The sequence below is a fragment of the Mustela erminea genome, chromosome 18, assembly GCF_009829155.1.
Source record: "Mustela erminea isolate mMusErm1 chromosome 18, mMusErm1.Pri, whole genome shotgun sequence".
In the NCBI taxonomy this organism is placed as follows: Eukaryota; Metazoa; Chordata; class Mammalia; order Carnivora; family Mustelidae; genus Mustela; species Mustela erminea.
Window position 1 is genome coordinate 38,476,907 of NC_045631.1, and position 270,541 is coordinate 38,747,447.

Consider the following 270,541-nt stretch of genomic DNA (forward strand, 5'->3'; position numbering starts at 1 on the left):
CTACCTAAAAAACAAAACAAAACAAACAAACAAAAAAAACCCACTAAGAATTCTCTAAATAGAAAGAAAAATCTAAAAGAAGTAATTTTGGAACATCAAGAAGTAAGAAGATAATAAGGAAAAATATGAAAAAATTCAATAAGCTTTTCTTCTCTGCTTGAGTTTTCTAAATTATGTTTGATTGTTGAAGCAAAAATTATAACACTATCTGATGTGGTTTTAAACACACATAAAGGAGGGACACCTGTTGGCTCATTTGGTTAAGCATTCAACTCTTTTACTACTGGTCATGAAGGCCAGTGCAGGGCTTAATCCCAGGACCCTGAGATCATGACCTGAGCCAAAACCAAGAGCTGGCCACTCAACTGACTGAGCCACCCAGGTGCCCCTAAGCACCCAAGCACCCCCTAAGCACTCTTGATCTCAGCTCAGTTCTTCATTTCAGGGTTGTGAATTTAAGCCCTGTGTTGGGCTCCATGCTAGGTGTGGAGCCTACTTCAAATAAACAAACAAACAAGCAAACATAGAAGAAGTGTTTATGACAGTTATACTAAAAATGGGGAGAGTAAAAGGACATAAGGGTAGATAAGGTTTCTATATTTCATTCTAACTGGTAAAATAACACTGATTTTAAGACCATGAAAAGATAAACATAATGTGTGGACACCTGGGTGGCTCAGTCAGTTAAGCATCTGCCTTCAGATGAGGTCATGATCCCAGGGTCCTGCAATTGAGTACCACATCAGTCTTCTTGCTCAGCAGGGAGCCTGCTTCTCCCTCTGCCTGGCTCTCTCTCTCTCTGACAGATAAATAAATAAAATATTTTTTTAAAAAGATATACATAATGTATAATGTAATAATTAGAGCAACTACAAAAATAAACTATACAAACTGATATGCTTAAAAATACAATAGATGAGGTGGCTCAGTCAGTTAGGTGTCTGCCTTTGGCTCAGGTCATGATCTCTGGGTCCTGGGAATGAGCCCCACATCAGGCTTCCTGCTCGGTGGGGAGTCTGTTTCTCCCTCACCCTGTGCTCCTCTCCCTGCTCATTCTCTCTCTCAAATGAGTAAGTAAAATCCTTAAAAAAATAGCTTATTGGGACACCTGGGTGGCTCAGTAGGTTGGGCAGCTGCCTTCGGCTCAGGTCATGATCCCAGCGTCCTGGGATCGAGTCCCACATCGGGCTCCTTGCTCGGCAGGGAGCCTGCTTCTCGCTCTGCCTCTGCCTGCCATTCTGTCTGCCTGTGCTCACTCTCCCCCCCCCGATAAATAAATAAAAATATTTTAAAAAATAGCTTATTAATGGGATGCCTGGGTGGCTCAGTTGGTTAAGCTGCTGCCTTCAGCTCAGGTCATGATCCTGGGGTCCTGGGATCAAGTCCACATCGGGCTCCAAGCTTGGCAGGGAGCCTGCTTCTCTCTCCACCTCTGCCAGCCAATCTGCCTGCTTGTGTGCTTGTTTTCTCTCTCTGACAAATAAATAAATAAATAAAATCTTTTTAAAAAATAGTTTATTAAAAAACCACTATGGAGAAATCAAAATGGAATTTTTTTTAAAGATTTTGTTTATTTATTTGACAGACATAGATCACAAATAGGCAGAGAGAGGGGAGGGGGAGAAGGAGGCTCCCTGCTGAGCAGAGAGCCTAATGCGGGGCTCAATCGCAGGACCCTGGAATCATGACCTGAGCCTAAGGCAGAGGATTTAACCCACTGAGCCACCTAGGCACCCCTCAAAATGGAATTCTAAAAATATATTCAAGTAACCTCCAGGAAAGCAGAAAAAAGAAAATAGGAATGAAAAACAGGAAGAACAATCCTCCAACAAAAAATAAAATGGAAGATTTAATCCACAACATAGCAGTAATTATATTAAAAATAAATGGCATAAATATACCAATTTAAAGACAGAGATTGGCAGGGTGGATGAAAAAAATATGACCCAACTATATACTGTCTACAAGAAATTCACTTAAAATATATTATTATTGGCAGGTTGAAAATAAAAGGGTGGAAAAATATAAATCATGAGAACATGAGGGGCACCTGGGTGGCTCGGTTGGTTGGGCGACTGCCTTTGGCTCAGGTTGTGATCCGAGAGTCCCAGGATCGAGTCCAACATTGGGCTCCTGGCTCCACTGGAGTCTGATTCTCCCTCTGACCTTCTCCCTTCTCATGCTCTCTCTTACTCACTCTCTCTCTCAAATAAATAAATAAATAAAATCTCTTTTAAAAGTCATGCAAACATGAAAAGAAATCAGAAGTGGCTACTTTAATATCTTAAAATAGACTTCATTTTTTAAAAAGATTGTATTTATTGGGGCGCCTGGGTGGCTCAGTGGGCACCCAGATCATAGTCTCAGGGTCCTGGGATCGAGCCCCGCACCGGGCTATCTGCTCGGCAGGGAGTCTGCCTCCCCCTCTCTCTCTGCCTGCCTCTCTATCTGCTTGTGATCTGTCTGTCAAATAAATAAATAAATAAACTTTAAAAAATATATTTTATTTATTTATTTGACAAAGAGAGCATGAGAGCGCAGTCAGAGGGAGTGGCAGAGGGAGAGGGAAAAGCAGGCCCCCTGCTGAGTGGGGATCTGGATGGGGGCTTGATCCTAGGATCCTGGGATCATGACCTGAGACGAAGGCAGATGCTCAACCAACTGGGTCATCCAGGTACCCCCGAACTGGTTCTTTGAAAAGATAAATAAAATTAAAAAAACTCTCGCAAGAGGAAAAAAAACCCCCTCAAATTGTCAATATTAGGAACAAAACAGAGGATATCACTGTAGACAATGCAGACATTAAAAGTATAATACAGAATACTATGAATAACTCTACACACATAAATTTGATAACATAGGTAGACTGGACCAATTCCTTAAAAAAAAACACTACAACTAGCCCCATATAAAATAGGAAATTTAAACTGACCTACAACAATTAAGTTAAATGTATAAGATTAAAACGTCCAAAAATGAAATCTCCAAGCCAGATCATTTCACTGGACAATTCTATCAAAAATTCAAAGAATAATATAAATTTCGTACAATCTCTTCCAGAACATAGGAGGAAACATTTTTCAATTCATTTTAAGCAAATATATCAGTAATTACACTAAATTTAAATGGCCTACATACGTCAGTTAAAAGACAGAGTTTACTAAAAGAGACTGAAAAAATATGATCCATTTATGTGCTGTCTCCTAGAGATTCATGTTAGATATAAGGACAGAAAGAGGTTGACATGAAGGGATGGAAAAAAACATTCCATGCAAACGGTAAGCAAAAGAGAGCTATATTATTGTCAAAGTAGATTTTAAACTGTTTTATAAGTTTATAAGAGACAAAGAACATTATATACTGATAAAAGTTTCATTAATGATGATAAACATATACACACAGAGGTGCCTGGGTGGTGGCTCAGCCATTAAATATCTGACTTTGGCTCAGATCATGATCCCAGGGTCCTGGGATGGAGCCCCGATTTAGGCTCCCTGCTCAGCCAGAAGCCTGCTTCTCCCTCTCCCACTTCCCTTGCTTGTGTTCCCTCCTCCACTGTCTCTCTCTCTCTCTCTCTGTCAAATAAGTAAAATATTTAAAAATAAATAAACATATGCACACCTAATAATAGAGCTCTCCAAATATATGAAGGAAAATTGACAGCAATAGTTCTCTGGGTAATGCTCAGGGGTTAAGGAGGTAGTGGTATCTGGAAAGGAGTGAATAGGTCTATAAAAGGGCATCATGAGGGATCCTTGTAGTCATGGAAATGTTCTGTCATTTGAACTGCATTAATGTTGATATTCAAGCTGTAATATTGTATTATAGTTTTGCCAGTGTGCCAGTACAAGAACTGGGAGAAGAGTATATGAAATCTCTCTATGATTTCTTACAATGGCATATGAATCTATAATGATTTCAAAGTAAAGTATTTCCTTTTTAAAGTGTATTATTGGCATAGTAATAGGCAAATAGATGAACAAAAGGGAGAAAATATCTAGAAAGATATGTATGTATACCTTGGAATTTAACATGTGATGATGATGACATTCAAGTGGGGAACTAGTGGACTAGTTAGGTAAATGTGAATAGGGACTTAATATGGGAACATATTAGGAATTACTGTTGATTTTGTTAGGTTTGATAATGACACTGTGACTATGTAAGGAAATGTCATTCTTTTTAAAGATTTTATTTTTAAATAATCTTTAACTGAATGTGGGGCTCAAACTTACAACCCTGAGACCAAGAGTTACATGTTCTACCAACTGAGCCAGACAAGTTCCCCCCCACACAAAATTCTTATTTGTAAGAGATGTAGACCACAATTTTTGGAGAAGAAATATCACGAAGTTCTTAATTAACTTTACAATACAACTGGTGGTGGTCCTCACCACCAAGCTAGAAGCTTTACTTTCTCTCATCTTTAACTCTCTGATCAGGAATTGGCCATAAGAGATGCTTTACAAGCTTTTGCTACTCATAAGGAACCTGCACTTTAATACTTCACTAAGACCTAGGAATGACAGGATCAACCTTCTCACAGATCAGAAAATAATTTCCACAGGGGCAAAAGGAGGATGTGGTCTCTGTCTCCCCACCCTAACCCACTTCCACCTTGTTTCCTAATCATCTGATATTACTTTGGGATGAGCTGGATGTACGTCCTCCCACTATAGGAACTGAATGGGCAGCATTTTCTTCATCCTCTTACTCACAATGATGTGATTCGCTTATTACGACTGGGATTGGATGTCTTAATCAGTTTCCTTAGTAGTCTCAGACTCCCACTCCAAACTAAAGGAAAACTGTTAACACGTGGTTGTGGCTCAGCTGACAAAGAGAGGAAGTTTAGTAGGAACTTAAGAGGAACTGGAACCAGGAAGTTCTTCCTCACTCTCACTCTCACTCTTGCTCTCACTCTCGCTCCCTCCCTCTCTTCTATTTTATTACTTTTTCTCTTCGCACGTCTTTTGCTCCTGTCCCCACACACTCATTCTCTGCATCTTCATATATTTGGCTGCCCGGTTGCACCACAGTTTATACAACCCAAACTCCAGTGATATCCCAAACTAATGACTCTTTTTTTAAAGCTTCTTTTTAAAAATTTATTTATTTATTTATTAGAGGGGGGGTGGCACTACAAGATACGAAAGAAAATTCCATGGAATTATCATCATCAAAGAGATTTAAAAAAATAAAAGAAATCCTTAGGAGAGATACAAAAATATAGGCCAGGATGAAGGGGAGATAGATGAGATAATGTGTGGTTGAAAAGAAAACTAAAATTCAGTAGAAGAATTTAAACTCTCAATGAAGGCTCTAAAGAAAACCAAGTCAGTGTAGTGAAAGACCATTCTGATCTGGTGTGTTTAGATATGATTCTGCCACATATCTATGCCACAATTCCTCTTTCATCACAGAAGGATACTTGCCATAGGGGGCACCTGGCTGGCTCAGTTGGAAAAGCATGTGACTCTTGGGATGCCTGGGTGGCTCAGTGGGTTAAAGCCTCTGCCTTCAGCTTAGGTCACATCTCAGGGTCCTGGGATCAAGTCCCACATCGGGCTCTCTGATCGGCGGGGAGCCTGCTTCCCTTCCTCTCTCTCTGCTTGCCTCTCTGCCTGCCTCTCTGCCTACTTGTGATCTCTGTCCGTCAAGTAAATAAATAAAAATCTTTAAAAAAGAGAAAAGAAAAGCATGTGACTCTTAATCTCAGCATAGTGAGTTCAAGCCTCACACTGGGTGTAGAGATTACTTAAATAAACAAAACTTCAAAAAAAAAAAAAGGATACTTGTCATATAAGGATATGAACATAGGCAGCTGTGTTTTCTTAGATATTTCCTGAAATAATTTTTGTGTCCCACTTTCCTACTTAGAAAAACCATTGGTAATTTAAGTAAAGTAACTCATATAAGCTGGGTTTGGCTGAGTCCGAGAAAAGATTAAACTAGTGCTTAATCTAGTTTTACATCTTAACCCTAGTAGTTACTTTTAAACCCAACTATTTTTAACTCCTGTTATTATTAGTTCTTATAAAACAACATTTAAGACATAGTTATAACCATTGACACTCACAAGGCATTCATATAAGTCATAAGTACAGGCATTTAAACTTCTGGATCACTGTCTCCTTAGAAATTAGCCTTCAGTCATCCCCAAGTTAATATTCCATTACTAAGATAAATTTGAAATTCTTTCTAGAGCACAGAATATAATTTTTATATATATTTTTAAAAGATGAAAGGAAAGGAATAGAAAAAGAACAAAGGGTAGAGATCAAGCCAAAGAATTACATATGTCCCTGAAAAATAAATACTAACTGGATAAGAGGTAATCAGAGGCAAAATTAAACAAAATTTTCCTAAAATGGGGAGGGGGGAAGGCCAACTTCTGAAGGCTGAAAAATTTACAAGCTTTCTCATTCAAAATCAATGAAGAGTATTTCGTTTAAATTTTGTATATTGCTTGCAAACATAATAATATAGCGATTTTCTTAATATATGGAACCACAGAAAAAAAGAGGAAAAAAGAAGCAGACAACAGATTTCAACAAATTTTTGGACTATAAGAAGCAGATAGAGGAGTAGTATCTGATTAAGAAAGATGGAACAACTTAAAATGTACACCCAGAAATGCCTACAATCAGAACTAGCAATAGGTGATTTATTACCAATTAACTCATAAGAAGCACAGGACTTGGGAGTGTCAGGCACAGTAGCAGGTGGAGTCAAGGCATGGTGCTGAAAATTCGTGGGTTGGCTAAACATCTGAAATTATGGTGCCCATGACCATTTCCTACCCTGAAGAAGCACATATGTCCTAAAAGAACAGTATTATTCTCTGAAGAAAATGAGAACAGACACGGGACTTGTGTATGCCAAAGACAGTGGCTAAGAAAGTGAGTCAAAGCTAAACACAGAAATTGTGTAAAAGAAAAAATTGGACCTCCAATTTCTCTTTTCACATCTCATTCTTAGAATGCTATCAGCTGGGGGCACCTAGGTGGCTCAGTGGGTTAAGCCTCTGCCTTCAGCTCAGGTCATGATCTCAGGGTCTTGGGATTGAGCCCCACATCAGGCTCTCTGCTCAGCGGGGAGCGGGCTTCCTCCTCTCTCTCTGCCTGCCTCTCTGCCTAGTTGTGATCTCTCTCTCTCTCTGTCAAATAAATAAATAAAATATTAAAAAAAAAAAGAATGCTATCAGCCAGGTTGATAAGTTGAAAGAGAATTTAGGAGATGTGAATAATATCTTAGGAGAAAAGACTTCTGTACAGCAGTCTTAGGCTTCATGGCGAGGGCCTCAACCTAATAAACCAGCTCCCAGTGTAGTGGCAATAAATGTTTAACAACCAGCAATCTGGGAGGAAGTGTGCCCTCACTTGTAGCATTTGCTAATGTGCATCAAAATGTCCATGGACAATGTCAATCTACCAATAGGATGTCACTGAATGCAGAACTGGGAGACAGGTGCACATTTAGCTTTTGCAAGCTGGTGTTAGCCAGCTCCAGCCCACCATTGACAGTTCCCCCATCTGATCATCCTTTCATGTTATCTGAAGTGAAGTTCACTGTTGATTAATCCCTCCCCCCTAGACACATACAAGAGTTTTCATGTAAGCTCTAGTGCCTTGTTCATTTTAATAATAATATATGATAATTATATTATTATATTATTTAATTTATTATATTTATAAATTTATAATTTATTTGATTTATTATATTTTATTATATATTTAATTAATTATATATTTCTTCTTCTTCTCCTTCTTCTTCTTCTTCTTCTTCTTATTATTATTATTATTATTATGTTTTTGTTCTGAAACATGAACAGTCAAGGATCACCAAATATTTGAGCAAGACCTCCAATACGAAAGAATCTAAATAAGCAGAAAAATAATTTGGAAAACAGAGATACTGAAAGAAGCAAAAGAAAAACTCCCTTTTCAAATGAATATACTTTGAGATATGAGAAGATCTTTCATCCATGAACATTTGGAGAGGGGCGCCTGGGTGGCTCAGTGGTTTAAAGCCTCTGCCTTCAGCTCAGGTCATGATCCCAGTGTTCTGGGATAGAGCACCACATCAGGCTTTCTGCTCAGCAGGGAGCCTGCTTCCTCCTCTTTCTCTGCCTGCTTCTCTGCCTACTTGTGATCTCCGTCTGTCAAAAAAAAAAAAAGAAGAACAACAACAACATTTGGAGAACAAGAAAGAATTCTTGGAATTGAAGGCAAGATAAGAGAAATTTAAAAGTCAATAACAGAACCAAAAGAATCAGCAAAAGGTATCTACTGTGTGATTAAAAAGAGTTGCCTAGTTCAGTTGATAAAGCATGTGATTCTTAATCTCAGGGGCTTGAGTTCAAGACCCATGTTGGGCATGGAGTCTATTAAAAAAAAAAAAAAAAGACTTGAGGGAAAAAAGAATGAATGAATGAAAGGGAAACTTTCTATGAATGAAGAACAGAGTCTCTGAATTGATAGATCTCATTCAGTGCCCCAGAATAATAGATGGGGGAAAAGTATTTCAGACCAAGTCATATAATCAAAATGTCCAAAATACTAAAGTTAAGGAGAGGATCCAAAAATATAACACAAAGAAACATTAATCACCATGATATCAGACTTTTTAAGTGCAATACTGAAAACTAAAATGGGGAAATGGACAAAGGAGAAACGCCTTGAAAATTCCACCCACCAAAAAAAAAAAAAAAAAAATGATTTCCAACCAAAGTTTTATACCCAGTCAAGCTATGAATCAAATGTAGAAGTGAAATATAGACATTTTCGGACACGTTAAAAACTCAGAAATTTTACCTCCTGTGTACCAGAAAGCTCCTTCAGAAAAATAAAAGAATAGGGCCATCTGGGTGGCTCAGTTGGTTAAGTGACTACTTTCTGCACAGGTCATGGTCCTGGAGTCCCAGGATGGAGTCCTGCATCAGGCTCCCTGCTCAGCATGGAATCTGCTTCTCCCTCTGAACTTCCCTTCTCATGCTCTCTCTCTCTCTCATTCTCTCTCTTTCTCAGATAAAGAAATAAAAAAAATCTTTTAAAAAAATAAAGAAAATAAAAGAACAAACAAATAAAAATATATGTATTCCAGGATACAGGAGATACAACACAAGAGAGACATGAAAGGAATCCCCAGATTGATGGTGAAGGAAAAAATCCTAGGATAATGGCTAGTCAATACATCCCATGTCTATCATCTAGCAGAAAAATTATTTCCCCTCTTCTTGTATATGTGCTGGTTTTGACTAATAGAATGTGGTGAGAGTGATGCAGTTTCAGTTCCAGACCTACCCTTGGAGGCCTGGAAGCTTCACTCTCACTCTTTTGGAGCCCTGAGCCAAGAAGTTTGACTACAGTGCTAGAGGGGTAAGTCCAGTCATAATTTGGTGTTCTCCATCTGTTGAATTAGACAAAAGGAGGAAGTGGAAGAAAGTTTCCCCAAGTTAGTCTTACTAACTTAAAACTAACAACTTACTAACTTCAAACTCAAACGTGACCCTAGAAAGACCACCAAGTATGCAAGAAAACAAATCCACTATGAGTGATAGTCAGAAAAATCAACATATTAGAGAACACTCCTACCACACCCTCCACAAATACCCTTCATTATTATCTGGAATTGTCAAATACAAATACAAAATCATTATGTAAAGAATTTTTACAGAAATAAAGAATGCACTTATAAGGGAAAACATGCAACAGGAAATCATCAGGGTCATAGAATTTGCAAAAATAGAACTCATAGAAATGTAAAGCATGGGGCACCTGGCTGACTCAGTCAGAAGAGCATGCAACTCTTGATCTCAGGGTTGTGAGTTTAAGACCCACATTGGATGTAGAGATTACTTAAAAATAATAAAAAAATTAAAAACTAAAAAATAAGTGTGAAGCATAACATTAAAAAAACTTAATGGAGATATACAAAATAACGATGAGAAATACCTTGTAAACTATGAAAAGAAATTTCAAGTGAGTGGGCTAATCAGCATATTAGATACCATTGAAAGTAGAATTAAACAAAGAGATATATCTCAAGAATTTATTCAGGAGGCGCGTGGGTGTCTTAGCGGGTTAAAACCTCTGTCTTTGGCTCAGGTCATGACCCCAGAATTCTGGGATCGAGCCCCACATAGGGCTCTCTGCTCAGTGGGGAGTCTGCTTCCCCCCCTCTCTCTCTACCTGCCTCTCTGCCTACTTGTGATCTCTGTCTGTTAAATGAATAAATAAAATCTTAAAAAAATAAGAATTTATTCAGAAATGCAGTGGAGAGGCAAGAAGAAAAAACCTAAGAGAGTTGTGAGACATGAATAATAAGAGAATGAGAATGTCTGACATCCATCTGATTGGAGTCCCAAAAGGTTAAATTGGAGAGAATGGAAAGAAGTAATGTTTAAAGATGGGGTGCCTGGGTGGCTCAGTGGGTTAAGAGTCTGCCTTTGGGTCGGGTCATGGTCTCAGGGTCCTGGGATCAAGCCCCACATTAAGCTTTCTGCTCAGTGGGGAGCCTGCTTCCCCCTCTCTCTCTGCCTATCTCTCTGCCTACTCATGATCTCTCTCTCTGTGTCAAATAAATAAAATCTTTAAAAAAAAAAAAAGAAAGAAATAATGATTGGGAAATTTCAGAATTAATGAAAACCATGAATACACGATTCAGGAAGCAAAACATATCCCAAATATGATCAAGAACAAATAAATTCATACCTTGTCACATCATAACAAATCTGTTGCACATCAAATATATCTAGATCTGGAAAGCAGAAATAAAAAAACAGATGACTTACAAAAGAATGATAATTAGAGTAGCAGCAGATTTCACAACAACAGAAGCCAGAAAATGGTGGAATAGCTTCTATAAAATAAGACAAAACTACTATCCACTTAAAATTTTTTACTCAGCAAAATACTATCCAATAACAAGGGGAAAAATAATAATTTTTGTAAGAAACAAGCTTACAAGGAATTTACAAAGAGACCATCTCATAAAAAGTTACAAAATATTTAGTTTAAGATGTAGGAAAGTGATCCCAGAAAAAAACAGAGGTAGAAATTCAAAAAGGAATAGTGAACAAAGAGAATGATGATATAAAGTTAAAGCCAAGCAACTACTAACTAAACAAAGTAATACAGGAGTATAACCTGTGGGGATTAAAAAAGAACTGAAGGGATGCTCGACTGGCTCAGTCAGTAGAGCATGCAGCTATTGATCTTAGGGTCGTGAGTTTGAGTCCCGTGATGGGCATAGAGTTTACTTGAAAAATATAGAGAGTGGTGCGCCTGGGTGGCTCAGTGGGTTGAGACTCTGCCTTCGGTTCAGGTCATGATCTCAGGGTCCTGGGATGGAGCCCCGCATCGGGGTCTCTGCTCAGTGGGGAGCTGCTTCCCCCTCTCTCTCTGCCTACCTATGCCTACTTGTGATCTCTGTTTGTCAAATAAATAAATAAAATCTTTTAAAATATATGTATATATATTTTAGTATTTTGTATTTTACCTTTTCAGTAAACGGTACATTGAATATTGGACAAGTAATAGTAATGAACCTTTATGAGTCAAATAACAAAGCATCAAAACATATGCCCTCACACTTCTGGAAAAAGTGAAGTGTGTAAGGACAATTCCCTTCACTTATAGCTAATGAAGGGAACCAAAACCATTTAAAGACAGTGGGGAATGGGGTGCCAGGTGGGCTGGCCCAGTCGGAAGAGCACAGAACTCTTTTTTTTTTTAATTTAAGATTTTATTTATTTATTTGGCAGAGAGAGAGAGATCACAAGTAGGCAGAGAGAGAGGGAGGGGAAGCAGGCTCCCTGCTGAGCAGAGAGCCCGATGTGGGGCTCTATCCCAGGACCCCAGGATCATGACCTGAGCCGAAGGCAGAGGCTTAACCCACTGAGCCACCCAGGCACCCCAAGCATGGAATTCTTGATCTCAGGGTCAGACTCGAACTCATTCGAGCCCCACTTGGGTATTGGGTATAGAGATGACTAAAGATAAGTAAATAAATAAACTTAAAAAATCAAAAATAAAACAGAGGGAGAGAGGAGTGCTGTGATTACAGACAACAGTTCCCAAGGTCTAATTTAAAACCAATACTTATAACCCTAGAAAGTGACCGCCAAAGGCCAAAGGCTTGGGGCTGGGAGGAATTACTGCATTCACAGAGCGCAGCCTAACAGAACTCCTAATGTTTACAACATTAGGAGCTTCCAAATCCAGGGAGGGTGGAACCAAATATGGCTTCCTATCTTTTCCTTCTTCTGACTTGAAAGTGATGAAAATGGCCTCTGGAGAGAGACCAAGAAAGGAGGGGTTGTGAACTGTGATAGAAATGAAGTTTTCCAAGCTCCAGCAGAAGTGAGAAAATACCCCAGGGCCCATGAGGACAAGCCCCCCTTAGAATGAGGTATGCCCTGAACTGGCCCGAGGCAAAGGAAGTAATTCCAACCTCTCAAGAGGGGAGGGAGGGACAAACAAACAAAAAACCCCAACTTATCTCTGAGTTCTGCGATCCCTTTGCTCACCTGAGAGTTTTTCATTATTTGATGGTTTGCTTGTTGAGGTTTTTATTTTTGTATTATTCAATCCTGTAAACTAAAATTCTGTAGTTTTCCTGAAGAAAAAGCATTTTCAGGGGCACCCAGCTGGCCCAGTCAGTGGAGCACGCAACTCTTGATTTTGGGGTTGGGAGTTCCAGCCCCACATTGGGTGTAGAGATTACTTAAAAATAAAATCTTTAAAAAAAAAGTATTTTCCATATGACCATATGATTCCAATGTTATAAAAACATATTTCTGTCTATCTATTTAACCCATTTAACATTTAGTGATAATTTTGGATGGGTGGTAAGATTTGGGAAAATTTATTGCTGTCTTTTTACTTTCCTGCCTGGCTTAATGTTCTTTAAGAGAAGCAGGTGTCATTTTAAAAACATAATTTAGCAGCCGCGTAAAAAGAGAGAAAAACAGAGCTAGAGAATTACAGCAACAATCATGTACAGGCTGAGGGCTTCCTGTTTACCAGGCGCTGTTCTAAACCCTTTACAGACATTAGTTTGAATCACGAAATTGTCAATATTAGGCTGTTCTTGACCGACGGAAACAGCAATTTCATGGGGTTCAACTTACATTTACTCCTCTAACTTTTGAACACCCCTAAGATGAAGATGGAAAACCAAAGCTAGACATGTAGAGAGAAATCAAGGCTCTTCTTCCTCGCGGAATCCCCAGTTCCCTCACCCCCAGGGTCCGGTCTTCTGGTCTTGCCGTCCATTGCCTCCTCCACAGGTCAGGTGCTACCCAGACAGAGGGACCGCTCTCTGTCCCCAAGATGCCTTACGAGGTGGAATCAGCCATCAGCCTGAGTGCCAAAGGTAGCACGTGTGGCCTTGCTTTGACTCTGTCTGTCCCCGGAATGAAGCCACTCAGGATTTCTAGGCAGCTCCCGTTCTTGGAAACTTCTGCTGCAGCCGGGGACGGATGGTGTCCTCGCAATTCCCAGTGGAGCCCCCAACCATGTCCCCTTTCAGGGCACTGAAGCAGGACACATTCTACAGTTTCACGTTTATTTTCAGAAAGTGATGAAAACAAAAGAAATAGATCCAGACACCACTCTCTGTACAATAAATAGCCTCCCCATTCAAAAAGAAAAAAAAAAAAAAAAAGAAAGAAAGAAAGCGCACACACAACTAATCCCCACCGCAAGACGTTGCTCCTTGAGGTGTGCACCAACCCCGCCCCCCTTTCCAGCCTCTTCCTCGGGACCCCACTGTCTCCGAGCGGATGGGGCCCAGGCCAGCTGCCCCAAAGTCATCTGAGTCCCCTTGCCGACCCTGGCTGGCTGGCTGTCATTAAATCCTCAGCATCTTTATTTTCACACACCTGACCCCTCACCCCCCCCAACAGAAGCGAGGAAGCTCCTTTGTGTCCAAGACTTTCTTCTTCTGTTTTCTGTTCTCCAGCTGGGAACCCACAGCCAGAAGCAGCACCAGGTAAATGACCGTAGTTAGGGCAAAGGAGGGGGCAGGGAACACGTCTCTCAGGTTTCGCTTTGGGCCCAAAACAGCAAGTGAACCCCAGAAGACTTCTTGGCACCCCTCTTCCTCAACCAACTACAAAAGGAGAAGGGACAGAGGGAGCTGGGGGCCTCCCAGTCCTGAGTCACCTGTCTGCGGTATTTGGTGTCTTCCAACCTGATGACATTGTTCCTGTCATGTCATCTGTTCAATTGGGAAAGTAGCTATAAAACTGACCTTCGGTTTCCTTATCAAAAGGAGAAGGGGCCCCAGCAGGGGAGGAGCTGTCACCACTGGAAGGATAGGGGGACACACGCCTCCTCTTAGAGTCTCCTTCACCCAGTCCTGAGTCACTGGACTCTGGCCGGATGGGGGTGATCTCAGTCCACACTGAAGGGGAGCCCTGGTCCTCTGGACCCCGTCCCTCAGAAGCTCCAGGACCAGGTTCCATGGGCAGAGTCCGCATGGGGCGGAACCAGCTGCCTGGGCCCATCTTGGGAGGGTACTGGGGGGCCATCGGCCAGCCAGCTCCAGGCGCCAGGACATCCTGGCCTCGGTAGTAGGACATGGTGGGTCCAGGGGCGGAGGGCAGGAAGGCAGGCTTCATGCTGACTGCTCGAAACTCGGCCTCATAGCTATGGTCCCGGGGGGCCCCCAACCAGTACGGCTGGGAAGCCACATCCTTGGCCTGCCCAGGAAGGTCGGGGTAGAAGCGGCTAGGAACGGGATACTGGTTTGGTAGGAGAGGAGAGTAGTGGTCTCCCCCGAGCAATTGACAGTTGGGTCCGGGCGGGGAGGGCACGCTCGTGTCAACAGATGCATACATGCTAAAAAAAAAAAAAAAAAAAAAAAAAAGGCAAGAAAACAGCGGTCACGAACAGAACCCATCGCCTGTGAGCCTGCCTGCTGCCTGCCCCTCCCTGGACCTTCTTTCCCTGGCCTCACTGCCCTCCAAGCATCTGTCCCATCTCTTCCCACCCACTCCCACCCCCAGGGGCAGAGAGGAGACAGGCTCTGCGCATGTCTGGAGTCAGGCCTCAGGAGGGACCAAGAAGAGGCCCTTGGTGAGCGGAACCCAGCAGCACTTACGACTCAAAGTTCTCCCGGAATCCTTTGGCAAAAGGGTTGTTATCAATTTTCAGCTGAGTAATCTAGAGAGAGGGGAAATAGAGGCACCTGAGTCCTGAGTCTGGGGCTAGGGAACTCCTGAATTTCCCGCCGAGGAAGACGGTGAGCCCCATTCTCCCCCTCCTGCCCCACGCAGCTCGGGCAGGCCGAGGGCCCTCACCTCCGCATTCTGGTAGGCGGTCACGGCGATGAACTGGGTCTCTTGGAAGGTGAAGACGTGCGTGTTCGAAGCGCTGCAGGCTGCCTCCGGCTCCCCGTCGTTCACCTCGACGATGTGCAGCCGAGGTTGGTACTTATGGAGGGACTGGAGCACGATCATCTAAGAGAGAACCGGATGCTTGTGGGGGTCGACGGCTCCTCTACCCCCACCCTGGCTGACCGATGGCCAGGCTAGAAGGGACCCTGAGGCCATCATGTCCACTGCCCCGCCCTGCTACCATGCAACTTCCTCCAGGCGCTCTAGCTCTGGTCCCCAGCCTCTCTAGGGCATCAGCTCTGCCCTCTTACCCCCTGTCCTACCCCCCAGATGCGCATTGCGACTGGGGTATTAGTACAAGCAGGGTTTTTCAGGGAGGGGGCTCTGTTAACAGTATTGCTCAACTCAGAGAGACTCTGCATCCATTGCCCGGGGCCACTGGCGCCAAATCTATGCCCAGCATGGTGCACAGGTGATGACAGCTTGGGGCTCGGTGAAGAAACCCCCAGGGCTGGTTTGGCGCATGTCATCCCGATCTGCCCTTGAGAGTCAGCCGCCTCCCACCTCATCTTCCCCCCCTGCCCAGGCGTGTGGAAAAGAACGAGTCAGAGAGGAAGGAAGGTGACTTTAACAGAACTGAATCAGCCAGGAGGGGTGGGGGTTGGCAAGGAGTCCCACCTGGGTCACATTGTTAGAGGCCCCTTTGTTGTTCGTGAGCTTTAGTTTCCCGAATGAAACTTCCTGGCGCATCCAGTGGGCCCCGGTATTGGGGGAGTCTGGGTGGACGTAGAGGCGGTTTCCTGTGGACAGTGAACCTCCTTGGCACGCAGCCCCCTGGGGACCAGACCCCATAGTGATGTGGGGCTTCTTTGCCTGTTCTGAGGGGGGATGTCAGAAAGGCTGCAGGGGTAAGGCCAGATGGGGCAGGGCAAGGGGAGGTAGGGGCAGAGGACTGAGCAGAAGACAGGCTAACGCAGAGCAGAGAAGGGAAGACAAACCCAACCGGAGTGAGAAGTGGGAGGGGATAAGGGTGGAATGCGGAACTCAGGTGTAGGGGGCAAGGGCTTGGGGGTTCCTCCTGGATCCACCAGGGGGCGCCCAGCCTCAGAGGAAAAGCGTGCCCACCGCTCCGCAGAGCGCTCCTACCTGGCATGCTGCCCTCAGCCTTTCCACACTGCACCCACTTGCCGCTCTGATACCGCCAGTGGTGCTGGTCCACCAAGACCACGTCCACGAACATCCGGTAATGGCTGGTGGGCTCCAGTCCCGCCACAGTAAATGACAAGAATGGGAACATCCGCCTGGGGAGAACAGAGAGACCCGCCGACATCCGTCAGCCCCCCAACCTCGCAGACGCATCCTCGCAACCACCCCCATGCGGAGGCTTTCATTTCGGTGGTGTGCTGGCATCGGCTGGCAACCCGCGAGACAGCCGACTGGAAATGACCAGGACGTGTGCCAGGCAATTGTTATGTACCGGCAATATTTTAAAATTAAATTATGTAAACTTACAATTAAGTATACTGCCTTATAAGCCAAGGTAATAACTACTCAAAAATCATCACTTCTCAGTTCCTTTACCATATTTCACTATTATCTCTGCTTTTGAAGTGACTTATAGCTCTTGTTCCTGCAAGATGGAAATACTAGACACCGCACGAATGCCCAACTCTTCCTGACTTTGCATTCAGTGACTCCGTGTGCACAGCTCAAAATCAGGCACCACAGGAGTCTTCACACCACGGAAATCAGCAAACACTATGAATCAGGGCTTTTTCAGTGTTTTTCGTCCCGAGGATCAGTTTCTAGACATTAGCTACACGGCACTGTCTCTAATCTTCGTTTGCTTCCTAGTGGGGAGCAAAGCCACAAGCCAGCCCCGCACAGGCACTTCCCAGTAGGCCCTCATGCCTCAGCTCCCCAAGCCCTGGGGTGGTCTCAGGACCTGACACATCCTCTCCACTGCAGCCCTCACGGTGCTTACGCATTCCCGGCCCCGCGGTGCCCAGGCTTTCCCTGCCCCATCCTCCTGGGCCTGATGTTTATGGTACGGCCTGTCCCAGGCCTGAGCCTCAGAGAAGTACCTAAAATCCCAGCTGAAACTTTCCATCCACCTGAAAAAGAACTCTATTAAGCACAATTCTCATGCTCAAAGTCTTGCTTCCAGGGGAAAGCAGAGGAAGTCAAGGTTGGGATGCTGCATTATCCTCCCTTGTGCCAGAGTAATAGATCAAGAGAAAGAAATACTTCCCTACCCAACCATCTCTGCCACTTCCACCATCACCACTCCCACCTGTACCATCACTACAACCACCAGTGCACCAACACCCCCATCACCACCATCGCTACAACCACTACCTCCACCAACACCCCATCACCACCATCACTACAACCACTACCTCCACCAATACCCCATCACCACCATCACTATGACCACCACCTGCACCAATATCCCCATCACCACCATCCCTACAACTACTACCTCCACCAACAACCCCATCACCACCATCACTACAACCACACCTCCACCATCACTGCTCCCATCACCAAACCGTCACCTCCATTACCACCATCACTACAATGGTCCCCTCCACCATTACGGCCCCTACTACAACCACCACCTCTACCAGCATCAGGCTAATGGCCTAGCTTTTCTTTCTTAACCCGAACAGGAAGAGCAGAATTTGCAGGATGGCAGAATCAAACTCTCATCAGAATAACTTTGCATTCCCACATATCTCTCCCCTCCTCCTACAAGAAGTCATACCAGATGGGAAGAAAAACACTAGCCCATGTGTCAGGAAACCTGGAGAAGGGAGAGTTCCAGAGGCCTGGGAACACTTTTGGGTGCACCCTAGACCCCAGAATATCCCAGAGCAACACCCTTGATAACGTTGGGAAGGTGTCTCCACCTTCCTGTCTTCTCCAGACTCTCCCATGCTGAGAAAAAAAAGGAGAGACTTACTGGCCCCATCCCCTTACTGGCCTGGAGTAAGTGAAATCCCAAACCAAACCTCAGTTTCTTCACCCATAAATGGGAACAATAACTCCTAACCATTTTTCCTCTAAGAGCTGCGAGAAAGTTTGAAAGATGTGAAACTCAGCTCATCCGGTCCCTCCCCCACTATACCCTCTCGCTGGCCCAGAGCGATCAAAGCCCGCTGGGTCTGCGGAAGGACCCCCCGCCAGGGTCCTGAGCTCAGCCTCAGGCTCCAGGTCCCAGGGGCTCAGGGGGCAGCTGACTTGAGAAATCAAAGGTTAGGGAGGAGACCTTAAATATTTAAGGCTGAAACAATATTTTCAACATGTCTCTACCAACATCTCATCGTATGACAGCGGTCGGGCTGTCCACATTTTCTGTATTATAACCAGTTGTTGCCTAAACCTGCAGGTTTAAAGGAAGGGAAGGACTATATTCATTGTGTCTCTACTTAGAAGCATCCAGTTCGCCCGAAATGTAACACAGTATTTCCGATTTTATACTTGAAGGAACCAAGGAGCAGAGAGCCGAGCAGACAGCGCCCTGGTGAGAGGGCAGAGTCAGGGTCTCCCGGGCTGTGCGTCCATCTCTCCACCCCGCGTATCTCTGCTGGAGGGACATGAAGGAGATGCCGAAGAGGATGGGGGAACTGGAGAGGAGTAAGGAGGTCTCATTTCACCCTAAAAGTCTAGAATCACCACCAGCTGGAATCCCAAAATAGCCCCTGATTTACATGACACTTTGCTGGGAAGCAACAGGGTCTGGTGCCAACCTCAACTCTCTCCAAAAAGACCATCCTGCCCTCAGAGGACAGGGCCCAAGACCCTAAATTCCTGCACTGCCCCATAGGACTAGCCCATCTCGAAATGATCTGCAGGGTCATCATACCCGTCCAACCTCGAACACTTTTTTTTTTTTTTTAAGATTTTATTTATTTATTTATTTGACAGAGAGAGACACAGCAAGAGACGAACACAAACAGGGGGCGTGAGCGAGAGAGAAGCAGGCTTCCGGCTGAGCAGGGAGCCCAATGCAAGTCTCTATCCCAGGACCGCTGGGATCATGACCTAAGCTGAAGGCAGACACTTAAAAACTGAGCCACCCAGGTGCCCCTGAACACTTCTGATAGGCTCCAATTCACCATCGTGACAAACAAATTATAAGGAGGTAGTTTTGGGTCTGTCGTGTTGGCAGGATGTTTTAAAATTAATCTCTAGGGGCGCCTGGGTGGCTCAGTGGGTTGAAGACTCTGCCTTCAGCTCAGGTCATGATCTCAGGGTCCTAGGATAGAGCCCTGCATTGAGCTCTCTGCCCAGCGGGGGATCCTGCTTCCTCCTCCCTCTCTCTCTCTCTCTATCTCTCTCTCTCTGCCTGACTCTCTGCCTACTTGTGATCTCTGTCTGTCAAATAAATTTTAAAATCTTAAAAATAAATAAATAAATAAAATTAATCTCTAATGCTGATGAGTCTGTGGGGAAATGGGTCCTCTTACATTTTATTCGTTATTTGTGGGGGTATTAATTAGCAGCACCTTTTAGAACATTCCAGCAGTGCCTTGGACCCATGGAAACGCAAATGGTGCTCAGGCATCAAAGATCTCCACCCACCAACCTCAGACCCAGCTTCGTGGAAATCAAACAGCCACTAGCAAACGGGCCAACAAAAAGTAAAGCTGTTTTCACCTGCCCTGAGAGAAATGAAGCCAGTGAGTCCAAATTCAAGTGCCCCCTGCCCCACAACAAAAGAAAAAAATAAAAGAAAATTGTTTTAAAGATCTACAAAGTTTGGGATGCCTGGGTGGCTCGGTTGAGCAGCTGCCTTCGGAATCAGGTCATGATCCCAGCCTCCTGGGATCTAGTCCCGCATCGGGCTCCTTGCTCAGCAGGGAGCCTGCCTTTCCCTCTGCCTCTGCCTGCCACTCTATCTGCCTGTGCTCACTCTCTGTCAAATAAATAAATAAAATCTTTTTTAAAAAAAATTAAAAATTAAAATAAAATAAAGATCTACAAAGTTCTAGGAGTCGGGATTGTAGGGAAGGCCACAATGGCTGTGAGGCCAGTGATCCAAGATCTAGCGGCACTGAAATTGTTTCCTCCAATGCTAAATTCACACACACACACACACACACACACGTACACACGCAAATTGAGCTACTTAACAACAGAACTACCCAAAGTTATCTTAATTATAATAATCAACTAATCACACCCAGAAAAGTGGGGATTGCCAACCACGAATGCACTCCCACACACCCACACACGCAGACACCCGCCTCTCCCTTCCTCTGCTGAGAATGTCTACCATCAGCTAGTCCATGCCCACCAACACATTCACAGTACACACACAGTGCCACCCAGAAATACAGCACAAGTCCGCGGTGGGCACCCCGAATTTCCACAAACATGCCAACTTTGAACTCCAACCTCTCCAGTTGGCCAGTCCAACATTTTACCTCACTTTCCCCTCCCCGCCCCACCTGAGTTGCCGGGATCAGTTGCTGGCGCTGGGAATCGCCACCCCCGCCACCCCCCCCCACCCCGCTCCGCGCCCCACCCTGTTGCTGCCCATGGAGGAGAGAGTGACTGTGTGACTTGTCCATACTGAGGGATGGGTCTAGGGTGGGTGGGAGAGGAAGGATCTGGGAGAGAGTGAGTCAGCCCAAGGCAAAAGGCTGTGGGGCTGTGGGTGTGCCTGGCTTGGGAGGATTTTTTCAAAAAGGAAGAAGGCCGTGGGTGATGTGGTGGTGACGGGCAGGTCACTGGAACCCACGGAGGGACGAGCCAGCCCTCCACACAGGAGAGAAAGGGTGCTGTTCTCTGAGCCCAAGCCGTGCTCTTCAGAAGCCAGTAGCATAAGGAAATGGCCGCCAAGTTCCCAGATCACTGGAGCCTGAGCTCAGTGCCCGGTGATGAGGGCTGGTAGAACTGAATGGGGGACAGTGTTTTCTGTCCCCTCTACCCCACCATGGGGATGCTGAGGTCTGATTCAAGGGAAGGCATCAAAGAAAATGGTGAGGGGCTACTGCACCTTTCCAACGGGGACCCCATGGTGTCTGAAGCAGTTCCTCAGGATGGATGGAAAGCCTGAGGATAATCACACACTCACGTGCGTGCACAGGCGATTACAAAGTGGTCAAGGAAATTTTTATGATATTTATGAATTTTTCCTCAGGTTTGTTAATGATATTGTGTTTACTTATCAAAAGCCATTTTTAGGGACACCTGGTGGCTCAGTCAGTTGAGCCTCCAACTCTTGATTTTGGCTCAGATCATAATCTTAGAGTCGTAAGATTGAGTCCCGTGTCAAACACTGTGCTGGGCATGGAGCCTGCTTAGGATTCTCTCTCCCCTCCAACCCCCAGTAAATAAATACATAAACAAATAAATGAATAATTTTGATAATCATTTTAAGGGACACCTGGGTGGCTCAGTGGGTTAAGCCTCTGCCTTTGGCTCAGGTCATGATCTCAGGATCCTGGGATAGAGGCCCGCATGGGGCTCTCTGCTCAGCAGGGGCCTGCTTCCCCTTCTCTTTCTGTCTGCCTCTTTGCCTACTTGTGATCTCTCTCTCTCTCTCTCTGTCAAATAAATGAATAAATAATTTTTTTTTAAAAAACCACTTTTAGACGTGCATAGAGAAATTTTCAGGATGCAAGAATATAGTGCCTAGGATTTACTTACTACATACTTGCCGCCGTCCCTAATATAACTGCAGACTAGGGGGTGGGAGGCAGAAGCGAGGTGAGTGAGGATATGAAGAAACGAGATTGGAACAAGCAGTAACAACTGTTGAAACTGGGTGATGGGTAGGTTGGAGATTTTTCCTGCACTTTTGTATATATTGGAATTTTTCATATTAAAAGAAAGTAGTTTGGGGTGCCTGGGTGGCTCAGTGGGTTAAGCCTCTGCCTTTGGCTCAGGTCATGATCTCAGGGTCCTGGGATCTAGCCCCACATCGGGCTCTCTACTCAGCGGGGAGTCTGCTTCCCCCTCTCTCTCTGCCTGCCTCTCTGCCTGCTTGTGATCTCTCTCTCTGTCAAATAAATAAATAAAATCTTTAAAAAAAAAAAAAAGGAAAGTAGTTTTATGGATCTGAAAGGGAGACAGCAAGACTTGTCAAGAGAGAATTATTCAGCAAGAATCTAAAGGAAGAAGGAAGCCACAGGGGTAGTGACGGCGACCTCACTGAGATGCATGCCCGCATCCCCCTGAGACACCCACCCAACCAGGTTGCAGGTGGCCCACAGCCAGCCCCGCACCCACCACCGGATCTCCGAAGTGCTGGCCAAGGCTCTGGGCAGGCCGCCCCTCGAGACTGAAAGGGCAGAGAGGCCTGGCAGCAGGTGGCAGGGAGACCCGGGCCAGTCCCCCGGGTGGGAGAGCTTCCTGAGCACCTGAGAGCAGAGGTCTGGGTTCAGGTCAGTTGTGCAACTAAGGACAAGCCACCAGCCGTCCTGTGCTACGGTGCCACTAGCTGTGAATGGGGAGATCTCTTGGCCTACGTAGTAGCACACAGTGGAAGAATGGAAGTGAAAGCACTCTGAACGCATCAAGGCCTTTGGACAGTATAGGTGGCTCTTCTCACTCTCAGCCGTGACGGGCTGGAGAAAGAAGCCCAGGCAGATACCATCTGGGTTCAGGTGCCCGTTCTGCCTGCAACAGGTGGGCTGTGAAACCTCAGAGAGTCTCCTTCTGTCACTGAGCCCATTTCCCTGTCTGTGCAGGAAGGGGCCTGGAAAGGATCTTCTGGGTCACCGCCAATTCAGATGTGAGGCCTGGGCTGTGTCTGGGAGCACTCAGAGGGGACTGGGTTTGGGGGATGCAGAGAGGAATTCTCAGAAGGCTTAAGGGATAAAGGCCACACCTTTAAAAAAAATGCCAACTTTCCTGGGTCCATCCCAGAGAAAGAGGTACAACTCAGCAACTTGAAGCTATTCATTGTTGGTGGACAGGTCCCTCAATCCCATGCTACCCCACAGAACTCCCTGGAAAGGAAGAATGTCCTAGCTATCCCTAGACTGAATGCCAACACCCCTGGGGCCAGCATGGCCTCCCCCACCCCCGCCCCTGCTCCCTCCCCAAGCCGCACCCTGGGCGGCTGCCCTTTGACATCTCCTGGATATGCTGATGACAGAGCCTCAGAGAGGTCCTCCCTGGTCCCCAGCCGGCCCCCACAGGGAAGGGTGGGTGCACACTCTCCCAGGCCAGACCCAAGCAGGGCCCACTCAGCATTGCTTACTAAACAAATAACAGTGGCAAGTTTCTCTTCCTTTCCCCACGCATGAGGCTCTCCCCGGAAGCAGCACCCTTGGCCCCAAACCCTACCCCGCATGCACTGGGCTTCAGGGTCCCCAGACGCATAGAAGCCATGGGTTCCCCAGGCTGGATCTTACACTGGAAAGTATCTGGCCAAGGGTGAGGCAGACTTTCGGGGGACAGAGGCGGGAAGGAGCAGAGTGGGACTGGCTGCCCGCTGGGACCCATAAGTTAGCTTCACCTGCTCAGGCCCACAGGCATGTGGGCTCTCCGGCGAGGCCTATGCCTGGAAGCGATCTGAGCCCCCCATACACTTTACCACTCCCCCTAAAACACACTCACAGGAGACACACGATCTCAAAGTACTACCGGAAAGGAAACTTGGCGACAGCTTCTCCATGTCACCAAATCCCAGGCTTACCCACCTCCCAAAACTGACCTGTGCACAACAGCAGCAAAGAGGCTTGGAGAGGTGGGTGGTGGGAGGGTAGAGGCAGGAGAAGTTGAGGGGTGGGTTGTTGTGCTGGGTTGTTGTCTGGGGTACCAAGACCCTGCCTTCTTCTCCATTTCTCCGCATAGGGGCTAAGAGGGGTCCTGCCCTGTTAAATCCAAAACACAGTACCTCTCTGCCCAGAGATCCCCATGGAGGCAGACAGTGAGGTAAGGGCACACCCCTAAACCACGATAGCTTCTCACCGCACCCACTCTCTTCCATCTCCCTTCTGAGTTCTGCCTGTTGGTGTAATGTCCTGGGAGAAAACAACCCCCAGAACTTTTCTGTCCTCGCTACAACTCCCTCCCCGCTTCCCCCAAAGCCTAAGCCAAACGGTGATGGGCGCCGTCTAGACAGGAGAAGAGAAAAAAAAAAACCACGTCCTTGTTCCGGGCCCGCTCGCCTCGCGGGGCGCGCGTCTCACTCACCGTCCCTGCTTGGTGATGATCATCTCCGTCTGGTGCTGATTAAACTTGGACCACAACAGGTGGTTGTTGAGCGCTACTCTCAGCTTTCCGGACACTTCCAGCCCCGCGGGCAGCGCGTAGTCCTCGCGCGGCCCCGGGTACAGTCCCGAGCGCGGGTCCGGGGCCGCGTAGCCGTCCCCAGGCTGGTAGCCCTCGGCGCTTGCCGTCGGCGGGAAGGGCTCGCCCACCCCGGGGAAGCCGGTGGCCTGGGGCCGGGGCGGGTAGGCGTAGGCTCCGAGGAAGCGGCCTGGCGGAGCGGGCACCAGGGCGCCCCCTGCGTAGGGCGCCCCCAGGGTGGCGCCCCCGCGACGGTCGGCCGCGTCCTGGGCGCCGGGATCCAGGTAGAAGTAGCGGTTCTGCGGGTCGGCGCCAGGCGCCCGGCCCTCGTCGCTCGCCGGCATCGGCTCGGTACCCGTCAGCATGTCTCCGCAGCCCCGCGCCACGATGCCCATCCGGGGCGGGCTGGCACCTGCCCGCTGCCGTCGGGGACCGGCCCCTCTCCGCGCGGGGGGCAGGCGCGGGGGGTCGCGAGGGGCGGGGCCCCGGGGGCGGGAACGCGGGGGGAGCCCCACCCGAGCCCGGCCTCGGACGCCTGGGTCCTGCGCCCGCGTTTGGCGGGCGCGCGTCAGCTCCTGGGCTCCCTCTCCAGCGGGCCGCTGTCACTAGCGGCGCGGCGCCTTTGCTGTGGCTTTATGAAGCTCTCCGGGCTCCCCCCACCCCACCACCTCGGCGCCGCCCCGCTTCACCCCGCCCCCTCGTGGCTAATACTCTGCAAATTCTATGCAGTCGCCGAGGACTGGAGGCCCCCACGGTGTGGTGAGTCCCCAGGCGCCGCGAAATTCGCGCTTCAAGACTACCTTCTGGAAGAGTCCATCCGTCCACCTGAAAACGCCAGCCTGTTTCTCTCCTCTGGACCCTCGTGGAAATTCCACCCATCCTTCAGGGCTCAGCTCTAAGGTCCCCTCCTACAGGAAGCCCTCGGTGATGGCGTTGGCCCGGATGGGACTCATAGAGCCTTCTGGCAGCACTCTCGGAGCAACTAGCAGGGTCTGCACTCAGTCTGAGCTGCTTAGACGGGAAACATTCAACAGATCCACTGCTGCCCACTGTGCGCCCAGGCTCTGTGCTAAGTGACTTTGCCTGAAGTGTCTGTGTTCTTCCTCCAGGCCAGAGACCCAGGTGGGCTGTGTCCTATGCATCTTGTTCCTCCAGCCCCAGGGCAGACCTGGCAGCAGGTGGGCAGCGGGCAGAGATCCCCGAAGGGGACTGCATCACTCCAGCTGCAGATTTGCAGGGCCCTGGGCGTCCTGGGGGTTTGCGAAGGCTCTGGAAGCAGCACTGACATGTCTCTCCTCTGGGTCTTGGCACTGACTCTGCCTGTCGCTCAGGTACGTGTGACTTGGACAAGACGCTTCCCTTGCCTGAAAGTCAGCCTCACGTGCCTCCTCGTTAGAATGGGGAAAACTCACTGATCCACTTTTCCGAGGGGCTGTGCGTCTCACCTGGGAGGTGGAAGTGTGCAGGGCTTTACCCCTTTACCCCTGCTGCCCGGAAGGATTCAGAGCTGGCTGACAGGAAGGACACCCACCTGTTCTGGGGGACTGCCTGCACAAGAGGACGACCACACCAGAGCTTTTCTTTCTCTATTTTCCTTTTCTGTTAACTAACACAGTCTTCTTATGATGAAAACAGTCCCCCTCCCCCAGTTGAAAATAGCACCTTCGGAAGTTTTCCTGCATACAAAGGTAAAATACACTCAGAAAAAAATTTAAGCAGTAAAAATAAAAATGGGACTATATAAACCACCCCAAATTCCACTCCCCACCAGAGGCAAATTGGATTGACATTTTGGTGAATACCTCTCCAGATATTACCCCTCCAGACATCACTCCTTGCGCACAGCCTTTCTGTCTTTTGTGTACGTGCCCACACACACACACACAATTTTATATAAACACCACATGTGCTGCTTTGTTTTGTGTATTTTTTTTTCATTCAACAAGGTGTCATGGAATTTTTTACATGTCAATATATAGATAAAGATTTACATTTTTAAGAGTGTTTTGAAAAATACTTTCAATTTTCATCCTGGTAAAGGTTAACATCTCCTCTCACAGCACCCTCCCAGACCTCCTCACTTCTCCCCTGGGGGCTGGCCCCATCTCCCATCTCTGTCCCAGCGCAACAGGGCTTCACCCTTAGGGGTCCGTGGGGACTCTCTGTTCCCAACTAGAGCTGAACCAAGAGGCAGGTTGGCAGGAGAAGGCGAAGCTGGGGACCCCAGGAGGCGGGCATGACCCAGGAAGGGTAGGGGAAGAGAGAATCAGTACATCCCCCAGTGGAGACCAGACGCGGGACAACACCAGAATTGGGAACAGCCCCTCCCACCCCTTTACCAGCCATTTCTCCTCCCCCCCACCCCCCTCACCACCCCCCCATGCCTTAGGGAGGTGGAAAGGTTCTGCCTGCTGTTCCAAGTGAGGCAGCCTTGCCTGAAAGAGATGGGACCTTGGGATCCTTGGCTACTTTTTGAGAAACATGAGACATTTCAGTATGACTCCCCTGAATGACTAATTTCCCCAAGAGACTTGAGTGCTGACATCTCTTCTGGGGGACATTTTTGCTAAGCATTTGGCTGTGGAAAGCCAAGTGGAGTCTTGTTCCTCCCTCTCGCCCTCCTCTTTTCCGCATTAATCCTCAGGTCTAGAGATGGAGACATTATCCCCCTGCCTCTGAACAGGATGACCGGAGCTCCCACCCAGGTTTCCAGGGGAGGAGGGATTTTGAATCCCCAACTCAGGTGGACCCGGAGACATGTCCCCGGAGGAACAGGGTGCCTGGGGGCAGTCCCTCTCTAATCCGATGGCCTGTCAGGGGACCATCAACTCCAGATTCCTCACCCCCTCACTCCAATTTCTTCCACCCAAAAAAGAAAGTGCTTGTGAAAAGCGGGGGCTGAGTGGCCCTAGTGTCACCACTGCCAGTCCCGCCCCTCCACCAGCTCGGGTGAGAAGAAGAACCCTGGCAGTGACACCTCCTCCTTCTGTTGCAGCATCACCCTCTTCCCAGGCCCCAGGGCTGGAGGGGTGGGGAAGGAGGAGCAGGAGACCAGGCCCCCTGGGATCCCCTCACTTCTCCCTCACTGCCCCTCCCGGCCCCTCTCCCATCCCATCGGCCTGCTGAGCGTCCAGAAGGCTGTTCCACCAGGAGAAGCTACACAGGGTGTGAGTCCGGGATTTGAGAGGCACTGTCTCCTACACATATCACATGTGATGACACAAGCTGGATGGTGACCCCGGGAAACCCAGTGACCTGCCAAACTCACAACCCCACTCGTGGCCAAGCCAGGGCTAGAACCCTGGTCTCCGGACTCCTGATCCAGTGTTCTCGAGACTGTCTGCCTTCCCATTTCAAGTCAGAACAATAATAATAAATGAAAAGTCATGTAATCCCATTGGAAGAGGTGTGGAAAACAGGAGAGAAAATTGCCCCTAACCCACCAGCTTGGACCCTGGTTTTCTTCACCCTGGGGTCCCACGCTTGTTTTCAATGCTCCTTTTTCAAGCTGTTCCAAGACTCAAAATGAGGGAGGCCTCCCTGATGGCACTCAGCCCCTGCCACACCTGGGGGTCACAGACTGTGCCAGAAGGCTCTGACAGTGTGCATTCCTGGGACCTGTTTCTGGAGATTCTGATTCCCAGGCCTGTGGCAGGTTCCCAGAATCTGTGTGTTCCAGGAGGACGCCAGGTGACACTGGGTTCCAGGGAGTCCGCACAGCCCCCTCCCGGCTCCCTTCCCCCTCCACTCTTCCAGCCCCAAGCCCAGCACCATAGAAGGACATTCTGTGTGCCTGCTCCAGCTTGCGTGTGCCTCCCTGTGGTGGATGGAAGGGCTTCGATGCCGGAGAATGGCTGCCCCCAGCATAAAGGCTTCCTTATCAGCTACAGAACCACATAATTCCTTCCTCACCACAGAATCCAACAGCCACCCCGGACCCTCTCCTTAAAATGTGTGGAGTGACAGGGCACCTGGGTGGCTCAGTCAGTCCAGCATCTGCCTTCAGCTCAGGTTGTGATCTCAAGGTCCTGGGATCAAGCCCCGCCTTGGGCTCCCCGCTCAGTGAGGAGTCTGCTTCTCCCCCTCTCTCTGCCCCTGGACTGTCCCCATGTTCTCTCTCACCCTTTCTCTCTCTAAATAAATTTTTTAAAAATGTGTGGACTGTTGAGCTCCCCCAGGACCCAGAAGGCTCCTGAATGGGCTCAAACTGCAGGTGCAGGGAGGGTGGGGCAGCCAGCTGGGGCCCGGGGCGGGTGGGGGTAGGGGGGAATGGGAGCGGGGTTGGGCGGGGACTGTGGAGACTCAGAGGTACCAGGACCCAGGATGACTCCCCTCCACCCTGCTGGACCCAACCTGAGCCGGTAGCTGGGCGAAAGAGAGGGGATCAGCATGTCGGGGATGAGGCAGGAAAGGAAGGAGAGCCACTGTGAGACTTGGGCCGTTCTGCAAAAAGCACTGAGAGATGGAGAGGGGCAGCGGCCTCAGTGAGGAAGTCTCAGGTTGGGTCACAGGGGGTGTGGGGGCGCCTGGGTGTCTCAGTGAGTTGCAGGGTCCTGGGATGGAGCCCTACATGATCGAGCTTCTTGCTCAGTGGGGAGCCTGCTTCTCCCTCTCCTACTGCTGCTCCCCCTGCTTGTGTTCCCTCTCTGTGTCCATCCAATAAATAAATAAAATCTTTTTTAAAAACGAGGGGGTATAAGACAGAAGAGAGGGAGACAGAATAGGGAGAGGGTGAGGGAGATCTACAGAGGCAGAGCAGCCTTGAGAGCTGGAGATAGGGCAGAGGGAGATGGGTAGGCTTGGAGCCCCAATTCCAACCCTCGCTGGCTGTGTGACCTGTTCCAGTAGCTTAACCTCTCTGGTTTCCTAGTCAGCAAAAAGAGCCGGTAGACCTTCTGCAAGGACAAACTGGGTGAACTGGATCCCAAGGGAGCTGTGAGGTCCTGTAAAGGGGAGGGGTTTGGCCCCAAGACAGGCATGGATCAGAAGTGCCTCTTCTTCCCTCTCTTCTGAGCCGTCCACATCCTACTCTCCTCCTTCCAGTGTCTGTGGGTCCCTCGCTCAGGGTCCCTGAGGCCAGCCCCCAGCCTTTCACTAACGGCCCTGGGCCTAATGAGAGCTTCTCTGTAAGACTCCACCTCAGAAAGGACAGGCTTCCCCTCCTGAGATGCCCATCCACCATTCCCTAGAGGATCTTGTCGCTGAGATGGGCCAGCCGTCCCCACCCCTGGGACTCTGGGGTCACAGAGATCAATCTCAGTCCCAGCTCCTGCCCCTAAACAGCTCCTAGCAGCCTGAGGCCAGGGCCAGAGCTCTTGAGTCCCTCGGCACCCTTGTCCCCGGAAACCCACCAGCCTGCGAGTGTCCGTCACCCACGTCTGTGCACATACAACCCACAGAGCTCCACTGGACAAACCTGCAAGCTGTCCCCACGGCCGCACCCCTTCTCTCATCCTACATCCAGCCTCAGCCTCCCCGGGGCTCTTGGGCATCTACCTCAGCTCACCCCTCCCCCGCCCTCACTGCCCTACCCCCTGGGGCCCAGATTGCCAGGCCTTCAGCCGGAACCACGGGATTAACAGCCAGGGAGGGAAGGAGGGGAGCAACAAGCACCTGTAGGATCCCCTCCCCCCATGACAGCTGCAGGAGTTCCATGTCCCCAGCAGACCGGTGGTCAGTATGGGCTCATCTCAAGGTCAAAGGCTCTGGGTTCTCACCCCTTGGCTGGCTCAGTGTTCCCCACTCCACACCCCTCAAGGCTGGACAGCCCTTACCCTTTGGCTCCAGGCCATGCCTGGGTCTGTCTGCATTTCGGTCCTTCACTCTCTGTGGGCACCTATCAGGGACCATCTCTTCTCTTGGTCGCTAACTCTTCTCACCCCCGCCCCAGCTCTTCACACAAGACCCACACCCCACACACCCCACATGCTACCACACAGCACCCCGCCCCCAGGCCAGGGTGCCCGTGCCCTCCTAAAGGGACCCTAAGATGTTGGGGCCCATCTGAGATCCTGGGGGCGTGCCAGGTTGTGGATGGGCAAGCCCGAGCTTCAGGGAAGAGAGGCTGTGTGCGCCCCGCCCCCCTTCCTGGGGAATCTCAGCAGACAGGCCCTTAATCTCAGGCAGGAAGCAGGGTCCGGTTACCAGGAGGTGAGGGGAATACCCTGGGCTTTGGGTAAAGGGAGCTTGTTGGGGGGGGGGGTGCATTGAGGGTTGATGAGGGAAGAAAAGAAGGGTGAGTGGGGTCTAATCAAGTTAACCCCTTCACAGCCAGGCTTCTGTGCTCTTAGAGACGATGTGACTCCTGGTCACAGTGAGGCTTGGCCAGCTGGGGGTAGGGGGGCCTCTCTGGGCCTCTGGCCACAGGACAGCAGACTCCCTGCTCAGCTGCCATCTCTCCAAGGCCGGCTTCTGGCTTCCCGGGAGCCCGGAGGCACCCCTGCTTGTCCGGTGCCTCTATTAGCCTCTAAAGCTTCCGAGTCTCTGGTGCTCTGCTGTGGTTGTCTGCTGCTCGGCCTCTCAGGTCCCTGTGTCTCTGCCAGCCTGGTCGTGTGTCTTCTTTACATCCAGCCGTCTCTGGGATCTGTGTGCTGGGCCTGAGGGCAGGCTCCGTACCAACCGCATCTCCTCCCTCTGAGCCTCCGTGTCTGCTTGTCTCTACATCTCTACATCTCTCTTTATCAATCTCTTGAGGTCTATCTCCATCTCGATGTGGCTGCTGTCTGGCTGTCTGGCTGTCTGTCTGGGACGGGGGCCTCCATCGGTGAGTCTGCCCTGGGCCTGTTGTCTCTGGCCTGAGGCACTTTGGCTTGGCCCTCCGGTTAATGTTGTGAGGTGGAGATGAGATGGGGCGGGCTTATGGGCTAGACCAGGGATGGCTGAAGGAGGGAGGGAAAAGGGGGACATGGGGGAGGCGGTGGAGTGGGATGTGATGGCGGAGATGAAGGGGCAAATCTCATTCCTAACCGGTGCCTAAAGCAAGCCGCGAGAGGAGTGCCAGATAAAGCTCTGTGGGCCAAGGGCGTGCACAAGGGAGAGAAGGACAGGGCAAGGAGTACCCGTGGCTGGGGCGGGGAGTGGAACTGCACAGAAACTGAAACAGACATCAATGGGGAGGACCGGGAAGCAAATAGACAGGCGGGGAGCTCTGGGTTCTGATCCTGACTCCACCAGCGGTCCCTAATAACCCTCTCGGTGCAGGGAGTGCGGGGAAGGGGGCAGAAGCCTTCCCCAAACCCAGGACAGGAGACTGCTTGGCCCCTTCTGTCCCTCAAGGGGTATCCCAAAGTCCCATCCAGTCCCAATGTCCTCTGTGTCTGTGATTGGGCCAGGGGGCAGGTCAGAGAGAAGAATGGAGGTTAGATAGCAGGAAGGACTTCCTGCCATGCAGCAGGAGGGTGAGGAGGCCCAGCTTCTCCCCGCCGCCCCCCCCCCAGCGGTCCTGGGCCCCTCCATTGGGGCTGGGGGTGGGGCTCAACAGCTGGGTAATTAGCCCTCGCTCTCAGGCCCTGGGGGAGGGGCTGGCTGGACTGAGAAACCAACGCAAAGTGACAGGGGCAGTTTTGACACGCCGTGGAGCTGACGGGCCCAGGGGGCCGGGGCTTTGGTTTGGGGGGGGGTGAAATCCCATCAGATGATTAAAAAATAGGTCAGAGGGAAGAAGCGCAGCCGGCACTGGGTCCGTGGTGAGAACGCCATGTAGCTTCCCCGGGGGCTTTGGGCCAAAATGGGGCGGGGAAGCTGGGGAGCATTGGCAGGGGCGGGGGAGCTAGCAGTGAGGACAGGAAGGCTTCGGGGCCCAGAAGCTGGCCCTCTGTCTCCCTCAGCCCTGTCTCACGGGGACACTTTGAAATCCTATCTGCAATCCACCTTCTGGCCTTCCTGGGGTACCCGCTTCCTTCTCAAAGGCAGGAAGGTGCCGCTCTTCCTCTGTCCAGCCCTACTCTGCCAGATCTGATGCCCCCCCACCCCGCCTCTGCAAGACCTTCTTACCTTCTCGCCCCAGCCCTCCTGCTGCAAAGGCAGCCCTTTGACTTCCCCAGCATTTCTCGACCAGCTAAAAAATTCACCTACCCCCACACCCTCTTCATCACCTTGACGACTCTACGTCCTGCTTGGGGTCCACTTGGCCCTCCAGCTTTTTCTCAGAGCTTCCATTTCCCTCTTTCCCTCCTACTTCTCCTTCTCAACTCTTGCCATAAAACAAAACAGGGACCTGGGAAATGCATACGACAAAGAAAGGGCAAGGAGGAGCGAGGGCGGGGGCCCACGAATCTGGCCCAGGCTGCTGATCTCCACGCACTTCATAGATAGAAGTGACTGTCTGGGTTGTAACAGACCTCGGAGACACCTGGGAGTGTCCTGTCCCTTGAAGCAGCATAGAGCCACCTCCCACTTCATCTACCTAAGGTTGGGAAGTTCTTTCCATTGTCTTCCCACAGCCCCTCATGCTGCAGCTATGATCCCCAGAGCCTATGCAGACGGAAGCACCTGCTCAGTGTTTGGGGAACGGCAGCTCGACAGCCGGTGCCCTGTTCCTCATCAATCCCAGGTGCACACAGAAGGCGGGCAGGCAACAGTGTCTGAGCAGCTGGACAAACCTGGCATGAGCCGTTTCATCTTCAGCGAGGGGGGCACCAGGGTCCCTCTCACAGCAGTGGAGGACACCCAAGGCCATGTTGGCATGAAAATGGATTTGGCTGGGTCTGACCTTGAGTTTAACCCCACTTACCAACCCAGACATAGATCCACTCTGACACGCAAGTCTAAGATTTCCCCGGGAGCCTGTCTTCGGCTGCCCACCCCACTCAGTCACCCACAAAGCGTCACGAGGCGTCCTGCCCACCTCCTTCCACCAGGGCCACAGGCAGGCGGCACTCCCCGCAGGGTCCTGAGATAAACCCTGGACCCATGGCTCCAGCCACAGGGGGCATGAAGCTGGGCAACACTTCCCCCCTCCCATTGCCTGCTTCCATTTCTTTTCAATCACTGGACCAGAACCTGACGAGTCCAGTGGGTTGGGGAGGGATTGCTGTGGTCAGGGAAGTCCTTTGCCTTGGGACGAGTGGCTGCAAATCAAGGTACTGAGCCCGAGGTCTTCACACCTCTGCACCCCTCCCCCAAGCACCCTGACCTGAGGCTACCACCAAAGCTCAGAGCCCCCTGAATGGGCTGTGCACCAGGGTTCCCCAGCTCTCACTACCCCAGACACACGGCTGCTGAGTCTAACTTGTATTTTGTCTCATCCCTGGACTCCCAGCAAGCTTGGAAATTGGAAAAACCCAAATCCTCTCTGATTACCCCATTCTTCTCACTGCTGCTTGGGGTGGGGAGGAGGAGACAAAAGAGCACCCCAAGCCACTCATACCCTCGACTTCACTAGACACCCCAGGGCTGTGAGGTCAGCTGGGCAGGGGTCCATGGTCCTCGTTCCGCAGACAGGGAAACTGAGGTAGAAGTTAAGTACCTGGTTAAGGTCACAGAGTTAGAGACCCAGTGCCAAGCTCTGTGCTTTCCCATGATAGCAGCTGCAAAGAAGAAATTATTGTTCTTCCCATTTTGCAGATGAGGAATCTGATGCTTAAATTTCCCCAGGCTGTCTGTTGTTTTGTTCCCCTCTCCTTCTCTCCTCCCAAAGTAGCCTGCCCAACCCAATTCTGGCTCAGAGTCCTTCCCCCTCCTTTGGAGAAGGGCAAGACCCTAAGGTCTCCCCAGTCACCCTAGTGAGCGCCCCCCTGTACTTTGGGAAGTCATTCCTTATGTCCTTTTCCATCTGATGAGCCTACAGAACTGAACCCCATTATGCAGCAAATCCTATCCCACTTAGAGGCAGGAGGGGTGGGATGTAGGACTTAGGAACTAGAAGGGACAGGGAGAGGCTCAGATGCACGGCCATGGTTGGAGGGGGCATGGCAGCAGTGGAGGAAAGCAGGACCCAAAGAATCCGGGAAGAATCTGGGAGTCCTGGTATCCAAGTGCAGGGGTGGGGGGCAGGGGCATTCCTCTCTTCTCTGAACTCCCTACCCCTTGAGACTGGGCTCCCTTCCAGACATCCAAGCTGTTAGGTGCTTGTCTGTGTCGGGAGGGGACCTGGGCAGCTCTTAGAAGTGGGAGGAGGACGCCACTGGTCATACTGCCTGTCGTTCCTGCTCTCTGTCCACTCCGAGTTTCATCACACCTTCAGCTCTGCCCTTCTGCTAACAGAACCCGCACTCACTCTCCCTCCCGCTCTCACCTTGGGACCTGTGAGCCAGTGGCCAAGAGGGGGGCAGCAGAGCCAGCTGGAGAAGCCAGCTGCCCCCTCCCCTCCCCTGCCAACCCGATGGTCTATGAGCCTAGGGAGCCCTGCCTGCCCCAGGCTCAGCCTCCGCGGTGGCTCTGAAGACAGCAAGCGGGACGGTATGTAAGAACTCCCGATCTAGGCTGAAAGTGAGGAGGGGGCTTTCTTTGACTACTTATGCAGGGAACTCGAAGGTCCCATCCTCTGGCCCCAGATCATCTCAGGATCTAAAACCACCTGAAGCTGCCATTCTTCTTTCACAAACCCAGGGAAGATTTCCAAAAGGATAATCTGAGGCAGAGTCCCATCCTTGCCTGGGCTGTAAGTTCTTCTTCGAGTCTAACCTTGGTCCCTTGCAGAGGGGTGGAAGGGGGCAGAGATGAATCGCAGTTTCTTATAAACCTGGTGGCTTCTTGTTCCCCGACGACAATATAGCGGAGGAGCTCTGTGGTTCTGGCTCTGAGTCAGGCCCCCTCGCCTGGGCGTCCCCGGTGCCATCTCTCTCCGCCCCGCCCCAGACTGGAAAATCAGGCTCATGCCTCTGCCCGAGTCAGTGCTTCCCCTGTTTCCCCTCACGAATCTCGCTTTCCCCTAAAGGGAGGTATTTCCTCGAAGCTGGGAAAAGTTAAGGGGGCAGAGGACTTGCCAGCTATGGGGAGATGGGGAGATGGGGAGGCGGATGGTGGGCATGGGGCATGGGGCAGGGGTGGGGCTACGCTGCCTTCCCTGTCCTCCCCCTCCCCCACTGTGCCCAGCTCCCCAGTCCAGCTCTTCTAGCTCAGGATGTGTGCACCAGGGCGCAGAGCTTGGTGTGTGTGTGTTCACACACTTAACACACATATATGGTTGGTATTGGGGGTCGGCCCCCCCAGCCACCAACAGTGAGGAGGGGGAGGAGGCTGGGACGTGTCATGCTTCTGGTATGCCTGTGAATGGTCCATATTTTTCCTAAACGCATGTTCTTTATATGTTCTGTGTCCACACGTGCTCTGCTTCCCTCCCAGAATCATTAAGTCTGGTCAGTACCCACCTCCCTACCTTACAGCCTCGGTCAGTAAAAGGATTCCCTCCCCCTCCTTAAACGAGAAGAAGCCCCCTGGCTTGGCCCGCCCCAAAGGTTGGGGGACTCGGGGATCAAAGAGGAGGTAGGCATTTCCCTTCTCAGAAAACCGACTCTTCCTCTGCCTACGGACCAGGGGACCCCCAGCCCTCAGCTGCTGGGGGCTGTTCACACAGACGGGGTCCGTGTGCAGACCCGCCAACTTCCCACCTGCACGAAGGCTCAAAGGGACAAGAATCCCATCCTGGTGGGTCCCAGACCCCAGGTGAGGGGAGTTTGGGGAAAGCGAATCCTGGGGAGGGTGTGGTTAGATGGCCTGAGTCAGCAATCTAGAACTCACGTGTGCCCACCCCCAGCCTGGGGCACGCAGGGGTAATGCGGGCACCGAAACAGAAAGGAAGATGGGGAGACAGAATGAGAACAGGAGAGAGAGAAACCGAGACAATGGCCAGTCAGAAAGAGAGTAAGGGGCTGAACAGGGACAGGGTCGAGGCTGGGCACTGGGGGCTGCAAGAACACAAGTGATGAGGGAGCCAGCAGGAGGGCCAAGCGTCCCTTTGCCCTTTCTTCGCTAGCCGCGCTGAACCACCGAAGGTCAGCACTGGAAGAATCCAAGAATCCAAATCTTTCATCTCAAGAAGGGGAAATGAAGCTTAATGATAAAGTCACCAAAAGGGAAAACGGGGCAGGGGTAGGACCCACTCTGTGCCCCAAATGGAATGGGGAGGACCAGGCAGCGGGAATGTTCGGTCTCTGCCTTCTGGATAGGTGATGCTGGGGGTGGGGGTTGGGGAGAACTGGAGACTTGTCTTGACACGTACTTGCTTGCCAAGTGCACTTCTTCCTTAGAGACATTACAGATCAATAAAAATAGCTAAACTTTTTAAAGGATGCTTTAACCCCACTTTACATAACATTGAGATGAAGGGAGGCGACCTCCTCCCTTGCGGATGCCCAGGAAGGAGGAGGGAGGAAAAGGGGCCCAGAGTGTTTGATCCAAAAGAAAAACAAAAACAAAAACAGTCCCTCTCTTACCGGACCCACCTCCCCCCGGAACTCAGGATCACCTGGGTTCTCTCTTCCTGACTCAGGTAAGGATGGAGAGGTAGACCCTGTCAGCTCTAGAACTATCTGTTTAAATCACACGGACTGCGGGCCTGGGGCTGGGCATTCGCATTCACAGCCTGGCTTCTCCCATCCCCCGCCCGCCCTCCCCCACCCGAAAGACCACCAGCAGAACTTGGCCCGGATGGCAGAGGGGACCTGTCTCCAGGTCACATGGCCACCAGGTGTGGGGGAGAAGAGGGGAATTCCCAGCAAGCACTCTGGTCCCAGGCCCAGGCACCAGCTGGGCTGCCAAGCTGATACCCAGGCCTGCCCAGGGGACCTGCCAGTGCCCAGTCAGCAGCAGGCAGCTTGGCTCCTGGCTCCCTGGAGACTGGGAGCTGGAAAAGGCAGATTGAGAGGAGACCCTCTGGGGGACCTGAGTGTCCTCATCCTCGGCCCCTCCCTGTTCCAAACTGTTGGATAAGGACAGTCCAGGAATGATGTTACCCTCCACCTGGGTGACCTCCCCGCCAAGCCCCCAGGAGCCCACAGACACAGTGCCTGCCGCCCAACGTTGGGGGAGCTCAGATCCCATCCAAAGCAAACTACTTTTCCATCTCTGCCTCTGACTCCTCCGAAAATTTGGGGGGCTATTAAGGGGGGCTTCCAACCCCTTTAGTCATCCTAAGAAGCCGAGCTGAATAGCAGTGACTGATAGTCACCTAACCACAAGCCAATTCTGTGGTTTGAGTTGTTTTCAGGGGAGCAGCAATGCACCAGCAGAAGGCCCAGGACAGGGGAGGTGCCTCCTAGACCCCTGCCCTTGCCCTTGCCCTTGCGCAGGGCTCCACACCCACCTCCCAGATGCACAGAGAAGGCTCTGAAACCACCAGGAAACCCTCGCTCTCCCCTCTTGCCTCCATGTCCGCCTGGCACCGTGACTGGTTAGGGGAGCTGCTCTCTACATCCACGACACACATTTTTCATCTCTTCTTTTCATTTCATTTCATCCATGGTTTTCCCCCTTTGCTTTCATTTCCTTTCCTTTTCCTTTCTTCCCTCCCTGCCTCCCTCCCTTCCTTTCCTACCCTCTTTCCTCTTACATGTGTGTGGCCGAAATAATTTAGGAGCTGTAGTGAAGACAGCAGAGGCTGCTGGAAGGCCCCCAAATGTACATGGCCTGCCAGGCCCCAAAACCAAACCTACAGATACCCAGGCCCAGTCTCCATCTCCTTCAGCTATGGTACCCGCTGCCCCCCAGTCACGGAGCATATCTGTTCACCTCCCTCACAGGCTGGGAAAAGATCAGGATTAGCAACAAGGGATACTCGCCACAGAACAGATTTTAGAAGACTTTCCGAAATATAGAATGCCAAAATGTCAGAGCCAAGAAGGAAATTAAAGCCACCTGGTCCAGAACCACCTTTTTTTTTCTCCAATTGAGAAGCGGAAGCTCTGAGAAGTGATGCAATGTTCCCAGAGCATGGTTAGGACCAGAGGTCCTCATTCTCAGAACATACTCTAACCGCCTCCCCTCACTGGGGAGCCGGCAAGCTGTGGGGTTTCTCGTCTTCAAGGAGCAGCATTGATCAGACCCTTTGTCCTGATGACCAGGTAGAAACATAAGCCAACCAGGGAACAGGTCAGGCACAAGGAGACAGAGAGGCTTATATTTTTTCCAGAAACACACCGCATCCCTCTCCTTGTCCCCTTCCTCCAGGAAGTCTGCCTGGATTAGCTATGGGCCTATCACCCTCCACACATGGAGGGAGAGAAGGAGGGAGCAAGGCTGAGAGAGATGGGCCTGAGTGCCAAACCCAGCTCAAAGCCCTGAGGGAGGGAAGGAGGAGAAGTGAGAGGGGCCAGAAGTGGGATCTGGACAGGAGGCGCAGTGGGGAGAGAAGGTAGGGAAAGGAGGCACCCCCAGGGGAGAGAAGCGGCTCGAATGAGTCACGGCTGGTCAGGTGCAGCTCTCCTGGGGGTGCCCATTTTTGGTTAAACTTTATCATGTGATTTCTAGGAGTGGTGTGCTAGAGCTGGCTCCCACCAGCTTGAAAGAGCAGATTATGTCCCCCTCTTCCCAGGGCTCCGTGCCTTCATCATGGCAGCTGAAACTGGAGAGCCCGTTGTTGGACACTGACCAGCCCAGCACTGGGTAATGGGTGCGACTTCCAAGCCAGGAGCCCATGCGTCGGTGTGCGTGTTGGCCATCATGCACCATTCCCAGGGTCCCCATGGGGTCCTATATGAGTGCGAGATAGTGCACTGTGACACCTGGGCTAGACCCGTGTGGCACTGTGTTCCCGGTGGTGTGAGACTCCGGGTGTGTGTGCCGTGTGTGTGGGAGGAGTGCGGCATCCTTGGGAGCCTGGAATGTGAGGAAGGGTATGGTGTGTGTGTGTGTGTGTGTGTGTGTGTGTGTGCGCGCGCGTATAACCAGGACTGTCATGTGCCTGTGTATCTGGGGCTAAGTGTGACAGGGTGAGTGTGCTGGACGGTGGGGAAGAGACCCGCATGTGCCCACTGTTGGGGATTAGGACAGTGCCTGGGACCAGAGACCCATAAATCCCAGAGCTCTGAGGACTCAGAGTGGGTGGTGGCTGAGGGCCCATCTGTGAAGTCCCACTCAGGCTTCTGTCCCTTTTGGTCCTGGAGGGAGTCGGATGCCAAGGCAGGATCTCCCTGACCCCAGCAAGGATCTCTCTGATCCCAGGGGGAGACAGTCTTCTTCCGTGCCCCTCACCCACGTTTCAGAGTGAACCATCCCCTTCACACCATCCCCAGATCTTCCCTATCACCTCCCATCCACACTTGGCTTTTGTCGGGGGAGAAGGACAGCTCGGGGACCCGTAGTACCCACAAGGCCAAGGATGTACGTGATGGGCACGCAATCAGCCCCGCCCACTTACCTCCCTTTGCACTGGAAAACTGGGCGGGATGTCCCTCCAGAGCAGGGGGTACTGGCTGGAATGACATGGGCTCCCCACGTCGTCCCTTTGCTGAGCACCTCCACCCAGTCCCTCTGCCTCAGGGAATTTGAGTCCCACTACCTGAGAACCCCTGCAAGGGGTCCTGCCAGCCTTGGGCTCAGGCACTGGGGTAGGGGGCCAGGCTCCTTCCCCACAGCCCCTCTCCCTGCCCCTGTCCCTCCCTGGTCCGAGGTTGGAAGAAAAGCAAGACGGGACAGTGGGAAGAGGACTGAGGGAGAGACAGTGTTCCCACTTGTGGCTTCGACCCAAATCCCACACCGCAGTCCGGCTTGGGGCCCTAGGTCTTCTGCCTCACCGTCCTCCCTCCCCCTCCTCCCTGGAGCCTTCAGACCCCCATCACCTGAAGTGGGTGACGGCTAGGCTCCTGCCTCTGGTCTGCACCGGCACCTGGCAGTCCAGACTCCTGGCCTTAGAGGGGGAGAGCTGTCTACTGTGGAAAACAACCAAGGAACCAGAGCCGTCCATTCATCCGGGCAACGCGCCCAAGTGTCTTCACCAGAAATTCTTCCTAAAGTCAACCCTAACATTCCCTCTATGTGCCCTACATCAACTGGCTCCAAGCCGGACTTCCTTCCCAGTTCATCCAGCCCTGCTCCTTCTGCTGAAGCGGGACTATCAGGCAGAGCAAGAGCCCAGTTCCAAAGAGGAAAACAAAAGTCTCTGCTCATTCCCAGCGCTCACCTTCTCTGTGCACCGTGTCCACCCCCGGCCACCACAGAAACCCACAGGGCATTGGAGCCTTCATCCCAAAATGAGTCAAGGGCCCTCAGAGGGGGTTGAACCAGGGTACAGGAATTTCCCTTCATGTCAAGCAAGGGCTTTACTTGACACCAACTTCTGTCCAGCCTTCTTGGCCCTTGGAGCCAAGATTGGCTTCCCCGCTCAGAGGAGCCAGAGCTCCCGTGGGCAAACCCAGTTTTCCCCTGGAGATGCCTTCCTCCCTGACCTCTGTTAACATCTAACTCACTCCCTAAGTTCGATGTTAAGCGGGGGGACCCTAAGTTCTGGCTTGGAGGTGAGAAGCGCTCAGGCCTGCTGAGCTGTACTGCACACCCGCCTCACGTTGTGTCCCACAGTACTCTCCACATCTTCTGTCCAGGGAAGCAATGGAAATAGAAGCTTCTCCCTAGGTCTGAGGCCTCAGGGGGCTCTCAAATGGGGTGTCAAGAGGCCAGCTGCAAATCTCCTAGCTCATTCTTTTTCCCCTTGTGCTCAAGAGAGCAAGAAGATTTTCTTCCAGCAAGGAGGGAAGCGCTTGGAGGCGGGGAGAGGCTCCAGGGCCAGTAGGGATGGCTGGCAGGAGGAGTGGAGACAGCGGGCCATCCAGCTGACCCCTAGGGGAGCTGGCATACCCCCCCCACACCCTGCCCCCTGCACTGCATATATTCTCTCCCTCCAAAATAGCATCTCTGGAGGGGGGAAGGGGGGGTTCTCAGCTCACTGTTCGCTCCTTCCCACATTGTGTTCACAGCTCTCTGGGCTGTCTCTCGCGACCTGGTTTCCCTGCCGGGCCCTTCTGCTGTGCCTCCGCCCTCACCACTTGGCTCTTCCAGGTCCCAGACCCCTCTGGCCGAGAGGGCGCTCCTTCTCCTAGCTCGGCCCGTCTCTGTCCTGCAAGCTGTGCCTGCCACAGCATCCCCTTTGCTCTTTGAGACAGAAGTGAATTCAGTGCACATAAATGGGCACCAAATGCGTTTGTGGGGGGTCTGCGTGGTCGTCAAGGGGCAGGGAGGAAATAGGGCACAGTCCTGGTTCTGTTCTCCACGGAGCTTACAAAGGAGAGGTCTGGCACGGGAGCTGCTTCCAAGTAAAGCTGGGCCATAGGCCTCTCCCAGAGCTGGGAGGCCCTCCTCCCGCTCACCCCATAGCCCTCAGGCCAGGGTCGCACACTGGATCCTGGTGCACCTCACACCACTTCCAGAATCTCCTCACAAGCTCCCCTACTAGCGTCTGGACTATTTCTCATGCCGAATGTTCCCTTGCACAGCTCCCAGGTGGGACCTGCCCTAGGAAATGCCCAATCTGACAGAGCAGCAGGACCCAGACTGAAGAGAACAAGGTAGGCAGAGCTGGGGCATGAGAGTCGCGAGAGGGTCCCCAGGGAGAGAGTTTCCAGGGGAGGAAAGGCTGAGGGGACACTGCTCCGGAGAAGGACTACGGCAGGGCTGGGCGTCTGGGGTGTCTGGGCCAAAGGAAGTGAGTGGGAGGTCAGGATGGGGTGTCCTCCCGGTCTGAGGAAGGAGGAGCCTGGGGCCAGCTGTGGGTCTGGAAAAGGCCTGACCTCCTGCCTCCCTCCCCGCACAGGGACCGGGCGGAGGGGGGAGGTTGGAGGCAAGGAAAGAGAACCTCCAAGAGCCCCCCAGGGAACCACCTCACCCCCCTTGTTATTTCTGGCTCCATTTTCTTGGTCAAGAAGGGTGTCAGTGGTAATGCAAATTAGGAGGTGTTGGCCAACACCCATCCTGTCCCCACTCCCAGCCTCTCCCTCCCTCCCCCCATGCCCACGCTCACACAGCCAACTGGAACATCTGTGAGGCATGCCTGGTGCCCTTGACCTTGGCTCAGTTGGTATGGAGGGTGAGTGAAGCGGTGGGTTCTCTGGCGCACCAGCCCCTGCCCCAAGGACAGGACAGCCGTCTGATACCCAGGTCCTCCCCCTCACTGTGGACCCCTCCGGCCCTTGACCTGGCCAAGCCTCCCTGGGTCATTACCATCTGCAGAGACAGCCAATGCCCAGACCAAAGCCTTCTCTCCAGGTGGCCATGGGAGCAGCAGAGACTGCAGCACCGTCCCCGGCACTCCCTGGCCCTACAGTTTTGGTTAGATCTCAAAGGCACTTGGGCAACCCCGGGGCACAGTCCTGAGAACCCCTAGTTTCTCTGGAATCAATACAGAGAGAAGGCAGGAAGAGAGCAGGGCTCTGGGAGGATCTCTCACACTCTCCCCCAGGAGCTGGCCTCTGCCCAGACACCTTGTCCCCCTCCTTCCCAGTTAGAATCCACCTTGTCCTTAATGGTTCATCCGTGCGTCTGACCTCAGTTCTTCCTGGGGAAGCCGAAGTGGCTCTGTTCTTGTTCTTGCTGAGGGAGAAGTGGGACCGGGGGAGCGGCCCTGCTCCCCCCACCCTATATAAAGATGTCACCCCCTCTGTTCTTGTTCATTAGTCCTAATCAGCGGGGTGAGTTGTTTCTCATTAACACGGCTGACTCACCCACACACCCCTCCTCTTTGTTAGCGATCAGCTTCTCCCCTGACACACACACACACACACACACACACACACACACACACATGGCTTGTGTGTGCTCACGCACGTGAGCACACGCACACACCAACTTCTAGAAGGAGCTGACAGCCTGTACAGGGACCCAGAAGAGGGGCAGGGGTCTCCCAGAGAAGGGCAGCGGTGTAGGGTCCCCAGAGATGAGGCAGCTTGTGGTGAAGGAGAGACCGAAGGCAGAGGGGCCATAGCCAGAGAGAACGTGACTGGGCGCCGGCCCTTCACAGAGCCCTTGGAGATAGACCTGTGCCGGCTTTGGTCCCTGTGCATCTTCCCGATCCCTACTACGTCTGGCTTTGGGTCTGCGCTGGCAGGAGCCCGTGGGTCCCTTGGATGTCTTCTCCAGCCTCAACAGCGGTCTCCTCTCCATTCTGCCCCTGGGAAAGCTGTTGCTGCCTTCTCATCCTTCCAGAAGCTTCATGGTCTGGATCCTTTTGTCCCCACACTCTCTCAGGCCCTAGAGAGCCCCTACGTTACTCCCACAGACTAACAGGTACCCAGAGTAGCCAAGGCCCTGTCTGATCACCATTCTACTTGAGAAGAGACGGAAGAGTGTTGGCAGGTTCCCCAGCCCTCCCCCAGCTCCCCGACCTCTCATGTCCTCTCCTTTTGTGGGGCACTAAATGAAAGCCTGCAGTTCTGGGGGACATGGGCTGGGGACACACTGGCTTTCCCCTTTTTCTCCCTTCCCTCCCAGCCCTCAGCAACTTTCTGCCTTGCACCTGAGCCCCTTCCCAGGTCCCTAGAAATCAGAGACAGAATATGCACCCTAGGGGCGCCTGGGTGCCTCAGTGGGTTAAAGCCTCTGCCTTCAGCTCAGGTCATGATCCCAGGGTCCTGGGATCAAACCTCACATCGGGCTCTCTGCTCAGCATGGAGCCTGCTTCCTCCTCTCTCTGCCTGCCTCTCTGCCTACTTGTGATCTCCATCTGTCAAATAAATAAATAAAATCTTAAAAAAAAAAAAAAAGAATAGGCACCCTATGTCCCCATGCCCTCCTCACACCGGTGACCACAAAGATGTCCAGGCTATGGGATACCTGGGTTCCCTCTTACTTTCAGACATGCCAAGGACCAGAAGTGGTTCCCCAGGTCATGCCCCAGCCTATAGTTCATTCCCAGGTCATCCTTTGCCTTTTTTCTCTCAACGACTGGGATTTTTCTTTGCCTCATGTCCTTGTACCAACCCTAATTCATTCAAATGCCAGCAAATGTTTCCAGAGATGCAAGAAGGACCCGACCCAGAAACCTGGGTGCTGCCTTCTTCCATGGGAGTTGTCTGAGGTGGAAGAATAGCAGGGTACACTGAGTGCCCATGTTCCAGAAGTCTTCAGAACCTTCTTTCCCATGGTTTATGAAGCCATGTCCCATAGGAATGGCTATTCTCACCTTTCTTTGCACTCAGGATTTGGCTGCAGACGGAGTCAAGTTTGGAAGAACTTTTAGAAGCCAGCTGTAGTTGTTAACTGCAACAGAGGAGCAGAGAAAGCTGGGACATCTCCCCACTGGGTTTGAACCTTGGCACTGTTATGGGGAGGGATGTTTGCCCTGGATCTGGAGCTGAACCTCAGCCTTCTATGAGCAATTGCCCCAGCCTTTTAAGTGAATTCTTGGCCTGCAGGGGTCATGAGGACATGAAAGGAACCAAGGGTTAGTGAATAGAGCTCAGGCCTTTTCTGCAGACAGAAAGTTACAGGATTATGACCTGGCTTTGACAGCCCCGGTTGTGGGGCTTTCAAGGCAGCTGCTGAGCCTGGAGCCCAGCCCCTCCCCCACTCTCAGAACCATAAGGATGTGGAACATGGGTTCTTCCTTTTTGAGGCCAAGCCTGGTTCCTGGGATGCAGAAATCACTAGGTGAAGACATAACTGGTCCCAAACCCCCAAGGCTTTGGAACCTCCACCTGCTGGGAGGGAAAATTCAAGAGTTCCCAACACCTGCTCAGGGCTAGGCTGGCTGCTTTGTCACAAAGACATCCTCTACTGGGGTGCCTGGGTGGCTCAGGGGGTGTAGCATCTGCCTTTGGCTCAGGTCATGATCCCAAAGTCCCGGGATCCAGCCCTCCCTCCAGCTCCCTCTCCCTCTGCTCCTCCCCCTGCTTGTGCTCTCTGTCTGAAACAAATAAATAAAATCTTTTAGAAAGAAGCAGTTTAAATAAACTCCATGTCACAAGTCATCTGTGCCCACCTCCATATGCATGTCTCCAGAATCACCCTAAAACACCGATGCCCCACGCATCCTGTTGTCCAGTGCAACCCTGCATGGTTGCGGTTCCTCGAGACAGCCTGCAAAACCTCCCGCTACCCAGGGTTTTCTCCCCGCCCCAGCCAGGGACAGCACAGACCAAGAGCAGATGGAACAGGTAAGTTTTATTTGGACTTTCAACTTGTTCAGAGAGCTCAGGGGCCCCCACCTCCCTCTCCAGGCCCCCTTCTCCATTTCCCCTCCCCACGGGAACCCTCAAGGTACAGTGCCATGTGTCTCTGGAGTCCTTGGTCCCTTCCTGCCTGACACACCTCTTCACTCCCCTGCACTGAGGGGGAGGAGAGGGGTGTGAGGAGGTGGGGGGGGGGGCGGCTGGAAGTGTTGGATCAGAATGGGACATGCACTGACAGGTAGCGCCCACTGCCACCAGCCCTGGGCTAAGACCTGGGAGAGGCTCGCAGCGGGGAGCGGTGGGGGGGAGTTGGATTCATCGTGGGGCAGCAGGCTCTTGCCTTAGGAAGCTCCCCACCTCAGCCCTAGGGACCCCCTGGCCTCCTGCTTACCCATCCTTCTGAGGGTACGACTCTGAGGTAGATTTCACAGAGGGAATGTGGGTCGCTGGGTAATGGGAAGGGGGTTAGCTCTTTTGAAGTTGATCTCCAACAGCACCCTGGGCCCAGCCGCAGCTTCTGGCCTGGGAGGCAGGGCTGATGACACCCACCCAGCTAACAGAGGCCGAGTCGCACACAGGCTCCAGGGCACCTGTGTGGTCAGGGACTCGAGTAGTATAAGGGTGGAGGGGAGCATCTGTCTTAACCATCTGTGTCTTGGTGCGAGGGGCTCTGGGGGGTTGCAGGGGCCTGGGAGGCTAGCACAGACACTCCCCTGGCCTGGGGGTCATGGTGCAGGGTGTCCCCCCTCACCCCTCCCCCTGCCCTCAGGGCAGCCTCTTTAGGCTGAATCCTCCCAGTCCTGCAGGGTCCTCCCTCTCCTCTCTCACCCCCAGGGGGGCAGAGGAGAACAAGACTGGCCGCAGGGAATGGCAAGAAATGAGATGCCTCCTTCCCCTAAGGCGGTGGGGGGGACCATGCCAAGAGCCCAGAGCTGGCTATGGGATGGAGGAACCAGTATCATTGTGCAAGGCAGGCTCTGGGACCCCACCAAGAGGTGCTCCCTGGACAGAGCACAGCCTGAGAAAGATGGACATCTGGGGAGAAGCTAGGGGAGCTCCCAGAGTCCTCTGATACCTTCCCCCTCCCCCAGGCCCAAGCACTAGACACTTCCTTGGATCCAACCCTGTCTTGAGAACAGAAGGGGAGAGGGAGAGGCTGGGCAGGGGATGCCCCTCCCCATCCCAGCCCAGATCCTCACCCCCAACCCCCTGGCAGAAACCAGGGAGCTGGGGAGAGCTTCGGCTGGCCTTCCGGAAAGAGCCAGGGCTGAGTGGTGCCTAGACCAGGGAAGACGGCACACACGTTGACTCGGTAGCTAGTGGAGGTATCTGGGGGTCGCAAGGGGCAGGGGCCCCCCACGAGATTCATGCAGCATTCAAAGTGAGTGAGTGTTTGGGGGTGATGAGAGAAGATGGAGAAACAGCCAGTGGGTGGGGGAGGCACCCTAGATCTTGCTGTTCTCCAGGTGGGAGTCAATGTGTTTGATGAGGGCATCATCCGGGTACCCAACAGGGAAACCTAGTTGGCAGAGGGGGCAGCTGCGGATATCAGAGCCCACGGTCTCCATGAGAAGCTGTGGAAAGAGAGGGGAGTCAGGTAAGGTCCCCAACCCTCTCTCATGGTCCCCACAGCCCAGCCTGCCCTTTCCTGAGACCCAGGGTAGAGAGGACTGTAACACGCAGAGAAGGCCTGTTTACTCCTTGTAAGCACCATCCCTCCTCCCCTGCCCTCCCTGCCCACCTTCCACCAGTTTAGCATCCACTGCCCCAACCCAGGGCATAGGACCCCAGGAGGCCTGTATGCTCAGCCTGCCAGGGTATATGCAGTAATGAGGCATAATGCAGAAGCCGAGACCCAGACATGCCCCCAGAGTGACTAAGACACGGTTCCCACATAATTCAAAGCAATGGATAATCCCAAACAATGTATAACCCAAAAATAATTTTCTTTCTGGCTTTGGAATATATTTTGGTCCTTCCAGGTGGCAAGGGTTGGCTCTGACATTCAGGAAACTCATTATTTCAGTGAAATGCTAGAGCCCTAAGACAGGCTGCCTTCTAGGACAACCGGTAAAGAGCAGGGGCTCTGAGGCCAGATGGAGGGCACTGGATGCGCAGGCCCAACCCTCGTGTGGGCGGAGACCTGCGGCGGTCATCACGGCCCCCACCACTAGTGTCGCAACAGAAGGCTTTAGGCTCCCTGCCTCCCTCTCGGGAACCCTCTAACGGAATTAGATAAGAAAACTGAGGATCAGAGAGGATAAGTAGCTTGTCCGAGGTCTCCCCGCGGCTAAGCGCTGAGCTCTGGAATCAATCCCAGGCTGTCACTCTCAAGCCAGGCCCTTAACCTCGGCAATGGACGCGCCCCAGCCAGCCGTCAGGGGCCGCCAGGATCCATGCAAGCCAAAGGCGGAGAGAGAGAAGTGAAGGGCGGGGGCAGTCCAGGGAGGCAGGGGGGCCGGTGCCCAGGGTGGGAGCCTACCACCACCCTCCCAGCCCGCGGGCGCCCCACTCACGTTGATGGACGGCCAAGACTGTGCGTGCTCCGCGTGGGCATAGGCAGCAGGCGACTCCGGGATGGGGAAGCCCGCGCAGAACGAGGCGCAGCGGATGGCGCCCGCCTCGGGGCTGGGCGGGCTGGTGGGCACGGCCCACTCCTCCTCCTCCGACGGCTGCTTCTCAAAGCGCAGCCGGAGGCCGTCGAAGGCGCGCCGCGGGCTGAGCGGCCGGCCGGGCCCGTAGAGCTCGCCGCCGTAGGCCCGCGGCTTGGGCAGCGTGGCCGCCTCCGCCTGCAGCCAGGGCGGGGAGGCGCCCGCGTAGCCCGCGCCCTCGGCCATCTCCGAGTAGCTGCGGCGGCCCTGGAAGCCGGCCTTCACGTGGTGGCTGGGCGGCTTGGCGTAGGCGCGCTCGGCCGCTGTCCTCTCGCCTGGCGGCGGGGGAGGTGGGGGCCTGGGCTGCGGGGCCGGGCAGGCGGGGGGCCCCGGGGAGCGGCGCTGCGGGCTGGGGGACTGGCACGGCGGCGGCGGAGGCACCGGCGAGCGGCGCTGCGGGACGGGCGACGGGCAGGAGGGCGAGGCCGGCGAGCGGCGCTGCTGGGGCGAGGGGCACGGGGGCCCGGGCGAGCGCCGCTGGGGGGCGGGGGACTGGCACGGGGGTCCAGGGGGAGCCGCCCGGGCGGGCGGGGACGGTGAGGGGCACTGGGGGGCCGGGGAGTGGCGCTGCGACAGCGGCGAGTGTCTTTGGCCTGGAAGAGAAGCAGGAGAAGGAGAAGGAAGGACGGGGTGGGTGAGAGAGGGCGTCAGAATCGGGGGGAGCCACGGCGGCCCCCCAGCTCTCCTCGGAACGCGGGGAGGCAAGACCCAGCGGGGAAAAGCAAGGCAACCGTGGCCCCAGGACGCAGGACGGGAGCCACAGCTGCCCTCCCGCCTCCCTGCGGACCCAGCTTCCAGGACCCATCTCACCGCCACTCCGGGCCTGCTCCTGCAGCAGCGTCCTCAGGATCCTCCCCTGCAGGGCACTCAACTCCCGGAGCCGGCCCAGCTCCTCTGTCAGCTCCGTGTAAGCCAAAGCCAAGTTCACCCTAAAGGACACCCCAGCCACCCCCCCCCCCAAGACAAGGCTTGACTCCAGCCTGCTCCTGACCCTGAGGTCAGAGGGCAGGGAGTGAGGAGGAGGTTAGCAGGTTTACGGTCACAGCTGTGGACAGAGAACTGCCCGTGCCCAGCCGCTGGCTCTCCCTTCCCTCCAGGGCCCTCGTACCCCAACTGCATAAATGCTCTTGGGCTTTAAGGTCTACCTCAAACACCACCTCTTCCAGGGAGCCTCCCTCTCTTCCCAGTGAGCCTTACCTGCGGCTAGGGCAGTGGCTCCCCGACTAGGGGCTTGGGCTGGGGAGCTCAGTGACGCCAAGGGGTCCCTAAATCCATGTGTTCACCAAGCACTGTCTACGGCCTGAGCACATCTGAGACAGGTGTGTGCGAATGTTTTTCTAAGCTGAGCAGAAGCTGCGGTGACAAATAAAACAGATTCATCAAAAAAACGGCCCTCAGTTGAAAGTAGCTCTGGTTACTGTGAGTTTTCTCTAAGAGTGATTAATAAAAGCATAAGTACAACCTGTGTGTTGGGGGCAGGGGTCCACGGGGAGGCCTCCCCCTTTGTAGGACTGGGGACCAGTGCTGTACAGTTTTGTAGGTGAGGACACGGCCTCCTGGCTTGCCAGAGGAGCCAACTGATAAACTGGAACCCGGGTCGGCCAAGTGCCATGTCCACTGCCCTACTTCCACCTCAGGGCTGCCCCTGAGCTTCCAGTCCCGCACCTCCTGGGATCTCCAGGGAGCCCTTTCCAGGGGGAGCTGTGGAAACAGCTGTCCTGCACCACACACCCCCAGAGGGCGCCACCCACGAGACACACTCAGCAGAAGTCGCCTTGCTCTGGAACTGCACGGGGAGTTCTTCAAAAGGGAGGATCGTGTTGCTGTATTTCTATTCCCAGCACCCTGTCCAGGCCTGGCCCCCAGGAGATGTTCCGGAAGTGAAGAATGAATTGCCTTTCTTCTTCCCTTTCTCCGTCCCACTTCCTCCTAGGCACCCACCTGCATGGAGCTGGAAGGGCTCTGAACTTAGCAAAGACTTCACCCACTTCCTTTTCTCTTCCTTTCTCTTTGGGTCACTTTGACCCAGCCCCGCGGAAGGTTCTCTCTCTCACACTGCCCCTCCCCTCTCCCAGCCTGGGCTGCACCCCTCCAGGGAGCCCTTCCTGACCTCACAGGCGGCTCTGCGGTTGCCTTGGGTCACTGCTTTCATCTCTGTTCGGGCTTGGACACAGCCTGGGAGGCAGGAGCCTGGGAGGCGGGGGTGGGGGGGGGTTTGGTTTCCTCAGATCTCCCCACCCCCTTCCCAAGTCCAGAAGGGACTGTGGAGCTTCCCGGAAGTTGGAGCTGAAGGGAGGTGGCAGAGAGAGGCTCAGCCACTTCAGGTCGATCTGCTCTCAGGGGAAGCCCTCTTGCTCTAGGATCTGTAAGGTGCTGGGCATGAATAAGGTTGGGGAGGGGTGTCTTCAGGCCCTGAGGCCCTGTGCCCATCCCAAGGTCATGGTCATGGCAGAGAGGATCCATGTAGAGGGGAGGGAGTGAAGACAGGAGTGAGGCCACTTGACTGTGAGGAACGGTGTAAGTGTGTGTGTGTGTGTGTACGCACATATGTGTGTGTGTCTGACCCTAGAGGAGAGAAGGGGAAGTCTTGAGGTTAGGGCTTCAGAGGGCAGGAAAAGCCGAGGTGCAAAGAGGGCAGATGATGACTGAGCTTCACTCTACGCTCACTGCTCACCGGCTGGTTCTCTCTCGCTAATCCTGGGGCTAGCTGGGTGATGGGGGAGCCAAATGCCCCTCCCATGACAAAATTATTTTTAACCCATCTGGGCCAAAGCCAAATTATTGCCAAGAGGCTGGATTCTGGGGGACAAGCCCACTTCCTAGGGAGAGAGAGTGCCCACTACCCATTTGAGGGTGCACAGGGATAGAGGGGAGCAGAGAGGAGGGAGTCCTTCGGGGAGCCCTGGCTGAGGTGCTGGAACCTCAATTCTACCCCGTCTCACACCTTATGTGATGTGTCCTGTGTTCCCCGACCTTCATCTCAGGGGTCTGTGGGAAGAAATGGCATCTCTCCCAACAGACCGGAAGGTCCAGCCTGGGTGTCCCATATTTAATTGAGGACTCCCCAGTGACAGCTCCCCTCTTCCCTCTGAGTGCAGGAGCGAGGTCTCCCCCATCAGACTGGGGGTTTTGGAGGCTCCCGCTGACCGGAGCAGGAGGGGGCTCTGAGCAGGGCACGGATGGAGCGTCCCCCTCTGACGGAGCAGGGAGCAGCTGCTAGTCTTGCTCCCCATCCGCCTTCACGGCTGGCCGTATCTCAGGTGACAGATACAGGTCGTCGCCTTCACACCCCGGCTTGGAGATCTCACCTGCCACACTCAGTTCCCAGGCCCCTATCTTTTCCCTACTTGCCTTCCTCTCCTTGTCAGGAGCTACCCGTTTCCACCGCCCTGCTCCTGGCACCCTCCTCACGGAAAAACAGATGGGCCAGCAGAAAACGGAAGAAGCCCCTAGTCCAGAACGCCCCAGCTCTGACCAGGTGCAGGGAAGGGGGGGAACTTGGGGAGGCCCATGAGTATGAATGTCCTACAGCCCCAGGCGGCCTCACAAAGACCTCTGAGACCCCGGGCGAGGTGCTGGGGCCTGATCTGATGTCCTACGGCCCTTTCAGGCCGCCCCTTACATCAAGCCTCTCTTCCCACCTCAAGATGCACAGGCCCCAGGCAGCCAAAGATGCTGACAACTGAATGACTCACATTAGAACACACTGCCAATTCAGTGGAAAAAAATCTCAACTTCACAACACAACCAAGGCTTGCACACGTGCACCTGAACACACGTTCCGTTTCCTGGCTTCCCTGCCCACACCTGAATGGTAGTTCCCACGACGCAACTGTCTGGGAAGCACGGGTCAGGTAAACGCAGCAGATGGCTGCTCTGGGCAACTTCTTTATGGCTTTAATTATGGGAGAAAGGGGCGCCTGGGGGGCTCAGTCATTAAGCGTCTGCCTCCGGCTCAGGTCGTGATCCCAGGGTCCTGGGATGGAGCCCCGCATCGGGATCCCTGCTCTGTGGGGAGCCTGCTTCTCCCTCTCCCGCTCCCTCTGCTGTGTTCCCTCTCTCTGTATGTCTCTCTGCGTCCAATAAGTAAATAAAATCTTTAAAAAAAAAAAAAAAGGTATGGGGGAAAGTTCTGTCTGCATCTCTCAGAACCTGGGATGGACCCCAGGTTGAAAAGAATGGATGAGGGGTTACCATGGGGCCGGGCATGATGCTAAAGAACGTTCCTGAATCCCCAGAGCAACCCCATCACATGGCTACTCCTCTCTCAGTGCTACAGATGACACAACCAAGGCTTACAGAGTCCTCAAGCCAAGGAGCAGGGCAGGTGCTGAAACGGAGCTCTGGTTCCCCAGACTCTAAGGTCCAGGCTGCTGACCACTAAGCTATATGCCACCTTCCAAGAGGAGCAGGAAAGCGGGGAGCCGGGGGGCTGGGAGGAGGGGCAGAAGGGAAAGAGGAGCAGGAGGAGGCTGGGGAGCTCCGCAGTAGCCGGAGCATCACCGACCCTGCCCTGGGAGGGGAGAGGAAGGTGCGAGGCACACGTGGAAGATGAGAGCTGTTAAGAAGCTGGCTCAAGGTCACAGAGCAGCAGTGGCACAGAGCAGGGACTCAAACCTGCTCTTGGCTCCTCAGCCCGCTGAGCTGGCACCTTCGGGGGAGCCAGAGTGCAAACGGCAGAGCTGGCAGGAAGGACTCCCTCCGCTGCAAATCTTTCCACCCTTCATTGACTTATCCTCCCATTCATTCTTTCCACGAATAAGTCCGGAGATCTCAAAATTCCATCTGGAAGCAATAATCTTCACTGCGACTGATAAAGCAACTGAGAGGAGGAAGGTCAGGGACCGAAGCCTCCTCCTCCTCCTCCGTAAAGGGGCTCTTTCTACCTCAAACCAGCTGGGAGGTACACGGACTCTGCTGCACCTTCCCCGGGGAAGCTCACTGGGGGCCCAACCTGGGCCGGGTCACAGGAACGGGTCACAGGGACAACCAGCGCTGCACTATGGCACTGGAACTAGGGATGGACATAAGGTCGGGATTAAGGATAGGGTCAGGGTCACATTAGGGCTGGGGTTGACAGCTCATTTTCCATCAGGATTGTGGACACAGTTGGGGTCAGGAGGAGGGGTAGGGTTAAAACCGGGGATGCGATCAGTATTAGGGTAGGATTGGGGTCAGGATCAGACAGCTGGTCAAATCAGCAGCTGACTCAGAATCAGGAGGAAAAACCAAAAGCCAGCATTCCCGGCCCTTCCATCTCTGCCCAGAGCTGCCCCCAGCTGCCCTTAGCCCCTCACCCTTGTGGGGGAATTGAGGGACCAAACTTTCCACCACCCACGGGCACACCCAGCATCAGTCTTCCCGCCCGGCCCTCGGGGAGGGAACCACAGGCACCGGGCCGTGGAGCGGACTTGAGGCTGCGGGCCGGGGGGAGGAGGAAGTCACTTTGCAACAACCCAGTGCTCTACCACTTCCTTTCAAGCGCCTTGAGCCCCTTCACTCTCCTCGACCAGCTATGACTTGCGGTCCACAGAGCCTGGCTCCTCATGGCAGCCCTGCCGGGCTCCCAGCACAGCTAGACATTGGCTGCATCTGGAAGGCCTCCTTGGAGACGGCCATGTTGAGCAGCTGATGCCAGGGCTGGGAACCAGTACTCCTGTGTGGGTGGGTAGCCACGCATGCCAGTGTGCCCAGGGCTGTCCTGGCTCCCCCGAGTGGCCCCCACAGAATGGTGAGGGTTTCTGAAGTGTTCACATATTGAGATTTTCACTTGCAACCCTGACCTGGTTACTGCAACAAATTATCCGATCATCCCTCACAGCAGAGCCGCCCACCTGAGGAAGAACCCAAACCAGACAACCACCAGAGAGACCATCGCCCCACCGGCTCAGGACCCGCTCGGTATTCACACTTAACTTGTCACTTAACTTCTCCAGTCACTAAACTTCTTTGCTCCACAGTAGAAAGGGGACAAGACCTTTGCCGTATCTTTGGTGAGAACGAGAGTCTGCAGGTAAACGGCCTCACACAGTGTGTGGCCTGGACGAAGGCCCAGGAGTGCCCAGGAGATGGGTCGAGAAAGAAAGAACCTCATGCTGATCCTTTCTTGGAGACACCATCCAGCTCACTGACCTTGGTTTAGGAATGATGGGAGGATGTGCAATTTCCCATCTAGGGAGACAGAGCTGCTCTCTGCCTTCCTGGCAAGGAAAGAGTCAGAGACAGATTCAAAGACCACCCCCCCCCCACCGGGTCCCTTAGACCACAATGAGGTGGGAGTGCTGGGCACCAACTTCAGAGCTGCTCCCCCCACTCGGGGACTCCCAAGGCTGCAAGTGCTCAGGGTTAATTCCTGTGAGCGCCCCTGCCATGGCTGGAGGAGATTTGAAAGAAAGGAAGTAGGGAGGGTGAGAAGCGTGAAGGGGGAGGCCCTGGGCCTGCTGGTTCTGGGGCATGAGGCTCAGTTCAGGGTACACGGGGGTCTCCGACTTCCGTCCTGACCCACCCCACACTGCCCTTGACCTCTGTGCAGAGTTTCCATCCTCTCTCTCCGAGTTCACACTTCTCCCCCACCACTAACCGCAGCCCACGCAGAGGCTTGTGGGCGGAGAGAGGGGTGTGGGGAGGGGGGCGGAAAAGGGCCAGGGCTGCAACACTGAGCCCCCCACGTTGGGAAAAAAGCAAGCCCTATGGTTCTCTTCCTCATCACTCATACTGAGCCCCCATTTTCTCACAGGGGGGCTCCCCTCTCTCACTGCACCCTCACTCCCTTCACTGAGACTGCCCACCCAAGCCCTCAGCCCCCTCAAGGAACCCCCCACTCCACAATTTCCCCTCCACCCTCAGCACTAGCCACACCCTCAGAAAGGCCACACTCTGAGCTGGGCTTCGAGGGGAGGGGTCTATGGGTTCCACAAACCGCCGCCGCCCCCCCCCAGTTGAGACACTCTGGGGTCCTGACCTCCCTGTGCTTCCTAAGAAGCAGGTGGGTCTCCACTCCCACCCTCCCTCATCATTGCCTCTGGCCCTTGACTGACCTCCAACAACTCTCCTCTGGGACAACCTGTCCCTGTGCCCTGGGCAGCAGCCACCACAAGTGCTGGGCTGACCAAACAGCAGGGCAACCTTGCCCAGAGGTCAGACCTGGAGGGTGGCAGAGAGGCCCAGTCTGGAAGGCGGCTTTCGGAGGAACACTGCTGCTGAGCACAGCTGGTGGGCTGGGGGCTCCGATGAGAAAGACTGGGAATCCTTGAGGCCAGGGCTGCCTCAAAGGCCTGTCTCCTCCACATGGGTAGACCCATTGGTGGGAGTGGGGGGCCACGTAGGGTTAGCAGAGGCAGTTATGGGGGGGGTCTATTTTAACAGTCAGGACTCCCATAATAAAACTGGCTGGCCTGGAGGTGTCCGAACAGAGACAGGTAAGCGCCTTTCAGGAACACACGAGACCTCCATGGGGGTATATCAGCCTCGCATTCCTCTCCTGGGAGACCCCACAGGCAAAATTCCCACTAGCCTGGAGGGTCTGGACCAAGTGGAAGGAAGGGGAAGGGCTGGCGGTGGGGGGGGGGGGGTGAGCTGAGAGCAGGTGACTGAGGCCTCAGGTGGGAGGGCTGGGGAGGGAGCCCTCGGGAAGCAATTACCAAAAGGAGCTGAGTTTATAAGAAAATAAAACTGCTGGGGGAGTGAGGACTTCCTCTGAGAATTAACTCTTGCCAAGCTGGGGCTGTCCAGAGACGCTCCATTTGAAAAAAAGCGTGAGGCTGGGCGAGACAGAGCCCCGCTGGCTCCGGGGTGAGAGATCCAGGAGGCGCCGAAGCTGAGTCCCAACCTTCTAGGACAGAGGGGAGGAACCGGAGGTCACCCCAGGTAAGAGCGGTCCGGCCAGCCTCTGGGCAAAGCATAGCTTCCTCTGGCCAAAGGGACTAGGGTGGCAGGTGCCCCGGGTGGGAAGGGAAGGGGAGGGGCTGTCCTGCCCACGGGGGCAGCATGGACCCTCGCCCTCCACAAGCCCCTTCTGGGAGTTCTCCTTTCCTGGCTCACTCACAGCCTTGGCCCCTTGCGACCCGCCAGTCCTTCTCCGGCCTCCCATCCTTACTGCCTTCCTCCCACACCTCTCGGTAACGACTGACCTCTGAGCCCAGGACGGAAACCTGGGGCTGCAGAGCCGAAGCCAGTAAAGCAAAGCACTCGGCATCCCTGGAAGGATTGACAGCCTGGCTGTTCAGATTCTGGCCCTGCCAAAAAGTCGTCTCCCTGGATGCACCCAGTTGGAGGGAGCCGTCACTGCTGGGCTGCTAAGAGAGGCTGGGACTCAGTGAGCCATAGAGGCCCCTACGCTGTAATGCCTGAGGCAAGCTAGGCTTCTAGAAAGTGTGTGTGTGCTCTGGATGGTATGCATGGGTTCGCATGTGCCCAGACCCACAAGCTAGGGCGCAACCAACACCCCCCCACCAGAAGCCAAGCTGAGGGATCCCACCCACCAGTCCCACAAACTGGGTTCTCACCCCCCAGATATCACAGCTCCACCCAGGCCCTCACCCCAGGGTGCAGAGGGAAGTGAGAGGTATCCCCAACTGGCCAGAAGCCTGGAGGAAGGTGAGAAGGAAGCCCACTGGAAGGAGGACCCCTAGGGTCCCATCGCTGGGTAGACAGCGTGATGGAGAGGGAGTCTCTGCCCCTCTCCGGGCCTCGGTCTTCCCTCCCATGAAAGTAGGGAGTCTGTGCCACACGACTGGTTTCAGGGGAGAAGACTTAGGCGGAAGGAGGTTTGCGCTTTGTTTCTCAGAAAGCGGGAGAGGGTGAGTTCAGGGTGCGGATGTGAAAAGCGTCAGGCTCGCCGCTGTCAGGCTGCCGCTCGCCCTCTCCCTTGCTGCCCAACGCTGCCCCAGAGGCCCCCAGCACTAGACTCCCCACTGACAGAGCTCCTTCCCTACTTCCTGCGGCCCTTCCTTCCCAGCGCAAGTCCCAAGGGACACCCCAACAGAACAGGTTCTAATTCCCCTCCCTGCTGCCCCAGAACTCCAGGATGCCCCTCTTCTTCTCAGCCTCAGCTTTCTCCTGAGACAGGAAACAAGGCACCACAAATCCTGGAAGAGACCACCTCCCTCCTCCTCACCAGGGAGGGGACAGCTAACCCAACTAGCTGGCCCTCTTACTGGGACAGAAAATGGGGCCCCAGAGAGGCCCAGGAACTCACCAGGGGACACAGAACAGAGCAGCAAAGCTGCTGAGATGTCTCAACCCGACACCACAAGGAGGTATGAGCTCGGGTGCCAGAAGCAAAAAGGACATCCTAGAAGGCCACCTCCTTTCTGTGAAGCATGTGGAGCCACTTGAGCACACCAAACCCCGCAACCCTGATGCTGGAAGAGAGGTCCTCCGAGCAACACAGAGCAGGAGAAGTGAACCAAAGGGGGGGGACCCAGGAAATGCCACCCCTAGGGCACAGAGGCAAAGAAGGAGAGGATTTCGGATGTGACTTACTGATCATCCCCGACTCTTTTCACCCATGCCATGTCCCTCTCTGACTGGTTGGAGGCGAGATCCTAGGGAGGAAGACTGAGGTCAGATGCCAACGGTCACCTTGCCCAGACCCCCCACCCCCCACACACCCCTTAACACTCCCAGGGCCAGTCTATACCTAGGAAGGAAGTCCTGGGCCTCTAAAGGCTCCTTCCAGCAGCCCCCAGGCCTCCGTGGAGCTCTGGGCAGGGTTCTGGCCTCCAGTGTCCCTGCCCCTTACCTGGGCCCGGCTCTCCTGTAGCTGCTTCAGCTCCCCCTGCAGCCGCTCACACTCAGCCTGGAGCTGCTCCTCCCGAAGCTGAGCCCCCCGGGCCTCGCCCTGGGCAGCCTCCAGAGCCTCTTCCAACCTCCGCCGCTCCAGCTCACTCACACTGGCTGTGGGGCCCGGCCAGCCTGCTGGCAGGACAGAGGATAATGTCAGGCTGGGTCCGGCTGCCAGGCACCCTCCACTGACTGACTCCCAGACCAGCAGAGACTGAAACAGGTGAGCCCCGCAGCATGAGAGATCCTAAAGGGCCGGCCACAGGCCGAGTGTCCCGAGAAGCCGCTACTGAGGGCTGTGAGGAAGGACGGTCTGAGCTGCTGCTTCTAATCTTCTTGGAAGCCAGGGACAAAGTAAGATGGCCTCATGAAGGACTTCCCTGGCCACATTCAAATCTCCCAGAGTCCTTTGGCCTCTGCTCCTCACCACCTGGGACAGGCCTTGGGGGTTGGGGGGACCTGAGTGGAGGTGCCCTCTGCTGACATATATGGGAACTGCATGCAGCGGCCACCTGGGGCAAACAGGCAGTAAGGGGGGAGTGTCGGTGGGAGAAACTGGGTAAGGGAACAGGTGGTAAAGAGGGATAGGGTAACTATGGGAGAAATTTAAGACATTATAATGGGGTGTTGACCCCCAATCCCAGAAGGGAGAGCTGTCCGGTGATGCTGAAACGGGGGTTAGGCTTGGGGACTTCGGGGTAGAGACATCGGGGGTCGCGGAGATCTCACCGTGACTCAAACCAGATCCCCCTCGCAGGGCCAAGTAGTGCAGGTCCAGATCGGCACATGGTGGGGCAGGGGTGGGCGGGGGGCTGGGGCTGGAGAAGGCGGCATCCCGGAGGCCTTGCTGCTGCCGCAGCTGCTGTTCCAGGCCGCAGATCTGCCGCAAGTGGGTCTCTACCAGGGCCCGCTGCCAGGAGACACAAAGGGAAGGGTCTGCCCAGCACCAGGGAACCCTTGAGGGCTCCCCAGACCCAGGACTCCCACATGTCTGGGACGCCACCTCCCCACAATGAGCTGAGGCCCCAAGTCCCACATCCCAGCTGCAATCTCAGTGGCTGTGAGTGTGCGGTCCCGTCTCTCAGTAACTGCAATGCAGGTGTTTCTGGCTGTTGCCCTGTGCAAGGTCAGGGTTAAGGCCTCTTCCCTGCCCTAAACACATGGGACACTTATACAGACCACACCGTCTCATCGGTCCAGACACAGCCACCCCCTCAGAAGCGTCACAACTTCTCTTTGCCTATAGGATAACCACTCTGGGCTTCACCCATCTCATCTCCAACACAGGGACAGCCACGCTTACCTTGTACACTTGTTCAAAGGATTAAAATCAGTAAATATATCTAAAGAGACCACAGCAGTGCCTGGCACACAATAAGGGCCATGTAAGTGTTTACAGTGATGAAGGCAAAGCATTTTTACACAAATGCCCCACAACAACACAGCACTGCGGTTCTTGTGAGCCCTTTCCAGAGGAGGGCCAAGGCTAAGTGACGTGACCCAGGGAAGAGCTGGCAGAAACCACGTCTCCTGACTCTGACGCCAGCCCCCTTACTCCCGCAAGGCCATGCCCCTGAATCACACACATGCCGGACTCATCCCAGCAGCCACGAGGACCTGATCCCCTCTGCCCTTGCCCACGCCACCTTCCAGGCACAGGTCCACAGGCACAGAGTTGACCCAGCCGAGACCCAAACACACGAATGGAGACACAGCGTTGGCGGGGACACTGCATGGCCAGGGGTGTGCCAGGAATCACTCACAACTGGTACGACACACTCAGCTACACTCTAAAGGGCGACAGCCACTCAAAGACACACAGGAACCCACTGGGTTCCACACTACAGACACACACACGTGGGATCACACGCCATCAAGCCACAAGGGTCACATGCTCAAGCACCCCCGGGCTCCCTGGGCCTCACCATCTCCCCCAGCTCTGTCTCCAGGTCGCTCTTCTCCACGCAAAGTTTCTCATAAGCCTGGATCATCTCCCCAAGCTGTTCTTCCTGCTCCTTATTCTTCTGCAACTAGATGGGGCCCGGAGGGAGTGGAGGGTACGCCACAGTCAGGCCCACCCTTGATGTGGGGGCCAAGCAGCTCCCCGTGCCTCCCCCCTCACATCCAGCACCCAGTGGAGGGGTGGGGGAGGCTGCAGCCCATTCCAGGGAGGACCGCATCCATCTCTGATCACGGAGACAGAGGCGGGGGGTGGGGGGTGGGGTGGGACAGGAGGTGTTGGAATTCTGCTAGAGCAAGGAGCTCAGGGAGCCCAGCCTGGGCTGGGAGGCCAGCAAGGGGCTCACCTCATGCTGGAACTGATTGAGCCTCTGCTGCAGGCTGACCTTCTCCATCTCCAGCAGGGACCCATCCTTGATTTCATACAGAGAGAAGCCGTGCTCCTCTCCAAAGTCATTGATCAGCGGGTACTGTGGGCAGGCAGGCGTTCAGGAGAGCTGGTGCCCAACTCCCTGCCCAGGCTTCAGCCTCTCTTAGGCCCCCCACAACCTGCCTCAAAGTCCTGGTCCCTCCCTCCCCCTGCTCAACTGCGACCCACACCACCTGGAGGCATCTCTCACCAACCAGATCTTGTTTAGCTCCAAGGTCCCATCACTTTGGCCCTCCAGATCCCTTCCTGACCCTTCCATCCAGAGCACCCACATCCCTCACAAGAGACCCTCAAGTTCCCAAGAGCGTGGATCTGGATCCTTCTTTGGGATTCCTGGGATCCCCAGTTCCTGCCCCTCAGCAACCCCCACCCCAACACACACAGAGCCAGACCCCTATCTTTTCCAAGTTCTGACCTTGATCTCGTAGACTTTGAGACGGCGGCGGAGGGTGGCATTCTCCCTCTCCAGGCCTCCCAGTCGCTCTTTGATGTCCCCATAGGCTGTGATGAGGGCAAAGTGGGAGGCGGAGCACATGTCCCCACCCAGCGAGGGGTCTCCTGGGGCATCCAGCCACACCTCACTGGGCCCCAGTGCCTCTTGGGTCAGGATGCTGATGTCATCTTCAAACATGGACTCCATGGCAAGGGCCTGGGCCTGGGCCCCCACTGGGCCTCCTGGGAGAGCAGGAGCAACAGTGGAGAGGACAGCCTGGAGGCTGTCCCTGATACCCCTCGACCTGGCCTGAGGAACACTGTTGCCAGCCAAGAGGCAGCTTGGAAGCTGCACCCACCCCTGGTTCCCCCCAAGGGCTGTCTTCTCTTCTCTGCTGCCTTTGGCTGAAGGGGCTGGAACCAGCTGAAAACTTGAGTGGGGACAGGGACGAAGTAGGGACAAGTAAGTCAGGCCAGCAGCAGGGAAGAATTCCTTTCAGAACCCAGGGAGACCTGTGGACAGGAAAGGGCTGCCTTCCCAAGTTAGGACCCAGTCAGGCCTGCCTTGACACTCCTCAGCCCCTCTCCAGCCCCCCGCCCCGCTTCCCCAAGTACCTCTCTGCCAAGCTGCTCATCCCAGGCCTCTGGCACCCCAGCTCCTCCCTAAGGCCCAGTGCTCTGGGAGAGTCAGCCCCTCGCTGTCAGGACGTCCTCTGCGGGGGCCCCCGCCCAACTTCCCAGCTTCTTCCTGCAGGATCCCGGAGTTCAGGAAAAGGAAGTGCCTCCCCCACTCACACCAGGGCTGTGGCAACCCTCCAGGACCTCCTCGCCCCTGACCTGGGACCCACAGGAAGTCCTCCCAGAGTGTCAGAGGGAACACACAGCCGGGAGGGGCGGCCCTGGGAAGGGAGGGCCAGAGAATTCCCTAGCCCGCCCATGTGCAGGCACACAGGGAAATGGGGAGCCCTGGGAGGGGGCAGGAATGACTCAGGGCTCCCAGAGAGTAGGCGAGGGGGTGCGTGTGTACTTCTCCTGGCCCTGTTTATGAATGTGTGTCTGTGGTTGGCATGTGTGGGGGGGAGTGTGTGTGTCTGTGAATGAGTGTAGGTGTGTCACAGTCAATGAGTGCCTTTGCAGGGCTGCGGCTGGGGGTCAGGGATGGAGCTGGGAAGTGGCCCAGAGGCCGTGTGTGTTTGTGTGTGCGCGTGTGTGCACGCGTGCGTGAGCGTGTGTGAAGGGTGGGCACGTTCGGGGCCGTGTGTCACGTGAGGCACTATGGGAATGTCCGAGGTGTGTGTGTGTGCGCGCGCGCGCCGGATCGTGTGTGCGCGTAGAAGAGGGGGATCGGCGTGCGGTGTGAGTTGAGACAGTGGGGTCCTCGACCTCCCAAAGCCGGGCGGCAGGAGCCTAGAGTGGAGAGGGTTCAGGCCCGGGGCCCAACACCCTCCCGCCCCAAGGCCCCATTAAGTGCCAGGGAAAGGCGTGTGACCGGGTCTGAGTAGGGAGTGTGTGCGCGTGTTTGTAGGGCTGGCCCCACCTTTAACCCCTTCCTCTCCAGGCGCATCCCCTCCCCCCCAACTCCGACCGCCAGCGCTCACCACACGCCCCCCGGGCCCCCCAGCCCGCCACCTCGGGCCCAGCCCCGCCTGCAGGGGCTCTGTCCCCTGGGCCGCCCCGACAGACGCTCCTTTCCTCCGCATCCCCCGCCGGCCCAGCGGCCCCGGGTGAGAGCCGCGGAGGGCGGATGGGGAGGCGGGGGTGCCTCCTCGGCCCCGGGCCCCTACTGCGGCCCCTTTAAGAGCCGCCCTTTAAACCCCTTCAGTTCGGCGGACAGAAATTGTCGCCCCTCCCCTCTCGGGGGCCGAGACCACGCAGCCCCCTCCCCCACCGCTGGCCGAGCCCCGGGCCCCCAGTCGCCAGTCACCGGGCCGGGGAAGGGGGCTCCCGAGGCGGTGCGGCCTGAGGAGCGGCGGCGGAGGGGGAAAGGGAGTGGTGAACGCGGGCGGCCGGCGCCGGACCCTTCCCCTCCCTGGCCCGCCAGGGCCAACTGCCGGCCCACCTCCCGCCCCTCTCCCCCGGCCCACCCTGCGACCCCGGGGAGCGGCCCCCGGGCGCCGCTCCCCTCCCCCCGCCCCAGCCCCGCCGGGGACTCACAGCTGCTGCCGGTTCCTGCTTGTAATCGCAGCTTACCCCCTCCGCCTGCTCCCTCCCCAGACGGGCACCGGTGCCCCCACCCCCCTGGCACCGCGCTCCGCTCTCGCCCTGTCGCCGCCGCCGGGTCTCTCCCCACCCCCCATCCCTTCCCCCAGCCCCCCTCCCTCCCGCCCGCCCCGCTCCTCCTCCGCCGCCGCCGCCGCCTCCTCCTCCTCCCCGGCTGCTCCGGGTTTCTCCAGCTGGGAAGGCGCCCGGGACCCCGCCGCTGCCACCACCACGTGGCGAGGGGCGGCCAGCCCCCGCGGTGCGGCGCGGCCTGGCAGCGCGCCCGGCGCCCCCCGGCTCCCCGCCGCGCCCGGCCCGCGCTCCGCGCCCCCTCCCCGACGCGTCCCTAACGCAGTGTGGCGTGGCGTGGCGTGTGTCGGGGGCGCCTGCGGCCGCGCAAGGGCTCGGGGGCGCTTTGGGCTTTGCTTGCGGGCTGTATGTTTCAGGGGAAAGAGAAGCTGTGTATTTGGATTTGGGTTTTGGTTTTGGTCTTTGCCCTCTTGTGAAGGAAAATATTAGACTTACTCTTCATTGCTCTAGGGGGTGGGAGCCTTGCTCTGATAAAAGACACTGACCATGGGATCTAGGCGGAGAGATTAGAGTTAAACTGGTTAACTTCTTTGGAAGTGAAAGTGAACTAAGGAGGTCAGAGTTTCATTTAGAAGGTAAACCACTTTGAGCCCCCCCAACACAATCCCCTCACCCCCCCAGGCCAATGACACGAAGAAACAGCATGTCTTGGCCTTCCACAAAGATTATTTGAGCACCTGCCAAACTACTGGGCAAGAGACACAAGTTGTTTTTGTTTATGTTTTTGTTTTGCTATTTTTCCCACTGTGTGACCTTGGACAAGTTACTTAACCTCTCTGAGTAAAGTTGGAGATCATTCCCAACCCAGGCAACCATGGGAGGAAGAATGGGGAATCAGAACTAAAGGCGCTCTGAATTCTCAGGAGGTGTTAATGAGTCATTTCGATGATGATTCCTTGATGGATTAAAACGTGGGCGGAGGCATGGTCAGCCTGGCGGCGGGGGGGAAACTCTGAAGGGCTCTGGCTGACTCCAGACAGGCCAACCCTGAAAGCAGGGTGGAGGCTTTTGGTAGGCTCAGCATTTAGCCTCCCATCTGGAGGAAGGTTCAGGCTGCTGGGAACCAGAGCCTACTCTTCTGGCCCTTGGAGGGAGGAGGGATGAATCTGGAAAGGGGAGAAGAGGAAAGAAAATGCTTCTTCCTCGTGAGCTTTGAGAAGCGGCAGGAGCTGCTTGGATCTTGCCCCACTGTAGGGAGAAAATTGGATTTAGGGGTGAGCTTGTCCTCCTGGGAGAGCCAGCAGGGGCTGTGGACTCTTTCTCTGCAAAGAGGGGGATTCTTAACTGGCTTCCTTCCTCCTGCTCCTGCTGGGTTCCTTTTTATAGTCTAGAACAGGAAGGCAGGTCAGCCACTTGCTCTCTGAGGCACAAGCTTTCTCAGAGCCAAATGGGACAATCCACCTGTCCTCTAGATAGGAAGGCTCCTGGGCTGGAACATGCATCACCGCCCTAATCCCAAGGGGCAGGCAGGTGTTACCTTCCTTGGTGCTGCACAAGGTTCTCTTCTGAAACAGAAGACCAGGCAAAAGATCAGAGGCTAGGCTAGAAGGTGCGGGGCTGGCCACCACTGGACCTGAGAACCCCACAAGCCCTCCCTCACCGGAAAGGGTAAGGGCTCCAGGTAGCTATCTGAGCACTTACTCCACAGAGGAAGCCGTTCACCCTTGCTGCTGTTGGGCTGCTCAGGGTATGGGCCTAAATCACAGCTAAATGGTTTATTCTGGGTTCTAGGTAGTTGGTGGCCAAAGCCCCACAAGGATTACACTGGGGTTTTATGATCCTAAAATGCCATACACACCCCTCCCCCCCAGTCTGGACCTGATCTCATTGCATTCTCCCTGTTTCTGACTCTTGCTGCTCCAAACAGTTCTGAGAGCAGGGACTGTCTTCTATGCATCTTCATCTCCCCAGTGCCCTGATGGTACCTGCTCATTATTCATTAATTCAGCAATGACTTAAAAAAAAAATATATATATATATATATATATTACGTTCTGCTGCTCATTTTTTTTTTTCTTGAGATTTTATTTTTAAGGACTCTCCACACCCAACAGGGGGCTCACACTCATGACCCCGGGATCAAGTCCCACTCTCCACTGACTGAACCAGCCAGGCGCGCCAAGAGTCTGGTTTTTATGGTTTGCCTCTTGGCCCCCCCCCCCCCTTTTTTTGTTTTTTGTTTGTTCGTTTGTTTTGTTTCTTAAATTCCAATATCAGTGAAATGCCTGGGTATTTGTATTTCCCTGACTGGCTTTTATTTTACTTAGCATTATACTCTTTAAGTCCATCCATGTTGTTGCAAATGGCAGAATTTCATTCCTCTTTAATGGCTGAATAATGTGTGTGTGTGTGTGTGTGTGTGTGTGTGTGTGTGTGTGTGTGTGTGTCTTTATCCATTCATCCATGGATGGATGCTTGGGCTGTCAAGCTGAATCTTTAAGGGTAAGAAGGAGTGCTGTCAGCTGAATGAATGAATGAATGAATGAATGAATGAAGCAGTGTGACTTTGGATTAGTTAACCAACCCCCAGTCCTCCTTCATCCGAGAAAGCTAGAAATTGGTTTGAAAGCCTTCTAAGCACCCACGAAATTATCAGGGCTCATCATAACCAAGACAGGAATAGGTAAAAACCTTTGGTGGAAGGGGAGGTGAGAGCAAAGAAGGGGGAGTGGTGGGCAGCTGGCCAGGCCCCGAGTGGTGAATTATTTCTAACTGGCATCCACAGGCCCAGTAGAAGAGGACTGCAAAAGCAGGACTGAGCTACCCTTGCTTATTTCCTCCTTGGAAACTCAGGGAGAGCCTGTCTCCTGCTCTCAGGACTCTCGCTCTGGAGAAAAACTTTGTCGTTCCTGTCCTGGCCTTGCCTAAGAAGAATAGGAGGTGGGGGGTGCCTGGGTGGTTCAGTGGGTTAAAGCCTCTACCTTCGGCTCAGGTCGTGATCCCAGGGTCCTGGGATAGAGCCTGGGATCGAGCCTGCTCAGCAAAGAGCCTGCTTCCTCCTCTCTCTCTGCCTGCCTCTCTGCCTGCTTGTGATCTCTGTCTCTCAAATAAATAAAATCTTAAAAAAAAAAAAGAATAGGAGTTGGTATTAGTAGCTGGCAAGGAGACTGAATCAAAGTAAAACCCTAATGACTTAAATAGAAGCAGGCGGGCAGGAAAATTGACTAGACACATGTGATAATGCAGGATCCGGGTGCCACTTTAGCCCTCCAGTTCTGAGCCCTAGAAAATTAGGGTTTGCTGTGGAACTGTCCTGGGTCTCCACCTGCACCTGCTGGTCTTTCTGTCACATCAGAGGTCTGGGCGGTGATGGAAAGACTCACCCCTTCAACCAATTCCCAAGTTCCTGTGGGGGTCCTACACATCCTCTAATCAAGTGAGCAAGACTTGGGGGTAATAGTTTTTCTTTTTTTTGTTCGAATAACTACTTTTCCTTCGTATTGTCCATGACCATGTTCATTGCTGCTGTTTCCCAGATTTCTTTTTCAGGATTTTAAAAAATGATTACACTGAATTTTTGAATACTACTATTTGTTATTATTCATTAGCCTGTGGGCTCCGTCGGAAGGATTCACTGCTATATCCCCAGCGCCTTGAACAGTGCCTGGCACATACGCACTAATAGTTGTGCATCAGTTAATGAGATGAGTGCCTGGTGAGGTGCAGTGCTAAGAACTTTGCATGGGTTCTGTTCCCCTGGGATCTCTGTCTTACACATGACGAACCTGAGGATCAGGAAAGGGGAAGGCTTTGCCTAAGGTCAGACTCAAAAAGCTGTACAATATTTTGAAGGGCACCACTCATTGCTCCAGGGAGCTTTGAGTCATTTCTTAATTCTCTTTCCCTCTGGATGGTGACAGGCTGCCCCTTGCATCCAGAGAACAGGCCAGGTGCCAAGGTGGAGATGTACTTTCCTTTCACACCAGGTACATTTCACACTGAGGAGAGCTCAGCTCAGGAACTTCTGGCCACGGAGCCACTGGGAGACGGAGCAGCTCAGGCTGTGCGCCCAGCGCCAGCTGACAGAGCCAGTATTTGGCCCTGTGGCCACCAGGCGCCACCACCGCCCCTCCCCCAGCCCTGGTTCCCAAAAAGCTTTGAGCTCAGTGGGTGAATGCAAGGAGATGGTTCAAACTCCATGGGGGAGGAAAGTTGACTTTAGGGAAAAACGCCAGTCCCCACACACACCTAAATTAAGAGTTTGACCATCATCGAAAGGTGTAGAGTGGATCTCATTATTGAATTAAGGCAAAATGGCTCTGCTGTTTAATTCCAAGAACGCTTCATCCAGTGCTTTGCCTGCTCGAGCAGCGGAAATTTGCTGGGAGCAGAGGCTCATGGGCTCATCCTCTAACCCGCATCCCACATGGTTACCCTGCGGGACAAGCACAGCCTGTGGGGTCAGCAATGCTTGGCAGCCGTGTGACTTTCGGCAAGGTTGTCGGCCCCCTTGTGCTTGTTTCTCCACCTGTGAAATGGGACTGAAGTGGTACCTCTGTTAGTGTTGATGAGAATTACTTTGACCTCTCCATGTGAGATGCTTAATTACGAGCCTGGCATTGGGTCAGTGGATGAAATAGACGTCACTGGAACAACTAACTCTTGACTAATCCTGTTCCCATTCCTCCAATGAACCCAAGGCTAAGAGGCTAGCCGGAAGTCGTCCAGCAAATGAGGAGGGGGAAGAGCTAGGAGCCCAGATCTCCCGAGGCCCCGCCACTCTGAGGTTCCTGTGTACCCTGCCTTTCAAAGGCTAAGTGATACTATCCCAGATACCCCCTGTACTGACACCAAATATTTATTGAAGGTCTACTCTATGGCAGGCACTGCTCTAGACTGGGGGGATACGGTGGTAAGCCAGCCAGCCAGCCAAGGTAACTGCATCAGGGCGCTTACGTTATAGTTGGGAACTGACAATAACAGTTTAAAATACACTTTTCGATACTGCTCTGAAAGAGATGGATGGCGCATCATAAATATGGACAGCGAAGACCCTCATTTTCTCTAAGATGCTGACATCTGTCGAGGGCAAGTGTGAGAAAAGTGTGGGTTCTGGTATCTGACAGACCTGGGTTTGAATTTGAGCTCCGTGTGATCTTGGTCTGACAAATCAGTCTGTGAGTGCCTCCTTTCTCATCAGTAAAATCGGGAACAGAGATTGTTAAGGTTCCCGTGAGAATGGATACATACATTTTCCCAGTGTTAATGCTTTTCACTTCCCATAAGTCAAGCTGGAACACTTGATGGGGCCAGGTGGAACTGTAACCTCGTGTTGTGTGTTCTTTTTGAGTATTTGTTGGGGAAGGGGTAAATGGGAATGGGGAGTTACCTTGAGAACTACCGAAAAGGATAAAAAAAAGCTCCTGGGAGAAGCAGCCCCACCCCGCGTCATGAACTGACGGCATTCTTTTCTCTCCCTGTGCACCTTCAGTGGAGAAATGTTCTTGGCCCACTGCCATCACTCAGGATTTAATGCAGTCTTAGAAGAATTACAAGTTACCCTTTATAACCCAGTCAGTTCCAAAATTGGGCATAGGAAGAAAATATTAGAACTTCTATTTGTATTTATTTTCATACAATCGCTTTTTAATATCTATTTTTGTGTCTTATGTTACACAATATATGGGTACAGTAGTACAGGTTTATAATTTATAAACACAGGGGGGTATGCATGATCAAAAATTTCTGACGGGGGGCAATCAGAAAAGTGAAAGGCCACGTGGAGGCTAAGGGAGGAAAATTATGGTCAGCCCTCATTGTACTTGCCCAACATAAACGAAGAAAGTGCATTATTTCCAGACAGTAGCCTGCAGGCGCCACTAGGCTAATAAGCAACAGAGTGAAGAAACGGACCTAGTTCTTAAATCCCAAGTTAGTATTCTCTCTGCTACAAATTTCTGGGGGAAAAAAGTGGAAGTAGAAATTAAATACACACTGCAAGCTACGTAAAAAGCCAATTTTGGATGAGCCATTAAACAAACCAGATTAGCCTGAAAAATATGCACAAGACAGAAGACGATCTCCAGCAGTTGCAGCAGCGTTGGGAGCAGAAGCCGCCTCCACACCGCGCGCTCACGGCCGCACCGGAGGCCAGCCACTCGCTCACTGCCCAGCGCGCCGTGCGGAGTCCGTGGTTCAGACAGACGTGTCTTTCCTCTCCCCAGCTCACACGCACACCGGCCGCGCACACTCCAGCTCCTTTCAAACCATTCATTTCACCTCCAAGGTGACACCATGTGGAACCAAAAATGAAGCGGCAAAATGTTGAAAATAAAAATAAAGCGGACTTTATTTAGAAGATAAAGGTGGTGGTATCAGTTTTGGTTAATAAAGTTGGGCTCAAGTGTTTTAACAGGTCTTTAATGCCATCACAGACTGGCATGCCAAGGGCATTCTGAATGCCAAGTACAGACTGAAGTTGTTTCGAAACCAAGATGCTATCGAAAGCTGATGGAGTTGAGAGTTCTCATAAAAGTCGGACTAACACACTTCTTAAATATCAGAGTGACTAGATTACTTGGTTCTGAAAGTGAAAACACTACACTGAGCAATCCCCCTCCCTTTCTCCACAAGTCCCTAAGGCAGTATTACTGTTGCCTGACAGTCAAAATTTCAACATTTCAACAGAGGGGAGCTGAAGGGAACTGGGAAAATGAAAAGCAAAATTAATAAGTGTAATTGTAATTGATATAGGCAGCTGCCACTTGTGGCAAACCAAAGCCTAGTCTGATGCCCCTTTTCCTCACATTTGCACTGACATCTTCCCGAGTGGACGGTAACTACATTCCAGAAGGAATGTGCCAAGACTAGGATGGGGAAGGCCCAGACACTGAGTGGACAGAATGCATTTTGCATCCAGTTGCCTTAGGTGATACAATTAAGGACAAATACCCTGACGCTGAAAGCCCACTAGCAAAGGTAACTGGGAGAGAGGATTAAATGCATAACCAGTGTAGAACGCCTGCAAGGCACCAAGACCACAGTCCAACCAGCCCACTTTCGTCCTCCATCACTGAATGGATCTGGGAGAAAGCGTTTAACAACAGCACTTGTCAACTGCTTCCCTGGAACAAAACATGACAAAACACACGGAAGGTTTTGTTTCCATTATGGTTCTCGGTGTACTTTATTCTCCTGCTGTCTAGCTAAGCAGCCCACACAGGACAGAAACGGGTAGCACTGAGGAATGATCAGATTTTTTTTTCTCCCCAATATTCCTGTCCCCTCCCTAAGCCCTAGCCAACCCTCACCTAACAGGAATGGTTAGTGTATCACCCTCTCCTTCAAGAAACAACTAGGATTTAAACAAGGCATTAGAGGGTCAGGTCTCTTCTTAGTAGGGCTTAGGAGGTGGTGCAAAATCTATTCACAATGGAGTCTTTCCTTCAAACACCTGTTTGTTTTTGTTTTTGTTTTTTTTGTACACTGGTTCATAGATCGGCACTTGACTTTGAACCTGGCACCAAAAGGCACAATATCTGATACCCTGTACAAGAGCTATTAGAGATGCTGCCATATGGATGAGCAAAACTGAGCCAATCCCACTTATCAATGGAAGGCTTAGATAGGGAAGGGAAAATGGCAAAGAGAAAAACATAAGCCCACATTTTTTGCTAGAATGGACATGAAAGTGGGAATTTAAGGTCTTGTGTTTTAATCCTTCAAATACCAGGAAGCAATGAAAAATCTTCCTTGGGGTTTTTGAAAGGAGCATATTCAAAATGCCAGCAAAAACTCCTAGTAACTGCAAAACCAAAAGGGGATCAAAGCTCACTGACATCCCTCCTTATTGCTGAGATTCTAAAACCAAAATTCAGGGTGCCTGTTCCCTTGTAAGAGGGAAAATAACTTAGTCTGATTTATGGTTCTCAGAGCACATCACACTTTTAAAAAAATATCAGTGTGTGTGACCAGGGGAATGTTTGACACCACTTTATTAATCTTCACCTTCAGTGGAAAAATAAAACCCTTTCCAAGTGCCATTCTCATCACAAGAATTCTAGTATATATATATATATGCATATATATACTTTTTTGTATTTTGTTGATTAGTTCGTTTGGAAGTGCAGCAAGAGACCAATACCGCATTGTAGTCAATCAAATAAAAGAGAACAGAAGGCCAAGCAGTTTCCAAATGGTTATTTTATCAGATTGTTTGAACATTAAATTTATCCTCGTTTGCAATCCAAAATAGTTACCTGAAGTTTGCTGTGTGTGTTTGTGTGTGCATGTGTGTACTTTTATTGTATATTTGTTTTCTAAACTCTTTGGCACAATTTTCTGGGGGTGTTCAGACTACCACGATACATGTCAGGAGAGAACGAATTCTTTTGTGCTGCCAATTCTGAGCATCTAAATTTTGGTTTGTTTGGGCTGTGGCTTTCTTTTGTTTTTGAAGTTTGCACTCTTTATTTGTAACAACTGTATTTTAATTTGTTCTAGATCCTCTAACTCCGAGTTTTTCTTTCTCCCCCCTCCCCCCCACTTCTACATTCACAGTTGAACCATATTATTTAGGAAAGGCGCTTTGATGAAAAGATCAGGATACGGGAGCTCTGACCATTCGTCAGTGTTTTCCCTAGAAGATAATTAAAAACAAAACAAAAAAAAAAGAAAACAAAACAAAACCTAAACAGCGTCTTTCCTTTTTTTTTTTTTTTTTTTAAACACATCTCTTGTGCTGCATCAGTAGACAGAACTTCGGTTAGTTTTATGAAATGCAACATCTAACCCCTTTTTTTCTGGGAAAAAGAAACTGCAATGACTTGAAGTTGAGAATGTGGATACCGCCTCACTCACACACACTCATTCTCAGACTGTAAAGAATCCCTCACCCTCCTTTTAGCCGGCACGCGAACAGTACCGTGTGGCAAAGGTACACCAAAGGTGGGCTTGAGACCCAGGCTCCATCTTCCTTATCAGTAGCAAAGGCCAGGCTGCCTTTTACAACAAAGCACCACAGCTGAACCCAGTCCCTCCTCCTCTCCCAAACCAGTCACTCCACTCGGCACCGGCCAAAAGACAGAAAAGCTAGTTCTAGCCTCTCCTGGGAAGAGATAACTTTCTTTTTTTTCCCCCTAAGCAAGTAAATCCATCGTTTTTCTCTTTTCCAAGATGGCCGACGTTATGGTTTTCTACGAAGTCAGTGCTTACTTAGCTCACTAACAGCGCTGCTGTTGGCGGCTGCGGCTGCTGCTGCGGCAGGATTTTCAATGTGGTGTGTTTTCAAGCCTCACTCACTCATCCTCTCATTCCCAAACATTCAGCATCCGTGCACACTCCTCACTTCCGGGTTTTTCAAAAGATTGGAGATTTCCAGTGGGGGTCTCAGGTTATCATCCCAATGGTAACAGATCTAAAAACACAGATGGAAAACAGGTCAACTGTGAGATCAGACAGCCAGGAGAGCCAAACGCTTCTCTGACTCCCACAATTAAGTGCTCATAAACCCGAAATCAATCTGTCAACTTCTTGGGGATTTTTTTTCTTGTTTTCCTATGCGCCAGCTACCTGTTCTCATTAGCACCTACATTAGAGGGTGGCAGGGACACTAAAAAGATAAAACTGAAAATAACCAGTTCTACTGAGGTCTTTGGAGTAAGACAATAAGCACGTGAGAGGAAAATAAAACTACATTTGAAAGCAGGGGTCAGGGACGCCTGGGTGGCTCAGTTGGTTAAGCAGCTGCCTTCGGCTCAGGTCATGATCCCAGCGTCCTGAGATCGAGTCCCACATCAGGCTCCTTGCTCGGCAGGGAGTCTGCTTCTCCCTCTGCCTCTGCCTGCCATTCTGTCTGCCTGTGTTCACTCTCTCTCTCTCTCTGACAAATAAATAAAAAAATAAAATAAAATAAAATAAATTAAAAAAAAAAAAGAAAAGAAAAAGAAAGCAGGGGTCAGACAACTCTTGACTTTGGCTACCTTCTGCAGAGCCACACGTCTAAAAGCATGGCAGTAAAAAAAGTAAACAGCAGGAGGAAGGGAACAGGAAGCAGAAAAGAGAATTCTGGGAAAATACCATTACTAATGATTTTATTAGGGCCCAAAATCATTTGGGGACTTCACTGAATTCTAGTTACATAAGTTCTGTTCTTCATCACCCCAAGTAATCGAACATTGGCTCAAGGAAAGATTGAGGTTGCCCGGCCCTTCCACTAGTACAAGCCTGAGGAACAAAGGCACTTATATGGGAAAGAGTACAAAACAAAATACCAAGAGAAAGGCAGCCCTTGTGGGAACCGTCTGAAGAAACTGCCTCCTCCCCAAGAAAGGAAAAATAGAGCAGTAGAGATAAGCTCTTACCAAGCTTGGTTCTTCAATTTCCTCAGTTCTTTTGTTGCCCATGTAGCAAGGGTTTTTGCTTTGTTAGTCTTCGATCTCCGTCCTTCCGTTAACAGTTCATGGATCATTGGCCTAGCTTCTACTAACTTCAGTACATCCTTCCCAAATGCTGTACACAAGTCCCTGTGCAAAACACACACACCTGAGAATGTGCTCCCAGCCTCATCCCCCTATCCTGTTTTGAGCCAGTGCTAAGCTAGTTGTGGGTCCCTTGGAATTCACCTACTTTTTAAAGCTGAAAGAAATTTTTGGGTTAAGTTCAGCACCTGCCCTAAACAGATACAAGAAATGAGGTCTGAAGAGTCAGGACGACTGACCCGGAGTTCCAACTAATTCATGGTTCTTTCTTCTAGTCATGCCTCAAACTTTCAATAGAGGAGGCTAAAACATAGACAAACTGTTGAATAACCTCAGAATACGGGATGGACAAAGATCTGATGATGCTTTACACCTCTGAGACCTCCACAGACTTTAGCGAAGAGAAATTACAAGTCTGGAGGGTCTGGAATGAGACCAGAGCTAAGGTCTGGAATGAATGATCATCTGTGAGAACTTTTAACAGGACACCATGGGTTCTATTAAAGAATTATCCGTATCAAAGAAGTGGATAGGGGCGCCTGGGTGGCTCAGCAGGTTAAAGCCTATGCCTTTGGCTTAGGTCATGATCCCAGGGTCCTGGGATCAAGTCCCACGTTGCGCTTTCTGCTCAGCAGGGAGCCTGCTTCCTCCTCTCTCTCTGCCTGCCACTCTGTCTACTTGTGATCTCTGTCTGTTGAATAAATAAATAAAATCTTTAAAAAAAGAAAAAGAAAAAAGAAGTGGATAACTACCATCCAGGCTACCCTCAAAGTTCTTCACCACAGGTCTTCTCACGTCCCATGAGAAGTTCTAGTCAGCTGTTGGAAACAGGATTTAACCTACCCTATCAGTCCAGCAGCACAAGCTACTACTCCGTCTGTATGATCCTCATCTCCAGCAATGTGGTCAATGAAAGACAGAATAAATTCTACTCTGGGTTGTACCAGCATGACATCCGCTATAATAGAAACAGAAGGTCTGATGAAGCTGTCCCACCTTTGGCAGGACTACACCCCATTTCGAAATTTCCAAATATACTACCCCGCACCCCGCCCCCAATCAGGCAGGTTTCAGGAGGGAGAATTAGTTGCATATAATTCTACTGAACTGTTCTTCCTCAAATTAAGAAGTCATTCTTCACACCAACAGGAGAGGCAGCTGTTCTTCCTGTTACAAGCAGAAATAATAGAGAAGGAATGGAGCCCTTCCTCTAAGCCCATGATAGCAGAAAGAGACAAAAGACAAATATTTCCCCAGTCAATTACAGGAACATCAGGTGGGAGAGAAAATGTTATCTCCCGGTCTTTTAACACAATTGCCCCGGAGGTGTGCATATGCTCAACAGCTGCCCCCACCTTGGGGCGGGTGTAGACATGACCAGCACCAACAGCCCTGCTGGGTCCCATCCATTACGAGGCTCAAGAAAGGTGAGACAAAGAACTAAGTGGCGGGGTGGGAAGGAGAAATCGGAAAGACTGTCTCTTCTTCAAAAGCTACTCTCTTAATGAGGGTACTATTCCTTCTCCCCTTCCTTTAAGCAACAGGTGCTAGTTCACAAGCTATAGAACCAAAGACACAGCCCATTTGGCTACATGAACTCTGGACTAAGTTCACTGGGTTTTATACTCAACGGTGCACGTTCTCCTGGTCTCCCTTCAGTCCCTGGACAATTCCGGTGTAGGCCTCCAAGCAGCCTTCTCTTAGCTCATTCAGATAATCCACCATGTCATAGTCTGACTGTAAGAGACAAACAGAATTTCCATCAAACCCAGAGCCTTTAGTTGTAGGACTGTCACAAGTCCACTCATCCAATCAGGCTGGACTTAAAAGACAGCTGGAAGCTCACCTTGTCCACCTGGGCTTGGGAGGCCTGCTGAAGAGTATTCAAGACAACCTCTAGATATTTTTTAAATTCTCCACCAATAGCAAGGGCAATATCACCAAACACTGACAGAATCTGTGGCTTCACAGACCTGTGGACATTTTCATTCTGACCAGGGAAAAAGAGAGAGAAGAGCAAATCAATAAAAGCCAGAATATTTGGTCCAAAGATTAGAGAAACATTTTTTATAATAAATAATTGCTAATATGCTTTGTACTGACCTTAAGGATATACACAAAAATTGTTAGTGGCTCTCTCTGGACAGAGGGATTACACATACACTTTACTAGCCTCCCACCCCCCCATTTCATTGAGTATGCCTTCTTTTATTTTATTTATTTATTTATTTATTTTTAAGATTTTATTTATTTATTTGACAGAGAGAGATCACAGGTAGATAGAGAGGCAGGCAGAGAGAGAGAGGGAAGCAGGCTCCCCGCTGAGCAGAGAGCCCGATGCGGGACTCGATCCCAGGACCCTGAGATCATGACCTGAGCCGAAGGCAGCGGCTTAACCCACTGAGCCACCCAGGCGCCCCAGAGTATGCCTTCTTTTAATTAACTTTATAACCTTACTTTATAGAATCATCTTGTGAAAATGAACAATTCCCTTCTTCATGAGCCTACTGCCAATATTCTGGCAACTGATAACTCCCTCTCACTTAAATTTTTAAACATCTTTCCAGATTTCAAATACGTAAATTAGACTATGTGTACGGATACTCACCCCCAGGTTCTCCAGCAGGAGCTGCATCACCTCATCACAGAAAGGTAAGATGTTGGACTGCAGAGCACGGCACAAGTCTCCCACTAAGCCCACAGCTGCCAAACAAACCTGAAAAGAATCAAGGAAATGATCTTCCAAACAGAACAGGCCACCTGCAGGGTAAGGCATTATTTTTATTTAGCCCCTGGTTCTTTATCATTTGGGCCTAGAGTCGAAGAAGAAAACATCCAACATCCTCCCTCTCTGAGATGAGTTCAGGTTTGTTTTTGTTTTTGTTTTTAAAAGTAGGCTCCATGCATAGCATGGAACCCAGTGCAGGGCTTGAACTTAAAACTCTGAGATCAAGACCTGAGCTGAGATCAAGAGTTGGACACATAACCAACTGAGCCACCCAGGTGCCCCCAAGATTAGTTCATTTTAACAATCCACATGGCAGGGAAAGAGCTAAGACTCTCCAAGATATTAAGAAAGGACGGAAATGACAATATCCATGGGAATGATGGTGGCAAGAGCCCGGTGGTTTAAATTAAAAAAAAAAAAAAAACAGAGAAGGAAAAAGCCCTGCTGTCAGGTGCTATTCTGGGCCATCAACTACCCTGGTTTTTTCACTGACTGCTTCAGTTCCACACTCTCAGACAATACAGAGACCAACTGGACTTTGCAACATGAATTAGTTATCAGGGATAAATGAGAATATAAATGTATTCCTTTGGAAAGCACAGATTACCTGGTACTCAGCATAATTTTTCAATCCAATGCCCAGGAAGGGTTTAAAGGCCTCCATATACTTTAGGAATTCACCACCTAACACTGCAGAGAAACAAAATGTAAGCACCACAGGATATCACAAAAATGAGCAAAAATAACCATGCCAACTCTCCCAAAATGTATTCACTCCAATCAACAGGTTGGGTGCAGTGTGAGTTAATTACTGACTCTATCACAAAAACAGTAAGGTTGTCTCAGACAAGCCAAATTCTTAAGTGCTAAAAAAGGCCTAACTCATGCCCTAAAGATGATGTGAAATCTCCAGAGTGGGATTTCACTATGGCTACACCCAACAAACCAGCAGTCTTTTTTCAAGGGTTAATTTTCCTTGGATGAGCTAACGATACTGCCTCCTGGCCACCTCTTCATCTGATTATAACATGTCTTCTCTGGCAGCCAGCTTTAAAACAGGGTCCATCCCTGAGGAATTCCATTAAGGACATATTTTATAAGCTCGCCAGGGAAAGCAGACTGGGCTTCCTTCTGAATTAGCCACTACAGGGGCCAAAGTGAACCTCCTGATGCTAGTAATAGGTATGGTCCTCAGGAGTGGTCCTTGCCTAGCAGCCTTGGTCAGTGTATACACCACACAGGCCAACCCCAAAGCAGCATTCCAGGTTTCTTAAGTGCCCTTTAATGTGCTTTTAATGGCCCTTCAACGAGTCTTAAGCAAGCATGGCTTCCTCAAAGCAATTTTGTATAGTCAGACATGTAACAACCAGAAAACCAATTAACTCCTAGAACTCTCAGTGTTTCGCTCCATCCTATTCTGAGCACCATGACGTGTCAAGCTAGAGTCCAAAGCATTACAACCCAAACTAGGAGATGCCAAGTGCCAGGGAAGAAAATGGAAACCTTTGTGTCCTCGATCCTTGAAAGGAGCCAAACCTCAAGCAAGTGAGTAGACTTTCAGAGGAAAAAGGAACCTGCCAATGTGAGTTGCAGCTGGCTCCTCTTCATTTCAAGAGCAGCGGTAAGGCACTTATGGACAAATTTACTCTTATATTCAATCCAACTTTGCACTCAAGTCATGCCCCAGTAAATGAGAAGACAAGACTATGCTTTCTGTGGTCAAAAAAATTCCCCATGGCTACTGCAACACTTGCATCCTTAAAACAGTCCCTGCCTGATTCTGGCTCACTGACCTTCCACCAGTGTGCTGACTGCCATTAGGGCATCCTCTTGCACTCCCCCAGACCCAGCTGTGCTTTGGAACATCCTTAACAGGGAGGCCATGACCACATCAGAGATCTGCAAAGCATCCTGATGTTGCACTTTTCGGAGAACATTCTGTGAAATGAAAAAGAGTTCAGGTTGTGTTGATTACAAACCTGCCAATCAGAACACTATATCCACCTTTTTATAAAATCACCTGAGCCCTGTGGCTTTTTTTTGGAAAGACCAAACACACTCCTTGGGCTCAAAAGCTTTAACAGTATAAATCATCTGCAACAAAACATACATTTTAACATCCCTCCTATTTTCCAACTCTGAACAAACACAAGATGATCTTCCATGGTACACGAAGTCATCTCTTCCCCAATTCATTTACTCCTGACAAACCCATCAGCAGCCTCCACAGTCCAGTCTTTCTGGAACAGCAGTTGCATTTATTTCAGCTTTTAAGTAGGACAGATTACATTTCAGTTCTTACCCATAAAGCAAGAAAGCAATACTTCTGATATCCTATTCACCAATGATGAGCAAGAAGTAGTTCTGATAAAATAAATTCAACCTGAATTCTCCTAATTCAATATTCCTCAAACCTCCCTCCTTACCCTTTCATTTGTTTCAACTAATGTCACCAGATCATTCCTCTATTTCTCTGATGACTAAAGAAAGATCTTAACAGTCAAAATTTTTAAAAAGCAAACAGGTTTTTTAAGTTTGAGCAAGAAAGAGAAGGGAGTTCAGAGAGAAGATGACCTAGTTAGCATCACTCAATACTAAAACCTAGTATCCACCTGAGCCTTATGACAAGTTCTAGGGTTTTCCTGATTTTTGGTAAAAGAGGGAATAGCACCTCAGTTACTTCAGGAGTCCAGTCATGAATGAGGAGTGATTTTAATCTTTCTAGTCTCCCCTCAAAAAAAAAATCTACTCTGAACAACTGGTACAATAAATAATTCGAATTATAATAAGGCTTCCAATAGGAACTGTTGTTTCACAAGGCGATGGCAGAAACTCAAGGCTGTATTTTTAGCAGAGTGAACCACAGCTGGGAGCCAAATCTCACTGAGCTACCTTTGGACAACCCAATAAAAACCAAAGACTAGAAGCTGTCCGCACAAAATCATTGTACAGCTGGAAGCAACACCACCAACCAAGTAGTTTCTTAGCCTACACTGTGCAAAAGACACATTCTGTCTAGAGAAGAAAATGGAAAATCACTCTCCCAATCAACCACCGATGAAGGCCTTTGGAGAAGAATTTCTGATCAGCATCAGAATGGGTGATAAAACGCCGTCCTCATACCTGAAGAGTTGCACAGAGCAAAGACTGAAGGTCATTGAACTGGATCCTATCGGATGTGCTCTGGATATGTGACTGCAAGGAAAAGAACATCATCAAACTCTGAATAAACAGCTTAGCTCTGCACTCTCTCCATGCTTCTGTTTTTGCTGGGTTTGCCAGGACCATTAAACAATCTTTGTTGATACTAATGCAGGAAATAACAAAAAACTTACATTAAGTACACATTGTGATACACTTATAAGTAAACTTGGATGAGCAATGCAGATTTAAGTGGCAACAGTTTTTGTATAAGCATTCTACCTTTCTGAGAAAAACACACTTTCACGTAAACGTGAACACAACCACCTACAGAGGACGTGGCCCCGCCTTGCCCCACGGTACCAGCCTGGCCCAGACTCACCTCCATCTGGAGCACCTGCTGCAGTCGTTCCATGATAACCAGAGTAGTTTTCTGAACTGCAGGATAACAATCCTTGGCACTATTTTTCACAATTTCCATCAGAGATTCATACGCAGAACTCCTCAGGTTGTTCTGGTGTCCATCAGGTCTGTAAGGAACACACAACAATCCGAAAGTCTTACCCGAGAAAGAAGAGAGCTGTAATAACCTAGACCTTGTCTCACGAAAAATAAGGAATCCAGAAACCGCTATGATTGTGAATGTGCTTTGAGTTTGGCAACACAATACAACCAGGAACCAAATTTCTAACTGTTGAGCCAATGGCTATGTTCACTAGGGGTTTTCAGACCTGGCCTGGTTACACTTCAGAATGGTGTCTATGGAAATGGGCTAAGTTATAGGAAAAAAACTAGTTTAAAATGCTGAAGAACCCAACTGACAAGGTCACCTAAATAAGAGAAAAAGAGCTCAGTTTTCTTCATTTGTCTGCAAGAGATGGTATTATACATAATTTTGGTCATAACAGAGATGGAATTAGTTTAGCATGGCAGAGTTTACACCCTGCCTCCTTCCTCATGATGTCTTTTAAGCATGGCTTTCGGTATAGCTCACATAAAACCAAAATAATTAAAGGTTGTCCCAACTTATATCCCATTGAAACTACATTTCAGGGATCCCTGGCTAACTCAGTCAGTGGAACATGTGACTCTTGATCTTGGGGATGAGTTCGAGCTTCACACTGGGAGTAGAGATTACTTAAAATTTTCAAAAACTCATTTATAACAACTTATTTTATGCCAAGTTCTTCATCTATTATCAGAAATAGTAATTAATGATCTGGCATGGCAACTAAATCCATGATGAGAGCTATTTGCCTTATACAGAAATTACAAATTCCTGTTAACTGTAGATACTACAAAATGAAGGGACCTCTCTAGATCAATTCCTTTTTTTTTTTTAAAGAGAGAGAGAGAAGGGCGCCTCAGTGGCTCCCTCAGGTGGAGCATCTGCTTTCTGCTCAGGTCGTGATCCTGGGGTCCTGGGATGGAGTCCTGAATTAGGCTCCCTGCTCTACTCTTCCCGCTCCTCTCTCTCTCATGGATGAATAAAATCTCAAGAAGAGGGAGAGAGAGAGGGAGGGAGAATGGGGGGAGGGGAGAGGGTGAGGGAAAACTGAGCAGACTCCACACTCAGCCCGCAGTCAGATGCAGGGTTTAATCCCACAACCCTGAGATCATGACCTAAGCCGAAATCAAGAGTTGGGACACTCAACCACTCAACCAAGCCACCCAGGTGCCCCAGATCAATTCCTCTATATATGAGACTATTTTCTGACTTTACTTTAACCTGAACATTCTAAGGTAGACAGAGTCAACATTTTCTGCTCTCTTTTTTTATGTAAAAGTAATCTCTAAGCCCAAAGTGGGGCTTGAACTCACAACCCCAAAATCAAGAGCCGTATGCTCTAATGACTGAGCCGCCAGGTGCCCCTTTCTCTTACCTAAACAAATCATCTACTATATGATTTTTTCAATGCTTCCTGTTACTATGTTCCTATGATTAGGCTAGATGCCCCTCACCCAGGGAAAGGAGTTGGATGCAAAGACACCACCCGGTTCTGTGTAGTCACCTGTCTGTGGTCTCCAAGAGCTTCTGAACTATGAGTTCAAAGGAAGAAGATAGGCAATAGGTAGCTGGTTCTTCCTGATCATCAGCCACATCTGCAGCTTCATAAGCAGCTTCAGCCAGACTGGAGAAAGCCTTAAGATCAGACAGAGTTTTAATATTAGTTCTATAAAGAACCCTACCCCAAGATAACCTCATTTTTCCTTAACATACCATGGGCAGTATTCCTTTCTAAATGATCTAAGAATAAATCAATGCTAGTGAATCCTTAACTTTTTCTGTCAAGGTCGTCTCAAGGCAATCTCCTTACAGACACCCTTAAAATTCCAAATTTATTTATTTATACTGTTTGTCCCACCCCAAATTCTCTCAGCAGCAGCAGAGTACTTTCATCTATCACAAACACTCACCACTACTTCTTTCTCCACTTACAGAAAAGCAAAAGCCCCACTCCTTCCTATCTGATCTCCACTCCCCAACCCCCACCCCCAAAGGGCTCTAATGAACTACCTTCAGCCTGTACTGACTCAGCACTTGGGCCGCCTACCTTCCTTCCTTTTTGCCCCTTCTCAGTAATGATACTTTTTGTAGCCAGCAGCTCTCTACCTTAACCAAAATTTCTTGTCCCCAAGCAACTGAGAAAAAGAAAACCAGGTCCAGATAGTTTTCCCACTGGGTTAGCATGACTATTCTAAACGGTTTGGGAACTAGTCACCATGAGTCAACAGCTCCCACTGGCTCATGCAATTGGCATCCCCCACATTTTAACTGAAGAAATTAGGAAGGAGAAGCTATTCAGAAAAGGCCTTCCAGTGAGGTAGACCCATTTCTCTCCCACACCTCCTACCTCCTCGAGAATGGCTCAGCCCTGCTGCTTATCTCAGTCGGAAGAAAAACCCTTACCCAGCACACATTTGAAGCCACTCTGGGTTCAGCACTGAGGCCCTCAATCAGACACTGCAGCAGGGGAGTCAAGTAGACATCATTGATGGCAGCTTCAGGGAGCAGTTCACAAATCCGGCCCACAGTCCATGCAGTTGTATCTCGAACAACTACACTGGGGTCTTTCATTAATTCTATTAGCGTGGGCATAGCCTGCAAATAACAGCAGTTGTTAGCAGAGCCAAGCAAAAATTAAAATTCATGTTGGCTGAAGAGAAAACACTGATGGTTGGGATTTCTTTCAAGTTTTATGCAAATAATCTCTACACCCAACATGGGGCTCGAACTCTTGATCCCTAGACCAAGAGTCGCATACTCTCCCAAATGAGCCAGCCAGGTGCCCCCCGATGACTGTGTTTTAACCTGAAGCATCAAGATAGTTTGTCATTTTAAGATACATCTGTCACGGGGCGCCTGGGTGGCTCAGTGGTTTAAGCCTCTGCCTTCGGCTCAGGTCATGATCTCAGGGTCCTGGGATCGAGCCCCACATCGGGCTCTCTGTTCAGCGGGGAGCCTGCTTCCCCCTCTCTCTCTGCCTACTTGTGATCTCTCTCTGTCTATCAAATAAATAAATAAAAATCTTTAAAAAAAAAAAAAAAAGATACATCTGTCACATGTCCAAGAGTATAATAAAATTAAAGTGAAAGATGAAATAGTCCTCTCTTCACCAAATCCCAGTGCAGAGCCTAGTACGGATCCTTCCACCAGCCTTTTACTGACTCACTCAGGTGATGCGCCTAGAGGAGCCGTGACGGCATCTGCCTACATTCCAAAAGGCTCAGTTCCATATGCATGAAACTCAATTACAATGGACTCTTCTATCACTTATAACAGTAAAACAAAGTATTTCCACAAAACTTTTCATTACAATAGATACCATTTTGTCCTAAGGACGGAATCACCACATCGCTAAGTGCATCACAGGGAAGGTTTATGATACAGCAGTAAGTGAAAAGACAAGTTCTAAGGCTACTGCCCAGTAAGAACTCCATCCTGTTGCACAAACATACGTGCATACAGAAGAATGTCACACAGGTAAACACTAAGAATTAACAAAGTTTATCCCTGGGCAGTGGGATTAAAGATGACTTTTTCTTTTGGGCCTTTTCTGCATTTTTTTCAAATCATGACTTTTGTTTAAAAAAAAAAAAAGGTCAAGAAATACAGTTTCTCCTTCCTTCACTGACAGCAAACAGCAATCCAGAATAACCTGTTTGGATGACTATGCACAGTTTTGTTTTGAAAATATGGGCACACTTTCAAGGAAAAAGTTCAAACAATGAATATCCCCCTTACCACTCCCAAACTCCCTCAGCTCACCTGGATGACAAGTGGTTTGAGTTGATTAGGCTCCGGTCCCTCCAAGATGCAGCCAAACGCCATCACTGCCGCGTCCCGGTACCGCCAGTCAGGGTTCTTGATGTGTTCTTTGATGAAGGGGAGGACGTGTGGGACGATGTCATCTTCACAGCACGTGGCCAGGAGCATGAGGCACACGCCTGCCGCTTTGCAGGGGTTCCAGTCATCGTCGTCATCATTCTCATCCTGACGAGGGTATAGCAATGGTCATCGTTTTGTTCAAGGAACACTTTAACTAAAAAAACCTAGAATTACTAACTCAAAAGGTCTTCAGACTACTCCCAAATGTCACTGGAATTTAAGTTTGGGGGATGTAAATAAAATATAAAACCTTTATATTTTCATTTCTTCCACAAAGAATCATCACACGTAACCTCTGTTAAATGAGATGCAGACAGAGCGAAGTCCTACCGGGTACTATATAGTGGGATGGGCCAGCCTCCACTACACACAACCACGGGGATGGAACTCGAACAGATAGAGAGCAAAAGGCAGAACAAGAGGATATGCTGTAGGATTCTAGTTATATGAAGTCCAAACTCAATCAAAATTAACCTCTAGCACTCAGAGGGAGACAATGAATGACTAGGAAGAAGGCATGAGGTGGCTTCTGGTGTGCCACTAATTATATGTAGTTCAATGAGAAGTTAAACAAAAAAAAGATTCCATGCAGACAGATCTCCCCTGAAAGTAGAATTCAAGGTTTTTCTTCCTTACTGTGACTATTCCTACCACACAGTAATTTAAGGTAGGCTGCCTTCTGCAGCTTCAGAATATTACATACCCAAAGAATGACTTGTTCCCAAATGTGAGAAGCGTAACAAAAATATACAAAAGCTAGGAAAAATACTAAGGCCAAAAGACACAGAAGTAACTGTTAGATTGGATAAAGAGACAAAAATTTGAGAGAACACCCAGTCCATTTCAGACCAAATACATCTCTAGTTATCTTTTATGACTGTTACACTAAAAGAGTCATGTACTTTCCTAAACACAAATGACATTCCCGGGTACAGGGAAACTTTCCAGTGCTCCAAGTCATAGCAGTGTTCCCTCGGAGCACCACCGGCTCTCTGGGAACGCTCCACATGCAGCAGAGAGGAGGGACAGAAAGAATCTTTCCAAACACCATACCAAAAAAAGCCGTGATGCCTAAAGTCAAAAGGGGACAATGACAACCAAGATATACTTCTTATGAAAGAATTTCTTTATTTACTCATTAGGCCCACATCTTCGTGAAGTCTTGTTGCTTTTATTTTGTCCTGAATGTTACTGATGTTAATGATCATGAATGATCTTTTTTTTTTTTTTTTTTTTTTTTTTGAGAGAGAGAGAAACAGAGTGCAGGCAGGGGGGTGCAGAAGGAGAGGGAAAGGGAGAATCTCAAGCTGGCTCTACACCAAACAAGAAGCCCAACATGGGGCTTAATGACCTCACCACCCTGAGATCATGATCTGAGCCAAAATCAAGAGTAGGGACACTTAACAGACTGAGCCACCCAGGCGCCCCCAGAATAATTCTTCTCCAACCTCATCAGCATTTTACTTCATTTAAGATTTTGTATTTTATTTGACAAAGAGATAGAGAAAGAGAGCACAAGCAAAGCGAGTGGCAGGCAGAGGGAGAGGGAGAAGCAGGTTCCCCACCGAGCAGGGAGCCAGATGTGGGGCTTGATCCCAGGACCTTGGGATCATGACCTGAACGAAAGGCCGATGTCCAACCCACTGAGCCACCCAGGCGCCCTTCATCAGCACTTTAAATGTATGTACATACTGTGAACTCCTGAAAATAACTCAAAATGTTAGAAGGTATTCAAGTGGCCTGAAACTAGTCCATCTCTCTTGTCAACCTTTCTTTACTGCAACTTTAGTACTGTGTGTGTCTTGCATTACTTTGGACAAGGTATAGCACTCGGGAATCCGTGTGTGTAGCCTGTGTCCGATCGAGGCCGAAATGTTCAGACCCAGCTCTCCTTCACAAACAACTCAGAGCCTAAAGGATTTTAGAGATTGAGTTCAGCTATTCCCAGTCACCTATAACAGAGCATCAACCAGCTAAAGAGTTGCCAAGTTTTTTCACAGAAACTGTTCCAGAGCAAACCAACCCTCGACAATGTCTCACAGCTTAACCAGTTCGATCTGCAAGGTTAACTCACCTGTTTCGTGAGTGTCTGTGTGAGGATTGGAACCAGGTACTGTAGTGCTCCCTTGGCATAAAACTTGCTGGTGTGCTCAGGGGGTCGTCCTTGTTCTGCTGCCTGAGGAGAAACATAAAAGCAAATTCTGGACGGCAGCAAACAGGCTCCTACTAGAGGCCTACAATGCGAGCTGCCCAGGGGTTTGTACAGAAATACACAGAGCAAAGGTAACATCCTCTGTGATCTTTTGGAGGTCCTCGTTTCTTTGGTCTACTTCAATGGGATTCTTTGAGGCCATACATATAATCCACCTTAAAGGGCCAAGGCAACCTTAAGAACTACCTTTCTTTTTCACAAGCCCAATTCATATTAACAAGCTGTCATCTAACTAACCTTCGGATCAAGAGATGTACTAAGTTTACGTAATGATGTCAAAAATAAATCTGTGTTTCTTGAAGTGTGCAAGACAAGGCTGGAAACAAAGCTTGAGTTCAAAGATTGCAAAGTGCAGAACTAGCCCCCTTGTCTCTATGCAATTTCTTCACCAAAGTTAGTAAGCTATCAATTATGCATCCCATGTTTTTGTTAGGACTTCCAAAAGGAAGTAATTCAGCACTGCACGTCACCTTGTTAAACTGTGACTGCCTGCTGCCCCCTTGTGTTCATTGTACTAATATCAACATTTATAACAGATCACGTCTGGCTGATCGGTAAAGCATGAAATGCCTCATTACAGGTCTGTCTCCCTCCTGAGGGGCTCTGGCTAGCAGAGAAAGCAAAATCTCTACAAATGGAGATGCCCTCTAAGCCCAGTCAGAATGAAGCTCTCCCAGAGGAGACTAGTGCCCACAAAGGAACTATGTCAGAGAAACAACTCTCCCCGCTCCGACTCTCTCCCAGGCTCACCTCGGAAGCCTCAATGGCCAAGTCCATTTCTTCATCACACACATTGGACCAGAATTCTATCCCTTGTAGGGCCACCTCATCAATGTCACTTTTCATTGCTTCAATTGTGATCTTAAGAGGGAGGGAAGAAAAAAGACATCCCAGACCCCAAGTAAGTGCTGGTTCGAGTTAGACCCCTCCCACTTCCAACCGCAAACATTCAAGTGTCAAAAATGTAGATTTATGAAAGCTGGGTCTGAAATGAAGGGTAGAAACAGGAAAAAGACTTTTAAAATACACTCTTTCCCAGCACAAAGACAGTACAAGTTTTTCTGGCACATTACTGATGGCTTAAACATAACACTCCGACTCAAGGAATTTCCTTGATTTCATAATATTAAGGAAAAAAATTACAGAAATGACAAAACAGCAAGAATGAGGAGTTTTACAACCAGTTACATGCTCATATACATAAAACAGAAATACTTACAGCAAAAAGAGCGGGACCCATATACGTCTCCATGTACTGATAATACAAGGACATTATCTTTACCAGATTCTGTAAGGCAGCCACTCGTACCTTTCACAAAGAAAAGATTAGTTTGCTATTTAGTTTAACAACGTAGTTTGAAAAAGGTAAGTCACATAAATGGGTTAGTAATGTAAAGGGTCAACTGAGTAATGTCATCTGGGTAATGTCAACATTTCCCCCAAAATCAATCTCTTCTCTTCCCTTTTTTCCATCATTGTTATTATTTCTTTTTCCTCTTTTTTTCCCCCCTACTTTAAAGGTGCCTGAGGAACCTACAGAGGACTAAGCTCAGGAATGCCACTCAGACTGGATGATACTCCCACCTGTTTCAAGGGTCAAGGTTTAGGTTACAGCAACAGCAAAGCTGTTTGAATGGCTACAATGAAAATCAATCACTTGTGTAACTTACAGCAATTAAGTAGCAATGGTGATCAAAAACCATTTCTTCCTTAAACGTTTTAAGAGGATGGCAACTTCCATTATGTTAACTTTCTAAGAACTGTTTTTCCCTCTTTTATTAAGAATAGCATTAGCCAAACCTTATTTCTGAAGCACCTGATTCTCAACATTACAAACCACTATCTAGAGATGGCGTTTCCCAGGAAAGACAAAGCTAGGTTTTTCACCGGAGCTTCCACTCACCCTTGTATCTGGACACTGCGTGGCTTCGCAGACCACCTGCATGATGAAGTGCCTCTCGGACTGCGAGAAGAACAAAGATCAAGAGAGTAAGTAGAGTACCAACTGCATATATGGAGACTGCTAGACTAGCTCTTCGCAGAAAACCCTGTACCCCCCTCAGGGACCCCATATCCCTGAACCAATCAAGCAGCTTTTCCCTGACACAGCAATGGCATCAGGAAGGCTATCAAGAGTCTGCCTCCCATGTCTACTACATGACCCGCCCTCGAAAGAGGTCCCTAATCTTTTAATCCCCAAAATGACCTTCACAAACAAGACTCCAAGGAGGAAGTAAATAGGAAAATGTAGGTCACAGGGTTTAAATAAAAATGGTTAAAAAACCCCCCAAAACCCTACATTAGGAAAACCCATTTTTTTGTATTTAAAATTTAAGAGAATTCAAAACATCTGCTTTACTTCAACATAAATTTGTTTTCTGGGAGATGGCAAACCCCCATCAAATATAGTAAGATACAAGAGAAGAGAGCAATGAAATAATTTGCTACTATTCCAAGTCTTCTGAAATCTTAAAGGAGGGAGTCTATCTAGAAAAATTACAATTAGAACTGCAATTTGCTTTGGCTTCTTAGACCTCCCTACTTTGTCCACAATAGGATCAAGAAATGGCAAAAGGCACAGCTCAAGTGTCAACAAACAAATATATTTGCAGACCATATAACTACTGATTCTCAGCATAGATCTAAAAGAACTGAAAGCAGGGCCTCAAAGACCTATTTGTATACCTGTGTTCATAGCTGCACTATTCACAATAGTCAGATGAACAGAAGCAACCCAAATGTCCACTGACAGATGAATGGATAAACAAAATGTTACCTATGGTATATACATATAACAGAACAGTATTCAGCCTGAAAAAGGAAATTCTGACACAGGCTATAATGTGTATGAACCCAAGACATTATGCTAAGTGAAATAAGGCAGTCATAAAAGACAAATTCAAACACTGTATGACTGATTCCACTTAAATAAAGTATCTGGTGCAATCAAATTCATCGAAACAGAAAGTAAAAAAGTGGTTGCTAGGGCCTGGCAAGGGGAGAATGGGGAGTTTTTCAATGCAGAGTTTTAGTTTTGCAAAATGAGAAAGTTCTGGCAACTGGCTGTAAAACAATAGGAATATACTTAACACTATAGAACTGTACACTTAAAAATGCTTAAAATGATAAACTTTATGTTACTGTATATTTTTTACACAACTTGAGCAATGGGAGAAATACTTTCAGACAAAATAAACTTTGTTTATATATTAATTTTCTCAAAAGTACCTTCCAAGGAGTTATGAAATAGACCAACTCACGTAATTTTTTTAGGGGTGCCTGGGTGGCTCAGTTGGTCAAGCATCTGCCTTCAGCTCAGGTCATGATCCCAGCGTCCTGGGATCAAGTCCCATGTCAGTTCCCTGCACAGGGAGGAGCATGCTTCTCCCTCTGCCTCCACTCCCCCTGCTGGTGCACACTCGCTCGCTCTCTCTGAAAAATTTTTTTTTTTTTTAAATTAAACTCTATACCCAACAAGGCGCTCAACTTCAAGACCCTGAGATCAAGAGTTAGATGCGCCACCAACTAAGCCAGACAGCTGCCAGGTTTTTGGGGTTTTTTTTTTTGGTTTGGTTTTTTTTAAAATAGTGAACGTTATAAACTCCCGTGTTTTTTAAGATTTTATTTATTTATCTAAGAGAAAGAGAATCTCAAGTAGACTCTGTGCTGAGTGCAGAGCCAGGCATGGGGTTCAATATCAGGACCCTGAGTTCATGACCTGAGCCGAAACCAAGAGTCAGAGGCTCAACTGCCTGAGCAACCTGGGTGCCTTTAAGAAAAAAAACAAAAAACTTTTTTTTTTTTAAAATCCCAGAGCATACACACACTTTGATCTGTAAAAGGAAAAACCTAAGCTTAGAAACAATTCAGATCACACTTTTCCCAAAAGCAAAAACCTACTCCGTGGCCATTTCTCACACAACACAAATCTTCACTAGAATGGAAATGAGTGCACCTAAACAAGATGGTTCTTTCTAGACCACATAAACACTTTTCATTTAACTCTTACTTCTTCCCTTCTGAACATACACCTTTTTGTCATAAAAGACTCACCTCTTTGTCAAAGTTTGCTTTGGTGAACTCCAATGAGTTCAGGAGTGCATTTGTCGCCGCCAGCTTCACATTATTACTGGGCTCTTCTTTCCTCATCCCCTGGATTATAGCAGTCAGAATCTCATTGGATTTATCCTGTAGTTGCTCTGGGTCCTGAAACAAGCAGAGAAGTGCAGTGAGTAAAATAATGAGCTCATGACTAATCAGCAGTCCTTTTAACTGTGAAATCCACTCGAGTGAGTATCCTGACTTTCTCTGATCTTTTCCCACACATTTCCATTTAGGGACAAACCACTTGCAAAATATCCCGGGGCCTAGTAGTCCAAAATTGAACTAAAACAAGTTAAATCCATCAACTTCATCTGATTTCTTAGCATAATGATTCTAGGTATGAAGTAATGCCCTTTTTTCCTTCCCCCTTCTGTACAAAGGGACATGGCAGTCTGGTGTTCTTCCCAGGCCATCTGTATCAACTGTCCGGGCACAACACCTAGGCAGTCTAAGTCCAGGTCAAGTGCGGACTTCCTGTTTCATCAAGTCTGTATATGGAAACAGACACCCAGGTGGTGGCCTCGGCAGCAGCCACAGTCTCAGGAGCGCTACATTTCACAAACTGCTGTGCCTTCGGTGGCTAAGCCAACCACAGCAAGCGCTGGCAAAGTGTTTCTGTGAAATAGTACATGCAGAGTAACACAGCATGCTGAGGTACACTAAGGGATCCGAGTCAGGGATGCTCCACAACCAGCATATCCTCTTTTAAAAGTCTAGAAGCCCCACCTCTCCAAGCATACAGATTTCTACTCTGAGCTTGGGATCCTCAAGGCATGATTAGCAATGTGAGGATAAATCAGCTATCCAAACACAGAAGTCTAGATTAAATAAAGCAGTACTACTTGCAAAACATTCTGTAGCAGCTTGGCTTTCTCCATCATGTAAGAAAATCCTAATACCCCGCATGTCACAATTAAGAGGGAATCAGAGCTATGTGAAGTTGGATACAGAAGGCTGTACTTACTATATCTTGGCAAATGTAACCAATAGCTTCCAATGTTGACTCTTTCATGTGCTCTGTGCTGTTTGGGTTTGTGACATTGGCCACCAGCTGAGGAATGAGTTCTGGCCACTGGTTCACTGGGATCTCTGCACAAGCAATACCAGCCACACATTGTGAGGCAGAACTAGGCCGGTAAGTTTCTGTGCCCAAAGTCTGCAAAACCTGCACACACATACACAAAACGAAAGATATCAATTTCTAAAACTATTTGAACACATTCTGCCTACCACGCTTCTTACATCAGTCTGAATTTTCTGTAACACACAAAAGTAGAAAAAGGCATATACAGTATAGTCAGCCGTCAAATAAAACAAACAACCAGCCTCACTAACACCAACACAATCAACATTGCTCCAGAGCCTAGAAATGAAACCAATCGTTCCCTACTTCCAAAAGGACTTCTCCAAAGCCAGACACCTCATGTCAATGTTCAATGCAAGGTAAGAAAGTGATAGTCAGTAGGGAGACAATGTTAGAAGGCAAAGGAGATGACAAAATTCACCTTCTAGACTCCTTGCAGGAAGTACAATGTTAGGATGCTAATAGTCTTGTTTTGTGGACAGAAAATGTGAAAACTTCAGAAAGAACCCAATTCTGGGCATTCAAATGGTTCTAATTCACAGATCGCGGTTTAGTCTGATCTAAGGAAGAGATCTTCTAGCTCATGAGATATGGAACAAGCTTCCTTTCCTCTGGTCAATGACAATTTAACACCTGGGGTGACTTTCATAGAAAGGTCTTGGTCGGGGCGCCTGGGTGGCTCAGTGGTTAAAGCCTCTGCCTTCAGCTCAGGTCATGATCCTAGGGTCCTGGGATCGAGCCCCGCATCGGGCTGTCTGCTCCGCGGAGAGCCTGCTTCCTCCTCTCTCTCTCTCTGCCTGCTTCTCTGCCTACTTGTGATCTCTGTCTATCAAATAAAAAAAAAAAAAAAGAAAGGTCTTGGTCAGGGGACATCACTAGATGCAGATACAATGTTACTGATGTCACCAACACCTAAGAATGAATCCTTACTTAACTTCCAATCTGGAAGGATTTGTTGTTTGCCCAGGAATCCGAGAACTCTTCTCTCCACCATCAACAGATAGGAAGAACTAGTTAGATATGCCAATTAAAATGGGATCCGCGGGGCGTCTGGGTGGCTCAGTGGCCGCTGCCTTCAGCTCGGGTCATGATCTCAGGGTCCTGGGATCGAGTCCCGCATAGGGCTCTCTGCTCAGCAGGGAGCCTGCTTCCTCCTCTCTCTCTCTGCCTGCCTCTCTGCCTACTTGTGATCTCTCTCTGCCAAATAAATAAATAAAATCTTTAGAAAAAAATAATAAAATGGGATCCGCTTATCATTAAATGTGTCTTGTTTGAAATGATTATCATACAAAGATTTATGTAAAGCGTAAAGGCACAGGTACAGATAAAGGATGAAGCCACAACTGACCCAAGGTTAATCATTACCACCATCAGCTAATTCAGTCAATGAACTCACTAAGAATCACCCGTCCACTCAAAAGGCAAACAGTTAACTGTTCCTGACATGAACACAGGACAAAGCGTAGCCGCCAGATATTCAGGCCAGCTCTGCTGACTGGGTCAGGTCACTTAGTATCCTGCTTTGTAGCTAATAATAATGAACTCCCCATCTTTCCCCCATACAGTATACCATCATCCCTGCCCGCCCCACTGCCAACAGCTCTCCCAGTAACAACTGTTCTGACTGATTCTAAATCAAGGTTTTGCTCTCTAGGGTTACCAGGGCGAGAATGGACTTTAAGAAAACCTGTATGTCAAAGACATGAAGCGGAGAGGCAGGGATGAGATGACCGGTCGAAAACAGCAGGGGCTGAACAGGTACCAACTCAAGTGATGAAGGGTTCCAGTTCAGGGTGCCTTTATACTACACCACACCATAGCCTGGTACAAGATGAGAGCACCGACTCCCACCATACCTTTACTTTCTTCCTTTAAATGGCTTTTCGAAGACCCCTAGTTAATATTGCTTGAGGTGATTTAGAGACCATAAAAGTCCAACTCTTAAGGGCAGAAAGGTTATTTTTTTGTTTTTTTAAAACCTAGGGGGTAATCCTAATAATAACAGCCAATTATCAGAAAGAAGAGGGATAAAGGAGGGACCCTCAACTGTGTCCAAGACCCACACTACAAAAAAATAACTATCAACACTGAGAAAGTATTCTTTACCACAGGTGCTATGAAAGGCGAAAAGGGCCATGATTAAATAATTTTCTTTCATGCAGAAGGGTTCAACAACACATATAATATACAAAGTCTTAACCAAATTTTAACAAGTGTTAAATGCCCGAAAGAGCCAATTACAGTTCCAATCATGTCTCATTACATTTACTACTGCACGATTCTGCAAGATGAGAAACTGAATGGGCACTACAAGCACCAAGATTTCCAGTGATTGATGGAATAAACTTCAATTATATCAAGTTACTGAAGGGAAGATTAAAATGTTATTACATAAGCAGACCCAATGTGGACAGAAATAGCTCCACATATTCCAAAAAAGATTCAAAATAAGTTGGCTTTCATAACCTAGTTCCCACAGTCATGAGTACCTTCGTGCAAGACTAGAAAGACAAGGGGTATATAACTTAAAAGAGATATTGCTGCCTTAAAGCGCACAAATTTACCTAACGCTGATACCTCAAACCAGGAAATAGCAAATATGACGACATGTGCAAGTACACACTTAGGACCCCCTCCCCCACCGATTTCTCCTCAAATACCAAGGGCTAATTGCATGAATTACCATTTTCTGTGCCTTACCCACATAAGACAAACCACTAAAAAACCTCGTTAACTAGGGGGTGGGAAAGACATCTGTCCGTATATTCTGAGTTATCTTTTGCTGCAGCTAGAATTACGGATTTTAGCTCAACAACAAAGACACAAGACCTCCATGATGCAGAGCAAGGGACATTCAATTTTCCTCAAAACTCATCAATCCACTCCTTAAAGATCCTGATTAAAAGCCAGATGCTTCTAAACGAAGTTTTACATAATTTACTAAGTAGATAAAAGCATCATCAACTTCAAATTCTTATTTCACAAACTCTTTGGGCTTAAAAGGCCCAAGAGATTATTTAGTTCCCCTTTGAACTCCACATAGTGCCATGCCTAAACCACCAAACAGTGAAAATGATCTACAGCACAAGTTCGGCAAGAGCAGGGACTGGATGACTACGAAAAAAAAATCACATAGGAAGACAGGAACATCTAAAAAATAATTCCTGAGCCTCACTCCAACAAAACAGAATCTCTGAAAGGAGCTTGGAAATATATTATTGTTAGCAAATTCCCTTAGTGAGTCTCAGAGTTCAAGTTTGGGAACCACCAATGTGTATACCATGTCGATTCACCAGATTCTACAAATTCTGGCAACCAGTTAAAGGTGCCCAAACTGCTGTTTACTTTAGTTTCTGAAAAGAAATCCAACACACTCATTAATGGGAAATGACAGCACCGTACAGACAAGCTAAACTGAGAAAGAAAATTTAAATCAAATACTACCTTTATTGTCAAGTGAAGCTTAAGTCTCAGAAACCTATTACACCATCACCTCTATCCCATGTAATGACCAAAAAACTGACCAAGATGTTTCTTGTAGGGGGGTCCAGGAGGAAAGGATGGGGTGGGTGGGTGGATGGACGGTGAGGTTTCTTATTCCCAGAGGCTGACATGACCAAAAGGAGATAAAGTTACTTACATAATTCTTGACTTCCCGTCGAGCATTAGCATCAATTGCAAGCCACCTCTGCTGATATTGTGCCTTGATATCTGGATCTTTAGATGTCAAAGAGTTCTTGATTTGTAGACCAGCTGCAACTCTGGCAACCTGACTGTTTCCTGGATTTGCCAGCACTCTGGACAGTTCCACAAGGAAAGTGGGCTATTAAGAGAAGATGCATTTGTGAATGAAAGTATCTCCTGGCAATTTTACCAACTGAGGACAGTTTACAGAGCACCAACATACTGGGGGAAAACGAAATTCTTCAGGATATATCATAACATCTCATAAAATGCTAAAATACCTACTTCAAGACTCCTATAAATGTGTTACATGTTACACAAGTCAGTCACCCAACACCTCACGCAGCCTCAGCATTTATCGAGGTACAGATTTTCCTATCAATATCATTCTTAGTGCTCAAATCTTCACATTAGATCACCCTAAAATAAAGCCTGACAATCTAGTAGTCAGAGGAGTCTTCTATTTAACAATGCCTGACACTCAACAAATACTTGTTAAATGAATGAATATGTGAAGACAGGATAGAATGTAAAATTGTTTCCCTAAATTTAAGATATCTTAGTCCAAAAAGATTAATATTCAGGGCGACTTTTGATCTCATGCAGGCAGGTAATCTTGGATAACAGAGGTAAATACTTACAAACCTGAAACATGGATTTAGGAAGCTAGTCTTCTCTTTTAGTTTTAAATGTTCAATGAGAGAGGAACAATGAAAAAAGACTTACTTATAATTTTGATAATATTTAGAAACAGGGGAAAAGTGAAGAGATAAAAATGCCAAGACAAATTTGCCAAGAAAAAAGATTTTACATTTAACAGTTAACAACTAACACACTAAAGGCTCCTACACATTTTGAACTTGAGCTGTCCACTGAGCATAGTGCATTTCTGAAAACCTTTCTCAACCTTTCATAATGCCCAGATCCCCAAAACTACTCCCTCTGTTTAAAAATTTTAAGACACATTCCTCTTCCCTGCAGAAAGCTCTGTCCAAACCGAAGTGAACAGGAAAAACCAAAAGCAGACAGTTTCTTACCACTAACAAGTCCTGCAATCACATAAGATAAATCTTAAAAGTTTTATTAATTATGTACCACTAAGGAATGTTAGCAATGCCACAAAGAAGTTAAATGTTAGGAACAGGATAAAAAGCTTCTTGTAAATGAGCAGAAGCAGAAACAGAAATAAAACCCAAATGGAAGTATTATTGGTCTACGTTAGCAGGACAAAATCCTTTCTATGGAAAGTTAAGAATAAAAAGTAGTAAAGGCTAGCACCTAAGAACGCAATAAAAAAGAAAATCATTTAAGACAGCTTGTATAAAATAAGCAATGTCATTTTTGGGCTTATATTTCGTCTAGATTACAAAGGAACATGTTGGGTTACAATGTTATTTAGGCTTATTACCTATTACCTTTAAAAGATGTCAAGTATCCTCCACCTTTCCATCTGCTCCCCATCTCCCCCCCCCCCCCCAATAAGAGGGACATCAAAGGGAAATGTTACTGGCACACGGGCTGTTTCAACCAATCCAGCCCACATTTTATACAGAGGTCCAGTCTAGTGGACTTCTCTTCATTTTTTCTGTACCCCTTAAATATAAAAACGAGGAACTTTCCTCTGTGAATTCATCTGGGAACAGGCCAGATCAAGGATGAGCCTCAGCCTGTTATATGGGTACAACTTCAGTCTCTACCCATCGAAGTAAAAACAAAAAACAAAAAAAAACCCAACCAACCCTCACCAAAAAATAAATAACCCGAAGAGGAATACCCAGGAAGGAACGGGAGGAATATTGCCGGAGTGGGATAGGAGGTATTCGGGTGCCAGGCCTGGCCATGAGCTCAGTACTAAGGGGCATAGCAAAGGGTAGACTCTGGGAAGTAGGTGCAGAGAATCACAGGGGCCACGGGACAGGAAGGAAAAGCCGGCCCGGGTCAGAACAGGGCGGGCAGCTGAGCTCCGAGCTTCCACATGGCCCCTAGGCCCGGCTCCCCCACCCCCACCCTTGCTGAACACGCAGCGCCGCGCAACCTAACTTCCCTTCCCTCCCTCTTTCTCCCTCCCGCTGCACCGCCGCCCTCAGGCCGCACGGCGATTGGGCGGCAGTCACCCCGGCGCACCGCGCCATTGGCCAGCTGCCGGGGCCCGGGGCGGGACACACCCACCGGCTTCCCGATGGCGGGGTTAGGTTGGACCGGGGTGGGGGGGAGGGGGACGGGATGGGGCGGGGTGGGTTCCCGAGGCCTGGGCCTCCAGGAGGGCGGGAAGGCCCGCACGCAGGGGATGGGTGGACGGCGGGATGGGACACGGCGGGGTGGCACGCACCAGGTTTTCCACGGCCGCACGCTCCAAGAACTTCTGCGCCGCTTCCAGTTCCAGCCGATCTAGGGGGAAGGAAAGTGGGAAGGGGACAGGGTCAGAGGGGCCAGGGCTTCCCCTCCCCCCCACCCGGTCACCTCAGCCCGACCCCCGGCCCCCGCGTCCTACCGGGAGAGACGGTCTTCTCGAGGATGGTGATCAGCTCCATGGCGGAGGTGGTGGCGGGGACTCCTCCTAAGACGACGGTCCGGCCTCTCGGGCGGCGGCTCTAACTGGGGATGGGGGTTGGGGGTCGGGTGGGAAGGGAGGGTGGGGTGGGGGGCGGGGGTCACCACAAGCCCATTCACCGGCTCCCTCTTGGTAGTCGCCCCGGCTCCCTTTCCTTCCTCTTTTCCTTCCTTCCTCCCTCCTAATTTGTTGCTGGCGGCGGCGGCAGCTGCTCCTCTGGCGGCGGGGGAGGGACCCCGGGGGTAGCTCAGAGCGCGGCTGGTGCTCGGGTGGCGGAGGGAGAAAGAAGGAAAGGAGGCGGTAAGTGAACGGCGGCTCGCAGGGAGGGAGAGAGAGGGAGGGAGGAAGGCGGAGGGATATTCGGGCCGGACCTCTCCGCGGCGGCACCGCGCTCCATGTCGATTGGCTGCCGCCGTGGCCACGCGGAATCCTCAATTGGCCAGGCGGTCAGCATTGAAGGGCCGCCCTGCGCCCATTCGCCCGCTGGTTTCAAGGCCCGGGTTGGCTGGGCGGGCAGCAGAAAGAGGCGCGCGGATTGGTCGGGGGGAGGGAGATTGGGGTGGGGCAGGCGGGAGCCGGCCGCTGATTGGGTTGGCCTGGTAAAGGCCTTGAGCTCAGACCGGCTGAGCGCTGGGAGGAGGGTGGACCAAAGGCGAGACTCCGGGCCCGCGTGATTGGCTGGGACCCCAGACGTTGATAGGATAGGGCGCCGGGGAGAACTGGGGAGAGGAGTTCGGGGTCGGGGCCGCGTAAAGGCGGGAGGCGCCCCGCCGCTTCAGGAGCCTAGCGCGGGGCACGATGGGACGCCCCCGGGAAGGGGCGGAGCCGTGTTCGGGCTGCGGTTGGGAAAGCGCCGTCACTCCAAGGGGCGTGTTGAGGAGGGTTTCGCGGGCCCTAGCGGGGGAGGGGGGGACCGTTAAAGCCTTGCACCGCGCCCACAGGAAGCTGCTCTCATGGCCAGGCCTACTTGGTATCAGGCTCTCAGCTGGGAAGGACCTTGAAGACCATGCGGTTCAACTTCCAGTTTGCAGGTGTGGAAACTGAAGCCCAAAGAGGGTATGCGACTTGTCCAAGATTACACAGTCGGTTAGTGGCCTGCTCGGGACTGGCCTTAAGCTCCCCTGACTGCCCTTGGTCTTACACGCAGCTTCCCTCCCCCTCGAGGAGGTGAATGCTAATACAGTTTTGAGGCCTAACTAAGGTGGGGTGGGCATCCCGGATGCCCCCATCCTTCGCTGCCAGCTGTTTGAAGGAATAGAAATGTTTTCAGCCTGCGAAGGTGCCTCTCTAAAGGCACACTCGTGAACCCGAGAGAGTGTGTTTGCAGGCATAAAGGATTGTTAGCTCTTAGTCTTTTTTAGTTCAAATCCTGCAAGAAATTAGTGAAAACCTTTCTGTATCAAAATGCAGATAAAGAAAGTGTGCATACATTGACCTCTGAGATTGATACCTGGGTTTCTGGCGAAGAATTTCCTGAATTACTACGTTTTCACCATATTGAGTTAGAGTTAATGGGATGTAACTAGTTGAGAGAGCTCTTTACCGTATCTCTTGAGCTTGCAGAGTAATTACTCTAGCCCTACTGGGAAGACCTAGGAAGACTCTGTCCTTGCTCAGAGGGTTCCACCCAAGAATTAGGAAAGGTTGGCTAGCTACCCTCAATCCTTTCTTTGCTAGGGAAGTCTTTTTGCAGTTCTGCATCTGAAAGTGTGGGGACCATTCTCACCCATCCTGTGACTGCTTGGTTTCCTATGGCTTATTAGCAGCCCGCCTGACCCCAGCCTTTTGCCTCACCTATGAGCTCAGGGAGAGCTGCCCTATGTGTGTAAGTTATCTGGAATCAGTGAAGATTCAGTAAGACGACATCCATGGAAATCTTTTGAGTTGCCCTTCTGTGGACTCCCCATACTACAAATGATCCACAATTCTGCCTCACTCCAACCCAGCTTCCTCCCGTCCCTCAGCAGTTTGCTCCACATGATAGTACCAGGGAAGGCAAATGGATTTTTTAAAGACCTGAAATAAAATGCTGGGAAGAGAATATGTTGTGCAGCAACGTTCCAGTCAAACATAAGATCCTTGCCAAAACCCAAGTGAAATGATTTTTTTTCAGTTGAGCTAAGGTTAATGATGGTGCTATCTAGTCCCTTTCAGAAGCACTCAACACTAGCCTGCATTCAGTGATGACACACAGACTCCGAAACAGACTGCCTGCTTTTATATCCCAGCCGTGCCACTTCTTAGCTTATATGACTTCCTTTGCTTACATGGAAAATGGGGCTAGAAATTGTACCTACTTCATCTAAGGCTTTTGGGAAATCTTAAAATGAGTTAATACATGGGAAGTGCTAGGAACACTGCCTGACATGTTATATATGCCATATATACATTGGCTGTTATCTATTAAGCATGTATTTTATACTAAGTGAGTGGTTCTTAGTCTTTGGCCTATTAGGAAAGAAAGATTTTAATTGATTAGTCTCACAAGTAAATGTAAAAGTGATGCCAAACCCTGACCCAGTTGGGGGCTCAGGGAAAATTTACCTGAGAAAGGGAAGAGTTATTCAGGTGGAGAAGGGAGGAACAGCATGTGTAAAGGTCCTGTGGTGGGAGGGAGCATGGGGATTATAAGGAACAGCAAGAGGGCCAGTAGCCCCAAAGCCCAGAGAAGAAGGGATTGAGGTAAAGTTGGGAAATTGAGTAGGAGAAAGAGCGTATGAGACTTTGTGTACCATGCATGTGATTTTGTCTATATTCTAAGAGCAAAGGCAGCGAATCAAAGGTCTTAAGATTGGTGATGATAATGTGGATATTAGACTGGAAACAGGGCAAAGGAGATGCAGGGAAACCAGTTAGGAGGCCTTTGCAATATTCTACGTAAGAGAGGATACATGAAGAGAGGAGAGAGGTAGAAGTAATAGTGGAAATAGGAATAGGTATCAAAATTAATTGAACCTGGTAATTGATGGAAACAAGAAGGAGGTGGCACTCATACCTACTAGATTTCTGGGCTGCACTATGCAATGGAGGGTGATGTGATGCCCTTGCAGTGTTTCCCAGGTAGGAGGAATTGGAGGCCACATGGTTGGGTAGAATGCACAGGCACACAGGCTTCAAGTTGTGTTTCTTGAGCTGTGGATGGTGTCCATGGGTTTCAAGATGTTATTCTCTCTAACTTTTTGAATGTCAAGAATACTCAAGTCCAGTGGACAAATTCTGAAATTAAAGAGAAAAACTGGGTTTCGTTCTTACTCTGCCCCATTCCTGCTGTATGATCTGGAACAAGTTACTTAACCTTTTGGATCTGTGAAATGGGAGAATCTCTGTCCCAGCACTGGGTGATCTGAGCACAAATGGGAGCCTGTCCATGGGGCGCTCACTGCAGGCGTCCTGCGCTGGGAGACGCTCACCGGCGTCTTTGAAGCAAGTGTGTTTATGAAGGGACGGCACCTGCTGGCGTCTCCCTACCCAGTCACCCATCCCACAGGGCACATGAGTGAGAAGATCCGCTGCCAAGGGAGAAGCAGTCAGCCTGTGACCTGATGCCCTTTCCTCCTGAGCAAAGCTAACGGACCCAAGATGGGTCAGACCTTGGCCTCCGTGGGGCTGAGGAAGAAGGGAGGTGAATTATTATGTCTGGAGATCTGAGTGCCCCCCTGCTTAATAATGGGACAAACTTCGTTGCCTTTTTCCTGACTCACCATACCACACTCCTTCCAAGTTAATTCAGAAAAGGGATCATTTGAGGGGCTCCTGCATGGCTGTTAACTGTCCAAATTGATTTCAGCTCAGGTCATGATCTCGGGGTGCTTAGATCGGGCCCCATGTTGGGCTCTGTGCTCAGCAGGGAGTTGGCTTGAGGATTCTCCCTCTCCCTTTGCCCCACCCCTCCCTCCCGCTTGTGCACATGCGCACACTTTCTCACTAAAATAAAAACAAAATCTTGGGGGGAAAAAAGGAAGAGATGATTTGCAGAAAAGCAGCTGAGACTTCCTGCTCTTTCCTCCTCAGTCCTCGGGGCAGAAATACTGTCCTCATAAAACAATCCTTCCAGCCCCCCTGCAGTCCTTCCCTGTGCTCACTAGGCTCTAAACTTCTTGTTCCCTGAACACACCTCAGTTTGAGTCTCAGGACCTTGGTATTAGCTGTCCCTTCCGCTGGGTCACTCTTCCGCCATTTGTTCCTTCCCATTCCTCTCTTAGTTCAGATGTCACTTCTTCAGAGAGGCGTTCTCTGATCAGCCCACCTAAGGCAGGTTCCACAGGTGCTGGTTGTGCCCTATTTGCTGATGATCAGAACTCCTCAGTACCGGCAGTAATCTGTCGGTGCTGTCTGTCACCACCCCCACTAGAATGGTGGTCTACAGGAGCAAGACCTTGTCCATCTAATTTGTTCCTTAAAATTGTGCCTCACAGGGCGCCTGGGTGGCTCAGTGGTTAAGCCGCTGCCTTCGGCTCAGGTCATGATCTCAGGGTCCTGGGATCGAGTCCCGCATCGGGCTCTCTGCTCAGCAGGGAGCCTGCTTCCTCCTCTCTCTCTCTCTCTGCCTGCCTCTCTGCCTACTTGTGATTTCTCTCTGTCAAATAAATAAATAAAATCTTTAAAAAAAAAAAAATTGTGCCTCACACCGTAGTAGGTGCTCGGATATTTGTAAAATGGATGAAGCAGTAACTAAGCACGTAACGTGTCCTTGGGGCCTATGAGGAGTGACTGTCTAGTTGTGTTAAAGGTGCTTCATAATTTACCTCGCTCTCTCTTCCAGTGTTGTCCACACTGGTGCCCAGGGGTACCTTTGGTCCAGTCAAGCCGGCCATGTGACTGTATCTCCCAGAAGTAGTTCATCATCTGTCCTCCAACCTGGAATCCCCTCTTTGTCCCTCTCTGTCTTCAAGATGGTTCTCTTGTTAATTTGTTCCCTTGACTACCTTCATTTTGGGGCTCCCCTCTTTCCAGGCATCTCAGGTATAACACGGGACTATGATAATGGCCGTCAGAAGGGTTTGAACTAAATGCTGTCATGGAGCTAAATTCTCAGAGGAGAAAGAGACAGGTGGTTCCTGGCTTAGCTATGAGAACACTTAGTAGGCAAGGGAGGCTTTGAGCTGAACCTTGGAGGAGTGGAGAAGATTAAAAATTGCGGGCGCCTGGGTGGCTTAGTGGATTAAGCCGCTGCCTTCGGCTCAGGTCATGATCTCAGTGTCCTGGGATCAAGCCCCGCATCGGGCTCTTTGCTCAGCGGGAGCCTGCTTCTCTCTCTCTCTCTCTCTCTCAATCTGCCTGACTCTCTGCCTACTTGTGATCTCTCTCTCTGTCAAATAAATAAATAAAAATCTTAAAAAAAAAAAAAAAAGTTTAAAAATTGCCAGGAAGACTTCTCCAGCCAAGGTTGACTCTGTTTACTAATTATGTTATCTTGGGAAGATTTATTTGAGGCCTCTGTGTCTCAGTCTCCTCATCTGCAAGGTGGGGATAAGAGTCTTAACCCTGGGGACGCCTGGGTGGCTCAGTTGGTTGGACGACTGCCTTTGGCTCAGGTCATGATCCCGGAGGCCCGGGATTGAGTCCCACATCAGGCTCCCAGCTCCATGGGGAGTCTGCTTCGCTCTCTGACCTTCTCCTAGCTCATGCTCTCTCTCACTGTCTCTCTCTCAAATAAATAAATAAAATCTTAAAAAAAAAAAAAAGTCTTAACCCCGGTTGGCTTATGGGTACGAGACCTGTACAGTTACCCCTGCGCTTAGGAGGGCTGGCCCCTTCCTTGGTTTAATGCTCTGTTGTCACCGCATGAAGTTCTTAATAGTTTTTGAACAAGGGGCCCTGGAAATTGTGTTCTGACTATGCTTCAAACGGTTACTGAGAAGTCCTAGGAAGTTAATACATGAACATCTTTTAGAACAGTGAGGGCCTGGCATTTAATGGGGGTTTAGTAGGTGCCCGCTGTCATTACTTGTATTGGTATTCTTCAAACTCTTGTCTTGGCACAGCTCACAGTGCCCCTCAGGCTAGCCTTTGAACAACCCACAACATTTTTAAAAAACACTTTTATGTATTTGATGGAGCACCTGGGTGGCTCAGTCGGTTAAGCGTCTGCCTTTAGCTCAGGTCATGACCTCAGGGTCCTGGGATGGAGCCCCACATCTGGCTTCCTGCTCAGCGGGGAGTCTGCTTCTCTTTCTGCCCCTCCCCCATGACTCGTGCTCTTGCTCACTCTCAAATAAATAAAATCTTTTAAAAAAATAAAAGATTTTTTTGGGCATCTGGGTGGCTCAGTGGGTTAAGCCTCTGCCTTCAGCTCAGGTCATGATCTCAAGGTTCTGGGATCGAGCCCCGCATCAGGCTCTCTGCTCAGCAGGGAGCGTGCTTTCCCCTCTCTCTCTGCCTGCCTCTGCCTACTTGTGATCTCTCTCTGTCAAATAAATAAATTAAATATTTTAAAAAACATAGTATCAAAAATAAAGATTTTTATTTATTTGCGAGAGAGATCACAGAAGGAAAGGGAGAAGCAGACTCCCCACTGAGCAGAGAGCCTGATCCAGGACTCTGGGATCATGACCTTGAGCTGAAGGCAGAGACTTAACCCACTGAGCCACCCAGATGCCCCTAAAATCATACTTTAAAAATTAAATTTGGGGGGTACCTGAGTGGCTCAGTGGGTTAAGTATCTGACTCTTGATTTTGGCTCAGGTCATGCTCTCAGGGTCATGAGATTGGGCCATGTGTTGGGCTCCATGCTGGGCATGGAGCTTGCTTGGGATTCTCTCTTTCCCTCTCCCTCTTCCACTCCCCACCCATCACTACCCTCCCTCAAGCACATACACATGTGCATGTGCTCTCTCTCAAAAAAAAAAAAAAAAAAAAAAGGATTAAATTTTTCAATGCCTGAAAAAGCTGAGCACATAGTAGATACTTAATTATGGATTACTTCCTGTGGAGCAGAAGATGGTATCCTAGGAAGGGGCAGTCACAGAGGGCTTCCTGGAGAAGATAATTCACCCCTACAAGTAGTATGTTTGGATGGGAGGAAGGCTTCTGATGACACAGTCTAGCAACAGTCAAGATATTAGGTGGCCCTATTGGAAGAATGCTGAATCTCAAAGTAATCGATGGGAGTTAGTGGCTGAGTAGATACAGAGGAGAGGAAGGCTGGAAGGTGAGGCCTCAGCCTCCAGCTTGAGTGAGGGTGGGTCATTTTAAAAACTAGGTCAGGTATGGAAGCTGAGTTGGTGCAGAGAGGTTGGGGGGAGGGGTCACCAATCCAGTTTTATTTATTTATTTTTTAAAGATTTTATTTATTTATTTGACAGACAGAGATCACAAGTAGGCAGAGAGAAAGGGAAGCAGGCTCCCTGTCCAGCAGACAACCCAACGCGGGGCTTGATCCCAGGACCCTGGGATCAGGACCTGAGCCGAAGGCAGAGGCTTTAACCCACTGAGCCACCCGGGTGCCCCACCAATCCAGTTTTAAAAACAATAATTTTTAAGGTCACAAGACATCCAAGGGACTAGACACTCATTAACATGTAATGTATTATTTGTTTCAGGGGTACAGGTCTGTGATTCCTTAGTCTTACACAATTCACAGCGCTCACCATAGCACATACCCTCCCCAATGTCCACCACCCAGCCACCCCATCCCTCCCACCTCCCATCCCCCCTTCAGCAACCCTGTTTGTTTCCTGAGATTAAGAGTCTCTTATGGTTTGTCTTTGTCTGGTTTTGTTTTGTTTCATTTTTCCTTCCCTTCCCCTGTGATCTTCTGTCTTGTTAGTCAAATTCCTCATCAGGGAGATCATATGATAATTGTCTTTCTCTGATTGACTTACTTCGCTCAGCATAATACCCTCTAGTTCCATTCACATCGTTGCAAATGGCAAGATTTCATTTCTTTTAATGGCTGCATAGTATTCCTTTGTGTATGTGTGTGTGTGTGTGTGTGTGTGTGTATATATATCACATCTTCTTTATCCATTCATCTGTTGGTGGACATCTAGACTCTTTCCAGAGTTTGGCTAATTGTGGACATTGCTGCTATAAACATTGGGGTCCACATGCCCCTTCGGATCACTACGTTTGTATCTTTAGGGTAAATACCCAGTAGTGTGATTGCTGGGTTGTAGGGTAGCTCTATTTTCAACTTTTTTTTTTTTTTAATAATTTTTTTTTTAAAGATTTTATTTATTTATTTGACAGAGAGAAATCACAAGTATATGGAGAGGCAGGCAGAGAGAGAGAGGGAGGAGGAAGCAGGCTCCCCGCTGAGCAGAGAGCCCGATGCGGGACTCGATCCCAGGACCCTGAGATCATGACCTGAGCCGAAGGCAGCAGCTTAACCCACTGAGCCACCCAGGCGCCCCTATTTTCAACTTTTTGAGGAACCTCTGTACTGTTTCCCGGAGTGGCTGCACCAGCTTGCATTCCCACCAAGAGAGTAGGGGGGTTCCCCTTTCTCTGCATCCTCACCAACACCTGTCATTTCCTGACTTGTTAATTTTAGCCATTCTGACTAGTGTGAGGTGGTATCTCACTGTGGTTTTGGTTATATTTCCTTATGCCAAGTGATGTTGAACACTTTTTCCATGTGTCTTTTGGCCATTTGGATGTCTTCTTTGCAGAAATGTCTGTTCATGTCTTCTGCCCATTTCTTGATTGGATTCTTCTTTTGGTGTTGAGTTTGATAAGTTCTTTATAGATTCTGGATACTAGCCCTTTATCTGATATGCCATTTTCAAATATCTTTTCCCATTCTGTTGGTTGTCTTTTGGTTTTGTTGACTGGTTCCTTTGCTGTGCAAAAGCTTTTGATCTTGGGATGCCTGGGTGGCTCAGTTGGTTGGATGACTGCCTTCGGCTCAGGTCATGATCCCGGAGTCCCGGGATCAAGTCCCACATCAGGCTCCCAGCTCCATGGGGAGTCTGCTTCGCTCTCTGACCTTCTCGCTCATGCTCTCTCTCACTGTCTCTCTCTCAAATAAATAAATAAAAATCTTAAAAAAAAAAAAAAAGCTTTTGATCTTGATGAAGTCCCAATAGTTCATTTTTGCCCTTGCTTCCCTTGCCTTTGGCGAGGTTTCTAGGAAGAAGTTACTGTGGCTGAGGTCGAAGAGGTTGCTGCCTATGTTCTCCTCAGGGATTTTGATGGATTCCTGTCTCACATTGAGGCCTTTCATCCATTTTAAGTCTATTTTTGTGGTGGTGTAAGGAAATGGTCCTGTTTCATTCTTCTGCATGTGGCTATCCAATCTTCCTAACACCATTTGGGAGACTAGACACTTTTGATTGGGACTTTGGGGAAAGGTTGGTGCTTCCAGAGTAAGAAGTTGGAAATCAACAACAACAACAACAACAACAAAGAAGTAGAGGTCAACAGATCATTGAGATCCTAAGAGTAAATTATGTCTTGAAGGATGTTGTATAAAGACAAAAGCAAAAGATTTGGGGAATGGAAGAGGGTTTCCACACTAGCAGGCAATAAAATAAGAGGGAGAAGAGAAGGAAGACCAGAGGTAGGAAAAGAAATGGGTGAATGGACTGTTTATAGCTGTATAACGGTCTGAATAACATTCCCCCAAGGATGTCCACATACCAATCCCTGGAACCTGAGAATGTGTTACTTTATGTGCTAAAAGGGACCCTGCAGAGGTGATTAAATTAAAAAAATTTTGAGGGGGGTGATCTTCCTGGATTATCAGGGTGGACCCAATGTCATCACAACGGTCTTTATAAGAGGGAGGCAGGAGGATGAGTCAGGGAAGGTGAAGCAAAGACAGTAGAGGCCAGAGTGATGGGCCAGGAGCCAAAGAATGTGGGCAGCCCCAAGAAGCTGCAAGAGGCAAGGAGCAGCTTCTCTCCTATAGCATCTAGAAGAAACATATGCTTCTTCTAGAACTATAAGAGGATAATATGTGTTGCTTTAAGGCCCTGCTTACAGTAATTTGTTAGAGCAGCAACAGGAAACAAATGCAAGAATAACAAATAAACAAGCTAAATCATCACCATTAATAGATGGGTTCCGCAAGTCATGATCCGTTGGTGTGGCGACTGTTACAATGGTAGTCATTAACAAACCAGAAGATCATCTAATCATATAGAAAATATTCCCAATAGATTGCCAAGTATAGACAGCAAGTTATAATATCACCGGTATTTATATTAAAAATTCATCAAGCAGTACCCTAAAGATTCATGCATTTTAGGCACTTGACTATAGGTATGATATACGTCAATAAAAAAGTTTTGCACATTGAGTTTAGATGTCCTGTTTTGTTCGAAGAATAGAAGGCTATGTTCTATCTGTATATTGCCTGAATAGGAAAGACTGCGAATGTATAGACCCAATGTTAATAACAGACGTCTCTGGATGGTAGTACTAGAGATGACTTTTATATTCTTTTCAGATTCTTCTCGGTGTATTCCAATTTTTCTTCAGTGAACAGATGTTACGTTTTTTAATGTGAAAAAAAATCTTTAAAATTTGTTTTTAGGAGCGCCTGGGTGGCTCAGTTGGTTGAGCAACTGCTTTCAGCTCAGGAGTCCTGGAGTCCTGGGATTGCGTCCCGTATTGGGCTCCCTGCTCAGTGAGGAGTTTGCTTTTCCCTCTAACCCTCTCCCCTCTCATCTCTCTCTCTCAAGCAAATAAATAAAATCTTTAAAATAAATAAAATAAAATAAAATTCATTTTTAAAAATCAAGGAAAAGGGATAGGGAGAAAGTGTTTTTGTTTAGTTTTGATTAAGAGAGAGCCTGCATGCACTTGAGCAGGGTGGGGAAGGGGGTTAGGGCAGAGGGAGAGAGAGAGAATCCTAAGCAGGCTCCATGCCCAGCGCAGAGACCAGTATGGAACCCAGCGCGGCTCCATCTCACAACCGTGAGATCATGACCAGAGCTGGGGCCCGTTTCTATAGTGTAGGGGTTATCACGTTCCTCTCACATGACCAGAGCTGAAATCAAGAGTTCTGGTTTAACTGACTGAGCCACCCAGACGCCCCAGGGGTAGGGAGAAAGTTGGAAGAAATAAGTGTAAGCCAACGGGCAAGGCCCCTGCAGCATCTGACCCAATCAAGCTGCTATAAACAGTTTCTGAAAATAGGTGATACTTTTTTAAAAGATGTATTTATTTATTTTTTTAGAAAGAGCGCCACTGGGGGGAGGGCAGAGGGAGAGAGACTATCTCAAGCAGACTCTGCACTGAGCAGGGAGCCCAACTCGGGGCTCAATCCCAGGACCCTGAGATCATGACCTGAGCTGAAATCAAAGAGTCAGATGGTTAACCGACTGAGCCCCCCAGGTGTGCCCCGCCCCTCCCCCAGACAGAAACGGACTCAGTACTGGGGACAAGGAAGGAAGAAGGAGAAAGGCAGGAATGTGTGGAGATTAAAGCTTCATGAACCTTGAGTCAGGAGGGCCCCTGAGGGAAGTGTGGCAAGTGGAGCACATTATTTAATCAGCCTTCTCCCTGCCCCCTCCCCTGTTTGTGGGCACACCAGACACCCTCGGCCACTTTCTCCTTCCGTTTCTTCAGTCCTCCTTTATTCCCTTGCTTTGTTCTTTTTGATTACCATAGTAATACAGGGTCCTCAATGGGAATGTTCTGAAATGCATCAAGAGGTAAGAAGCAAAAATCACCTATAATCCCAGATTATACCCACCATGAAATCACTGCCATAGTTTTCAGTCTCAGTTGAGAACCAAAACATTACTATGTAACATTTTTTTGTCACCGCCTAAAAATGGACTTCAAAGATTTTTAAATTGGTTCAACTCTTTATTGGGTTGCATTAAAAAATAGTATGAAATAAATGTATTTGAAGGGGCGCCTGGGTGGCTCAGTGGGTTAAGCCTCTGCCTTCAGCCCAGGTCATGATCCTGGGGTCCTGGGATAGAGCTCTGCATCGGGCTCTCCGCTTGGCAGGGAGTCTGCTTCCTCCTCTCTCTCTGCCTGTTTCTCTGCCTACTTGTGATCTCTGTCTGTCAAATAAATAAAATCTTAAAAAAAGAAATGTATTTGAACTGGCTCTGAATGGGTTTTGACACAGGGAGTGTAATGCAAAATTCAATGAGGCCTTCTAACTCTGATTAAGCTGTTAAAAGGCCAAAAGAATAAGTGAAAAATTGAAGATCACCGAAGTATGCCCACCAACCCCAGAGCTCACCGAGGCTTCTCTTCCTGGCCAGGTGTTACGGGGAATCCCATATTCTGGGCCCAGACTCGTCTCATCTTTCTGTTCTTCTTTTCTTTATTTGAGTACATCCTCAATCTGGATGATCTGCTTTGTTGTTGGGGGAAAAACCCAGCTCTTCTCTTCTGTGTGTCTTCTTTATTCTCACACGACTGCTACACACAGACCTTTTGTTTTTTTTAAATTTTTATTTATTTATTTGACAGAGATCACAAGTAGGCAGAAAGACAGGTAGAGAGAGAGAGAGGAGGAAGCAGGCTCCCCGCCAAGCAGAGAGCCCGATGCGGGGCTTGATCCCAGGACCCCGAGATCATGACCTGAGTCTAAGGCAGAGGCTCAACCCACTGAGCCACCCAGGTGCCCCCACACACAGACTTCTGACTCCAGCTGTGGGTCATACCCCCATCACATGGGTCTTACCCCCCACCCCCAGCAATACTCTGACACCAGCCGGTTCCTACAATTTGACTCAATTCTGACTCTGTCTACTTGCAGACAGCAGCAGATTGCACAGGGTAAGGGTTCAGTCCCACAAGACTGTCCCCGCTCCACTTCAGAAGCCAGCTGCAAGTGGTGGGTCTCCCAGGTCTCCCATGACTTCTGGCTACAAATGAGAGGTCCCCTGAACCCCCTCCTAGGGTTCAGTCACTTTGCCAGAGCAGCTCACAGAACTCAGGGAAAGGCATACATTAGCCAGTATCAAAGGATATGGCAAAGGATACAGATGGACAGCCCAGTGAAGAAGTACACAGGGAGGGTCCCGAGTGCAGGAGCTTCTGTCCCCGTGGTTCATGGATTGTTTGCCCACCTGGGAAGCTCCCCAAGCCCCCTACTCTTGGGACTTCTGTAGAGGGATCCTCATGTAAGCACGATCAATTACTAGCTCCATTTCCAGCCCTTCTCCCCTCTGGAGGGGGATATGGTAGGGCTGAAAACTCTTAAGCTTCTTACGATGGCTTGGTCTTTCTGACATGGCTTCCATCCATGAGCCCAGAAGTACCTCATTAGAACAAAAGATGCTCCGAGTGCTCCTATCACTTAGGAATTCACAAGGGTTTTAGGAGCTTTGCGCCAAGAACCAGGGGCAGAGACCAATATATATATTTTTTCTATCATCCCACATTTGTATGCACGTTTTGTTTGCACACATCTTTTTCCCCTGTTATAGCATAACCCAAGGTTTCTCACACTTGGCCCTGTTGTCATATTGGGGCAAACACTTCTTTGCTGGGTAGGGGAGGGCTGTTGTGTGCGTTGGAGGATTTTTTAGTAGCATCCCTGGCTTCCACCCACGAGATGCCAGGAGCACTCCCTTCTTGAGTCATGGCAATCACAGGTATCTCCAGACCTTGCTTGATGTCCTCTGATGGCAAAAATTGCCCCCCCCCATCCCCCGTTGTTCGGAAACACTGCTATAGCTCCCTGAGGTCACAGTCCATGTCTTATAAATTCCTGTACTCCCTAAAATGCACAGCACATAGCATTTTTATTGTCCAGACAGGATCATTGCCTCGTGAAAATAACAGCTAATATTTATAAAGCCCTTTCTATTTTCCTTGTTCTAAGCTCTTCACCTATATTAACTCATTTAATCCTCATGACAAACCTAGGAGATAAGTACCATTATTACACCCTTTCTACAGTCAAGAAACTAAGGCTCCAAGTGCTGTCTGGCGGGGCTCAGTCAGTTAAGTGCTGGATTCTTGATTTCCCCTCAGGTCGTGGTGTCAGAGTCCTGAGATTGATTGATGCGGGGGCATCAGGCTCCCTGCTGAGCATGGAGCCTGCTTAGGATTCTCTCTCTCCTTCTGTCCCTCCCCTTCCCCCCACTCATGTGCGCATGCGCGCGTGTTCTCTCTCCCTCCCCCCCCCCCCTCTCTCTCCTATAAAAAAAGAAAGAAAGAAACTAAGTCTCCAAGAGGTCACCCAGGGAAATGACCCCCGGAATTTGAACCCTAACCCGGGCAGTCCGGTGGGAATTCTGGGTTCTCAACCATTTTCTCTCTACTGCTTTTAAATACACACACACACAAATCAACTAATTAAAAAAAAAAAAAAAGGCCGGACATTATCCATCTGCCTACAGAATTTGCATAGGCAAACACATGATAAAAATAACATTTCCTGTTCTGCCTTTTTACAAAACATGATACAGCAAAGCATTTTGCCATGTTGCTAAGATCTTCTAAGTTGTTTGAGTGGCGGTATCCTAACCAGTCTCTTTTTGTGGGCATTTTGGTTGTTATTAATACTTTATTTGAAAAGTTATAATCAATTTCTTGAAGCATAATTTACATGCAATAAACTGCACCCATTCTAAGGGTACACTCTGATATGTTTCAACAAGTGTGTACACCCATGCACCCACCAATACATTTTTTTTAAGGTTTTAAAAAAAAGATTTTATTTATTTATTTAAGAGAGAGACAGAGATAGCAAGAAGAGCACGAGTGGGGAGAAGACGGAAAAGAAGGCTCCCCACTTAGCAGGGAGCCTGACACGGTGCTCGATCCCAGGACCCTGAGATCATGACCTGAGCCGAAGGCAGATGCCCAACTGACTGAGCCACCCAGGTGCCCAAAATAAAGAACATTTTCATCGTCTTCGTTCCTTACTGTATGGTGTGTCAACACTGGCTAATACCCGAGTATCCACTTGGGAGAGCCAAATTATGTACATCTCTTCTCAAAACCACAGGTTTAGTGACATTGCATAAGTAGTTCAAAATTGGCAATGGTTGAAGTGTTTCCACCGAAGATACCAGTAAAGTGCCATGAATCAGGGTTTGCTTTTTTCCTTTTTGAGAACCAGTTTGCCAGTGGCACTCCTTCTGCCCTTGGCAGTCAACCTTTCGTCCTGCAACCAGTCTTTCTGACATTTTATTTTGTAGTGTTTTTGTTTTTTGTTTTTTAGAAATCTATATAAATAAAATGCATCACGGACTCTACTGTGGCTAGCTTCATCAGTGCTGCTGTGTGTTACCAATAGCTCGTTCCTTTCCATTGTATTCTATTGTACGGATACACGTCTCAGCCAGAGCCTGTATTGTGGTTAACACAGGAACAGGTGAGGTAGGGTAAACAGGTTTAGGGTTGGCTAGTTTAACAATTTCAGTGGACCTTGGGGCGTAGGGACTGTCTCTGATTGTCTGCTACCTGGCCTTGGAGTGATAAGGGCAGAGGAATAGCGACCCTTGAGGAAAGTAGTGAAGTAGGTAGTCGAGGGAAGGGCTTTGGTTTGGTGGGTCTGTGGAAAAAAGGGGGCACTGAAGGGAGAAAAGTTTACGATCTTGAAGAACTGGCTAGCCTGGGAGGAGCAGTCTTTCCAGAATCAGCAAGGTCCCAAGATGCCAAAGCATCAGGAAATACATAAAGTTAAAAAAAAAAAAAAAGATTAATACACCTTCTTTAAACACCTTCTTAAAAGGGTAATCTAGAAAAACTCTGAACTCTGGATGACAAAGCATTGTATCGTACTGAAAAGTAAGGAATTAGGTAAAGACAACATAATACCAAACGGTGAGACCTCCTGGCCCCCTTGTCCCCTTGGCCCTAAGATTCTCCCAACCGAGCTAATACCCCACAACAAGTAGATTGGAGGATTTTTGTTTGGGAAAACTGACAAGCCTGGGAGAAAACACCCACGGATACTGTATTTGTTTCCTAGGGCTTCTGTAGAAAATTACCAAGAACTTGATGGCTTAAAATGAAAGAAACTTATCCTTTCCCAGTTCTGGAGGCCAGAAGTTTGAAAGCAAGGTAGCAAGCAGAGCTGTGTTCCCTCTGGAGGCTTGAGGGCCTGTTCCTGTCCTTGTCTCTTCCAGCCTCTGGCTCCAGATGTTCCTTAGTGTGTAAATGCATCCATCATCACGTGCCTTTCTCCTCTCGGGGTCTCTCATAGATATTTCTTATGGGACTTAGGGCCCACCCCAATAATCCAGGATGGTCTTATCTCAAAATCCTTAACTTATATTTGCAAAAATTGTTTTTCCAAACAAGGTCATATTCTCAGGTTGTAAGGATTAGGATGTAGATGTGTCTTTTGGGGGCCACCATTCAACCCGATACAGATGCTAGGAGCTTAGGGTCCCCTGTGAAAATCAGCTCACTATGGGAATGCTCCCCAATCAAGAAGCCCTGTTTCATGAACACTGAACTTTCAGACAATTTTAGTACCTCAGTCTCAGTCATGAATGGACTGGCAAGAACCATTAGGTAATTGTAGAAACTCTCTGACATGAAAGACAAAAACCAAACAAAGAAATAAGATAAGGGGAAATTGGAGAATACAGTAATGGCACAGAGAACAGAACAAAACAAAATCTAAACTTAAAAAAAAAAAAAGAGATAGGACACCTGAGTGGCTCAGTAGGTTAAGTGTCTGCCTTCAGCTTAGGTCATCATCTCTGGGTCCTGGGATCAAGTCACAGCAGGGAGTCTTCTTCTCCTTCATCCCTCCCGATGCGGGGCTCCATCCCAGGATCCTGAGATCATGACCTGAGCTGAAGGCAGAGGCTCAACCCACTGAGCTACCCAGGTGCCCCAAATAAATAAAATCTTAAAAAAAAAAAAAAAATATTCTCAGATAAGGACATGTTAAATCCATGAAACAAGAACAGAAGGTTATTTAAAAAGAACAAAAGGGAATAAAACAGATCTAAAAATATGAAAACCAGTAACTTTAATCAAAGTGTTGGAAGATAAAATTTAGGAAATAACCTAAAAAAAAAAGTCAGAAAATAGGCATGAGTGGTGCCTGGGTGGCTCAGTCAGTTAAGCATCCCACTCTTGATCTCAGCTCAGGTCTTGATCTCAGGGTCATGGGTTCAAGCCACATGTTGGGCTCCACGCTGGGCACATAGCCTACTTAAGGAAAGAAAGTAAAAAGACAATGGGCATGAAAGAATTTTTTAAAAGCTAGAGGTAGCCCAGGAGGACTAATATGCAACTCAGAACAGTTACGGAGAACAATGGAGGGAAAGCATGGAAGGAATAATTCATGAAATGATTGCAGAACTGAATGGCCTAGATCTCCAGAATGAGAGGCCCACTATGTTGGCATAATGGAGGAAAAATCATGACAATTCAGATCAGTGAGTAAACAGAGGAAGGTTATCCAAACCTCCCAGAGATAAAAATCACGTCATGTTCGAAGGAACAGCCGTCAGAATGGTGCCATGCTTCTCCTCAGCCATGCTGGAAGCCAGTGGAGGAAAACTTGCATATTATTTGCGACCTGTAGTTTTACAAATCAGTCACATTCTGAATTCAGGGAAGTAAGCACGTTTTCAGACATGTGAAATCTTAAAAACTTTACTTCCTACCCATGGACACTTTCTCAGGAAACCTCTTGGAGGATGTGGTACACCAAAATGAGAGAAAGAAAAAAAAAAAGCAAGAAACAGGAAGACATGTGATCTTGGAAACACACAATTCAACATAGGTGAGACATGAAGAGAATCCCAGGGTGACAGATGGATTGGCAGCAGCCTAGCGAGTAATCAGTTAAGACAGGGACAGGAAGACAGAAGGGCCTGGAAAGGATGTCTCCAAGAAATAAGAGCAAACGAATAGAAGAAAAATTTATACCTTTAGTGATGGTGGAGGATGAATTCATTACAAGGACATGGAACACTGAGCAAATAAAAATGAATTTGTTTTTATTAATAATTAACTCCAAGAAAGTTAAAAAAAAAAAAAAAAAGTGGGGGAGGGCCTGAAAAAGAAACAAAGCTTAATCATAGTAGACCGGAGAGCTTGGCTGTGAATAGTATTTGTGGTGGCATAATTATGTAAACAGAGTATATTGATCTCCACCAACCCCAGCCAGCACGGGGACTGCCTGCCCGCCAGCAGGAACTCTCTTTATCCCAGGTAATTAGCAAATGAATACATTCACAAATTAAATTGTTGAATCAAAATGGCTATCAGAAAATTGGGTCTAAGGAAAAGGCTGTGGACAAAAGTATACACACACTTTTTTTTTCTTTTTTAAAACTAAACACTTAGAAAAGATTGTCTGAAGCTTTAAATGTACATGCTGCTAACCCATTTAAGAACTGTTTTTTGTTGACGCACCTGCGTGGTTCAGTGGGTTAAAGCCTCTGCCTTCGGCTCGGGTCATGATCCCGGGGTCCTGGGATCAAGCCCCACATCGGGCTCTCTGTTCGGCGGGGAGCCTGCTTCCCTTCCCCTCTCTCTGCCTACCTCTCTGCCTACTTGTGATCTCTCTCTCTCTGTCAAATAAATAAATAAAATCTTTAAAAAAAATAAAAAAAGAACTGTTTTTTGTTTTGTTTTGTTTTGTTTTTGAGTAAGCTCTATGCCCAGCATGAGGCTTGACCTCACACTCGGAAAGTGGAGCATCTCCAGCTCTATCCAATGAGCCAACCAGACACGCCCAAGGTAAGACCTTTTGATTTATCCAAACAACACATCCCTGTTTATACCCAAAGTTCATCCCATTATAGGGAAGGTAAATCATAATATATTTGCCTTCAGCATACATTAGACTGACCCTTAACACATTATATTGCAAATGTTTTTCTAGTTTTGTTTTTTATTTTTCCACTAGACTGTGAGGGATTTGAGGACAGCCTCTTGTTCTTTCCTCCGTAACATCCTGGCACCTAACACAGACTTTGGCTTTCTTGCTTTATCTCCTTTATTTATTTATTTTTTTAAGATTTTATTTATTTATTTGACAGAGATCACAGGTAGACAGAGAGGCAGACAGAGAGAGAGGAGGAAGCAGGCTCCCTGCTGAGCAGAGAGCCTGATGCGGGGCTCATCCCAGGACCCTGGGATCATGACCCGAGCTGAAGGCAGAGGCTTAACCCACTGAGCCACCCAGGTGCCCCAGGCTGGTGTTTTTATTACCATCTCTTCCACCCTCCCGGTTTGCAAAAAAGGGTCTGAGTTCCAGAGAGTGCCTTTTGCTCGAGGTCATAGAAGTCAGCATTGAAGCCTCTAGTGGAACTTCTGTCTCCTGACACCCAGTGATGCACTTTAAGTATTAATTAATTAATTTTAATAGATTGATCTTTATTTTTTATCGTTTTATGTATTTTTTTTTAATTTAACTGACACACAATGTTGCAGTGGTTTCCGGTGTAACAAGTATAGTGATTCCACAAGTCCATACGTTAGGGGCTGTGCCGACCACGAGTGCCACCATCATCTGTCCCCAACACCACGCTATTACAATACCACTGACTGTGTTCCTGTGCTGTACCTTTCAGTCCCAGAGGTGACTTACTCTATAACAGAAAGCCTGTATCTCTCATTCCCCTTCACCCATTTGGCTTATCCCATCAGTAATGCATTTTTCACCCCAGATTTTATTTATTTGTGGGGGGGAGGGCCGAGGGGGAAGGAGAGAGAGAATCCCAAGCAGGCTCCGTCCCCAGCACAGGGTCCCATGTGGGACTCGAGCTCACCACCCTGAGATCATGACCTGAGCTGAAATCAAGAGTCAGAGGCTTAACCAAATGAGCCTCCCAGGCGCCCCCTCCAGGGATGCATTTTTAAAAATTTAATCGTGGTTAAAAAAAAATTATCATCTTATCCATTTTCAAGAATGTAGCTCAGTAGTGTTAAAAAATATTCGCACTGTCGTGCAACAGCTCTTCAGAACTTTCCTCCTTTTTTTTTTCTTCAGAACTTTTTAATCTTGCAAAACTGAAATTCTGTATCTGCTGAACAACCACTCCCCATTTTCCCCTCGCCCCAGCCCCTGGCAAGCACCAGCCGGCTTTCTGTCACTAGATTCCTGATGTGAATGGAATCATACAGTATATGTTTCTTTTGTGTGATCGGCCGGTTTCACTTAGCATAATGTCCTCCAGGTTCATGTATGCTGTTGCCTGTGTCAGAATTTCCTTCATTTTTTAAAAAAGATTTTATTTATTTATTTTAAAGACAGAGATCACTAGTAGGTAGAGAGGCAAGGAGAGAGAGAGGGAGAAGCAGGCGTCCCGCTGAGCAGAGAGGCCAATGCAGGGCTTGATCCCAGGACCCTGAGATCATGACCTGAGCTGCAGGCAGAGGCTTTAACCCACTGAATGATCCAGGCGCCCCAGAATTTTCATTTTTAAAGCTGAATAATATTCCGTAATATTAATAATACTGCATTTATGGTTGGTTTTTTTTTAAAGATTTTATTTATTTATTTGACAGAGAGAGATCACAAGCAGGCAGAGAGGCAGGCAGAGAGAGAAGGGGGAAGCAGGCTCCCCGCTGAGCAGAGAGCCCATCAAGGGGCTCGATCCCAGGACCCTGAGATCATGACCTGAGCCGAAGGCAGAGGCTTTAACCCACTGAGCCACCCAGGCGCCCCCCAGGAATACATTTTTTTAAAAAATTCTCCATCTAAAAATGATTTGAGAACACTACCTTACCATCTTCATAAAAAAAAAAAATTCTGAGTCTTAAATGAAGGAATGAAGGAATGAACGAGGGAACAGGTGAGTCAGAATGGAAAAGGGGAGCCAATGGAGTGACCTACCTAAGTCTTTGATGGAAGGAAGCTTTTCATCCTTACCCTCCAGAAGTAGCTGCAAATAATCATCTAAGAGCCATGAGAGATGGCCTGGAGGGACCAAAGCTTGTTTTGTCACCTACACATTCCTTAAGTTACATTCAGAGTAGGCTCTTTACATATGAAAGGGTCACAAAGGAGGGATAATGAAGCTCGTAATACTTGGTCCAAATGGGAGTGAGTGCATAAGTGCAGAAATTCTGGGCCCGTCCCTCCACCTTCCTGAGGCATGGAGGCCGACTGGGGACTGTGGTCTAAGAGGCTGGTCATAACAAGGTACTCAGCCCCCGACAATTTGCCAGATCTTCTGATTATTCAAGATAAGACGGAAAGCTGGATTTTTATGTAAAATGTTGTGACATTTATTTATTTATTTATTTATTTATAAAGATTTTACTTATTTGAGAGAGAGCAAGCTGGGGCTGGGGGAGAGCAAAGGGAGAGGGAGAAGCAGACTCCCCACTAGGCAGGGAGCCCCACGCCGGGCTCATCTCAGGACCCCAAAATCGTGACCTGACTTGAAGGCAGATGCCCAATCAACTGAGCCACCCAGGTGCCCCAAATATTGTGATTTTTTTTTTTAATTTTTATTTATTCGACAGACACACAGATCACAAGTAGGCAGAGAGACAGGCAGAGAGAGAGAGAGACAGAGGGAAGCAGGCTCCCTGCTGAGCAGAGAGCCCGATGCGGGACCGATCCCAGGACCCTGAGACCATGACCTGAGCCGAAGGCAGTGACTTAACCCACTGAGCCACCCGTGCCCCAAATATTATGATTTTTAAAAACTGGCATTTACATTTTCAAGAAGATTTAAAAGGCATTATATTGGTCAAGAAGAAAATACAAGTTTGCAACCTCTGGTGTGTAGAACTGTGGAGCATTTATGGTCATCAGTTACTCTGGGGAAGAATTGTGTCTGGTTTGTTCAACCAGAGCTGGGAAGCGGGTTGTGGTAATGGGTCCTCAATCACCTGCCGAAACTCTGTCCTTCCGCACTGGGGTAGTCGTTAAGATGTTGCCTTTCTGTACCTGCATAATAGTTGATCAATTTCAGGCGGAGAGGAAATGGCACCACAGGAACCAGTAAGTCCTCCATGGTGGTCTGTCAGTGCTGGTCATGCTGCACTTGATCTTAGCCAAAAGGCCGAGAAGCGATAGTGCTGGTCATGCTGGAGAGGCGAACCCCAGGTTTTGCATCTGTCCCAAGGTTCTGTTGTACCTAGTTCACAGAAGCATGGTAGGAATAAAATGTCCCAGATTTGGAAAGGTGTTGAAATTTTCCTAAAATGTAATCCGTGTGCTAAGTGGGATCAATATTTTGCCATGAACAGCTCAGAGGAGTGTAATGTTTTTGAACGACGGCAGTTTCTACAAAATCTGACCTAAGCAGATGCTGGGCCCAAGTCCTGATGGGAAGAAATCAAGAAGAAAGGGTGTCTGAGGGACGCCTGGGTGGCTCAGTTGGCTAGGCAGCTGCCTTCTGCGGCTCAGGTCATGATCCCAGCATCCTCGGATCGAGTCCCGCATCGGGCTCCTTGCTCGACAGGGAGCCTGCTTCTCCCTCTGCCTCTGCCTACCATTCTGTCTGCCTGTGCTCGCTCTCTCTCCCTCTCTCTGACAAACAAATGAAATCTTCAAAAAAAAAAAGAAAGAAAGAAAGAAAGAAAGGGTGTCTGAGTGTTTCTCCTCTGGTGGGCATGAGGATGTGGCACGCCAATCCTTTCTGGGAGTGGTGCTGGAGAGTTGGTATGGAGTTGGGGAATACACATGGCCATAAATGGTGTGATCCTGCTCCAAACAACTGAGCTCATCCCTGGGCTTCTGGAACCTCATGCTGGAAATCTCAACCAAAATAAAAACTTCTGACCTTTCCATCAGTTCCCTTTTTAATTTTTTAAAAGATTTTATTTATTTATTTGACAGAGAGAGAAAGCACAAGCATGGGGAAGAGCAGGCAGAGGAAGAGGGAGAAGCAGGCTCCTGGCTGAGTAGGGAGCCCGATGCAGGGTTAGAACCCAGGACTCCAGGATCATGGCCTGAGCTGAAGGGGGATGCTTAACCTACTGAGCCACCCAGGCGCCCCTCCATCAGTTCCCTTGAGTAAGTCAGGGTTTTATGGACTATTTCATATCCCCACTTAGAAGGGGACTTGAACTATTACTTCTATTACTCAAGAAGACGGCACAGCATGTTATTACCACTAACGATATTATATACTTTTCCTACAGCACTAAAGACCTTTCCCTTGTATTCTCATTTTGTTCCCTGGTGACTCCAGGAGTATTACCATTCTCATTGCACAGATGCAGAAACTCATGGTTTCCTATTAACCTTTACCTAAAGTATAGAATCTTCCTCCTCCTCCTCCTTTTTTTTTTTTTTTTTTTTTTTACAAGTAATCTGTGTGCCCAATGTGGGGCTGGAACTCATGACTCCGAGATCAAGAGCCACACCTTCTACTGATGGAGCCGGCCAGGCGCCCTGGATTGGGATCTTTAATGTGGCCTGAGTCCCTCTCTAGTCTGGCCCTGGCCTGCCTCTCCAGGCTTCTCTTCCACCACTTTTCCAAGAGTTCTCTTTGTTCCAGCTATTCTGGATTTCCTTTGGTTCCTTAAATAGGTCAGGTTCTTTTTTTTCCTTTTTTTTAAAAAAGATTTTATTTATTTGACAGAGAGAGAGATCACAAGCAGGCAGAGAGGCAGGCAGAGAGAGGAGGAAGCAGGCTCCCTGCTGAGCAGAGAGCCCGATGCGGGGCTCCCTCCCAGAAGTCTAAGACCATGACCCTAGCCGAAGGCAGAGCCTTAACCCACTGAGCCACCCAGGTGCCCCAAATAGGTCAGGTTCTTTTCATGCTCATTGCACATGCTATTTCTTCTGCCTAGAACATTTTTTCCTCTTCTCTTTGCCTGGCCAGCACCTACTCATCTTCCAGGCCTCCGTTTAACTTCATTTCTCCATGGGAGCCTTTTTTGGACATCCAGGCAACGTGGGATTCCCTAGTAATGGCCTCTTACACTGCCCTGCCCTTCCTGTTCCAAGGACTCATCACCCTTAAGAGTACGCACGCACTATTTCTTTTTCTTTTGTTTTCTTTTTTAAAAGATTTTATTTTATTTGGCTGAGCGAGAGAACACAAGCAAGGGGAACACCAGAGGCAGAGGGAGAAGCAGGTCCCCACTGAGCAGGTGGGACTTGATCCCAGGATCCTGGGCTCATGACCTGAGCTGAAGGCAGATGCTTAACTGACTGAGCCACCCAGGCGCCCCTCATTCACCGTTTCTTGTTCTTGCTAGACTGTAAGCTCTATGAGGCAGAGACCAAATCTACCTTATTAAGATTCTGTAGCCTCAGTGCCTAGTACCATATCCTTTCATACCCAAAAGCTTTTGTAACCGCTGCCTGATGTCTGGATTCCACAGCCATGGAAAGAATGCATCAGAATCTTGCCTTGATTACCGCCCTTCAGCGCAGTCCTCTCAGGTTATTCTGACAGGCTTCTTTTGATATTTCCGTAACCAATTTCACTAACATTTCAGGGGATTTCATTGAACCTTTGATTAGTGATCAAAATGCATACCACCTTTGGGATGCCTGAGTGGTTCAGTGAGTTGAGCGTCTTGACTTTTGATCTCAGCACCGTGGGTTCAAGCCCCACGTTGGGCTCTGTGCTGGGTGTGGAGCCTGCTTAAAAAAAAAAAAGCACACCTCCCATATCACGTAGCAGGTTGTGAGTTAGAACACAGTGTCACTGTATTATTTGATAATTACTAGAAAAGGCTGGTGCTGGGTGCCTGGGAGGCTGAGTCCATTGGGCATCTGCCTTCTGCTCAGGTCATGATTCCAGGGTCTGCGGAGGGAATCCCATGTCAGGCTCCTTGCTCAGCAGGGAGCCTGTTTCTCCCTCTGCCAGCCACTCCCCCTGCTTGTGCATTCTCTCTCTCTGACAAATAAAATCAAAAAGAAAGAAAGGAAGGAAGGAAGGGGAAGAAAGGAAGAAACGGAGAGAGAAAGAAGGACAGGGAAGGAGGGAAAAAAGGAAAGGGAGGGAGGGAGGGAGGAAAGAAGGAAGGGGGGGCGGGCAGGCTGGTGCTTTTCTCACCTTGTGTGTTCTTTCCCTGACCCTCACATACCGATGAGAACCTCCGCCCACCATCGTTATCTGGGGTGGTCCAGTGTTGATCACAAATGGTAGGGGCATTTGAAGGTGCCCAGACTAGTCCCCTCTCAGGGGTCACCTTGACTTAGGTGCACACGTGGGTTGTTTCTAGATGGACGGCACAAGTATTTGCTGGAAGCAGGACCTTACAGCCTGCGGGTTGCAAACTGTGAGAAAGGGCACTTTTTTCTTCTTTTCCTCCCCCGCCTCCCTTACCTCCCCGAGCCAGCGCCATCTCTCCTCACCCAAGTCCTTGTGACATCTATCACCGCAGAACTTCCAAAATCCAGTTCATGGTGATCACTACCACAATTTGGAACCAAACGCACAGGTTGCAAATGTTACTCCCCAGCACAGTGCCGTTCTCATCTCCGGTGAGGAAGGAACACTGAGTGAATTTATTATTAAACTAACTGAGTGTGGAGCTTAAAGCCACAATCCTTGAATGTGTATGCTCCACCAAATGGGCATTTCCAGCCAGGCATGTGGGCTGGAAAACACGCATGAATCGGTGAATCTAAATAAAGAAGAAATGCTTCTCAAGGTATGCATTTGCCAACTGTTTGTTTGTTTTCGAGTCCTCTCCTCAGGACTGAGAGCATGACATCAGGGGTCACAGGTTAGAGCCTGGCACACTTAGCTAGCTTCCTAAGGCAAAGACTGAAAATTCGTGGCATCTGTTACAAAGGGGAACAAGTAAAAGGGGCATGACCCCTCTTCATTACTAAAAATAATTAAGTGCAAAAACTAGAGTGTAAAAATATAACTGGAAGAATATTTCCCAAACTCATCTGTAATTAGGATTGACGGGCGCCTGGGTGGCTCAGTGGGTTAAGCCGCTGCCTTCGGCTCAGGTCATGATCTCAGGGTCCTGGGATCGAGTCCCGCATCGGGCTCTCTGCTCAGCAGGGAGTCTGCTTCCTCCTCTCTCTCTCTGCCTGCCTCTCTGCCTACTTGTAATCTCTCTGTGTCAAATAAATAAATAAAATCTTTAAAAAAAAAAAAAAAAAAGGATTGTCTTTGGGAGGCAGGTTTATAAGAAGTCACTTTCTTTTCCCCTTCAAAATTTAAAAAATGATTATGCAATACATTTGTATTTTTTTAATTTTTAAATTTTTTTCTAAAGATTTATTTATTTGATGGAGAGAGAGAGATATCATAAGTAGGCAGAGAGGCAGGCAGAGAGAGGGGGAAGCAGGCTCCCTGCTGAGCAGAGAGCCTGATGGGGATTTGATCCCAGGACCCTGAGATCATGACCTGAGCCAAATGCAGAGGCTTAACCCACTGAGCCACCTAGGTGCCCCTAATTTTTAAAAAAATTTTCAAAAGATTTTATTTATTTACTTGATAGAGATCACAAGTCGGCAGAGAGGCGGGGGGGGGGGGGGAGAAGCAGGCTCCCCGCTGAGCAGAGATCCTGATGCAGGGCTCGATCCCAGGACCCTGAGACCATGACATGAGCTGAAGGCAGAGGCTTAACCCACTGAGCCACCCAAGCGCCCCTAATTTTTAAATTTTTAAAAAGATTTTTACTCATTCATCTGAGAGAGGGAGAGAGGGAGAACACGAGTGGGGAGGGCAAGGGGCAGAGGGAGAGGGAGAAGCAGACTCCCTGCTAAGAAGGGAGGCCCAACGTGGAGCTCAATCCCAGGACCCTGGGATCACGACCTGAGCTAAAGGCAGACTCTTGACCAATTGAGCCATCCAAGCGTCCCCAAGTGGACAGGGGTTACTGATACAATGTTCCTAGATGAAGAGCAATGTTACGAGGCTGGTAAAGAAGAACATGTATCATGTAATTATTTTCTACCATAAACAAAAAATACACTTACACACCCTTGGTGTTTGGAACAGAGTGGTCCAACAGAACTTTCTTCAGTGATGGACTAGGATGTGTACCTGGTGTTGCCCAGTATAGTGGCCACTAGCTGTATGTCGCTAATAAGCACTTGAAATGCAGAATTTAATTTTTAATATATTAGAATTTAAACTTAAATAGCTACATATGGTTAGAGGCTACTGTACTTGGACACACAGCTCTAGAAGCTTCTATTTCCTGAGAAGAAGAGTGTCAGCAGGGGCAGGGAGAGCAGACCAGATTTGGCAGCTGTGTTGTCTTAGGTAAGTCATGTACTGCTCTGTTGGCTATACAGAAATCACCTGTATATTCTATTACTGTTCGGGGAATGAAGAGAGAAAGCCTGAATGGCCAAAGCCACCTTGAGAAAGAACAACAAAGCTGGAGGCATCATACTCCCTGATTTCAAACTATACTACAAAGCTCTGAAAATTAAAACAACATGGTATTGGCATAAAAACAGACACCTAGATCAACGAAACAGGATAGAGAGCCCAGAAATAAACCCATTTATATATGCTCAATTAATTTATGACAAAGGAGTAAAGAATATACAACAGGGAATAAACCATGTTGGGAAAATGGTGAGTCGCATACAAAAGAATGAAACGTGACCACTATCTTTCACCATAAAAGTAGATTAAAGACTTGAAAATAACCATAAAACTCCTAGAAGAAAACAGTTTGGCATAGGTCCTGGCAATGTTTTTTTAACCTGACACCAAAAGTAAAAGCAACAAAAGCAAAAATAAATGAGACTACATCATATTAAAAAGCTTCTGGGGACACCTGGGTGGCTCAGTCGCTAAACGGCTGCCTTCAGCTCATGTCGTGATCCCAGGGTGCTCAATCTAGCTCAATCCTGCTCTGCGGGAAGCTTCTCCCTCTCCTGCCTGCTGCTCCCCCTGCTTGTGTTCCCTCTCATGCTGTGTCTCAGTTAAATAAAAAAAAAAAAAAAAAAAAAAACTTCTGTACAGCAAAGGAAACCAACAAAACAAAAAGGCAAACTTTACTGAATGGGAGAAAATATCTGCAAATCATGTATTTATAAGGGACTAATATCCAAAATACATAAAGAACTCAACTCAATAGCAAAAACACCCCACAAAAAATCAAATTAAAAATGGACATAAGATCTGAATAGACATTTTTTCAAAGATACGCAGGGGCACCTGGGTGGCTCAGTGGTTTAAGCCTCTGCCTTCAGCTCAGGTCATGATCTCAGGGTCCTGGGATTGAGGCCCGGGTCAGCGCTCTGCTCAGCAGGGCGCCTGCTTCTTCTTCTCCCTCTGCCTGCCCCCTGCCTACTTGTGATCTCTCTCTCTCTGCCAAATAAATAAATAAAATCTTTAAAAAAAAGTCTTGGGGTGCCCAGGTGGCTCAGTGGGTTAAAGCCTCTGCCTTCGGCTTGGGTCATGATCTCAGGATCCTGGGGATCGTGCCCTGCATCAGGCTCTCTGCTCAACAGGACACCTGCTTCCCTTCCTCTCTCTGCCTGCTGTGATCTCTGTCTGTCAAATAAATAAATAAAATCTTAAAAAAAAAAAGTCTTAAAAAAAAGATACGAAGATGACCAACAGGCACATGAAATGATATTCAACATCATGAATCATCAATGAAATACATATCAAAACCACAATTAGCTTTCATTTTATGCCTGTCAGGAAGGCTAGCATCAAAAAGATAAGAAATAACAAGTGTTAGGGAGGATGTGGGGAAAATTGAACCCTTGTGTACTATTGGTGGGAATGCAGGTTCACCAAAAAATTAGAAATAAAACTACCATATGATCTAACAATTCTTCTTTTGGGTATTTATCTGAAGAAAATGAAAACACTAACTCCACAAGATATATGTACTCCCTTGTCCATTGCAGCATTATTTACAATAACCAAGACATGAAAACAACCTGCGTCCATTGATGAATGGATGAATAAACTATAGCTTGTAGACACACATACACATGAATACGACTCAACTATAAAAAAGGATGAAATCTTGCCATTTGCAACAACATGGATGGACCTCAAGGGCATTATGCTAAGTGAAACAAACCAGACTAAGAAAAACAAACAAGTGATTTCTCTTAAATGTGAAATCTTAAAAAACAAAAAACAAAAAAAACCCAAGTTCATTGAAACAGAACAGATTGGTGGTTGCCAGAAGCCCCAAAGAGTAGTGGTGAATGGGGTAGAAAACAAGAAAAAAGAACAAAGTGAGAGAAGGTACTTCTTTATACTCTTAAAGGCCACAGTATTTAAAAAAAATATTTTATTTATTTATTTTACAGAGATCACAAGTAGGCAGAGAGGCAGGCAGAGAGAGAGCCAGGGAAACAGGCTCTTTGCTGAGCAGAGAGCCTGATGTGAGGCTCGATCCCAAGACCCTGGGATCATGACCTGAGCTGAAGGCAGAGGCTTTAACCCACTGAGCCACCCAGGTGCCCCAAAGGCCATGGTATTAACTTCTCTGCTTGAGAAACTCCCTCCTCCCTCTGCCCCTCCCACTCATGCTTTCTTTGTCTTAAGGGGTGCCCAAGTGGCTCAGTTGGTTAAACGTCTGCCTTCTTTGGCTCAGATTATGATCCCAGGGTCTTGGGATCGAGCCCCAGGAAGTCTGCTTCTCCTTCTCCCTCTCTCTCAAAGCAATAAATAAAATATTAAAAAAAAAAACTTAGGAAAACAATAGTCATCTCATCCATCCTCATTCATGTCAACTATTTTAAATGTTTTGTACTTTTTCTTATAAACTGTTTCTCCATCACCTCTTCATTATCTTGCTTTCTGTGTTCTTGAGATTCTATTAAGTCATTAGCCATTCAATATTTAGTTTTCTTCTTAACTTCCTTAGTAGAAGTCTAAATAGTAGCGATAACACTGAGAATATCCGCAAGATTAGCATATATAATACAAAGTAGATGATCAGCCCCCCTAATAGAGTGGGCTGAAACTGTAGTCTGATGTAATATACCTACACAATTTGTCAAATTAATGATAAAGGTTAGAACTGGTTGGGGGTGAAGGGGAGGCAGGTGTCTCAGAGGACCATACTCGAATGGTCAAACTATGGTTAAGATTAAATGACTTTTTTTTCTTCCTGGTAGTCACCGTAATTGGTGTATAGTGTGTCTACTGTCAGCTGCTGGCCACTTCCCGGAGAAAGCACAGATTAACAGTAAGCTATGTTTCTCCTCTGTTGTTAATTCTAGCCCAATGCTGGAACCAGAAATTCAATGGTGAAAGCTACAGCCACCAGATGCCACCAAGAGAACTACAGGGGCAACCAGACCTTTTTCCAAGTAGCACTTACAACCCAGTCGACTCTCCTTCCCCTGACTCTGCCCTCGATCCCATTTGCCATCACATGTACCAGTGGAACCACCCATCTTCTAGTTGGGTTTCCAAGGGAAAACAATTGCTTGGCCTCATGTGTTAGTAACACCAGGGTCTCCTATCGCTTATGCTTGTGTTTGAAAACAAACACCTTGACCAGTCTGTGTCAACCGGCGGCGGTACAAGAAGGCACAGTCCATCTTGGGTTGAGTTTTTGTACCATCACAAGAGAAGAACAACAACAACACTGAGAGCCTAAAACCAGTACATAGCAAGAGGAGATTCATTTCTCCCCAAATAATCTATTATTCGGTCAGAAACGAGGTTGTCTGTAAGTACAGACTCAGTGCTATAAATAGATGATCAGAAGCTTGCTTTTATTTTCTGCCCTAAGAAAAATAATCACTCACCCTACAGAGGTGGCTCCAAGTCTTTCTGATAACATTCTAGGACCTGTTTGGCTACTAGAACTGAAAGAACTCTTTTAAAGTTACAGAACTCCTCTCATACCCCCTAAATTGCACACTACAGAGACACATTCTTTACAAATAATTTCAAAGGGTTCCTTGCAGCCTAAAACCCATCCTGGAAACTGGAAATTTAAGAATTCATCCTAATTTAAGAAATTTAAGAATTCAGCCTAAGAAAATCCAATTTCTCCAGCGCAGCTATGAGTATGGCCCCTAGACAGGAAAGCCTTGATATACGGGAATCGGTAAGTCTCCAGTTAACTCCTGAATGCTAACTCTAAGTATCTCCACAAGATTTCTGAGCATCCAGAACGAATTTAGAAGGAATCTTAGGATTTTTCTCTTTAGGTATCACTCATTAAGCAATTCAGAAATTGGATTTTCTTAGGCTCAGAAAATCCTCTGGTTGTAAAACTTCTTATAATCCTAGTGAATGACAGGAAAGTTTATAGTTTCTTATGAAAGAGAATAAAAGAAATCAGGACATCAATTTCACATTGACATTTTTATTAACGCCAACTGTTTTTTAATTATTATTTTTTTAAAACAATAGCACAAAAATGTTTCAAGGAAGCAGTCTCACAATCTGATGACCTTCTGAAATACAGTCAAGCCACACCAAATATGAAATTCCTGTTAATAACACAAAACAAATATTTTTAAAAAGGAAAATAAAAAGAAGAGGAAAAAGAAAGAGAAGGAAAAAAGGTAAGGGCAGAGAAAAGCAATGAGATGTAGTTAAAACTCATTGGGTCAGGCAGGTGAGGCTTATTAGTAGAATACACTGTTAAAGCAAAGAGTGGCACACACAGGCTTACTATCTCTGCTGTTCTACCCAGTCACCACTAATACACGGCCCCCGGCAGCGGCGGCCACTGACTTCTTCCACGTTCACAGTGAACCGGGAGAAGCCAGTGTTGATACTGTCATGAAGAGGTTTAACCGTTGGCCTGTCCGACAACTATGACCATTCTGTTTGTTTGTTTTTTAGCAGAATAATTCCTTCAGGATGGTCTGGCTGAAAACCCTTTCTTTTCTATGTGTCACTTATATGCATCTCAGGGCTCTTAAAAGTTGTCTTAAAAAAGAAAGAAAAAAAAATCATGTATATCAGTTTCTCTTATTTAATGTGGCTATAAAAGATGTTTCCTTATTATTTCTTTATCTCTAAGAAGGACACCGGGGATGGAGGTTGGGGGTGGAACTAAGAGGAAGAAAAAACCCAGACCAGGTTAGGTTTTTTTTTTTTTAAACTTTTTTTTTTTCCCTTTTGGCCAGGGGTGGGGTCACACAGAAGGGAAGGCATGGAGGAAAATTATGATCCTTGGTTTAGATTGAGTTATGCAGGAAAATATATCTTCCCGATCAGTCCCCATGCCAAAAAAAACCCAAAAAACAAAACAAAAACAAAAACAAAAAAACCCAAAACAAACCAAACAAAAAAAGCCTAACAAACCCAAGAAACCAAAAAAACACTTGGAATTATGCACAGATTCTATGTTATACCAGCTATCAGCCTTTCATGTTTAACCATTCCCAGCAATGGACACTACCCTCGGCTTGTAGGCTGCTTGCAGAACCCACTTCACAAAAAATCTTCTTCACCCAGAAGCCTCTAGTTTCCTTTTGGTAGGTTATAAAAACAGAACATCTGTCATTAAGAGGAGAGTGTTAAATACTTTTAACCACTGACAAGGCTTCAGGAAGTTTCACAGTTTCGTTATGCTCTATTTTATTACTATCATATTTACATTTTAATTTTTTTAATTTTTTTATTTTTTTGCTGAATCGCTGATTTTCCTTTTTCAATAGAATTTAATTCTGGAGTGTGAGCAGGAACCAGTTAACTACATTCATTGTCCAACCCCCACTGGTTTGAAAGAAGACTCCAAATTCTCTGCATGTGAATCAGCTGTTCAGTAGCCCCACCTCCCCCCGCCCCCCGACAGCCAAGCAGCAGGACTGCAGCCCCGGTGGCGCGCCGGGCTCACGCTGTAGGGGGCGAGGACTTTCGCTGAAGGAGGTACTGGTGAATGCTCTCAGCATCTCGCTTTAGCCAAGCAGCATTCAGCAGGATATTCTCACAACACTGCTGGATGGTACGCTCAGCTGACGGAGCCGGGTGACTCTCGAAGAAAGCCTGGCGTAAAACAACCCAGAGTGTAGGATCAGTACCAGAAATAGTAAGAAGGTAACAGTATCACAGCTCAGGAAAAAAAACCACTCTTCTGTAAAGGATTCAAAAACTTCAATCATGAAAATTTACCACTGCCACTCCCAGGCTAAAAGAAAACAAGCAGCTCCTTAGACTTGCATTCAGGAATTCTTCCCCAAATACAGGCTTAAAATCGAATCCAAAGATAATGAAGAGATAGAACCTATGGCCTTTCTTTTAGTGTAGGCGCTAGAATTAGACTTGGGACTCAAATCTAGGCTGGATCATGTATAAACCTATGACTTTTCGTTAAATTAACTCTTCTGTTTTCTCATTTATGAGAAAATATTTACTCCAGAAGATTCAAGAAAACCCCATATAAACTGTTAACGTAATAGTTGGCAGGCAAGGTCCTTAAGGACTCAAAGCACATTCTGGCTGCTTCTAATAGAGATTAAACTGCGAAGGATGATAAAACCATGAAGCTTTGATAGACTCACATTTTTCATACAAGACTATTTCTGAGTTTGTTGTAATTTATTACAAAGCTTATTGATTAAAGACGCAATGAACTATTTTCTAATGAAGTATGCCAAGATTCACAGAAAACAAAGCAATTCTTGGGGCGCCTGGGTGGTTCAGTTGGTTAAGTGTCTGACTCTTGATTTCAGCTCAGGTCATCATGATCTCAGGGTCCTGGGTTCAAGCCCCGTGTCAGGCCCCACGCTCAGTGGGGCGTCTGCTTGGGATCCTCTCTCTCCCTCTGCCCCTCCTCCACTCTCTCTCACTCTCACTCACTCTGTCTCTCTCTCTGAGATAAATAAAAACTTAAAAAAAAAAAAATGAAAACAAAGCACCTCTTAAATACCAACCAGTGAAAGGATGGGGGTCTTTACTTTGAACTCATCATCATAGTGTATAAGGGAGAATGACTAATTCATCAGATTAAGTCTAGAACTTTTAGAAATCAATAACCTTATTTTGTTTACATACATGACAACGGCTCCTGCTCCAAGGCTCTTTAGGGCCTGAGTAAGATACAAGACTTCCCCTCATTCCAACTCCACAAACAGCACTACCATTTACATATTAGGAACCTGGGAATTATCCTCAACTCTTCCTTCTTCCTCTGCCAGGTATGTCCACAACACAGAGAAGCCACTCAGTAAATATTTGTTGAACCAAAGATTAACAAAATCAAGCCCCCTGAATTTCATTACTCCACCTCCCCCAAGCTACTTTATCATTCTTGCTTGGACAGTTAGCATCCCGACATCTTCTCTTCGCCAACCCAAACTTTCTCCACACTGTAGCCAGGCTGAAATTTTTATCACACAAATCACATCAACTCACTCTGTTTATAGGCAATTCAAGGGCTTCCTGCTTTTAGGAAAATTTTCATACAGCCTATAGGGCCCTCCACGGTCTGGCCTCTACCTATCTTACCAGCCTCTGCGCAGCCACTCACTGTCCTTCCGCTCCAAACCCAGTGTATGTACCTCTCCTTCAGAGCACTTACATCCTTTACAATAAGGGAACTGTTTGCACAATATACAATGTAAATGAAGGCAGAGATCAAGTCTCTCACTGTTTTCTCAAGCTCTGAATTCTTAAAATTTTATTCCTAAAATTTGCAGAATGAATGAAGCAACACTACAGCTCTCAGAACTTCTAAATTTACCTCTCATAACCCCATTGCCTTCAACAAGAGGAAGGTGAAAATGATATTTCAAAAGTACTTCACAATTAAAGGCAATGAAAGGCTTAAAGTTAAGATTTTCCTCATCAGTGTAGATTTGTTCCTCAAATGCTGAACTTTACCACTTAACTGATTATTATCCTTCGTAAAGGCTAAGAGGAGAGCCCCTACATAGCCATCTTCTCTCCCTGTGCATATGACAGATTACAAAGGTTATTAGAAAGGAAAAAATTATCAAGGACCTACTACTCCATTCCAGTTTGTTACTGGTGATGTCAGTTACTCTAAATAACAATCTTATTATTACCCCATTTTATGGATGAGGAAACACAGGGAGATCATGGGGTTAAAAACATGCTTGAAATCACATAGCTAACCAGGGCAAGGAATGGTTTTCTACTCAGACTGACTGATTCCAAGTTCCATGTTTTTTCAACCATATTTCAACACCCTCAAAGATGATTCCAACCCCAAATTCCTCAAGCATTAAAGATACAACCCAAGCGGTCTTTTTCCAAGCAAAAACAAGGATAAATACAGCATTACCCCATTATCTGCACTGTATGATTACAATGTGGCTTATCAGTTTTTACTTACTACCTTGAAAAGTAAAAAGTAAACAGCACTTTGCTTACCTTAACCTCTCCAGCCATTTTGTCAACTGCAAATCCCTCAACTGACAGCTGAAAAAACAACGGGTTAAACAGTAAATGCAACTAAAAGAGGCTAGGAACAAAGTTCCATTTATCCTAAAAATGAGCCATTCTATTCTCTCCCAACTTCAGAATATTCTAGAGAATGCACGATGGGTGAAGGACAAGCCCTTTAATAAAGCTAATAACTATTTAAAGAAACTTTCTTTCCTTTTTTCTTTTTTTTTAAGAAACTCTTAAAAAGCAAAGACCATTGTCTATAGACCTAGTTAATCATGGATGTCCTTAAATAACATCTATGATGAACAAGGTACTCAAAATAAAAATCTTCACATACCTTTATTAGTCTGGATATTAAGAATCCTCCCTGGTATCGGTTATATAGTTCTTCCCAGTTGTCTTTTATAAACTTCCAAGCAGCCTTCCTTCCATGCTTGCTGCCTCCAGCCACTCCACCAATTACTGATACAGTGTCCTGTGGACGTACCTCTTCCTAAAAATAGAAAGGGAACTAAAAATCTACTGTATTCAAAACACCTTCTGGTGCTAGAAAGGGCAGATACTTTTGAGGTACCCAAGCAATCACACCGAAGACCCACATTCCTGGTTTTAGGAATAACTGGCACCAGAAGCAAAGAGAAGAATGTTTAACCTAAAGATGAGCCAAATTGAGAATGAGGCACTGGGACAGGTACAGACAGGCTGCTCAAAAGATATTTGCTTGGGTTCCTCCAGGGTAAAGAAGGAAGAGACAGAAGGTAGGTACTGGGATAATTGTGCTTTCCAGTTTATTTCTGCCTCCAACTATTCTGATTCTCACCATTATGGGGTGATATACAGGTCAGTAGCAAAAGCCCATTCCATTTTCCCCAGACTAAGAGGAAGCCTCAGTTTAGGGTTAAAGCAGATCAAGAGGATACTGAATCAAAGACACGTGCCACAGATCAGTGGGTTACAATTCCCTCTGTAGGCAGTTTTTGTTGGAACTTACTGAAAGTGCAAACGTGAGGACTTTTTGAATCAATTCAGGTGAAAGAGTAGCCCCAAGGACCCTTTCAATTCGGTTTTTCTCTTCCTGCATATCTGCTTGTTTGTGAAGCTACAATGAAAAAATAAAGATATAGTTAACTCTCCCCTAGAAGTTATGCATATGCTTGTGTGAGTTTCTCCCCGAAACTTTTTGCTCTACATTCTCGCTGGCTGAGACTGCACAGTATTAAATTAACAAAAGGAAATACTTTTTAAGATGTTCAGGCACTACATTTTTCATATGTCAAAACAGTAAGTCACTATGTAAGTCTGTACTATGTGAATGGCTTGTCATCAGTTCTGAGCAGTTTAACATCAAGGTCTGAGGGATATATGTCTGACTAATGTTCTATGTTAGATGAATAAACTAATCATCATTAATACCATTGAAGGTCATCAATTTAATTTCTAATAGGAAAAAGTAAATGTTAATTAAAAAAATATTTTATTTACTTATTTATCTGAGAGAGAGAGAATGAGAGAGAGAGCATGAGAGGGGGGAAGGTCAGAGGGAGAAGCAGACTCCCCGCTGAGCCTGATTCGGGACTCGATCCTGGGACTCCAGAATCATGACCCGAGCAGAAGGCAGTCACTTCACCAACTGAGCCACCTAGGCGCCCCAATAAACGTTAATATTAATTCATGAGTCTCTGATCAGTGGGATTCTGTATCATCATATTTTTTAACTGCAAAATCAGCACATGCCGAACATAGAAAATTGCGAAAATAGAGAGGCATAAAGAACTAATTAAATTATCGGGGCACCTGGGTGGCACAGACGGTTGAATGCCTGCCTTCAGCTCAAGTCATAATCTCAGGGTCCTGAGATCAAGCCCCACATCAGGCTCCCTGCTCAGTGGGAAGTCTGCTTCTCTCTCTCCTTCTGCCCCTCACCCTCACTCATATTCTCTCTTTCTCTCTCAAATAAGTGAATAAAATCTTTAGAAAAAAAAAAAAGAAGGGGTGCCTGGGTAGCTCAGTAGGTTAAAGCCTCTGCCTTCCGCTCGGGTCATGGTACCGGGGTCCTGGGATCAAGCCCTGCATTGGGCTCTCTGCTTGGCAGGGAGCCTGCTTCCTCCCCTCTCTCTCTGCCTACTTGTGATCTCTGTCAAGTAAATAAATAAAATCTTACAAAAAGAAAAAAGGACAAAAAATTAAAGTATTGATATGTACATTACCAATCAGAAATAAGACCCCCTTATACCTGCTATTTTGTGACTTTTAAAAAATATTTAAATTACAGGTAATTTTATTTTCTTTATACTTTCATAGCCTCTAAATCTTCCACAGTGAATATACCAGGTTTTTTTTTAATCATCAGAAGCAAAACATTATACACGTAAATAATTAGAATTACAAAGGTATATGAGATACCTCTCCAAAACAACAATTTATAGATTCTGCTGATCATCTCTCCCACTGAAGAGTCTATACTGACCAGTGTCTGCAGACCCCATCACAGGTCCCATTTTCCCCTTTCCTTTGGACTCTTGAGCAGCAATGTGGTAAAATAAATAGGAAGTTAGGAGATCTGGGTTCTAGTCCTAGTTTTGCCTCTAACTAGCTGTGTGATCTTGCCTAAGTCCTCAACCCTTCTAGATCTCAGCTTCCCCAGCTGTAAAATGAGTGGGATGGACAGATAATTTCTAATGGTCCTTTTCAGCTCTAATACTCAAAGTCTGAACTCTGGCTTTCAGGAAGCATGGTTTTCCCCAAGGAGAACCTGTTACATTTGACCACTAGATGGCACCATAACACCACATTCCAAATACACTTTGAAATAAAAGTTTGGTTTTGTTTCTTTTAATCCTGCCTCATTATTCCTAAATTACCAATAGAAAACAATCCTCCTCATCTCCCATCAACTGGTTCCTTGAAGAAACTTAATTTGGTCTTCATCAGAGCTCTGCTTATAGCAAAGCAGAACTACAGTCCGCTCCCTTGTATTAACAGATGCAAACACTTACTAAAATATACATAGTGTAAGTTCTTTAAAGTATGCCAGGACATGAAAATGTCCAGGTTATCTGTCACAAGAATTCCAGAACCCCTATTTTTGTTCCATACTTTTATGGAAAAGACAAAACCCACAAATACCTGATTTCATCTACAAAGAAATACATGATTTATAGTGCACAGGTTCACAGAATATTAAGAATGAGAAACGAGGGACGCCTGGGTGGCTCAGTTGGTTAAGCAGCTGCCTTCGGCTCAGGTCATGATCCCAGCGTCCTGGGATTGAGTCCCACATCGGGCTCCTTGCTCAGCAGGGAGCCTGCTTCTCCCTCTGCCTCTGCCTGCCATTCTGCCTGTGCCTGCTCTCTCTCTCCCTCTCTCTCTCTGATTAAAAAAAAAAAAAAAAAAATCTAAAAAAAAAGAATGAGAAATGACCAACCCAAAGTATAATTTTTCTATTATTAGAAAGGAAACTCTTGCACAAGATCAGTAAAGTGGCACATTTTGAGTTTCTTAAAGTTTCTATTTTTCAAAATATTTTAGTCATTTAAATAGGATTTGTTTAAAACTAAATACTAGAAATTAGATTTGCAATTCTGATCCACTTGAGATCAGAAATGCTCTTAATCCATTAAGGATGGAAGTAATAAGCACATTTCATTCCTGTTCTGGTTGTTCCCCTCCTTAAGTGTGGGTCTTTAAATGAATGGGCTTTATAGGTCTGGCAGGTAATTTGGGTATTTACACACACTTTGCATATTTTATTTAATGGTAATAGATTCAGCTCCCTCCACCACTGATGCAATCAGCATAGTCCAGTTATTCCTTAGATTGATAACTACATGGACAGGGACTTAGGAAGCACTTGTTCCACAGTATTAGTATTTAAGTTTAATTATATGCCAACCACCCTGGGAAAACGCCAGAGGCAATGTAGGCAGGTCAGTTAATTTCCTGTCCATTCACAAATGGAGCACTGGTATAGCTCAAATCCTTGAAGTATGTAATCATCTATCCGCTTTCTCTCTTTAAAGGATTTTATTATTTACTTTTTATTTACTTGACAGGAGAGAGAGAGCACAAGCAGGGGGAGCAACAGGGAGAAGGAGAAGCAGACTCCCTGCTGAGCAGGGAGCTTGATGCAGTGCTTGATCTCAGGACCCTGGGATCATGACCCGAGCCAAAGGCAGACACTTAGCTGACTGAGCCACCCAGGTGCCCCCATCTATCCCCTTTCCAAGCACAGACACAAACCTTGGGAAATACCCTAGTAACTTTACACTACAGGGAAAAATTTTAAGAACCTGACATGTTAATCAAAATGAACATTTCAATTTTTTATATTTAAGGTGCATAAACTTACGAATAAAAAGAAAGAAGTGAAATTAGATGACTTTTGGCATTGTATTGGTAGTATACATGAACAGACATTATGTATTTCTCCCAAGTTTTCTTTTTGAGAGAGAGAAAGAGAGAGCGTATGTGCACATGCATGTGGGGGGTGGCACTGAGGGAGAGAATCCTAAGCAGACTCCCTGCCAAGTGCACAGCCTGACACGGAGCTCCATCTAATGACCCTGAGATCATGACCTGAGCTGAAATCAAGAGGTGACTAAGCCACCCAGGTGCTCCTCCCATAGTTTCTTAGTATCTGCCTGTCTGCAATATGCATATCTGCACGTATGTCTTTTGCCCAGACTTTTAACCACCTAACAACGCGCAGTCTCTGTGTCAATCGTGTTAAAGAGCAGAAAATGGGAGCCCTTCCCAAATTTACTCACCTTTAGCATAATGTCTAAGGTAGTGCCATCACCATGCTTCAGAACAGTCAGATAGACCTACAGAGAACACAGGAACAAAAAAGAAGGCATCTGATTAAACGTTATCTTCTTCCAAATAGTTCAATGTTAAGAAAAGACATAAGGCGAATCAAACAATTTATAAATAGCTGTGTGTGGATGTTACATACAAATTGTGGCAAAGAGCTTAGAGCCCACACTGAAAAGCAGCAAGGCAGACAGCACGTGGTGAGTAACAGCAGCACACACCCGCTTTCTCTCAGGAAAATGTGCGCTGATCATCACCTTTCAGCACCAGAGTCTGGCCTGAGAAACGTTAGACAAAGGACATGCTGGCTACAGAACATTGAATGCACCTATTAAATCAGAATCAGACATGATTTGTGGGTCAGTACTTAGGTCATTTTTGGTTCCCATTAAACACATTCCACAGTATACACAGAATGATGCAGTCACTTAGAGATCAAGGTTATTCATCATGAAAACGTACAGGACTCCTCAGATCAGCGGAGAGAATCTGTTTCCCTTCTACGTGGTCCTTAAATCGACGACGGGCTTCTTCTAACGTTGCCTTATGTCCTGCTTTTCCTAGTTTGCCCAGAACCAAGCCCCTCAGGAGTGCATCTAGATGACCTGATTAAGAAGTAAGAGACACGGAACTGCTTAAAAATCCCGTTTTCACAAATATGCTACCTGGCTATCCTGTAATTGTGTTATACTATGTCTACCATCTTGAACAAACACAATCAATTACCTTAGTACTTGAGAGAACACCTGATTTACATTATTCAAATCATAAGAGTGAAATGAAGTACTAAACAGATTAGCTAAACAAATAAATTTGCTGACTTTGTCTACAAATGTCAATGATCTGAATTTATTAAATGTTTACTCCATCTAGGAAAGTACACTGTTAAGGACTGTATGTGAAAGGAAGAGGCAGAACAGGCTTAGATCATGCAGTTTTGACCCAAGATTCAGAGAAAGATCACATAGGGAAATAGTATGCTGTGTATAATAAATTGAAATCTTAGATTTAAAAATCAACTTCTGATGGATCTATTGACTCCAAAGACGTGTATATGCGCAATAAGCACATAAGGAGAGTCTCAATATTGGTGATTAGGGAAACACAAATCGAAATCACAGGGAGATGCCACTTTACACCCACTAGGATGACTGAAGACAGACAGACAGTAACAAGCACTGTTAAGGATGTGAAGAAATTAGAACCCTCATACATTGCTGGTGGGGTGTAAAATGTGTGGCCACTTTGAAAAACAAGCTGGCAATTCCTGAAGAGGTTAAACAGAGAGTTACCATACGATCCAGCCATTCCACTTTTAGGCATATACCCAAGAGAAATGGAAGCATTATGTCCACACAAAAACTTGTTTACACACATGTTCACAGCAGTATTCACAGCTGTCAAGTAGGAACCATCCAAACATCCATCAAGTTATGATATACAGAATGTGGTACGCCCATACAATAGCATATTACTCAGCTATAAAAGGAATGCAGTACTGATAGACAACGCAAAATGGACGTACCTTTGAAACATTCTGCTAAGTGAAAAACACGAGACACAGAAGGCTACATGGGGTAGGAGTCCACACATATGAAATGCCCAGAGCAGGCAAATCCATAGAGACAGAAAGCAGATTAGTAGTTGCCAGGACGGAGGTTGCCAGGAAACGGAAAGTGACTGCCAATGGGTAGGGAGTTTCTTTTAAGGCTAAAGAAATTGTTCTGGAATTAGATATGGGGATAGTTGTGTAACCTTGTGAACAAACTAAAAAAGACTAAGCTGTATATTTTTAAGAGGGCTGTTTTATGATATATTGATTATATCTCAAAAAAAGAAAGTTAACACCAGCAATGACAGATTGCAATACCAAAATGGACAGGCAAGTCGTGGCATATTCACATAGTGAATACCACTAAGCAAAAGAAAGGAATGAACACACTGGATGTATCTTAAGTATGATACCGAGCGAGAGAAGCCAGATAGAAGAACAGAATATATATTAGCATTCCATTTATATAAAGTTCTAGAAGAGGTAATATTAACCGAGGGTGAAAGAAGGCAGAACAGTGTTTGCCTGCAGGGAACACCTGAGTGGCAGTGACTGACAGGGAAGAGGCCCTGAGGCAACCTCCTTTGGTGTCTGCATTTGTCAAAAGTCAGGGAACTGTAACATTTACACTGTGCACCTTGCTACACCTAAATTGTACCTCGGTAAAAAGTAAGTTTAAGAAAACCACAGATCAATAGATAACACAAGAGGACATCAATGAAGAACTAATTTGTAATTCTGGCTCCGGTACTGACTTGCAAGGCAATGTTTTGTTATTTTGCTGTTTGGCCCTTCCAGCTATAAACCTAGAAAGCTAAAGACATTCTCCTTGGGGCACCTGGGTGGCTCGGTGGGTTAAGCCTCTGCCTTCGGCTTGGGTCATGATCTCAGGGTCCTGGGATCGAGCCCCGCATCAGGCTCTCTGCTCAGCTGGGAGCCTGCTTCCCCCTCTCTCTCTGCCTGCCTCTATGTCTACTTGTGATCTCTGTCAAATAGATAAATTAAAAAAAAAAAAAAAAAAGACATTCTCCTTATTTCATAAAGCTCTGTTTGAGCCCATAAAGTTTTACACATTATCACCATGACAAAGAAAGACAACATCCACTATTTTGCCTATAACTGTCTCCACATACCCTCTCCTGTCTTGTTTCTGGGATCTCTGTTCCTGCCTAAAGCCAGTCCTCCACTGATCTGACTTTTCTCCGTCACTTGGCCATCGCTCCAGCAATTACTCCCCTCTTTTTACACCATGAATTTTTCTGTTACTATTCCATCACTGTCATCAGCACAAAAACATGTTATAAAATCTCCCACTTTGTTAAAAAAAAAAAAAGTATCTCCACTCACCTAGCTCTCTCCAGACTACCCCTTTCAGCAAAGACTCCTTTAAAAAGCTGTCTAAGTATGTTGTCTCCTCTTCCCCTACTCCCAGTCTGGAGAACCCAAAACTGGTCACCACCACTCCACAAAATTTGCCAAGGTAATCACCAGTTCTTTACCTTGCCTGACTCAGAGCAGCATTTGTCATGGTGGATAACTCTCCAACTGTACTGTCTTTTTTTTTTTTTTTTTTTAAGATTTTATTTATTTGAGAAAGAGAGAGAGTGTGCACAAGATGGGGTAAGGTCAGAGAGAAGCAGATTTCCCACTGAGCAGGGAGCCTGATGCGGAACTCGATCCTGAGACTCCAGGATCATGACCTGAGCCGAAGGCAGCCACGTAACCAACTGAGCCCAGCCACCCAGGCGCCCCTCCATCTGCACTGCTTCTTAAGCTGTCTGGGACATCTCCTTGCTCCTGACTCTCTCACCTCCCTGGTCAGTGAGTCTCCCCAGCTGATACCTCCTCTTCCACCCAATCTCCAAATCCTAGCCTAGCCTAAGACCTAGTCCTCAGACTATTCTTCTCTCCACTTACATTCAGGCCCTGCATGATCTCTAGTTCCGTAGCTATATATGCCATCTACAAACTAAGTGGATTTATTTGGCCTAGACCACTAGGATGTTTAAAAGGACCTCACATTTCTCATGTCTAAGACCCAAATCCTGATTGCCTCCGCCCCTAGCCTGCTGCTGCAGCAGTCTTCCCCATTCCTGCAGATGGCAACTTCACTCCTTCAGTCTCGAGGCCAGAATGTGGCGGCTCCTCTCACTCCACTGCAGCCAGTCCACCACCAAACAGATTCAGTTCTGCCTTCAGAACAACCACAGAATTTACCACCTACAAGCGCAAGCTGCAACCAGTGCCTCAACTGCACTTTGTAACCTGTTTCCCTGCTCCTTTCTCTGGGCTCTCAACTCCATTCTGGTTTCCACAAAGCAGATCCAGTCATGTTCTTCTTCGGCTCTCAAGTTTGCTTCTCATACCACTAACTGTGAAAATCCAAAATAGTGTACGAGCTCCCACAGGTCCTACAGGAGCTGAACCGCTTCCCACTCCCTGTTTCCCTCACTACTCTGTCCTGACTCTAATCACAAGGACACAAGCATGCTCCTGCTGCAGGCCTTCCACACTGGCTGTTCCCTGCTGGAACCTTTCCCTCTGGATGGCCTCCCAGCTCTCTCTCAGAGATCTCTGTTTATGCACACACATCACCTCATCACGAGGGATGGCTGCTCTGACCACTCGATGAGCTACTGGCCTCCTCCTCTTTGGCTACCTCACCTATCTGGATTTTTCTTCATGATGCTGCTGCTAGCTAAAATATCATGTATTTAATGATTTGCCGTGCCTCCCACTAGAAGTAAGCCACACAGGGCAATGCTTTCTTCACCGTTGTACCACCAGCTCCCAGAATAGAACCTGGTTATTTACTAGGTGCATAAGTATTTGCTGAATCAATGAAGGGAAAACACAGAGCTCTAGGTAATTGTTACTGCTGCTCTTACTGCAAAAGACCCCCTCTGGGACAAGACTGCTCGGGAGGGAAATACCATCTTTAGTTATTTGCAGATGGTAGAAAATAATTATATATAAAGCCTTCAGATCACCCACCATTCCCAACATGTACAGGACAGCAAAAGAGTAAATATGTTATTACAGAAATAATCAGAGGAGAGAACACATGGAGAAAGTAAATAATTTCCTTAGTTCAGGTACTGTCTCTCAGTGTCTTTATAAGTCATACATATAAGGTGCCTGGAATTTAGGGTAATAATAAATAAAATAATCCAAAATTCCCTTTAGCTTTCCTTGACTATAGATTGGCCTTTGGAACTCTGTAAAAGATTTCTATTTCCACCATTTGATTTGTTTACAAATCATATTTAGCCGTGAATACACATAACCACCACTGTTTTTACTTTGCAACCCATGTAATTTCACCAATAAACTTAAAAGGCCTAAGAGTTAATTTCTGGTGAGCTGAATATATAGTAACATCCAGCAGATACAAAAACATTACTGACACTGTTAACAACAGCTGAGTAAAAAAGGATCAATTTCTCCTCTACTACTTCCCCATTCAGCACACCCATTACCTTCTCCAGGTTTGGGGTCCCAGCCCAGTCTCTCCCCTATAGGTGAAAAGACATCTTTCACAAACTCCTGGATTTCCTCATAGAAGTCTGTGTGGGACAAGAGAGTTGAGAGAATCCCCAGGTTACAGCTCAGGTCGCTCCACACAGTATAATTGGGCTCATTCACAAAAGCCTCCATGACTTTTAGAACCTCTACAGTGCTAATGATTCCAGCTCGAGCCTGGGATAGGAAAAAACATAAATTAATCTAGTCTTCAAACAAAAACTAAAACAAAAAAACACAAGCATGCATTTTCAGCATTATCTACTGCTAGTCAGTCATGTCTCTGGTTTAAAGGAAATGAGGCTATATAAAATCAGGGGATTATTTAAATAAAAATGCTATCATGACAACATTCCTTATTTACTTTTTTTTTTTGCTATTTATAAAAGAGCCAAGTAAGGAAGCACACTTGGTCTGGTGACAGATGGTGGCTACACGTGCAGTGAGCGCAGCACGAGGCACAGACTTGTGGAATCAGTACGCTGCACACCTGAAACTCATGTAACATTGTGTATCAACTACACTTCAAAGCGAAAGAAAGCAAGAAAGAAAAAAAAAAGAAAGCAAGAAAGAAAACAATGAACTTCTATTTCTATCCAGTGTCTGGGCTTTGGTTTTCTTTTTATTTTAAAAAATTCTCAGACTTTCAGAAAAGATGCAAAAAATAGTCAGGGCTTTGGCTTTTGACAGAGGCTCTTTCAAAACTGGACTTGAAGACTGTGTCAACGTCAGCCTGTCCTTCACTCATTTCTAAAAGAAGGCAAACTGGAAGGCACTACAAATTCAGAGTCCTTTCAGAATTAACTAACAGAGCTAGGAAAAAGAACTTCTGTTACAGCAGCCAACTGCACAAACACACCACTCTCCTGGGACAGGTCTCTCTCAGCAATGAGATCAGCAGATGTGAGGTTTTGTGCATCAATGCTAATCTGTGTTTATACAAAGGAGGAATCCAAAACCAGTTACTGCAGAGGGGAGGGAAAATTTCAAGTCCAATTTAAAGGAACACTAGGAGGAATCTGACAATTTTATCACAGTCATCTGGCAATTATCTAACCTATGTTGGAGTCATAAAGATAATATTACTAATTGCTGATTTATATCCTTTCTGGAACAAAGCCAAATATAACATAATTCTAAAGCTAATGGGCTATTATTAGAGTAGCAATGGAATGTTAAAGAATACTAGATGTTTCAAGAGAAGTAAAATCACTATTTTAGAACACATAAATCACTCTAAATTAATTATTTTTAAAAAAACCAACACATCAGTAGGGAAGTTTCTTCAAGGCTCATACCTATTTCTACCAAGAAGAATTTCTGCCTTACAAAGGATAGTTTTAGTTGCAAAACCTGCCTTAGGAGTAGTGAGATGGGATTTGTTTCTGGTAAATTAGATGTGTTTAATCTTGTCTTGTTAATTAATAATTAGTCATTTGTTCTAGTCCCAAAAGGTGTTCAACCTTCAGGAAGAACCATATTCTTCTAATTATGTTTCAGTCAGACACTCCAGGAAAAACAAAATCCTTTAATCAACAAAATCCATCATACTACTTGAGGGAGACTCACCAAGGAGAAGAGGTCATTCTGTAATCCAAGTCGATCCACAGGGGGCAGAGAAAGATCACGAATGCCTGGTAATAAACTTTCCAGCATGGCTGAGCTATACTGGGTCCGATAAAATCCAACTGTTCCCAGGTTTAACTGAAAAGACACCCAATGGTTATTGTTAATAAAACAGTTTTTCGTTTTGTTTTTTTTTTTAAACAATCTTTAGCAGGTGTGAAAAGTGTTCTGGTTTTTGTTTATCTGAGCAAAAACAACAACAAAGCTCACATATGCAGGCAGGGATGAACATGAAACAACACGTAAAGATAGAAATCGGTTGTCGGGGCGCCTGGGTGGTTCAGTTGGTTAAGCTGTCTGACTCTTGATCTCAGTTCAGGTCATGATCTCAGGGTCAGGAGACTGAGCCCCACATCAGGCTCCAAACTGAGCTGGATGGTAGGGAGGATGGGAGTCACATGGGCCAGTTTCTATCCACTCGAAGTGGACAGTTTTAAGTTTACAGAAAATATTTACTGTATGTAAGAGTGCATGGGCTGTGGAATATCTGAGGAAGACTAAGCCTTTACACTCATCTACTCAGCCAGACTCTCAACAGAACAATGCTCAGGTCCTAGATTTTAAAGAATTAAGGAGACTTAAAAGGTAATTTCACATGATTTGTGGAGTAAGGTAATCAGGGACTGTCATTATTCTCTATAAGCTACTTACCAATAGGCAAAAATATTTCTTTTTTTAAAAGATTTTTTATTAACATATAATGTGTTGTTAGCCCTAGGGAAAAATATTTCTGATAATACTTATATACATAACACTTTGCAGCTAAAATAATAGCATAAGATATAAATATTTTTCTATTTATATATAAGTATTTTTTAAAAAATCACCTCACAATAATACAACTGCTATTTTATTGATTCCCTTTACCTTTCATTACAGGAATAATACCTTTATTTACTCAATTACAATCACTGTGTACATATGTTTTTCTCATTTGTAAGAAAAATTCATACAGCTACATCATCTTCCAGATATAATTTCAAATGGTGGTAATACACTATTCCAGTAAGTAAAATATGTATTAAAACAAAGGGAAAAATGGTTCTTTTCAGAAAAGCAAAGAAGTCTGAGATAACATATAAGTCCTATTAGGAACCTCTAACTGGGTAAAACGTCTAGTAGATACTTTCATTATGAATGGTGCAGAGTACAGGATAATGAAAAATCATCTTTACCAACTGTTATTTTTTGTGAAATGGTTTCCCAACATCAGTTACAGGATTTCACATTTCAGTGACACAAACTTATTATTACATGTCTGGGCTCACTTGATTATAGCTGTACATTTCCAATGACAACATATCATCTCATCACAATGACAGTGCAGTTTGAAGTTGCAAGACTACAAATCGTTTGGTTAATATGACTTTACACATAATCTACTACTTTTTCCCCTTTGATCCCATCTTTTCATATCTGCTTATCTATCACTTCCTTAACTGACATAAGGGAAGATATCTAGACCATATTATTTGAAAATTGGCCCTACGTTTCTGTCTTTGTAAGTCCTAGTCCAAACTAACGCAGAATTTAGAGCCAGCCATAACATGCATAAGGGGAGTGACAGAAATCAATCAATTTAGGTCAGATAAAAACAGGCCATTTCTAGACTCACCTTTACCCACTGGTCCGGTCTGACGTTTTTCAAAACCACACTCATCTCTGGCTTATCCATCAGAATTTTCAGTTTGGCATGGTTGGGATCTTCGCTAGTAGAGATCGTGATAGGAACCATCCACTGGGGACAGTCTTCTCCTTAAGCAAAAGAAGAACGAATAGGAAACTTGAGAAAGTTTGTCACTGGAAGAAAAAGAGGGTAAGGCAGAGAGAGAGGACAGGTGTCCTACATGTGAACTCGAGTCTAACTGTTAAGCCAACAGCTCATGTTCAATGGTACATAAACTCTTCCACAACCGGAATAATACTAGTATAAAGGAAGAGAGGATTTATTAACAAAATCACAATAGCCTAAAAAAAAAGAGAAGTTTATTCAGTTGTAGTATCACAAATAGTGATTTTAATTTGCCACTTTCCCGTTACAGAGCAATAGAGACAGTAATGATTTTATTGTTAAGAGAAATTTCGAATACGTAAAAGCTCTCACATAGCATTTAAAACCATTCTAAGGTGCAGGTATATATACTCCTGAAACAATGAAGGGTTGACTTTATTTCTGTGATAGACACGACAATCCCTGGAGCTGATGGATTCCACCACTAAAAAGTGATAGCTAAAAGTCAAAACTTTTTTAAGGCAGATAACATACTGCCTTTGAGGTATCAGATAGCAAAACAGACTCTGAATTAAGATACTGAACAGAATAGAGTCACCACCCAGTGCGTTAATGTAAACTCTTAATAAGTTATATACTTTATGCTATTAGGCTAAACGACAAATCAGAATTTTCTTCTAATGTTGAGATAGTTCCGGTTTTATTACTACCTATACTGGTCACAGAGTGTTTGAAAAAACTGCAAATCCTGTCAGTCCTATCATGCAGACTGTTATGAGGCAGCAAACAGAAAATGTAACACTTAAGGATTTATTTTGGATAACAAGCCTGTCATCTAACTTATCAGACATAGTTATTTAAAGAGTAATTCTAGGGACACCTGGGTGGCTCAGTTGGTTAAGCAGCTGCCTTCGGCTCAGGTCATGATCCCAGCGTCCTGGGATCGATTCCCACATCGGGCTCCTTGCCCTGCGGGGAGCCTGCTTCTCCCTCTGACTCTGCCTTCCACTGTGTCTGCCTGTGCTCGCTCTCGCTCGCTCTCTCTCTGACAAATAAATAAATCTTAAAAAAAAAAAAAAAAAGAGTAATTCTAAATGCTAAGCAAGGGAAGGATGGAAGGCTGTACCTCTTAACCCTAGTAGAGTGTACCATATTTTGGAGGGTGGAACATAAAAACATATTGGTGATTCTGATCTACATCTCCCCTTACTAAGAATTATTATTTTAAAGGAGGTGAGAAAGGTGCAGAGAAACACTTCTAATTTTCTGAGCAAAAGAATCAACGACCTGTAGAAATATTTGAAAAACCAGAGTCGAGTGGTGGTTAAAGGTATAAACTCATGTAATCCAACTATTTTGTTTGAATTCCTACTCTTTAACTCATTAGATAGGTGACCTTGGGCCACTTAACTAACCCACCTTTGCCTTAGCTCCCTCATTTATAAAAAGGAAATAATACTATCTACCTAATGGGGTTGCTAAGACTTTAAAAGAAGGATCAGTACTTCTAAGTACTACTAAGCTATACTGCTTAGCACGGTAACTGGTACATAATAATGCTAAATAATGACTGGGCTTTATTTATTTACTTGTTCACTTACTTAGTATGCCCAAGAATTAAAAAAAAAAAAAATTAGCTACCCATACAAGTGTGCACCAAGGCTTCTTTTAGGAATGAAGGCTAGAGACATTACTTCTTGGGTGTTCCTAATTTACTCCTTATAGCTTCCAATAATACACAGAAACAGGGAATTTAAAAAATCAAAGAGTATCAAAACACTACAAATAGCTCATGAATCTTTTTTGATTTCCTAGATTTCATTTTTATTTCATTAATATTTCCTTATTTTTTTCCTTATTTTTAATTCTATTAATTCTATTAAAAATACTGAAAAGTGGATTATTTCCTATTAATTGGAACACTACTCATATGGTATTCAAATTCATTTATCAGCTCCCACTTAAAGCCACTTGCTTACCAACATATGGTCCACTGGCACAGAACTTCCTTTGGGACAACCTCAATAATCTGTCATCTTCTACCTAAAGAAGGAAAACAAAAGCTAAAATAGTAGTATTGACTTTTTTTTTTTTTTTTTTTTTGGTGGGGGCAACACTTCTGTGACAAAATAGAAGGTGAAACCAGGACAGCCAAGTGTCCCAAACTGCAACAGTGATGAAGATGAGGACACTATATAATGGGAGAAGACATCACTTCTCATTTAGGCCTCAAAATAACAATACTTTTTTTTTTTTTAAGATTTTATTTATTTGATAGAGATTACAAGAAGGCAGAGAGAGAGAGAGAGAGAGAGAGAGAGAGAGAGGAGGAAGCAGGCTCCCTGCTGAGCAGAGAGCCTGATATGGGGCTGGATCCCAGGACCCCGGAATCATGACCTAAGCTGAAGGGAGAAGCTTTAACCCACTGTGCCACCCAGGCGCCCCTCAAAATAACAATACTTTAAATAAAAGGCCATGTTGTACGTAATGAAGGGATTTATACGCAGACAAGAACTTAAAACTACTACCACTTCCACAAGGATACATAATAAATAACAGTACAGCAAGCTGTTTTAATCTTTATAGAGGGAGGTTATGTCTTCAGACTCTTCCACTTCTAAAAAGTGAAACCTTAGATTAGCATGTCAGGAATTTAAATTTTCAGAGTGACCAATAAACATGAAGAAGCACACAGCTTGGTTCAAAGGCTGAGCTTAAACCAATTCTGCAGTCCTGGAATAAACCCCACTTGTTCATTTTAGGTTTACACCATGGGGTGCCTGGCTGGCTCAGTCAGAAGAGCAAGCAACTCTTGATCTCAGGGTCGTGAGTTCAAGCCCCACATGGGGAACAGAGATTAAATAAATAAATAAATAAATAAATAAACTTAAAACAACAACAACAACAACACATCAACAAGTTTACAGAGTTCTCCTTGGGGACAGTGAAAGTAGACAACACTTTGTTTTCTCCTGTAAGTATGTATGATTTTAATGATGTGGGGGACAAACGGTCAGAGATAATATATCGCCAAGGAAACAATGCAAGGGCTGGGTTCAATGTTATCTAGAATACTAACGTACAGAAAAGCAAACCTGATGACACTGACTGAATTTCATTCCACGCAGCGGCAGGGGAACTGGAGAGTCTGTTGTAAGGTTACCTGTTCTGCTTCCACATAAATGAGGGGGAATCCCATCTGTTTGGTCCAGGTGTTCATCACTGCTGCTATAGGTTTACCACTGGCATTCTCTAAACTTTCCCAGAGATCCTCTAGAAGATAAACACAAACAATGAAAATCTAAAATGTTTATATTTTTGTTTTCCTAAACAAACCAAAAATTTTCTGTAACTCCTGACATCATACTGCTAACCGATTTTTTTCTTTTTTTAAAGATTTTATTTATTTATTTGACAGACAGAGATTACAAGTAGACAGAGAGGCAGGCAGAGAGAGAGGAAGGGAAGCAGGCTCTCTGCTGGGAGCAGAGAGCCTGATATGGGGCTCGATCCCAGGACCCTGAGATCATGACCCGAGCCGAAGACAGAGGCTTTAACCCACTGAGCCACCCAGGTGCCCCTTTTGCTAACCAATTCTTTGGTTCTTTCAGGTTCAGGAGACAAACAGGAGTCAAATTAATGCCCCCTCATCTCCACATTAAATAAACTCTATTACAAAAACTGGTCTTAAAGTCTCAGATGTCCTTAATTGTTCCAATGTACTAAAAAAAAAAAAAAAATCACAAATTATAGGGGTGCCTGGCTGGCTCAGTCGGTGGGGCATGCAACTCTTGATCTCAGGGTCATGAGTTCGAACCCCACGCTGGGCCTAGAATTTACTTTAAAAAAAAAAATCACCAATTTTAATAAATAAAAGACAAACAGGTAAATTCATACAAGAAGAAATGGAAACAAATAGAAACATCTTCAAGATCACCCCTAAACAATCCATATAAAACCGTTATACCCATTCAATTAACAGAAGTTAAAAAATACTCAGTGCTCTGAGGCTGCAGTAAAACTCACGGTCAAACAGCACTGGTGGTCAAGTAAACAAAAAAGCAATACACTGTAATACACACTAGAAGGAGGACATGAACAGAGGAAAAGGCCCTTCAAGAAAAATCAAAAAAAATAAAGGCTTCATGAGAGTTAGGCTTTTGGACTGCATTTTGAAGAGGAGTTGTTCATTAGACTGACAAAGGGAAAAGGGCAATCCAGGTAGAATAAATGACCTATGTACAAAGAAGAAAGTATTAAGAAAAGACAGAAAATATCAGTAACAGCAAATGTTCAGTAAGCAGAAGACAGAGGCCCAGGTGTGGGAGCAGTAGGCAGTGAGGCTGAGACAGTAGGCGGGGCTAGCTGCCAGGACCCCGTGGGGCTCTGCTGTGCAGGGGGTGGGCTCTGCTGTGCAGGGGAGTAAAGTACACAAGTGTTTTTAATCAGCAGGTGAGGCAGTCAGAGACTCGCTTTAAAAAGATGACCCTGGGCAGCCTCAGGGTGAGAGAGAAAACTGAAGAGAGTGGGGCAGGCAAGAAGTACTAAGCTGGTAGGCAACTATGGAGTTGAGGAGAGAGATCGTGAAGGCATGGATTAAGCAAAGGGGAGTGAAGAGAGACAATCAAAACCATGGATGGGGGTTGCATTGTGTCTGAACTACCAACTGTCCTTCATAACACCAGCAAATCAAGAAACGGTACAAGGTAGGCCTCGCTGTGCAAAGGGTGGCGGCTAAACCAGAGGTACCGGCTTTGCCCGGAAGCTTGTTAGGCAGATCCTCCGGTCTCTCCCCAGACCAAATGAACTACAAACACTTCCGCAGACCCTGGGTCACGGCGTGTATGTTACAGCTTAAGCACTATAAGGTTCTGTCCTTAGGTATTACATGTGGGCATGCTAAAGACTCAGAAAACTTACAGGAGCACATTTCCCTGTAGCTCTGCTTTAAGGAATGGAATGCCTCTCTCTTATAAACTGAGATGGAAATTTACGGTGGGGGGTTGGGGAGGTGGGAGGAGAGAGTGTCAGGCCTACATCATGTCCTGAACAGAGGGCAGATATACTGTATTTTTAAATTCATGGGTTACAAACCTCAGAAACAGCCCATGGCCAGCCCTCTCTGAACTTCTGTCATTCTATTAGGTATTAGTGACATTACACAAATCTTGCTTTTAAACTATTTTTGTTCACTGAAGAACTCAAAACTCCAACTCTGGCTCTTTTTATCTTCAATCAACTCCATACCTTTATTCTTTCTTTTGGCTCCCATACACAGTAAATCACAGATCACTACACACTCTTAAACCACTTAAAAATCTTAAACCTTCACTCAAACTCACTGAACTAGTTTCATAAGTTCACTAAAAAATGGTTAATTTGCAGCAATTTTAATGACCAATGGTCAACTTAGGCCAAAAAAAAAAAAAAAAAAACCCCAATGAGCCACCAAAAAGAACAAGTTCTGGTAAGGTAAACCAAACTCTTCAGACTCTCTAAGGTATCAGGACACTGAGCTATGGAGAGCAGAGTCCTAGAGGGGGACCGGTAGGATAACAGGTTCTGATTCATGCTGATCCATCACTTAACACATGGCACCAAACAGGTCAACTCTGTTTCCTATCTATCACAAGGAAGGTTAAGCATTTGGAAAAAATGTCCCACTCTGGATAGAGTGCCAACACCTCCTCTTCACTGCTATCTCAAGCTCTTAAAGATTACCTGTGGCAGCATTCTTTTGTTGGAACTTGGTTAAATACATGTTCATTCCTTTCTTAAAGTCCTGAGAAAACACAATTTTTAAAATCCAGGAGATTAAGACCTTGGAATTTATAGTGTATTTGCATATTAGTACTCAAAAGCTAATTTACTCAAATTAGCTGAGTGTCAGACTTACTGAAAAACAACTATCTGTCATAATGTCTGTCTTTTACTTAAGTATGCATCCTCTTTGCCTTGCATGTCTGTTTTTAACTTTTATACCAGCCTCCCACACATCCCCCAAACACATTTATACATCATTCATCTAAGAGACCGTAAGAGTCAATATTAAAAAGAAAAAAAGATAAGCCAGATCAGGGTAATATCCTTCCAGAGTCTAGAAAAATTACTTAGGAACTTAATCTAAATAAATGTAGACACTTTTTTTCCCATGCAAAACACTGTGATTTCACCATAAAAGGATGGAAGACTTTTTAAAATGGCTTTTTTACCTTATCCCCAATGTAGTCATGGAGCATTCGGATGACAGATGCACCTTTGCTATATGATATAGCATCAAATATCTCATCAACTTCAGCAGGATGGCCCACACTGACCTGGCAGACAGTGTGATTCAGGGTTATGACAGGAAACGAACAGCCTCTAATACCGAATGACATAAAAAGCTTTCTAGGAAAACCCTCCTAACTCATAAGACACTCTTCCGCCTTTAGCTCACTCATGAATACATAATGATGACCCTTAAAAAAAGAGTGTAGTAACTAACAGTAATAAAGTGGAGCATAGAACATGATCCCCATCATCTCTCCAGGTCTTGGCTTGGCTTTGCCGGGAGGCAAATCACCATGCATCTTTTTATTGGGGAACTGGGAGAGGGAGGAAGGAAGAAATGAGAAACATTTGATTTCTTGCAACTGTAATGGCTTACAATTACATAGGAGCCTGGTTAAATATGTCAAAGTAGACTGTAAGTCTAGTTCTTTGGAGGCAAAATTTGTCCATCTAAACTAGCCAAAATAAGGACAGGCTAAGTCAAAAGAAATAAAATATATATAGAAACAGACAATGACAACAATAAAAGAATATGTTCAGTTCTCTTTGAAACAAACAATAGAATCATGATGTTCTCTTGTGCATACTGCCCAACAAGCATGGTTCTCCCATACTAGTCAATAAAAATGTATTTAATGAATGCTTATGGGTATATAGCACTTGCCTCTACAAAGATAAAATTCTTACGCTGCCTACCTTAAAAAGAAACATAATTATTAAGTCTTGTGAGATTTCAAGACTGAAAACATGAACTAAAAAAAAAACAAGTGAATTGTCCACGCAATTTTCCTTTCTTTTCAGGCTCCTAAGTATGTCTATAAAAAATTACTTATTTCTTTAGAAATGAGAGCAAAGGACAATGGCTGAAAAGTATGGCTCACTTCAATAGGATGACTGTTATCTAAAGCATCAAGTTCCTGGGCACGGGTGTAATCAGCAGATACAAACTGAGTCCAGATATCATACTCTGGGAAGCAGTGGTCTACACACAAATATTCAATCCATGATGCAAAGCCTTCATTTAACCAAAGATGAGTCCACCATTCCTAAAAATAAAAGAAATAAATGTATAAAGAAAACAAAATTTTTATCATCCCACTAATTTAAAAAACTCACATGTCCCTCCCACTATACTCTACAACTTTTAATAAGCCAAAATTCAGGAAAAAACATTCAGTAAATAACTCACATCTCTAAACAGAAAAGATGCTTAAAAGAGATGCTAAGGAAGGCCAACTGGTGATTTTGGCATTAGGCCTAAGGGACCTTTCAAAACATAGCTAAGTAACTCTATTACCAAAGCTAGGAAAAAATGGAAGGAAAAGGGAGGGAGGGAGGGGAGAAAGCCTTTATATGGAAAAGAGGAAGAGAACAGGTAAATGTAGGCAAGAGACTATATATATGGTCAGGTAAAATTTAGTTGAATAAACCAGAAAGCTACCAGAACCAAACAAGGAAAACTGGAAAAGATTTCCATAATGACTGACTGACAAGTTAAAACTTTCTAGATAAATAGAAGTAGTACTGCTTATAAAAAGATTAGGTAAAATTAACAGAAGTTTCATGGCAGTAAGTAGTTCAGTAATGAACGGTGTTTAAGTACTTATAGATTATAAAATTCTCACCTGCTAATAAAATTAAACATTAAAATGGACAAAGAATATAAATGAGTCAAAGATAAAACCAACTTTAAAAAAAAATCAACTTTTTAGAAAGAGATTTTATTCTGTTTCATTAAAGTTGATTAAATCTCTTAAAAAAGAAAGCAATATAAGAATCCAAGATATATGCTAAAAGACTAATGTAATGGTGAAAAGAAAAAAGGCATTTAAAATTCTGAAAAGATCAAATATTTTCAATATTTAAGTGATGAAAGCCTATCTAAGTGGTTTGTACACTTACTTAACTAGTAGCTTCCAAGAAGATAAGCTGGTACAGAGCTCATTATTCACCAACTTATCATGAGCCCTTAAATTTCAGTAAAGAAACAACTGGCATCTAATAACTATAAGGTCACTCAAATTCAGTAAAAAGTTGTTTAAAAGCTATATGAGAATGTGCACATTTTCCCTACTAAAATTTATTGCTGGTAGTTTAAAAATAAAATCATAAAAAATAAAGACTGCTCAAAGCTAACAAAAAATTGGTAGCAACGAACTGGCTACATTTGGAGAAGAGAATATTTCTGCACATGTTGGAATACACGTTCCAGCATACTTAATTCCACATGAAATTATATTTCAAAACTTTTTTTCACCCCCAAGTAAAAATTTAAACATCTAAAGCAAATGGAAAAGGTTTAATTTCAAGGGCTGGCGTTCTTTAAAAACTGCCTCAGACATGTAATGGTTGCTAAATGTCTTACTGTCTTGCTTATTCCTGTGACATATGGACCCAACTAACATCCAAGTCAGGTTCTGCTCTTTGGCAGCCTAAAATGCTATCAGGGAATTTGGCTGGCTCCAGAACCTCCAGTTCTTTCCTTATAGAGGTACTTCTAGTTCACACTCATTAAACTCTGCTCCCAAGTTCTAACACAACTAGCCAACATAGAGAGTACTTATTTGGAGTGAGAGGGAAAGGTCAAGACTTGAGAACAGAGATCATTCACTGCAAACACTGTAAAATTCACTGCAAACATAATAAACAATAATTTCAATGGGACAGCTGGAAATTTTATTATACTTAACAGTTATTCCCTAGTTTCCATTTCTATCAAATTTCAACTTAACATTTTAAGCAATGAGAAAACTGACTCCTAAAAACATTGCAACCTAATGGATTATGTTCAGGTTACTTTTCAGCTACTTAACTTACATAATAAATATGCTCAAGAAACTACAGTTAGCCTGGAATCTCTGAACCTAAGAGGAGTCTCTTTCTCTCACCATAGTATTATGACTTCACCATTTGAAGGCAAATTCTACAACAGTTTAGGAAATATTTTCTGTTGAATAAAGACTGTCCACATTCTTTTGATTGACAAAGTTATCTGACAAACACTGCTGAGCAGACTTTCTAAAATAAAGCTTTTGTCTCATTCATTTTTTAGTACTATGTTCCAGTCAAACCTGAAATACTATGTAGCCAAAATAATGTGCAGCAGGATGAAGATAAATATATTTGAGCACTTAAAAATATTAAATACCATAGTAACAAGATTTCCAAACCATTGATGGGCGAGTTCATGTCCCACAACCAGAGCAACCCACTGGCGTGATGAGGAACAGGAGTTTTTTGGATCAATAAGCAATGCAGTCTCCCTGTGTTTAAAAAAAAACCTTTTTTTAAACAATGTTAAGTATTGCAATAAAAGGAGGCATACACAAATGGGGGAGGGAGAGTCAAACAGTAAAAAAGATGGTCAAGATAGGTTTTAGAGATATCAAAAAAACATTTCCTCAGAGTGCACAGAATAGAAAAAGTTCTGGGAAGATTAAGGACTATTCCAACAGAATTCATACAACAGAAGATCAAAGATGAGACACAAGTTTAATCATCAAGTTTGTAAAAAGGACAGTTGTCTGAAAGTTTTAAAAAACTTTGTCTAAAGGATTAGGGATTATTGTGCTAGACAGAGAGAGTAGACAGTCCTCCCATTAAAAGAAGAGGAGTGGCAAATGGGGGGGGGGGAGATGCATTCCACAGTCCCAACAAGAACACTGAGCAGGCTGTCCAAAACTTAACTCATCAAAGAAGGCGGGGCAAAAGCTTGTTTACAGATCCTGCTTTAAAAATTATACAACCCACATGTTTGTATTGTGGTGACAGATAAGTAAAAACCTGGCTAGAAAACATTAAAGCAGAGATCGTTCTTCAAGCTGGAAAAATAACTATGAAACTCCTGGGAGGAAGAGGAGGTACCAAAATGAGAAACTCAGCCAAAAATAGATCTAAAAATGTTACTAATGCCAGATGCTCACTTTAAAATCTTATAATCTGATAGTAGCACCAGAGGGTGTTCATCTGCGTTCCTGAAATGTGTGCAGAAGTGGGGGAGGTAGGAAAATTTACAGCAGATCATAAAGCAGAAGCTACTCAACTGTGATTAAGAGTGAAGCTCTTATGAAATCAGTGACTGAAAAGATAAGGCAGGGTAATGAATCATTAACATACCTATAAGTAACAAGGCCCCAGTTCTCCATGGCACCTTCATAAAATAAATATAAACATTTATTGATATATGTACATACTTCTTCCTCAAAATCACAAAATTCAAAAAAGTTATTACAATTCAGCAATAAAATGAAATTTACTTTACCAGCTGCAAAGTCTGCAATAGCAATGAGATCAATTTTAGGTAGAGGATAAGGAACATTGAAGTAGTCCTTATAAAAAGGCAGGGTTTTAGCAGCAACCTACAAAAGTATAAACAAAAGAACCATCTGATAAATATTTTATTGTAATTCATATAGAAATCCACAAAGGAATCCTGTTGCAAGCCAAAGCATCTCAAGTTACTAGAAACCAACCCTGGGGAACCCTACCTCCAAGTCTTTGGCTTTTGTTATGTTGGCCAAACTTTAATCCATTTATAATATATTGGTATGAAAAATACATTACATCTTTTCCCAAGCACTCTGTGGATAAATAAACTCCACTCTAATATTCTCTTAATCATTATCTTACAAAATGCTAATGTGACACCAAGGTTGGTAGCTTCAAAATTCTATTAAAAATAAACCCAAAGTACACAACAAATTTCAGACTAAATTATAAATAATTGTACTAGTAATTGATCAGAAATGTAAATTCCCCAACCTGGAGTTATGGACTGTTGGAACAATCCTCTTCAAGTACATTTACCTCTAACGCAAATTTTCCTTGCTCTGCTTTGCCAACAGGGGTGTAAACACGGACACACACACCGTCTTTTGACCTTGTTTCTACAAAGTCATATTCACCCACAACAAATGCCACCAAATATGTAGACATGACAGGTGTGCGGGCAAACTTCACTTCCACTACATTTTCATCATCAGGGTATGGTTTCCGATCAATTACATTCTTTAAAAAAAAAAGAAAAGAAAATTTAAACAGATTTACATTAAATATCTTAAAGCAAATACTAGCCAAAAATATGTGCGGCTTCTCCCTCCCCCTTTCCAGCACGTCTTACTTATCTATCCCAATTCATCTACTGCTTTTATGCTATCAAAATCTCTCCTATTAAGAAGGAAACACTAAGAAGTTGGGGGCTGAAGTGTTAAAACTACCAGGGATCTATGAGAGAAAAGAAGCAACTTTTCTTGAATACCTACTATATGCCAGGCACTGGGATGTTTTAAGTAAGACCTCAACACTTTCCAAGTGAAATAAGGATAGAAGGCAATAATTATTAATAAACGGTAATTGTGAAATCTACATTTCAAAGGGTACAGATATCTAAATTTAGAACATTCTCTATACCAAGCCTGACTCTAAACAAATTTGTGGAGGAATCTCCACTTTACCAATAGAGTTCCTAATTTCTCTTTGTTGTTACCAACCTCCACCCCCCTCTGCCTTTTTTTTTTTTTTTTTCCCTATTCAGGGTCTCCACTTTCTCAAGACCTCTCTATTCTTTCTTCCAAGGAAGTCTTATTCAAGAACAGATGGGATAAATTCATTCATACTAAACTGTAAAATAGTATTTCAGTTTAATATATTAGCCTCCTTTTTAGAAATATTTTAGAAGAGAACGGCATTCTCTCTATGGAATTCTCTCTACCATAAAGGAGGCAGAAACCAGTTATTTTCAAAGTAGGCTTTTCCAAGTTCCCAGAGTCTTATGACCGGCTGTTGGGCACTCTCTGTGTTAAACAATACACTTCAAGAGGTAAATGCTTACTCTGTTTATGAAAGAGATAATGACATCAGTGAAGAGAGCATATTCTAAGAATACAATCAACCAGAAACCTAAACACACTTCATATATGGCTGTATCTTTTGGCATTTAATAAGAAAGTCAGATTTTTTTTCAGGCAATATTTATTAAACTCATCATGTTTTTAGTTTTCCAAATTATAAGAAATTTCTTCCATGAGAAGGAAACTCCAAATAAGGGAATTTAAAAAAAGAGGGCTTACTGGACATAAAGATGACGACCATCTGTGTTCCTGTTATGTATCAAGCACTGTGCTAGGTGGTTTCATGCTATTACATCTAACCAGCAAACTAAATATTCTAAACACTTGTTCAAATTTTCAATATACTTACATACATACATACCATGTTTGATAAAGCTACTCTGTCTTTAGGAACGACCAATGAGATATCAAAAGTTGCTTTGATGGCAGGCTCATCCCAGCAAGGAAAAGCCCTCCGGGCATCAGTAGCCTTTAAAAAGGAAAATGAAATATGAATATTACTGAATTAACCTAACCGACTGTTTTATGAAGTAACTGTCATCATCTTCTTTCTATCATCCATTCCTTCACTTGTTTAAATATTTACTTTTTACTCCATGCCAGTGACACACCAGGCAGTGACTACAGAGAACACAAGGGGCATATTATCCCTGCCACATCAACAATGCAAAAACAAACAAAAACAAGCAATAACCCAGGAATTAGGTCTGCTACAGATCTTAATAATCTATAGTATTAGAATAATTTAGAATAATATATATTTTTAAATTTAATTTTAACTTAATTTTTTTTAAGATTTTATTTATTTATTTGACAGAGAAAGAGAGATCACAAGTAGGCAGAGAGGCAAGCAGAGAGGGGAAAGCAGGCTCTCTGCTGAGTAGAGAGCCTGATGCGGGGCTCGATCCCAGGACCCTAAGATCATGACCCGAGCTGAAGACACTTTAACTGACTGAGCCACCCAGGGGCCCAAGACAGATAATCTTAAGCAGGCTCCCCGCCCAGCACAGAGCCCAACTTGGGGCTCAATCTCATGAACCTGAGATCATGACTCGAGTTAAAATCAGGAGCTAGACACTTAACCAACTGAGCCACTAAGGCGCTCCATCATTTTTCTTTTTATTATTTATTTATTTTTAAAGATTTTATAATGTAAAGTAGAGTGTAAGGAAAGAAAAGATAGCACAGAAAAACTGAACTTAGGAGCAGCAGCAGTAGAGAAATGAATAAGCAGGGAGAATGGCAGGCAGAAGGAGAAGCAGGCTCCCTGCTGAACAAGAAGCCTGATGTGGGACTTGATCCCAGGATCCTGGGATTATGACCTGAGCTGAAGGCAGATGCTTAACTAACTGAGCCACTCACGTGTCCCAGGGTATCCATTTAATAGCATTTCCATATAGAACACATAAAACTGTCACCACTTGACCTACTTAATAAGAACTCATTTTTTTCTTTAAAAATAAAGAGGAAAGTTGTTTTTTAAGAAAGAGGAAGCTTGTTAAACGAAAATATAGTCTTTGTAGAATACCAGTTATAAGAGAAAGAAACTTTAATAAAACAAAATAAAGTAAAAATAAAAAAAGAACCAATTACAAGATTCTGTATCATGAAAAGAAGGAATAAATTATACAGAGGTATAGGAAGCACATACTTCTGGAAAAAAGTTTCTCTAAGGAAAATGCTAGATGGCTAACTGCACTCTCAAAGAAGTTAAGTAAATGATGAATTCATTCAAAGAATAAATAAGACATCTGAAAAGTAAGTAGAGTGTACGGAAAGAAAAGATAGCACAGAAAAACTGAACTTAGGAGCAGCAGCAGTAGAGAAATGAATTTATACTAGAGGAAATTAAATGAGTAACACAGATAACAAGATCTAAAAGTTTCTAAAAAAAAGTTTCTAATACAGAAAGGACAGTGACGAAAGCCATCAAAACTTCATCTGAGGGACAGACATCAGATATAAACCTATTATGAAAGAGCACACACCACAGTGAATGTAATATATAAGAGGAGAAAACTTGGCTACACTGAAGATCTAAATCTGAACATCAAAAGGGTTCACCAATTACTATGTAAAGTTCATGAAAAGTGAACACCTGGTAAAAAAAATTTTAATTTTTAAGTACAAGGAAATAATTTAACAAGCAATCAGGAAGAAAGCAAAGCAAAGCAAAGCAAAACAAAACAAAACAAAACAATGTTATTCTACAAGGGAAAAAAAGATACTCCAGTCTGATTCTTCCCCGTGACAAATGAGATATTAAAGACTGTGGAACAACATTTATATACCTTTGAAAGAGAAAAACTATAACCCAATTGTATATACTTGCTCTTACAGTTGAAAAGTTGGGTCTGTACTCTTTGTAGCAAGGGAAAACTCACAATAAGGGGAACCCTGGGGTGTGTGAGAAACAAGCTATCATATGTGTATTCAGGATTTGGCCCGGTGAATTGGGGGAGGATTTAGATTCACTGTAAACTGGGTGCTGTCAGAAAGTGGAGGAATTCTGTGGGTGGGCATCTCAACAGATCTCACTTACAGAGAGGGCAGACTAGAGCAAGGGTAAAACTGACACTGAAAAAGAAGTAGTATTCATTTTAACTAAGAGATGGACTTGGTCGCTATTTCATGGGTAGCACAGTGGCCCTGCTTTTGTCTGTCCTTAGATGAAATTATGAAGCACCCTTGTTTTGTTTCCCTTTATCATAGTCTCAGAGTAACCCTGCCTGAGGGTGGTGCTCTACGATGCTTTATGTCGAAAAGGAGACCAACAGGGACTAGCTGGGAGTGCTGGCACAACTTTTTAATGTTAGGGGCTGCTGCTCCTCCTTTCCCCCACCCCCAACAAATCTATTATACACCCATTAAAACTGGTCATGTATTAAGCAAATGAAAGATTTTCAGTTGTGCAGAGACTCTGGAAGTGTACTATCCACATACCCTCCCTTAAAAATTTTATTGGAGATATACTCCAGGCAACCATTGCAGGATGCCGAAGCGCTTAAAGGGCTAAAGATAAGCATTGAAATAACTGAAACACAGAATTAAGCCTAAATAGTTATGGAAATTTTTTAAAAAAAGATTTTATTTATTTATTTAACAGAGATCAAAGTAGGCAGAAAGGCAGGCAGAGAGAGAGAGAAGGAGAAGCAGGCTCCCCGCTGAGCAGAGAGCCCCATGCGGGGCTCGATCCCAGAACTCCGGGATCATGACCTGAGCTGAAGGCAGAGGCTTTAACCCACTGAGCCACCCAGGAGCCCCTAGTTATGGGAATTTTTTAAAAAATATTTTATTTGGGCGCCTGGGTGGCTCAGTGGGTTAAGCCGCTGCCTTCGGCTCAGGTCATGATCTCAGGGTCCTGGGATCGAGTCCCGCATCGGGCTTTCTGCTCCGCGGGGAGCCTGCTTCCTCCTCTCTCTCTCTGCCTGCCTCTCTGCCTACTTGTGATCTCTCTCTGTCAAATAAATAAATAAAATCTTTAAAAAAAAAAAATTTTATTTATGGGGGAGGGTGGGGGGGGAGCAGAGGAGACTCCATGCTCAGCATAGAGGCTGACTCAGCTCATCCCACAACCCTGAGATTATGACCTGAGCTGAGTCGGTTCACCCAAGCGCCCCTGCAAATGTCATTTTAAAACAGAAGGCAAAACAAAATTCTTGAAAGAGAAGATACACCAGGTTAGACAAATTAGTAGTAAACTAGAGCTGAAACTTTATTTTTTAAAAAGGACTGTATTTATTTATTTGAGAGAGAGAGCTAGGAATAGAGAGCATAAGCAGGGGGAGCTGCCGGCAGAGGGAGAAGTGGGCTCCCTGACCCCAGGATCATGACCTGAGTCAAAGGCAGATGCTTGACCAATTGAACCAACCAGGCACCCCAATCCAAAACTTTAGGTGTGCAAAACAAACAACACAGAGATATAGACAGAAACATAAAAACAGATATGATCAGCTATTTCATCATCCACACTGAAATGTACAGGACTAAAATTAATTAGATTTACTACTTAAAAGTACCACTAGCAAATTCAAAACAAGTTATGTAATTTTAATATACATGATAAACAAAAATCAAAGAAAGTACAGATAATATAGTAAGATAAACAAATAAGAGGGACGCCTGGGTGGCTCAGTTGGTTAAGCAGCTGCCTTCGGCTCAGGTCATGATCCCAGCGTCCTGGGATTGAGTTCCACATCGGGCTCCTTGCTCCGCAGGGAGCCTGCCTCTCCCTCTGACTCTGCCTTCCACTCTGTCTGCCTATGCTCGCTCTCGCTCGCTCTCTCTCTGACAAATAAATAAATAAAATCTTTAAAAAAAAAAAAAAAAAGATAAACAAATAAGACATTTCAAAGAAGCATAGGAATGCTATACAACATTTGGTAGGATAAGCTACAGGTGTCAAATACTAAGAGCATAATTTTAATTAAGAAAGGTACACAGTATAAAGACAATTCAGGCACTGAAATTCTGCCACATATATGCATGTATGCAGATGTATACATACATGTATATACACATACATGCACATATAATTTTGTCACATACATATTTTATTACATATATGCATACACATTTATACAAACATATGTAACAGAATTTCAATACCTGAACTGCTTTTATATAAGCACCTTTTTAAATTAAAATTATCTTCTTAGTATTTGATTCCTGTGGCTTCTCCTATGAAACAGTAATGCCATTGTGTGTGTGTGTGTGTGTGTGTGTGTGTGTGCGCGCGTGTGTCCATTCTCCATCCTACATCTCTAATTCTGTCCCTCTATCATGGAGATAACTGGATGAGTACACAATAAAAATTCCAAAATCATGAATATAATCATGGCCAAAGGCACCTACCCGGAAACAATCACGCAAATAATGGAACAGAACTTTGTCAGAATATCTACTTTAAGATCACAGCATTTTAGAGAAGAATACCATACCTCAAACTGTGTGACAGCAGCATAGCGCACCTCTCCAGAAGGGGTAGTATATTTACTTCTATAAAAACCTTTCATTTTGTCATTCAGCTCTCCAACAAAATCTATCTTTAAGGTTCCTGTACCTGTGATTGAAGATGAATGAAACCACTTAAATACAGATATTAAGTACAAGTTATCAAAATACAAGTTATCAGAAATATGTCCTTAAGACACTAACTTATGTTCAAATCATTGTTTTTTCCTTTCTCAAACACTTCTGGCAATGGACAGAATCTAGTATCTACTGAAAAATGGTAAACTAATCCTAAAGTGAACCTTAATATCATGTTTAGGGTGACTGTTTAGAAAGTTCTTTAACTGTATTAACTTAATCTCTAATCACCAATCCATAAAGATAAAAACAGGAAAGGAAATGAACATTTATTATTAAATTTATGACATGCTACTGTGCATGGAGCCTTAAAAATATTTAGAAACTTGGAAGTAGTATAGTCTCCATTTTTTCAGATGAGGAAACTGAGGCTGAAAATTAAGTAACTTGCTTGATGTCACATGATTATTAAGTAGCAAGAAAGAGATAAAAAAATTTAGGCCTGTTTAATCCAAAATTCATGTTCTTTGCCAATGATGCCATATAAATTGGTCCATTTAGAGGACTTCATGCCAATTTAAGACAAAAACCCTATCTGTTCAATCCAAATAGAACATTGATTCCATACTTTTGAAAGGAACTATATAGGGAAGATCAATGATTTGGCTGGCAAAAAGGCATTAAAAACTCTTACAGTCACCTCAATCATTTGAAATGATAATATTAAAGAAATACATTTATCCAATAATTACTAAATGCAAATAAAATGCAACATGAATGTATATTCTACTGGTGTATAAGGGCAAAACCAAATTAGACAAAATGGGAGTTTTGTGAGTATATATACCTTCTTTCATAACAGGAAAGAGATAATAATTAATATCTATCAGTCATCTACCAAATTCAGGTGCATGACAAAACAAGAATCCCCTTCTACATTTTACAAATTAAATCTCCCCAAAAAGCCAACTAGAAAAATGTTGACTTTTAATTGATTCTTTTAAAAATGCCTATTTATAACAGGATCTACAGCATGGGAATCTAACAAATCAAAGACACAGTATGACTATAAAGTAATTAGGCAATGATTCCAAAACTTTTATATCCTAATGTTTCAAACTGTCATTTTGGAATGCCATAGAGCAATGACACTGACATTGTTCAAAATGTTCTTAAGTCCCTCTCTTTCTGACATATCCTTTTGGATGTTCTCAGTCAGATAGCCACCTTCCAAAACCGAACTGACTTTTTTTGAAAACGTCCAAAAGTCATGAAGAGTCCAAGTCTACAGAAAAAGTGAATGACAAACTGCAAACTGTTTCTAGATAAAATGCTGTTGTTTATTAAGTATGTCAATTAAGTAATTAAAACGATTTTCACATGTGCTTCAAACTCATTCTGAAAGTAACTTCAAGAGAAAATTTCAGGCCTCTGCTGTGAAGTCATCATCAATAAACAGAGAGCCATATTCTTTTTTTTATTGTGCTCAACCTACGGCCTGAACTCACAACCCCAAGATCGAGAGTTGCATAATCTGCTGACTGAGCCAGCCAGACACCCCCAAGTGCCATATTCTTAATGTAATCATGCTGGGGGGAAAAAAATTGAAGCTCATTTGAATAAAGGTGTGTGAATCTTATTTTTTAAAAATCAGACCTTCTGTCTAAAGGGGACAATGAATACTCTCTTTTTAAAGAGAATGACAGATTACTGGAACGGTAAGTAAGAATACAGTAAAAGAATGTGAAAGAATTCTTAATGATTGATACTAAAGAATTTAACTATAATATAAAATTTCTCCCTATTTTCTTTAGGAATTCAGTAATCTTTAGGAAAGCAGATATACATACATTAATAAAGTTTACAAGGAATATCTAGTACATTGTAAAAACTCACTGCATTTAAAGAGAAGTATTTGTTGGAATTTTATGTTGCAATTCCACAAATGGAACTGGCCAGTCTGTTTTCACTAGTCAACTAACATGTTAAGATTTCTTTTCTATAACTCATACTCCATGGGAAATCTACTTTTGCCTCTTCCTACTTGGAATAATATGATTTAAAACTCATAACTAAATAAGAAAGGCTGCTTACACTTTTACTTGGTTTTAAATCTCCAAGGCCATCAAACCATAACAAGATACTGATAGTGACCACTTCCAAAAAAGTGGCATACTAAACAAAATACAAAGTATTGGAAAAGGTTATTACCTGAAATTCAAACAAAACACAAGTTAAAGTTTTAAAAAATTATAATAAATGTAACTAGTGTTATATTATACAATTATAATAATTACAAAATATTTACCATTAAGATAGTAAAGTTATAGGGCAAAAACAGGAGAAAAAATGCTTAATAAATGTCAACTTATCAAATTTACACCATATTGAAGAACTGATTCCCAGACTGTCTAATCGTATACCTGACTGCCCACATAATTTACACTGCTTCCTCACATTAGACACCTTATTTCAATATCCATTATACACAATATTTATCTGCTTGGGATGATAAACCTTTTAAAACATACAATAAGCTCATTTATAAATTAAACAACTGGAAAATTGCAACTTCTACCAAAAGCCTTATTTCTTTAAAGGTTAGGAGAGTATAATTGTTGTAAAACCTGAAGGAGATCTTGAAAAACTTCAATAAAAATTTAATGAGCCTCCTAAATACCAAAAATATTAAAGACAGATTAATTTGTACAGAAAGAGAGTAAATAAAGGTCTCTGCCTTTGTGTCACTGTTTCCTGTGATCCTGTTTTTCACTCTTAGAAATGTCAGTATCACCTATGTTTCTCCAAATAAACACCACTCTGTAGGATCCTTAACAGAAGATTATGAAGTTGCCAGCTTATAATGATCATGGTAATTTAACCACTATTCTAGAACATGTCAATTCAGGAAAGAAAATGTTTTGCTTAGCTTTGAAATAGCTGGCATGACTGTTAAGTCTGGTGAGGCTAAACACAAAGGTTACTAAGGTCCTTTCAATACATGCTCCAGATTTATTCCCTTACCAGAAGACAGAATGCTTGTGCAGCTTACCAAAACTTGAAAAAACATAGGTAATTGTGCTCCAGAGAATAGTGGGAAAATGTGAAAGCCGAAGATTTTCAAGCAGATAGTTACAGATGTTCAATACTCAGTATTAGTCTCAATCTCAAACAGGATAATTTCTTTTTTTTAAATTAAAGATTTTATTTATTTCTTTGACAGAGAGAGACAGTGAGAGAAGGAACACAAGCAGAGGGAGTGGGAGGGGGAGAAGCAGGCTTCCTGCTGAGCCGGCAGCCCAATGTGGGGCTCGATCCCAGGACTCTGGGATCATGACCTGAGCTGAAGGCAGATGCTCAACAACTGAGCCACAGGCACCTCAGATAACGTCATTTTTTTAAAAAAGATTCTATTTATTTATTTGAGAGAGCAAATGAATGAGCGAGCACGAGAACGCGGAGGAGCAGAGGGACAGGGACAAGGAGACTCCATGCTCAGGATGAAGCCCAACTCAGGGCTCCATTTCACGACCCCAATATCATGATCTGCGTGGAAATCCAGAGCCCAAAAACTGAGCCACCCAGGTGCCCCTCAAGTAAGATAATTTCTAATTCTAATACTTACATCAGTTACTTTTTTATACTGTTGTATTAACTAAAAATCTCCAAAACTCTGCTGAATTCCAGTATACAAAAGGTCATAACCTTCTCAGACCTTAGAAATGACTTCACAGGGGCACCTGGGTGGCTCAGTGGGTTAAAGCCTCTGCCTTCGGCTCAGGTCATGGTCCCAGGGTCCTGGGATCAAGCCCCGTGTCGGGCTCTCTGCTCCGCAGGGAGCCTGCTTCCTCCGATCTCTCTCTGCCTGCCTCTCTGCCTGCCTCTCTGCCTACTTGTGATCTCTCTGTCAAATAAATAGATAAAATCTTAAAAAAAAAAAAAAGAAAAGAAAAAGAAATGATGCCACGATTTACCATGTCTGCTGTAAATAGTCCTTATCATGAATGACAAAGCTCTTATATACTGAAAGCTGACCCTTTTTTAAAAAAAAGATTTATTTATTTATTATTTTAGAAAGATTGAGAGAGAGTGGGAGAGGGATACAGGGAGAGAATCCCAAGCAGATCCCCCCATTGAGCATGGAGCCCAAGGTAGGGGTCGATCCCATAACCCTGAGATCACAATGTAAGCTGAAACCAAGAGTCAGATGCTCAAGCAGGTGCCCCCGACCTCTTTTATTTACACACACACACACACACGTGTAAGAGGGAAAGAAGGGTGTAGAATATGATAGATGGCATGCCAGTTTCTGTGTTCTTAAACAGTATACGCAGAAATGCTTACAAAACCATCAAATAGTTTTAAAAGGATACATAGGAAACTGGTTGCTTCTGAGAAGAGCTGAGAGAGGAAGAAAGGGCTAGGATGGCAAACACATTTCCACTGTATGTCATTTGATTTTTAAACCATGTATTGTATTTTTATAGTATTTAATTAAAAAATAAAAAGCATAATATGATGGTTTCAAGTATAGACTTTGAGATTAAACTGCTTTGGTTTGAAATCCAGACTCTGGCACCTAATACATATTGACCTTGGGCAAGTTATTTAATTAAACTACCTTTGTACCTTGGTTTACCTATAAAATACAGGTAACAAACTATCTCAAAAAGGATGAACAAATTAGTATTTATGATACACATAAAACAGTACAGATTAATCTAGTACAGATTTAGCATTCATAGAAGCATGCATGTATTATACCTACACACATTTATACATATGCATGTATAGAGATAATGTATACATATATCACACATGCACCTTCTAGGGGTTTCTGTCTGTTCTTACCTGCTTAAGCATTCTAGCAAATATATTCCAGCTTCCTTTTTTTTTTTTTTTTAAGATTTTATTTATTTATTTGACAGAGATCACAAGTAGGCAGAGAGAAAGGCAGAGAGAGAGGAGGAAGCAGGCTCCCCACTGAGCAGAGAGCCCGATGCAGGGCTCGATCCTAGCACCCTGAGATCATGACCTGAGAAGAAGGCAGAGGCTTAACCCACTGAGCCACCCATGTGCTCCTACATTCCAGCTTCTTTTGATAAATCTAGTATCTTGAAATTTTGACTTAATAATGTTGTCATATTTCCTAATGCTAAACAGCTGAATCTACTCTCTACACACACACACAGTTTATGTATACTCTGGGATGATTTCAAAACCCTGCTTTAAAATTTTTTTGCTCCTAGGATGTCTGGGTGCCTCAGTCATTAAGCATCTGCCTTTGGCTCAGGTCATGATCCTAGGGTCCTGGGACTGAGCCCCTGCATCAGGCTCCCTGCACTCCTATTCTACCTCTTTAAATTCACAATTTGGCTAAAAAGCATAGAATCAATTCTAGGCTGAAAATCAGATACACAGAATTTTGAAGGAATGGCTCCAGTAGAGTCAAGTTTCCATTGTTCCCTTTGGTTAATCTGCTATTCCGTTTTTAAAATTTCATTCAAATATTGTTGATAGACAGTGTTACATTAGTTTCAGGTATTCAACATAGTGATTTGACAACTCTATACCCTTTGCTACGCTCACCGTAAGTGTAGCTACCACCTGTTACCATACAACGCTATTATGATACCACTATGTTCCTTATGCTGTACCTCTAATCCCTGATTTACTCATTCCATAACTGGAAGCCTGTACTCCCACTCCCTTTCACCCATTTATCCACCCCCCACCTCTCAGTCTACTACTACTGCTCTTCTGCTCCCTGAACTCTGAAGGTAATCTGCTAGCCTTCCTTCCTTCCTCCCAAACCTCTGTCCTTGGGAAGAAACTCTTATTAGAGAGCCTCACTTTATTCACTCATTCAAGAGTAAGTACGAGCAGGGGTAGGGGTAGAGGGAGAAGAAGTGAGAGAATCCCAAGCAGACTCTGCACTGAGTGTGGAGCCTGACTCCACCAGGCTCAATCCCCACAACCCTGAGATCATGACCTGAGATAAAATTAAGAGTCAGATGCTTAACTGACGGAGCCACCTAGGTGCTTTTCGAGAGCCTCACTTTTATCCTCAGAAGTGCTAAAATTTGTCTGGGAGTTTTTACATTTATTGAGTTAGCCCTTCTCTGTGGTATACCTTTTCTTTCTTCTTTTTCTTCTTCTTTTTTTTTAGTGGTATACCTTTTCAAACTGAAGTTCCCAATTACCTCAGAAATCACCTCAAGAAAATGTTCTTCTTTTGGATCTTTAATAACTTTCCCTTCTCATTTTCTCTGTCCTCTCTTTTACTAGATGGATGTTGGCTCTGCTAGACTGGTCCTCAAATTTTCCTACCATGTGTAAGATTCCTCTATTTCATCTTCAAAAACTCGTATCAGGTTTTTCATACTGTTGTATTATAATTTCTGGAAGTTTTCTTGCTCTAATTCTTTCTGTTTGATAATAATCTGTCCTGTTCTTTCTTTCTTTCTTTTTTTTTTTTTAAAGAGAGAGAGAGAGAGTGCACAAATGGTAGGGGGAGGAGCAGAGGGCAAGGGAGACAATCTTAAGGATGGAGCCCATGCTCCCTCTCATGACCTTGTTATCATGACGTGAGCAGAAATCAAGAGTTGGACGCTTAACCAACTTGTTATTGTTCAATGAATGTGATATTAACAATATTTCTAAGGGTATTAATTTGTTTTGTGTGGGGTTTTTTTTTAGACTTTCTTTTTCTTTTTGAGACTTTCTTTTCCTTTGTCTTTGCTTTTAACAAGTTCCTATATTTCTATTATTGTTAGGCTTTTTACTCTAGTTTTCATAGTAGAAGTTAAATCAAATCTCTGGTAATTATTGCCACAGTGACTTTGGGCTTGGCCATACTATCTGCTTTGGCCAATGAAATGTGCACGGACATCAAGTATACCACCATCCATGCAGAAGCCTGAAATGTACCTGTGTGGTTTGTCTCTGTTCCCACCCCTGAGCTTCTGCCCTCTGCCATGGGAGAGAATAGCATGCTGCAGACAGTAGCTGCTCACTACCGGTTCTGGAATGAGAAGAGCTGTGAGCTGAGCAGAGCTCTTAAGCAAAGGTGGAGATAGGCTGCAGGAGTCCTCAGGGCCAGGTGTGAGCAGGAAATATTTGTTGTAAGCCACTGAGATTTGTGATCCCACTCATGGATTAAAATTATGCGTATACTTATATATACACACAAGATATTTCTGGAAATATTCACAAGACAATGGAAGTGGAAGGTGTCAAAAAAACCAGAAATCTTAATTTTTATGTTATATTCTTTGGTATCTTTTAATACATGTTCATGGCAAAACATTTATTTTTATAATAATTTCATCCAAGAAATCCTAGTTAGAAAAAGGCAAAATGAAAGAGCACTGAACAAAAAAGTAAAACTCCAATTTAAAATTTTTCTAAAGATCCTATTAAGGCAATATATTATCAGTATAGAAATTATGGAAACTAAAAAATGTATAAATAAGAATAAAAACCATCAATTATGTCAAAAACCAGACATATCATTTTATTTGTATCATTTTAGAGATATGATTCATCACCCTGTATATGTAATTTTGTATTTTGTTTTTCAATTTTACATTATAATAAGCACTTCACAATGTTAAGAATTCATTAAGCTCACTTTTAGTTGCTATATATATGCTACCATACTGATGTCATAATTACTCCCTTAGTGCTGAACAAATACATTCATTCTAATTTTTTACTACCTTAAGTAATGTCTCAATAGACATTTCTAGGCATAAAGCATTTCTTGCATTTATGATTTTTCTTTAGGATATGTTCCTATTATCAGAATTGCTGGGTCAAAACCATGAATATGTTTAGGCTTTTTTTTTTTTTTTAAGATTTTATTTATTCATTTGACAGACTGAGAGAGATCACAAGTAGGCAGAGAGGCAGGCAGAAGCAGGCTCCCCGCTGAGCAGAGAGCCCGATGTAGGGCTCCATCCCAGGACCCTGAGATCGTGACCCGAGCCAAACACAGAGGCCTAACCCACTGAGCCACCCAGGTGCCCTTGTTTAGGCTTTTGATACATACTGCCGGACTGTCTTCCAAGGATACTGCATGGATTTACACTCCCACCAGTAATATCAAGGTAGTCACTGATACAAAACAGGCAAAAACTGGTATATCAGTAACTGCTGTTTCATATTTCTCATTATGAGAAAGCCAAATATCTTGTCACATGCTTTAGTCATTTGTATTTTTTTCATACAAATTCCCTCTTACTTTTTAACTTTTAATTTTAATTCCAATTAGTTCACGCACGGTTTTGTATTAGTTTCCAGGGTACTCTACAGTGGTGCCACACTTTCATACGTCATCTGGTGCTCATCATGACAAATGCACTCCACTTGTTGCTTTTCAACTGATCATTAATCAAAGTCTTAGTCTTTACCAACTGATTTGTATAGAATTTCTTACACTACATTAAGCTCAGAAAGTCTTCCTTTTTCCTTTGTGCTTTTATACCTATAGCAGATCTGGATTATGACGATGATGATTTTTTAAGGAGGTGCCACACCCAGTGTGGACCCCAGGGCCAGGCTTAAAAACTCACGATCCTGAGATCAAGACCTGAGCAGAGATGAAGAATGAACACAACCAACTGAGCCAACCCAGGCACCCCTACTTAATAATAGTGTTTTATCAACAAATCTTTCCTTCCATGCGCTTGCTATACTTTTCTACATCAAAATCAACTGTGGGACATTCATCTCAGAGATGTGGCCTCAATTACTGGAAGATGGAGTTGTGTAGCTGTATTTTTAGAAAGATGAGACTGAAAAGGTGAAAAACAATGCATTATGTTCTAGGGTAGAATGATCATTAGTTTTGGTCTTTCTTTCTGGTGGCCCAAAAGCTGCCATGAATCTCTTTCAAAAGCTCTGTCTTAATATTTAATCTGCTTAAAATGAGGGAAAAAAGGCATACAACAAATTTCTTTGGAAGAAATAAGGTGTCACTATTCATCATGGGATTTTACAAAAGCCACAACTCTTACCTGTTTGGAGAGTACTAGGAAAAGACAAGGTGACTTTTTCATCTTCATTCTGATAGTTAAATCCTGTAGCATGTATTTCTGGAATAGAAATTAAAAAAAAAATTAGTTCAAAAATCTGACTGGACTAAAACAAAATCCAGACTATAGCAATTAATATTTTTCAGGGCAAAATCTCTACTAAAATTAAATATTCTTTTTTTTTCTTAAGATTTTATTTATTTGACAAAGGGAGAAGGAGGGAGAGAGCACAAGCAGGGGGAATAGCAGAGGCAGAGAGAGAGAAGAGGCTCTCCACTGAGCAGGGAGTCCAATGCAGGGCTCCATCCCAGGACCTTGGGATCACGACCTGAGCCAAAGGCAGACACTTAGCTGACTGAGACACCCAAGCATCCCCCACACTTTTTTCAAGTAAGCTCCAAGCCCAACATGGGGCTTCAATTCAAGACCCTGAGATCAACTGGGGCGCCTGGGTGGCTCAGTGAGTTAAGCCTCTGCCTTCGGCTCAGGTCATGATCCCGGGGTCCTGGGATCGAGCCCCGCATCGAGCTCTCTGCTCCGCAGGGAGACTGCTTCCTCCTCTCTCTCTGCCTGCCTCTCTGCCTATTTGTGATCTCTCTCTGTAAAAAAAAAAAAAAAAAAAAAAACCACAAAAAAAAACCACCAAATACAAACCTGAGATCAAAAGCCACATGCTCTACCAACTAAGCCAGCTAGGTGCCCCTAAAACTAAATATTCTTACTTGAATAAATTAAGTTTCTATTAACAAAAGTGTCATTTCAAACCAACCTATTTTAGTCCACATCCTAAATTAAATGTGCTCCTGAAACACATTTATACATGCTGTATTAATTCACAAAACTTTTTTTCCCCTTAAAACTTCTATGATACAAGGGAAATAAGGGCTACTATAAATTTTCTACCAGATTCCCAGACATGCTTCATTCCTATCTTTTTGCTTTCTAAGTTGCAGTTTTACTCATGAACACTTGAAAGACTGAGCAAATTGCCAAGATTTCAGTGTTAAAGCTGTATCAATGAAAGTTCTGTCCCCCAACCAAAGACAGGTAACAATTCCAACTAAAATACAGGTCATCCTTATTTCCAGTAAAATTCATTGTTACATGTTATAGAAATAAAGGTGAAAACAGATTGGTGTGGGTTAAATTAGGCTTTGATTTACTCTCTAGTAGGAGTGAGAAGACATTGCTTATTTGATACTTCAGAATGCTCAGCATACACTTCAGGGAAAGAGCTAGCCTTAATACGCAAATGAACAGATGCTTAACATCCTTAACCATTAGGGAAATGGAAATCAAACCAAAAGGAGACACCACTTCACACGCACTTAGAGGACTACAATCAAAAAGACAGATAATGCTAAATGTAAGGGAGGATGTAAAGACACTGGAACCCTCATACACGGTTGGTAGGAATGTAGAGTCTAGTAGGAATGCTGAACGGTGCAGCCACTTAGGAAAACAGCCCAGGAAGTTCCTCAAATGATTATTAAATGGACTTATCAGAGGGCCCAGAAGTCCTACTCTTAGTGCGGATATATAAATCCAAGAGAAATAAAAATGTACGTCAAAAACTTATACACAGATGTTCACAGGAGTATTATTCGTAATAGCCAAAAAGTGGAAACAACCCAAATGTCCATCAAACGATGAACAGATAAAATGCGGTATACGATGGAATACTGCTTGACAAAGAAAAGGAATACCAAGTGTTGATATATACTACAATATGGATAAACCTTGAAAATATTATATTAAGTGAAAGAAACCAGACAAAAAGGGCCACATATTTATCAGAAATGTTCAGAATAGGCAAATCTATAAGACAGAAAGTATATTAGTGGTTGCCTAGGGCTGGAAGTTTGAGGTGAAAGGTATTTTCTTTATGGGGTAATGAAAATGATAAAAACTGATCCTGGTGATGGCTACACAACTCTGTGAATATACTAGAAACCACTGAATTGTACACTTCATTTATTTTTTTTTAAGATTTGAGAGAGAGAGAGAGACAAATAGTGCATGCAGTGAGAGAGGGAGAGAATCTCAAGCAGACTCCTGGCTAAGCACAGAGCCCAACCTGGGGCTCTGTCTCACAACCCTGACATCATGACCTGAGCCAAAACCAAGAGTCAGACACTAACCAACAGAGACATCCAGATATTCTGATTTGTACACTTAAAAAAAAAAGATTTTATTTATTTATTTGAGAGAGAGAGTGCACGCACAACTGGGGGGAGAAGCAGAGGGGAAGTAGACTCCCTGCTGAATAGGGAACCCAACAGGAGGCTTAATCCCAGGACCCTGAGATCATGACCTGAGCCAAAGGCAGACATTTAACCAACTGAGCCACCCAGGTGACCCCTGAACTGTGTACTTCAAATGAGTGAATTTTATGGTATGTGAATTTTATCTCAATGAAACTGTTATTAAGAGAGAAAGGTAGATTTATTAGTCATGGACTTAAATTTGATATGGTAACAGTGATTCAGATTTAATAACATTCTATGAGCTAGGCAAGATGCCCACAATTCATTTCTTTTTATGAATCACCCTAAGATTGAATTTTCAATGTTTCTAATACAATTATGGTTCAAACATCTTTATAAACCTAAATCTTTAAAAAACCAATATGAAACTATATTTTCAGATTTTAAAGAACTTTAATCAATTATTCCTCATTTTATAGATGAAAAAAATGAGATATCCGAAGTTAATGATTTGCCTAAATTCACATAGCTGGACTAGAATTTAGTTCCCTTCCTATTCCAAAATTCTTTCTACTATCATAAATTAGCTCCTATAAATTTGAAAAGAAACTCATAACTTGGCATATATACAACACTGATGAAATCACAACTGAAACAATGACTTTTACTGGCAAAAACTCAAGATTTGCTTTAACTTGATTCCCATATAGAATCATACTTAAGCCTACAGGGAAGCTAAGAATCACCTTAATGCATAAGAATGTACTTTTCGGACAAAGATACAAAACAGCATTATGGTCTATGATCAAAGACTATCTCCATAAAGGATTATTAAAACTAACTTGTTTTTATAAATGCACAAAAAGTCCTCAAGTTGGTAATGAAGATAAAAAGCCAAAAGCATAGCAGTTTTTACTTTTTTATTTTTAAAAAAGATTTTATTTATTTGAAAGAATGAGAGAGAGCACACAGAGGGAGAGTGAGAGAGAGAGAAGACTCCCCACTGAGAGAAAGCCCGATGTAGGACTTAATCCCAGATCATGACCTGAGCAGAAGGCAGATGCTTAACTGAATGAGCCACCCAGGAGCCCCTATTGTTATTTTATTTTATTTTTTAAGTAGGTTCCTCGCCCAATTTGAAGCTTGAACTCATGACCCTGAGATCAAGAGTCACATGTGGGGTGCCTGATTTTGCTTTTGCTTTTGCTTTTATTTTGACTCCTGATTTTGGCTCAGGTCATGACCTCGGGGTTCTGAGATTGAGCCCTGCCTCGAGCTTCATATTCAGCACAGACTACCCAGGATTCTCTCCCTCTCCTCCTGCTCATGCCCACACGTGTGCTCCAAATAAATAAATAAATAAATAAAATCTTTAAAAAAAAAAAAAAAAAACCCATCTCACATGCTCCACGAACTGAGTGAGCCAGGTGCCTCAAGAATAGCAGGGGTTTTTTTTAAATATAATTTTTATTTTATTTTATTTTTTATTTGAGAGAGACAGAATGAGAGAGAGAGCATGAGAAGGGAAAGGTCAGAGGGAGAAGCAGACTCCCCTGTGAGCAGGGATCCTGATAGGGGACTCGATCCTGAGACTCCAGGATCAGGACCTGAGCTGAAGGCAGTCACGTAACCAACTGAGCCACCCAGGAGTCCCATGAGAATAGCAGTTTTAAAAAATTTAAACAATCAAGGGGCGCCTAGGTGGCTCAGCGGGTTGGGCTTCTGCCTTCGGCTCAGGTCATGATCCCAGGGTCCTGGGATTGAGCCCCGCATCGGGCTCTCTGCTCAGCAGGGAGCCTGCTTCTTCCGCTGTCTCTGCCTGCCTCTCTGCCTACTTGTGATCTCTCTCTGTCAGATAAATAAATAAAATCTTTAAAATAAAATAAAACAAAATAAAATTTAAACAATCAAGTATTGTTATTGCATGGATTCTATTCTAACACATGATTCCAAATATGCACATCAACTCTATTACATGTATATTTAAAAAGAGTTAAAATTCTCTCTTAGAAAAGAGGGTAGTAATCATATATGTCTTCCTTTTTATCTTTTTTTTTTTTTTTTTTTTAATTTGAGATAGAGAGACAGCATGTGTGCACACATGAGCAGGGAGAGGGACAGAGGGGGAGGAAGAGGATCAAGTTGATTCTGGACTAAGCACAGAGCCTGTCTTAGGGCTTGATCCCATGACCAGGAGATCACAACCTGAGACAAAACCAAGAGTCAGATACTTAATCAACTGAGCCACTCAGGTGCCCCATAATCATATATCTGAATTTCTGAAGTTTCTTCTATCATGGGACACTCTTCCAATTATTTTATTTAAAAAAATTTTTTTTCCAATTACTTCATGTTGAACAACATACTACTTAACAAACATACCTTAGACTTTAAAATAACCTTGGTCAATTGTAGCTTCGGATATTCTGTAAATGGCACAAACCAGAAATACAGAAATACAGAATTTCTCAAACGAGAAATACAGAATCATCCTAACTGCTTCCCTCCATGACTGTCTCTCATAACACATTCCAAATCAGCAAATTCAGTAGCCTATATCTTTAACTCCAGATTTTTCAATGCCCCCATCACTACAACCCTAGTCAAATGTACCACTATTTCTCTCTAGATCACTATGGTAGCCTCTTAACTAGTCTGTTTCTGCTCCTGCTGCTTTATAACCTATTCTTCACACAGCAGCCAGGGTAATCTGTTAGATCAAAGCCTTTAATGAAGTCCCAAAATATTCAGAATGAAAAGCCAGGTCTCCTTGAGGTTGGTAAATATTTTAGAGAGGACCAAAAGATTTCATTAATATTTACAACCTGTGATTAAGGGCACCTGGCTGACTCAGTTGTTAAGGGGCTGCCTTTGGCTCAAGTCATGATCCTGGAGTCCAGGGACTGAGCTCTGCACCAGGCTTCCTGCTCAGCGGTAAGACTGCTTCTCCCTCTCTCACTCCCCTTGCCTGTGTTCTGTCTTTTGCTGTGTCTGTCTCTCTGTCAAATAAATAAATAAATAATCTTAAAAAATTAAAATAAAACTTGTGATTATCTAAAGATACTGTGAAGAAAATGAATAGGTAAATCAAAGATCAAGAGAAAATATTTTACAGAGAATACACCTAAAAACTTCTAAAACTCCATGATAAAAGGAAAATTTTATTAAAATACGGGTAGAATACTCAAACAATCTCACAAATGGCCTGCAGAGTTTAAGGAACAACAAAGATACTGGCAGCAAAATATGAGTTGTAGTTACTCTGTACGCTTGATAACATTTTTGTTTTTAATCCCTTTAGATTTATCCATTCTTGTTGGTATGTGGTAGTATATCATTGTGATTTTAATTTGCATTTCCCTGATGATAAACGATGTTGGGCATTTTTTGTTTGGTTTTTGGCCAAATGCAGGCATTCTCCAACTTCAGGGTTTCTAGAGCTGCTAAGAAGGTTCTTTCCAAATATCTACAAATTTTATGTCAGTCACTTCTTCAGAGATCTGCTTCATCACCTTGAAGAACAATCCTCACTCCACATCCTCTTACTGTGGTTTTGAGCACTTATCACAATTTTACATATTTGTTACTGTCTGTCTTTCCAAATCAAATATATGTATCTGGAATGTTGATATTTGATTTTGTCCTCTACCTCCAATGGTTTCTGACATATCATGTTCAGTCAAATATTAGCAGAATGAATGAATCACTTCAAAAAGCACATTAAGTGATAGTGTCATGAAGATCATCAATACTAGCCATATGAGATATACTAACGAAACACCACCTTTACTAATGTTACATAATGGGGACTTATGGCTAGGGATAAAATTCCCAGCTACAACACAGTACACAGATTAAAAAAGGGATCTATCTGATACTTTAGAAGATACTGTTTGCTGTGGAACTATTAGACTGTTCAAAGAGGAGCGCCTGGGTAGCTCAGTTGGTTAGGTGTCTGCCTTCAACTCAGTTCATGATCCCAGGGTTCTAAGATCGAGCCCTGCATCAGGCTCTCTGTTCAGTGGGAAGTCTGTCTCTCCCTCTGCCCTCAACCCTAACACATGCACGAGCACATGGCCACTCTCTCTCTCTCAAATAAATAAATATAATCTTCAAAATATATACATGCATATATGTATTTTAGGGAATCCCTGGGTAGCTCCATTGGTTAAGCATCTGCCTTGGGCTCAGGTCATGATCCCAGGGTCTTAGGATCAAGTCTCACAATCCCCTCCTTGATCAATGAGGAGCCTGCTTCTCCCTCTGACTCCCGCTCCCCCTGCTTGTGTGCTCCCTCCTTCACTCTCTGACAAGTAAATAAATATAATCTTTTAAAAATATATTTTTTAAATGAGAGAATAGGAGAGAATATATGATTATTTTAGCAGTGTGAGTCTCTGTTTTCACAGCTATAAAATTAAAATCATTACCTACTTCTTAGTCATTTGAAGATTATACAACATTCTCATGAGGTGCCTGGGTGACTCAGTGGGTTAAGTATCTGCCTTCAGCTCAGGTCATGACCTCAGGGTCCTGAGATGGAGCCCCACATCAGGCTCTCTGCTCAGTGGGGAGCCTGCTTCCCCCCCTCCCCCGCTTGCCTGCCTCTCTGCCTGCTTGTAATCTCTCTCTCTCTCTGTCAAATAAATAAATAAAATCTTTTATTATTTTAAATATAATTGGCATTTTTAACTCTATGGATATAAATACACACATTAGGCCATACAAATGTGTGCGTATGTTAGTAGTATACCCAACAAAAACAAAATTTGAATATAAAAAAGTATGTATAAATTTGTAACAAGAAAAATCTTAAACTCAAAACTACTGCAAACAGATAAACTTTGATAATAAAAGTTTACTCATGATAATACAGACCTACAAATTTCATAACAAGATAGAGCTGTAAATTGAGTTTTAAATGTCATTTTAAAAAATTAAGATATAATTTTCATTATAAGTAAAAAACCCCATGTCTTATGTATACACTATGCTATCATTTGTAAGCACATACACGAACACTATACCTATGTACATATATAAATATATTCAAGTCTGTGAATGCATAGAACATCTGAGGAAGGATACATAAGAAACTGGTAACTTTACCTCCTTTATTGAGAGAAGAAAGGAGCCTCAATGTCACTGGTACCCTTTGAATTTTTTTTTTTTTTTTAAAGAGTTTATGTACTGATTTGACAGAGAGAGACACAGCGAGAGAGGGAACACAAGCAGGGGAAGTCGGGAGAGGGAGATGCAGGCCTCCCGCGGAGCAAGGAGCCCAATGTGAGGCTCGATCCCAGGACCCTGGGATCAGGACCTGAGCTGAAGGCAGATGCTTAACAACTGAGGCACCCAGGCGCCCCACCCTTTGAATTTGACATTATGTATATATTAACTATGAAAACTTTTTAAATGTTAAAAAATCCTTTTTAAAGATAATTTCTTTTGAGATCTTGGTCAAATTGTTATAGCAAGCCTATTTATCAAATAAATCAAATGAATATGTATTCCAGCTCTGGGTTTTCCAAGTGTGGTTTATTGGCAAGGTTTACTGACATTCTTGGTTAGGTCTCTAGTGTGGGGCTCGATCCCAGGACCCCAGGATCATGACCTGAGCTGAAGGCAGATGCTTAACCGATTGAGCCACCCAGGTGCCATGCTTTTTATGTCTTAAAAGACCTTTATCTAGGGACACCTGGGTTGCTCAGTTGGTTAAGTGTCTGCCTTCAGTTCAGTCATAATCCCAGGATTCTGGTATTGAGTCCCATATCGGGACTCAATTTATGAAACAAAAACAGAGACTCTGCTGTCAAAAGATTCATACTAAACAGTACAAAATGTATTCTTCAAACATAAAAGAGAATGATTTTAGAAGGACTGCTGGAATGAAGAACAACAAAAACAGCAAATATTTGGGTAAAGCTAAATAAACATTATACTATATAACAAATAATAACATCTTGTGACTTAAAAAAAAAAATAAAAATAGGGGCTCCTGAGTGGCTTAGTCCATTAAGCATCTGCCTTCAGCTCAGATCATGATCCTGGGGTCCTGGGATCGAGACCCACGTTGGCTCTTTGCTCAGCGGGAAGTCTACTTCTCCTTTTCCCTTTCCCTTTGCTCCTCACCCCATTCATGCCACCCTCAAATAAATGAAATCTTGAAAAAATAAAAATAAATAAAATAAAATACAAAAATAACAATATATATGGAAGAAAATTAAACTATTACACAATGACAGCATGTAAATCCAATGGAGATACATGGAGATTACATGCTCCTAAGATCTTTGTAGTATCCAGGAGAGTTGTAAAATAATCAATTGACACTAGATTTTCTGAAGTCAGAGATGGCTGTTGTAATTCTTAGGATACTGACATATACCCAAAACAACAACAACAACAACAAAAATAGCTTAAAGCACTTTAATTAAGGGGCGCCTGGGTGGCTTAGTCAGATAAGCATCAGACTCATGATCTTAGGGTTGTGAGACTAAGCCTCACATCGGGCTCTGTGCTGGGTGTTGAGCCTGCTTAAGATTCTCTCTCTCTGGGCATCTGGGTGGCTTAGTGGGTTGGGCCTCTGCCTTCGGCTCAGGTCATGATCTCAGGTCCTGGGATCGAGGCCCGCACTGGGCTCCCTACTCAGCAGGAAGCCTGCTTCCCCCTTTATCTCTGCCTGCCTCTCTGCCTACTTGTGATCTCTCTGTCAGGTGGATAAATAAAATCTTTAAGAAAAAAAAAATATTCTCTCTCTCTCCCTCTGCCCCACCCTTCCTCTCCCTCTCTTAAAAAAAAAAAAACAAACAAACCCATAAACATAAAACAAAAAACCTTTATAATTAAAAGACTGAGAAAGCATATATAAAATACAGTAGATTTAAAGACAGGTAACAACATATATTAAATATAAATGGATCAGATGCTATATTTAGAAGACTAAGATTTCCAGATTAGAACTAAAAGTAAAGAGAGTACAATGAGCTGTTTACATGAGCTATACCTACAACATAATAATTCAGAGAGGTTAAAGGTAAAGAATTTGAAAAAATGTGACATGCAAACACTAACCAATAACTCATAAAACAAGCAGGAAAAAAATCAGTAAAAATAAAGATTTAAACTGAATTAACAAACTTGATTTAGTAAGACATATGTATTACATATGTATACATTACATCCAACAATTATAAAATCACACTCTTTTCAAGCACACACAAGCATTTAAAAAATGACCATTATCTTAGGCCATAAAGCAAAAGCAAGTCTTAAATCCCAAATGACTGAAATCATATACAGGTATTTTTCATTTTATTATGCTTCACAGATGTGTTTTCTTTGCAAATTGAAGGTTTGTGGCAACCCTGTGTCAAACAAGTCTACAGGTGCCATTTTTCCCCAAAGGCATTTGCTCATTTCATGTTTCTGTATCACATTTTGATAATTCCCAAAGTATTTCTGAACTTCTTATCATTTTATTTGTTACAATGATCTCTGATGTTACCATGGTAATTGTTTTGGGGTACCATGAACTGTGCCCATATAAGACTACAAACTTTATAAATGTTGTATATGTTCTGAATGCAGATGTGACGTAAATAGCAAAAGAACTAGAAGAGGGTCCTGAAGATATGACTGAACTACTATAATCTCATGATGACATGTGAACAGCTGAAGAGTTACTTTTTACGGATAAGCAAAGAAAAGTGGTTTCTTGAGATAGAATCTATTCCTGGTGAAGACACCTTGAAAACTGTTGAAGTAACAATAAAGATTTAGAATATTACATAGACTTCACTGATAAAGCAACAACAGGATTTATGAGGACTGACTCCAATTCTGAAAGAAGTTCTATTCTGGGTAAAATGCTATCAAACAGTATCACAAGCTACAAAGAAAGTATTCATAAAAGGAGGAGTCAACTGATGCAGCAAACTTAATTGTTCTCTTATTTTAAGATAATACAACAGCCGGGATGCCTGGGTGGCTCAGTCTGGTTAAGTGTCCAACTCTTGATTTCAGCTCAGGTCATGATCTCAGGGTCATAAGATTAGGCCCCACATCAGACATCAGGCTCAGTGTGGCATCTGCTTGAGATTCTCTCTCCCTTTCTCCCTCTGCCCCTCCCCCAGCTCACATTCTCTCTCTTCCTCTAAATAAAATCAATAAAATCTTTAAACTAGAAAAGCTCCAGGTACATCTAAATACTCCCTGGATCAGCAATCAGAAAATAGGGGTGCCTGGGTGGCTCAGTGGGTTAAGCCTGTCTTTGGCTCAGGTCATGATCTCAGGGTCCTGGGATCAAGCCCCACATCGGGCTCTCTGCTCAGCAAGGGGCCTGCCCCCCCTTTCTCTCTGCCGCCTGCTTGTGATCTTTCTCTCTCTCTCTCTGTCAAATAAATAAATAAAATCTTTAAAAAAAAATCAGATATTCTTAACTGAATGATAAAGATATTATATGTCAAAAAATGTGGAAGCATATCAGTAGTTGCCTGGAAATGGGGGAGAACAAGAAGAATGGATCCCAAAGGGGCATGAAAAAACATTGTGTGGGTGACGGTGTTCATTACACTCATATACTGTGTATTTGTGCATAACCTTATAGAAACTTAACTATTTATCAGAATCTTTCATTATCATTCAAATCCAACTAAAGTGAAAGTGAAAGAATGCAAGTATATACAATTACAAAATTCATGTTTTTTTTAAATCTCTGACTTGTACTAAAAAGGAATAAAAGGGTTGACTAACAGTATCATTTGTTCCTTCTAATGCAAGGATATATTCAATCTGATGTCAGTTTGAACTAACTGTGTTTACAAATTACTTATTTTAAAATGTATGCATTTTGCATAAAAAGCAGTTTCATAGATAAACTAAGAAATCCCAGTAAGATCAGGAATTAGAAATTTAAGATTTTAATCTTTAAAACTGCATCAAAAATAAGAGCACTGTTAAATTTTTAACATATCACATTATCTGTTATAGATAGGATTATCACATATCCTTCCTAAAAATTTGCATCATTTTACATGTCCAATCAAGAATATCAGACTGTGTTCTGTTTTCCATGAACCTTTTATTAATAGGGCTGAATAGCTTTTCATAAACTTACTGGCCTTTTGCTAACTCTACTCTCATTGGTGCACAAAAGATGTCCTTTGCACTACTGTTCACAGCAGTCAAATAAGGGAAGGATGATGTGTGTTAAGAAATGGCTTTAGAAGGGGTGCCTGGGTGGCTCGGTCATTAAGTGTCTGCCTTCAGCTCAGATCATGATTTCAGGGTCCTGGGATAGAGCCCCGCACCAGGCTCCCTGCTCAGCAGACAGCCTGCTTCTCCCTCTCCTTCTGCTGCTCCCCCTGCTTGTGCCTTCTGTGTTTGTCTCTCTCTCTCATATCAAATAAATAAATAAAATCTTTAAAAAAAAAATGGCTTTAGGGGAGTGCTTGGCTAACTCAATGGGAGAGTATGTAACCCTCTCCCACTCAGGGTCATGAGTTCGAGCCCCAGGTTTGAGGTAGAGATTACTAAAAAAATAAACTTAAATGTCTGAAGGAAAGGAAGAAGGGAAGGAGGGAGGGCTTTAGGCATGCCTGGGGGGCCCAGTCAGGACAGCATGTGACTCCTGATCTTGGGGTCATGAGTTCAAGACCAACCCTGACCAGAGAGCCTACAAGAAAGAAAGAAAGAAAGAAAGAAAGAAAGAAAGAAAGAAAGAAAGGAAGGAAGGAAGGAAGGGGGAGGGAGGGAAGGAGGGAAAGAACGAAAAAAGAAAGGGAAAGGAAAGGAAAGAAAGAAATGGCTTTGTAAAATGACAGATATATACTAGGTCTTTATGAGAAAGATCGAAGTATACGGTCTAAAAAAGTGAAAACCACATTAGGTTAAAGGAGCAAGTTGCAAAACATTTTATATCACAAACTCACTTCTGTGATTAATAGCAAAAATTTGCATGTATGAGAGAATTCATATCCGATTATTAACAGTGGCTACTTCTGGGACTGGAGGGGTAGGTGGTACAGTGAAGGCGGGGAAAAGAGGACTTCTTATCTCATATTCTATACTGCTTGATTTTATGACAACAAACATGTATTTCTTTTGTAATTAAAAAAAATAAGCAAAACTATATTAAATACCATGCAATGAAGATAACCTGTAACTGTTTTATAATTCTTCACATTTTAAAAAGAATTCCTGGGGCGCCTGGGTGGCTCAGTGGGTTAAGCCGCTGCCTTCCGGCTCAGGTCATGATCTCAGGGTCCTGGGATCGAGTCCCGCATCGGGCTCTCTGCTCAGCAGGGAGCCTGCTTCCCTCTTTTTCTCTCTGCCTGCCTCTCTGTCTACTTGTGATTTCTCTCTGTCAAATAAATAAATAAAATCTTAAAAAAAAAAAGAATTCCTATAAAATGTTTACAAAAGTATTTTAAGCTTTAATAACACTCTTCAGATCATTAAACCATCATCTTAATACCTGCTAATGATAATGTGTATCCGGTTTAAGGCCAGTAACTGTCATACCTACAAACAGTTGCATGAAATAACATTTTCTACTACAGATCTCATAATGAATTACGTTTCACCTTTTTTTTTTTTTTTAAAGTAAGCTCTACGCCCAACGTGGTACTTGAACTCACAACCCCAAGATCAAGAGTTGCATACTTACTCAATGGACTGAGCTAGCCAGGCCCCAATTACGTTTCACGCTTTTTTTTTTTTTTTTTTTGAAGATTTTGCTTATTTATTTGACTGAGAGATAGCACAATTGGGCAGAGAGGCAGGCAGAGAGAGAGGGAAGCACTGTTGAGCAGAGAGCCCAATGCGGGGGCTCGATCCCAGGTCCCTGAGATTATGACCTGAGCCGAAGGCAGAGGCTTAACCCACTGCGCCACCCAGGCACCCCGTATGTTTCACATTTTTTTTTTTAAGATTTTATTTATTTATTTGTCAGAGAGAGAGGAGCGAGAGCAAGCACAGACAGACAGAGTGGCAGGCAGAGGCAGAGGGAGAAGCAGGCTCCCTGCCAAGCAAGGAGCCTCCTGTGAGACTCGATCCCAGGACGCTGGGATCATGACCTGAGCTGAAGGCAGCTGTTCAACCAACTGAGCCACCCAGGCGTCCCTGTTTCACATTTTTAAGTGATGCATCCAGACTTCTGCTTCTGGCTATGACAGCTTAGGTGGTATCAGAACAATTATAAAAACCAGATAAAAAAAAATTTTAAGTGTTTGAATGGGAATCACAAAAAGATCAGCTCTATGTTCATGGGTTCCTTATTCCCTTGCTGCATTTTCTGACTTCAAAGCAGAACACAGAGGCTAAGGAAGAAATAAGAATCATAAAGCTTGCAATCGTCTTGCGGGGCTGATGACACAAAAATTGGAATTCAGGCCACCAAAGCTGCCAGGATTCAAATGGCCAATATCCCAGAGAAACTGAATGACAGAAAAAGTCTAACATTCTTCATTCAAGACATTTTCTGACTTTTCCTTCAAGACATTTTCCTTCAAGACATTTGCTGACACCTAGATTTTAGCAGTTTTATGATGGGAGGGAACTAAATACTGGATTTCAGGGCCCAGAAGGGAAGGGATAACCTTAGTAAACACCCCTGACCAAACTAGAAACCAGGAATAAGAACAGCTTGGAAAAAACAAACAGATTCAACCGGATCAAGACAATCTCACTTAATGAAAGAATGAAAGCTTTTTCTTTCAGATCAGGAATAAAACAGGATGCCTGCTTTTGCCACTTCTAATCACATAGTACTAGAGGTTCTAGTCAGAGTAATTAGGCAAGAAAGAGAAATAAAAAACATTCAGACTGCAAAGGAAAAGTAAGTTTCTCTATTCACAGACAAAATACAAAAATCTTATATGCAGGAAAATCTCAAGGTTCCCCCGGCCAAATTGTTAGAATAAATGAATTCAGCAAAGTTGTAGGATACAAAATCAACGTACAGAAATCAGTTGCGTTTCTACACACTAACAATGAACAACTTCAAAAGGAAATTAACAAAACCATTCCATTTTCAGTAACATCAAAAATAATATAACATACTCAGGAACAAATTTAACCATGGAAGTGAAAGACTTGTACACTAAAAACTAAAAAATGTTGTTGAAAGAAGTTAAAGAAGATAGAAACAAACAACAAATAGAAAGACATGCTTTGTTTATGGATTAGAAGTCAGTATTAAGAGGTTCATAACATCCATGGGGCAGGGCAGCCCAGCTGGCTCATTCTGCAGAACATGCAACTCTTGACCTCGGAGTTCTGGGTTTGAGCCCCATGTTGGGTGCAGAGATTACTTAAAAAATGTTTTAAAACTTAGGGCTCCTGGGTGGATCTGTCAGTCTGCATCCTAATCTTGGTTTCAGCTCAGGTCATGATCTCATGGGTTATGAGACTGAGCCCTGAGTCAGGCTCCATGCCCTGCAAGGAGTTTGCTTGACAGTCTCTCCCTCTGCCCCTCACCCCACTCATGCTCGCTTATCGCTCTCTCTCTTTTTCTCTCAAATAAATAAATAAATAAAATCTTTAAAAATTTTTAAAAACTTTAAAAAAAGTTCATAATATCCAATGCAATCTATAGATTCAGTACAATCCCACTCAAAAGCCCAACAATGTTGTTTGCAGAAATTTAAAAGTCCACCAAAAGTTCATATAGAATCTCAGAAGTCCCTTTAGAGCCAAAACAATCTTTTTTTTTTTTTTTTTAAAGATTGTTTTCATTTATTTGATAGAGAGCACAAGTAGTGGGAGCTGCAGCAGCAGCAGGAGGACCCCACCAAGCAGGGACCTGATGAGGAGCTCGATCCCAGGTCCCCAGCATTACGACCTGAGCCAACGGCAGACACTTATCAATTGAGCCACCCACGTGCCCCCAGAGCCAAAATAATCTTGAGAAAAGAACAAAGCTTCACATTTCCTGATTACAAAGGTAAAATAATAAAAAAAAAGTGTAGTACTGGTAATATATCCAGAATATATTAAGAACTCCTATACTCAACAATAAAAAAGCAAAACACCCAATTAAAATATGGGTAATGGGGTGCTTCAGTAGCTCAGTCAGTTAAGCATCTGACTCTTCATTTCAGCCAGGTCATGATTTCAGGGTCCTGGGATCAAGCCCCATATTGAGCTCCATGCTGAGCAGAAGTCTGTTTCTCTCCCCTCTCTCTCTCCTTCCTTCCCACTGCATACATGCACATACTTCCTCTCTCTAAAATAAATAAATAAATAAAATCCTTTTTTTTAAAAAAGATTTTATTTATTTGTCAGACAGAGATCACATGTAGGCAGAGAGGCAGGCAGAGAAGAGAGAAAGGAGGAAGCAGGCTCCCTGCTGAGCAAAGAGCCCGACGTGGGGCTTGATCCTAGGACCCCAGGATCATGACCCAAGCCAAAAAGGCAGAGCTCTGCTTTAACCCACTGAGGCACCCAGGCACCCCAATAAATAAATCTTTTTAAAAAATGGACAAAGGACTTAGACATTTTTTCTAAGATATATAAATGGCCAATAAGCTCATGGAAAAATCACTAATCATTAGGGAAATACAAATCCAAGCCACGATAAGACACCACTTCATCCCTATTAGGATGGATACTAACAATAAAAGAAAAGAACAAGATATAACAGATGTGGAGAAACTGGTATCCTTCTGTACAATTGATGGGAATGTAAAAAGGTGCAGCTGCCACAAATAAAAAGTATGTTGATTCTTCAAAAAATTAAAAATAAAATTAACCATATGATCCAGCCATTCCATTTTGGGTACATATTCAAATGAAGTGCAATAGTTTCAAGGAGATATTAGAACACCCATGTTGACAGCAGCATTACTCACAACACTTAAAAGGTGGAAACAACCGGGAAAGCCTGGGTAGTACAGCCGGTTAAGTGTCCAGCTCTTGGTTTCGGTTCAGTTGTGATCTCAGGGTAATGGGACTGAGCCCTGTTTTGGGCTCTGTGCTCAGCAGGGTCTGCTTGAGATTCTCTCTCTTTCCCTCCCTCAGCCTCTGCCTATTCATAGTGCATGCTCTCTCTCTAAAATAAGTAACTGTATCTCAAAAAAAAAAAAAGTTTTACTGACATACAAATGGATAAACAAAATGTGGTGTATATATATACAATGGAATATTATCCAGCCTTAAAAGAGAAACTCTGAAACAAGCCACAACATTGATGATCTTGAACATTATGCTAAATGAAACAAGTCAATTATAAAATGGCAAATATTGTATGATTCCACTTAAATGAGATATCTAGAATAGCCAAATTCATAGAAACAAAAAGGAGTATAATGGTGTAGAATGATGGTTGCCAGGGGCAGAGGGATGGGAAGAATTAGTTATTTTAATGGATACAGAGTTTGGTTTTCTAAGATGAAGAGTTCTACAGATGGGCGGTAGTCATAGTAGTTCAATAATGTGAATATGTACCAATGAACCATACAATTATAAATGGTTATGATGGTAAATTACATGTTACCATCTTACATTATATGCATTTTACCACAATTAAAAGAAAAATTGATCTGGCTGTATTCTGTCTGTCTTCTCCCCCTAAGGAAACAGAGAATTAAATTTTTCTCTAGAATGAACTAAAATTAAGTAGAAACTCCTACAATCTGAGACAAATTAAGAAAGATCTGAGTAAGTAGAAAAATATATATTCTTTATGAATGAGAAAGTTCAATTTGCTCTCCCCAATGGAGTCAGTGCAATACCTATAACAATACCAGCAGGTTTTATTGTAGGACTTGACAAGTTGATCCTAAAATTCATATGAAAATTAAACGGACCCAGAATAGGCAAAATCATTTTTTATTTTTTTTATTTATTTTTTATTTTTTTTAAAGATTTTTTTATTTATTCATTTGACACAGAGAGATCACAAGTAGGCAGAGAGGCAGGCAGAGAGAGAGAGAGAGGAGGAAGCAGGCTCCCCGCGGAGCAGAGAACCCGATGCGGGACTCGATCCCAGGACCCTGAGATCATGACCTGAGCCGAAGGCAGCGGCTTAACCCACTGAGCCACCCAGGCGCCCGGCAAAATCATTTTTTAAAAAGAACAAAGATAGAGGACTTATATTACCTAATTTCAAGACTTAAACAGAACAGAACAAAGAGTGCAGAAGTTCAATAGGGAAAGAGTTATCTTTTTATTTTTTATTTCTTTAAAAGATTTTATTTATTTATTTGACAGAGACACAGCAAGAGAGGGAACACAAGCTCTTTCTGTGACAAATAAATGTCTCAGAGACAAATATTTGTCTCTTTCTGACAAACAAATAAAATCTTTGAAAAAATATATGACAATAAAAGAAAAATTCAATCAATAGAATTCATCAAAGTGCTTGGCTGGCTCAGTCAATAGAACATGTAACATTTGATCTCAGGGTTGTGCCCCACATTCAGAGTAGAGTTAGCATACATACAGACAGACATGCATAAATTGGAATTCACTGAAATTGAAAACTTATATTCATCCAAAAAAAAAAAAAAAAAAAAAAACAACCCTAACAACAATGAAAAGGCAAGGGACAACACTGGGTGAGAGTATTTGCAAAACTATTTGACCAACAAACGCTTGTATCTGGAACATATATAGAACTCTTAAAATGCACTAAGAAGACAAACAAACCCCTAGACAAATGGCAAAGGTTCTGAATAGACAGTTGACCAAAGATGGACATGAAAAGATGTTTGACATCATTAGCTATTAGGGAAATGTAAATTAAATAAGATACCACTAGATAATCACTTGAATAGTTAAAATTTAAAAGTGTTAGCATTTAAAAATAACAAGGATATGGAGCAACTGGAACTCTCAAACACAGTTAATGAGAACATAAAATGGTACAACCACTTTAGAAAACTGGTAGTTTCTTTAAAAATTCTCCATTTACCATATGATGCAGCCATTGTATTCCCAATTATCTACCCAAAGAAATGAAAGCATATGCCCACAAAAAGGGCACAGATTGCTTGTATATTATTAAAACACAACCTTTTATATTGGAAATAAAAATAAAATTGCCAGAATTTCTGGTCTTGCATATAATAAGTTCAGAAGTTGCCACTCCATCCTAACAACAAGTAAAAAGCTAAACAAACTGAAAAATCAACAACTCTCCATAAATCTGTCAGAGACGTGAGGTCCCCTGGGTAGCTCAGTCAGTTAAGCATCTGCCTGCGGCTCAGGTCATGATCTCAGGGTCCTGGGATGGAGTCCCCATATCAGGCTCCCTGCTCGAGGGGAGCCTCCTCGTCCCTCTGCCTGCCGCTCCCCTTGCTTGTGTGCATGTGCATGTACTCTCTTTCTGTTAAACAAATAAAATCTTTTAAGAAATAAATATAAATTCCAGGAGAACCGGTCATGGGGGGACTCCCCTGACAGTCTTGTGAGTTTTACCTCTGAGAGTTACCAGGTCCTAACAGTGAATATCAGAGAAAAATCCCCTCATGCTTCTGGCAGGAGGAAAGAAAAAGGAATATTCTGAAATACGATAGGGCGTTCTGTTTTCAACAAAACCTGCCTTCAAGAAAAACTATTTTACCAGAGCTTAACCTGCTGGGTTTTGTCAGAGCCTAACCTACTTGGGGAAAGGGAAAGAACAAACTCCAGCGCCACCAGCCATCCAGTCCCACCAGTGCGGGAGAAAACCTGAAAGTACTGGTGAAGTTCACAGACCAGAGACACCAAAAGATTGAGACCTAGTAAGAGATTCATACATACTCCCCTTACCCCTTCACCTCACCACAGCATTATTAAAGGCCTATTTTACTGTCGTTCCTTTTATCCAGTACATCATGTCTGTTTCTCAAAAAATACCGGAAAGCATACTAAAAGGCAGAAAATGCAATTTGGAGACACTAAAAAAGCATCAAAACCAGAGTCAGTTATGGAGGGAATGTTGTAAATCTCAGACTAGATTTTTAAAACTATGTTTAATATGCTAAGATCTTTAATGAGAAAATAGACACATCAAGAAGGGATTGATAATGCAAGTAGAGAGAGATTCTAAAAAAGAATTAAAAAATAAAGACAGAAATTAAAAGCATAGTAACAGAAATGTAGAATGCCTTTCATGCACTGATTGTTAGACCGTTCAAGGCTGTAGAAACAATCTCTGAGCTTACAGACATGAAAAAAGAAACCTCCAAAACTGGGAAAAAAAAAAAAAAAAAGACTGGGGGGTGGGAGGGACCAGAACAAAATATCCAAGAACTGTGGGAAAACTACAAGAAGTATAACATATACACAATGGGATGACCAGAAGGACAAGAAAAAGAAAGGAACAGAAGCAATATTTGGAGCAATGATGGCTAAGAATGCCCCCAAATTAACATCAGACACCAAACCACAGATCCAGGAAGCTCAGAGAAAACCAAGTAGGATAAATGCCAAAGACTCCAAATGTAAGCATACCATATTCGAACTTTGGAAAAATCAAACATAAAGAAAAAGTCTTGAAAGAAGCCAGAGGGAAAAAACACTTTATTGAAGAGCAAGATAAGAATTAAATACAACTTCTCAGGAGCCACGCAAGCAAGAAGATAATGGAATGAAATATTTATTTATTTATTTATTTATTTATTTATTTATTTATTTTAAAGATTTTATTTATTTATTTCACAGACAGAGATCACAAGTAGGCAGAGAGGCAGGCAGAGAGAGACGAAGAAGCAGACTCCCTGCTGAGCAGAGCCCCTGATGCGGGGCTTGATCCCAGGACCCTGAGATCATGACCTGAGCCGAAGGCAGAGGCTTTAACCCACTGAGCCACCCAGGCGCCCCTGGAATGAAATATTTAAAGGGCTGAGAAAGAAAAACTAACTAGAATTCTGTATTCTTCAAACTGATCTTTCAAAAGTGAAAGAGAATGTTCCTCTCAATCTTGCTGTGAACCAAAACTGCTCTGAAAAAATTAAGTCTTCAAAAAAAAAAAATGGGGAGAGGAGCACATGGTTGACTCAGTTGTTAAGCGTCCAATTCTTGGCTCGGCTCTGGTCATGATCTCAGGGTCGTAAGACATAGCCCCATGTGGGGCTCCATGCTCATGCTCAATGTGTAATCTGTTTAAGATTTTTTCCCCTCCCTCCCACTCTGCTCTTCTGCCTGCTCATGTTCTCTCCCTCAGATAAATAAATAAATAAATAAATAAATAAATAAATAAAATACATTTTTTTAAAAAGTGGGGAGAAATAGACTTTTGTCAGACAAACAAAAATTGGGGGAATTTGTTGCAAGTACATATGCTTTTACATGATATGTTAAAAGAAGTTCTTTAGAGAAAAGGAAAATGACACAGATTAGAAACTTAGATCTATATAAAGAGAGAGCATCAGAGAATGAATAAAAGAAGGTAAAATAAAAATGTTTATGATTGTTATTTTTAATTGATCTAAAAGATAACTGTTCAAAGTATTAATAGTAACAATATTTGATTATGTTGGCTTCTGTGTATGTTTATGCATAAGTGAAATGAATGACAGCAATGAAACAAGGGATGGAAACAAGGAAGAAACTGGTCATATTTTGATATTATAAGGTACTTGGTACTACTTGTGAAGCAGTATGGTATTATCTGAAAGTGACTGGATTAATTATAAATATATATTGCAAACTCTAGGGCAAGCACTATAAAAAACTTTTCAGATTAAAAGTAAAGTGACAGAAAAAGATATACTAACACTAATCAAAACAAAGTGGGAGTAGCTGCATTAATTTCAGACAGAGCAGACTTTAAAGCAAGAGAACTTAAAAGGAACGTTACATAATGAGAAGGGGGGCAATACTCCAGCAAGACGTAAAAATTCTTAATGTGGATTCATCTAATAATAAAGCATCAAAATACATGAGGCAAAAACTGACAGAATGGCAAGGAAGAACAGATGAATCTACTATTAGTGCTGGAGACTTTAACAGCCTTCTATCAGAAATAAACAGTGTCAGCAGCAGAAATCTGTAAGGATATATTTGAACTCAAAAGCACCACCAACCAATTGGGTATCTGTTGACGATTTCATCAAACAACAGCTTGTGTTACACATTTTACTCAAGCTCATTTGGACCATTCACCAAGACAGACCATATTCTTGGTCATAGATACACTTGAACTAATTAAAAAAAAAAAAAAGAAAGAAAGAAATCATAAAATGTCTGTTCTTTGACCACAAAGGAATTAAATTAGAAATCAGTAACAGAACTATAGCTGGAAAAATCCTCAAACAATTAGAAATTAAATAATTATAATACTTCTTTTTTTTTATAATTTTATTTCTTTATTTGACAGAGATCACAAGTAGGCAGAGAGAGAGGAAGGGAAGAAGGCTCCCTGCTGAGCGGAGATCCCTGCTGATCGAGCCCAATGTGGGGCTCAATCCCAGGACCCCGGGACCATAACCCAAGCAGAAGGCAGAGGCTTTAACCCACTGAGCCACCCAGGTGCCCCTATAACACTTCTAAATAACACATAGGTCAAAGAAGAACCCTCAAGAGAAATCTTTAAATACTTTAAACGAAAATGAAAATACAACTTACAAAGTTTGTGAGATTCAGGGAGAGCAGTGTTTATAGGGAAATTTACAGTACTGCAATCCTATACCACAAAATCAATCATCTAGGGGTACTTGGCTGGCTCAATCAGTAGAGCTTGAGATCTAGCCCCACAGCGCATAGAGCTTACTTCAAAATTAAAAATAAATCAAATAAATTATCTAAGCTTCCATCTTAGGAAACTAGAAAAAGAACAAATTAAATCCAAAATAAGGCACAGGAGAAAAAAATAATTAAAATTAGAGCAGGGGTGTTTGGTTGGCTCAGTTGGTTAAGGGGCTGCTTTTGGCTCAGGTCATGATCCCAGGGTCCTGGAATTGAGCCCCCTGTCAGGCTCCCTGCTCAGTAGGAAGCCTGCTTTTACCTCTCCCACTCTCCCGGCCTGTGTTCCCTCTCCTGCTGTCTCTCTCTGTCAAATAAATCAATAAATTAAAAAAAAAAAATCAATAACTTAAAAAAAAAAAACCAACAAAAACAATAGCTGATTCTTTGGGGGGGAAAAAAATCAACAAAATCAGTAAGCCTCAAGCCAGGTTAAGAGAAAAGGGAGAAAACGAAAACACAATTACTAAAATCAGGAGCCTAGGTGGCTCAGTCAGTTAAACCTCTTGACTCTTGGTTTTCACTCAGGTCATGATCTCAAAGTCATGGGATCCAGCTCTGCATCAGGCTCCATGCTCAGCATGGAGTCTGCTTGGGAGTCTCTCTCTCTCTCTCCCCCTCTGCCCCTCCTGTCCCCTTTCTCTCTCTAAAGTAAATAAATCTTTTTTTTTTTTTTTTTAAAGAAAAACACTGAAAGAGAGAACATCACTACAGATCCCATGGACATTAAAAAAATGATACAGGAGGGGCACCTGAGTGGCTCAGTCAGTTAAGCCACCAATTCTTGATTTTGGTTGAGGTCATGATCTCAGGGTCATGATAACAGCCCTGTATTGGGCTCTGTGCTGCGCATGGAGCCTGCTTAAAACTCCCTCTAATTCTGCCTCTCCCCCCACTCAAAAAAATGAATAAGTTAAATTAAATTTAAAAATAATACAGGAATATTATAAACAAATCTCTGCCCCAAATCTAAAAACCTCAATCAAAGGGACCAATTCCTTGAAACACACTATCTACTAAAACACATACAAGAAGAAAACAGATAAGCTAAATAGCTATGTATCTTTTAAGGAAGTTGAATCAGGGCGCCTGGGTGCTTCAGTTGGCTGAGTGTCTGACTCCTGGTTTCAGCTCAGGTCATCTCAGGGTGGTGAGTTCAAGCCCTATATTGGGCTCCACATTCAGTCGGGAGTCTGCTTTAGATTCTCTCTCTGCCCCTCCCCCAGCCACTCAAAAGCACATGCTCTCTAAAATAAATAAAAAATCTTTAAAAATTTAAAAAAAAAAAGAAGAAGAAACTGAATCAATAATGATCTTCCAAAACAGAAAGCACAGGCTCAGACAGGTTCACTTGTGAATTCTACCAAACATTTAAGTAAGAAATGGTATGTATTCTCTAAAATCTGTTCCAGAGCATTGAAGCAGAAAGAATACTTCCTAACTCATTTTATGAAGCTGCATTACCCTACTATCAAAAGACACATAAGAAAACTATAGACCAGTGTCTCTTAGGAACATAAATACAAAAATCCTCAACAAAATATTAGCAAATTGAATCCAACAATATATAATAAGAATTATATGCCATGACCAAGTGGGATTTATCCTATTATGCAAGACAGTTTCAACACACAAAAATCAATCAATGTACTTCATCACATCAACAGTCTAAAGAAGAAATATTACACAACTATCAGAAGATGCAGAAAAAGCATCTAACAAAATCCAATACCCATTCATGATAAAATTTCTCAGCAAAGTAGGAATAAAGATGAATTTCTTCAACTTGTGATAGAACATCTACAAAAACCCTACAACTAACATCATATTTCATGGTGACAAAGTTCAAGCTTTCCAGCTAAGATGAGGAACAAAGCAAAGATGTCTTACCACTGCTTTTCAACATTGTACTGAAAAGTCCTAGCTAATGTAGTAAGACAAGAAAAGGAAATAAAAGGTATACATATTGGGATAGTAGAAATAAAACTGTCCTTGTTCACAGATGATGTGGTCATGTAGAAAATTCAAAGGAATCAGCAAAAAAACTCCTGGAACTAATGAGCAATTATAATAAGGTTGCAGAATATAAGATTAATATATATAAGTCAATCATTTTTCTATATACCAGCAATGAATAAGTGGTATTTGAAATTGAAAACACTTTATCATTTACATTATCATATCCAAAAACAAAATACTTAGGTATAAATCTAACAAAATATATGTAAGATCCAGGAGAAAAACTACTAAATTCTCATAATAGATATTAAAGAACTAAATAAATGGAGAGATAATCCATGTTCATGGGTAAGATTCCATATTGTCAAGACATCAGTTCCTCCCAACTTGATCTATAGATTCAATCCCAATCCCAATAAAAATCCCAGAAAGTTATTTCATGGATACCAAAAAACTGATTCTAAACTTTATATGCAGGGGTGTCTGGGTGGCTCAGTCATTAAGTGTCTGCCTTCAACTCAGGTCCTGATCCCAGGGTCCTGGCATCCAGCCCTGCATCAGGCTCACTGCTCAGTGGGGAGCCTGCTTCCCTCTCTCCCACTCTCCCTGCTTGTGTTCCCTCTCTTGCTGAATCTCTCTGTCAAATAAATAAATAAAATCTTTTAAAAAAACAAAACAAAACCCACAGCATGTATAACACCAAGAGTGAACCCTAATGTAAACTACTGACTTTGTTAATGAGGTGCCAAGGTAAGTTTCACTGACTTTAACAATTGTACCACTTTGGTTCAAGATGTTGATAATGAGGAAGAGAAGGGTGGGTGGGACAAGGAATACGGAGGAAATCTCTGTACTTTATACTCCAAAGTGCTCTGAAAAATAAAGTTTATTAGTAGGAAAAATAGAATCAGCATTTTTTTAAAAAGAGTTTTATTTATTTGACAGAGAGAGGGAGAGAGAGAGTGTGCACACAAGCAGGGGGAGCAGGCAGAGGGGGAAGCAGGCTCCTGCTGAGCAAGGAACCTGACATGGGGCTCAATCCCAATATCCTGGGATTATAACCTGAGCTGAAGGCAGACACTTAACCGACTGAGCCACCCAGGTGACCCTAAAATCACCATTTAATTCAGAAAACAGGATGCCCTGAAAGTTACCAAAGACCTGGGAAAACATCTGGTTCCTCAATATAGCCCAGAGTAGTGGTTAGCTTATGCATTAACACGAAGAACAATAGCACATAATAGACTTTATGTTTGAAATCCCCAAAACTCAATATACTCAGGACTTGTAAATAAAGCAGAGGCAAAATAAAAACAAGAGCTCAGAAATAAGGCCACTGTAGTGCCCAAAAAACTTTAAAAGCTTCCTGAAAAGAGGTATTCTAATTTTTTAAAAGGATATACCACTGGAACATGTACAGCAAACTAAAATAACCTGCTAAATATATTAAATAGTAATATAGCATATTATACCCCAGTTTCAATTAAGAATCTAGAAGACTCTCAAAAGGCTTTTTGCTCTTTTTAACGAGACAGCTATGCTCAAGTCTTATCTTCATGTCCAAGTGATAAAGAATATGTGTAACACACAGTTCCCTGGTAGGTTGCAAATTCAACAGATGTCACTATAGCCCAAAAAAATGTTGTTGGCCTGAAAAGTTCTTTAAAATTTGAATACATTTAAATATTCTTTAATACTTTCTTTGGTCTGGCCTCTGTCCCAACATTCTAGCTTTGCTACATCCAGTCCAATTCACTCGTGTTTGTTATTTCCTTAATCCTAACCATAACTTTGGTTTGAGGCCCCCTACCCTATATTGTTATTTGTATTACTAAACTTATACTTTGATTCCTTTCATTTAAAATCTTATGAAATTCTGCATCATATTCCAATACATTTGTATTAGAAATGAGTATTTCCCCTTCTCTTTCAATTTTCCACATTTCAGAGCTAGCACTTAATTAGTCATACATGTATTTTCAGAATGATGACAAAAACAACTCTTGCAAAGAGATGGTGGTTTAATGCTATTCCTAATCTACACTTAACTACATGACGACGGAATATATATCACTGATGGGCTTATAAAGGCCTACTGAAGCTCATGATAAAGGCCTCTGATTGAGTGTGAGGAACGATTCCTTTTTCTCAAGTTAATAGTTTTGCTCAAAATTGTTACCATTTGGCAGTATTTCTGACTAGCTGCTTCATCCTCTCATTAAACACATACATGCACTCATCTGCACACTGAAAAATGTACCTCTGCTTCAAGAAGAAACGTGTTAAGATTTACATGCCTTGCATGGATAAGGCAGGGTGATGCTAGTGGATCTGAGGCTAGAATCAGAACTTTGAATGGAACAGGGAAAATTTCTTCCTTACACAGCTAATGCTACAAACATATCTGAGAGAGTATACTAAGGGAAAAGTTAATACAAAACTTTCAAATGATCAATGTCCGTGTGGTTATGCCCAAGCCATCTATTAATGATAAATTAAAAGTCTCGTTACCTGTCAGGACCTGAGTTCAGGCACTCCTGCGGAAGCTGGTGACAATACTAACCCCTGCACTCACTGTGTAGGGAGGTGCACTCCTTGCACTGGGGCTTAAGTGCTAGTGATTTCACCAACCCTTGAAGTGCAGAACAGTAAAAAAACAGTTTTCAGCCGTTTTTCTTACTGAGTTCTCATTTTTAAAATATTACAAAGATCTCAATTAGGTTTTAAAATAAATTATTTTTGTTGAAAAGGCAGTGCCTTAGTTTAAAGAGACACACGCCAATAGGTCTTTCTGGGTCACTGCACAAACCACAAACAGCTTCTTTTTCATCAATTAAAAATTTATACAAAGAAGCAACAACTTCATGACTTCGAATGACTTTCTGATTTTACCGTAAAGTAACAAGATTTAGTGGCTACACATATGTAACTCGGTCTTACAGGAGGCAATCATAAATATTAATAGGTACTGTACTAAAGGAGATCAGCCAAGTTAAAAAATGGTAGCTTTCCTATTGACTCAGTTATTCCCCTGTCAAACCATACCACCCTGGAAGGAGCTGGCAATCAAATTTGCAACTACTAATTTCTAAAGAACAGCATGTTGTACTCTTCCATACAGTAAAAATCAAGAAATGCTACTATGCCCAAGGATAAAATTACACTGTGTATGTATCTGGAAGGCCAAAACTGTTTGACTGAAATCTTAAAATGCCACATTAATACAATTTCCCATTCTCTTATACTCTCAAATTAGATGAGCTTACACATGACTCTAGGTTTTTCCCATTGCTGTAGGAGAAATGAGTTGAAAAATACCCCTTAGCTAGTTTTGAAGAAAATACTTTATGTACCTAAAAAAGAGTAATGTTTTATCTGATTCTCTCTCCAAATCCCCTTCACTTCTACAAGCTTTCATTTCTCTCTGACCCTCTTAGAACACAAACACTGCTCTTCTAACTATTAGGAGCTTGGCACCATTCAGTTATGCATACTCAAAGCATTTGAGTTCTCTGAATTCTTTCCTGACATTTTAGTAGAGGAAGATAAAAACAAAATTTATAAAAACAAAAAAAAATTTAGTAGAGGAAGATAAAAACCTGAGCTGAAACCATGCCAACTGGAGGGTGCGAGTATATTTTACAATCTCTTCCTATCTATAGTGGCACCATTTTAAAACTACATCAAATTTAAATGTTCTCTACCTACAACAGAGCAAGCTTGCCTTGATATGCTTGGCTAAAATGCTTACATTTTTCTTCACAGATAAAGAAACTAAATAACCCCTCTCTCATTTACCCAAACAATTTTTTAATGTTGGCACTCATCCAAAGTCCATTTGAAGGATGTGTTCCTCTAGCTTAAAATCACAGCAATTTGATCTCATTTACAAACAATCGAACAATAAATACTTTTTGGCAATACTCTGCTCAACTGCTACTTTTGGTGGGGGGGTCATTCTATGGACAAGATAATTTAAGAAAAATTCATGAAATAAAATAAATTCATGAAAAAAGTATTTATTTTTCCTTATATTTTTCCTTGTATGCTTCTTTTCAGTGTAAAGGAGAGGGTTAAGAGCAATACAAAATGTGAACTAAAAGGCTAAATTTCTAACTTATTTGATATCAAATGAAAAGATTTTCTTTTCTTTTCTTTCTTTTTTTTTTTTTTTTAAAGTAAGCTCTACGTGCTAAGTGGGGCTTGAACTCACAACCCTGAGATCAAGAGCTGCATGCTCTACTAGCTGAGCCAGCCAGGCACCCTGATAGCAAAAAAAAATTTTCTAACAGGAAGTCTCATAGTAATGAAGACTAACCAAAAGATCATTCTGTCAAAAGCAAAAAGCACTTCAGTTCCAGTATTAATACACTTGTGACTTCATGCCAAATATGACAATTTTTTAAAATGGAGCTTATGTGGGAATAAGATTTCAGGCCAAAACAGACTACTCAATTTAATCCCTTGTTACAATTACAAGGTCTAAAATAGTTCTCATTTTAAAGATGCTAAGTGAGTTCCCAGGCATTCTATATATTTCCTTTTAACATATTCTTACTCTGTAACTAACTTGGTCATCTAGCTTCTAAGCTCCACATTCCATCCTGCAGGACAAATATTTTTCTCTCAATTGTGAATAAGATTCATTATTGCAATTTTAATCTACTGTTCAAGAGGGAAATAAAAAATCTTTAAGAAAACCAAATATGAACTAAGCCACCTTAATAAACCAATCTTTCATGTTCAAAGCACTTATTTTAAAAATATCTCTTCAGTTTTGGGTGCCTTGGTGGTGTGGTCAATTGGGCGAGTGACTCTTGGTTTCAGCTCAGGTTGTGAACTCGGGGTCATGGAATTAAGCCCTGCGTCGGGCCCCACGGTTAGTGCAGTGTCTACTTGGGATTCTCTCTGCCCCTCCCACTCAAGCTCTCTCTCTCTCTCTAAAATAAATAAATTAATTAAAAAAAAATAACTCTTTAGCTTTATATGCATGGTATTATATTCATTTTACATTTATGGAAATGTAATCTGCCTAGGGTTACAAAATACGTTAATGTTTGAAGTAGAATTAGAATGTGGCATCTCCTTTATCTCATAGTACAAATTATTAAAATATTTCCCACGAACATCTAAAAATGATTCCTATTTCTAAAGTAACAAACACTGCTACCTTAATCTGAAAATGTATATGCCACCACACATACATGATACACACAGAGAGATAGCAAATTAAATGGAAAACAGCTCTTACCTTCATCTCCCTCTGGTGCATATGAAGCTGTAATAATGTCAATATCAGCACAATTCATCACAATCTGATTGGTTGCCTGCCTCACCTAAGGGGAAAAGAAAAACCAGCAGTGTCAGAAGTAGCCAAGATTAATAACATGTACATCTTCATCTTGGCCTAATGTATGTCACAGGGCATTTTTTTAAGCCCAGACATCACTAAAACCTAGACTGAGTATTTATACCTAAATGGTAAAAAATAAATGAGTAGTTTTAGGTAATCTAAGGCAATTCACATTTTCTGAATTCTATTAAAAGCAACCATAAACACTTAAGTATTTTAGACTTTAAACATCTGACCAATGAGCTAAATAAAAGCATTTTTCCTACTTAAGCTTTTATTTAAAACAATTAAAACTTTCCAAATTAAAAATTAATTAGGAAACATTTCTTATATGTTGCAATTAATTATGTATTTCAACCTACACATCAAACCCATCATAAGACCTTCTTTAAGGATAGAGGAAGAAAAGTGGTATCATAAATCATGTCAAAACTTCGTAAGGCACTCTTTAAATTTTCTTCTCTTATCAAAGTAACATTTTGAATATAAGACACTAATGACTCACCACCAAGATTAATAAACTTTTTAAGATTTTGTCTTACTTACTTCAGATCCCCCCCAATAAAATATAGATATAATGAAAGCTCCATCCTCGCTTCCTCATTACATGGAGATAACCACTCTCCTAAGGCTAATGTAGCTCTTTATCATGTGTATATATAGTACTTCTGCTACATATATAAAGATCAGTAAGCAATGTTTTTAATTTTATACAAACAGTATCACCTTTGCACCTGCTTTTTTCATTTAACATTTGTTTCTGAGATGGGAAATGTAGACAGATATAGATCTAATTCATTAATTTTAACTCCTATATAGTATTCCATTATAAGAATAAACCAATTATTTATCCATTTCCTTCCTAAAGGAAGTTAGGTTGTTTCCACTTCTTTTGTTTTTTAAAATAGTGCTATAGGGGCGCCTGGGTGGCTCAGTGGGTTAAAGCCTCTGCCTTCAGCTCAGGTCATGATCTCAGGGTCCTGGGATCCAGCCCCGCATCAGGCTCTCTGCTCAGCAGAGAGCCTGCTTTCTCCTCTCTCTCTGACTGCCTCTCTGCCTACTTGTGATCTCTGTCTCTGTCAAATAAATAAATAAAATCTTAAAAAAACATAGTACTATAACAAATATCTTGGTCCATGTTTTCTTATGCATATTTTTCTTTACCAAGAATATCCCAATTATGCTCTAGAGTAGTTTCAATTAACACTCCCATGAGCAAAGAGTGAAGAAATACCATGTTCCGGGTGCCTGGGTGACTCAGTGGGTTAAGCCCCTGCCTCCAACTCAGGTCATTATCTCAGGGTCCTGGGATCAAGCCCTGCATTGGGCTCTCTGCCTGGCGGGGAGCCTGCTTCCCTCTCTTTCTCGCCTGCCTTTCTGCCTACTTGTGATCTCTGTCAAATAAATAAATAAAATCTTAAAAAAAAAAAAAAAGAAAAGGAAATAGGATGTTCATCATCCTCTAAAAAACTTAAAAATCTTTGACAATCTGGTGGGTATTAAATGATATTCCACCATTGCTTTAATTAGAATTTTCCTGATTAATTGTAGCACTGGTTAAGTAAGCATCTTCTCTACTTAGTTTCTTTCTCCTTTTTTTTTTTTTTTTGCCATTGCTTTTTCTCTGCAAATTGTTCATTTATAACCCTTGCCGACTTTTCAATTTGGTTGTAGACTTGATTTTATATACTTGCTGCATTTAAACAGAACCTCAGATTCATTTTCAGACCATTCATTTGAATGGTCTGAATTTAAAATAACAAATATCTGGGGCTCCTGGGTGGTTCATTCGGTTATTGGTTTCATTGGTTTCAGCTCCGGTCATGCTCTCATGGTTGTGAGATGGAGCCCTACACGGGGCTCCCCTGCTCAAGGTGGAGTGCGCTTCAGATCTCTCTAGATCTGAATGTGGCAGTTTTGAAGAAAATAGTTTTTCTATCCCCTTCAGCCTCTCCCTCTCCCTCAGTCCTTCCCTGCTCACGGGCAGACACTTTCCCTATCAAATAAATAAATAAAATCTAAAAATAAAATAACAAAAGTACAGAAGCCCTAAATCACAAACAAATGTCTACAGAGGCCAGCGAAACAGGTGAATAGAGTAGGCCAGGTGAAGGCTATGGATAAAGGAAGGGGAAGTAGTCATTTCTTGGAGCTAACCAATTATGCTATATTGAAAAGCAGACTCCATATTAACAGATCTTCCAACTACAAAAGAGCAAAAAACAAAAACAAACCCCACAGGGGCTCCTACTTGGCTCTTTTGGTAGGGCATGTGCAACTCTTGATCTCTGGGTCTGAGTTGAGCCCCATACTGGACAGAAAGATTATTTAAAAAAAAAAAAAGCCACAAATTCAGATTTCATATACGATCTCCCAAATTGTAACTGATGGCAACTAACACAAAATTTGCAAGAACACTGTGCAGTCCAAACAAAACCCACAGTAGGTCAATACTGCCTCGAGATCACTAACAGAACACAGAACCAGGTAAGGACACAAGAGTAATATAATGTCTGTATGAAAAAACTATACCAAAGAGTAACCATTTTATTAATAACCAATAAATAAACACGATTAATCTCAAACTAAAATTACCTGACCTAAGTTACAGATATATATTAGTAAGCCTGTAAAAATGGCTAACACATAATGTGAAACTATTTTGGCTCATTAAAAAAAAATCCTTTTCAGAGACCCACTACGTCAGTTGGTAGAGCATGAGACTCTTGATCTTGGGGATATGAATTCAAGCCCCAAACTGAGTGTAGAGCTTAGTTTAAAAAAAATCTTTTTTCATAAATCTTTCTGTTTCTAAACAAAAATGTCATTCGATGAACTTTAAAAAAAATTTTTTAAGTGGCAGGAGCACCTGGCTGACTCAGTCCATAGAGCATACAACTCTTGATCTTGGGGTTGTGAGTTCCAGCCCCATGTTACATACAGACATTACTTAAAAATAAAATCTTTAATTAAAAAATAAATTAAACTAATCTTTAAATATATAAATAAACAAATAATTTTTGTAAGTGGTAATATTCCTTCACACCATTTACTTCATCAGGAACATTCCTAAGCAGTAACAAAACCTTTCTGTCCCAACTGGACATTTATAGCACTACATTTGAACAAATAAAGCAAAAATGATCCCTGTGCCTATTTATAAATTCACTTTTAAAAAATTCAGCAACACAGAGAAATGAAGCACTTAATGAGGCTGGGGTGGGCTGCAGGGAGGTGTCTCCAAAAAGTAAAAATGAATAAAAACCTTCCAGAGTTTGAAGTTTATGCCAACAGGATAATAACAGCAGTTTAGTTACACATCTTCAACTTTATTGAGGCAAGCATATTTTCATTCAACAACATCTACAGTGAATTTAATGGTAACCAAGCAGTTAATCTGCCAATGTCAAGATAGCTGTACAATACTACATATGCCAACTGACATTCACCTCACTACTACTTAACATTCTGAGGGAAAGAGTTTGCATACTTTGGAAAGGCACAGTTTACAACATCCATTTACAAGTACATTCTAATTCCTCCTTTATTTAGGGGAAACCCACCTGTTTATACTACTGAGTTAAGCCGTTTGTTGAATAGCTAATAATTTTTTTTTTCCCAAGACGCTGCCATTTCTGGAAGGGTGGGAGGGAAGAACCAAAGGAATAAAAATACTTATCTTAGTAACAGAACACTACTCAAATTTTAAAAATCTCACTGTATACTCTGCCTCATCTTAACCATGTCCTTTAAACAGGATAGAAAGTGTTTGTTTTAGTACTTAGTACCTGATTCACAGTAATCAGTTAATAGATATTGTTATTAAGACACACACACACAGAGGGGCATGTGGCTACCTCAGGCGGTAAAGCATGCAACTCTTGATCTCAGGGTTGTGAGTTCAAACCCCACACTGGGCACAGAGTTTACTTTAAAAAAAAAAAAAGGCATACCTAGAGACCAAGATTAAAAGTGCTGTAATCATAAAGATGTTCTTCCAAATATCATCTAACAGCATTCACCTAACAGTTTATAAAGTATCTATCAGAATGACAAAATTTAAAAGCTTTGTGCTACATTATATAGTACTTTGGATGTCAGCATACATGTACAGATTTTAAATAACTACATAGATTTAAGTGCTTCAGTGCCACACTGTAACACTGCTCTTTTTTATATTTTCCCCACAATAGCACTGACCTGATGATTCACTACATGAATTCTCACATCTAACATCACCATTAGTGATATTTTCCACTACCAAAAATACAGGTAATAATTCAAAGGAATTTCAGCATTAAGATCTTCACAGTTTGCAAGCTTAAAATAGAAGCAAAATGTTAAAGTAGGCATATATATCGTGTAGATAACAAGCTCACTTTCAACATCTCCATTTGATGCTACTAAAGAATGGAACACAGTGTTTCCTTTCCTTGTTTCAAACCCAGGGTTAAGTCCTCTAGAGCCCCATACAGACTGCACTGCAACTCAACCAAACACCAAGTAATGGCTCTATTGAAGAGCCAGCTTGACCACTGGTAACAATTTTACAATGGAAGTTTCCTATGAGTTAGGAAGGCAGCAATGTGAGATTTTTTTTTTTTCCCTGAATGAGTGTTTATTATGATCACTCAGAAATACATCTTACAGGTACTATATGACCCAAGAAGTTTTTCTGTGATTACCAAAGCCCTCAGATTTTAGTAAAAGAAAATCTCCAGTGTGACAACTCCAAACACCAGTCTGAAGCCTGAGACACTTTGCCTTACAAGCAATTTCACTGTTAAAATTTTGAAATAATCATTGTCTTTGTGGAATAGGGCTGTAATTTCTAGAGACAATAAGGAGCAGTTAATTAGTAAACACAAACTGAGCCAAGTTTTCTAACAAAAGAGACAGTGAAAAGAGCAAGATGCAGAAAGTCAAATGTAGCACCCCAAATGTAAAAATGTTAAACATACAGAACATTACTATTTATTGCTTATGGCTACTTACATATGCAATAAAACTACATATATAGGCATAATACTCACCTACCTAGAGAGAAGTTACCTCTGGGAGTGGGGCTAGGAAGAGATGGAAATGGACTTTAGTGGTATCTGTGGCATTTTATTTCCCAAAAAACACCAGGCGCAGTCTGAAGCAAATGGGGGAAAACTTTAATATATGCTAAATCTTTGTGGTGGGCTACTTTTCTGTATTTCTAAAGTATTTCCTAATTTAAGTAAAATTTTTAAGTAATTACAAGTGGCCAAATAAACTAAGAGCTAAATACTTAAATGATGTTCAAAACTGTATCTCCAAGATCTGGAGAATTAATCTCAGTTAACAAGAGAGCTATCAAAAGACTCAGTCCTTTGCCACTGACTCACATATAGATTAGAATAAAATCTATTTTACAATAAGAACAGGCTCACTTATGTAGCAAAGTTCAGAGAAGCTTCATAATTTACTACTCAAGATCACATTTGTCCAGATTGTATTGATGGACAATATCAATTATTCAGAACCAGGAAGTTAAAAAAAGAAAAAGAAAAAAGAGCCTGTTTAAAAGCCAAAATAGATGATACAAAGTCCATACTATAAAACTCATTCCCGGGCGCCTGGGTGGCTCAGTGGGTTAAGCCGCTGCCTTCGGCTCAGGTCATGATCTCAGGGTCCTGGGATCGAGGCCCGCATCGGGCTCTCTGCTCAGCAGGGAGCCTGCTTCCCTCTCTCTCTCTGCCTGCCTCTCCATCTACTTGTGATTTCTCTCTGTCAAATAAATAAATAAAATCTTTAAAAAAAAAAAATTGTTTAAAACTCATTCCCTTCACTCAGAAGAGAGTCCATCAAACCCACACTTAGAAATTTCTTTTAAAGGTCACACAAGCTTTTTTCTGGTTACTTAGACCTCTTCAGATCAAGCTCAGTAAGATAGAAGAGGGAATAAATTGCACAATAGGCAGCAACAAAGCACAGTAAGCAGCAAGAAGTAATCACCCAACAATAAGAAAAACAAACAAATATGAAACTAACAAATTATAGTGCCCAGTTTGGGGTAATCTGTTGTTATAGGTACTAATGACAGATATCCAGAATGATATCCAGTATTTTTACAAAGAAAAAAAGAAACAAGACTCGATTATAAGAAACTAGAGTTTAAAAAAATAATACATTTTTGGAATATTTCCATCCAAATCAGTAAATATTTTTTAAAGTCTAAGTGCCTCAAAGGGTAAGATTCATTTATCTGGAAAATTCACTGTAAAATTCATTGTCAGATGATAGTAGATAAAGCTCAACATATAAAAGCTTCTTATATTGAGGTGTTTCATCATACATACATTTCAAGAAACAACAGAAGATCTAAACAAGTTCAATTTCTTATCACCAATCTTTCAAATTTAATTTCTTAAGACCATGTAGTGATCCAGCAAATGTGGCACAAATTATTAATTTTACCACTTCTTTAAGTAATTTAAAAAAACAACCAAAATGACTGCATAGAAAATACTCAAGGGGTGCCTAGGTGGCTCAGTCAGTTAAGCATGGGCTCTTGATTTCCGTTCAAGTCGAGTTCTTGGGGTCAGGAGATCGACCCCATGTGGGGCTCCACGCTCAGTGCAGAATCTGCCTAAGTTTCTCTCTCGCACTCCCTCTAACCCTGCACACTTACACTACCCACTCCCCAATAAACAAATAAATCTTAAAAAAAAAAAAAAAGAAAATATGCAAAATTTGGGCAGAAAATTCCATAACACAGGATTGACAATAACATGCATTTAGGTGCCAAGTTTTAGCCTGCCAAATAAACTACTATATCTGTAACTCTCCTCTAAGTGCCAATTTAGTCATCACCAACATGAATATTTTGTTGGCAAAGGCCAGGGATTGTCTACTATATCCTGACTTCTGGCCTTGAAGGATGAAGTTAATTTCTTTGGCACAGGTTAAATATTTCCATAAGAGAAAGTCCAATTACTGAATAAACCACAATGCACTCATAACAAGGCATTGTGGCCACTCACATAAACATCTTATCTATTTTTTAATTAATTATCCACAAAGCAAGAGAGTCAGAATTCAAAATAGCTACAAAAATCCATTGCGCTCAAATATCCTGATGTAAAGGGGGGAGTGCATGGGAGGGGTGACAATGTCCCATTTCTCTAGGCCCATGGTAGCACTTTTGCAAAACCTGCTGACCTAGACCACACACACTTATGTAAAAGACAACTACTTATAAAGTCAGTGCACACTGACTAATTTCTTCACCATCCCCAGGAGTCCACACCCCAGACCAGGTTAAAAATCCACTAAGTTTCTAATATGTAACCTGTACAAATACTCTGGGCTTATCATAAAATTTTGCAACTCAAGCAACCAAGCAACTTGTATACTTTGTGTAATGTGATTCCAACTGTTAGGAAACTGACCCAATACCAGTTACAAATCTAGATTTCTAGAGATACAATCCTGTCCACATTTTTAGATTTTCACAATAAGATACCTTATAATGCCAGTTTAGTCTTACTGCTCCAATCCATGGATCTCAAAAATATGAATATATGCTTCTTTACTAATGTTAACTTTTCACCAACCTGAATTCCTTTATTCTTCCAAAGGTGGCAATGTGTACAATTAAAAAGTCCAATCATTCTTTAATAAAACCTGTTAGAATTCACTCTACTACCATCTTTCATTTGTGTTGCCCTCTACCCTCTAAAGAATTTCTGGAAACAACTGCTTTGAAAAGCTCCTGTTACTAAAAAAGATTTATTTCCTTACACCAAATTAACAATTCCCTGTTCATGTCTAGTACATTCCCATGTGCTCCCTCAATGGCCCGAAGCAGCCTTCCACATATTTCTGATCACTCTGGAAAAACAAGGAGAAAAGGGGGAAGGAGAAGCATGTCATTGTCTCCTGCTCTGTCCTAACACTTAAATAAAACCGTCACTTCCTAATAATCACTTAAAAATCTTTATTGACAATTTTTTTTCCTGAAATTTTTCCCTAAATAGGTATCTCTCAAAATTATGAACCGGTCACACCAGCTAATAAGGTAAAGAAATAAATGATTTTTTTTTTCCACATCTTAGTCTTTTCACATAATGCGAACTCATTCATCACAGGTCCTTCTTCCCCAAGGTTTGCCAAGTCACAAGACACACTACTGTTTACAATCCCTCCCATCTGCCCCCTGCCAATATATATCAAACACTCTAGTCACTTGGCTTAAACAAATCGTCTACCAAATAACCCTCTCAAATCCTAATTTAGACTGAAGATACACTCACTCTGATTCATATTCTCAATGGAAAATTTTTAAATCACTTGACTTTCCAAGGGTTAAGTTTTGCCTTTTGATGCAGCTGGACCCTAGGGCCCTTCACACAAGCACTCCATATATGACAGTATACTTTTTAATTCTACACTTTCAGACATAATTTCAATCTGAGTACTCAGCTTTCAAAGACAACTTCAAACTTTCAATTCATTCCAACACTATACATTTCTTTCATTTTACTGCTATATCCACCCTGTCTTTAAGGTTGAGGCCTACTGGTTTTTCCTGACTACAGTAAAAAAGACATAATATATTTACCACTCTTCTCTTTAAAAACAACTACTAAATAGTTCCCATTTTTCACCAGACTTCACATAATACATCATATAACAAGGTATGTCAGAAATGTCTATTGTTTGGGACCTCTGTAGGGCATCAGTACTAATAGTCTCCGAAATCAAACAATACTTCAGATAACGTTGGGGGGGGGGAGCATGATTCACCAAAAACTGCAATGAAGAGTAATGGAATATTTTCAACAGTGGTATGCTAAAACTAGCAGCTTCTTTCAGAGAAGAGTACTGCTAAGCAACCATCGCCGTAACAATAAATCCACCTGCTTCACAGGCGGCAAAGCTAGGAAGAGGGGAGGAAAAGCAGAGATGGGGTCCTCCTTTAGCTTCTCTAGAGGTTAGGAGAGAACAAAGTCACTGCTGCACTGTCACTTGAGGGGAAGGGGGAGGGGGCGGATCATCTTGGAAACCCAGCCCCTGGGCCGGAGCAGGCGGGGAGAACTCTGCAAGGCTGCCTGGGATTAGCATTCTCCTTCTCACCCTCTCCCCCCTTCTAGAATCTCCCCTCCTCGCTAACGCGCGGCGGCCGGAGTCCCAGATGACCGCCCCCTTCCAATGTGTCCTCCGTGGGGCGTAGGGAGAACCAGAGAAAATAACTGAGTCAGGAGGCTGAGACAAGAGCGTGGACTCCGATGACCCCTCTGGCCTCCTCCTACAGCCTCCAGCCTCGCCCAGAACACTACCAAGCCCGGAAGGGCCGGGGGTCGGGGAGGGGAAGCCCGGCACAGGTGTGCTCGCCGGGGCTGGGGGGATGGGGGGGTGCCCCTCGGGCAGGGCCCGCCAGCTCCCTCGCTGCTCCCCGCAGCGCGGCCCGGGTCCCAGCCCAACAGGGCAGAGCACATCGGCCAGGGCGCCCCGCGGCACCCCCAGAGGGGCGCGCCGGTCCCCGAGCCGGCCTCGCCAACCCCAGGCCCGCAGCGTCCAGGCCGGCCGGCCCGCCCGCCCTCCGGGCCGGGCCCCCAGCCCAGCCCGCGGCCTAACTACTTGCCCCGCAGCTCGCCCCCGGCGCCCGAGGGTCGCCGTACCTGGGCGGCGGCCTCCAGCTTGCCCTCGAAGGTGAAGTCCAGCAAGTCAGGCTTGAGGCAAAGGCTGTAGTTGATGGGGGAGACATCGGCAGGCAGCCGCTCGAAGGGCCTCTTCTCCGGCATCGCGGCGAGGCCCAGGCTGTGGAGGCGGCGGCGGCGGCGAGAAGAGCGGCTGAGGAGAAGGAGGAGGGGAGGAGGCGGAGGGCCGAGGAAGAGCAGGCGGCGAGCGAGGGAGGGGGCGGCGGCTGCCAGCCACATCCACCGAGCGCGGGCGACCGCCTGAAGAGAGCGACCGGGGAGCCTGGGGGGGTAGGGGGGCGGGGGCGGGGGAGAGACCCAGCCGGAGCGCTCGGGGCCGGGAGGGAGGCAGTGCGGGCGGGCTGGCTGCCTACGGGGAAGGGGGCGGAGGGGAGGGCAGGGGAGGAGGGCCTGCAGGGAGGGAAGGAGGCGGTGGCGGCGGCAGCTGCGTGCGCGGCCCCGCCGGGCGGGCGCGCCCCCGCTGGTGTGTGCGCGCGCGCGCCGGGATTGGGGGCGGAGCGGTGAGGGCGCTGCCGGCTTGGGGAGAGGGTGCGGGGTCGCGGGCGCGTGCTGGGGGCGGGAGGCGGCTCGCTGCGCTGCACCTGTCCGCGCCACTAGGGAGTGCCGACTCGTGGCGGGCGGGAAGGAGCCCAGAAGGGTTTGAGAAACAGAGGGAAGGCGTGTGAGGACCCCCTCCAACTCCCAGCAGTATTTGGAAGTTGAAGCCTGTGCAACTGGCCCAGGGTAAAATGTTAAAATATAAATTCAGAGCGAAATCCCACATTGGATTTTTACCTCCACATCCCCAGAAAGCCCTGACTGGAGGCTCTTTGGCAGTAATCATTCCTATATTAAGTAGCAACTTCAGGAGATGGTTATGAAAAGATTTGTCAGAAAACCTTTAATAATCCAGGTTTCTTAAACCACTGCGATCTGAACCTTCGAGGTAGTGATTTCAGAAGTTAGGAAGATTTTTGTTTCCATAATTTAATGTTCAAAATAAGGTATGCTTCACCTTTTTCCCGTTACATCTTTATTTCTGCTTTTTTGAACTAAAAGACGTTTACCAATTATGGCCTCTTTAAACAAGCTGTGGTTCCATCCGTCAGTGCTGTAGATAACTCACAAGTTGGGGTTATATACATTTTAACATAAATGTGTTCTAATTAAAGTGTCAAGGGCAAGAGATTTATCCATAATCCCCATATTTCTTTACAGACCTTCTCATGTAGAACCTTTGAATTTCCAAAACTCAATGCTGAATGATATACGGGACCAGCACTGTACAACAGAAATATAATCAAGCCAACCAAGTAACTTTAAATTTTCTAGTACAAAATAAAAAAAGGAAACAAGTGAAATTGATACATCATATTTAATGTAACATATCCAAAGTATCATTTCAATATGCAACCAAATGAAAAATAATGAGATTTTTTTCCGTAGGGAGGCTCTGAAATCCAGTGTGTATTTTTTTTTTTTTATTCCAGTGTGTATTTTACATTCATGGCACATCTCAATTCTGACTAGCCACATTTCTGGTGCTCAGTTGCCATGTGAGACCAGTGGCTGTTGTCTTGGACACTGGGCCTCCCTCCTAGTCCTCGGAATCCTGCATACCTCTTTAGGACACACTGAACAACTGCAATCCTTTCAAACTAAGATGTGAGATGGGGCCTTTTGTTACATGCAGACCACTTCTAGGTCATAGAAATAAGAATTTTAATAATATGTTAATCAAATTAATATTTGAATAATAATGTATTGAGGGCTTGCTAGACACTTTTCATATTTTAATTCATTTAATCCTTTCAACAACTTTTAGGCAGACACCATTATTCCCATTTTACAGATGAGAAAACAAGCACACAGAGATTCAGTGACTTGCCCAGGATCATACAGCTAATAAATGGCAGAGCTGGCGTCAGGACCCAGCCCTTTTTTTCCCTCTCCCGAAAAATTTTGCAGCAGCTTCCCTATTTTTCTCTCAGTTTTGTTTTATTTCAGTCCATCTGTATCTCGGCTTCCTACAGAGTTATTCTCATTATACAAGCACCCGTAAGGTTTCCTCTTGTCTGTTAAAGCGTATTTGATTTATAACCCTTTAGGGCACTCCGTAAACTGTCCTTAGGCTTTTTTTTTTTTTTTTTTTTTACCCTTTAACCTAGATTGTCACGTCTTAGAAAGCTCACCTGTTTGCCATTTGGCCCTTACAGTTTGCTCATTTTCTCTTCTCTACTGTTGTCATGTATTATTGCTGGAAAGACCTCCTTATCCTCTTGGATATCCTCCTTATCCCCTTCCTTCAAAACTCACCTTTTCCAGAAAGTCCTCATTGACTAACTCTACTCAGCTGCAATCCTTTCCTGTCAGTTCCCAAGTACTGGTTTTGGCTGATTTATTTGTACTTGTTCTGTAATTATACTTTTTTAAAAAAAGATTTTATTTATTTGTTTGACAAAGAGAGAGAGAAAGCACAAGCTGGGGAAGTAGAAGGCAGAAGGAGAAGGAAAAGCTGGCTCCCTGCTGAGCAGGGAGCCCCATGTGGGGCTTGATCCCAGGACCCTGGGATCATGACCTGAGCTGGAGGGAGACACTTAACTGACTGAGCCACCTGGGTGCCCCCCTGTAATTATACTTTTAATTTGTTTTATATGGATTTCTTTTTAAGACGTACTTCTAATCCTTTATAACTGTCAGAACAGAGCCCTGATCCAAGTACATCTCAGTTATTGACCCAGCTAACCCATTGACCAAGAGAATATTTTACCCAGTCTGCAGCCTTTCCTTTATGTACAAGGTGTGTGTCCCACAGAGAAATTATGTGAACCTAAGACTAGGGGTAACCTTTTTTTTTTTTTTAATAAATTCCAGAAATGGTTTACAAAACAAAAGGAAAACCTAGAGGCAGCTGCCTGATTCAGTCAGTAGAGCATGCAACTCTCAACCTTAGGGTTGGGAGTTCAAGCCCTGCATTGGTCAAGGAGCCTACTTAAAAAAAAAAAAAAAATTAACAATCACAAAGGCCATAGACTTCATAACAGCAGTAGATGTCCCCCTGCTGAGGAAAAAAGGAACTTACTTGGCCCTATCCCTAGTCCCATGACCCAGGACTTTCCAATGAAGCAAGTCAGGAATGGACCCAGACCTACTACCTATAGATTTGGATTGGGGAACGGAAGGTTGTAGGTACAGTTCTCATAAAGAAGACTGGCTAGCGATCAGATACGCTCCAGGCAGTCTTTTCTGGAATAACCGAAATGAAAAACACAGGTCTCTTGGAAATTCATTTGCCTCCATGGTGTTTCAAAAGGAGGTGGGGGTGGGGTGTAGTGTGCACCCCCACTGGGTGGCACAGTCATTTAAGGACTGGCTCAGGTCATGATCTCAGGGTCATGAGATTGAGCCCCAAGTCAGCTTAGGAGTCTGCTTCAGTGACTCTCCCTCCGCCCCTCTCCTATGTGTGCATGCATGCGTTCTCTCTCTCTCTCTCAAATAAGTAAGTCTTTAAAATAAAAAAGGAGGGCTCCTGGGTGGCTCAGCGGGTTAAAGCCTCTGCCTTTGGCTCCAGTCATGATCCCAGAGTTCTGGAATCGTGAGACTGCTTCCCCCCTACCCACCTGCCTCCTGCCTACTTGTGATCTCTGTCTGGCAAATAAATAAATAAAATCTTTTAAAAATAAAATAAAAGGGGGCGCCTGGGTGGCTCAGTGGATTAAGCCGCTGCCTTTGGCTCAGGTCATGATCTCAGTGTCCTGGGATGGAGCCCCGCATCGGGCTCTCTGCTCAGCAGGGAGCCTGCTTCCCCCTCTGTCTCTGCCTGCCTCTCTGCCTACTTGTGATCTTTCTCTCTGTCAAATAAAATAAATAAAATCTTAAAAAAAATAAAATAAAATAAAATAAAGGGACGCCTGGGTGGCTCAGTTGGTCGGACGACTGCCTTCGGCTCAGGTCATGATCCTGGAGTCCCGGGATCAAGTCCCGCATCGGGCTCCCAGCTGCATGGGGAGTCTGCTTCTCCCTCTGACCTTCTCCTCGCTCATGCTCTCTCTCACTGTCTCTCTCTCTCAAATAAATAAATAAAATCTTTAAAAAATAAATAAATAAAATAAAATAAAATAAAAAAGGAATAGGGGGGCATTGAGTAATGTCTCAAGGTCATTAGTCTTACTTCTAACAGATTTCTAGGTTTCTCTGTTTTACAAAGCCCTTGAAAATCTAAATTCAAAATCCCATGCAAATCGCAACTTCAATAAAAACTAATTAAGAAAGTAAAAACTAATTAAAGTCATTCTAGGGTCACCTGGCTGGCTCAATCAGTAGAGCATGTGACTCTTGATCTCAGGGTCGTGAGTTGGAACCCCACGTTGGGTATAGAGATTACTTAAATAAAGAAATCTTAAAAAAATAAAGTCTTTCTAATCTTAGGTACTTTTGTTTTTAGGTTTTAGGCACTAACTAGTCTCAGAGTCTGAGGACACAGTCCCAATCTTATCACTAACTTTATCTATGGCCTAGAACAAATCTTATAATTTCCTTTCTGTGCTTTCCCCATTTGTAAATCAGTTAAGTGCATAATGCACACTTTCCTCAAAAAAATTATGTGACCTGTGGTTCAGGAATTTCTAAAAGAAGGCTTTCATGTTCTTAGTGTCAGAATGGACTTCATAGCAGGAGTGCTAGATAAAGAGTTGGAGTAAGGGATATGTAGAACAAATGTAAATCGTTGAAAAAGATGTTTTGAAGCAAAGAGAATATAAAGGAATTGGGACAGGAAGCCAAAATATTCATGGAGGAGGGAAACATATCCTGGCTGTGGTACACTGAAAAGGGAAGAGAAAGATGTGGATGAATTTGGGAGACCATTACAAAACCCACCGTATTAGATCAAAACTAAGCATAGCTGTTAATATTTAGCCTTTCTGACTTAGAAATTATGGCCTTCAATGTCAATTTCAAGCATGGAAATTATAACTGTAATTTCACTAATGTGAGTCTTACCTGCTGATGATAGTGAGGGGGTTCCGAAAACCAGGGACACAGAAAGCTAGAAAGCAATCCATAGGAGGCTGATGCCATGAGATCCCAGCTTTGACTCTTTGTAACTTAAAATGGCTGTTGGAATGACTGTTGGAAAAGTGGGGAGTAGACGGAATGTTGCCTACCCCTCCTGTGTTTTCCATGAAGGGAAAGCAGATTAATTCCATATGTTTTAAAATGTATACTATATTTAAAATAGTGAATATGATACTGATGGATACTATATATAACAGGTGATGTGTGTGTGTGTGTCTGCATATGGATCTAAATACAGCTGACTCTTTTTTTCTTTGAGATTTTATTTACTTGAGAGAGAGAGAGAGAACATGAGAAAGGAGAGGTCAGGGGAGAAGCAGACTCCCTGCCGAGCAGGGAGCACGATGTGGGACTTGATCCTGAAACTCCAGGATCATGACCCTAGCCAAAGGCAGTCACTCAACCAACTGAGCCACGCAGGCACCCCTAAATACAGCTGACTCTTGAACAATGCAGGGACTGAGCCACAGACTCCTGTGAGTTACAAATCTGCATGTAACTTTCAACTCCCCCCAAACTTAACTACTAATAGCTTACCATTGACTGGAAGCCTTACTGATACCAAAGTCGATCAACATGTATTTTGCCTGTTGTGTATATTACATACTACAGTTTTACACTAAAGCTAGAGAAAAGGAAATGTTAAGAAAATCATAAGGAAGGGGCACCTGGGTGGCTCAGTGGGTTAGGCCTCTGCCTTCGGCTCAGGTCATGATCTCAGGGTCCTGGGATCAAGCCCCGCATCGGGCTCTCTGCTGAGCAGGGAGCCTGCCTTTCTCCCTCTCTCTCTGCCTGCCTCTCTGCCTACTTGTGATTTCTGTCTGTCAAATAAATTAAAAAAAAAAAAAAGAAAGAAAGAAAATCATAAGGAAGAGAAAATACACTTACAGTACTGTATTTATCGGAAAAAAAAAAATCCATGTATAAGTGTACCCACACAGTTCAAAGCTGTGTTGTTCAAGGGTCAACTATACACATAAATGTCGGTGGCAAGAGGACATTATGTCCATCCAAATGTGGCCAAAAAAAAAAAAGGTCCTCAGAGTCAGAAAGAGTTCTATTTCTCTTGGTATCTTTCCATCAGGAAGTTGAAAAAGTCATACATTTCCACCTACCTTTCTTCTTTCCTAGCTCCGCCCAGCTCCCCTCCCAACACCCCCGTACTTCTACTTCCTTTTCCCCAAGCACTACTCTAGGATTAGTTACCAATCCCAAATGACTGACAGCTACACGACTAAACCCAAGCCCTCTGTTGGCGGTCTTCGTATTGCCATGAGCCTCTCTGGCGGTGTACTCTTAGGAAGGGTTAGCCACCAGTCCGGCAGGAATAAGAGTTTGTGAAACTGACATCCTCTGCCGCAGGCAAGAATGCATATGTCTGGGACTGATGATTCGTGAGTCTCTGGAATGCTGCAACAACATTTCTCATGGAATCCCAAGTCCTTAAAGGTTGGAATGTTCTGGAGCTGGCACACCAGAATTGACTTAGCAATGTTGTTGCCTTGACTGCACATCTAGAAAAGTAAGTGAGGGTTCACGTTGAACGAGACCGGTGGAGTAGCCAAGAGGATTAGAAGTCTCAGCAGCCTGGCCATCAGTCAGCCTCAGTTTCTCCACCCTTGGCTCTAGTTCTGTTTGCTTTTCAAATCCCTGACAAAAACAATGGACATCAGGCTTCATCCTCACTCAATACCTGATGCCACGCCCACCAAAGAGATTAATAATCTCAACCTCTGTCTTTCCCTAGATTAAGGGTGGGGTGAAGGAAAGAGACCCAAGACATTAAGACCTGCCAATCTGGGGGAATCACATCCTGTAGAGTGAGATTTTATGAGAGTGATTTGCTTTGGAGTTTTAGCCACATATCTTAAATGAGTGAGGATAAAAAAAATCTGCTGCTGCCAGCCTTCCTACAAAATTTGCATAGGAACCAAGATTAATAAACTCTTAAGAAGTATAGAGAGAGCTAGAAATTGGCTTGTGGCCTGCTTATGCACAGAACTGAACTGAAAGTCATCTTGTCCCCAATAAATGAGGAACAGCAGAGAGACTGTAAGGCGTGTATCTAAGCCTCTTCCATTTTCAGATATTCTATATTTTCTGGGAAAATAGTCTCAGCGTGGAGACTAGCCTTTGGGGATATGGTGCCTTTTTTTTTTCCTCCCCAAATAAAATCTATATGGTGACATCTCTGTATTGTGGATTGACTCAGGAAGAAGCCAAAAAGAGACAAAGCAATTCAAACTGCTCATATTCTTTCATCCTGGGAAGCCATACCAGCGGATTTCTAGATATGATCTATTTTAGCTCAAAGTGTGATCACACTGTATAAAATATACGTTCACTGAGAATAAGACATAGCAGATACCCTAGGGACCTGACATCAGGAATTAGGGCAGGCCAAAAAAAAAAAGGACAAAACTCTTTAGGCAACAAGGCACAATTCAAACATTCAAGAAAGATTTCTATTTGTCCTACCCTGAACGTGCATTAACTATGACATAGAGACCACAATTTTAGGAACTCTACAGCAGGAAGCCCTGAACTCTTGCTGTGTCCTCTCCTGATGTGTCTTCGTGACAAGAGATGCCAAAACAAGACATCTTTGTTTAGCCTTGTGTACTTTTGCTAAAGTGATTGATGACTGTCTTACGTCAATTTAAGAGGACATCACTATATGGCGGGGCTGTAACAGGATCAAAGGAAATGAGAACGTGCAGGGCAGAAAAAACAAGTCGCTACCTCACAGAAAGACTGTTCTTACTGTCTGAGGGGGCAAATCACTTTCTTTAATCTATAAGCCCCTTTTGGGGCACCTAGGTGGCTCAGTGGGTTAAGCCTCTGCCTTCAGCTCAGGTCATGATCTCAGGGTCCTGATCCCAGAGTCCTGGGATCAAGCCCGGTGTCGGGCTCTCTGCTCAGTGGGGAGCCTGCTTCCCCCTCTCTCTCTCTGCCTGCCTCTCTGCCTACTTGTGATCTATCTCTCTGTCAAATAAGTAAATAAAATCTTTTTTAAAAGTTTATAAGCCCCTTTTAATTTTTTCCAGGATTTAGAATACTGTGGGTTCTAGCCAGGCCAGATTCAGATTTGAAGTTTACAAATTAGTTGTCCTGAAAGCAGGCACAAGTTTCATTCTCCTAAACAAGGAAATAAAATGGTAAACTCTTTAAGACTTTTGTTTTCCATAGCTTCTCCCCATTCATGGTAAAGGGACAGAGAAACCTAGTAAACCAGGTTACGAACACTAGTATTTGACCTTAAATTTTAAGGCTAGGCAAAGTAAGTTGGAGAAGAGTTCCTTTCGGCTCTGTTCTTTTTTTTTTTAATTATTGGTAGAGGGGGTGTCAAATAAAAGAGGTTCAGAAACCGGCACAGGACAGAGGTACAGTACTATTTGTCCAAGTTTACCTGCAAAGCCGTGATTTTAAATCCACAATGAGAAGCATTTCTGACTGTCGGTCCTGTCTCCTTGCCAAATATCCTCGCCATCATGGGTAACTGTCAGAGGACAAGTGTTGAAATATTAGGGAGATCACAGGTTCTAGATTTTACAGGACTGTCCTGATTTCACATATTCTCTACTGTTGTTATAGCCATGTAACTGTCCTAGAAATTCCAATATTCTGGCATTGGAGTTTAAAGAAAAAGAAAGAATTGTGTGTCTGGGAGTCAAGGAGAAGAGGGCACCTGATAGCTGGTGTCAAGGCCAGGTGACAGGAAGGAGACAGAAAGATCTGATTGCTAGAATAACGAGGTAGCTCAAATGATGGTAACAGAATCCTGTGCTGCCAAGCATCAGCTGAGGCTGAAAAGAATACTTTCTCCATAAGCGTTTATTTTAATTAATTAATTAATTAATTAAGATGAGGATTTTCAATGTTTTTTTCAAGATTTTATTTATTTATTTATTTATTTGAAAGACACACAGCAAGAGAAGGAACACAAGCAGGGGGAGTGGGAGAGGGAAAAGAAGCCTCCCTGAGGAGCAGGGAGCCTAATGCAGCGGAACTCCATCCCAGGAACTTGGGATCATGACTTGAGCTGGAGGCGGCCGCCTCCGTAAGTGTTTAAAGATTTTTTTTTAAATTTATTTATTTGACAGACAGATCACAAGTAGGCAGAGAGGCAGGCAGAGAGAGAGAGGAGGAACCAGGCTCCCTGCTGAGCAGACAGCCCGATGCGGGACTCCATCCCAGGACCCTGTGGGACTCCATCCCAGGACCCTGGGATCATGACCTGAGCCAAGGCAGAGGCTATAACCCACTGAGCCACCCAGGCACCCCAAGTGTTTAAAACAAACTCCGCAATGTTGCTGTTTTCAACCCACCTCTGGAGTACCAGTACTCCAGCCTCCATCAGAAGCAGGCTTCCACCTTGGAAGCATAATATATGAGACCTCTCAGACACAGAACTAGTCTTATAAACCAAAACAGTATGAAAGAGGTGGGGGAATAACGTCCTTAGAAAAAGATATTTTCATGCGGCAATTTTGAAGTCTTCAAATCGCTTTACAAAGTCAGGTCTGTTCACTCCTCACTTGGAAAAGCAAACTTAGCAAATGAGTTCTCTGGGTTTGCACATCCATAGGGTTAATCCTAGGCTCTCAGCCCCTACGCAAACAAACTGTACAGCCCCAATAGCAAATACAGGCTGTATTTAGTACAACTAGTTCATTACCGCTTTAAATAATTGGAAAGACGTTTAAATGCTTTTCGCAGTATTTTTCAGTGTGACAGAGAGAGTAGAGATCCAGGAGCACAAGAAAGATTCAGTTCTCCTTTTCCCACAACTACTAACCTTGCAATTCCATGTAGGAACCCTGAAGACACATTAGCCCCAGCCAGGTTGGGTATCTTGTTCTGCAGAGCAGTAGCGTTCCCCGGGGCTAGGGTTGCCAGAGAAAATATAGGATGCCTAGTTAAATTTGATTTTCAGATAATACATAGTTTTTTTAGTATAAATCTGTCTCAGATATTTCGTGAGACATGCTCATACTAAAAATATACAATATTTGGAGGGAATGCTTATACTGAACGCTATTCATTGTTTCATCTGAAAGTCAAATTTAATTGAACATCCTGTATTTTTATTTGCTAAATCTGGCAAACCCACCAAGCAGTCTACTTTCAGATTTTAAAGATGGCCACCAAAGGCTTTTGAACTGTTTGATTTTATAAAAGGGAATTTTAAAATAGCTCTGCGTGTTTGCAAAAATCTTTTTCCTTGAGAGTTGATTGGCATTCTGTCATGTTTAGTGTTTTGGTTTTGTTTGTTTGTTTGGTTTGGTTTTTTTTAAGGCTCTGAAACCCCCAAACGGATTCTCTCTCTCCCCCTTCTAATTTCTGTGTACCCTGAGGTATTAACCTTCATGGAAAACAGGATAGGTTCATACCAACGAACTCCATCAAAAAATCAGCTTGTCTCTTCAAACATTTCAAATACTTTAAATACTTTTTCTGAGATTAAATACTCATGTTCAAAATAGGGTGGGGATTGTGCCATATTTTATAAGAGAAATTGCTTTGAGAGTGGTGTTGGCAGGACTGTGTAGAATGGCAGCCAAATGCTGATCTACCAGCCTGGGAAACCGGTAATGGTTTCTGACTTCTTTCTCTCACCACTGTTACTATCTTGATACACTTTTAGTGTTTCCACTCACCTGCAAATGATGCAGGCAGACATTATAGACCCAATTCTGCCACTCCTGTAGTTATCAAATCTTAACCATTTTAATGGTGGAGGGGAAAAAACCCCGCTGTGAAGAATAAATATTCACAAGATTTTAATCAAGGAGTATCCCAAGAGACTCTCACATTTTACCATAACCTAGCAGAAGGAAATCTTTTCTGTAATTAATAATAATTTGGGTCTTTAGAAAAATCATCTCCACTTGCTTATTAAACATTTATTGATTATGTGTGTGTGTGTGTGTGTGTGTGTGTGTGTGTGTGTGTGTGTGTGTGTATGCTCCTCTCGGTGTATATAAGCTTTTACTGAAGTAAAATTTACATACAATAAAATGGGTAAATAATTCTAAACTTGCAGGTCAGTGCCTACTGACAATTGTAACCTCAGTGTAACCACCACTCAACATAAGACACAGAATCTTTTCATCACCCTAGAAAGTTTCCTCATGGTCCTTTTCGGTCAATCCCCACTTCTGTCCCCAGTTCACCCAAGCAACTACTTCCTGGTTTCTGTCACCACAGATTTGTTTTGCCTATTGTTGTACTTCTTATCAATGGAACCAGTCAGTATGTGTTTGGGGTGTGTGCGTGTGTGTATACACACACACACACTTCTGGCTTCTTTTATACAACCTAATGTTTTTGATCTACATGTGTTATATCAATGGTTCATTCCTTTATATTTCTGAGTAGCATTATAGGACTATAATATATTTATCCCTTCTCTTATTGATAGACATTGGGTTATTTCCAATTTGGGGTTATTATAACCAGGGCTAGCTATGAGCATTCTTGTACCATTTTTTGGTAATATGTCTTCATTTCTCTTGGGTAAGGATTGGTTAAGGATGGAATTGCTGGGTCATAGGTTAGATGTGAATTTGACCTTCTTAGAAGCTGCCAAACAATTCTCCAACATGAGGGTACAATTTTGTAACCTCACCACCAGCGTATGAGAGCTCCACTTTTTCCACATCTTCACCAGCATTTGGTTTCATCAGTCTTTCTTCAAAGCCCTTTGGGCTGATGTGAAGTGGCATCTCCTTATGGTTTTCATTTGCATTTTCCTGATGATTACTGTGTTGAGCATTGTCATAGGTTGGGTTCCCTTGGAAGCAGACTCTGAGAGGGAGATTAGTCAGCAGGAGGATTTTTCCTGGAGTGTACTTGGGCTCAACCCCTGTGACATGGAAGAAAAAAGCATGATTAGACAGAGGAAGAGCTGGGCTCTGATGTAGTCTCAGAGGTTTCAGCTAACCCTAGAGAAGCACTGAAACTGGGATGACCCTTTAAAAATATTTTGAGTTTGGGCAAGGGCCGGGATGATTAGTCACTGTATGCACGCCACCATGTAAAAGAGTGACCTTAGGCAGATCAGGACTCTTCAACTAAGGCAATCAAGCATTGGGATGGACTGATAGTCAATGGCTGTCTGTTGGCAGCCTTTTTAACAGCTGAGGAATAAATTCTTCATTCCCCAAGAAAAATCTGGGTGATATATCATTGTGTTTACCATAAGCACCCCTTCATGGCTAATTGGCCATTTATGTTTCTTTTTTTTTTTAAGATTTTATTTATTTATTTGACAGACAGAGATCACAAGTAGGCAGAGAGGCAGGCAGAGTGCAGGGAGCGAAGCAGGCGCCCCGCTGAGCAAGGAGCCAACATGGGGGCTCCATCCCAGGACCTAGAGATCATGACCGGAGCTGAATGCAGAGGCTTTAACCCACTGAGCCACCCAGGCGCCCCATGTTTCTTTTTTTGAAGGTGTCTACTTACGTGTTTTGCCCATTTTTTAATTGGGTAGTTCATATTTTGTTGTTGATTTATAAGCATTCCTTGTATTATCTGGGTATGAATCCTTGGTCAAGTATATATATTATAGGGACGCCTGGGTGGCTCAGTTGGTTGGACGACTGCCTTCGGCTCAGGTCATTGATCCCAGGAGATCAATCGAGTCCCGCATTGGGCTCCCAGCTCCATGGGGAGTCTGCTTCTCCCTCTGACCTTCTCCTCGCTCATGCTCTCTCTCACTGTCTCTCTCTCAAATAAATAAATAAAATCTTTAAAAAAAGTATATATATTATAAATATTTTTTCCCAGTCTCTCACTTGTCTACTCATTTCTTCTTTTTCTTTTTTTAAAAGATTTTATTTATTTGACAGAGAAATATCACAAGCAGGCAGAGAAGCAGGCAGAGAGAGAAGGAAGCAGGCTCCCTGCTGAGCAGAGAGCCCAATGCTGGGGCTCTATCCCAGGACCCTGGGATCATGACCTGAGCCGAAGGCAGAGGCTTTAACCCACTGAGCCACCCAGGAGCCCCTCATTTCTTCTTTTTCTTAAAATTTTATTTATTTATTTGAGAGAGAGAGAAAGTGAGAGAGAAAGGGAGCACAAGCGGGGTGGGGAGGGACAGAGGAAGAAGCAGACTCCCCACTGAGCAAGGAGCCAATATGGGGCTCCATCCCAGGATCTGGAGATCATGACCTGAGCCAAATGCAGACATTCAACCAACTGAGCCACCCAGGCATCCCGTCTACTCATTTTCTTAAAGGTATCTTTTGATGAAGAGACATTTTAAATTTTTATGAAGTCCAATTTTTCAGTTTTTTCTTCTATGGTTACTGCTTTCAGTATTCTGCCAAGAAATCTTTGCCTCTCTCAAGATTGCAAAGATATTTTTCTGTATTTTTTTCTAGAAGCCGGGTGATTCTTGCGCTATACACTTTCTTTTTTTTTTTTTTTTTTTAAAGATTTTTATTTATTTATTTGACAGAGAGAGATCACAAGTAGGCAGAGAGGCAGGCAGAGAGAGAGGAAGGGAAGCAGGCTCCCTGCTGAGCAGAAAGCCCGATGTGGGACTTGATCCCAGGACCCTGAGATCATGACCTGAGCCAAAGGCAGCGGCTTAACCCACTGAGCCACCCAGGCGCCCCGCTATACACTTTCAAAAGCAAAGTTTACAGTGAGGGAGTTTCTGCATATAAATTACTTGATCAACATAGTGAATTCAGAAATTTTAGATGAGCAATAAGAAAACAAAAAGGAGGGGCACCTGGTTAGCTCAATTGGTAAAACTCATGACTCTTGATCTTGGGCTTTTAGAGTTTGAGCCCCACTTTGGATGTAGAGATTACTTCAAAATAAAATCCTTTTTCTTAAGATTTTATTTATTTATTTGAGAGAGAGAGAGGGCACAAGTTGGAGGGAGGGAGAGGAAGAGGGAAAGAATCCCAAGCAGATTCCATGCAGAACATGGTGTCCAAATGTGTTGTATGTATTAATGGTTCATTCCTTGATATTTCTGAGTAGCATTATAGGACTATAATGTATTTATCCCTTCTCTTATTGATAGACATTGGGTTATTTCCAATTCGGGGCTATTATAACTAGGGCTAGAGATTGAAAAGCTCAGTCTCACAACCCTGACACCATGACCTGAGCTAAAACTAGGAATTGATGCTTAACCAACTGAGCCACCCAGCTGTCCCCAAAATAAGTAGATCTTTAAAAAAAGAAAAGAAAAGAAAAGAAAAAATGAAATCAGATTATGTTAATAAGACATAGCACGTCTCAAAATCCTCCTTTCTCTTAATACCTTATGCAGAGGTTGATGGTTTGAAACTTCTCTCAACCAGCCCCTTTTCTCCTGCTTCCCCCTTGCCTGCCTTCCTTTTCCCATCATTTCTTCCTCCCCACCCACAGAATGTTCTGAGAGGATTCCTGTCATGTTTCTGTGAATATCTACCTCTCAAATATCAATTAAATTAAAGCTGTATCTAATTTTCCCCAGGACCCTCATTTTACTCATCTAGCAGCAAAACATTCTTCTTACCATGTGGGAGAGAGGAAAGTTGTGAAAACTCATCCTTACTGTATTTTTTTCCTTACATATAAATCACCCATATGAGCAAACTTATAGATAGCTATAACTCCCCCAACACATGATTGTTTGCTTAGACTAAATGCCTAGAGTAAAACCCTGAATCAAAGAACAAGACCATTTTTTAAAGGATTTCATCTATTTTTATTTTATTTTATGTTCATCTATTTTTTGTAGTCATCTCTACACTCAAAGTGGGGCTTGACTCATGACCCCGAGATCAAGGGTCACATGCTGTTTCGAACAAGTCAGCCAGGTGCCCCCAGAGTGTGAATATTTAAAAAAATATTTTATTTGTTTATTTGTTTGAGAGAGTGAGAGAGTTGGGGGTGGCAGAGGGAGAGGGAGAGAATCGCAAGCAGACTCCATGCTGAGTGTAGAGCCCAACTTGGGGCTTGATCTCCACCAGGAGATCAAGACCTGAGCTGAAACCAAGAACTGGACACTTAACCAACGGAGCCAGCCGAGCTAAACATTTTTAAGGCTCTTAATACACATTGCCTAACCGACCTCCAGAAATGTACTGATTTATACCCCTTCCAGCATTATATGAGAGTATCTGCTTCCACACCCCCAGAGTGTTATTAGCTCTATTTTCTTTTCATCTGTGCCAATTTGGTAGATGAAAATGGTACCTCCTCGCTCTTTATTTTGCATTTCTTTGAAGTGCACTTGAGGAAGAATTTTTTTTTTCCTATTGGCCATTTTTATTGCTTTGGTGAATTGTTGTGCACTTCATACTCTATTCTGTCACTTCCGCCCCCAAGTATCACATGAAGCAGATGTTACTATTCTCATTTTTGAAAACTGAGAAGTGCGTGGATTAACTTGCCTGGGTTCTCAGCGGCTGGTAACTGGCAGAACCAGAGCAAGAACCCAAGTTTGCTTGACTTTGAACCGGCACTCTTTTCTCCTCCACTTCTCGTGATCTTTTCTGTGAACTCCAGGGTTGATAGAATTCAACCCAAAGAATGGTTGGCACAAGAAAAGACTAGAGCTCGGGTTCCCATCTCGCTCTTCCCTAACACATGGTGCATAACTCGGCCCTGTGCAGTGCAGACGAGTTTTTACCCCCTGTTTCATTTAAATATTAAAAACTTGGGATGCCTAGGTGGCTCAATGGGTTAAGTATTAAAAACTTATGAACATAACTTATTTTCTCTTGATAGCTATCAGAATCTTCTGGTTTTCCAGCAGTGTCAACCAAATTCTTTATCTGTCTCTAGAACCTCTCAAAGCCTTAGTTTCTTCAATCGTAAAATTAAGTGTTGGACTGGATCATCTTTAAAGTTCTTTCTAGGGGCCCTTGCGTGGCTTAGTTCATTGGGCATCTGTCTTCGGCTCTGGTCATGATCCCAGAGTCCTGGGATCAAGCTCCACATCGGGCTCCCTGTTCAGCTGGGAATCTACTCTCCGTCTGCTCTGCATGTGGTCTCTCTCAGTCTCTCTCCCTCAAATAAACAAATAAAACAAAATCTTAGAGTTCTTTCTTTTTTCAAGATTAAAAAAATATATTTTATTTATTTATTTGACAGAGATAACAAGTAGGCAGAGAGGCAGACGTGGGGGAGGTGGAGCAGGCTCCCTGCTGAGAAGAGAGCCCAATGCGGGGCTCGATCCCAGGACCCTGGGATCATGACCTGAGCCAAAGGCAGAAGGCTCGATCCCAGGATCTTGGGATCATGACCTGAGCGAAGGCAGAGGGCTCAATCCCAGGACCCTGGGATCATGACCTGAGTTGAAGGCAAAGGCTTTAACCCACTGAGCCACCCAGGAGCCCCTTTCAAGATTTTATTTTTAAGTCATCCCCAACATGGGGCTTGAACTCACAACCCCGAGATCAAGAGTTGCCCGCTCCAGCAACTAAGCCAGTCAGGTACCCCCAGTTCCTTCCAGGTCTTAAATTACATTTTCCTATTAATTTTCTGTAGAAAAAGTTAGTATGCTCCCATCTATCAGATTTGGCTAATGAGGGCTGCATCTAACAGTTTGTGAGGTCTAGGAAATTCCCCTTAATAGTAATACATATTGCAAGCATTGAGAAAATTTTCAAAGTTTCTTTCTGCAAAATATCATATACTCAATATCTAAATCCAAGTCAGGCATGGGAGATCAGTGTTTAACATTGGATGTTTTGTGTTTTATATTTATATTATGATGTTCAAAAGGCAGGTATAACATTTTAATATTTGTCAACTTGCTTTTACAAAAGTAAATCCTAAATTACTACCAAAAAAGAAAAAAAAAAAAAGAATGCTTTTTTCTTTCTGTCCTTCTCACTGTCCTTTCCTTTCCCCTTGATATGTTGCCTTATTTTCCAGAGGATGTTTCTCTCTCTTTTTGTCTCTCTGTTCCCTGGGTTGGGATATCCGCCCCTCCCCATCCCAGTTTTGTTTCCATGGTCACATTCTCTGTTTCTACTTTTACCCTCTATCACTCTCTAGACTCTTTGCCATTTTCCTTGTTTTACTGTTCTTTACTGTTCTCTATGTTCTTCTCTGTGGCAGCTGCAAGATAGCCATAAAGCCTGGCTTACTTTTAACAGATTGAATCTCCTTGATTGCTTCTTCTGGGGTTTGTAGGTTATTCTGTGAAAATGAAAATCAAAGGTCAGTTACACAAGACAAGGCATCACAGACTCATTTCGAGCACTGATAGAACCTCAATTAGTCCTGGCACGCCCTGTGGACCGGCCCATCGCATTGAACTAAGCGTTCCTAACGAGGGACATCGACCATATGATGTAATGTTATTGAACACAGCATGGATTGCAATATCTATAAGCCTTTTATTATGTATATTTGCCGGTTTCCAGGTTTTATGACCACTTGTAGTTCATCAATGGATTTTTTCCTTGCCTTTTCTCTCTATGTTATCCATATCTTCATAAGCATCCTCTTCCTGGCCCTTGTTATAACGATTTAACTTTGCAGACGGAACCAGACACTTAAGTGTAGTCTATTGAGAACCAGAAGTTGTAGAACAGCTCAGTTCTATTTTGACCCTTCTGTGTATCTGTCAAGGGCCAGAATTTCTGTTCCAATTAAGAGGAGGAAGTTACTCAAGAGAGGCCCCTTAGCAACACTCAGCATCCATTTAAAAAATAGCCTATAAGCCAAGGACGTTTTACTTTTCCGAAACAGTCTGAGAAATTATTAAAAACAATAAAATATGTCTCTGCAGAGTACTACTTCCTGAGGCCTTTAAGTGTTTATCTGTTGTTCCTTTCTTTCCTTTGTTCACAAAATCATTGAGAGACAAGAATTTATTATTCCCACAGCGCCAAAGAGAAACTGGATGTGCAGATCCGTTTTGAATTTCCAAAGCATTCAGTCGGTTGGGCCAGATCTGAAACCAGAAACTGGGTCTCTCTGCTGGCTGAGTCTCTCATCCCGAGCTTTTCATCCTCCTACCAGAAGCCGCCTGACTCGTGTAGAGGATGTGACTTGGCTTATTCATTGCTCTTGGAAAATGAACCTCTCTCCTCCTTCCCACCTTTTACCTCTTAAAAAAAAAAAAGGTCAATAATACCCTCACTTTACTAAATAAGCAGGAGAAAATTTATAAAGAATCTGTAGCAGCCTGGGCGCCTGGGTGGCTCAGTGGGTTAAGCCACTGCCTTTGGTTCAGGTCATGATCTCAGGGTCCTGGGATTGAGCCCCGCATCGGGCTCTCTGCTCAGCAGGGAGCCTGCTTCCTCCTCTCTCTCTGCCTACTTGTGATCTCTCTCTGTCAAATAAATAAATAAAATCTTTAAAAAAAAAAAAAAAGGAATCTGTAGCGGCCTGCCATTGGAAATGGCTCAGGTGACAGCCAGCCACCTGGACGCAGAGAAATGGCTCTAGTCACTGGCAATTTGGGTAATTGTTCCACTAGCTGCCATCACAATTTCCAGAAAAACAGCCAAGAAAAAGCAGGAATTCGCATTTCATAGAACCCCCTCCCCCACGTTATTATGGACCTTGAAACTTTTCCCCCCATTGCCCCTTGCCCTCGTGCCTTCATTCCCCCGCCCTCCCCCCACTGCCAACCTCCCCCCCCCCACCATTCCAGATAAACTGGCAAGGTATTTGACCTCACCTGAGTTTGAAGAACTCAGTACTCATGGAGGTGCTTCCCTCCTGTCAGAAATCCTTATTGAGACCGAGTTCGTATTTCTTTTCCTCATCTAGGATTGTTTTCTTAAAATCAAAACTCCCAGGGACAAGCGCCTTGTCTATACTTTCCCTTTCACTTCTTGGCCTCTCTCACTCTAGGCAATACACTCAGGTCCTTAGTACTGAGGTACTTCTCACACGGAAGTAACTGGCAATGGAAGCTTATCTTCACCTCCAGAGCATGTGACTCATTTATGTTGTACCCAAACACACCACAGTGCCTGGCCCATTGTTAGGACTCAATGAATGATTGTTGGATGGAACTTGCCTAAATTGGCCTTAGGCATCTCCTGAATTTCCCAGTGTGCCGAGTTCCAGGGAAAATGAGACTCACTAAGCCAACTGCTCCCTTCCTGTCTGGGGAGACCCACCCAGAGACCAGAACGGGGTCAGCCACACCTCTGCAAAGGGAAAGGGCTTGACTGATGTCCCCTTCTGCCTGCGATCCCACCCCATACTTTTTCCTCTGCTGCAGGTGAAGTCAAGCAGTCCTGAAACTTGTTTTTTCCAGAGCACAGCTGCTAATAGAACAGGCTGTGGGTAGGGTTCAGGGTAAATACCAGAGCCTGAATTGTATCACGGGCATTGCTAAGAAAGGTTAGAATTTGATGAGGATCTAAATAGGACTAATCTCCCAAGAGGGTATCTATCTGTATGCAGGGGTTAAGAGCATGATCTCTAGAGGTCTACCATCTAGGTTCAAACAGTTTTTGCACTTTTTAAACGGTGTGACCTTAGAAAAGCTACTTAACTTCTCTATACCTCAGTTTTCTCACCCGTGAAGTAGGAATCATAATAGCACCTGCATCATATGGTTGTTGAAAGGATTAAATAGTTTACTACATGTTAGTGCCCAATATTGTTATGCCTAGGGAGGATGGCTTTGGATGGTAACAAGTTTACCCTGTTGAGGTTTGTGTGTGCAAATGCAGGGCTGGGGCAGAGTTAAGTAGTAGGGTCTGGAGATAGCAGAATTACTTTGCACAAATGATTGAGAAGAATTTGGATGTCAGGGTAGGGAAGCAATCACAGGAGAGCGTAAGGAGGAGAAATGAGGGAGAAGGGGAAAATTAAAAGCAACTTCAATTTTTCACTAACACCAAGACATCTTTTAAGAATGGGCATATTTAATTTGAAATTCCTGGTGTTGCTGGGATCTAAACCACCACTAAAGTAAAATGGTACAACTCCTTCGAGAACACTATCTAAATTAAAATGTACATATCTTTTGACCCTTCAATTCGATTTCCAGGAATTTATCCTACCTTAGCACTTGCAAACAGATTCATGGCCTCCTTGTTTGTGATACCAAAAGCTAAGAACCACCTAAGGGCCTATCAACATAGTGTATCTACAAAATGGAATATTATGTAGTCACTACAAAGATCAAGGCAAGGTTATAATACTATTCACGGAATAATACCCAAGCTAAAAAAGACAGTTCTATTGTAGGCAGAGGGGAAGCACCCAGGAGCCAATGAGAGAAGCCAAAGTCCAAACTAGAGTTTATATTCTTGAGAAATATACATTTACTAGAGTCTATATTCTAGAGGAATATACATTTCTAGAGGAATATACAGAAATCAGTACATTTCTGGAGGTCCATTGGGCAATGTGTATTAAGAGCCTTAAAAATGTTCAACTGGGGGGCGCCTGGGTGGCTCAGTGGATTAAACCGCTGCCTTCGGCTCAGGTCATGATCTCAGTGTTCTGGGATCGAGCCCCGCATCGGGCTCTCTGCTCAGCAGGGAGCCTGCTTCCCCCCCCTCTCTCTGCCTGCCTCTCTGCCTACCTGTGATCTCTGTCTCTGTCAAATAAAATAAATAAAATCTTTAAAAAAAAAATGTTCAGCTGGGCTAGCTCGGTCAATTAAGTGTCCAACTCTTGGTTTCAGCTCAGGTCTTGATCTACTGGTGGGCATCGAGCCCCGAGTTGGGCTCAATCATGTTTGGAGGGGCTGATGGGGGTGATGAAGATTAGGAATCACAAAGCCTCCACAAGAGTTGCATGGAGGAACAATCCCCATTACAGCAGCTGGGGAATTAGCAAGAGGGTAGGTCTTTGAGGATTCCTTTAAAAAACAGCTTGTGCTTATGACTATCCATATAGAAATTCGTAGTTGTGTGGTGCCTCGGTGGGTTTGGTGGGTTTAATGGGCCAGGGGAAGATCAGAGAAAGGTAGTAAAGGAGCAGGAAGATGGGGCTAAGAAAATGAGACAAGGGAGTTGTGGTTAGATAATCAGTTAGGTAGATTTTTAACTAGCCTTTCAAAGGATACTGAACTCAAAGGATATTGATTAAAAGATTGATATCAACAAAAAGAGCCCTCTCTGTCCTATTAAACATTTTAAAAAAATCAATAACTTGCATGATGATCTAGCTGGGAAAGATAATTAATAGGATGGATGATAGCAGTGAGATTTAAAATCATCTTGACAGATTGGAGCAAAGAGCCAACATTGACAAGATGAAATTTGACAGGGATCAAGTGAAGACCTACATTTAGGTTTTAAAAAAACAAAATCAATAGTACAGGAAGTAGTGGTACTGGTTTGACAGCATTTTATGTGAAAAAGGTTTAGGACTCACCAAACCCAAGGTGGTCACAGTTTAATGAAAAAACACAGTGTCATATCAAGACAGGTAACCATCTCATCGTGTATTAAACTGCGCGGTTCTGGGTGCCCCATATGGAAAAAGACATCGATGAATTAGTATGTGCCCACTTAGAGAACAGATTGGAGAAGAATCCGGTAACTTTACCAGGGGAGGAAGAATTAGTGGAGTTCAGAGATATTAGATATGTGGAAAAATAATACCTGTCCCTGGTGTGCCTGTGTGGCTCAGTCATTGTCTACCTTTGGCTCCGGTCATGATCCCAGGGTTCTGGGATCAAGCCCCGCATCAGGCTCCTGCTCTGTGAAAAGCCTCCTTCTCCTTCTACCACTCCCCCTGCTTGTGTTCCCTCTCTCACTGTGTCTCTCTCTGTCAAATAAGTAAATAAAATCTTTAAAAGAAAAAAAAAAAAGCTGTCCTCAAAAAGCTTACTTTGTCAAGTATAAGGCTAACAATAAGAAATTGACCGTGTTCAACCATTTTAATCTATAAAAATGGCAATTTCATGTGAATCAACCTAAGTAGAAGAGGATGTAGCCTCATTTTATAATGTAGCAGAGAGCCAATGAGAGTCATTGGGTGAAAAGGGGGAGCAAATATAACATCAATATAGAAAGGCATTTATTACAATCTGATGCTCGAGAGGAGAATGAACTGCCTTGCTCAATTCTGGGTTCCCTGTCACTGAGAGAGCCCAGGTGGAGCCGGGTGACAGTCTGTTGGGGATATGCAGAATTTCTGTATTTTGTGGGAGATGCTCTGTGATCCAGCCTGAGTCTCCAACCTCTACAGCTAGTTGCCACAGTACAGGGACAATGCACCAGATTCCTGAGCGCCCTGGCCACGTTGCATTCTGAGTCATCCATACGGGAGAGCGCAAAATTGGAGGGGGGAGGTGCATCAAGAACAAAGAATAAAGGGAAAATTCTGAGGTGGGACAGCCAGGACAGATACCCACACATGAAAGATACAGGAATGGGAAGGAAAATAAATCCTGGCTAAGGGTTAGGAGGAGGGGGTAGGTGTGGTTCCGCTGGGCCAGGATTTTAGGCTTGAAGATCTGATATTGAGATTATGGAGCTTGGGGTTATAACCCTGTAGCTTTCTTCTTCCCTCCCTGTGGCGCACTCTCCCTTCCTCCTCTGTAGGCAGCCCTTATGGAAACTCTGAAACTCTTTTTCTCTTTTCTTCCAGATGGGGAGCTCTGGCAGAATGTTCTGGCCTGTGTGCAATGACTCCGTTCTCTCTGCCAAGGGATAGAGCTAAAATCTGCTTTCTTGGAAACCAGCTAATGTCTTTAGGAAGCATGACCCTAGTTAAGGGAGAGATTGGGATCTTTGACTAAAGGGGAGGGTAAGAAAATAATGTTCAGCATCCACTGGCACAGTGATTCACAAGGATATTAGGATCTGAATACCCAAAAAAAAAAAAAAAAGATTTAAAAATGGAATCTTTGATCTTGAGATGTAACCTCACACAGACAACTGTGTTGGTCTTCTTCGAATCTTAGATAACTAAAAGCGTTTCTAACAATCTGTGGAGGAGGCAACAAAATCTAGCTCGCATTTCCACGGGACAGATATTGAAAGGGACACGTATGAAGCCCAGAAGCACATTATAATTGATTTCCTATTGAACCCTCATGAATTTGGGGGTCATAAGAAATCCCGTAAAGTCCAGAAAGCCCAGAACACTGCTATAGGCCATCAGTAACTAGGCCGAGGGAAAGAGAATGGAATTTGGGGTGAGGTAGGCAACCTGACTTCAGTCCCTAAATGGGCCCCTGACTCACTATGTAGATAATGACCAGTCACTTCCTGCCTCAGTGTTCCAGGCCCCTTCTTCCTAGCCCCTGTCGCTGTCCAAATAAAATCAAAGACTGCTTTTCTTCTTTCTTGAGAAAGCGAAGCATGATTTGTTTCTAGAAAAACAATCTGGAAAATAGCCAACCTCTTCGTGTAGCAATATGCGATGATTTGATTCATTTTGTAACCAGTATAGCCTCCTGGGTGCTACAACATAAAGCCACGAGGACCCTAAACCTCTTCTTTGTTTGGCGGGTCCCCAGACCGGGATGAAGTAGGTAGGTGGTCTGCTTTCCTCTTCTGTCTCTTCTGCCTTCTGGGATGACACGGTGCTGTTGCTAAGGAAGGCTTCTGGTGAGAGATTTGGAGATAACTGGGTAACACCCAGCTAGGTCAGGGAATGAGTCAGGGCTCAAGGACTCGATACCAACCTCTCCCACTCCTGCCAGGAAAGCTCTGGGTGAGACAGATGAGAGAGTCGCTGAGGGGCGGGCCTCCGGCCGCCTGCCCTGAGGCCTCCGGCTTGTGGTTTCACCCTGGTTTGCCCTGCAGCTGTAACGTGTCTCCTGACACGCAAGCCCTGACAGGCCTTCCCTCCCCCTTTCCCAGACTTCGGCTCTGACCCAGAAACAGATGGCATGTTCCACCCTAGAAGGGACTATGGGAGAAAAGAGAGGACAAGTGAAGAAGGGAACCAGGCGGAGAAGGGATGCTTCAGAAAACACAGGGCTTGGGGCACCTGGGTGGCTCAGTGGGTTAAAGGCCCTGCCTTCGGCTCAGGTCATGATCCCAGGTTCTTGGGATCCAGCCCCGCATCGGGCTCTCTGCTCAGCAGGGAGCCTTCTTCTTCTTCTCTCTGCCTGCTTCTCTGCCTACTTGTGATCTTTGTCTGTCAAATAAATAAATAAAATCTTTAAAACAAAATGAAAACACAGGGCAGAGTGCAAGAGACTTTTGTCTCGGACGTGAAGCCAAAAGGGTACCGTGGTCGGCTGACACGGGGGATGGGGGATGTAGTTTAGAACAGGACTGAGGGCTAAGCCTGAGGAGGACCCAGCAGCACCCGCCTGGAAACCTGCTAAGCCTCCAAACAAAATGGCAAACAGTGATATTTCTCACTTGGAGGTACTCAGCTCTGACAAGTCCATCTATCTTTCCTCAGCACCTTTTCCAGTTCATGGCAATTCTTAGAACTCTCCTCCAGGATGAGAGCAGTGTTAGTCACCTACTGTCTACCGGTCACGCTTCCCTATATGAGTTCACTCAGGGCTCACAGCAGCCTGACGAGGTCAGTTCTATGATCCCCATTTCACAGATGGGTACACCCAGTTTGAAAGTAGTGGGTCCAGGTCTCTATCCATTGCCAGAGCCCTCATGGATTCCACTACCTCAAGCTGCCTTTGATTTGACATCAAATCAAATCAAAATGATATCCAAGGTAGAGACTTCTTAAGCCTTCCAAGGAGCAGGCAGGAGCAGACCAGGTAAGGAACAATGAGCAGAGATCTCTAAATCTTTGAGTGGAGGTATTTGAAAATCCTGGAATGGTTAGGATCGCTAGGCCTCCCTGCAGTCTGAGGTCCCAGTGCAGCCTTGGTACCCTCTAGTGGAAGTTTTCTGCATTCACACAGCTTCCCTGGTTTCAACCCTGAACTGCTGGGAGGGAAGCCCTCATTCAGTCCCTGGAGAGCATCCCAGAAGAATAGAAGATACATGTTTCTATTGTCAGAGTCTGTGAGGCACAGAAAAAAGAATACAGGCTGGAAGGGAGGGGTTCTGAGCCGTTGGTTCACAAGGGGCTCTAAAGGGAGTCCATGCTGATATATATACGTGAACTCAGGCTTTTATATGATTAATAGGAGCTCAGTACACATCACATGGATTCAGCTTTTACAGCTCTAGAAAGAGCCTTCTTGTCAGTGGGCAAAACTAGTGATCAGAGACACAAAGTGACTTGCCTGAGGCCACAGGGGAAGTCAGTGTCAGCAATGAAGGGACTACATCCTTGTCTCCTGCCTCTCAACCCAGAGCTCTTTGTGCTTTATCACGCTCCTCTATTTGTGGGTTGATTTTAGCCATAAGTCGGTGTGCATATAAGGATATAAGGTCGTATGTATAACCAAAGAATTGCTTTTGCCCACAATTTACTTCCTGCCTGCAATCTGTACACTTTGTGTTCTTTTGTTCGACACGTTTATAGATCCCAGTTATTGCCAAACATTACTCAAGGCACTGCTTTTCAAATTTGTGGACCCTTTCCCAGGGTGCCCCAGCATAAGAGGATAGGCTTCCAAGCCCCGAACCCCTTGATTACAGCCCTCCAGGTGGCCCCCCTGGGGCGTCTTCCCGGGATTTCCGATGCTAAGGTGTTAGATTTATTTCTGTCTCCTTCCTCCTGCAGAGGTAATCCCTGGGCATGGAAGTGGGTTAGAAACAGATTACTCTGATCCAGGGGCTTTGCCCTCTCCTCCCTGAACGTGGCACGTGGCGGGGGGCAGAGGGGAGGGAGAGGGGAGCAGGGCATGTCACAAATAGCCTGAAATTCCCTTTTAGGATTATTGCTTGATTTAGCCAGCTGGAGTGAAAGGGCAGAAAGAGGCAAGGGATTAATTCTAGACCGAGCTTGAACAGCAGGCGACAAGGGCTTCTTTTCTGGCTGCACCCAATGAGCACTATCTCTTCTTATATATACCTTTAGAAATAAGGAGTCTGAGGAAGGCAGAAAAAGGTAAAGAAAACGGCCTTTGTGCTCAGCAGCAGGGATGAGTGGAAGAATGGATGAGAAAGAACAGCTAGCAGAAAGAAAGAAAAAAAAAGAAATGTGAGCAGCACAGAAATGAAGGGTCATTTGAAGGCTTAGAAATTACATGCATTTCAGTGGTCTTAGCTTCAACAGATGTGAAAACTGCTGCAGTGGATAGAAGCAAAAGTAGGCTCTACTCTGAGCAGGAAACCCAAGGTGGGGCTTGATCCCAAGACTCTGGGATCATGACCTGAGCCAAAGGCAGATACTTGACTAACTGAGCCACCCAGGGACCCCTGTGGTTTAGGTATTTAATTATCCCCTTTCTATCAGTTAGAAAAAAGGGTTGAGCTAAGATGTAAATTCAGACACTACAGTGTTCTTTTTTTTTTTTTTTTTTTTTTTTAAGATTTTATTTATTCGGGCGCCTGGGTGGCTCAGTGGGTTAAGCCGCTGCCTTCGGCTCAGGTCATGATCTCAGGGTCCTGGGATCGAGTCCCGCGTCGGGCTCTCTGCTCAGCGGGGAGCCTGCTTCCTCCTCTCTCTCTCTGCCTGCCTCTCTGCCTAATTGTGATCTGTCTCTGTCAAATAAATAAATAAAATCTTTAAAAAAAAAGATGTTATTTATTCATTTGACAGACAGAGATCATAAGCAGGCAGAGAGAGAGAGAAGCTGAGCAGAGAGCCTGATGTGGGGCTGGATCCCAGGACCTTGAGACCATGACCTGAGCCAAAGGCAGAGGCTTAACCCACTGAGCCACCCAGGCATCCCTCCCTATAGTGTTCTTAAGTACGATGTGAAAGCTATAGATGGTTAACTCTTGGAATGACAGAGAAGCTTTGCAAACATTGTTAGCTAAAGATTAATTAGAAGCATTTCTTAGTAAGTCAGAATTCTTGGTTTCCTCTGTCTCTTTATCTTGAACAACTCATTTATTTTGCTTTTCATGCTTTCACTCAAGAGAGGGAAGTACAATATAAACACATGGCAAGCCTATTACTTGCTTCAATCCAAGTATCACATTGTTTAGTGTAATCAATAAATATTATAATCAGAATCTTCCAGTTCTCCAGAAGGATTTTCTTGGTTCAAATCAACTGTGCTTCTCCTAGAATGTAGGTCACCAGGCACAATTTCAGAAGTTCCAATCTGATGTCATCTGCCACTGGAAGGACAAAAAAAAAACAAAAACAAAAACAAAAACAAAAAACCCCAAAACCCCACAAGTATATGTTCCTCTGCTCAAGGGATAGCCCATTCTCTTTGGCTCCATTGAGAAATTTCAATAGGAAAACCAGGGATTCCAGGAATCCCCTATATTTGGAGAAACAGGAAATCAACTTTGCCTTCTGGGATTCTACTCATCCATCTATTGAATAAGTATCTGAGTGTCTACTATGTGCAAGACTTTTTTTTTTTTTTTGCAAGGCTGAGCTCCCAATCGCTTTACTCCTTCCTCTAATTGCTCTTATTTTGCCTTTCCAGAAATATGAACTACTAGGGTTATAATATTCAAAAATATCTTTTCAGTGTTTGGTGTTAAGACAGCTCCAATTTTCCAGAGCGTTAATGAGATAGGAAGATAATATGAATTTTCCAAATGAGCTGCTATTAAAAAAAAACCACTTACAATTCAGCTCAGAATGAAATTAATTGATATCAACTTCCCTTATTATTTCATTCAGGGTGATATAGAACAAGTTTGTATTCCCTGAAAAACTGATTACAGGGGCCCCTGGCTGGCTCAGTCAGTAGAGCATGTGACTCTCAATCTTGAGGTTGTAAGTTTAAGTCCCACATGGGGTGTAGACATTACTTTTTAAAAATATATTTATTTATTTATTTATTTGAGAGAAAGAGCGTGTGCAGAAGCACAGGGAGCAGCAGGCAGAGGGAAGGGGAGAAGCAGGTTCCCTGCTGAGCAGAGAGGGGCTCCATCCCAAGACCCTGGGATCATGACCTGAACTTAAGACAGATTCTTAACTGACAGATGCTTAACTACATAAGGCGCCCCAGGTGTAGACATTACTTAAAAGTAAAATCTTCCGAAAAAATAAAAAGAAAGAAATAAAATGGGGGGGGGGGAACAGAAAGAAAAGTAAAATCTTAAAAAAAAAAAAAAAGGAAAGGAAAAAAAAACTTATCAGAGGGCAGACAGAAGTGATCTGGGATGTACTAGCTACCATGTAAAGCCAATATAAAACTCAATGCTGGGGGAAATAATCTCGGATAGACTATCTCAGTATTCTGTATTAATAACCATTCATTATGGAATGGAGCTTCCTCACTACGGTAGGGAGACCAGTTTAAAAAAATATGACATTTTATTTTCTGAGGCATAGAGTCTGTTAAGAAACAATGAGCTATGTCTCATTTAAATGCTTAGTAATATACATTCTTTCATACCTACATCTAGCACCTTATTTCACGTCGCTATTAATGCGTCATGCTATAGGTTCAGGGCTGTGGCTAGAATTGTGGGAACATTCTTACCCTTGAATAATTTACAGTATAGTTGACAAATTTAGATTTAAAGCAATACAAGCGATCATGAGACCCAAAAGTAATCTCTCTTTGACATCTGCAGCATTTTATCTGGACTTTCGTAACAGTTCCATTCCAGCCTGTAAACTCTTGCATATGCATACCACAAGTTCTTAGCTCATTGCAAAATGCCGTAGGTAAGTGCTCAATAAACACTAATTGGCAGAATAAGATAAGAACTTACAGGTAAGTGTGGAAAGTGTTTGGCATTCAGCAATGATTACGGCACTGGATTTTCCAGGATGACCCCAACGTCATAAATCCTTTAACAACCGCACTTGAAGCAGTACAGCATAGTAATTACGGCATCGTTTCTGGATTCAGTCAGCGTGGATTTGAATTTCAGTTCTGACAGTTATTAGCCGTGTGACCTTAAATAAATTACACACTTAATTTCTCTGTGACCCAACCTCATAACTAAGAGTTTAACTCTTGTTTGTGGTGAGGAGAGATTGAGTTTATACATGCAAAATGCTTAGAAAATTGCCTGGCACCTGGTAAACATTTCTAAGGATAAACTATTATTTGGGATGATTAAAACTGTGCCTCTTTCCCAAAAGGACAAACAAGAAATGTTTTTGTCAGTCCATGTGTCTTTTGTTTCAGAAACATAGTAGATATTATGTTTGTTCAATAAACACAGTAGGCATTGATCTCTTTAATTCGACAGAATTTTCTTCACACAGTTCAGATGGGGGAAAGGAGCGCTGTTTAAGGTTACATAGCATGCTGAAGTCAGATCCAGATCCAGAAATTAGTCATTTTTGTCCTGTGATCAAAGTAGGCACTGAAGAAAAACACTTGTCTCCAAAGTGCAATATCTGTTCATTCTTTGGGGAATGCAAGCAAGGCGCAGCAACACCCCTATCTTAAAAGGAATGCTGCAACCCCTTGCGGCCATAAGGCCTCAAGCGCACGCGCAGCTCGCGCTCTAGCGCGCTCTGGCGCGTGACAGCCGTGCTCTCCGCCACACCCACAACGCCTCTAAGTGCGCACGCGCACAGTCCGTTCTCGGACCACACGCGCTCCCCCACGACGCGCACGTGCGCGTTCGCGCCGCTCATACTAAAGCGGAGGGCGCGCGCCCTGGAAAATTCCACACCCGGAGAAGCTCCACCCCTATGCGCCCTCTCCTGTGCCCTCGGCTCTTAACGCTAGTCCCCCATCCCAGAGGCCTTTGCGGGAACAAAATGGCAGCCCCCATGTCGCGGGGGTTGTTTTGTTTATCCAAAGCTTTAGGATGGTGGTCTCGTCAGGTGGGTCGGGACCGGGTGATAGGATTCTAGGGGCTGGGACTAGAGCGTAGAGGGGAATACTCGTTTTGCAATTGTCCTTGGTGGGCTTGGGAGATACAAATCACACGCAGTTACGGAAGAGATTGAAGTAGACGGGACCCAGCTACTAAGCAAAGTTGCGGCGTGGGGAGACCCCCGTAAAGACCCCGTGGACGAGCATATTCTCGGGATGAAGTTTCTCTAGTTTGCTCTGGGTCTGTCTAGCGGGGAGGTATTAAACGGGAAAGAAGTCATGGTTTAGAAGCTGGGCTCGCTTCCCCCTGGTTCTTATGCACAAATTGAACAGTTGAAAGGAGGGAGTCTCCTATTGTCGCTGTACCTGACTGAACAAAACTCTAGGTCAGAGAGAAGAGAGGTCTGGGCTTTAAAGGTATTGTTGATCTTTTGGGAGCTAGAATGGCAGAATGAAGTTTACAGTTGGGCTCCCAATAGAATGAGCAGGATGTAATCCAAGTAAATATAAGGGAGATGCCAACCAGAGGACTTTTCTTACCCTTTAATAATAGCATTCCTCTCTTTTCAGTGTTGGATTTATGTTTAAGTTCCCCATGGGACTGAAGGTTCTTTGAAAGCAGAAGCCTTGTTTTAATCAGCTCTGCATCCCTGGGACTTTGCATAGTTGTGTACAATAGAACGGTCCAGAGGAAAGCCTTTAGGATGTTGAGTGGTGTTAGTAAAAAGGTTGCTTACCGGCTTCTAGTTAAGACACCCATAAGTGTTTCCCCCATCATATGTGGCTTTATAATTGTTCCTAAGTCATTCTTTGGATGTGCCCTTCCTATCTGCTTAGAGTTTGTTCAAGATAGATTTCTTTCCAGGTCACCTTTATCATAACCTTTTCTTGTCTTACAGCCAGTCCTGGTGACGCAGTCCACAGTTGTAGTTCCAGTGAGAACTAAGAAACGTTTCACACCTCCTCCTTATAAACCCAAATTCAAATCTGAAAAGGAGTTTATGGAATTTGCCCGGAAAGCAGGTGTGGTCATTCCTCCAGAACGTTTGGAGCGTCCCCTACATCTGGCCTGTACAGGTGAGGTGTGGTATTTCTTTTCTTTTTTTTTTTTTTTTAAGATTTTATTTATTTATTTGACAGATCATAAGTAGGCAGAGAGAGGAGGAAGCAGGCTCATTGCTGAGCAGAGAGCCTGATGCGGGGCTCGATCCCAGGACCCTGGGATCATGACCTGAGCCGAAGGCAGAGGCCTTAACCCTGAGCCACCCAGGTGCCCCAGTATACCATATTTTAAATATATTTATTTATCTTTGGGAGAGAAAAAGAGCATGCACATGCATGAGTGGGAGGAGGGGCTTAAGGAAAAAGTCTCAGGCAGACTCCCCGCTGAGCTTGGAGCCCTACTTGTGGCTGGATCCTACAACCCTGAGATCATGACCTGAGTCAGATTTAAAACTCAGATGCTTAACCGACTGAGCCACCCAGGCACCCCTCATGAGGTCATCTTTGATCTTGTTTACATACCTGTTCTTAGAATTTTTCCATTTTGTACAAGAAGAACTTGAGGCTCTGAGAGAAGACTTAAGTTACCTTATTCTGCTTTCTGTAATGTAACAGAGCTCCCTTTGCATGGAAGTTTACTTTATTAGTCTACTTTATAGCCATGGTACCTCTTAATTTTATATGACCTCAAAATGACTTTTTTCTCAATCTATCAATGCTTTCTTGTATTCTTCTTTCATTACAGCTGGTATCTTTGACACCTATGTTCCTCCAGAAGGTGATGCTCGCTTGTCATCTCTTGCAAAGGAAGGACTGGCACAGAGAAGTGAGCGATTGAAGAAGAAGGTGGCATCACAATTGTCGTAGGTGTCTGGAACAACTGGGAATCGGTATTAGGACACAAATTTCTTGTTGCTACTTTAATCCAGCGAGGCCATTGGGTTGGACATAACTCCTTTGATAACTTGACTGTATATTTTTCTCTGTAATAGAATTTAGTTAATGTAGAAGAATATGGGCTTTTTGATTTTTAGCCTCTCAGCCCTCATTGGTCTTTTTGTCACATCAGTTGAGGGGGGTGACTTAGAAATTTGTAGAACACTTTTTTGATCACATATTTTAAAATTTAAAGTAATAAGAAAAGCATATTTTTATGGGGAGTACCTTAGAGTTTGAACTACAGAGAGTAAAAAGCTAAAAAGGGTCAAAAAGACAGACCTGTTTTACGGAGCTAAGTAGGTCTTAACTAAGGAGCAGAAGCCAGAACCTTCTTAGTTTCTCTTTTAGTTGCAAGAATGGAAATATTTAGTATTTGTCACTAAAAGGTTCTTTGGGATCATTTATAGATTTTGTGCAAAAGCATATTGAGTCTTCATTAATTCTTCATGTAGCCATAATTTATTTCTCTAAATACAGATCTGATCATATCATCTTTCCATTAAACCTCTTCTGTGGCTCCCTCTTACCTGGAGAATAAATCTAGACTTCAGTGGTATTCACAGCTTTTTGTAAATCTGGCTCTTCTGTTCCACTGTCATCTTCTTATTACACTTTTCTCATCCTAAACTTGAGCATTTCCAAACTAATTTCCAGTTCCTTGACGGTATCGTGCTATGACTCTGTGTCTTTGTGCATTTTTCCTTTGCCTTGAAAATGTTTTCTTCCTCCTCCTTTACTTGATAACTCTCATTTCTCAAGAACCAGTTGAACATCGTGTATGCTTTTAAGCCTTCCCTGACTCTTTCTGGAGCGGCCTTTACTGTAATTGTAACTGTGCACTTACACCTGCTATTTCTGATAACTGCACTGTGATGATTTCCTCTCACGTATTTCTGTTCAGGACTGTGAGCTCTTGGGTGGTCGGGTCCATGATGATGATGAACAGAGCACATGTGGTTCTATCATGGAGTTTTCATTTAAGGGAGGAAAACAGCCATTAAATACTGATTGCACACAATTAAATAATTACAGGTATAGTAAGTATGAGTGCTATGGGATCACATGACAAGGAAAGATAACTTGGTTTGGGAGTTCAGGGAAAGCTTCCCTGAGGAAATGACATTTAAAGCTGCGACCTACCTGTACCCCTGGGGCTAATAATACATTATATGTTAATAAAAAATTAAAAATTAAAAAAAAATTAAAAGCAAAATCACCTAAAAGCAAAAAAAAGAAAAAAGCTAGGACCTAAAGGATTTGTTGCAGTTAGCTAGGTGTGGTGAGGAATAGCATTCTAGGAAGACAACAGCACAGGCAAGGCTCAGAGGTGGAAAAAGTATGAATGGGGTATCAGATTTTGTCAAATGCTTTTTCTTTGTCTACTGAGATGATCATGTGATATTTTTCCTTTATTCTATTGATACATTGTATTTCATTAATGGATTTTTTTTTTAAGATTTTATTTATTTATTTGACAGACAGAGATCACAAGTAAGCAGAGAGGCAGGCAGAGAGAGAGGAGGAAGCAGGCTCCCTGCTGAGCAGAGAGCCCAATACGGGGCTTGATCCCAGGACCCTGAGACCATGACCAGAGCGGAAAGCAGAGGCCTTAACCCACTGAGCCACCCAGGTGCCCCACATTAATGGATTTTTGAATGTTAAGCCAACCTTGCATTCCTGGGATAAATTACAGATGGTCATGGTATTTCTTATCCTCCAGTATATCTAACACTTTGATTAGATCAGAATTTCCTGTTTATGTTATTATAATTATGAAAATACTGTTAACAGTGGAGTCACGCAGGACATTGTCATGGCTTTTCCTGCATAATACGTTTTTTTCCAGGAGTTAAGTGTGGTCTTTTTTTTTTCCCCCTCATTTGCTTATGGAATATCTGGTCATTTAAATTTCTTCTCAGTGCATTGAAAGCATCAAGTATTTTATTAATTTCATCTTCAAGAAGAAATCCCTCCTGGCCCTTTCTTACTTGTTTCTATCTGGACTGATTGCTCTTCAGGCCCACTGTACATTTTGTACAGTGTACATTTACTTCTCTCATCCTTTGGATAAGTCCTTTTGTCTCGCCCTGATGTTGTTTTCCCTGTTTCCTGGATTTTACATCTGTCTTTCACGGTTTATTCTTTTATTCTGGTGGAGCACATTCCTCAGCAGCTTCCTGAGAAAGGGTGCTTAGTAGACACATGAGATCATTCATGTCTAAGAAACAGTCTTTTACTCTCCCACTTGATTTATAATTTGCCCAAGTGTACATTTCTGAGCTAAAAAGAATTTCCTCAGTTAACAGCACTGCTCTGTTGTCTTTCTAACTTCTAATGTTTCTAGTTAGAAGCTTGCCGTCATTCTTACTCTTGAGCTTTTGCGTAAAATCTGTATTTTCTTTCTTAGTGCTTATAAGATGTTTTCTTTAATGCCAGAATTCTGAAATTTCACTATGAGAAACCTTGGTCTTTCTTTAGAATGATTGATGTAAGTGTGAATTAGAAGGTCAACTTTACAGACTTGGCACATTCAGAAAACAATAAGTAGAAAGACATTAATGACAGTTAACATAAGCTGTGAGTTATGGATAGTGTATAAATTCTTTAAAAATGATTCTTGGTGTGCCAGCCTGGCCTAGTTGGTAGAGCATGCAACTCTTGATCTCGGGGTCGTGAGCTCAAGCCTCACGTTGGGCATGGATGGAGCTTACTTAAAAGGCAGAAAAAGAAAGAAGTATTCTCATACTTAAGTATTCTCATACGTAATTTTACAGAGTCCGGAAGATAAGACAATATGATCCGAATTTTAAAATAAAGGACTTCCCTGAAAAAGCTAAGGATATTTTTATTGAAGCTCACCTTTGTCTGAACAAGTAAGTGAATTCTATGTTATACCTGTTATGTTTTCAGCAGCTGTTATTCTAGGCACAGATTTTTTTTCCTTTGGTTAAGAGTTCTAGAGTGATCTAGATAAGTTTCGGTATGTGTTTGAGCCAGCCAGGTGGCCCTAGGTTCAGTTTTTAATGTTAATTTCATATCTTAGGAATTGTTTCATCATACAGGTGTCATAAATTCTGTGTCCAAATCTGAGTGTAACGTGGGCTTAGGATTTTAATTTTTTTAGTACCCCTAACTCAGCCCTTGATGGAGAGAAGCTTTATCTCTCTACTACTATTGTAGTCTTCCTTTGTTGCAGGTGCAGGACTCTCATTTCCAACTCCCTGCTCTTTGAGGGTTCAGGGATTTAGGAAGAGTCTGTTCCCAGCCATCAGATCCTATTTCTAGATCCCTTTAACCATCCCATATGCTTTCATGATGTCAGGTGGTGGTCTTTCCATTCTGGTTTTAGCTCTCCTTCCTTTTAGCACCTAGGAGATTTACCTAGAACTAGAGCATTTTAAAATGTGTATCTGTGTATATTACATTTCATCCAGCATTTCTAGATGTTTATAGTGGGAATAGTTTCACGTGCACTCAGTCCATTATGTTGCCAGAAATGGGTATCTTCCCTTTTTTTTTTGGTGCAAGTCTATTATAAATGCTAAGTGAACTCCTAGACAAGGGAGTTTATTTCTACTGAAGATCTCTAGGCCAGGATAGTGAGGAGGAAGTGTTCACTGAGGGGTGCCAGGCCTGCTGGTTGGTGTAGTTGTCATCACCACTCAGGTTAGTCTGGTCTAATCTAGTCTAGAGCTACAGTGGGGGAAATGACTTGGGGGAGATGACCTTTCTTGTTAGGAGTAGAGGTGCAAGGGAAGCACGTGAACAGAACTAATCCCTTACCCACTCTGGGATTATTGGACAAGATTGTTTGAAGGAACAATGATTTAAACCTCCCAGGAGGTATAAACTGTGGGGAAAAGTCATGAATGTATATCTGAAAGACAGTAATTCATGCCTGACCTCAGGTTTATTTGAAACTCCTCAGCTAGGAACCTTCTAAAATCCTATAGATCCAGGAGCTGGGGTTTGCTGTCTATTTTCTTGCTATTACTGGGTAGAATCAGCATGACTTAGGTCATTCTGGTAGCAGCAAGGATTGGGGGAGGTGCAGGTGGGGTGGAAGGAAAGGACCAGAAAAGACAGCTGCTTGTCTTTTGGCTGGGTTCACAGACAGTGTAAGATGTAGGGCGCCCACTGATTCAGTCAATGGAACGTGTGATTCTTAATCTCAGGGTTGTGAGTTTGAGCCCCATGTTGGGGGCAGAGATTATTAAAAAAAAAAAAAAAAAAGTTGAAGGTGCATGGCCGATCCAGTTGGTGTTGTTGATGTGTCTGAGGTAAGAGGAGATGAACTTTTTGGTTTTTTGTGATGGATTTGTGAGGGTCTCTTCCCCTTAAGGATGTGTGGTAATTTCTGAGAAATTTGTTTCTGCTCTTGAGATTCAAACATAACTTCACTCTGCAGTTAGATTTCAGGGTCTTTTAACCATGTTCATCTTTGTGTGCTTGGAATTTAGCATATTACCTGACTTATTGTAGGCATGCAGAAAATGTTTACAAAAAGACTTGTCCATATTGAGGGCCATTTTTTAGCTTTCAGAAGGGGCGTCATGAAGCAGGAGCCAGTGATGTTTATCTTTTTCTGTTTTAGCTCAGACCATGACCGGCTTCATACCTTGGTAACTGAAAACTGTTTTCCGGTAGGTCCTCGACTTCCTTAGAACTGTGGGATTCCTGAATGGGCAGATTCTAGACATCACCTCTGGTTTAAGACAGATCAGTTTCACAAGTACAGGAAGTTAAAGGCAAAAGCTAAAGTTCCATTGTTTTGGGGTGAATGGTACTGACTTGGCTTGGACTTTGGTAAGGGCTCTGCAGACAAGGAAGGAGGAAGTCCCACAGCAAGCAATACTGAAACCTCAGGCTGTGGGGGCTGAGGTCAGGGTGTGGGCCATATTAGACAGCCCTCTGTGCACCTGCAGGATTTAGCGAGCATTCACAAAGCTTACATAGTGTGTTAACCGGGTGCTAGGTACTATGTGGTTCAAGAATAAGAACTTTAGGGACGCCTGGGTGGCTCAGGTCATGATCTCAGGGTCATGGGATCGAGTCTTGCATTGGGCTCCTGAGCAGGGAGCTTGCTTCTCCCTCTCCCTCTGTCTGCCACTTCCCCTGGTTGTATGTGCAGATTTTCTCTCTAACAAGTAAATTAAAAAAAAAAAAAAAAAAAAATCAGTATTAAAAAAAAAAAGAATAAGAACTTAAATTTCTATCCATTCAGCCTCATCTCCCTTTGGTCACATATAATGATCATATATGTGATCATATAATGATCCTCGCCAGCTGGCCTTTATATCTATGTAAAATCCCATTCTTCAGTGCCAGCAGGTGAAGGGGATAAGACAGCATGTATGCAGTCAACAGATACATGTGCAATAACTGGCAGGTTATGAAAGTGTAAGGGAGGGGCATCTGGCCAGCTCTGTGGGTAGAGCATGCCACTCTTGATCTCGGAGTTGTAAGTTCAAGCCCCATGTTGGCTGTAGAGATTACTTAAAATCCTTTAAAAAGAACAGAGTGTAAGGAGGAGAGGATAATGGCATATCAGATAAGCTGGCATTTTGGAGTGTGGTTTTCACTGATTTGAAGACGGTTTCTTAAGAAGGTAGGTGGGTCTTGAGTTGTTAATTTGGGTGAATAGGATCTTTTTTTTCTTTTTTTTTTTTTAAGATTTAATTTATTTATTTGACAGAGATCACAAGTAGGCAGAGAGGCAGGCAGAGAGAGAGAGAGGGGAGGAAGCAGGCTCCCTGCCAAGCAGAGAGATCATGACCTGAGCCAAAGGCAGAGGCTTTAACCCACTGAGCCACCAGGTGCCCCTGAATAGGATCATTTTGAGGTGGGCTTCCCTAAAGGAAAGGAAAACCCCAGCTGACCTGTTCTCCTCTGCCCTCAGGACATGGTCTGGGACATCACATACAAGACCATCCGCTGGAGCTTCGTAGAATCCTTAGAGCCACCACAGGTGGTTCAGGTCCGCTGTTCAAATTTGCTGAACCAAGGCAACATATATGGCCAGATCACTGTCCGTCTGCACACCCGGCAGGTAGAGGCACCAGTCTGCTTTCCTTTAGTTTTTCTTCACTCTCAGGTTGGGTACCTGTCTCTAGAGTCTTGGGGACAGCTTCCCAAGACTGGGCTCTAAGGAATGGTTCACTGTGGTCTTCCTTGCTTGATCAGCGTGCCCAGCCTACTGATAGATGTTAGCTCTGCTAAGACAGGTGTGAGGATACTCTCTCCCACCCATCCTGATCCTCCCTCCCCCACCTCCCCAGTCCTAGTCAAAAACCCTCCAGGAGTAGAGTGTCTATAGTTGATCACTTAATTATTCTAGATTTAGAATTCTGAAATACTTTCTCCTACCCATTAGAAGTTTTTGTTCTGGTTGTTTTCAGATGGGTTATGTGGCATTAAAAAAAATTAAAAACAAAAATAAAAACAAAACAAGAAACCAACTCTGAGTACTCACAGGTCAGATTTGCTTTCATCCTTGCAGACTCTGGCCATCTATGACCGGTTTGGCCGCCTGATGTATGGACAGGAAGACGTGCCCAGGGATGTCCTGGAGTATGTTGTGTTTGAAAAACACCTGGTAAATCCCTATGGGAGCTGGAGAATGCACGGCAAGATCGTTCCCCCGTGGGCACCCCCTAAGCAGCCCATCCTTAAGGTAAGGGTGATTTCAGAGAGCAGGGGCAGCGCTTATGCCATCTTAAGCCACCCCTGTTGGGTTCCATCTAGTGGAGAGAAGGGGTGATGCAGCACCAGGAAGGGAGTGCTCCATGGAGGAGGTGAGGGTGAATCTCTTCAGGGTAAGTCATGGGCTTGGATGGTAGGTAACTCAGCTTTCTGCTCTTTCAGACTGTGATGATCCCTGGGCCCCAGCTGAAACCCTGGGAAGACTATGAAGAGCCACAGGGAGAGGCCCCTCAGCTTCAGCTGTCCTGATTGGAAAAATGACTCTGGGTTGAAACATGGGTAATGAGTTGGCTGGATGCTGTGGAGTCTGGGAGCTGTGAAGTCCATCATCTCTCCATCATGCTGTAGAAAGATCTACTTTGTCCTTTCTTGTCCTCCTTGGGTGTTTCCAGCCATCTCGGCAGCCATGGCTGATGGCTGGGCCCAGGTGGGTGGCTGGCTGATGGCATACACAGCCACGAGCCCACTTCTTATTCCTTTTAAAATGGTATATCTAGCTTCTGAGTTTCTGTGGGAAGTATGTTTTGGATACCTGTTTTTTTCAGCGGCAGAGACCATCAGGAAGCAAACTGGCAGAATTTTCTTTTTAATTACAATGCAGAGATTAGAGTTTGAAATAAAACACTGTCAGGGTGTTGGACAAACTGTGGTGAGTTGTGTACCTGTCTGTGGGCTTAGACTAGAAGTAGACCAGAGGGCAGAAATGGAAGGTGGACTAAACTGTGAGTGATATGGCTTCTAAGAAATCCAGACGTGGGGGGCGCCTGGGTGGCTCATTGGGTTAAAGCCTCTGCCTTCGGCTCAGGTCATGATCTCAGGGTCCTGCGTCGGGCTCTCTGCTCAAGTGGGGAGCGTGCTTTCTCCTATCTCTCTGCCTGCCTCTCTGCTTACTTGTGATCTCGTCTGTCAAATAAATAAATAAATTTTTAAGAAATCCAGACGTGGCAAAAATAATTAGTGTTCATTGAAGGGTCAAGGTCTTTTCTCAGCTACTGACTAGATATACATCTAATCAGCATTTGTATTTCAGAGAAGATTGTGAATCGAGAGAAATTATTTATCCTTCAGCCTTTGAACTGTGTTCCTAATTATCAGCTGCATCCTGGTGTGGTCCCAGGAAGCGTGGGAGGAGGCAGGGGCCACGGAGGAGATGATACATCTGGGAAATCCATCTCTAAGACTTTGTTCCCTGATTTCTAGAACCTTTTATAGATGGTGACTGTTCTTTCCAGCCCCTGCTGGTAAGGCAAATATACTAGAATACGAGCCTGTTTTGAGTGAAGCCGCCTGGCCCCATCTTGTTCCTGAGTTCTAGCTGGGCTATCAGGAGGAGGGTGTGGGACTTCACCTGTTCGCGTGTCTGGCTGGTCCGAGGTATGACAAGGGAAATCACTTTGTACCAGCAGCAAGCTTGGCTGGTACTGTTACTTTGATCAATCCAGTGTGGACTCCCCTTAAAAAACAGGACCTTAATTATCATACTTCCTATTTTCCCAGCCTACAATTTTCTTTTAATGAGTCTGTCACTTAGGGTCAGGATTAATCTGTTCTGACTTTATCCTGAGAGCAGAGTCCAAAGAAACTAGAATCAGGTCAAGAATAACCTAACTCCAGGCGCCTGGGTGGCTCAGATGGTTAAGCGTCTGCCTTTGGCTCAGGTCATGATCCTTGAGCCGTGGGATTGAGTCCCACATCAGGCTCCCTGCTCAGTAGGGAGTCTGCTTCTCCCTCTTCCTGTCATGCTCCCCCTGCTTGAGCTCTCTTACTCTGTCAAATAAATAAATTCTTTAAAAAAATAAATAAATAAAATAACATAATTCGGGCTGCCTGGGCAGCTCGGTCAGTTGAGCATCCAACTCTTGATTTCAGCTTGGGTCGTTATCTTCGGGTCCTGGCATCAAGCCCCAAGTTGGGTTCCACACTCAGTGGGGAGTCTGCTTGGGATTCTATCTCTCCCTCCCCCTCTGCTTCTCCTCTCTCTCTCTCAAATAAGTTCATTTAAAAAAAAAAAAAACAACCTAACTCCTCAGTCTCTCTGAAACTACCGCGTCAGCAAGGCAACCAACAGACCAGTCCTCACTGGGGAAAACTGATGTTTTTACAACAGCTGCTGAATGCAGACGCTGGGAACGAAATGTGTATGCCTAGGGGAGAGGCAGCGCTGGTGGGTTAATCCAAAGCAGCCAGTCTTGATCATACTACTTAAGTCTCAACCCGTTTGGCTTAAAATGTACATCAGTTTGCAGCATTTCCACTGAAGTGAGGTTTGGCCACATCCTATTTGCCTGAGCCCTGGATTAAGGCAAAATGAGAAGGCAAGTGTTATCAGCAGGATCCACAGCTGGGCACTGTGGAGTGAGGGGAAGTAATCCAGGGAGGGGAGGAGAGCAGAGAAAGGAAAAGAGCGCACTTACTGGGCACATGACCGACGGATTTCTCTGACTAGGTAAAAACAGTGCTTCAAATGAGCTGTTTCCTCCCACTCCCCCAGATGGGTCTCAGGGGTCTCCAGATAATCCGGAATAGCTGCTGAGCACTAGCTGCCATGGGCAGCCAGAGGATAAGTGCCGTTTCCATTTTCCCTTGGGATCAGATCCAGCCGAGTGAATGGCCCAGATGTAAAGGATTGGCTCGAAGGCCTGGGCCGAGTCCGTCTGCGGTGCCAGCCATGGAGCTGGGAACTGGGCTGACTATTAGCCAGACCGCCCCGAAGCCCCGAAGGCCGGAAGGCTGCAGTGTAGTTCCCTCGGGCTAACTCTTGTTTCCCCACCTGTCTACTGTGCCTGTTTAAAAACGTTGGAAAAAGAAAATCACCATAATGAATAAGCTGGAGCTAACGTGAGTGATCAAGAAAAAACATTCTTTATTTTTTTCCCATGGTTTATTTCTCAGTAGGGGTTATAGGAACAACTTTTCTGTTTCCAGCGAGACCCAACCCAATGGACTTGTTCTGATGTGTGTTTAGCAAACTTCCCAACAGCTTAGAAGCAGCAAGGTTAACTAGCCAGAGCCCAGAGCAGCAGTACGCTTTAATTACTGCTCTGAAATCCCAGGGCAAGGGACCAGGTAAGTGGGAGGGGCTAGATAGAGAACAAGGGCATCTGGTCCCTGAAAGACTGGGTTTTTCCATTCTTTGTTTTTGGAAATGGAGGATTTTGTTACTTTTTCTGGCAAAGTCTTAAAGCTGCCCAGAGTATGTATATGCAGACTCATATTTTCCCCCCATTGGGTATTTGGTCTCCTTGTTTTGTCTTTTTCTTCCCTGTGAGTGGCATCAGGGTCCACGCAGTTAGAGGGCAGGCTTACTGTCATCTTCAGGGTCCCTGCCAAGCTCTGCCATGTCTAGTCTGCCTGTTTCCTCCCCCCTCCTAACCCCTGCCAATGCCAGGGCTTTGACCAGCGCTTTTCTCCTTCCTCACTTCCCTCTGATAGTATCCTCTCATTCCATCACTCTTCTCTGGGACCACTTAAGCAAGGGTAGCCTGAACTGAACTCACTTGAGAGGATAGAACCGAGCTCACTAAGAAGGCTTTGTGCTTCTATGAGGCCCTTTCCCCCACCTTCAGGCCTTGAACCTGCCTGGTAGGGTTACTCTTTCTGAGGACAGTTCTTAGCACCGGCCATAAACAGGGCTTGCTTGCTTTCTTGCTTCTTGGAAAGGCAACTGATGGCGGGCCTCTTGTTACTGAGCAAGTGATTTGGAGCGGTACTCACATCAGAACCAGAAACCCCTGGCTCCGGTTATACCAACAGCTGAGCAGGGTCCCTTTGATGACAGCCCCGGAAGGCTGGGAGGAGAACGAGCCAGAGAGGTGAACTCGAGATGGAAAACATGGGGCAGAAGTGGGGAGAAACCATCTGAAAAAGCTAGTAAGGGGCACACGCAGATGGAGAGGGTGTCTAGAAGGGAGGGCTCCCCCTGGCAGGACTTGGAGCCACTGCCTTACCTCCTGTGCTCTCCATCTCTGGTGTTGCTTTGGATGCCACATGTTGGTAAGGAAGTAAGTGTGTTCGATTGGCTCTCCATCAGCAGCCAGCAGGGTGGGCATGAGGATCAATACGGCAGAAGGGGAGAGCCAAAGTCAAGATGGAAAGGTCCTTAAGGCATTTCAGAACCCTCTTGAGCCATTTAAGTTTTTCCCCAGACTTATCCTTGAACTTGAATTAAGTGACTTCTCAAGCTGCCTACGGTGACCTTCACAGCCTTCCTCAGTCCCTAATACTGCCAGTGCCTTGCATGGTTTCATTTCTTCTCAGAAAATGGTCAAGAAAGGGGGTCTCCTTATGAGAAAATGTGGGCTGGGCCTGCTGACTTCTTTCACCCCTGACACTGGTTGCAGAAGCAGGTGTCCAAACACAGCTCATGTTGAGTCCTCTAGCTGGATGGGAGGGTTCCCCTGAAGCAGAAGGTCTGGCCTTTGTTTTCTGGAGCAGGAACAAGAGTAGGAAGAGAAGAAGGGGTGAGACTCTTGGGGCCTGAGCTGCCCGATCTTATATAGTTTGTCTCAGAATGAGTTGCCTTCTGGCCTTGTTGGAGAAGAGAAGTGGCCCAGTGTCTCTGACTCGGCTCTTTGGGAACACGTAGGACTTGGAAAGGACCTTGGCTTCGGAAAACCAGCCACCCGACATTCGACTTCACGTGATGGCATTGTTACTCACAGTCCCAAGGATAGACCGTTGGCGGGGAGAGTTCTTCATGTGGAGCTGTAGAAACCCCTTCTCCTTGGTCCACAGTTAAGGAGGAGGATTCTTGAACCTCAGCTTCTTGGAGACTCGGCTCTGGGGCTGAGCTTGTCCTCGGCCCATGTCCTGAGGCTCCTTGGAGTTCTCTGACACCTTCCGGAGTAAAAGTACTGCCTGCCTTACTCACCTCAGGGCGGGGCGCTTTTGCTTTCTGGAAGGGAGCTACCCGGAGGACTGTGGACTAAAAGGCATGGTGGGTTCTCAGGGACTGTGGGGAAAAACATTTCCTTCTGAGTTGCTGTTGAAGCCAGAAGGCCGGATTCCTCAGATGGCACTCCAGTTCCCTCCCAGACACAGACGTCTGCCATGGTGCCCTTTATCTTGTTCCCTTCTGGATCTGTGACTTCCCACTGACACACCTCTGCCATCCTGCTCCTTGCACGGCTGGCTCCCTGGGGACTGCATGTGGGATGGCCAGTGCTGGGAGCATCTGGCTGGGGGCAGGGTGCCCCCAAACCTCTGCCTTCCTGGGGGCACACGGTCTCCTGCTCTCGGCTGACTTTTGCTGCTTCTTTGTAAATGTGTTCTTCTGTCCCTCTAGAGGCTGCCTTTTGAAGGATCATTTCTCCCTGCCCTCGGGACTTTCCGTCCACCTCTTGCCCCAGTCCTCCTTTCTCTGCAGCTTCCTTATTCACCTCCCAAGGGCAGATTTCCACTTCTTTAGCAGATGGAGCTGCTTCTGCTTCCCACGGACCCACTGCTGCCACCTTGGCCCCCACACTGCCTGCTGCCTCCGAACTGCCTTTACGCCTGTCAGAAGCTCGCGGGGCTGGCTGTGGAGACAGCTCCCCACAGTCTTGACTCTCCCAGGGACACACCGCCTCCTGTTTCCCATCTGCCCTCTCTGGCTTCTCCTGAACCGCCACAGTTTTGGGTTCTGGTCTTCCCGGGGCTCTATCCTTCTCCTCTTGAGGTGGCCCTTTTCCATCCTGGCTTGCCATCCCTTTGTCTGGGGCCCTTTCAGGCACCTCCCAGGGGCAGATGGCAGCTTTGGTACTGCTGTCAGGTTTAGGAGCATCTAAGGCAGGAGCATCCCACGGGCAAACCTCAGTGAGCCTGCCCCCGACGCTGGCCGGTGTCTGAGAGCCAGCTGTAGGTTGGTCACGGCCCTGATGGTCAGGGTGAGAGACAGTGCCTGCCGGGGCCATGCTTTCCCAAGGACAGACAGAGTGTAACTCATCCCTTGCTTTTCCCTCATCGTCAATAGTGAATTCTCCTACTTTTGAGGATGGAGCTCTTTCTGGGGTTTTGTGTCCTGGGAGGGAGCCCGTCTTTGGGTCGCGTGTCAGGCGCCCTTTCTCTGCTGCCTCATCCCTCACTTCCAAGGAACGTTCCTCAGCCACTTCACAACTCAGGCTGACGGATGAGTCTGAGACCTCAGGGCCCTTCGCCAAGGGTTCCCTCAAGCCCTTCTCCCAAGGACAAACAGCTTCCTGCTCTTGACTCTGTTTTGTCTCCCATTTTGGTATGTCTTCTCCCAAGGAGGTGAGTCTCTCCTTTTCTAGAGTTTTCTCCCCCTGCCCTGCTAAGTCACTCCTCCTCTCTTGGTCCAGTCCCGTCCCAGAAGCTCCTTCATTCACCTCCCAGGGACAGATCTTGGCTTTCTCACTGGCAGGGGCCTCTTCCACTTCCCAGGGACACACCTCAGCTGCCCGGCAGCCCACATGGTCCAGTTCCTGGAATCCAGCTTTTGGTCTCTCTGTGCCCAGAGAGTCTGAATGCCAAGAGGAGCTGCCTGGATCCAAGCTTTCCCAGGGACAGGCCATCTCCCGCTCCCAGGCTGGCCTCTCTGGCTTCTCTGGAGCAGTAACAGCTGTCTTGCTGGGTCCAGGACGTGCAGAAAACTTTCCTGTGTCATTTGGAAATTTCCTAATGGCCTCAACTCCCAAAGCCCTTTCCTGCCCTGCTCCAGCACCCACCTCCCAGGGACAGACCTCAGCCTTCTCAGCAGACACAGTGTCCTCCATATCCCATGGACAGATCTCCGCAACTTTGCTTCCCACACTGCCTGACATGTGGAAACTGGCTCTAGGTCCATCTGCTTCTTGAGGGCCTGATTGTGGGGAGAAGCTGCCAGGGTCCACATTCTCCCAGGGACAGACTGCTTCCTGCTTTTGGATCTGTGTCTCAGGCTCTTCCCCAGCTGTGCCATCTTTGATCCCTGACATCCCAGGCCCTTTCTCCTTGTCCTTTTGAGATTCTCTTGCTTTTGCTGTCTGGTCCAATGTCCAGTTGTCTCTTATTCTTTCATCCACCTCCCAAGGACAGAGTTCTGCCCTGGCAGGTGTTACTTCCTTTGGCTGTGGCCTGAGATCTTCCCGGGGACCTACCTGTGTTGCCCTGCTTCCTCCCTTGCTAAGGAATTGGCCACCAGCTTTGGTTGAGGAACTATCTAGACATGGGTGGGAGGGCCCAGGGTTTGAGGTCTCCTGGGGACACACTGACTCCTGCTGCTGATCCTTTTTCTGCACTGCCTTCCCAGCCTGTTCTCCCATCTCTCCAGGCTTTCCAGGGAAAGCCTGTCTGGAGGCTTTCCCCTCTTCCTGGAGAATATTTCCCCCTGCCCCCTGACTCAGCATTTCCTTCCCCACTACCTCATCACCTAGCTCCCAGGGACAGATCTCTGCTTTCCTGGCAGGAGCATCTCCTGCCTCCCACGGACACACTTCTGAGATGCTACTGCCCACACTCCCCGAGCATCCAGGGGCTCCTGGGGCTGGAGTGGAGACTGCTGAGGGGCCCCGGAAATCTGTCCTCTCCCACGGACAAAAGGATTCCAAATTTCCACTCAGTTTCTGTTCTTTCCAGAAGGTTGCTTTCATGGAGGTTTCCTGCTTTTCCTGGGGAAGCTTCTTCATGCCCTCCTGGAATGGTTTCCCATTCCCTCCCTCGCATGCCTCCCAGGGACAGAGCTCTGCCTTGGCAGCATCAGCTGTACAAACTTCTGAGCCTGTGCCCTCCTGCTGATGCTTCTTCACCTCTCTAGCCTCTCTCCTGCCCACTGCCTCAGACCTGCCCTTGATTCCGTCAGAGTCCTGAGAGACTGACCAGCAGGACGGACTCCCAGGATCGACACCCTCCCAGGGACACACGGCCTCCTGCCCCCTGACCAGCCTCTCTGGCTTTTTCCGAGCAACAACCACCACATTTTGGGGCTCTGACTTTTCTGAGGCTCTCCCTCTCTCTTGGGAGTCCTCGAGATTTTGTTGTAATGCCCCCTTCTCAGGGGCTCCTTCGCTCGCCTCCCAGGGGCAGATCTGGGCCTTGTAGCCATGGTCAGGCTGACACACTTCCGACTGGGTGACTTCCCTGGGGCACATCTCTGCCATCCTGTGGTCAGCTCCGCCCAGGGACTGGAGGCCAGCTTTGGGCAGTTCCCGCCACCCGAAAGGGGCTTCTTTTGCTCCCTCAGCACTTTTGTCCCCAACTGTGCTTTGGCTGGCTTGCCTCAGTGTAGCAGACTCTGCTTTACCTGCTCTCTCTCCTCTCCCCTCCCCTAGACAGTGGGATGTCCTCCTGCCTCTGTCTTCTTGTTCCCTGCTGCCCTCCCGGCGATAGACTTGAAGCATTCTGCTGGTGTGAGCGTTCTGTTGGTTCTGGAGGGATTCCTCGTCATCACAGGGTGCAAGGGCGGCCTGCTTACTCACAGCCTTGGGCCGGCTTAGCCTGGGGGACCTGGGGCACGGCCCCACACCCTCGCCCCCCACCGCAGCTCTGCCTTTCTCCTCTGTCTCACGACTCCCTTCCCCGCTCTCCTTTTCTTTGTGAGTGCTCCGGGAACGAGTCAAAGCTTTGATAGCCAGGCCTAGACTGTGCACGGAAACCTGCTGAATGGGGGTCTTGAGGCTGTGGGATTTAGAGAAGACCTTAGACTTATCCTCGTCACCCTCATCAGCTCCCCCTTGGAGGCGTCCCTCCTCTGTGGTCCCCGCATTCTCCCCTGTGCTCCTTTTCTCAACTGCAACAGAGAGGGCTCTCCAGAGCTTGGCCCGAGCTGGGGAAGGGGAGAGGCTGCTCCGCTCTGGCCCTGAGGGGCTTTCTTGAGCCACATTTCCTTTCTTGACTGGCAGTTCTGCATTCTCCCAGGGGCAGATGAACGGGAGTAAGTTGGGGCTTTGGGGGGGCACGAGGATTGGTGCCAGGACAGGGACTGGTGTTGGGGCTGGGGCTGGGACCAGGACCGGGACCGGGGCCAGGGCCGGGGCCGGGGCCGGGGCCGGGGCTGGGGCTAGGGCTGGGGCCTGGGCTGGGGCTGGGGCTGGGGCTGGGGCCGGGGCCGGAGCTGGCATCAGAGCTGGAGCAAGGGTGGAGGTGGGAGACAGCATCCTTGGCTCTCCCAGGCCCGCTCCAGACAGGGCCATGATGGGTGTGGAGACCTGGTGCCGGACGGGCGGGTGAGGCAGCCTCCTGGCAGCCTCCTCCTGAAGCCTCCCTGTGGCAGCGGCAGCCTTGTGGGAGCCGTCCACACTGAGGCTCTTGGCCGGGGATGGTGGGGCTGACAGGGGGGCCCCTCGAGCTCGCTCCAGCCTCCTGGCTGACGGCCTCCTCACTGGGCTCGCCAAGGCTGCCTCGGCCTTCTTCCTCTCCTCCCGCTCCTTGGCCTGCCGATAGGTCTCCTCCAGGTAGGCCTGGCTGGCCACGAGCAGGGCCTTTTCCCTGGAGCCCGCCACCACGCTGAGCGACTTCTGCAGGGATGTGGGCCGGGCCCTGGGGAGCCTCTCGCACACCGTCAGGTTGTGGGCGCTGGCGGACCTGAAGCCCAGGGCAGGGGGCCCCTCCACCGACTCCCGACTCTCCCTGCTTTCCCTCGAGGCCTTCTTGGCGAGCTTCCTGCGCAGCAGCGAGTCAAGGAGGGGTGGGTCCTGCTCCCGGCGGTGACCCTGGCGCTCGTGGTCGTAGGTGCTGTGGGACTTGCGCAGGGCCGGGGTCCCCTCGGGGTTCTGGAAGCTGGAGCTGAGAAGCCGGCGGCGCGAGGAGCCAGGCAGGCTGCCCAGGCGGGGGGAACCCGAGTCCCGGGAGTGCTGGCGGGCCAGGGCCTCCGGGAACTCGGCCAGGTACCTCATGAAGGAGCGGCCCAGGCCCTGGCGCGAGCTGCCCCGCTTCTTGGGCAGGTGCGGGTTGTTTGCAGCCATTTCCTTGGTCTTGTGGACCTCGAGCTGGGCGTAGAGCTTCTTCAGTTCGTCCTGCAGTGAGGGAGGTATGAGGAGAGCAGATGGAGCACGGAGCTCTCTCCAGGGCCTGACTGCCCTGCCTCCCGCTCTCCCAGCCATTATTTGGACCATTTTCTCTGGAACATCTCTTCCCACCAAGGTGTGTCCCTTCCCTGCTTAGACAACCCTCAGAATCCACCTGTCTTCTCTGAGTCACATCTGCTTGGTTCTGAGGATGCGGGGGGCACTCCTTTCTCTGTGATCTGATGGAAGTCACTTGCCTGCGTGACGGGAAGCCTGGGTGCCAGGCTGCTGACCCAGCATGTGCATGAAGGCTGTTTGATTTTTTTTCAGATTTTATTTATTTGAGAGAGAGCATGAGTGGGGGTGAGGGGCAGAGGAAAAAGCCGACTCCTCGCTGAGCACAGAGCTTAATCCCAGGACATGGGGCTCCATCCCAGGACTCTAGGATCTCGACCAAAGCTGAAGGCAGCCGCTCAATGGACTGAGCCACCCAGGCGCTCCCTGAAGGCTCTCAGAGCCTCTGCTTCTATGAGGTAACAAGAGCTGGCTGCCCCCTGTGAGAGTCCTCAGGAGGGTCACGTGAGATTGATGGTGTGAGAAGTGCTCTATTTGGGTTCAAGTGCAGGAATGGGAATTTGAGAACCTTCTACTTTGGATTCCTCCCCAGAGCCAGCATCAGCATAGGGACGGAGACTGCGTGCTGCTCCGCAAAGTAGGGGTACGGGCTGGCATTGCTGTGGCTGAGCACCTCCACACTCTCTGGCCTTCCAGCTTGACTGGGGCCTTGGTTCAGCCACTTCCCCGGAAGGCAGAGCCCAGAAGGGAAGGAGGACACGGGGAAAAAACAGGCAGAGGCAGCTAGGACAAGGACGAGTTGGGAGATGCAAACAAGTCAAGGGTACAGGGAGGCCCCAGGGGAGATGGAGGCAATGGACAAAATGGCTCCCTGAGGTTGTTCCCACACCTTGGATTTGATCAAACAACAGGCTGAGACCACCAGGTTTCCTTATTTCCTACCCACTGAGCTTCTGATCTGGGTTCCGTGACTATGACGCCCCTACACTGAAAAAGAAGGGCAAAGATGGTCTCCTGATGTAAGACTCAGGAAAAACTTCCCTTCTCTAAGACTGCCAGGTCCAGGGAAGGGGTGTCCTGATATGGAAATCTCTGGTAGTAGCAAACCACCTGAACTACACAGCCCCGTGGTTGGCCCTAGGGTCACCAAGTGCCCAGATGTCCTGTCCCTCACGACTGCCCCTGCTGGGTGGGAGTGGAGCACCACCCACCGCCCTGCCTCTCACTTGCTAAGTGGCCTGGGTTTCAGGGATGCATGTTCTGGGCCTCTGGTGGTCTCTTCACTTAGGTGGTGTGTGAAGGCATCTGAACAGTCAGGGGAGGCGGCTGGAGAAGGGAAGGAAGAAAGGAGGCAGGTCTTCGAGAGACGGAAAGTGAGGGCCAGGGGAGGGGCCTGCAGGATACACGGCCCAGGCTGCAGGGCAGCAGGGATCCTGGCCCAGTCTCTAAAAGCAAGCGTCCAAAGGAGGCGAGGAGGCCCGCACGTACCCGGATGTCTCCGGCGTCCAGGCTGCGCTCGCTCCAGGCTGAGGCGATGCTGCTGTCCAGGTAGGAGCCTGAGCGCTGCAGGTCCAGCTCATCCTCGTACACCTCATCCACCATCTCCTCTCGGGGAGGAGCCCCCGGCTTCTGGAACTGGCCAGGGTGGGTGTGACGGCGGGAGAAAAAGAGTCAGCTCGGCTCCCTGTTTACTCCTATTCCCACCTGCTCCGGGGAATCCATCTTTACTTGGGGCACCTTCACCCCCTCTCTAATTCGCAATTCCGAGGGCAGGAAGAGTTTTGCGCTCTGTCATCCTCCTCCTACGCAGCTGCCCCCACAATTCCTAGCCATGGCCTTCAGCTCCCTGACCTATCTCTCTGTAATTGTTTCCAAGTTGACTTTTCAGAGTCCACCACACTAAACTGCTAGGTGTGTTACAAAGAGCTCTCCTGCCCTAGCTCTGATTTCCTTTGCCCTCAGGTGGGAGGCAGAGAGACACAGTCGCTTCCTCCCCACCCCCCCACCCCAAGCGGGCTCCTCCCACAGGCCCTGCGGCTCCGCCCACTCTCCCCCAGGGGTCATCCTCACTCTGACCTGGAGAGGGCGCTGTGGCGGCGGCAGATCCACGGTGCCCTTACCAAGGGGCTGGGGTAGGCTCACAACCAGGAGAGGGGAGACCTCACCTTAGGAATGAAGATCAGAGCCAGTGTGGTGGTGACGGTGCTGTGGGTGTGGAAGAAGAAGAGGAGCAGGGTCCAGTCTGGGTGCAGGGAGGGAACCAGCAGAAACCTGAGGGTGTGAGGGAGGGAACATCAGCTCTGGGTGACAGGGGCCTCTTCTCCCTCACCTGTCTCACTGGCTCACCCCCTAGCTCCAGTCCTGATCTCTGTGGAGCTTCTGGGTGGTTTGAGAAGGGCACTTCCCCTTCTTCTTGCCCTCCCAAGGATGTAGGTCCTACCTCAAGGCTCACATTAACCCCCACCTCTGAGAAGCCCTCCCAGACTACTCTTCTCTGGTTGCCTAGAGCTTCCAGCTCTGTTATGGATGCCCTGTGGGTTGATTCTGCCTTTGCCACACCGCCAAGTCCTTCTGAACGTTCACAGCGGGCCTGCTGCTGGAGGGGCTGAGGTGTGAGGGGGGAAAAGGCAGGGAGAATTGAGCATGTGTGGGAAGGAGCACAGTGGAGGTGCCAGACATGTGGCCTAGGACTAGGAGGAGAATTAGGAGCAGACACGCTTCCTCTTTTGGGGTGCTGTGTAAGACCTGGGGTCCAGGAAGGGTATCTGAGGGGAGGGCCACCGATGGCGGAGGGGCCTTTCTCCCCTGGCCGAGGCCTGGCTGTGTGGTGAGGATGGCTGTGGGATGGGGTTCCTCGGGCCTGGGAGAGGCAAGAGTGGTGGGCGATGGGGAGGTGTGGTGGGTCGGGGTAGGGGGCGGCCTCACCTGGCCGCGTGGAAGGCAGAGGAGAGAAGCAGCTCGTTGTGCAGGGCGATGCTCATGTAGCGTGGCTCATGGAAGGCGGAGGGAACGGCTCGGGTGGCGTAGCACAAGAAGCTGCCCCAGCACAGGAGCAGCACCTCAGCTGTAGAGGAGTGAGGGACAGAGATGTGAGCACCAGCTCAGCAGCTGGGCGGTGGCCTCTCTCTGTGCCGGGTGTGCCGGGGGAGGTGGGGACTGGGGACAAGGCCAAGGCCGGAGGACCCCTGCAGGTGCAGCATGGGGGTCCCCAGTGAGGCAGGCTCAGCAGAAGCAGCTCACCCACAACCATGATGTAGTCCCAGTGGTCGTGATGGCAGAGGTAGAAGTGACGGCCCGCAGGAGTGTGGCCACGGGCCACCAGGGGTGCATGGCTGCCTCTTTCCAGGGCCCCCGCCGTCCACACCACCAGGAAGGCCAGCACAAGCAGCAGGAGCAGCCCCAGCCACTGCAGCAGCCGCCCATTGCTAAGGTGGGGGCCCCGCTGGGCCGAGCGAGACAGAAACAGCTGGAGAACTCTACAAGGGTGCGGGTGGTGGGGAGAGGCATAGGCGGAGGGCCAAGGAGAGGGGCCAGGTCTCTGGCCTCTGTCCATGGCTTCCCCTCCATACGTGCCTGTCCTCCTGTCCTTCCCATGGTTGGCTGCCTCCCTGACCCCCCCCAAATGCTGCATCTGAGGAGGGCTATGGTGATAGGGGTGGGCCTGGGGTGGGGGTGGGGGGATGGGGTGCACCGGGGAGTAGAGCTGGTAAGGGTCTGGCTGGGAAGAACTCCACCCCTTTCCAAACGACCTGGGGCTGCCTGGAGTGAGCAGCCCCAGAGCAAGGTCTGCCCCAGACCCTACCTATAAAGCTTGAGTATAATGGTGCCGTAGACAGTGGCAAAACCCAGCAACCGGACCCAGCGGAGAGCGATACAGCGGAATACACTGGGCTTGAAGTACAGAATGAAGACCTGGGGAGTGCGGGAGGGGGACAGAAGTTGGGGCTCTCCCATGTACATCCTCTTTCTGATCTGCTGCCCTTTCTAATAGCCTTGCCACAGAGGCATCATCACCTCCATCTCTCAGAGGAGCAGCTGAAGTATCAGAGAGGTTAGGTCATTTGTCCTAAGTCACACAGTAGGACATCAAGCTCTTTTTAGCAAGGACTCTTTGGCTTCAGAGGTCACCAGGCCAGCCTGCCATTTGTAGATATGAGTATGGAGATTTTGAGGTCTCTGAATCTCTCTAAGGGAGCAGAAAGGATGTAGAATTCTGGGGTTTGGAGGACACCAGGCAGGGATCACGTGGGGTCAGACTCTGACCACAGACTCACAGGGAAGTAGAGCAGCAGGGATCCAAAAAGGATGGCTTCCAGCAGGACAACTCCAGAGGTTCTGATCCTCTGTGAACCCAGGAAAGAGAGAGGTGTGTGAACAGGGCAGTGGGAAAACAGAGCCTGGATGATCGTGGGGGAGAATCTCAGGCCTGTTTTAGGGGTCACTTGATGGCCCTGGGCTAAGGTCTTATCCTGTAACATCAGCTCTGCCCTCTTGGTCCACAGCCACACACCCCCCCCCCCAGGTTAAGACCAAGGTTGCACATAGCATCTATCCCCCAACCCTGCTCCCTGCCTCCCAACTCCTAGAAGGGGCCTGATTGCAGACCTGGGCTCCAGTCACAAGCTGCTGGAGCTAGAAGGATCCCACACATTCCCCAGACTTTGGGTCAGACTGCTTCTTTGTCTAGATAACCCCTTCTCTGCCTGGAAATCAGTCAGTTGACCTTCAAGACTGGCTCAAATGTCATATTCTCCAGATGGGTTTTCCCAGGCCATCTCAGGCAGGACAACTCGGTCCTTTCTTTGAGCTCACATGGCAACCAACACACACTTCCATCCTCGCCTTTGTTGTGCTGTGTTGTCATTTTCTTTATAGGCCTGCTTCCTCCGTTCAACTGGGAGCTCCAGGGGAGTCTAGACCACGTCTCCCTAGTGCCTACACTGTGTTTTGAATCAAGTCCAATGCCTACACTTAACAGGCAACAAATCTAAGGCAATGGGGTCACTTGCCCAAGGTCACCTGGTATGTTAGGTTAAGCATGAAGACCAGAACCCATTTCTTCTGAGTTCTCGTCTTAGGGAGGCTCTGGCCCCTAGGTGATACTGGGGACCCAAGGGATGGTAGGACACGTGTAGGAGAGGCGGGACCTTCCTTGCCTTGCTCCGGCGGCATCTGTAGGAGAGCAGCATGCTCATGAAGACCGCCAGCATGCAGCAGGCCTGGCAGGCCAGCACGGCTGCCCGCAGTGCCGAGGCTTCCTCCACCAGGCATGGCCTAGCGTCCCTGCAGCTGGTGCAGCCCTCGGCACACGGCTGGCACCGCAGCAGCCTCCCGGAGCTGCCATGTGGGGCCCCGAATTGCCCAGCAGGCTGGGCAGCACTCTCTCCCAACCCTATAAAGAACAAGATGGCTGCAAGGAGAGGGGCCCAGCGGGGGCATGCCAGCCTTCTCTCCCACGGGCCACCATAGCCCTCTCCCTGCCCTCCTACAGTTGGTCACCCCTGGGGGCGGGCTGGGAAGCAGGGCGAGTGAGGAAGTGGATATTCCCAGGGAAGGACCGGGAAACAGAAAGAGGCAATGTCAGGCTAGGACTCACTGCGAGGCTCAACTTGCATCAGACTGGCATGGTAAGGGCTCATTTTCAGAAGGCTCAGACACCCCCACAGTGGATCCTGCCTGCCTTGCCTGCTTCTCTCCACCTTCTGCCCTTGCCCCACAAGACCCTTGCCAGTGTCTCACCCCAGCATTTTCTCCCCAGGTGCCCCCTCCACCCAGCCCAGCCTGACCCTCACCACGGTTAACATACCCCCAGAGCGGCTTGCCCCGTAGAAACCAGGTCGGCAGCGGCAGAGGTAGTGGCCGAGGACAAAGCCCTGACTGTCCAAGGGGAAACACTGCAGGGATGACAAACAAGATAGGGGTTTATATGGGGTTTTCGCTCCTGGGAAGAGATGGAGGGTCCGCGTACCTTCCTATTCACAGCACCTGCTCCGTACAAGGGACCCCCTTCCCCCACTAGAAGTCCTTCCAGTCCTTAGGAATCCTTCTCTCTCTGGAAACCCTACTCTATTCCCGTCATCACCTCTTTTCAACAAAGAGTTTGGGAAGAGATCACCCTTTTATTCTGAGAGGCAGTGACGGGAGCCTCACAGATCCCATGTCCCAGTGCCCAGCTGTTGCTACAGTGAGGCACCGGGGGAGGTGGAAGTAGGGAGAACTTGGAGTCCAATCACATCTGTGTGCCTACATCCTGTTTCAAAGGGTCCCCATCACCTTCCTTTTTGGTTCACAGGTGGTTTGAAAAGGCCCCCACAGAGGAGAGGCTTCCCCTACCAGGGGCCATCTGGCTTTGGCACAGGACTGATTTCCCCAGCCCTAATGCCAGGCTAATGCCAGGCTCGTGGGATGCCAAGGCCGCCTCTTTATTCCACCTCCATCCATTGATGTCTGCCTAGCAGGGGACGGAGCAGACCTCAGAGCCAGGCAGGGGAGATGAGCACATGGATGAGGTCAGAGCTGCTGGAGGCAGTGGTTAGGGACAGACCTAACAGTGGGATGAAGGAAGGGCTTCGCCCTGGGAGCTTCCACATCGAGCACCTGACTTCACCTAGAAAAGTTACACGGTGGTACTTCTGAAATCGTGGCCCAGCTTCCCTTCTTGCCAGGAGCATGAGAATGCGCTATGTTCCCACCAGCGTCTGCACAATCAGGCCAATGTGTACGGAGACGTGCTGTGGCTCGGTTTAATAATGCACTGAATAATGGGAGCCCTTCTCTATCCCTGGACTTAGAGTTCCAAAAACATGTACCCCAAAGAGCCACAGATGCCCAAACCCGCCCCACCTCCCAGCAGGCTGCAGGGCTTGCCTTGGCTTTGGTTCAGCTCAGGCACGACACGCGGTCAAGTGCAGCCGTGGAGCAGATTATTATTAGTTCACTGGCCTCCCAGCTTCTCAGTCCCAGGCTTGCAGGATTACCAGCCATTGTTTTCCATTATCCCGATCTCCTGCATCCATGGCTTTGAGTCTGCCAGCCCCTGGCTTGGGTTCCCTCACCTTTACCAATCCCAGAGCTCTTCAAGCTCCTTCTTTGGTTAGAGTCCTCCCACATCCCAATCAACAATTACACTTAGGAGCCCTGTCAACATGGAGAATGTGGTCTAGGAGAGGGAAAGGGGATGATTAATAGGGACTTAGGGAGCGGTCCTGGGGGTGGATCTTAGGGCACCCAGTACCAAAAGGGGAGAGCAGACAGGGAGGCATACTGAGAATTCAAAGGAACAAGGATGACTATCTCCATTGGAGGATGGGGAGCAGGCTGTAAGTGTCCTCACTTTTTTTTTTTTTTAAGATTTTATTTATTTGACAGAGTTCACAAGTAGGCAGAGAGGCAGGCAGAGAGGCAGGCAGAGAGAGAGAGAGAGAGAGAGAGGAGGAAGCAGGCTCCCTGCTGAGCAGAGAGCCCAATGCAGGACTCCATCCCAGGACCCTGGGATCATGACCTGAGCCGAAGGCAGAGGCTTTAACCCATTGAGCCACCCAGGTGCCCCTCATTTTTTTTTTTAAGATTTTATTTATTTATTTGACACAGAGAGATCACAAGTAGACAGAGAGGCAGGCAGAGAGAGAGGGGGAAGCAGGCTCCCCGCTGAGCAGAGTCCAATGTGTTACTCAATCCCAAAACTCTGGGATCATGACCTGAGCCGAAAGCAGAGGCTTTAACCCACTGAGCCACCCAGGCGCCCCTCACTTTTTAAAAAAAATGTAGGTTCTATACTCAATGTAGGGCTTAAACTCAAGGTCCCCAGAGATCAAGAGTTACATGCTCTACAGACAGCCAGCCAAAAGTGCCCCCTCACTTTTTTTTTTCTATGTTCATGTTTTTTTATTATTCATTCAACTTTAAGTGCCTATTATGTATCAAGCAGGAGAAGTTGGGAACTTCTCAGAAATGACCATCAACATATCATTTCTGAATTTTCTTTTGTCTTTTAGTTTTTATTTTTTTATTGAAGTATTTTTTGGCTGTAAGTGTCCTCGCTTTTAAATAGCCTGGTATAGGGGGCGCCTGGGTGGCTCAGTGGGTTAAAGCCTCTGCCTTCGGCTCAGGTCATGATATCAGAGTCCTGAGATCAAACCCCACATCGGGCTCTCTGCTCAGCAGGGAGCCTGCTTCCTCCTCTCTTTCTGTCTGCCTCTCTACCTACTGGTGATCTCTGTCAAATAAATAAAATAAAATCTTTTAAAATAAATAAATAAATAGCCTGGTATCTGAAGGTGCCTGGGTGGCTCAGTTAAGTGTCTGACTTCAGCCCAGGTCATGATCTCAGGGTCCTGGGGTGGAATCCTTGCTCAGTGGGGGATCTGCTTGTCCCTTTGTCCCTCCTCCCACCCCATGCATGTGCATGCACGCGCACACGCATGCACGCACACCTACTCTCTCTCAATCTCAAATAAATAAATAAAATTTTGAAAAAATAAAAATAAAAAAATTTAAAGCCTAGAATCTCATTTCTGTCTCTCTCTCATCACTAGGGATTCCCTTGAAGCCCTGAGGCTGATATGCTTTGGTTCAGTTGCTCCTAGGAGCTGGGTGGTGGCAGGGATGGGAAAGGGGAAAGGAGGCAGGACCCCAGGCGCCCCTCCCCCCACCGTCCTCCTTATCCTTACCTGGGTGCTGTTGAGATCACACAGGTGTGTGTTGGAGTACCAGCCTGGCCCACTGGCACACTGATTGATGTCCACGCTCTGAAGGTCTATGTCCATCTGCACCTGCCCCCTAGGACAGTGAATTGGCAATTAGGGGTGCAGCAAAGGGTGCCAAGGTGGTCATGTGTCCTCAGGCCCCAGACCAGGGAGCACTGCAAGCTTTGCAAACTTTAGCAGAGCAGTTGCAGTGTGCAAGGACAGAGGGCACACCTGCATTCCATTTCTCCAGTGCTATTCATCCTCACTGTTTCTGTGGGCAACAGTCTTCTTCCCTGTAGGTTGTTCCCCGACATCCCTCAGCTTTTCAACATCCTAGCATTTCCTCTTTCTATTAGTGGGTAGACGGAGGGAGCATGTCAAGACATGTGGAAGCCAGGGCTCTGATGATCTGCCTGAAGGGGATTTTCACACTTCTCCACCACATGTATACACACACACACACACACACACTCGCTCGTGCGCGCGCTCACAGGCCCTGAACTCAGCTATTAACCACCCCCTCACTCTGCCCAAACCAGATATGAATTGATCACAGCATAGGAACTATGGAATGGAGCTGCCTGGCCCCAGAGCTCCCAAACTCTGCTCTGGGCTGTATGGGGAGAGCTGGCTAGAGGCCAGGCTGCTGGCTGGCAGGAGGGAAAGCCTGTTGGAAGCAATGAATAGGGACACAGAGCTGGAAAAACAATTTGAGTGTTGCGTGCCTTGCAGTTCTGTGCCCACTTGCTGCCTCCTCCCCACCAGGGTTCCCAATCACCTCTTTATTTCGGTTGAAGGAGGAGGTCAGTCATTTGAAGAGTACCAGTCAGGACAAGCAGGACTGGAACCCATTTGAGGTGAGAATATAGTCACTGAGAGTGACCCTGGGGACCTGGCCAACTCCTAGACAGAAGGAGCAATGAATGGTTCCCAAGCTTCCCCCCTCCACCCCCACCAAGAACTTTTCTTCCCTTGGAGAAGCCTCCTTTTATAGTTCTAGATTGCTTAAGAGCAGCAGGTTGGTCTCCTGGAATGCCCATGAGACTACTTGTGCATGGCCTGTCAGCTGTCATCCACACTAAGCCTGCTCCTGCCTTCTCCCCACTCCCCAGACCTGGGGGCAGACCTATGCTCAGCTGTACACACACATATGTCTATACCTACGTACAAGTGGGTTGATTCATACACACTGTGTACACTCACACCTGTATGTGCTAACAGACAGTTACAGATTCCCAGAGTCAACTGCAAATAGCTGAATGCAAATAGGCACATCTGTGCCCCCCCAGATACATATGTGTGTGCCAAATGGCCCACGCACAGCTGGCTGGACTCAGGCCCCCACCCCCACGTACCTGCAAATGTGTCAAAGACTGTGCAAACACACTTACCTGACCTCTGGGCTGAGGTCTGGCTGGAGACCATAGAAGGTGGCAGAAAGAGTGACAAGCCAGCCAGGACGGAGCCGGCCCTCCTGGCACTCCAGGAAGGGAGGAGAGAGCTTCACATGCCTCATGTCCCCCACATAGCCATCCCCCTGTGGCCACTTGGGGCTGCCGAGGCTCCCGAGGTCATTGGTCAGCACTCGCTTCTGTAGAGCAGAGGTGTCCGGGGCCCTGGTTGGGCTCTCCTCCTGAACTCTGGTCCCAGACAAGTCCTGAAGGAGGGTCTCCTCCCCCATCCGTGTGGCCTGTAGGGCCAGAGGCAGGTGACTGGCCCCTGGCGGAGGGTCAAAGGTCAGAAAAGCCCGGTACGCCCTTGGGTCCCCCTCGGCCACGCTGCGGACCAGTGCCTGGTACCACTCTACATCCTCCTCCACACTGGATTCGCGGATGTCATTGGCCTGCAGCAGCATGTTGAGGAAATTAGCAGCCTGGGCAAGGGTGCCCGCTGCCCTCCATAGGACTGGGGGGAGCCCTGGGCTGGCTTCTGCGCCCTGGGCTTCGTAGCGTTCACTGCAATTAGCCCCCGACAGCTGTCGGGTGTCTCCAGAGTAGAGAAAAGCCAGAGCTGCCTCGGCTCCCTCTCGGGGCACCCACAGGGGCCCAGACCCCGGTTGGACATGGGAGGACAGAGGTGGCCCAGAGCGGAGGGGCCGCGGACCTCCCAGAGCCCAGCTGCAGAGGAAACAGCAGCCCAGCAGTCCCCACACAGGGTGGAGCATGACCCCCGCTCTGGGGCCCATCCTCAGGGCAGCTCTCCGGTCCCTAGGGGTCCAGGCTGCCTGGGGGATCTAGGGGCTCAGGAGAGCCCAGGCTGAGGTTGGCTGGCTCCACGCCTCCTGTCCTCGCTTTCTCTCTTCCTCTCTCCCTCTCTCTCTCACGCTGTGCTGTCTTGCCTGTTTTTCCTTCTCTCTAACGTCATCAGCTGGCTTCTGGATGTAGGCATGAGGGCTCTGCCCCTCCTCTCTCAGTGTGACCCCCCATTGCAAACCCTCTTAATCCTGGCACCACCCCTCTTCCCTCCTCTTCTCATCCAGCATCTAGGCTCCCTTCCCCCACTGGGCATCCCACATCGGCCCCAGAGAGAGAGATGAACGGGAGGGAAGAGAATGAGACCAGACCAGTCGCACTCTCCCTCCCTCCCTCCCTCTGCCCTTTGCTCCATTAGGAGAGCTGGGCAAATCCGGGATGGGGCGCC

General features: G+C 45.4%; 6 protein-coding genes, 3 long non-coding RNA genes and 1 pseudogene across 17 annotated transcripts; 4 read left to right on the forward strand and 6 right to left on the reverse strand.

Annotated features, from left to right (window-relative positions):
* Positions 1-12,893: 12,893 nt before the first annotated feature.
* TBX21 (T-box transcription factor 21) lies at positions 12,894-30,438 on the reverse strand. 3 transcript variants are annotated; one of them, XM_032321614.1, is made up of 7 exons: positions 30,373-30,438; positions 24,503-26,274; positions 16,493-16,647; positions 16,025-16,224; positions 15,311-15,469; positions 15,112-15,173; positions 12,894-14,849 (listed from the first exon to the last, which is right to left on the reverse strand). In XM_032321614.1, exons 2-7 carry the CDS (start codon positions 24,991-24,993, stop codon positions 14,231-14,233), a joined length of 1,686 nt encoding a protein of 561 aa, XP_032177505.1. In that variant the 5' UTR covers positions 24,994-26,274; positions 30,373-30,438; the 3' UTR covers positions 12,894-14,230. The 3 variants fall into 3 exon arrangements, with proteins under 3 accessions (XP_032177505.1, XP_032177506.1, XP_032177507.1); XM_032321615.1 differs by having other exon boundaries at positions 16,025-16,146; positions 30,373-30,435; XM_032321616.1 differs by lacking the exons at positions 24,503-26,274; positions 30,373-30,438 and adding an exon at positions 24,021-24,408.
* A 118-nt stretch (positions 30,439-30,556) lies between these two features.
* LOC116577503 lies at positions 30,557-45,304 on the forward strand. Its single transcript, XR_004280522.1, has 3 exons — positions 30,557-30,748; positions 41,962-42,033; positions 44,659-45,304. It is a non-coding gene; the product is annotated as an uncharacterized LOC116577503 (long non-coding RNA).
* On the forward strand, positions 39,406-41,955 carry LOC116577502 (annotated as a pseudogene).
* Positions 45,305-45,602: 298 nt separating the features above from the next.
* TBKBP1 (TBK1 binding protein 1) lies at positions 45,603-63,199 on the reverse strand. Of its 4 annotated transcripts, XM_032320783.1 has the most exons (11): positions 63,040-63,199; positions 61,501-61,633; positions 60,869-61,128; positions 60,371-60,493; positions 59,990-60,094; positions 58,794-58,974; positions 58,024-58,199; positions 57,765-57,826; positions 49,092-49,210; positions 48,147-48,874; positions 45,603-47,204 (listed from the first exon to the last, which is right to left on the reverse strand). In XM_032320783.1, exons 3-11 carry the CDS (start codon positions 61,091-61,093, stop codon positions 47,076-47,078), a joined length of 1,848 nt encoding a protein of 615 aa, XP_032176674.1. In that variant the 5' UTR covers positions 61,094-61,128; positions 61,501-61,633; positions 63,040-63,199; the 3' UTR covers positions 45,603-47,075. The 4 variants fall into 4 exon arrangements, with proteins under 4 accessions (XP_032176674.1, XP_032176675.1, XP_032176677.1 ...); XM_032320784.1 differs by lacking the exon at positions 61,501-61,633; XM_032320786.1 differs by lacking the exon at positions 63,040-63,199 and having other exon boundaries at positions 59,990-60,088; positions 61,501-62,955.
* An 8,615-nt stretch (positions 63,200-71,814) lies between these two features.
* On the reverse strand, positions 71,815-97,787 carry KPNB1 (karyopherin subunit beta 1). 2 transcript variants are annotated; one of them, XM_032322362.1, is made up of 22 exons: positions 97,427-97,786; positions 97,265-97,323; positions 94,892-95,074; positions 91,132-91,332; positions 90,117-90,269; positions 87,967-88,026; positions 87,283-87,372; positions 86,814-86,924; positions 85,926-86,027; positions 83,732-83,956; positions 82,373-82,564; positions 81,474-81,604; positions 79,844-79,991; positions 79,444-79,515; positions 78,114-78,258; positions 76,928-77,010; positions 76,201-76,308; positions 75,439-75,582; positions 75,224-75,329; positions 74,436-74,550; positions 73,476-73,637; positions 71,815-72,529 (listed from the first exon to the last, which is right to left on the reverse strand). In XM_032322362.1, coding segments are annotated over exons 1-22 (2,631 nt in total). In that variant the 5' UTR covers positions 97,467-97,786; the 3' UTR covers positions 71,815-72,528. The 2 variants fall into 2 exon arrangements, with proteins under 2 accessions (XP_032178253.1, XP_032178251.1); XM_032322360.1 differs by lacking the exon at positions 71,815-72,529 and having other exon boundaries at positions 73,472-73,637; positions 97,427-97,787.
* A 137-nt stretch (positions 97,788-97,924) lies between these two features.
* On the forward strand, positions 97,925-128,706 carry LOC116578262. The gene is made up of 3 exons (XR_004280794.1): positions 97,925-98,542; positions 115,979-116,065; positions 127,425-128,706. It is a non-coding gene; the product is annotated as an uncharacterized LOC116578262 (long non-coding RNA).
* Positions 128,707-129,269: 563 nt separating this feature from the next.
* On the reverse strand, positions 129,270-211,213 carry NPEPPS (aminopeptidase puromycin sensitive). 3 transcript variants are annotated; one of them, XM_032322357.1, is made up of 23 exons: positions 210,801-211,213; positions 201,049-201,133; positions 171,943-172,020; positions 162,832-162,953; positions 158,253-158,360; positions 156,849-157,049; positions 156,304-156,400; positions 156,159-156,192; positions 155,191-155,305; positions 152,924-153,088; positions 151,982-152,086; positions 151,491-151,551; positions 148,933-149,042; positions 147,749-147,812; positions 145,653-145,792; positions 143,981-144,115; positions 142,369-142,588; positions 137,800-137,942; positions 137,292-137,348; positions 133,517-133,624; positions 132,863-133,018; positions 132,508-132,555; positions 129,270-130,158 (listed from the first exon to the last, which is right to left on the reverse strand). In XM_032322357.1, the coding sequence occupies exons 1-23, from the start codon at positions 211,056-211,058 to the stop codon at positions 130,006-130,008; spliced, it is 2,763 nt and encodes a 920-aa protein (XP_032178248.1). In that variant the 5' UTR covers positions 211,059-211,213; the 3' UTR covers positions 129,270-130,005. The 3 variants fall into 3 exon arrangements, with proteins under 3 accessions (XP_032178248.1, XP_032178249.1, XP_032178250.1); XM_032322358.1 differs by lacking the exon at positions 210,801-211,213 and adding an exon at positions 198,309-198,429 and having other exon boundaries at positions 201,049-201,135; XM_032322359.1 differs by lacking the exons at positions 171,943-172,020; positions 201,049-201,133; positions 210,801-211,213 and adding an exon at positions 165,017-165,102.
* Positions 211,214-227,253: 16,040 nt separating this feature from the next.
* LOC116577833 lies at positions 227,254-229,736 on the reverse strand. The gene is made up of 2 exons (XR_004280630.1): positions 229,546-229,736; positions 227,254-228,969 (listed from the first exon to the last, which is right to left on the reverse strand). It is a non-coding gene; the product is annotated as an uncharacterized LOC116577833 (long non-coding RNA).
* Positions 229,737-240,438: 10,702 nt separating this feature from the next.
* MRPL45 (mitochondrial ribosomal protein L45) lies at positions 240,439-249,867 on the forward strand. The gene is made up of 8 exons (XM_032321572.1): positions 240,439-240,587; positions 241,479-241,656; positions 242,327-242,444; positions 245,295-245,393; positions 247,115-247,163; positions 248,420-248,569; positions 249,020-249,193; positions 249,385-249,867. Exons 1-8 carry the CDS (start codon positions 240,453-240,455, stop codon positions 249,469-249,471), a joined length of 990 nt encoding a protein of 329 aa, XP_032177463.1. The 5' UTR covers positions 240,439-240,452; the 3' UTR covers positions 249,472-249,867.
* Positions 249,868-252,080: 2,213 nt separating this feature from the next.
* GPR179 (G protein-coupled receptor 179) lies at positions 252,081-270,219 on the reverse strand. The gene is given in 12 exon segments (XM_032322346.1): positions 252,081-254,110; positions 254,112-259,148; positions 260,703-260,849; positions 261,380-261,485; positions 262,140-262,278; positions 262,455-262,690; positions 263,017-263,126; positions 263,489-263,557; positions 264,371-264,606; positions 265,021-265,108; positions 267,884-267,992; positions 269,293-270,219. Coding segments are annotated over 12 exon segments (7,308 nt in total). The 5' UTR covers positions 270,087-270,219; the 3' UTR covers positions 252,081-253,873.
* Positions 270,220-270,541: the final 322 nt, after the last annotated feature.

Excerpts from the sequence above, each read along its gene's own strand:
- TBX21 (XM_032321614.1), bottom strand. The coding sequence starts at position 24,993 with ATGGGCATCGTGGCGCGGGGCTGCGGAGACATGCTGACGGGTACCGAG. Across the intron at positions 15,470-16,024 it reads CCTCTAACAATGTGACCCAG|ATGATCGTGCTCCAGTCCCT; the intron begins GTGGGACTCCTT and ends GTTCTCTCTTAG. Across the intron at positions 15,174-15,310 it reads CCGCCTACCAGAATGCGGAG|ATTACTCAGCTGAAAATTGA; the intron begins GTGAGGGCCCTC and ends CCCTCTCTCTAG.
- TBKBP1 (XM_032320784.1), bottom strand. The coding sequence starts at position 61,093 with ATGGAGTCCATGTTTGAAGATGACATCAGCATCCTGACCCAAGAGGCA. Across the intron at positions 58,200-58,793 it reads GGGATCTGGTTTGAGTCACG|CAGGCTGGCCGGGCCCCACA; the intron begins GTGAGATCTCCG and ends CTGTCCTGCCAG. Across the intron at positions 47,205-48,146 it reads AGTCTTGGCCGTCCATCAAC|CTTCTCATGGAGACCGTGGG; the intron begins GTGAGTGGGGCG and ends CTCTTTCCACAG.
- KPNB1 (XM_032322360.1), bottom strand. The coding sequence starts at position 97,466 with ATGGAGCTGATCACCATCCTCGAGAAGACCGTCTCTCCCG. Across the intron at positions 97,324-97,426 it reads CGAGAAGACCGTCTCTCCCG|ATCGGCTGGAACTGGAAGCG; the intron begins GTAGGACGCGGG and ends CCTTCCCCCTAG. Across the intron at positions 90,270-91,131 it reads GTTACATTTGCCAAGATATA|GACCCAGAGCAACTACAGGA; the intron begins GTAAGTACAGCC and ends TGCTTGTTTCAG.
- NPEPPS (XM_032322357.1), bottom strand. The coding sequence starts at position 211,058 with ATGTGGCTGGCAGCCGCCGCCCCCTCCCTCGCTCGCCGCCTGCTCTTC. Across the intron at positions 152,087-152,923 it reads ATAACAGTCATCCTATTGAA|GTCAGTGTGGGCCATCCTGC; the intron begins GTGAGCCATACT and ends ACTGTCTGCCAG. Across the intron at positions 147,813-148,932 it reads TTTATGTGGAAGCAGAACAG|GTAGAAGATGACAGATTATT; the intron begins GTAACCTTACAA and ends TTCCTTCTTTAG.
- MRPL45 (XM_032321572.1), top strand. The coding sequence starts at position 240,453 with ATGCGCCCTCTCCTGTGCCCTCGGCTCTTAACGCTAGTCCCCCATCCC. Across the intron at positions 242,445-245,294 it reads AAGGTGGCATCACAATTGTC|AGTCCGGAAGATAAGACAAT; the intron begins GTAGGTGTCTGG and ends GTAATTTTACAG. Across the intron at positions 245,394-247,114 it reads GCTCACCTTTGTCTGAACAA|CTCAGACCATGACCGGCTTC; the intron begins GTAAGTGAATTC and ends TTTCTGTTTTAG.